This window comes from Microcebus murinus, chromosome 10 (genome assembly GCF_040939455.1).
Source record: "Microcebus murinus isolate Inina chromosome 10, M.murinus_Inina_mat1.0, whole genome shotgun sequence".
NCBI lineage: Eukaryota > Metazoa > Chordata > Mammalia > Primates > Cheirogaleidae > Microcebus > Microcebus murinus.
In genome coordinates, this window is record NC_134113.1 from 3,316,307 (window position 1) to 3,553,369 (window position 237,063).

The following is a 237,063-nucleotide window of genomic DNA, read 5'->3' on the forward strand; positions in this document are numbered from 1 at the left end:
GGGCCGAGCGCACCGCCCAGGCAGCAGCCGGCCGCCGGGGTCTGCACGGTGTGGCCCAGCCCGCTCGGGGAGCGTACCGCCCCGCTCGGGGCCCGCCCCGCTTCCCACGCCCGCCGGGCCGAGCCCGCGCCGGAGCCACCTGGAGCCGCCTGGAGCCGCCGCCGCCGCAGGTTGATGCGCGGCGCCCTCCCGGGACGCGCGGAGGAGCCATCTTGAAACCAACTCGCAAACTTTCGCAAAGTGCTCTCGAAGTGGAAGCTGCGGGGGAGGCCGGGCGCGCGGACCCCGGTGTCCCCGCCAGGGCCCCCAGGGAGACAGGGCGCGGGCCGTCCCGAGGGCCCGGCGCCGGGCGCGCGGGAGCCGCCCCCGGGCCGCGCCGGGTGGATGCGGAGGCGCGCCGGGTGCATGGATTGTGCTCGGGCGCCCGGCTCGGGCTCGGGCTCCGGGCCATGGCGCCGCCGCCGCCGCCCGTGCTGCCCGCGCTGCTGCTCCTGGCCGCCGCCACCGCCCTGCCCGCGCTGGGGCTGCGAGCGGCCGCCTGGGAGCTCCGCGTGCCCGGCGGGGCTCGCGCCTTCGCCCTGGGGCCCGGCTGGACCTACGCGTTGGACGCCGCGCGCACGCCCCGGGCGCTGCGGGAGCTGCTGGACGTGAACCGAGAAGGGCGGCTGGCAGGACGGCGGCGCGGGCTAGGCGCGGGGCCTCGGGGCTGCGCGCGCCTAGGGGGGCGCCCGCTGCCGCTGCAGGTCCGGCTGGTAGCCCGTGGCTCTCCGACAGCGCTAAGCCTCCGCCTGCGGGCCCGCGCGCAGGGTCCTGGCTGCGGACCCCGGCCCCGGCCCCGACGGGCCCCTGGCGCAGAGCTGCGTGCGCGGGCTGTGCTCACGGTGCCGGGGCTGGGCGGGACGCTCTGCTTCCCTGCCCCCGGTGGCGGTGGGGCCACGCTGCACTCGGCGCTCGCGGCCCTCACCACCTTCCCCGCCTGCAGCTGCCCGGCGCGTCCGGGACCCCGCTGCCCTGGCCGCCCCATCTGCCTGCCGCCGGGCAGCTCGATCCGCCTGCGCCTGCTGTGCACACTGCGGCGCGCTGCGGGCGCCGTCCGGGTGGAGCTGGTGCTGGAGGCGGCCGCCGCGGGGACGCCCTCCGCGCCGCTGTCGCCGCCCTCCGCGCCGCTGTCCCCGCCACCGCGGAGCCTGCCGAGCCTGCCTCTAGCCGGGGCGGGTGTGGCGCGCCGGGCCCGGCGGGGCGCGGGCGGCAACACGAGCCCGCAGTTCCCGCTGCCCAGCTACCAAGTGTCGGTGCCCGAGAACGAGCCGGCGGGCACAGAGGTCATCGAACTGAGCGCGCACGACCCGGACGAGGGCGAGGCGGGGCGCCTGAGCTACCAGATGGAGGCACTGTTCGATGAACGCTCCAACGGCTACTTCCTCATCGACTCCGCCACGGGCGCCGTGAGCACGGCCCGCGCGCTGGACCGCGAGACCAAGGACACGCACGTCCTGAAGGTCAGCGCCGTGGACCACGGCTCGCCGCGGCGCTCGGCCGCCACCTACCTCACCGTCACGGTCAGCGACACCAACGACCACAGCCCGGTTTTTGAGCAGTCCGAGTACCGCGAGCGCGTGCGTGAGAACCTCGAGGTGGGCTACGAGGTGCTGACCATCCGCGCCACCGACGGCGACGCGCCCTCCAACGCCAACATGCGCTACCGCCTCCTGCAGGGCGCAGGCGGCGTGTTCGAGATCGACGCGCGCTCGGGCGTGGTGCGCACGCGGGCCGCGGTGGACCGCGAGGTGGCCGCCGAGCACCAGCTGCTGGTGGAAGCCAATGACCAGGGCCGCAACCCCGGGCCGCTCAGCGCCACGGCCACCGTGCACATCGCGGTGGAGGACGAGAACGACAACTACCCCCAGTTCAGCGAGAAGCGCTACGTGGTCCAGGTGCCCGAGGACGTGGCAGTCAACACGGCGGTGCTGCGCGTGCAGGCCACGGACAGGGACCAGGGCCAGAACGCGGCCATACACTACAGCATCGTCAGCGGGAACCTGAAGGGGCAGTTCTACCTGCACTCCCTGAGCGGGAGCCTGGACGTCATCAACCCGCTGGACTTCGAGGCCATCCGGGAGTACACGCTGCGCATCAAAGCGCAGGATGGGGGCCGGCCTCCCCTCATCAACTCCTCGGGGCTGGTGTCGGTGCAGGTGCTGGACGTGAACGACAACGCGCCCATCTTCGTGAGCAGCCCCTTCCAGGCCGCCGTGCTGGAGAACGTGCCCCTGGGCCACTCGGTGCTGCACATCCAGGCGGTGGACGCAGACGCCGGCGAGAATGCCCGACTGCGTTACCGCCTGGTGGACGTGCCCTCCGCGGGCCCCGGGTCTGAGGACCCTGCCTCCGCCCCGGACTTCCCCTTCCAGATCCACAACAGCTCGGGGTGGATCACCGTGTGTGCCGAGCTGGACCGGGAGGCGGTGGAGTACTACAGCTTCGGTGTGGAGGCGGTGGACCACGGCTCGCCGGCCATGAGCTCCTCGGCCAGCGTGTCCATCACCGTGCTGGACGTGAACGACAACGACCCGGCGTTCACGCAGCCCGCCTACGAGCTGCGCCTGAACGAGGACGCCGCTGTGGGGAGCAGCGTGCTGACCCTGCGGGCTCGGGACCGCGACGCCAACAGCGTCATCACCTACCAGCTCACGGGCGGCAACACTCGGAACCGCTTTGCGCTCAGCAGCCAGAGCGGCGGCGGCCTCATCACCCTGGCCCTGCCGCTGGACTACAAGCAGGAGCGGCAGTACGTGCTGGCGGTGACCGCGTCCGACGGCACGCGCTCGCACACCGTGCAGGTCTTCATCAACGTCACCGACGCCAACACCCACCGGCCGGTCTTCCAGAGCTCCCACTACACGGTGAGCGTCAGCGAGGACCGGCCCGTGGGCACCTCCATCGCCACCATCATCGCCACGGACGAGGACACGGGCGAGAACGCCCGCATCACCTACGTGCTGGAGGACCCCGTGCCGCAGTTCCGCATCGACCCGGACACCGGCACCATCCGCACCACGACGGAGCTGGACTACGAGGACCAGGCCGCCTACACGCTGGCCATCACGGCGCGGGACAACGGCATCCCCCAGAAGTCGGACACCACCTCCCTGGAGATCCTCATCCTCGACGCCAACGACAACGCGCCCCGGTTCCTGCGGGATTTCTACCAGGGCTCTGTTTTCGAGGACGCCCCGCCGTCCACCAGCGTCCTCCAGGTCTCCGCCACGGACCGGGACTCCGGGCCCAATGGCCGTCTGCTGTACACCTTCCAGGGCGGGGACGACGGCGACGGGGACTTCTACATTGAGCCCACCTCTGGCGTGATCCGCACCCAGCGCCGGCTGGACCGGGAGCACGTGGCCGTGTACAACCTGCGGGCGCTGGCCGTGGATAGGGGCAGCCCCGCTCCCCTCAGCGCCTCGGTGGACGTCCAGGTGACGGTCCTGGACATTAACGACAACCCCCCCGTGTTCGAGAGGGACGAGCTGGAGCTGTTCGTGGAGGAGAACAGCCCCGTGGGCTCGGTGGTGGCGAGGATTCGCGCCCACGACCCCGACGAGGGCCCCAACGCCCAGATCATGTACCAGATCGTGGAAGGCAACGTGCCCGAGGTCTTCCAGCTGGACCTGCTGAGTGGGGACCTGCGTGCCCTGGTCGAGCTGGACTTCGAGGTCCAGCGGGAGTACGTGCTGGTGGTGCAGGCCACGTCCGCCCCGCTGGTGAGCCGGGCCACCGTGCACGTCCGCCTCCTGGACCAGAACGACAACCCGCCGGTGCTGCCCGACTTCCAGATCCTCTTCAACAACTACGTCACCAATAAGTCCCACAGCTTCCCCACCGGCGTGATCGGCCGCATCCCCGCCCACGACCCCGACCTGTCCGACAGCCTCAACTACACCTTCCTGCAGGGCAACGAGCTGCACCTGCTGCTGCTGGACCCCTCCACGGGCGAGCTGCAGCTGAGCACGGACCTGGACAACAACCGGCCACTGGAGGCGCTCATGGAGGTGTCCGTGTCCGGTGAGTGGCCCAGGGCTGGGAGAGGCTCCCGCCGGGCCGCCCAGAGAGCCGCAGGGACCCGCCAAGCGCCCGCCCGGCATGCCGGGGCGCATCTCCGGGCAGGGCCCGGGCAGCTCCCTGGGGATTCGCCGCCTCCGGTCGGATGCTGGGGGCGGGTGCCCCGCCTAGGCCGGGGGAAGGGGAGAGGCACCGCGCTGCTTCCCTCAGCACTTTTGCTGGGAGCAGGCCCGGCCGCTTCAAGTTCAAGGCCGGGGCTTGGCACTTTCCTTGGCAGGCTGGTGGCTCCTGACTCCTACTATTAAAACCTGGCCTGGGGTTATCCAGGTTGCAGGGTTTGCTTGGGGATGCTCTTCAGCCAGCCAGCCCGCGGGGTTCTCTGGAAAGATCAAAGGTCACTGCCGGTGCCATGTGCCAATTAGTTTCCGGGTGGGACCGTTGGAAATTGCTGGACAGGTCCCTGAGTCACCCCGTAATACGGCTGTTGTTCCCTTGGTCTCGCTCTTCTGTCTCCTCCGGATAATATCAGTTGGGTTTATGTGTGCCGTCTTTGTGCAAGCTCTTTGAAAAGCACGGCCTTGTTTGATCTCGGCTTGTGCTCCTGGACACGGGCTTGTAATTTGGGTGCTGAGTAAGAGGCCCGCCCGGGTCCGCGGTGGAGCCAGGGTGGGACCCTGCGCGCCAGCTCTGGGGCCGCAGGTGGACAGAGGGTGCGTCAGGCTCGGCTCAGCTGCCACGTGCCTGGCAGCAAAGAGCCTGTCCTCCACGCCACGGTCCCCTGCGTGCCAGCGCCGGCCTGCGGTGCCCAGGACAGGGGCAGATAGAGGCTCTGGGAATTGGGAGACACGGAGGAGAAGAGAAGGATTTGGCAGGGGGTTAGGGGACAACAAAGGGACCCCCGGTGGCTCTTTGAGAGGCCCTGCCTGCCCGCCCACCCTTAGACGTGGTCAGCTGGTGCAGGCAGGGGACCTCATTGATGAGAGCAAACTGCCACTGGGCTGAAGCGATCCTCCTGCCTCAGCCTCCCGAGTAGCTGGGACTACAGGCATGCGCCACCATGCCCACCTAATTTTTTCTATATAAGTTGGCCAATTATTTCTATTTATAGTAGAGACGGGGTCTCGCTCTTGTTCAGGCTGGTTTCGAACTCCTGACCTTGAGCAATCCACCCTCCTCGGCCTCCCAGAGTGCTAGGATTATAGGCGTGAGCCACCGTGCCTGGCCAAGAAGGCTCAGATCTGTGGGTTGTGGGAGTCCGTGTCCCAGAGGAGCTGCTTGAACAGCAAGTTTTTAGGGTGTGCGAAGGCCGTGGGAGCCCTGGAAGAATCACACGGTGACTTTTCTGACCGGTCTTGTTTCCACCGTGGGCTGCACTTCCGTGTGTACGAGGACTTGGTAAGCAAACAGGCCCCACTTCCAGTCGTTTGCCTATAAAATCTGGAGCTTAAACAGATTCAGTTTTGAAATGATGCAATACTTAATGCTTCAGATGGATTTTGGCAGCATAGCCTGTCTTGTTGGTGAGCATTTTAGGTTTTGCGAGGTTGTAAAAAACCGTGTAGAGTGTATGGAACAGGCCCTAAGGGACAGGTTGTTAACCAGGGTTATGGATGTTCTTACTCTTTTTTTTCCTGCACCACTTCGTCTGTGAGGTGAAGTAGGATGGGAAGTGTGGCCTGTATAGAAACAACGAGGCGAGGTAACAGGGCTTAGGGTCTCCACGGACATGGTGCTGCTGCAGAGGGGGCAGGCCCGTGCCGGGCAGGACACTTTGCTGGCCTGGGCGCCAGCAGTCTGGGCTCTGCAGGTTGGCCAGGCCACACTGGGTTAGCACGAGGCCATTCCGAGGGGTTGGGCACTGAGGGCTGTCGCACCCGGTAGACACACAGCCTGACCGCTGTCAAAGGTGCAGTGGGGGCTCCGTGCTGTGTGGTGCTTGTCCCAGCGACCCCAGTCCTTGGCTCTGGCTCCTTCGCTGACCTCCTGTACATCAGGTGCGGGGAGGGGGAACCTTAGCTGTGACTCCCCCCAGATGGTGGCAATTACCTTTGACTGGGTTCCGTCCGGCAGTTTTCTAGACCCTCCTGCTCACACTGCCATCTGTCCCCCGGTCACTGGGAGGTGAGTGGTGTCCTTCTGCTGCCCATTTTACAGATGAAGAAACTGAGGCTCAGAGGCATCGAGTTGACTTTCTCAGGGTTACACAGCCGGTGAGCAGGGGCCACCAGGTGTCAAAACTATGACTAGGAAGAAACAAGCCCAGCTGTCACACTCTCCTCTCTTACCTAAGGGAACATTTTTGAGGCGTTAGTCGCTAAAAATGAACGATTCGCTGCGCCGTAACTTTCAGACCCACTGGGCTACTGCTTCATGTGCCAAAGGAGCAAGTCTCCATCAACGATGAGATCCGTAGTTCTGAACAGCGAGACCAAACCAGACAAAAAGACCGGCCTTTGAATCAGCCGGAGGCGGATCGTCAGGTTTTGTTGAGGCACGGCACAGGGGGGCTGTCGTTTTAGACGCCGTTGTCAGTGGGGTCTCGCAGGCTTCCCTGGATTTACAGCCGTACCCTAGAGCCTTTGATGCCTTCCTTATTCCCGCCCTGGAGGTGCCGGGTGGAGCAGGCAGCGAGGAGCTTTTGTGGGAGCCATTCCAGCAGGGCCCCCAGCTTCTGCAGGGGAGGGGTCGGTGCGGGGGGCGGGGCCTGGGCAGGCATGCGTGGGACGAGGGCAGTGCCTCTCCGCCCCGCCTGGGGGTTGGCACGATCATCTTGACTGTGAGCAGCCAGCGTTGACGGCTTTACGTAGCCCTCCGCGGGCTAACCCCTGTTTGAAAGCTTTTGAAGTCCGAACGCAGTGAAATTTAAGTAGCTGCCGGTTTTGAGTGACAGCCAGCTGTAGGAGATACTCATTTTATAGGTGACAGTTTCTGAACGAGGTTTTTTTTTTTTTTTGAGACAGAGTCTCACTCTGTTGCCCAGGCTAGAGTGCCGTGGCGTCAGCCTAGCTCACAGCAACCTCAAACTCCTGGGCTCAAGTGATCCTCCTGCCTCAGCCTCCCAAGTAGCTGGGACTACAGGCATGCGCCACCATGCCCGGCTAATTTTTTCTATATTTAGTTGGCCAATTGATTTCTTTGTATTTATAGTAGAGACGGGGGTCTCGCTCTTGCTCAGGCTGGTCTCGAACTCCTGAGGTCAAGCTATCCTCCCGCCTCGGCCTCCCAGAGTGTCAGGATTACAGGCGTGAGCCGCCGTGCCCGGCCATTTGAATGAGATTTTAAATTCTGTGATGGGGACTTTTTTACGGTAAACGTGTAATAAAAGCTGTGTTTGCATTTTTCAAAGCAGCGTGGCTGATCACCCAGCGGCAACTCGTCGAAAGTTGAATGCTCTCTGTGGTCTTCCTAGACATTGGTCTTTTTAGTGACACGCACATTTTTAATCTGCCTGGAACACGTGTGTGCCCGTGGGTGTAGACCTCAAGCTGCCTGTTGCAGAGTGTGGCTCTCGGTGGAAGGCGACGTCCCCGCCCCCTGCCGTGGGGTGGAACCTGCAGGTGTGGGAAAGCAGCTCTGCGGGAGAGAGTGGTTGTGGGTGAGTCACTCGGGCATGTCAGAAAATACTGAAGCCCAGTGAGACAGCAAGGCTGAGCAGCCTCTCGCCGGTTACTCTGGAGGGGAGTGCACGGTGTAAAGCCATCTAGGCTCGATAGAGCTTTGCGAGGTGTTTGGCTAGTTAAACAAATCACTGTTGCTTTTACGCGGAAGATGACAAACAAGGAAATGAGGAGCGGGCCGTCGTACCAGCCTCGTCTGGACGCACAGAAGGGCAGTAGAATTTCTTCTGAAACTTGCGGTGTAGGGAGGATGAGGCCACCTTAAATGGCTCCCCTGGTTGAGCTGGCTCCTCTGGGAACAGTCGCGTGCTTTTGGCAACGCCGCCGTGACCGTCTGAGGGCTGCGGTGACTCTGGAGCAGTGGCTTGCTCCTACCTTGGGAAACGCTGGCTCAGAAGCAAAGGAGCGTTGATTCATTTATCCAGCACCTACTGTGTGCCGGGCCAGTGCGGAGAGCCAGCGTGGCCCTGACGGGCGGTGGCTGGGGACAGGTAGACAAGGCAGCTGAGCTCAAGGGGAGGGAGGTGAGGACGGCGCGCAGGCCAGGGTGGGCTGGGGACCCTCCGGAACCAGTGAGCGCGTGGGAAGCGTGTGCCTGGCGCGGAGACGGGGCGTGGAGGGTTCCCGGTCGGGCGGGGGCTGGCCGTGGGGGGTTTGGGCTAGTGCTGGGCAGGTCACTCTTCGAGAGACAATGGAGGGGGAGGGGAGCTCGGGAGGAGGCTTGGGTGGAGGAGGGAGTTGCCGGGTTAGAGGGCCACACTCAGTGGTCACGGTGGGCTGATGGCGGCCAGCCTGCTCCGGGTGCCGGGACTCTCCCAGCCCGCCTGGCCCAGCACCTTGAATTCTTCTGCTGCGAGGTCACCTTACGGATGGCAGCATTGCCACATCCATCTCAGAGAGGAGCAAACCAAGGACAGGGGCCCAGGACGCCAGCCTGTAGTGGTGGCAGCTGTGGGATTTCAACCCCGGACGGGCAGGTCCTGGGCCCTGTTCACTCAGCCTCTGGGACGGGGGTGGGGTGTGTGTTCTGAGCCAGGGTCCTTGCAGGGGGATCAGCTCTGGGGAGAAGACCATGAGGCCGGTTTTGGGCCCCATGTGGCTAGGGCACCTTGGAGATTGTCCTGAGACCACTGAGTGTGCAGGTCTGGACAGGGAAGGACCACTGGGGTCATGGCCCCAGGTAGTTAGCACAGTTTTGGGGGCTGACAGCCCAAGAGGACATCACAGCCCAGAAATGGTCAGCATGGCTTTGGGGACAAGAGAGTGTCCGTGTAGAGAGGGTGTGGGCAGTTAGGATGGGACCCAGGCCCAGCCTCGAGGACCCCTGGCCTGAGCAGCCTACAGGGAGGGGGGGAGTCTGCATGAGTCCGCAGCGGGAAGAGCCACACGCAGGGGAGGCCCAAGGGCCCAGCCCTGCAGGCCGAGGGGGTGTGAGGGTCCCCAAGGGGGTCCTCCCTGATGGACGTCCTCTGGTGGTCTGGGAGCCTGGGGACAGAGGTGGACCTGGGCTAGCCACGGGCAGGTCTTTGGTGGCTTCTGCCAGAGCCCAGAGGCGGGGGCTGGGGGCGTCTCTGAGGAGTAGACAGGGCTGTCAGCGTAAGTGGCGGGTGGGCGAGGCCCGGCCTGGAGGGAAGGCGGGGTGGCTGCGGGGTCCTGGCACCTGTACACAGCCCAGTCGAGGCCTCGAGGAGTGGGCAGGTTAACGTGCATGGCCTTCCTGGCCTGGCCTGCGACTCCACCACCCTTGCTGGTGCTCACCCCGGACGGACACTGGGAGAAGGTGGTGGGGGACACCCTCAGCGGCCCAGCTCTGCGTAGCTTCCCTCTGAGTCGTGGGAGCTAGAGGGGGCTGGAGGGGCAGGAGGCGGAGGAGGGAGGGGGAGGGGGGGGAGAAAAGGACCGCAAGCTGCAGCTGGCTGGGGGCAGGGCACCCCACCTCGGCACCTGCTCCCTGGGGTGGGAGGCCTCCATCAGGCCCACCCACCAACCAGGGTGACGGGAGACCGTTTTTCCCAGTCCAGGTAGAGTGGCAGGCAGGTGAGGCTCTGGGGCGGGAGCCAGTCAAGAAGCGGCGCTGGTCTCACCCGGGAAGGGGCCGTGGTGTCGCTGCCCACCCTGTGTGGGCCTGGGCACCCGCCCCAGAGCTGAGCCTGTCAAGGAAGGGTGTGGGGGGGCGGCTGTGCCAGGTGTGGCCCCCCCCCCCCCCCGCGCTGGGATCCAAACAGGAGTAGATCTTATCATGTGGGCGCAGTCCTGAGTTTGGCACGGCTTCCTCAGCTCACAGCCTCGGGGGAAATAGTTTTCTAAGTTTTTCTCTTCTTGTCCTGTAACCTGAACACACAGGTTCGTATAAATGGCCTAGAATGAAATTCTGGAATGCGGGAGGGGACGTAGCAAAGGGCCCCCTTTAGTTCGGCACCTCCTGCTGTCCCGTTGATTCCGGAGGGGAGCAGGGTCCCCCAAGGAAATGCTGGAGGGCTGGGGTCCTGAGGGTGCTCCTGGCCACTCTTTTGTGGAGACCCCAGGCCTCCCTCCACTCTCGCCTGTGGACCTGGGTCAGGGCATGCAGTAGGCGCTTAGCAGATGTTTGCAGGTTCGTTCTTTCTTTTTTTCAGACAGAGTCTCACTCTGTTGCCCAGGTTAGAGTGCCATGGCGTCAGCCTAGCTCACAGCAACCTCAAACGCCTGGGCTCAAGCCATCCTCCTCTCTTAGCCTCCAGAGTAGCTGGGACTACAGGCATGCGCCACCGTGCCCAGCTAATTTTTTTCCATTTTTTCTTGTTTGGCTAATTTCTTTTTATTTATGGTAGAGACAGGGTCTCTCTCTTGCTCAGGCTGGTTTCGAACTCCTGACCTTGAGCGATCCTCCCTGCCTTGGCCTCCCAGGGTGCTAGGATTACAGGCGTGAGCCACCGCGCCAGGCCTGCGAGTTATTTCTTAAACGAGCCAAGGGGCGCCCACGGGGGTGGGGGCAGGCGGCCACCTGCCAGGCCGAGCGGCTGCTGCCTTCACTGGGGAGTCAGGGGGGAACCACTCGGAGCAAGGACGTCCCCAGGGCCACTTTCCGTCCCCCGTGCATTGCTGGGGACTTGGCCCCGGGTGAGAGGGACGGGCATTTTCCAGGAAATCTCTGATGGGTGCATTACGTGCTTTCGCTTCAGGTAGGAACTTGTGGGTGCTTGGTAATCGGCTCCCCTCTCTGGGTGTGAACATTCCAAAGCCGGGAAAAGCCCCGCGCCAGGCCTCGTCGCCGAGACCGCGCTGGGGCCCCTCCCTGGATGTCCTGGACGGAGGCCAGGGCCTCTTTTAAAAAAACAAACAGGCAGCAGGAGGGACTCGGTGAAGGTCCCTGTGCAGGGTCACACCTGCCCTTCCAGCCACCCCAACACGCGTCTAAACGCCTTTCGGGGGTTGCGGGGAGTGTGCAGGTGACACAGCAGGTCTCTCGGAGCTGGGGGCCTTGTTTGGGGGCTGGCCCGTGAGGGAGCCACACGGGCGCTGCTGCCGTGCTGCCCCTGTGTGCCCGCACCTGCTCGGGTCACTGAGGTCTCACGGAATCCCCATTTCACAGGTGAAGAGACTGAGGCTAGGGAGGTTGTAGCAGTAGGAAGGGCCAGGCCCAGACCCTGGGCACCTGGGGCGCCGACTGCCGCGCTGACTTTTTGACTCCTTGCGTCTGCCGGTGGCTGAGCCCTGGGACACAGGCGTGGGGACTCCCAAGGATGAAAGCTCAGCACGAGTGACCACATCTCCCAGAAGAGGAGGGCTGAGAATCGCGTGCACATTGTGCCTGATTCCACTGGGGTGGGGGGTGGAGGGTAGGGGCTTCACCCTGCAGGATGGGGTGGGGGGAAGGGGAGGCCTATGCTGGAGGAGGGGGTCCCTGCAGGGTCTCCTGTGCTGGGGCTGTCACAGCAAGCAGTGGGGTGCAGGACCGGCGGGCACCAGGTGCAGGGTGGTGAGCTCCTTGGTGCCAGGCAGGCGTGTCTGTGGTCACAGCCACAGGCTCTGTGTGGGGCAGCAGAGGCAGACAGCAGGTGAGGAGCTCGCCCGGAGCAGAGCCGGGTCCCATGGCCCTGGACCCCGCCTGCCTCCCTGCCTCTGCCTGTCTTCTTCCCACCCTCCTTCCCTTTCTCATCATCCATCCGTCAAGATTTTTCTTTTTAATAGTCTGTTTTCTCTCCCAGTTCTGCGTCTTTTTTATGGTAATATTTTTGGGATTTTTTTTTTCATATCTAATCTACATGACACTCGGTTAAGGTAAACTAACAGCAGCTAATTCAAATAAAATCATATCCTGTGTTAGCATTTGGAGATAAGAACTCTCTTGCAGGCCAATAACCGTTTATCAGCGAGTTTATTGTTAAAGAGCTGTTTTCTTTTTCTTTTTTTTTTTTTTTTTTGAGTCAGAGTCTCACTCCATTGCCCGGACTAGAGTGCTGTGGTGTCAGCCTGGCTCACAACAACCTCAAACTCCTGGGCTCAAGCGATCCTCCTGCCTCAGCCACCTGAGTAGCTGGGACTACAGGCATGCACCACCATGCCCGGCTAACTTTTTGTATATATATTTTTAGTTGGTCAATTAATTTCTTTGTATTTTTAGTAGAGACGGGGTCTCGCTCTTGCTCAGGCTGGTTTCGAACTCCTGACCTTGAGTGATCCTCCTGCCTCGGCCTCCCAGAGTGCTAGGATTACAGGCGTGAGCCACCGTGCCCGGCTTAGAGAACTGTTTTCACAGTCAGAATGAAGTTGTTCAGCGGCCGTGCAGTCCCACTGTGGGAGGCTGCTGCCCACAGCTGTGGTCCCCGCAGCTGTCCTGGAGCCTGTGACCACACTGGACACAGGACCCTGAGTGAGCATGAGATGTCACCGGAGGTGAGGCCTGGGTCGCAACCCCCTCGCTGCCCTGTGCTGACTGCCTGGTGCTGGGCACGTCTGGCCCTGTGGACCTGTTGTTAATCTCTTACATCTCTGAATTCAGGTATCTCTGGATAAGAGATTGGTATCCAGAATATATAAAGAACTCCTGCAACTCAACAACAAGGGAACAAACCATCAGGTTGAAAAACGGGCAAAGGACTTGAATAGCTATTTCTCCAAGAGTTACAAATGGCCAATAAGCGCACACAAAGATAGATGCTCAGCGTCATTAGGGAAGTACAAATTAAAGCCATAATGAGATATCACTTCACACCCACTAGGATGGCTGTGATCAAAAAAATCAGAAAGCAGCAGTGCTGCTGGTGAGGATGTGGAGAAATGATAAATTTTATCAGCAGCGGGGGACTGTTGATAGGAGTGTAGGATGGTGCACCTGCTATGGAAAACGGTGTGGCAGAACTGCCACGTGATCCAGCAGTCCCACTTTAGGGCACATACTCAAAAACAACCGGAAGCGAGGTCTGGAAGAGACGCTCGTACACCCACGTTCATAGCAGCGACATTCACAATAGCCAAGACGTGGAAAGAACCCAGATGTCCGCCGACAGGTGAATAAACAAAGGGTGGTCTGTCCCTGCAACGGAGAGTTACTCATCCCTAGAAAGGAAGGGGATTCCGATATAAGCTCCATCGTGAACGGACCTCGAAGACGTTACGCTCGGTGAAACAGGCCAGTCACAAAAGGACAGACACTGTGCGATCCCACCTTTGTGAGGTGCCTAGAGTGGTCAAGTCCATAGAGAGAATGAACAGTGGTTGCCAGGGGCCGGGAGAGAGGAATGGGTCGTTAGTGTTTCGTGGGTGCAGAGTTTCAGTCTGGGAAGATGAAAATGTTCTGGAGAGAAATGGAGGTGATGGCTGCACAACATGGATTTACTTAATGCCCCCGAACTGTACACTTAATGGTTAAACTGGGGCCGGGCGCAGTGGCTCACGCCTGTAATCCCAGCACTTTGGGAGGCCAAGGTGGGAGGATTGCTTGAGCCCAGGAGTTCAAAACCAACCCGGGCAACATAGTGAGACCCCATCTGTAGAATAAAAACCAAAATACATTAATCCGGATGTGGTGGTGCGCACCTGTAGTCCCACCTCCTCAGGGAGGCTGAGGCAGGAGGATCGCTTGAGCCCAGGACTTCTAGGCTACAGTGAGCTAGGATCACACCACTGTGCTCCAGCCTGGGCGACAGAGTAAGAGACTGTCTCTCTAAAAAAAAATAATAATAATAAAAATGGCTAAATTGGTGAGTTGTATGTTATATGTATTTTACCACAATAAAAAAAAAGGCCGGGTGCGGTGGCTCACGCCTGTAATCCTAGCACTCTGGGAGCCCGAGGCAGGGGGATTGCTCAAGGTCAGGAGTTGGAAACCAGCCTGAGCAAGAGCGAGACCCCGTCTCTACTATAAATAGAAAGAAATTAACTGGCCATCTGATATATATAGAAAAAATTAGGCGGGCATGGTGGTGCATGCCTGTAGTCTCAGCCACTCGGGAGGCTGAGGCAGGAGGATCGCCTGAGCCCAGGAGTTTGAGGTTGCTGTGAGCTAGGCTGACGCCACGGCACTCACTCTAGCCTGGGCAACAAAGTGAGTCTCTGTCTCAAAAAAAAAAAAAAAAAAGTTTAATAAAAAAAAAAATGCTGAGAAAACAAAAACCACTCAGGTGCTGGAGCTGGGGAAGCAGGTGCCTCTGCCCGCGGTTTCAGGAAGGTTTTGCCCCCAGAGCTTGGGCGCTGAGCTGGCTCCTTTTGTCCTGTCCTGGGTCCCTGAAGCCACCCAGCGCGCTCCTGCCGGGCTCAGCTATCTCATTCATTCTGCGAATTTTCCCCAACACTCCACCCGAGTCTTGGCATCGTAAATGGCCAAAGGGGTCGATACCTAAATATATGTTTTGTGTCTAGTACTTGGATAAAATCTCTCTGGTTATTTAACTGCCTATTAAAAGCCAGGCAGGTGAACATTCCCTTGTGTTAAAAGCCCTGGGCGAGAGGAAGGGACTGTGTTGGTGGGGGCACCTGTGAGGTCTGCTGTGTCCTGGTTTTTTCCCACAGAGTCTGGGGCCTCGCGTCTTGGGGACGTGGGACGGGTGGGGTCCATGGGGAGGGACCTGAGTGTCCCAGATGCCCCCAGCCCAGGGAGGGGACGTCTGGGGGTTCAGGCCCGGCCCTGGCGCATCCACCTGATTGCCCCTACTTGGGGGGCGGCGAGCTGCTCCCCGGGAACCCAGGTGGGCTCCGGATCCAGACCCTCTGCCCTGCGCAGCCCGGGGCTGTCCTCGGCCCCCTCCCCCTGTGACCGTGTCTCGGATTCAAGCCACCTGTGCACGTGCTGATTCAAGTGTATTTTTATCGGCATTTTGATACCTTTAAGCAGTTTGGCTCCATTTCCTCCTTTTTTGCTTTTCTCGAGATGACACTCACACGATGTGAAGTTAACCATTCTAACGCGAGTGATCGAGTGGCGTTTAGTGCGCTCACAGTGCTGTGCCACCCTCACCTACGTCCAGTTCCAAAATATTTTTGATGCCATGGAAGGAAACTGCGTACCCACTGGCGGTCACGGTGCGTGGCCTTCCGTGGCTGGCGTCTGGCCCCTGGGCGTCGTGTTTTGAGGTTCCTTCCCGCTGTAGCCTGCCTCGGTGCTTCCCTGCTTTTGTGATGGTCTCTCTTTGAGCCTGTGTCCGGGGTCCCTGCCGGAGGCACTAGGGCAACCGTGGGAAACCGGAAGGTTCCACGGACAGGCGGGCAGTGTTGAGGGAAGACAGTGGTCCGGGAGCCGTGCTCCTGGCGACTCTGGCCGATGACAGAGAGACGGCTCCTGGGAGACGGCAGCTGTGAGCTGGTGACAGCCAGGGTGGGGCCCTAGCTAGCTGGGGACACCCGGGAGCTCCAGGCCCCACCGGGGTGGATGTCGAGGGACCCCTGGGGAGCTGGCGGAGGTGCAGGCACAACAGGGGAGGTGACCTGAGAGCCAGGGGTGGGGACCCTGCGGGCCAGACGGCCTGGAGAGACTTCTCGGTGCCCTCGGAGGTCTGCGGCAGGGCAGGTTCCAACCCTGTCTTTGTGACACTTTTGGGCGTCCAGTGGGCGTCCCCACTGCCCCTGGGTCCCGCCAAGCTGGTGCCTGGACCTGTGCAGGGGGCATACTGACTGCAGGTGCGCGGCCCTGCCCGGCCCCGCTGTGGTCTGGACAGGTGAGCCAGAGGGAGCCGGTGCCTGCAAAAGCATCACACAGGCTGTGCACTTCTAGAAAGTTCTACTGCATCTACAGACCTTTTTGGACCGTGCCCGGTGCTTAAGCCTTTCGTGAAGCCGAGGGGAGTTGTCAGCAGCAAGGGGCTGGTGTCAGTGAGAGTCGGGGCAGAACTCTTTTGCTGGGACCAGGTCCTCCAGGTCCAAGAGCTGCTCTGCCAGCTTCCTGCCGTCACCGATGGCCGCACACCGGGGGTTTGAAGCCACCGAAATTTATTCTCTCAAGTTCTGGAGGGCAGAACTCCGATATAAGGTGACAGTGAGGGTTGTGCTCCCTCTGCAGGCTCCAGCGGAGGGTCCTCCTGCCTCTCCCAGCTTCTGGGGGGGGGTGTGGGGGGTCCCAGCCGTCCTCAGGGCTCCTTGGCTTGGGCAGCATCGCTCCTGTCCCTGCTGTGTCGTGACACGGCCTGTGTGTGTCCCACAAGGACGTCAGTCACACTGAGTAAGGGCCCAGCCTCCCGCAGGACCTCAGCACAGTTTACACCTGAATCTGCAAAGGCCTTATTTCCGAATCGGTCACCTGCACAGGTACCGGGCGTTGGTCCCGTCTGTCTCTCGGTAGGACGCAGTTCGGCCCTGCAGCACCTGTGTCCAGCCTCACGGGCGTGGCTGTCTCTGGGTGTCATGTCGGGCGGCCGAGTTCTCCTTCCTCTGCCGTCTGCGGCTTGTTTCTTTGCATGCCTGAAGCCCGGCACCGTTCCCCTCGTTCTAACGCCCCGTGATCCGGGGGCGCCTTTGTTCTCCCCTGAGTAGCCCGGACGTGGCACGGGCGGGCTCCCCGCTCCCGGCATTCCCGCAGGTGTGCGGCTCCCTGGATGACCCACGAAATGACAGTGGCTCCTGGGCTCCGGGGAGGCGCTCGTGCTTCTAGACGTCCTTTAGGAGGGGGACGGCGCAGGATGTGCGTGGTGCGCCGTGCATTAACTAAGGTGGGAGCCGCCTCTCCCACCCGCCCTCTCTCGCGAGCATGGAAAATTCTAACAGGCAGTCAGAAGCCCCTCCCAAGCTTCAAAGAGGAGAGAATGGAAAATATTGAGGTTTATTGTTCTGAGATACTTCCTGTCCACCTGGCACGTGACCGCAGAGGTCAGGGCCGTGTGTGTGTGTGCAGGACAGGAAGCCCCGTGGACTGGGTGACCCCGTGTCTGCAGGGGCGCCCCGCTGTGGGCAGACACTCCCAGAGAGCAGCGGGGTTGGGTGGTGGGGACCCTGCACGCCAGGGGCTGTGTGTGGTTCTGCCTCCCGGACCCCACCCCGAGCCACACAGGGAACAACAAGGGATAGACGGAGTCTGTTTTCCGGGTAAACCGGGCTGGGGGTAGGGGGGCACCCACAGGCAGGAAGCTGATGGCTTCGGCGATGGGGTAGCTGTCCAAGTCCCCCGTCTGGCCTGGGAAATCCATTGTGCTCGCAGCAGGAATTCTGTTTTCTGTTTTGTCTGTCGCTCATTGGCCCAGCAGTGTTTGAACCCGCAGCAAACGTGGAACAGTGTGAAAACGGGGCCAGGCTCCTTCAGGGGCCAGACTGTGTCTGGCGGCTGCATTCTCTGCAGCAGGGGCTGGGGAGGGGGTCTGTCCCCTGGTGCAGTGACCCGTCAAGCGAGAACCCACCTTGGCCAGATGCCACGGCGGTCTGGATTCTCCTTCAGAGTTGCCCGCCAGCCTTCTGTGGCTGCAGCGTCTGAGCAGGCGAGCCCAGCCTTCTGGGCCTTTCTTTGTCAGACAGCCCTTGCTTTGAAAACCAGAAAGGCTCAGGCCTGTAATCCCAGCACTCCGGGAGGCCGAGGTGGTGGGAGGATGGCTGAGGCCAGGAGTTCGAGACCAGCCTGAGCAACATAGGGAGACTTCTGTCTCTGCTAAAACTAGAAGAATTAGCCAGGTGTGGTGGTTCAAGCTCAGGAGGCTGAGGCAAGGGGATTGCTTGAGCCCAGGAGTTGGAGGCTGCAGTGAGCTGTGACAGATATCTCTACACTCCTGCCTGGGGACAGTGAGAACCCTGTCTTTAAAATAAAAAAACAAGGCCACGGCACGTGTCTGGGTGGGGTTGGGGGGGGTCAGTGGAAGATCGGCTGCAGGTGGCTTGGGACGTGGGGAGGGAGCTGTGAGTAGCCCCCATCGCCTGCCTGTCCTGCTAATCCCCATGCCCAGGGCCAGGGTCACAGCTTCCTGCCCCAGCCCTCAGGGTGTTGCGTGTGTCTTCAGAGGGTCGTGCCCAGGTGAGAAGTTGGGAGAGTGAACTCCAGGTCGGGTGTGGGCTGAAGGCGCCACGTGTAGCCAGCCGGTCGTGGAAACTAGCCTGGAGGTGTCAAAGTGGTGGAAAATGACTTTTAGAAGTGCGTCCTTCCTTTGTGTTCTGCCTTACAAGACAACACTTGCATCATCGTGGTCAGAGCCTGCTGTGCTCAGTGCGCTCTTGGCTGGCAAACACATTCTTCCAGGGAGGTTGACTTTGGAACCCCCCGCTGGTACCGCCCCAGTTAACTCTGGCTGAATTTCTGATTTCTGAGGGCTGTCTTGGTTACTTTTTTGTTTTGGAGACAGAGTCTTGCTCTGCCTCCCCGGCTAGAGTGCCATGGTGTCGGCCTAGCTCACAGCAACCTCAAACTCCTGGACTCAAGCGATCCTCCTGCCTCAGGCTCCCCAGTAGCTGGGACTACAGGCATGAGCCACCACGCCTGGCTAATTTTTCTATTTTTAGTAGAGACGGGGTCTCACTCTTGCTCAGGCTGGTCTCGAACTCAAGAGCTCAAGCTATCCTCCCTCCCGCCTTGGCCTCCTGGAGTGCTGGGATTACAGGCGTGAGCCACCACGCCCGGCCGACTTTTTTGTTCTTAATTGTGGTACAGTTCACTGAACCTGAAATTCACCGTCCTGGCCGTTTTAAAGCGTATGATGCAGTGCCATTTATTACAGCCCCAGGGTGGTGCAGCCGCCACGGCTATCTAGTTTCAGAACATTTCCATTGCCCTGAAATTGCATACTTAAAAAAAAACAGTTTAAAATCAGATGGTATTATTCAAACTTGAGTATCATTTCTGGTTTATTGCTATTTGGAAAGATGTTGTCAAATCACAAGACTTACCTGTGTCAGGGGTGGCTGCAGGAAGGGAGGCAGGCTATGGCCTCCACCCTGGGGGAGGGGCGTGTGGCCCGGAGATCTGGGGCACAGGCTGCAGCCAAGGGTCAGTCCATCTGCCTGCCCGAGAGGCGTGGAGCGGGAACCTCACCCCAGCGGTGGCCACCGCAGTCCTGTGTCTCTGCCTTCTCCTTTCCCTCCCACCGCCAGGGTGGCACTGGCGTCACCGACTGTCCTGGTCTGCCTGGGACCGAGGGCTTTCAGGACGTAGGACTCTCAGTGCTAAACCTGAGAAAATCCTGGGCAAACCAGGCCATGTTGGTCACCTGGCTGTCAGCTAGCCCTGCCTGTCTCTCTCTACGGGCCACCCTGGCCTCCACCCGAGTGGCTCACACTCTGGCCTGTGGCTGAAGCCTCAGGGTCCTTCTGCCTCCAGGCCAGCTCATCCATGGGTGGCCCCCAGCTGACACTGGCCAGGCCAGGCCCTGCCCTGAGCCCCTCCTGGGTCCACTGTGCCTGTGACATGGTCTCCATCACAGGTGTGTCCTGCAGTGTGGCTTCTCCCTCCCCCACTGAGCTCTCAGCGCTGCCCAGCGGGTAGCTCACCTGCCTCCAGGTGGGCCTCTGCAAGCGAAGCCCCGCCCTCCCTTTCCCTACCTCCTGCCCGCCCTGCCTGGTGCAGCAGGTGTTCTTGCATTTATTTATTCAGCCTTCACACCTAACTCCTGGTGGAAATTCTGCCCCTCCTCACCCTGATCCGCCCCTCCCAGAGCTTCAGCCACAGCTCTGGTAACACCAGAGATCTGGCCTCGCCGAGGCGACATGTCCTGTCACCTGTGAGTCCCTGGACTGAGAGAGCTCCATCTGGGTCACCTGGGATCCGTCTTGGTTCTTGCTCATGGGATAAATGCTGTGCTGTAGAAGCGAACTCAGTGTATGGCCTTGAGCATGTTCTTGCACTTAGAGACTGTTTCCTGTCTGCTCCCTGCTGCCTCCCAGCAGCTCGGGGCCTGCGCGGGGTCCCCCCCCCACTGCTCCCAGGCAGCCCTGCTAGAGCCCTGTGGCCCCACCGTGACAGGCCCCTGGGAGTCTCTCCCCGCTGTCTGGCTGCCACTGCCCGGGGCAGAATGGCTGCCACTCCACTCTCCTCCTAGTGAGCACAGACATCTCCCTTCTGCCGGACCCCACTGGCCAGGGCAGAGCCTGGGAATGTGGTTTTCAGGCGCCCGGCCCCCCTGCTTTGCAGGGAAGAGCCGGGAAGGGCAGTGGCAGGGCGGAGCACTGGGTGATGTCTGCGTCAGTGTTGGCATTTATAGTAGCCTTCGTGCAATTAATCTACTAAGGTGAAAAGAAAGGATCTAAAATCTCACCACCCAGGATTAATCATTTCAAACGTAGAATACCTTAGCAGAGCTTTATCTAAGCACGGGCTATGGTTTGAGTGTGGCCCCCAGAGTTCGCGTGGTGGAAACCTCAGCACCAAAGCCAGAGTGTTGGGAAGTGGGGACCCCGCCACGGGTTAATGCCTTCATCTCTGGAGGGGGCTTGTTATAAAGCGATTTCAGCCGGGCTTGGTGGTGCGCTCCTGTAGTCCCAGCTACTCAGGTAGCTAAGGCAGGAGGGTCGCTTGAGCCTCAAATATTTGTTTTCTGGAAAAAAAAAAAAACAGTATTCTTTCTTTTTTTTTTAAATGAAGGGTGGGAGGTTGTGAAAAAAGGTGCTCAGTTTCCTTGTTTGTTTTCGTTGAGACAGAGTCTCACTCAGCCGCTCTGGGTAGAGCTCAGTGGCATCGTTAAAGCTCACTGCAACCTCTGACTCCTGGGCTCTAAGCGATCCTCCTGCCTCAGCCTCCCAGGTAGCTGGGACTACAGGTGCCACATGCCTGGCTGGGTTTTTTTTTTTTTTTCTTTTCTGTTTGTAGTAGAGATGGGGTCTCGCTCTTGCTCAGGCTAGTCTCAAACCCCTGAGCTCAAGCAATCCTCCTGCCTCAGCCTCCAGAGTGCTAGGATTACAGGCGTGAGCCACTGTGCCTGGCCAGTATGTATTCATATGTCTGTGTTTTTTCAAAAGTACTGCCATGGAGAGACTCTTTTGTGACTTACTCTTTTTACTTAACCTCTATCGTAGCTATTTCAGTATGTATCGATATTATCCTTTCCGATGGCCAGACAGCCTGTTTCTGCAGGTCTTTGCAGGACTGTGCCACGATTTATTTAATTGTTCGCTGGGATCAGGATCCTCCTGTGATGGCCTGGTCGTCTTTCCTTTATCCTAGGGGAAGTTCCCAGAAGGAGGCCAGAGGGTGGGGCTGTTGAAGGTCTTTCATTCCTGCTTTCTTCACCCAAATTGAATATGCTCTGCGCGTTGGCCAGTGTTGGAGATCTGTGGAATGGGCGGAACGTTCTAGTGCACCTGTTGCAGGGGCTGGCCGTCCCGCACTGGCTGCTGGGAGCTTGTCACTTGCACAGATAGGCACGCGCCGCGCCGGGCAGGCCCCCAGCGGGACACACAGCCTCGGTGTCTGTGCATGTGTGGCCGAGGCCTGTCCCATGGGCTCTACCCCCCAGCTCCAGCCCTGGGTGCCCTGCAGCTTGGGGGCCACCACCCTGGGCCACCTGGTCCCTCTCCTGAGCTCAGGCTTGGCCCTTGCAGAGCTGACCTCACCAGGGAGACGTGGACTGTCATGCTCTCTTGTTTTCTGTTGAAAGACTTAATAGCGTTTGTATTTAAGGCGAGGCGCACTCCTTTTGCCTTAATGAAACACGTGGGACCCGTCCTACCTGGGGGTCATGTGACTTGGGAACCTGGGCTAACAAGCTGACATCCGTGTTAGCTCTGGGACCCCCGAGCGTGGCCCCAGCTGTGCAGATCCCCCCAGGAGGACCCAGGAGAGGGCCTACGGGTCTTGGGGGGGCACTTGGTCGGTTGGTTGGGGGCTGGGACTAGATGGGCAGGGGCTCGGCGTCCCACAATCTGGCCAGAGGGTGACCTGAAGGCTCCTCCTTGTCTAGCCTGCCCTGTGTCCCCCAAGTGCGCCTTTGGGGCTTAGCCTGGCTGGTGCCCCGAGAGGGGACCGGGCTGCAGCGGAGGGGGCTGCTGTCCAGAAGGGGCTGGCCAGGGCCCGGCTGCCTGCCAGGGCCCGAGGGGGCCGGGGTTTGGACAGAGCCACTTTTGTGGGGAGGTGTGGCGAGAGTGAGTGCCAGGCGGCCCAGATGGGTCCAGGGTGCTCAGCCCCGGGGATGAGGGGGAGGCCGGGTGGGTGGCAGGTGCAGGCAGGCGTCCCTGGAGAAGGCGGGGGAGCTCCGGGGCTTTTCCTGCAGTGACTTGCGCTTGCTGAACTCACGGGAGTGACTCAGCCCAGCCGGGCGGGACAGGTCCGGGTGGTTCATTCAGAAACGTCCTTTCTGCTGCAGAGCTGAGCTGTGAGGCAGGCAAGGCTGCAGCCCGGAGTCCCGCCAGGGAGCCGCTTTTGCTAGAGATTCCGCTTCTCTTTGATGCTAGGAGGAGGGACCAGAGTCGGCAAGGGCTGGGGAGGTGCCGAGGGGCCACCGCATTGTCCCTGCCTTCCAGCGGGGATCTGGTGACTACACACAGGTGCTGTTGGGGGGTCCGAAGCGTGTCCTTTGTCCCGGGCCCCCGGGCTCCCAGGACTGGTTGTGACTCACTGGCTGCCAGAGAGGCGCTGCCTCGGGCTCTGCAGATAAGAGCGAGGGTGGACCTCGCCCCGGCCGTGCCTGGCTGGACGGCAGGCACCTGCTCAAGCCTGGGGGCCGAGGGCTTCAGCGTCACATAGGCCGCAGCTAAAGTGTGGCTTAAATAATCACTGCCTCGTCACAAGCCGTCACTGGTTCCCGCCACCGTCGTCTTGAGGCTCCAGTGGGACCCCCCTCTAGCGATGGGGCCCACCTGGGTGGGGAAGGACCATAGTCGAGGTTAGAGGGCTCCGACCGCAAGGAATCCGGCCTCCAAGGGGTGCTGGGAGGTGAGAGAAATGTAGACATGCCAAGTAAAGAGCTGTGACAGAGCCGGCATGGTGGCACACGACTGTAGTCCCAGCCACTGGGGAGGCTGAGGCAGGAGGATCACTGGAGCCCAGGAGGTGGAGGCTGCTGTGAGCTATGATGATGCCACTACACTCTAGTTTGGGTGATGGTGTGAGATCCTGTCTCTCTCTCTCTCTCTCTCTTTTTTTAAAAAAAGGATGGGTCAGTAAACTTACCTGTGGCTTTGAGCTTCCAGGTCCCATTCCAACCAGCATTTATTCGAGGTTCTCTGTGCAGGCGAGCGCCAGGTCTGGGATGCGGACTAGGTGGAAATGCTGCTGCCCTCGTGACGTGCACCCCACGGGGCTGGGGTCCCTGTGGCTAGGGCAGCGACCTGCAGGTAGCACATTACGGTGCATCTAGAGGCCCCCCAGGTGGATCTTTGCTCCTAAGGTGCATGGTAGAGGGTGCTGCCTGAAGGCTCGAGCTGTTGCTTGGGACGAGTTGCATCACCTCCCTTCCACACAGCTGCTTCTGTGTCACTGCGTTGGACTTCCCAGAGCCGCCAGGTGCGCTGGCTGGGCTGAGTATCCTGCAAAACTCAGGACCCTGCGTGGGGAATGTTTCTGAACATGGAGTTTTTGGTTTTTTTTTGTTTGTTTGTTTGTTTTTTTTGAGACAGAGTCTGGCTTTGTTGCCCAGGCTAGAGTGAGTGCCGTGGCATCAGCCTAGCTCACAGCAACCTCAAACTCCTGGGCTCAAGCAATCCTCCTGCCTCAGCCTCCCGAGTAGCTGGGACTACAGGCATGCGCCACCATGCACGGCTAATTTTTTTCTATATATATTAGTTGGCCAATTAATTTCTTTCTATTTTATAGTAGAGACGGGGGTCTCGCTCTTGCTCAAGCTGGTTTTGAACTCCTGACCTCGAGCAATCCGCCCACCTCGGCCTCCCAGAGTGCTAGGATTGCAGGTGTGAGCCACCGCGCCCGGCCTGAACGTGGAGTTTTAATCTCTTGGCAGGTTCATAGACTCTGTTGTCCAAAGTGACCACGCATGCTCCCCCACGAGTCCTGGCGTTTAGAGGGACAGAACCAGCAGTTCGGCGCTGTCTTTCCTCGCGTACCTCCCTTGCGTGTTCCGGTCGCTGCTGCAGCCTTGAGCCCCAGATGGCCCCGTGCCTGGGCGCATTGGCTCGCGAGTGTGGTTTTGAGGGGCAGCTCTGGCGGTGGTGAGAGACCTGGCGTTGAATCCCCGTCGGGGTGGCCACTCACTGTTTAAATGGCAGGGAGGGTCCCGTCCTAGGGTCACGGGGACGGCTGACACCTGCCCCGGGCAGGTGAGGTCAGTAGCAGCGCGGGAGTCACACAGCCTGCGGGAGGGGGCACGCCACGCCACGCGGGCCACACCAGGCTGCGCTCGGGCCCTGAGCGAGCTGCCGGGGGCTGGGGGAGGCAGGCTGGGCGGTAACGAGGGGGCGGGGGTGCCCTGGCTCCCCCAGGAGGACGTGCTGGGCTTGCTAGAACAATCCCGAGGGCTGGCGGGCAGCTGGAACCTGCGGCTCAGGTCTAAGCAGGAGCTGCACCTGGTCCCCGTTGTCCGTCCGGGGGACCTTATCCGAGAGAGCGGAGTGGGGAGGGCATTCATGGTGAGGCCAGTCGGGGCCTCCTGGTTTGACCAGCTGTCAAGGCGGCGCAGAGCCAGGGCCTTGATTTTGGGGCTCCCACCACCGCCTGGGTGGTTCATGGTCCTGGCCTGTAAACTTGGGTGGAAGCCCTCAAGGGCAGCGCCCTCAATAAGGGCCTCACGGGTGCCTGCCATCACCGCCATGCTCGTTCTCGCTGCTCTGGGCGGGGGCGGGGCTCGGGACAGCTCGGGGGCACCAGGGCCGCCTAGGTGACCCCCTGCACTTCCCTGGAGGCCCCGGCATGCCGAGGGCATCGTGGCAGAATTGGAAGAACTGATGCGGGAGAGTAGTAAGAGGTGGCCGTCACCGCACAGTTATGTAGCCCGGGCAGGGGACGTGCTCATTTGGCACCTGGGCTGAGCAGTGAGCAGAGAGGCGGGAAATTGTGCCTAATGACCGAGAGACGGTTCGGAGCTGGCGGCACAGGACCCTGGGAGAGGCGGCTGGGGCCTGGTGCGGCCCCACGCCCGGGGGCTCCCTCGGCCCCCGTTCTCCCTGCTCTCTCCCTGTCTGCCCTCAGCACGTCACCCCCGGGCCGGGCGTCCCCAGGGGAGCGTGGCACCGTTGGCCCCGCTGTCCTGAGCTTCTCCAGTCCTGGGATCTCGCGGCTCCCCGTGCAGTGAGGGCCTGGCCCGGGTCGAGGCAGTCAGTGCCTGTGGAGTGCATGAATGACAGCGTGCCCGAGAGACCAGCCTGGCCAACACCGTGTTAGCCGATAGCACAAAGGGGGCGTTTGCTCCGTGCCCTGCCCTGTCTGGGAAAGCCAGGCTGCTCGACACCACGGCGGTCCCGGCTGGGATTTAAGAGCTTCGGTGGGGAACGTGGCAGGAGCCCTGGGCCGTGGTGGGTGGCCAGGGCTGCGAGGGGCTTCGCCTGTGGTCTCTGGGGGCCTCTGGCTGTGCCTTGGTAGCCTGTGTTTTTCTTTCGTATTATCCATATTTCTGTCCCATTTCCAGTGTCCATCGTCTAGGTAAAACCAAAACCGGCACAACTGCCGAGAAGATAACGGCGTGACGAAGGCCGGCACTTTGTGGTGTTAACTTATTTAAGGCTTCACTGTGGGTGCTAGAAGTTGCTTTTCAAAGTGGAAACGTTTTTGGTTTGTGCACACAGATAGCCGTGCTCGCTGTAGGAAATTCTAGCAGCGCTGATGACAAGCATAAAGGGGAAGGCAGGAAAACCCCCAAAATCCCAGGCCCAGGTTCCTTCTGGCCTGAGTCATGCCTCTCCTTCTGCGATGCGCTTCCTCGTGGCCGCGTGTTTGCTGGGACAGACTCAGATTTCCCGTCCTTTCCCGCCCTCCTCCGAGTGGCACCTTTGCAGCTCCTCCGGCTGGCCAGGTTGTCATGGCGACGGGCCCTCCGTGAGCAGGGAGGCGCGGCGCAGGGCCCTTACATTGAAGAGCCGTCCCTTTGTCCGGGGACAATGGGGCCCTGAAGGACTGTTGTGTGTCCGGCCGGCTCGCTTTAATTACCTCCGAGGAGGAGCCCTGGGAAGGGCGAGTTGCAGCCGCCTAGGAACCAGCCGCGCGGCTGGATGTTTTGTTCCCTGGAAATGCTGCAACCCGGATCCCTCATTTAAAAAAAAAAAAAAATCATCTATTTATTTCACACCAGAAGATTTTAGCTTTCACACTTTACCTTAACGGGTCAGAGACGGGCTCTGAGGCTGCCCCATGGGCTGCCCTGGTCTGGGATGCAGAGGGCTCGGAGCCAGCCATCTCCCAGGTCTTGAAGCCGGCATTCTGTGCACGTGCTCGTCTCCCTTCCTCACCTGCCCGGGGCGGGGGTCGCCTTCCTCCTCCACCTGCACTGCCTCCAGCCCTGTGGCCAGGAGCGGGGACCCCTCTGCTCCCCGGCCCGTGACTGCGGCCTCGTGGGCATCATCCGTGCTGGGGGAGGCCCGAAGCTCCTGCTCTGTCACCTGCACCCCATGAGTGGGGGAGGGGAGGGCGCCTTGGGTCCTTCGTTCCTTACGGAGTGGATCCTGACATGTTCAATACGCAGCCTGCCGTGAGCCTGGTCACTAGGCCAAGCCCCTGCCCCATGGATGGGCTCTGCCTCCACCACCTCGTCCCCACGACCTCCCTGGCTGTCCCCTCGTCAGACCCCTTCCTCCCAGCTCCCTCAGGCCAGCACCCCCCAGGGATCCCCCCAGACTGTCACTCCCCACCTATCTGTGCCTAGAGCCCCAGGGCTCTCCCCTCGGGGCTGCAGACGCTGTGCCGAGGTGTCCCGGGCGCTGCAGGACGTCGAGCGGCGCCCTGGCCTTTACCTCCTCCGTGGTGATGGCCAGAGGTGCTCGCCTCCCAGTCGTGACAGCCCAGAACGTCTCAGACTCTGCCAAAAATGTCCCTGGCCCCCTCTCCCACCAGGACAGCTGCCTTAGAGCTGGGGTGCTGCTCTGTGGAGGGCTGGGGAGGGGGTGGCACGGTGGCAGCACAGACTGACTGCGCGGCCCGAGAGAGCTGCAGCCTGCGGGTCCCCAGGATGGGGAAGCTCAGCTTGACCCTGCCCGGCAGGGTGGCTTGAGTGCCCATCCCCCGCTCTGTGTCCCCACTCACCGTGGAAGAGTGTGGTGCGAGCTGCCCAGCAGGTCCCGTGGGCACGTGGGGTCACAGGAGCCCACGCTGCAAAGTCTGCACCCACGTCCCGTCCCCGCGGTGTCCGTGAGCCCGGCTGGCTCGGCCCATGGGACCCAGTGCCTGGGACGCCCCAGCACAGCATCTGCAGCATCTGGCTGGCTGGGCCCCGGTAGGACTGGGCCGTGGGGGCAGTGGGGTCTCTGCGTCCTCCCAGCTCCCCTGGCCCCTCGCCCGGAGCAGGCCCTGGGGACACTGCTGCCTGACCAGGGCCTGCAGGGGCTCCCGGCACAGGGTCAGGGTGCCCAGGAGTTTCGCGTTACGATGATGCCCCTAACACGGAAGAGTGGAAACGCTGAGCGCTGTGTGTTCCCGCCGGGGCAGAGGCGGTGGCCGCGGCAAGGGTGAGATGCAGTGACAGGGCGAGGTCTCTGCAGCCAGGGGTTGCTCTTACCGTCCCAGCCGCAGGTCCGGGGGGCCGGTGGGGGGCTGGGGGTGGCCGAGGTCGAGGGGGCGGCCGGAGCCAGCGCCGGTGGCTGCCGCGTGGCCGACCTCCCCGTGGTTGTCTTGGTGCCCGGGTTCACAGCGCAGGGAGGGTCTCGGTGGCAGGGCTCTCTCAGCACCTCCCACGGGGCTCGTGTCATTTGTGAACCGTTCAGCATGCTCGTTCTTAGAAATCTGACATTTCTACATTCTGGCCGGACTGGGGCTCGCTCAGCCTTGGAAGACAGCGCGGCTGGTGGAGCTGGGGCGGCTCCGGGGGACCCTGGACCCCCCGGCGCTGGGGGGGGGAGGGGAGGCCCCTCGGGAGGGGCGGAGGGACAGCTGGAATTTGGCAAGTAAGCCCGGCCCTCGCTGGGGAGAGGGGCCCAGGCTGTGAGAAGTGACACACAACAAAGGGCTCTGGCAGGGGACGGGGGGGAGGGGGGCCTGCGGGGACGGTGCTGACCGAGCAGAGGACGGAGGACGGAGGTTAAACAGAGCTGCCTGCGTGGCCCGGTGTGCCCCTCCCACCCCCACCTCTTGGGCAGGTCCCCGTGAGCACCTGCCCGTGCCTCGTGGGTGCCGCGCCAGGTGCCGCATACGGCAGAGCTGCCTGCCGGAAGCTTCTGCCCAGCGGGCCAGCCGGTGCCCAGGGTCAGCTCAGTGCTGTGACCAGAGCCATGGGGGCGACGTGGCAAGAGCAAGGGCGGGTGGGAGGGGGTTGGTCAGGTGGTCAGGGGCTGCGGAGGCTTCCTGGGGTCAGGACTGTCACCTCCGTGAATGCCTGTGGACACCCCTCAGGTGCCCAGGTGCTGCCAGGTGCCCCAGGGAAGTCTGGGTAGGGGAGGGAGGGCCCTTCCTCCTGACTGAGGGGACAGCTGGGAGGTCGTGGATGGGGCTGCTGGGCCGGCCGGTGGGCAAGACCGTGGGACTCAGGCTGATGACACTGAAGATGGAGACCGAGGCCACCTTGAGGGCCTCCCATGGTACTGGGAGGCACCCCGCATGGCCGCCCTGGAGAGTGGGTGCCACCTGGGTGGGGACCCCGTGGTGTCCCCAGCACTGGGCTGGCCCCTCGCAGGCCCCGTGGGCTCCAGGAATAACCGTGGGGGCCGGGATGGCCGTGGGGGAGGGGCCCAGGCAGAGTCCGGCGTGCGAATCAGGCGAAGCGTGGGATGACACCAGGGCCACCTCCCAGGAGCCCGTGTGTGGCATCCGTGCCTGCAGGGCTGAGTCACAGAGGGTGTTACAGGCTGGCTCGCGGTTACGTGAAGCCGGCGGGGCTGGGTCTTGAGCCGGGCAGTGAGGATGACGATGGTGCCGACAGCCAGCCAGGGCTGTCACGGCCTCGGGGACCAAGCTGCCCCTTGCACGGTCATTCCACCAGGGAGCCACAGCTTGGGGACAGGCAGGCGGAGGGACACGGCCCAGGACAGCTGCGGAGGTGGACGCGTCCATGTCTTCGTGCAGCCCGCAGCGCCGGCTGCGTCCTGGGCCGAGTCAGGTCTGGGAGGGAAGCAGGTGGCTCCCGCCTCCCGGTGCGTGCCTGTGGCGGGGCCCCTGCCCGGCTGAGCACGGGGCTCCCGGCACTCCAGACGCGGGTAGTGCGGCCAGCCTTTTCCGGGACAGTTTGGGCCTGGGTTGCAGCTCTGGGCTGGGTGGCAGGCGAGGAGGGGGAGGAGGTGGAAGGAGGCAGGTCACACCTGTTCTGGCGAGGGGTGGGGCGAGTTGGGGGCAGTGACCAGGCAGGATCTACACTCACACCACAGGCTTTGGGGGGCCGGGCGGTGCCCCCCAGCTGTGGCCCTTACCTGTGACCTCTGCACCCTTTCTGGGGTACAGGTGGCGGCTGCTCTGGCAGATTCCGTTGGCATCGGTTTCTCCTTGTCTGGAAGGAGGCACTCACTTCTTGTGCCCAGGGCGCGTCCCACGGGGCAGGTGACGGGAGTGGAGAAGACACCCCCGCCCCGCCACGCCCGGCCTCTCTGTCCCCAGTCCTCGGGCACTGTCTTTCCAGAGAGGCCTCAGCGCCCGCCCACCTGTGGATGGGGGCAGAGAGATCTTGGCATCAGAACACGACTCCCCGACTCAGCTTGTCCGAGCTGCTGCGTGTGGCTGGGGGCTGCCCGCTCTGAACACTGTTCCGGAACTTCAATGTTGGATGTTCTAGAAACATCTTCTTGAAGAGTGGTCTTGGAAATGGGTGAGAGTCCCGGAGACGTGGTGAGACGCCTCTCTGGACTCGGTGGGACTTGAGGGTGGGGTTGGGCTGTGGGTTGTGGGGGCAGAGGGCAGGCCTGGGGGTCCGGGTTGGCGGGACCCTGGGTGGTCTTTGACATGCAGAGGGAGGCCAGGTCTGAGGGCCGGGGGGCACTGAGCGGGATCGAGTGTGGGTCTCAGGTCTGGAAATCTGACAGGTGCACAGAGAGTCTGAGCGGGGAGATGGGGGTTGGGGGCGCCTGCTCCGGGTGAGCATTGCTGGGTGGTACCACGTGGGGTTCTCTGCGGATCCTTCCAGAACCCAGCAGGCAGGTGGTGATGCCTTTTTACGAGGAAGGCAAGGATGGGCGGAATAGATTTATTTTGTTAAAAAAAAAAATCTTAAGAACCTTACTAATCAAAAAAGGAAAGCAACCTTGTAAAAAGTTCACGCCGTCAGAAGAAGTACAAAAAGTAGAAAGTCAACACCTCCCGGGTACCCTTCCGTGCATTTTGCTGTGGGCATAAACATACGGCATCTGTTTACTCTGCGCCCACCTCCGAGCTCGGCGTGCCTCTTGCGCAGCGTCGCTGTGGATTTTGACTCTGGCCGGCACGGCCCCTTTCCCTCTGCAAGGACTGTCCCATGCATGGGACGTCATGGGTTCAGCCCCTGCCCTCCTATTGCATATTTCTTTCTTTCTTTTCTTTTTTTCCGTACGGTGCTGCAGTGAACATGAGCTGGCGGGAGTGTGTGTGTGACTTTTGAAGTTTTTCTGAATAATACATTCCCAGAAGTGAAATGATTGGTGCTGAGGGTTTGCACACTTTATGTTCTGATAAGCCTGGTCGGATGTCCTTGGGACAGCTGGCACTAATTTGTCCTAGAGCCAGCGGTGTACGAAGGTCCCACGTTTTCATCATCGTTGCAGAGACTAGTCCTTTTTATCCTTATCCTCTGGGTAGAAGTAAATGTCTTCCTTTTTTGATTTGCATATCTCAAGAGAAAGTTAACCGTTTTTCCTCTGCTCAGCAGCCATTCATTCCTGTTTCTTCTGTGGATTGCCAGTCTGCTTTCTCATTTAGATTGCTTATCTTTTGCTGATTTTTACATTTCTCTTTATATATTATGGATTTTTTGTTTTTGTTTTTGAAATGAGGTTTTGCTTTCTGGCCCAGGCTGATGCGTGATTATAGCTCACTGCAGCCTCGAACTCCTGAACTCGAGTGATCCTCCTGCCTCAGCCTCCCAAGCAGCTGGAACTACAGACCTGCTTGTTATGGATTTTTAACTTGTTGCAAATATCTGTCATCATTTTGGAGTTTTCTTTTAACTTGGACGTTATGTTTTGCTGTGTAGGTCTTAAATATTTTTTGTCGTGGAAACTCAGTCTTGTTCATTTGTGTCTGCTGCTAGCCCTTGGGCAACTTGCTCAACTTCTTTAGACCTGTTTCTTTTCTTTAAAATAGGGACCGTGATACTGACCTTGTGGGGTCGTTGGAGGATTAAATGGAAGAGTGGGGGTGGTGATATGCACTTGGTCCAGCCTCGGCCACCTGCTGCTGCTCCTTGTTGGGAAGTGATGGAGTCGGTTGGGTTCATGGCAGGTCTGAGTAGCCTCCTGTGGTCGCGGAGGGAGGGCTGTAGGGTCCTCCCCTGCATCCTCTCCACCGTGGGGGGCGGAGGAAGAGGAGCCTCAGCCTGACTCCCCACCGGACAGCCCTTGGTCAGGAAGCAGACGGGCATGGTCCCAGCAGCACCTGGCGTGAAAGGGTCACTGGAAGCAGGTGTGGAATCTTCCAGCACAGGTGCCAGCGGCCCCGGCGGGAGTGGACAGGAACAAGCCTCTGGTGTTCGGCCACCACTGGCGGGTTGGGTTCCTGGGTGCCAGACCTGACTCCCAGGGGTGCAGGCTCTCTGAGCCTGTGACACCTCTGTCCCTGTCCTCACGGGGTTGCTAAGCTGAGCCTTGTCCATCTAAGGCCAGTTAGGGTGCCAGGAAGGAGCCTCCCCCCACTGCCAAGTGACTCCAGCCAGAGTCTTTGAGGTGCTAACCAGTGTCCCGGGGTGTGGGTTCCCCACGGGGCTGCTCCTGGGGTGCACACTTTCACGCAGCTCACTCTGTGGGGAATTACTCTAGTGATCCCTGTGATCCCTGTGTACCTGTTAGGGCGCACGCTGCTTTAAAAACACCTCGTTCCCGATTTTGGCCGGGGCTGCTCAATGTTTAAAATTAAGGGAGAAAACGTCAGGGAGAGGCGGGACAGTGTGGGGTTCAGGTGTCACTTGCCTGGTGACATCTGGGGAGCTCAGTTTCCTATGTGACGAGTGAGGTGGTGGGAACTATCCCACCGGTGTTTGCAAAGCCCAGGGCACGGTGCGGAGCAGGCCACCAGGGCCTTGGAAGAGTCCCCTAGGGATAGAGTCACTAGGGATATATTGATCACCAATTTTCCAATAAAATGTCTTGTTTCCTTGAGGGCATACAAAGGTGACGATAACCTCTCTCCTTCAGAACGAGGGGAGTCACCAAGTGGCCTGACTGCACGAGCCTCCTTGGTGCTTCCCGGAAGGGTCAGGATCAGGCGCAAGTCAAGGAAGCCCACGGCCAGAGGGGATCGGGAGACATTCGGGAATTCTTTTGGGGGGGGGAGGTGTTACTCTTGGAGCGCACAGAACGATACATTCAGTTATTTCTCACCTGAGATACTCCAATATTGAAGGGGATGATGCTGGATTTTAAAAAAATAGCACTTTAGGCTGGGCACGGTGGCTCACACCTGTAATCCTAGCACTCTGGGAGGCCAAGACGGGTGGACCGCTCGAGGTCAGGAGTTTGAAACCAGCCTGAGCAAGAGCGAGACCCCATCTCTACTATAAATAGAAAGAAATTAATTGGCCAACTAATATATATAGAAAAAAAAATTAGCCGGGCATGGTGGCGCATGCCTGTAGTCCCAGCTACTTGGGAGGCTGAGGCAGGAGGATTGCTTGAGCCCAGGAGTTTGAGGTTGCTGTGAGCTAGGCTGACGCCACGGCACTCACTCTAGCCTGAGCAACAAAGCGAGAGTCTGTCTCAAAAAAATAAATAAATAAATAAAATAGCACTTTAGAGCCACCTTTGGAGGGTCTCAGAAACGTGATCCTAAGTACGTGGCCCGTGCACGGACTGATCTGCGGCTCCCGGTCGCCGTGCACTGCCGTGTGCACACGGGACAGCCCTACCCGCGAGGCGGGGACGTTCTGGGCCCAGGAGGGGCGGCGCAGGGCCGCGGTGAGCACCAGGCGTCCCAGGCCCACCTCCAGCTGTGGGGACATGGTGGTGGGTTTCACTTGGAGCCTGCAGCTGAAGGCCCCCGAGTTGCCAGAATATAGACCAGGTAATCGTTATGAAGTGAGAAAAATGACGTGGGGCAGAAGGCCTGCCGAGTCTTTGTTGTAAATTCCCTCCAAGATCAAAAGGCACAGGTGTGGGCCAGCACGGGCCTCTGTTCTTTTGTGAGCAGTTATGGGTGTCATTTACGCCCCTTTGGAAGCTCCCGGAGCCCGTGTCATTTTGCCAGTGGCCTTTGTGCTCGGCCCCCATTCAGCCCGCCCCGGTCATCTGAATAAGCACAGAGCTGCTGTCATTGTCCCCCTGGTTACCCATCAACCATCAGCCTGCCTGAGCGGGGCTGGCAGTTGCCAGGGTTACCGCCACGGTAGTAAATGTGATCCCTGAGCCTTGGGGGGAGGGGCTGTCAGCAGAGACATATAAAAGGTCATCGGCAGGCGGTTAAAACGGAGCCGGTGCTGAGAACTGGCGTCGGAGTTTTGCCGAGTTGTTATGTCCTGTCCTTGTGTCCTGCAGGGACTGTGAGTGCAGCCTTCCTGGGAGAGCCATGCCGGGAGGGCCGGGTGGGGTCAGAGCAGGAGAGCCAGGACCCCCAAACTATCTGGGGTCAGATCATAAGCGTGTGTGCCCAGACGGTGGACAGGTTGCTGCTGAGCCGGGCGTGCGGTGGGCATGGGTGTTCACGATGGCAGTGGTCGCTCCGGGGGCCTGCTGTGCTCTGGAAGAGCGGAACAGGCATGGTTCAGGTTTTTGGGAGAGGGATTTGCAGACCCTGGGGGTGGTTTTAAGCCCCACAGGTCAGAAGGATCCAGATGGGAGCTGGCCTGGGCCGGCACCTGGCACGGCCTTTGGCACCTGGCAGCTCTGGTTTCTGGGAGGTGAGAGCAGAGGCTTCCTGGAGACGGCGCATCAAAGGTGGGGGACCGGGAACAGGTGGGGAAGCTGCCCCGATACAGTTTTAAAAATCGACGCAAAATATGCAGAATGTTCCGTGGTCGGGAGGGATGGAGGATTAGGTTGTGTCCCAGTTCTTGCTGTCATAACAAGGTGGTGACCGTCCTTGGGACAGAAGTCTTTGTGTACGGATGCAAAGGCACCTTGGAAATAGATTTGTGGAAGTGGGTTTGCTGCGTCGGCGGATGTGTCATGTTTAGCACATTAACTGCCCTGTGAGTTGTATTTAACTCACGCTAGTTTTGAGCCTGGGGCCTTGTGAAGCATAGGTAACTCACACATCCCTTCACCTTGGGAGCCGCTTGAACTGTTTTATAAGTTGCATATAATTCATAAAATACCAGATTTTTCATTTAATTAGGATTGTTTTGTTTTCGAAGTTTTTATTCTGTTTTCTTAATAAAGCACTGTGGCCCCAGGGAAAATTTTTTTTTTCTAGTGTGGCAGTCAGTGTGTTAAATTTTGATCACCTTACCAAACTGTCTTCTTAGAACCGCTTTGCTAGTTGCCATTCCTGCCGCTGGCACCTAAGCTACTCCTCTGTCTTCCCCAGGCCCGATGTTATCGTTGTCTCAGATTTTTGCCAATCTGATGGTAAAATTAGCCCGTGATTTACTGATCTACTTCTCGCCTTTCCCCGATTCCTTTGAGGTGGGGCTGTCCCCCACACGTTTGCTGCCCGTCCCCTCTGTGGTCTGCCAGCGTCTGCCCCGTCCCACGCTTTCTTGGTGGTTTTCGTTTGGGGTTTGACATCGCTGAGCCCAGGAGTGTAAAACTCTCCCATGTTTTACTTTAAGGTTATTACAGTCTTAGCTTCCCATCACGTATTAAGGAATTTATTGAGCTGATTTTTCGGGTAACGGCAGGGGGTGAAGGTTTGACTTTCCCATTTGTCCGTTGGAAGAGCCTCCCCCTTCCCCCGCCCCGAAATGTCACCTTTGTCACAAACTGCATTCCACAGCCACATCAGGTCTCTGCTGTCCCATGCAAGCCGTTTGTTCCCGTTCCACACACTGCCGTATTCCAGCGTGTTCTGGGAGCCGCGGGGATACACTTTCCCCCGTTGCTCTTTACTCGGGCTGTTCTTCTGGGCACTCTCTCCTGCGTGGGCTCAGTCGGTCCGCTGTGAAGGCCCGTGGGGAATGAGGTCTGAGTTGCAGAGTTTTACAACTTACTTGTGGATGGGGGGGGGGGGTGGTGGCTTCCTGCAGGTTCGTTCTGGGGAAGGGAGTGCAGTGCATTTGCTAAGTTACGGATATTGTTAAGTCAGCCTGCCAGCCAGGGAAGTCGTGGTGGAGGGGCCCAGGCACTTTCTCCAGCAGAGAAGGAGCTTTCCTGTTCCTAACCCAGAAGAGATTTGCCAGGAGTGCCAGAGCCCACCACCGTCTAGCCAGAAAACACGGAGTCACCGTGATTCCATCTGTGACTTTCTGTTTTTAATAGCCAGGGATTGAGGATGTTGAGATCTAAAGAAATTAGAGTGACAGCAGTTGTCTCGTGGTATCTGAGATGCGTCGCAGGCAGCAGATGCCAGAAGTCTCTCTGCGTTGGCACTCACCATCGGAGCCTGATGCGTCATGAGAGGTGGGAGGTTCGCTCTGCCCTGCAGTTGCCTCGGGGGCAAGCGGGGCACGCATCTCTGCTCCGTGCGCTCCTCACGACGTGGGTGCTGGGCTGAAATGCTCTGTGCACCTGCTATTTGGAGCTGATTATCCCTGCCAGCCCTAGGGGACCAGTGCTGGGCTGGTATGCCTGAGACCCACCCTCTGTGTGTCTCTGTGCTGGAAGAAGCTCTCCTCTTTTCTGGTAGAGTTTCTAAGGTCTCATCTTTTTGAAAGTATTAAACAGATCCCCAGCGGCGTGGAGTATTCCTGGGAGGGGTCTTGTCTTGACTCTGAGCCTCCTCGCTGATGGCCCAAGCATGGGATCTCCCTGAAAAGGCAGCAGCCAGCTCAAGAAATGGGTGCTGGCTCACGCCTGTAATCCTAGCACTCTGGGAGGCCGAGGCGGGAGGATTGCTCAAGGTCAGGAGTTCGAAACCAGCCTGAGCAAGAGCGAGACCCCGTCTCTACTATAAATAGAAAGAAATTAATTGGCCAACTAATATATATATAGGGAAAAAAATCAGCCGGGCATGGTGGCGCATGCCTGTAGTCCCAGCTACTTGGGAGGCTGAGGCAGCAGGATTGCTTGAGCCCAGGAGTTTGAGGTTGCTGTAAGCTAGGCTGACGCCACGGCACTCACTCTAGCCTGGGCAACAGAGTGAGACTCTGTCAAAAAAAAGAAAAAAAAAAGAAATGGGCGCTGCTCCCCAGCGCTGTCTTCCCTGCCTTGTGGTAGCACTAAGGCGCTGCTTGGCTATGGAAGGGTCACCCAGAACTTAACTCACAAGAGGCGTAGGTTTCCATGGCGGGCGTGGGACCCAGCGTGGCTTGTCAGGACTCCAGCGTGGGGCTGGAAAGGACCAGTGTCCTCTCTGTTGGGCTCAGTGCAGTTTCCCAGACCCCCAGGGCCAGCTGCCACTCGGACTGGCAGCCTTGCACCCGCGGGCGGGGGTCCTGAGCAGTTTCCCATGTGGTCCGTGCAGACACCTGGGCACCTCCCTGCCCAGCTCGTCACTGTGTCCCCGAACAGGCATGGGGGCCCAGCAAGCTTCTCGCCAGAGGAGCCGCCAGCACCTTGCGCTCCCTGTGGGCCAGAGAAAACCCGCACAGAGAAGAGGTGAGGGCGGCGACCCCAGGCTCCCCGCTGGTGAAAAAGAAGGATTTGCTCTGGTTTGTTCTCTTATATGCTTTTTTTTTTTTTTTACCCCAGAGAAATTTTAAACGTTTTCCGTATTCTTTTTGTTTGTTTATTTTTGAAACAGAGTCCCATTCTATTGCCCAGGCTAGAGTGCCATGGCGTCAGCCTAGCTCACAGCAACCTCAAACTCCTGGGCTCAAGCAATCCTCCTGCCTCAGCCTCCCGAGTAGCTGGGAGTATAGGCATGCCTGGCTCATGTTTTCTATATATTGTTAGTTGGCCAACTAATTTGTTTTTATTTTTAGTTAGAGATGGGGTCTTGCTCTTTCTCAGGCTGGTTTCGAACTCCTGACCTTGAGCGATCCGCCCGCCTCGGCCTCCCAGAGTGCTGGGATTACAGGCGTGAACCACCATGCCCGGCCGTTTTCCGTATTCTTTTTGTCTACTTTTCATCTTTTGTCCCATCACTAAGAGCCTATGTCTAATCTGGCAGAAAACGCATCTAGGTAGGAGCAGCCCAGGCTGCTGGTTTCTTACAACCAAGGGCCGAGTTTTGTCCTAGGTTGGAGTTGGGCCAGGAAGACTTTGTACAGGGGATTAAAAGCAGGACTGTGTTCCGGAGTGACAAATCACATACACTCCATGTTGTTAGTGTTCATACGTAACACACAAGCGTGTAACCAGCAGTGGCTGCCACATTTGGAAGGAGAATTTTATAGCAAGTGGCACTTCTGTTTGAAGGCGAGGCCAGCCTGTGAGCCAGGTCTGTTTCTGGGCGGCCTCCGGCACGTTGGCTTCATTCCCGCAGCGGTGACCGGGCTCCGGACCTGCCAGAGTGGGGGGAGGGGCACTATCCAATGGACGTCACAGGTGCCAACGTCCCAGCCGTCCCCTTCTCTCCTGCCTGCACGTGTCCGTCCCGTTGTCAGCATGGCCGGTCCCTGCGTGTGTCTTAACTCGGCCTCGCCCCGCTCTCTGCTGGGCACACGGGTGCAGGTGAGGCCGGTGCAGGGAAGCCTAGAGAGACCCCTGCTTACCTGCAAATATTAAAAACAATGGAGCGACATTTGATTTGCTTTTCCTTTTTGCTAGTTTGCAAGAAAAACTTAGAAAATTATTTTCTGGCTGGGTTTCTTTCGTACAGTGGGTCTCAAACGGGCGATTTTGGCCCCGGGAGACACGCAGCTGTGTCTGGGGACGTGTCTGTGGCCACTGTGTGTGTGGGTGCTGCCGGCCCCTGGCAGGTGGAGGCGCGGCGGCGTCTCGCTCAGTGTCCTGCAGCGCAGGGGACAGCCCCACGCGGCAGAGAGTGACCCAGTCCCGCATCTGTGCTGCCGAGGTTGGGGTGCTGCTTTAGGAGCTCTGCCGAGTGTGGGTTGAGCTGGGAGTGTCCTCCTGCCGGCGGGCGAGCCCTCTGCCAGGGGTGCCGATCTTCCAGGGAACAAGACTCCTGCCTGGGAGAAGGGAGAGAGGCAGCTGCCAGCCTGACCTGGATTCGCATTTTGGCCGGTCATGGACCAGCCAAGTGGCCTTGGGCAAGTCACTTAACCTCCCGACTCTCTGGGGCCTGGGCTATAAAGCAAGGAAAACGAAACTCGCCTTCTGGGACCGTCTAGAGCAGGCGTCCTCAAACTATGGCCATTTATCCGGCCTGCCACTGGGTGATTTTTTGCTGCCGCCGCCTGTCCCGCTTAGCAGCCGACTCGTCCCGGGCCCACAGTGCGCGTGTGCAGAACGTGCGGCGCACTCTCCAACGGCCCTCCAACGGTCCGAGGGACAGTGGACTGGCCCCCTGTTTAAAAAGTTTGAGGACCCCTCATCTCGAGGGTAGGCGTGAAGTGCCTGGAGCGGCGCCAGGCCGGGGGAAGCCTGGTGGCGGTTGGGGTTGTCCCCGAGAGCAGCAGCAAAACAGAAGCTCATTCTGTGCCCGGGGATGGGTCCCTGCGGTGGCTGCAGGAGTTTGGTTTTGTAGATCTTTCTGTCGTGCTAACATAGGTAAGGTCCCCCCACCCCCCCACCGCCTCCCCGAGTCTGTAGCCGTGGCGACGCTGCCCTGGCTCCGAGATGCTCGCTCTGTTCGACACGTTTCCCGCCGAGGCCAGGTTCGAAAGTGTTATCTGAGTGCAAGAATTACGGCCCTAGAGTGCACAGGCGACCGTCTTTTTATTCCTCTGTTATCGTAACATAAAAACTCTGAGGCTGAGGACAGGGGCGTCTGGAAGGAGGCTTCGGGTGGGGACTTGCAGGAGCCCAGGTTCTCCCCAGGCTTGGCTGAAACCTTTCCAGGTGACCCAGCATATCCCTCTCCTGCCTCCTGTCCTGTCAGATGGAAGTCGGGGTGCAGGACCCATGGGTCTGAGGATGTCTTCCGGCCGGAGGACACCAGGACCCAGAGCTGCACTCCGGGGGGGGGGGCATGCTGTGCCGACCCGGGTGGCACTTGCACCTGGGCAAGGCGGTTCTCCTCGTGCCACCTTCTCGTCTGGCGGCTCTGCAGTCCCGGGAGGTGGCCGTCTAGGTGTTTCCGCTGCAGGGTGAGGTCGCCCAGGTGGCCAGGGCAGGGCTTCCTTTCACACCCACCAGGCTGGGCAGCACATCTGGACCCCGGAACTCGCCCTGGGAACCTGGAGGCCACAGAGTGCAGGAAAGATGGGATTTTCCCGGTAGAGTCCCAGCTGCCCCGGGAGCTGGTGTGAGAGAAACCAGCCCTGTCCAAGCCCTGGCCCTGTCCCCTCTCTGGCTTAGGGGCAGTCTGGGGTCCCCAGAGGCCCTGGGAATCCAAGCAGCGGCTGCCCCTGCAGTCAGGGCACCTGGCAGAGGCCTGCCGCCCGAGCCCAGGGCGTCCTTCCTCCTGGCTTCCTTCCGCGCATGCTTTTGGTGGGACAGATCGCAGACTGCGCTCCCCCCAGAGCAGGCGGTGGGAGAGCTGGGCTCCGCGAAGTAGCTAGAAGCTCCCTTGCCAGAAAGCACGGTGCCCTGCACCCCTGGGCCAGGAGGAAGTGGCCCCACGGTGACTGCTGGCCAGCGGTTTTGGTTGTGTCAACAAATCGGGCACAGCAGCAGTTTGTTGGTTTATGATTCCAAGCAAAGAAAAGGGCGTTGGTGTCCCTGAGGCTGGTTACAGTGATTCACTTTGGAGGAGCCACACGACGGCCAGTTCTTTAGCCTGCGTAACCAGCGGGAGGTAGCCCGGCCCCGCTGTGGGGGGTGGGTGCCTCTGGGGTCCCAGCTGACACATCTCTTCCTGCCACGGCACCCCCAAATGCCACCTGCCAAAAAGAGCCACGCCACAGCGCAGGAGAGATCCCCACCGCTCCACAGAGAGCGCCGTCTCTGGGCACCGTCTGCTGTGGAGCTGGGGTGCTGCCGGCCCTCCGTGCCCCTCAGCCAGGCCGGTGGGGCTGCCCTGGCTCCTCTCGGGCGTGCGTTAGTCCCACTGGTGCGGGTTCAAGCCACGCTCCTGCCCAACTGTCCCACCAGCTCGCTCACCTGCACGCACACGCACGAGCTTCAGTGGCACCGCCGAGCGCCGCCCGGCCGACCTCGCTGGCTGCGGGAGCCACGTGGCTGCGGCTCAGGAGCAGGAAGGGTCGGCTCCTAAGCGGGCCGTCCACCCCCAGACCGCGCCGTGTCTCGAGAGGCGGAGTGCGGAGGGCGCTGGCTCTGGGTGCCGTCTGGGGGGTGCCTGCAGCTCCCGCCGTCCTGAGGTGCAGTGAGGTGACAGGGTGGTCCCCGGCCCTGAGCAGGTGCTGGCCACCTGCAGGGCCCCTTGCCCCGCCACTGGAGTGCAGGCAGGCCCCTCCCTCGTGCTTCCTGTGGGCACCCTGGACACCCGTCCCACAGCCCCATTAACACTCTGACAGCCCTCCCCCACACCCATCAGCACCCAGACTCCCTCCCCCCACCCGGTCAGCACCCTGGATGCCCCTCCCCCACACCCGGTCAGCACCCTGGATGCCCCTCCCCCACACCCGGTCAGTACCCTGGATGCCCCTCCCCCACACCCATCAGCACCCTGCATATCCCTCCCCCACACCCATCAGCACCCTGCATATCCCTCCCCAACACCCATCAGCACCCTGGATATCCCTCCCCCACACCCATCAGCACCCTGCATATCCCTCCCCCACACCCATCAGCACCCTGGATATCCCTCCCCCACACCCATCAGCACCCTGGATATCCCTCCCCCACACCCATCAGCACCCTGGATGCCCCTCCCCCACACCCATCAGCACCCTGCATATCCCTCCCCCACACCCATCAGCACCCTGCATATCCCTCCCCAACACCCATCAGCACCCTGGATATCCCTCCCCCACACCCATCAGCACCCTGCATATCCCTCCCCCACACCCATCAGCACCCTGGATATCCCTCCCCCACACCCATCAGCACCCTGGATATCCCTCCCCCACACCCATCAGCACCCTGGATGCCCCTCCCCCACACCCATCAGCACCCTGGATGCCCCTCCCCCACACCCATCAGCACCCTGGATGCCCCTCCCCCCCACCCATCAGCACCCTGGATATCCCTCCCCCACACCCATCAGCACCCTGGATGCCCCTCCCCCACACCCATCAGCACCCTGGATATCCCTCCCCCACACCCATCAGCACCCTGGATATCCCTCCCCCACACCCATCAGCACCCTGCATATCCCTCCCCCACACCCATCAGCACCCTGGATGCCCCTCCCCCACACCCATCAGCACCCTGCATATCCCTCCCCCCCACCCATCAGCACCCTGGATATCCCTCCCCCACACCCATCAGCACCCTAGATGCCCCTCCCCCACACCCATCAGCACCCTGGATATCCCTCCCCCACACCCATCAGCACCCTGGATGACCCTCCCCCACACCCATCAGCACCCTGGATGCCCCTCCCCCACACCCATCAGCACCCTGGATGCCCCTCCCCCACACCCATCAGCACCCTGGATATCCCTCCCCCACACCCATCAGCACCCTGGATGCCCCTCCCCCACACCCATCAGCACCCTGGATGCCCCTCCCCCACACCCATCAGCACCCTGGATGCCCCTCCCCCACACCCATCAGCACCCTGGATGCCCCTCCCCCACACCCATCAGCACCCTGGATATCCCTCCCCCACACCCATCAGCACCCTGGATATCCCTCCCCCACACCCATCAGCACCCTGGATATCCCTCCCCCACACCCATCAGCACCCTGGATGCCCCTCCCCCACACCCATCAGCACCCTGGATGCCCCTCCCCCACACAGTCAGCGCCATGCACACCCCTCCCCCATGGCACGCACCACGCTGTAATTTCCGGCCCCGTCTGTCGTCCCCACCAGGCTGAGGACACCTTGAGGGCAAGGTTGTGGTTTTCCCTCTTGGCCTCCCTAGATGTCCTCCTGGCAGGAAGGGGGCCTCAAGTGTTTGTTGAATTAATGAGCGACGGCAATTTTAATTAGAGTTTTTTTAGTTTGGGTTGCAGATTAGAATCTTTGAAATGACATTATACCAAATATTTTTTAATTATAAATGAATCATAAATGTAGTCAGATGCGGTAATTACTGCAAGAACTTAAATATCCTTATCCTTTCAGGACTCTTTGGGGAGTTCTAAGAGGGAAATCCAATTTGTTACTTTTAAGTTATCTCTTAATCACTTAACGACAGGATGTTTGATATTAGGTCTGTGCTGAAGGCACCACTGAGAATTTGTTCTCCTCTGAAACCTGGGGAGGGTGTGGGTGTGAGTAGGGGTGGGAGTGTGAGTAGGGGTGAGTGTGGATGTGAATGTGGGTGTGAGTGTGAGTAGGGGTGTGAGTGAGTGTGAGTAGGGGTGTGAGTGTGGGTGTGAGTAGGGGAGTGTGGATGTGAGTAGGGGTGTGAGTGTGGGTGTGAGTAGGGGTGAGTGTAGGTGTGAGTAGGGGTGAGTGTGGGTGTGAGCAGGGGTGTGAGTGTGGGTGTGAGCAGCGGCATTAGTGGAGGAGGGCCGGGGTGGGACCAGGCACAGCAGGTGCCCGCGGACCCCGTGGCTTTCCTGCGGGGCTGGGGACCGAGGCCAGCCCGTGTGCGCCCTGGCCTCTGGAAGCAGGAGCGTGGAGGGGGCGGGCGGGGGATGCCGCCCGGGTGAGTCTCTGTGGACAGTCTCGATGGACCGCGTCCTGGTGCGTGACTTTGTAAAGTCCCCGAAACGCTAGGTTAGGTTGTACTCGGAGCTGATTAGAGTGGCCCGTGGGGTGTGTCGTCGCCGTAGTGAGCGACACAAGCAGGGAACGCCAGCCGCGGCTGGCTCGGAAAGCGGACGCTCTTCCCTCCCCAGCGCGTGCCCGCTTCCCCAGCCCGTGGTGGGTGCTGCAGACGTGGAGGGTCACGGTGACTCGCCCCACGAGCCCGGCGTGGGTGGCGGTGGGAACGGAGCCTTGCCGGCCATCTGTCTTTGGGACAGGCTTTCGGTCCTTGGCAGCCGGAGCCACTCAGACACTGGGCATGTTGTGAGAGGGACGTGGTCGCCAGCCTCGTGGGCCACGTGCGGTTCTGCACCCTGACCCCGCCGTGCGTGGCCTGCCGGCACCTGGGCCAAGTGCAGTTTGAGCCTTTGCTGGAACCTTCTAGCTCGCTGGCTCCAGAATCGGCCTCTAGCTCATTATTTTCAGGGGAGGGGACAGGGGGCCACAGACAAAGCCACAGAGGAGGAAGCAGAGCCAGCGTCAGGATAGTGGCCCGTCTTCCCGTGGAACCGAATGCAAGGTGAGAAGGAGTTCTGTCCAGTCTTTGAATACTGGAAGCAACTCTCACCATCTGGGGTTTGGGCGGGTGAGGCCTGAAAGAAGAAAACTAAAATATTCAACTACAGAAAACCGTGCAAGCTGTAATAAAGACAAAGGATGCTGAAACACACATCCCCTCCCTTTGCTAGAAGTTCCGTTTTCACAGGGAGAGCTAGCTGTGTGGTTCTTCTCTCGAACTCCGTCCACGAGAGTTTCTAGTTAATTATCTCCAACTACGTGTGTGTGCCCTTCTTACGTCATGCTAAAAAGCAGTCTCTTGAAACTCAGGACTGGAATTTTTTTCTTAGCAAATATTTAACTAGAAAAAGATCCTGGTTTTTCTGTTCTCGGCAGTTACAACGTAAGCTGCGAATTAATAGACGTCTGTGCCAATATTTGATCTTTTTCCCCAAACAAAATGACTTGTTGGCCCTTGGCTAAGTTGGCGGGAAGGGTCCCTGCACGTCACAGGGCTGCCCTCCTGGTGCTAACAGGGGTCTCAGGCCGGGACTTGGCGCCCACGGGCAGCGGCCGGGCTTCCCCGGCTCCTGGGTGGAGCCTCCGCCAGCACCCACTGCAGTGTCTCTGGTGGCCATGGGCACACTGGGGGCAGAACCCCTCTGCCTGACCAAAGCGGGGGTGGCGGTGAGTGGCCAGGGGCCTTCAGGGTGCACGAGGGCAGCTGTCCTCTGCTCCGACTTGGGGCGCTAACCCACCAAAGGGCTTAATGTGGCCTCTGAGTGCTATCTGCATTTCAAAAGAGGTCTCAGTGAAGTCACTCTGGAAGGGATTCCAGGGCCCCTGAGTTGGAGACATTTCAGGAAGGACCAGGAGGGGTGGCTGCTACACCCCCCCCATCCCTGGAGGAAGCCTGGGCCCTAGGCAGCTGCCGCCGGGGGTTGGGCTGGAGGGAACGGCCCCGGCCCCCGCAGGCCCCTCCCACTGGCCGTGCTGGGCCCTGAGCAGCCGGGGGGCTGCCGGGCCGTGTGGACGCCGGGTTTTCCTGGGCCCAGCCCTGTCCCCCCATCGCAGGTCTCCCCGGCAGCTCCTTTCTCTCGCCCTGGGTGTTCTTCCCGACCGGCCAGTGAGAGCTGGGGCAGGTGTGGGAGCTCTGGAACGTTCCGTGCTGGTGTAATTGGCAGCTGTACTCGCTCACCTGGAGGCAGGAGATGGGGCATGTGATGTCGTAGTTTCCAGTCGCCTTTGTTGTTACACCTTTGCTCTTAAACAGGTACAAATTATTGGTATTAGGGAGCCTTGTAGGTCCGTCTCCTCATTAAGCCTCCGCGGTTAACAATTATCTTCTCTCCGGAAGGCGTTCGTGCACAGCAGCCGGGTAGACGTGTGGAGGCCGCAGGTCTCGCCAGGCCTCCGCAGGAAGGTCGGGGCCTGCACGCCAAGCAACAGGTGGCTGTGTGTCCCGGGCACAGTCCCGGAGCCTCTCTGGGCCCCACGTCATCGGGGTAGCGGAGTCTGCCCCGTCTTCCTCCCTGGGCAGGTGGAGAAGCAGAGAATGACAGACGGCCAGAGAAGAGGCTCAGGTAGCTCCCTCGTTCCTCACGGAGCTCTGGGAGGCAGGGAATCAGTCATCCCGGTTTTACTGGTGGGGAAACTGAGGCACAGAGCGGGTCAAGTAACTTGCCCAAGGTGGCAGAGGAAGCAGGCGGCAGGGCCAGATTGCCGGATTGTGGGCACCTGCGCTGGAATCCCGTGGGCGGCTTTGCTTCCATCAGGTGACCACGCCCGCTTCCCTGAACCGCCCTCTTCCCTGACCTCCTGCCTTAGGCCCCGTGCTCCCCGCGCCCTGCAGAGCCTCCCCTGCAGGCCCACCCGTGCTCCCCGCCCCTCCGTGCAGGGTTCCCTCCAGTTCAGACCAGGCCCCTCCTCTCCCTGCGCCCTCCCTGCCCCCCCTGCCCGCCTCCTCCCCCCGCTCCCGGGCTCCTCCATCAGGACCCCTGACGGCCCCAGGGTCAGGCTCTGAGCGCCAGGCCTGACCTCCAAGAGCCACGGTCTCGGGGGGCCGTGTCCCGGTGCGCTACTGCCGCGGAGCAGCGTCCCTGACTCGGTGTGAAACACGACCCGTTGTGTTCCACCTGGACTCAGAGGCGGGGACTGGGACCGGGCACGGCAGGGATGGCCCCGGTGTGCTCCATCGTGTCTGGGGCCTCAGGTGGGGGGTAGGGGCTTGAATCACTAGGGCGGTCCCCAATGGCTGGGGGCTGGAGTCACTTGGAGGGGGGGGAGCAGGTGGCAACCTCCGACCTGTGGGTCAGATCAGCCTCACTGCCTGTTTTTGTGAATGACGTGCTTTCTGGAACACAAGCGCGCTCATCCACTCGCTCGTGCACGACTGCTTGTTTGTGCCGCGCCGTGCTGCCACGTGGTCTGCGTGGCCGCCTGTCCCCTACGTGGCCCTCGACAGAAAATGCTTCTCTAGAATCTCCTTGGAGCATGTCTCTGGAGCACGTCTCTGGGGCGCGGGCTGGGACAGCTCGAGGCTGGGCTCGGGTGGGGGTTGGGGAGCCCCCCCACGGCCTCCCCGCAGCTGGGCTCTGCAGCCTGCCGGCGCGGCCCTACAGGGGGGGGCCTGGGGAGCCGCCTCTGGGAGAGCCGGGTGGGAGCCCAGTGGCCTTTTATGACCCAGCCTTGAGGGCCGCACCGCGACCTCCCGGATTCAAGGGGGAGGGGCCGCGGGTCTCACCTCTTGGGGAGGATGTCAGAGCATCTGTGGCTGATCTTCAAAACCCACCAGATCCTGTGAACTCTTCATCGCCACCCCAGACGGGCGCCCTTGCCTCCGTCCCGGGTCTCCGGGCTGGAGCGGTTCCCTGCTCGAGCGGCACCCGGCTCCGCCCCTTCCCCCCGGCGACCGTCCTCCACCCCACTCCCTTTTGCGTTTCAAGAATGTATATATTTATAGTGTTGCTTCACTGTAGTTCAAACATATGAGCTAACACACACGTGTGGCACAAAGGACGCCAAGCAACACAGGCGTGCCCCCACCCGCCAGAGAGCCTTCCGTGTCCCTGACACCCTCAGTGGTCAACGTCCCTCTCATCCTCTCCTCCCACCAAGGGAATTTTTTTCCTTTTTTTTTTTTTTGAGACAGAATCTCATTCTGTAGCCTGGGCTAGAGTACCGTGGCATCAGCCTAGCTCACAGCAACCTCAAACTCCTGGGCTCAAGTGATCCTCCTGCCTCAGCCTCCCGAGTAGCTGAGACTACAGGCATGCACCACCATGCCCGGCTGATTGTTTCTATATATTTTAAGTTGGCCAATTAATTTCTTTCTATTTATAGTAGAGACGGGGGTCTCACTCTTGCTCAGGCTGGTTTCAAACTCCTGACCTCCAGCAATCCGCCTTCCTCGGCCTCCCAGAGTGCTAGGATTACAGGCGTGAGCCACCGCGCCCGGCCTCTGCCAAGAGAATTTCAGTTTGCTTTTTCTTTGCTTTCCATGTCGGGCCTCTGGCCTGTGGCTCTCGGAGCGTAATTGCCCACAGCCCTTCTCTGTTTTCCGAAATCCAAAAGCTCTGAACACCAAAGTGAGTTTTGTAAAAATTCATCTGGCGGCAAAATCTGCCCCAAACCAACGTGAGACCGTTGTCGGTTTTTATCCTACTCCGTGTGAATATTCACACAGTTTCCTGCAGAAAGATCAGCATCTGACCGTGGGGTCTGCTGTTACATAAGATGGTATATGCACCGTATTACTCTTCAGATTTCAAAAATTGTGAATTCCAAAACCACTTGGTGCTGAGGGTTTCGGATAAAGGATTCTGGGTCTGTCTTGTTGAGCCGTATGTGTTTCTGGAGTTGAAGTAAATAGTCCCTTACCGTGTGTTTTCACTGCAGTCTGCCTCTGGCACTCGGCATCCGTGCTGACATCCTGAATAGTACCCACTTCCGTCCCTCTCGGCGTTGTACGCTGTTCCACCTTGTGAATGCGCCGGCCCTGGCCCGCCCATTCTGCTGTTTAGATATTCTCGTGTGCAAATCCTGGCGGTGTGCACAAGGCTTCCCCTGGGGTATCCACCCCGCTTGGAGTTGCTGGCCTCAGGCGTGGGAATGTTCCCCTGTGCCAGGTAACTCCAGTCGCCTTGCAGAGGGCTAGCCGGTGCTAAGTCACCCAGAGACACATAAGTGTTCCTCCTGTTCCCCATCCTTGCCACCGCTTGCTAATGTCTGACCACCTCCCCCCCCCCCTTTTTGAGACAGAGTCTTCCTCTGTTGCCCAGCTAGAGTGCCGTGGCGTCAGCCTGGTTCACAGCAACTTCAAACCTCAAGCGATCCTCCTGCCTCAGCCTTCCCGAGTAGCTGGGACTACAGGCATTAGCCACTATGCCCAGCTAATTTTTTGTTTCTATTTTTAGTTGCCCAGCTAATTTTTTCTACTTTTAGTAGAGATGAGGTCTCGCTGTTGCTCAGGCTGGTCTTGGACTCCTGACCTCAAGCGATGATCCTCCTGCCTCAGCCTCCCAGAGTGCTAGGATTTCAGGTGTACCTGGCCCTGACTTCTTAATTTTTGCCAATCTGGCCGATGTAAAACGGTATCTCGTTGTAGTTTCACTTCGAATTTCTTGGTTCACTATTGATCTTTTTATTTGCTTTAGGGTCAGATGTCTTCCAGTTTGTGGCATACATTAACGTCTTGTCATTAGTTTTCTTTATAAAGTTCTTTGTAAAGTGCTGTATTTAATGCCGTCAAAAAATCATACATTTTTTTCTTTATGACAGTGTCTTGTATGTCCTGTTTAAGAATTTCTTACCTGCCTCAAGATCAGAAACATAATTGTGTATGATCTCTTTTAAAATAGGTGTTGCCTTTCACGTTAAAGTCCTTAATTCGCCTGGAATTGACTCTTGTGCTCGGTGTGAGGTAGGGATCTTATTTCATTTTGTCTCCCGTGCAGGGAGCTGCTTGTCTCGAGCCATTTGTGGAGTCTCCCCCGGGTGCCAGCTCCATCCTGCGTCCCGTTTCACGACGTGCGGGTCTGTTTCTGGGCTGTCTTCTGCCGGGGTCTGTCCGTCTGCTCCGGGCCGTCTGCTCCGGCGCTCTCCTGTCTCTGTAGACGAAGATGAGTGTTACCATCGGAGAGGACTCGTCCCCTCCCCTCCTGCTCTCCGGGGAGAGCCTTGGCTACTCCCGGCCTGTTGGTCTTCCGGATAGGTAGAGAAGCATCCTACAAGTTGACGGAGCCCGTCGAGGTTTGATGAGAAAGGTGGCGAATCCGCACGCCAGGGGGAGCAGAGCTGACACCTTCTCCGTACTGGCTGCTCCTCGGCGTGACGGGAAGCTCTCTCTTTGCGTAGATCTTCTTCATTTCCGTCAGTCAGAGCCTGTGTCTTTATTTATAGAGGGCTTCTGTGTCTTTCATTAGATTTATTCTTAAGAGCAGTATATTTTTGCTGCCATTGTAATGATACTTTAAAAATGATGTTTTATGAGCTTTCGAGAGTGGAATAAGGAAATGGCGTTTGATTTTTCTTTCTTTTTTTTTTTTTTTGAGACAGAGTCTCGCTTTGTTGCCCAGGCTAGAGTGAATGTTGTGGCGTGAGCCTCGCTCACAGCAACCTCAATCTCCTGGGCTCAAGCGATCCTCCTGCCTCAGCCTCCCAAGTAGCTGGGACTACAGGCATGCGCCACCATGCCCGGCTAATTTTTTCTATATATATTTTAGTTGGCCAATTAATTTCTTTCTATTTATAGTAGAGATGGGGTCTCACTCTTGCTGAGGCTGGTTTTGAACTCCTGACCTTGAGCAATCCGCCCACCTCGGCCTCCCAGAGTGCTAGGATTACAGGCGTGAGCCATCCCGCCCGGCCTGCGTTTGATTTTTCTCTATTGATGCTCCCTCTGGCCACCTTGCTAGGTGCTCTTACTCCTGCTGACAGTTGGTGGAGTTTTCTGTGTTGACAGCGCAGCATTTGCGGATGATGGTGTCATGGCCTCTTCCTGTGCAATCCTTACGCCATTCATTCACTCATTCATGCATTCACTCATTCACTCACTCGTCGTGTTACTGTGTGACGTTGGCCTCCAGTACAACCCGGGACAGAGTGGGGGAGGGGCCGTCACATTTGGCGTGAGTTCTGCCTTAGGGTTTTCCTGGATGACCCCAGTCCGTTTAAGGAAGCACCTGTTTGTTTGCCAAGAGTTTTTAGTGTGGATGATTGCGGAGTTTTACCAAGTCTCTTCCTCTGCATATTGAGATGCAAACAGGCCTGCCTGCTTTTTTGCTAAGTGCGGTGTGTTAACAGTTTCTAATGTTAAGTTCCTGAGATAAATCCAGTCTGGTCTTGAATTATTATATTTTTAAAATGCATTATTATTAGAGGCTGGGCGCGGTGGCTCACGCCTGTAATCCTAGCACTCCGGGAGGCCGAGGCGGGTGGATTGCTCGAGGTCAGGAGTTTGAAACCAGCCTGAGCAAGAGCAAGACCCCGTCTCTACTATAAATAGAAAGAAATTAATTGGCCAACTAATATATATATATATATCAGCCAGGCGTGGTAGTGCATGGCTATAGTCCCAGCTACTCGGGAGGCTGAGGCAGGAGGATCACTTGAGCCCAGGAGTTTGAGGTTGCTGTGAGCTAGGCTGACGCCACGGCACTCACTCTAGCCTGGGTAACAAAGCAAGACTCTGTCTAAAAAAAAATTAAAAAATTAAATAAAATACATTATTAGAGTTAATTTAATTTTTTTTTTTTTAAGAATTGTTGCATTTGTGTGCGTGGGTGCCTCGGCCTGCAGTTTTCCTTCCTTACACTCCCTGTCTGACTCTGGTGTCAGAAACCGCTCAGCACGAGGTGTGAGTTTGCCATGGCTGCTGGGACAGGTTCCCATAACCTCAGCGGCCCGAGACGACACGCGCCATTCTCCTGTGGTTCTGCAGGTGCGAGTCCCGCGTGGGTCTCCCTGGGCTGAGATGGAGGCGTGGGCTGGGCCGTGTTCCTCTCTGGAGGCTCCAGGAGAGAGTCCGTCCCCTCGTCTTCACGGCTGCCCCAGTTCCCGTCTTCAGCGCTGGCATGTGCAGCTCCCGGCTCTCCTCCGTCCTCGCAGCTCTTTCTCCTGCTCTCGTCCTCCGCCTCCCCGGGCCACTGCTAAGGGCCTGTGGCCACACTGGGCCGGGCCCGCCCGGCTCACCCAGGACCCCTCGTTCGTCCAGGCCAGGCGGTGAGCGGCCTTGACCCTTTGCCGTGCCACACGGAGTGTCCACAGGTCCCGGGACTGGGCCTGGGCCAGGAGGTGGAGGGACACGCTATTCTGTCTACACACTTAGCCATGGTCAAAGATTTATAAAAGTGCCAAGTAACACCCAATGTCCCCCACTCACCGTCTCCTCCACCCTAGGACCCGGCGTCTCCTGCCCGGGGACAGCTGTGGGCTCCCGGTCCTGGTGACCTCACGGTGGAACACCAGCCTTCGGAGGATGCTCTTCCCCAGGGGGACCCGGGGTGCAGCCCATGGGGTGACAGATGGTCCTCCTGGAGCCAGCCCAGACGTGGTTTTCCCTGGTAGTTGCTGCACCCGTCTTGCTCAGGAGGGTCTTGGGCTTGGGGCTAGGAGCAGCTTGACACTGGCCATCAGTGGTCCCTGGAGGTGGGTCGGAATTTGGAGGCACTGCTGACCAGCCCGGGGTCAGGGCTAAACAGGAGCCCCAGAGGTAGTGTTGGAGAGATGGATGCTCTCAGGATTAAACAGAGCCGAGGAGCGATCTTAAATCCATGCTGTGCTACCCACAGGTGTGAGCCTGCAGGACTGCAGGTACGGAGAGGAAGAGGAGGGAGGAAGGTGGCACATGTGGGTGCGTGGAGGGAGGCTGAGGGTCACGGGCTGTTCTGACCGCCAAGGTGGCTGGACGAGGTGCCCAGCTGGGTATTAGACGACACTTTTAGGCCTGCAGCCCAGAATGTTCCACACTGGCTCCATCCCTCCCGCCGCCCCAGCAGGACGGGGGTGGGCTGGTGCATTGGCCAAAACCCCTCACCTTCATTGTGCGCAGCTGTCCCGGGCACACAGACGTGTCGGGGCCGGAGAACATACGGCTGTCCCCTGGCAGGCAGGGGAAGGCTGAAAGCCGCCGTTTGGCTTAGACGGAGACACTCGCTTGTGCTTTCAAACCCACGTTGCCGTTTAATCTTTGCCTCGGGGGACTTGGCCCATTTTCCCAGGACGGGGGCAGAAAGGCGGCCTTGCTGGCTCTGGCTGGACGGGCTCCCCATCGGCCCCGCTGGTGTTGGGCACGGGGCCCAGCGGGCCGGCACGGAGGCCCCCGGCCGGCCTGGCAGAAGCCGGGGTGCGGAGCCAAGGGGACCTGAGCCCCGATGCTTCTCGGGCTCCTGGTACTTGCTGAGAGTGTTGAGAAGGAAGAGTCCAGAAGGTTTGTGTCATTTCCAAGGGCAGAGTGGTCAAACTGGGTGCACCTCTGCCCCAGCAGACATCTGACACTGGACACATTTTTGGGTGTCACAGCCTGGGCGGGAGCCTGCTACTGGCATCTGGTGGGCAGAGGCCGGAGATGCTGCTCCATGCCTCCGGGCCCAGGCCCCCTCCACCCCGAGTTACTGCCCGGTGGCGTACCTGTCGTGCATGATGTCACCCGTGCTGCCGTGGAGAGGCCCTGCCCTCGGGGCCAACGCCCGTCTCTGGCCCTTCCACGAGCCTTTATGTAAGGCTGCGGATCGCTCGGCATCTCCAGACACGAGGAGTTCCCTGGCTCCCAAACAAGGGGTTGAGCGCGTCATGCTCCTGGATTCCCGTCTGGCAGACAATGTCCTTTGTGGTGTTCAGTGACTGCTATGAAATAAAGCAAACAGCCGGCACAAGAAAAGGTCCCTGATGGGACTTTCGGTGTTTGATCCCAGCTGAAGCCCGAGGGGGCCGGCGTGTCTTCGCTGCGGGGAGCTGGCGTGTGTGGGGGTTCTTGCACAACGTTTAGTTTGTGGTGCAAACAGACGGCGGTGGCTTTGGCTGTCTACCGAAGCAGTGACTTGGCCTCTTTAAGGTGAGTGAAGTTTGGTGTCTCCAGGGTTAGCAGGTGGCTTCCCGGCTCCCGGAAGGAGAAGGTGGTTCTGCGTCTTACAGCAGCCTGGTGTCTCCTCCAGCTCACTCGCCGGCTTGGTTTTAAGGAAATGGCCCTCAAAACGCATTTTAAAATAGTTTTCCCCTTTTGGATAATGCCCCTCAAAATTAAAGCAAATTTTTATTGAGTCGATTCTTAGCTCTTTTTTCCTTCTTTTTTTGTAAAAAAAATTAAGGTAAAATTCACATAGGATAAAATAACCTTTTTTTAGAGATGGAGTCTGTTGACCAGGCTGGGGTGCAGTGGCACAATCACAGCTCACAGCAACCTCAAACTCCTGGACTCAGGTGATCCTCCTGCCTCAGCCTCCCAAGTAGGAGGGACCATAGGCCACCACCATGCTCAGTTCATTGTTTTCTTGACTAATTGTCATCTTTTCTGTAGAGATGGGGTCCTGCTATGTTGCCCAGGCTGGTCTTGAACTCCTATACTCAAGCGATCCTCCTGCCTCAGAAAACTAACCATTTCAAAGCCATCAGTTCAGCGGCGTTTAGTACGTGTGCAGTGTGCTACATGTGAAACCGCCTCTTCTGCCTAGTTCTAGAATGTTTTCACCACCCAAGGAAACCCTTTAGCCAGCAAGCTTTTGTCACTCCTGTCCCTCTCGCCCCTTGCTCTTGGCAACCAGTAATGTGGCTTCTGTCTCTGCAGATTTACCTGTTCTGGGTGTTTCGCACCAGTGGGATCGTGTAGTGCATGGCCCTTTGTGTCTGGCTTTGTCACCAGTGTGGCGTTTTTGCTGTGGCGTGTGTCTGTGCTTCGCTCCTCTTCCCGGCGGAATCGTGTTCCGCTGCGTGGATGTCTGGCTCTGTCACCAGTGTGACGCTTTTGCTGTGGGGTGTGTCTGTGCTTCGCTCCTCTTCCCGGTGGAATCGTGTTTCGCTGCGTGGGTGTCTGGCTCTGTCACCAGTGTGGCGTTTTTGCTGTGGCGTGTGTCTGTGCTTCGCTCCTCTTCCCGGCGGAATCGTGTTCCGCTGCGTGGATGTCTGGCTCTGTCACCAGTGTGGCGTTTTTGCTGTGGCGTGTGTCTGTGCTTCGCTCCTCTTCCCAGCGGAATCGTGTTCCGCTGCGTGGATGGGCCACATCCTGTCCAATCACCCGCTGATGCTCATTTGGGTTCCACTTTTGGGCTACCACGGATACATGCCATCGTGAGCGTTCGTGCGTGAGCTTTCGTGTGGACGTGTGTTTGCAGTTCTTCCGAATCGCATGTAGCAGTAGAACTCCGGGCCGTGTCTTAATTCTATGTTTAACTTTCAGAGGAGCCAGCCAGTCTTTAAGTCTTAAATGGCGGTGCTTTCTCTTGACAAGAACACACTTGCTCTTGGCTGGGCGCGGTGGCTCACGCCTGTAGTCCCAGCACTCTGGGAGGTCGAGGCGGGCGGATTGCTCGAGGTCAGGAGTTCAAAACCAGCCTGAGCAAGAGCGAGACCCCGTCTCTACTATAAATAGAAAGAAATTAATTGGCCAACTAATATATATAGGAAAAAATTAGCCGGGCATGGTGGCGCATGCCTGTAGTCCCAGCTACTCGGGAGGCTGAGGCAGGAGGATCGCTTGAGCCCAGGAGTTTGAGGTTGCTGTGAGCTAGGCTGATGCCACGGCACTCACTCTAGCCTGGGCAACAGAGTGAGACTCTGTCTCAAAAAACAAAAACAAACAAAAGAACACACTCGCTCCGTGTCTGGGCTAACAACGGCGTCAGCCTGGGGTTGGACCGGCCACTCTGAGCTGTGAACGCCCTTCCCGTGGCGGAGTGGGGCCTGTTAGGACTTCAGGCTTCCAGAAAGTTCCATCAAGCATAGGCGTGTTGGAATAGCATGGAATAACCGGATAGCGTGAAGTCCTGGATTAGATACCTCCACCCTCGCTGGGAGCTTTGTTTCTACATAAAATCAGGAGAGAACATTTCTGAAGGGACCTTACAGAAGTCACGTGGCTTCACTATAAATAATAAATGTGGGAGTGACATTGAGAAGGAGGTTTCAGGTATCTCCGTTGTTTCATTTCTCTCCATTTCCTTTCCCCCCCATTTATTCATTTACATTTTGATCGAGGCAAACTTCACATAACGTAAAATACGCGTCTTGACCGTTCGCAAGCGCGTGGTTCGGCGGCGTTGAGCACGGTCCCATTGCCGTGTGGCCGTCACCACCCCCTGGCGAGCAGAGCCACACGCGTGCGTCCTTTTGCGACTGGCTCGTCTCACCGCGCGTGAGGTCCTCGGGTGCGTGCGTGCCGTGGCGTGTGGCGTGTGTGTCGGCATTTCCTTCCTTCCTCGTTTCTCGTGCTGCCGTGTGACACGTGGTGTTCATCTTGACTCACCAGGCGTGGCGGCCGGGGACGCCGTTCCCTCACGCGCTCCCGGGTACCTGGTGGGAGAGCAGCAACGCCTTTTCCTCTAGAATCCTGCGACCTAGGAGAGGAGGGCGGATGCTAGGGGAGTGAGTGTACCCTGCAAACAGCAGTGCAGCGAGATGCGGCGGCGTGTGGCGTGTTTTTTCTGAGCGACTGTATATCGGGAGCCACAACCGCTTTTCAGAGGACGTGAAAATGCTCACCACTGACCCATCTGCAGCTTCCCAGGCCCCTGCGCGTGCATTCCCGCTGGATTCGGCCCCGGCTGCGGGGGAGGGGGTTGCCGTTCTGTTCTGGGGTCACAGGTGACGCCCCAGTAGGTTGAATGACCTGCCTGGGACCCTGCCGCCGGCGCAGGCCGGGGCTGTTCCTTCCCGCCGGGCGCCTCACAGCCGGCCGTGGAAGTCACGGGCGGGAAATCTGAACGTCTCGCAGCCAGTTGCCGTTTCCATGTTGGGCTGTAGGACCAAGGGTCGCATGGGGGACGTGCAACTTTTTCCTTGTTTCCCGATGGTCTGGCGTTTATTCCCACTGTTTATGTTTACTCCTCCCGGCACCCTAGAGAGGGTGGGTGCTGTTCTCTCTGCTCCCCTTTTCGGAGGGGCCAGGCGAGGCCTGCAGCTGAGAACAGGGACCCGGGTATGTGGGCGTGGGTGTGAGGTCGGGATCGGGGAGGGGCTGTGAGCTCCAGAGTCTGAGCCGTCCCTCACACTGGGAAAATCACGGCAATATCGGCATGCGGCCTTTACTTTTCCTAAAAGTTGTTTCTTGCATCAGATTTCCTGATACGCACCGGGGCTGGCACTTTGCTGTCCGCGTGGGTCCAGATGGCAGCAATGTGAGGTGCACGCAGCCCTCCCCGTGGGCCCTGCCGCAGGGGACCCTCACGGCGGGAGCCGGGGCGCAGGCAGGCAGGGGTGCTCTTGCCTCGGGTTGGCGGCAGAAGGCTTGCCTCTCTGTGTGTTCCAACCCTGGTGCTGTCGGGGCTGCCTCTCGGAGCCTGGGACCCGCTGGGGGCCCGGCCAGGGGAAGGAGGAGGGAGCCCGGGCGCGCGGCCCGTGGCCGCTCTCTGGCATTCTCAGGAGTGGGCGGCGTGGCCAGTCCCCCCCAGGCAGGGCTTGTTATCTTAGGACCACAGTGGGTGTGACAGCCGAGCCGGCTCTTCTGCTTGGTGCTCAGGCCTGGCGGCCCTCTCCCAGAGGGGTGCGGGTGCAGAGACAGGCACAGGTGGCGGAGGGGGACGTGGGGTACATGGGACGTCGTGGCCAGGCGCTGGGCTGCAGGCGTGAGGCCGTCCCCCAGAACAGGAGTCAGGAGCGCCAGCGGGTTGCGGGTGCGGGGGCTGGTGCCGGCTGCCGGGGCGCTGGACCCACCCTCAGACCAGGTGAGACCAGCAGGGCGGGGTGGAAAGACCAGCAGTGGTGGCAGTTACAGGGCATGGGCTTGGGGTCCAGATGGGAGAACCGAAGCTGTGGGCCGCCCAGGGTGTCAGGAGGGACCCTCCTTTCCCGCCGTCCAGCCCATGACGCTGCATAGACGGGGACAGGGAGGACTGGGCGGCCGGCTCTGCCCCCTACGCCCTTTAGCACCTGCAGCTTGACTGCAAGGTAAACACACGAGTGTTTCTGTGTGAAGACACGCGTGTGCTGGGACGGCACCCTCCTCCTCCACGTGCAGGGTGGGAGGAGCAGCGCCTCCAGCTGGCCTCCAGGCACACGCGTCCCCGACCCCGAGAACCTGCGTCACCTGCTTCCTGCCAGGTGACCTGGACCTGTGAGACGCAGGTTCCGGATTCAGCCTTCGTTTCCCAGAAAGGAGAGAAGCCAGACGCCCTCCGGTAGCAGGATCAAAACATCACACCTGTCGTCTGGCCTCCATCTGGCCTCAAAAAACAAAACAAAACAAAACAAACCCAGAAACAAAAACAAGCAAACAAAAACCCCCACACCACAACAGAACCCGCTAACACAAACCCCGGAGAGAGAGAAATGCAGAAAAACATTGCACTGTCCCGGCTCCGCACAGGAGCTGCCGGGACCCACCGGGGCAGGACGTCCCTGCCCACCGTGATGCCCCAGGAGGGACAGTGACGCCTGTGTATCGTCCCGGCTGGACGGCAGGCAGCGCCCTGTAGATGTGACCGCAGCCAGCCACGGGGGTGGCTCTGAACGCCAAGGGCACCGTGGCTGTGCCAGCCAGGCCTTGCGGTTCTGGTGACGGGAGGGCGGAGGAGCCCGACCCCGAGACTGCGGGGCTGGGCACATGGCGGAGACTCCAGGGAGTGGCTGGGGCGTCCTGCTGCCTGTGTCCCCGAGGCCCAGGTGTGTAGCAGGTCAGACACTGGCCTTTCCTCCTCAGCAGACCCTCCCGTGCCAGGACTGTGGTCCTCTCGGGCCCCACACTCTGTCCGCCCTGCATGTGGGACTTCTGGCTTCCAGAACTGCAGGGAAGGAAATGTTTTTGGAAGACAGGCTGTCGCAGTCACGGTGCAGTGTCACGGCAGCCCTGGGGACCGACACGCCCTCCTTCCCCTGACCTGCCCGGCTGCTGCTGTTTTGCGTTTTTGCCCGGGAGCCTTTCCCTCCGCTTTGCGTGGCAGACTCCCTTCTTCCTGAGAAACCACCTGCCCTGTTCCCTGGGGTCGTCCAGCGCCAGCCACTTGTTCCTTGGGCCGCAGCGCTGGGTGAGTCGGCTACATGGAGTCTCAGAACTGCCCTGTCCCCTGCCCTGGGGGGGGGGACGTCTGCGACTCGAAGGCCACGGCGTGATCTGCCCCAGGCACCCCAGTGCCCGTCAGAGTCCTTCCCAAAGTCAGAGGGGTCGGACAGGCCCCGTCCTCCCCGAAGACCTGGGACGTTCTTCCTCGGGCGCCACCTGGCTTGTGCAGACGCACCTGCCGGCCAGCCCCCCCACCTGCTCGCTCCCCATCTGCTGCCTCCTTCCCTCTGTGTCTCGGGACGACGAGGTGACTCATCCCTGCGGGGAAAGTGGAAATTGCACTCGTGGTTCAGAGCTGGCTCGGAGCGGCTGTCTCTGGCACCGTTCTCGCGGCAGGGGACACCCAGGGCGTAGGGCGGACAGAGCGCCGGGCAGGCGCGTGCTTTCCCAAGTGAGAGGGCGTTTCAGCTCATCTGGGCTCGTGCAGAGAATTAAAGCATTAGAGATATTAATTAATTAATTACAGAATTTCACTTCCATTGCCCGGGCTAGAGTGCCGTGGCGTCAGCATAGCTCACAGCAACCTCAATCTCCTGGGCTCAAGCGATCCTCCTGCCTCAGCCTCCCGAGTAGCTGGGACTACAGGCATGCGCCACCATGCCCGGCTAATTTTTTCTATATATTTTTAGTTGGCCAATTAATTTCTTTGTATTTTTAGTAGAGTTGGGATCTCTCTCCTGCTCAGGCTGGTCTCGACCTCCTGACCTCAAACGATCCGCCCGCCTCAGCCTCCCAGAGTGCTAGGATTACGGGCGTGAGCCACCGCACCCAGCTAGAGGAAATTGTTGAGAGAGTACAAATCATGTAAATATCACAGATGTAATGTTCTACATGAGACCCCAGCAGTCCCCTCCAGACTGCCAGGGAGATGTCGGAGAAACTGCCACAGCCCAGAGGAGCCGAGTGTCGTGGGGGATCCCAGACGGGGTCCTGGGACGGGAGGACAGAGGGTAAAAGCTGAAGGAAGTGTGGGCTTTGGTGTCAGAGGGTCAGGGCTGGTTCCTCCATTACAGCAAACGCAGCGCATGGTGAAGGCGTCGGTAACGGGGGCCTGGGGGGGGGGTCTGTGGGACTGTCGGTGCTCTTTTTGCAATTTGTCTGTCAATCTATTACTATTCTAAAGTAGGAGGGTCCTTTAGAAACAAAATCAACACAGCAGTCAGGACCATTGTCAATATTGTGCTGGTAGCTCTCTGGACTCAGGACAATTTTTTTTGCCTCATGGAAAAGAGTAATTTACGTGTTTTTCCACCCAGCATGACGTCCAGAGCTGTCCCTGGGGCAAACGGAGGCTTCTGTTGCCGTTTTTTATCTTTTTTACTTTTCTCAGTCTGTGATAGGGCTGTTGCCGTTTTGGTTTAAGTGCATAATGTCCCATCGTAGAACTGTATTTCGGGGGTCCCTCAGAAGTGGGCATTTAGATTGTGTCTTGGATGCCTTGCTAAGTTGCTCAGAAACTTGGCTCAGAAATCCAGCCCTCACCACGTAAGCAGAAAGCAAATTCACCGTCTCCCAGGACCTGGGGTGTCCGGGGTGGTCTGTGGCTATTAAGAAGTTAATGTTACTATTGGTAGTGCCAGGCGCTGCGTTTCCCCCGCACGTTTAGCGGCAGTTAGCATTGAACGCTGTCTTCTGGTTGCCGTGCCATCACTTGGCCGCCGAGTGAAGGTGTACATCCCTAGAATGTGGCTCCTTGTCCTCGGCTGATTCTCTGTGCTGTGCCTGAGTGCCGGAGCCCCCACCCCACCCCAGGGGCACAGACAGGACAGCCCGGAGCACCCCCCGGACGCCTGGGCTCTTCGCACAAAATCAACATGGCCTCGGCATCTTGGGCCAGAGCAAACAAATGCATGCGTGGTTTGAGATGAAAGCATGTTTCGTAACAATTGCTACCAGGAAACAACCAGTGTGCTACCTGTGTTGTTGTAATCGGCCTTTAAAAAAAAAATTCAGACAGCCACAAAAAAAATAGCTCACATGGAAAAACGGAGTCTCTTGATATACTGTTCGTGCCAATGTTGATGTAGGAGTTACAGAGCTACCCTTGGAAACCTCCGTTCTTTCCCTGCCCTCCCTTCCCTCCCCCTCCTTCCTTCCCACCCTCCTCATTCCTCCCTCCCCTCTCCCTCCTTCCCTCCCTTCTACAAATGTTTGTCCAACAGCTCCGGATGCCAGGAGGTGTTCTAGATGTGATGGGTGCAGCAAGAACAAGACCTACAGGTTCTGGGTCCTCGGGGACTCAAACAGGTCCCCGAGAGACAGGTACAAACAGAGAAGAATACCTTCGGAGCTTGGCCAGGACTCCCGGGCAAGAATTAAAGCAGGCGGGCAGGAGCGAGGGGTGCTCAGCATGGAAGGTCCCTGCGATTAGGGACATTCAGCTGAGACCTGGGTGGCCAAGGGAGCTGCCACTGGCTGACAGGGAGGGCAGCGCTCCAGGCAGAAGACGAGGTCTGCAAAAGCCCTGGGGCAGCAACAGGAACCACAGGAAGGCTGGGACAGATATGTAAGCCATGGGACGCAGTAAGGGTGCGGGCTTTATTCTGGGTGCCATCGGGGGCCACAAGGGAGTGGGGCGATGAGATCGCTGTTGTAGGAAGACCACCGTGGTTGCCGTGTAGAGATGATGGTGGAGGGAAACTGAGGCAGACTGAGCTTGGGGGCATCTGGCACATGGCTGAGTGCTGCCTCTGGGTCATAGGCATGCTACCTTTTTTCTTTTCTAAATTTTTAATTGTGATAAAATACACATAACATATACCTTCTTGACCATTGTTGAAGATGCAGTTCATGCCCATTAATAAGCACTTTCATGTTGCTATGAGGCTGTCACCACCGTCCACCTCCAGAACTTTCTCCTCTTCCCAGACTGAAACTCTGTCCCCATCGATCACTGACTCCCCATCTTCCTCCCCGGCCCCTGGCACCCACCGTCCTACTTTCTGTCCCTATGAATTTGACCCCTCTAGAGACCTCATGTGAGTTGGAACCATGCGATGTTTGTCGTTTCGTGACTGTCTTATTCACTGAGCGTGATGTTCTCAGGGTCCATCCTGAGTGTTGTAGCAGGTGTCAGAATCCCCTCCTTTTTTGAGGCAGGATGATACTCTACTGTGTGGACATGCCGCTCCACTCACCCCAGGGCCTCTGCCAAGGCCTTTTCCCCGTCAGTGGGCACCTGGGCTGCTTCCACGTTTTAGCTCTCTTGAACAATGCCGCTGTGAACACGGACGTAGTGGGGTTGCCTCTTTCTCCTTACAGAAGAGTATGACGTTTTTTTAGAAGCCAAACTAGTCCCTGCTCATTGTAAGAAATCTGAGCGACACAAAGTGGGCAGTAAGAAGGTGGTGGTCTCGCTGCCACCCCCATTATTTTATCTCCTTCCCAGAATCAGCCACTGCAGTGGGGTTTGCTGTGTGCTTCTAGGATTTCCTATACATATACAGCACGTATGGGCATGAGTAAAGCGTCCCCCTTACAAAATGGGATCACACTGTGCATGTTACGTTCAGTTTATTTGCTGTGTTTTAGACACATTTGTTTTAGTGAAGCTGTAGTGTCCCATTGCGTGGCTCTGCTGCGGTCGTTTATCTGTTTCCCATTGGTGGGTTTCTACTTCCTCGGGTGTGTGTGTGTGCGCACGTGTGTGTTTATTTAGGCTTCCAGAAAGATTACTGCTTAAGCTTAGGGTCACTGAATCTTTAAAATTATATTTTTGGCAAAGGACTATATAAACAGGGAGTATAGCACATAAAAGTTATTTATGAATATTGCAGAATGCAGACATGTTAACTAATTTTCCACGTTATTTAGCATGTTTATCATGTGAGCTTACCCAACTGAATTGTGTTAGGCTGGGGACCAATCCCATTGGGGGGCCATCCTCGTGACCTCGTCTAACCCTAATCACCCCCAGGGGCCCTGCCTCTAAATACCATCGCACTGGGGTTAGGGCTTTCACGTAGGAATGTTGAAGGGACACAGTTCAGTTCCTCCCAACATATTACCATTTTCTGTGCTGGGCAATATATTACCATTTTCTGTGTTATAAGTTTACGTGTGACCGATGCCGCGTGTTCTGGTTGTCCTGCGCTGTGTAGCACACACTCCCGCCTCCCACTTTCCGGGTCTGGCCCTGTCATTTGCTCTCGGCGAGGCCCGGGGGTGCTGGTCACTGCCCTGTGACATCTGTGCCCTCGGCGGGGGGGCTCCAGCCTCAGCAGGTGGGGGCCCGTGTCTGGGGCCCCAGTTAGCCGGGACGCTGCCTTCTCCTCCACGCTGGGGCCTCTGGTGTGGTGCCTGGGCACTAGGAAGGAGGAGGTAGAACCTTCCAGTCCTTTTGGGGCCGGGAAGTCCCGGCGTCTGTTCTGAGCATCTATACGACAGTGTCAGGCCCAGCCCCTGCTCAGGGACAGGGATGGAGCCCTTGGGGACAGGGGCCTGTGTGTTGGTGTGGGAAGGAACATGCAGGGCCATCTCTGAGGCCGGCTCCCACAAAGGTTTTTGTTTTTTTTTTTATTTTATTTTTGTCTTTCCCCGATCTGTATCAGGGCCGCCAGCCCGTTGTTCTGTGAGCCACGGGTGCTGCCGCGCTGCCCCTCGCGCTCCGTCTGCGCCCTGCGGAAGTCGTGGGCAGAACCGCGAGTCCTCAGGGCCTGTGGGTTTTGTCCAGAGCTGGAGCGGCCCGCCGCACGCCAGGGCTGCACAGACATTTCCATTTTCCGATCCCGGCTCGCCAGGCCGCCGCGAGCACTGAGCGGAGCAGCGACCTCGGGCTCCGCGCCCGGCCCGGGTGGCGGTATGGGGACGCAGGTGGGGCTCCCGCCAGCCTCGCTTGCTGTTGGGGTCTCAGGTGTTCTCACCTGCTGAACGGGGACGAATCCCCTGGAATCTCAGGTTTGCCGAGATAATCGACCAAGCGCCTGAACACAGCTGTGACTTCCTGACCGGTTTCGTTTCCTTGGTGTTTGGACAAGTCACGTGATGCCCTCTTGCTCCCTAAGCAGCTCGTTCCATGCTCTGTTCACTGCTGTCTGGGATGTGGCGTCACAGAGCACCTGCTGGGTGCTGGGTGCAGCCGAGAGATCCGGGTGGGGCCGTCGACCCCCTGGCAGGACGAGAGCGGGCTCGCCAGATGCCAAGGGGTCTGAGCTGGGCTGGGAGGACTGGGGGAGATGGGGGGGTGGAGGGGAGGCTGGGGTGGGGTGGGGCTCCCTGGGGCAGGTGCAGAGGAGGTAAAACAGGGGCCCGAGTCCCCATGTGTCTAGAGCAAGGCACGGGAGTGAGGGGCGGAATCCTGGTGGTTGTCGGGGTGCCCTGCTGAGCGGTTTGGGGCCTGCTGAGGGCTTCCGAGCCAGAGAGAGACTCGGTTGGAGATGTGCACCAGGAGGCCGGGGGTGGGCGTCAGCGGGGGGACAGGGAAGGAAGTAGGGGGTCCGGTGGTCTGGGTGGGGTGAGTGGGAGGGCCCCTCAGGCTGGCCTCTCCCTTGCTCAGTGGGTCGAGGCTGCTCCCCGGGTGGGGCTGGGAGGGGCCGAGACTCCCACAACACGCGTGTGACCGCCACTGTCCCCTGTCGTCCCCCAGACGGTGTCCACAGCGTGACGGCGCTCTGCACGCTGCGCGTCACCATCATCACGGACGACATGCTGACCAACAGCATCACGGTCCGCCTGGAGAACATGTCCCAGGAGCAGTTCCTGTCCCCGCTGCTGGGCCTCTTCGTGGAGGGGGTGGCCACGGTGCTGTCCACCGCCAGGGACGACGTCTTCGTCTTCAACATCCAGAACGACACGGACGTGCGCGCCAACATCCTGAACGTGACGTTCTCGGCGCTGCTGCCGGGCGGCGCGCGGGGCCGGTTCTTCCCGTCCGAGGCCCTGCAGGAGCAGATCTACCTGAACCGCTCGCTGCTGACCGCCATCTCCACCCAGCGCGTGCTGCCCTTCGACGACAACATCTGCCTGCGCGAGCCCTGCGAGAACTACATGAAGTGCGTGTCCGTGCTGCGCTTCGACAGCTCCGCGCCCTTCCTCAGCTCCACCACCGTGCTCTTCCGGCCCATCCACCCCGTCAACGGCCTGCGCTGCCGCTGCCCGCCCGGCTTCACCGGTGACTACTGCGAGACGGAGATCGACCTCTGCTACTCCAGCCCCTGCGGCGCCCACGGCCGCTGCCGCAGCCGCGAGGGCGGCTACACCTGCGAGTGCCTCGAGGACTTCACCGGTAGGTCCCGGGGTCGGGGGTCGGGGGTCGGGGGCCGGGGCCCAGCTTGGCTTTGCACGAACACCCCTGGGTTGCGGGAGGTTTCCTCTGTCCACGTCCCTCCTGGGGGAAGGGTCCGAGGCCAGGCGCCAGGCCCCCAGGCGCTGCTCTGGGAACCCCGAGATGATCGTTGCAGGAGTGGCATTTCCTCGCCCAGCGAGCGTGAGATTTATCGCCTGCCCGGCCTCGCTCCCCTCTGCCTGAGAATGTCAGGGCGGGTTGTAGGGTGAGAGCCACTGGAATAAAAACCTAAATGTGTGAAATGACGTGTGCCGCTTTTAAGTGGCTTTAGAGCGCTGGATATTCCGGATCCCGGGCTTAGCTGGTGCCTGTAATGCACCAGTTAACGGCACCAGGGTGGAGGTCGTGAGCCGTTCGTGGTCGTGTGGCTCTTGAAAGATGCTGTCCGTTCTGTCACGCCTCGTTGGCAGCGTAGAAAGTGACTCACCTCCCCTGGCCTGAAGATACACTTCGCCTCGAGACATCCGGACTAATCTCGGAGATAAATTGCGCCAAACGCAGCCAACGTTTGTTTTTAAAAATACAAGAAGAGCCAGCTTGGGAGCGGTGCAGACACACACGGTCTCCGCATCCTGGCCGAAAATCTTAAGGTCTTTGATCGCCTGTCGCGTAAAACGACGGCCCATTTGAAAAGCAAGTGTACGGATGGGCCCGATGGTGAATAGTCTGTCTTTTCTGGAAAGCTTTCTGGGGATTAAGGGGGGATTAGGTCCACACTGGAGGTAACGCTGAGCTCCTTCCATCAGCCGCGTCCTAGTGTGTTTAATGGGCAGCACACCTGGGAAATCGTTGGCGACTCGGGGGGGGGGGGGTTTGTGCAGCACACAGCACGAGTTTATCGGGCTCATGACAAGGGTTTGCGGTATTAGCGGGCATTTACCCAGCAGGAAGGGCTCAGGGGCTCACAAAGAGAGAGGAAGGATGGCCGTCCAAGGTGCCCTGCATCAGAAGAAGAGGAAAAGCCAGCGGGGGTGTGGGCAGCCTGCAGGGAAGGAGGGCTCCTGGGCTCAAGGTGTCTGCACCCCAGGTTGCTTATGATCTGTTAGTCCCATCTGGTTCCAAAGTCGTCTTACCCACGGTCTCGCTCAGTTCCTGGCTGTTCCGGGGCTTGGCGGCGTGCAAGGAGGGCAGGCAGAGGTGCGGGAGACCCGGCCCAATAGCTGGGAGGACACCTGGCCCTGCTCCTCTCCTGCTCTGAGTTCTGATGGTGCCCGGGTCCCTGGTCACTTATCGGGGTCCCCTCATCCCGGCACTGAGCTGGCAGTGCCGCCTCTCAGGAAGTGCCGGCTGCAGTACAGTCAGCGCCCCTCCCACCTGGGAGGCATCCAGGGGTGAGCTGGCAGCCCCCACACCCCGAGGGGCTGCCCTGGCTGCTCTCTGGCTTCCAGTGGAGAAGCCGTGGCCTAGGAAGCAGCCTGGTGTGCTCCAGGGAACCAGCAAGTGCACCTTCTTTGTCTACTCACAAACATGTATTGAGCACCTGCTGTATGCTGGGCCGGTGCCCACAGCCAGATCTCACCCCTGCCCACTCGGGCGTGTGACCGCAGTTAACCCGAGCAGTTGACCCTGTCACTGGTCCCTGGCCCTTGGGTGGCATCTGACACGGTGAGAGCCGACCAGGCCTCGGCCTCCGGGCCGCTCGAGGCAGGGCGGTTGGAGAAATGCAGGCTGCGGTCAGCTCTGGGCCTCGCCGGGGTCCGTGGCCGGCGGATTCTGGGGGGCGGGGGACCCATTCCTAAAGCCCTCACGTGTCCGTCTGATCAGCAGAGTCATTTCTAGAAACATAACGGCTGGGCAAGGGCCACGCCTGTCGTTGCCCGTGAGACCCGCTGACTCGTCAGGGCTGGCACGAGGCTAATGGGAATCTCTTGGGCACTAAAATCGCCGTATGCGTTTCCCTCGGAGATGAGACTGATTAAGACCGATTATTTTTACTGGGTCCCTCTTCCTCTCTGTCTTCCTCTTCTTGCTTTGAAGCTCTCCTTTCTGCGCGGAGGTAATTGAGCTCATTTACGCGCGGTGAAAGCTGTGCTGTCGTCAGGGGGGTTTTATTACCCGCTGCCTGGTAAGCCGAGCTCTGGTGGCGAGGCTGGAACCGGCCCAGGAGGCTGCCGGGAGCCCCTGGCTTCCTGTGTCTCGGGCCGGCGTGGCGCGGGCTGGTGGAGGAAGGTGGCAATTAACTGCAGGAAGAGCTCAGCGCACTCGGCGGGCTCCCGCGTCTGGAATCCACCGTGGCCTTAGAGAAGTCGCCGCCCCGGGGTCACGTGGGTGCCCCTGGTCTTCGCGGGGAGCCCAGGGCTGCCACCCCCTCAGCGTCTCAGGGCTGTGGTCGGGGTCTGCCACCCTCCCTCTCTGAAAGGGACAGGGACGGAAAGACGGAAGGCGCTGGCGTTTGAGACGGGGTCTGCCACCCTCCCTCTCTGAAAGGGACAGGGAAGGAAAGACGGAAGGCGCTGGCGTTTGAGACGTGTCCACGCCCTCCCCGTTTCTCAGCTCCGCAGGTGTTCCTGGACAACCGAGTCGCAACACCGCGTTGCTCTCCCGTCCTCCGCCCTCAGTCTTCGCTTCTGCAAACGTCGTGGTTTTGGTTTTGGGGACATGCCTTAAGGACGGGGTCACGCTCTCCCTTTGGCATCCGTCGTCCCCTGTCTGAGACGCGTCCTCTCCCCGTCCGTCTGCCAATCACGTGCCTCCCCGTACTGCACCTCGGCGGCTGTCCCCTGCTCTGGGAAGGTTCTAGAAGGTTTCCTGACCTTCCCGGCGGGTCTGTAGGTTTCCTCCCTCGAAGCTTGCCGGCTGCCTTTTCATCACCGATCATTGTGCTGTGGGGCCCCGCCCTCATGATGGTGCCACTCACCTGTTCCCGCGTCCCTGTCCCTGAGGACCCCAGGGACTCGTGGATAATGTTTACTAAGCGCCTACTTATGCTGGTTACTGTTCCGCATGATCCTGCCTGTGTTTTTTTCGTTTGGTTCTCGGTGGCCCCATGGGCTCGTTTGACATAGTGCCAGAACTTTAGCACGTCTGGCCCAGTGGTTCTCAGCTGGAGGTCACTCCCCCAGGGAACACTGATGATGCCAGAAGACATTTTTGGTTGTCACACCTGGGGGACCTGGGGGTGGCGTTCTCCTGGGAAGAGGCCAGGGGAGCTGCTCCACACCTCACAGAGCACGGGACGGTCCCCACGCGAGGCTGGTCAGCCCCATGCGCCCTGGAGGCCGAGGAACCCGCCCCGGGGCTACAGGAAGTGAAGCTGGGATTCGAACCCGGGTACTCTGGCCTCTGAGCTCGAGCTGCCGGCCCTGCGAGCTCCTCCAGGCTGGTCCCTGCAGACACTTGGCAAGCAGGTTGCCAGGAAGCACCCGAGCCCTGAGGTGGGCCGAACTGCGTTCCCAAGACGGATGTCGAAGTCCTCCCTAACTCTTGGTACCTGTGAACGGGACTTTATATGGAAATAGGCTGCCTCAGCCTCCTGAGTGGCTGGGGCTATAGGCGTGCACCACCGTGCCCGGCTAATTTTTTCTGTGTTCTTTTGGTTGTCCAGCTAAATTTTCTTCCTTTTTTTTTTTTTTTTTTTTTTTTTTAGTGGAGATGGGATCTTGCTCTTGCTCAGGCTGGTTTCAAACTCCTGAAAAAAAAAAAATGGAAATAGGTTCTTGCAAATGCAATCAAGTTAAGATGAGGTTACTCTGGATTAGGTGCCCTAACCCCATGACCAATATTCTTATGAGAAGGGGGAGATCTGGATGCAGAGACAGACACATGCGGGGAGACGCAATGCAGAGACTGGGGGTGCATCCATGAGCCATGCACCACCGGAGCCGCAGAGTGAAGAGGCAGCCGGGAAGGACCCCCAGAGCCTGGGGTAGGGGCACAGCCCTGCCCACACCTTGGCTTCTGGCCTCCACACCAGTGGGAATGAGTTCCCGTTGTTTTGAGCCAGGCAGTTCGGGGTCATTTGTCACAGCAGCCACAGGAAACTCACGGAAGCTCCAAAGGGGGCTGCAGGCTCCGTCTGAGGCCATCCTGGTCCCCAGGGGCCGGTCAGCTCTGCCAGTCACCCCGCCCAGGACGCCAGTTCTGTTCCTCAAAAGCCTCGAAATGTTCTTCTGGGGACAGAATTTCGTGGAGGAGAACAGGAGATACCCGGCTAAATTTTTCCACACCTTGATCCCTTAGGACATGATTTAAAGTCATGGAAAACAAAGTCACCTAGGCTGGGCAGTGGCGCACGCCTGTCACCCTAGCATTCTGGGAGGCCAAGGCAGGAGGATCCCTGGAGGTCAGGAGTTTGAGACCAGCCCGAGCCAGAGCGAGACCCCGTCTCTGCTAAACACAGACAATGCAGCCAGGCGTGGTGGCGTGCACCTGTAGTCCCAGCTCCGGGGGGACCGAGGTGGGCTTGAGCCCAGCGGCATGAGGTTGCTGTGAGCTGTGACGCCGCCACGGCCCCGCAGCCCGGCAACAGAACAGGACCCCGTCTCAAAGAAGAAAGTCCATCAGAAATGCGGTGACGCCCCAGCCTCACAGCAACGTGCTCGAGAAACGCCAGACAGCACAGCCGGGGACCCGCAGAAAGAACGGAACGGAAGAGACGCGGGAGGTAGCAGAGAGAGGAGAAACCGAAGCAACCCCGAACATCTGAAAAGTGCGTTTTCCTAAGAAAGGGTTCTGCTCCTGCTTCATTTGAGATTTTAATTACAGGCTCCGTAATGGTTTTCATTTTGAATGATAATTAGCTCTAGGTGTGAGGACTAAGTCCAACTTTGCAGGGAATACTTGAAGATGGAGCGTTGATCCCGGGAGCTGCCGTGCGCGCCGGCGGACCGCGCCCTCCCCGAGCTGCGTGAACGCGGCCTGGCTGGACGACGGCGCGCTCACGACGGGTGGGGGGTCTTCTGCCCGTGTGGAAGTGCGGGACGTCCAGCGTGCTGGGGGGGGGGGGTGGTCGCACGATGACAGGAGCACCGTGACCCCGATGACAGAACTAAGACAAAACCAGGAGTCGGGATAACGTGCAGATTTTACAACACAATCAGAGAAGTGTCGGAATTTGTTTTAAAAAGTTTCCCACGGACAGGTGATTAGATTTTCATACCAAAAGTTCCTCTGGCCTTGAGCCTACACGGAACGTCCTTGTCCCCGGGGAGGTCTCACACAGGGCAGCCAGGATGTCCCGGCCTGGGCGGGCTGGTCCCAAGCTCAGAGCCAGTGCGCCACCGACGCTATCCCATCAGCTGCTGACCCGCCAGTCCCCGCGCCCGCCAGGTTAAAGCCCGCTCGGGAGCGCCAACAGTCCTCGAAGTCCCGGCAGCGTGGGCAGGTGACGCCCAGGGACAGCCATGCCGGCAGACTCTGTGCTCAGCGGCTTGGTGAGAACTATTCTCCCAGCCCCGGGGTCCTGAAAGCAGGGGATCGAGAGTAAATTCGACCCTAACGAAAAGCCCCGGCCCACGGCACACCCAGGACGGGCACCAGGACGGCTTTACCCAGAGACATGGAGACCGGAAGCCACCCGTTGCTGCTGCCCTCCCCTTCGCGACGCTGGGCCTTGCGGGACACCACCTGCCGGGCCATCACAGGGCTGCCACTCAGGACCGCACCCCACGGGAAGACCTTGCACCGAGATGATGAATCACCCCAGTCCCAGTTCTCTGCAGTGTGGGGACGGAGGAGAGGAAGGGACAGGCACTTCCCGGAATGCTTTCTGAAAGCCCGGGGTCCCGAGTTCCAGCTCACAGCTGTGTGGGGGGCACACAGGAGCCCACGCTGGGGCCCAGGCCAGCGCTCACAGCAGCAGGACAAAGTCACAAGTTCCCCGGTGTCCCCACGGAGGGACAAGGGAGTCAGGGAAGGGAAGTGCGTGTTCCTGGAGGGCCCGGCTCCCCCCGGCGCAGTGCCAGGGCCGGCAGAGGCGCCATGTTGGCCACAGCACAGAGCCAGACAGGGCTCCGAGCAGTTTCCCCGGCCACGCGGAGGAACCGCCTCTCGTGCACACGGTGCCTGCCAGATGCCGGCGCCACGCCGGGCTGTGGACACGTGTTGGCGCACACAGACGCCACCCTCTGCCCTCACAGGGCGCCCAGTGCAGAGGGAGAGGACTCCTGCCCCTCCCACCCCGCCCCCCAGCTCTGCTGCCCTCGCCACTGCGCCGTCTCCACTCTGACCCTCCCGCTCTCCCCCAAGGCCCTGCTGATGGCGTTGGTCCCCCCAGGAACCCAGGGGGACCTCGCCACCCCAAGATCCTTGTGTAATCACGCCGGCAAAGTCTCTTTTGCCAGGTGAGGTCGCATGTCCTCAGGGGTCAGGGATCAGGATGTGGACACCTTTGGGGTCCCAGCACCCCGCTGACCGCAGCCCTGCACCCACTCGGTGCTCGGGAGGTGTTTGCCGAAGGGAGGAGCTGCAGGTTCCGCGCTGTGCCGGGCGTCAGCTGTCCCGCCGCTTCTCTGCCCACCATGTGACCTGCGGGCTCCTGCTGGGGAGGCCGGTCTGAGCCTCTGCCCTGAGACTAGTGACCCCGAGGACCGCAGTGGGGAGCAGTCTCGGCTCCAGCCCCACCCCCACTGCGGTCACACTCCCGAGCCCTTTCCCAGGTGTGGACGGACAGGGCCTCTCTGACCTGCTCCCGGGTCCAGGGGCCAGTTTTAACCACCGGCTGGCAGGGCCAGGGCTGCGAGGTGAGCCCAGATGGAGCTGGCTGGGCACGCGGGGTGGGGGTGGGGGGGCGGGGACGGGGTTTGTATTAGCGAGGGCGATTTGCTCCCCCGGCTCCGAGTGATGAATTAAGGATTTGAGCTCCTTTGTGTGGACGCTGATCTGTTCCAAGGAGCCGTCTTTCCTCTCTGCACCAGTGGGGAGGGGGCTTGGCCGTCGGGGTGCTGAGCAGCCATTTCCGTGATGATTGAGGTTTTCGTTAGCATTCCGGCTGGGTCCGGACACGCTGCTGCTCGGTAGCTGGCATGCTCGCCCTGCAAACTGATAGCTCGGCGGGCACGCCCTCTCTAGCCTGGCTGCGCCCGGCTGCCAGGTCTGCTCCCCCCAACAGCTTGCCTTTCCCGTGCTCAGCAGGAGCGTGGCCAGAACCTTGGCCCCACATGCAGGCCCGCCCGCCCTCCCTCTCTCGGTGGAGTGGCCGGGCCAGCCCTCCCCGCCAGCTCCTGCCCGCTGCCCGCCAGCAGGAGCCAAGTGCTCAGCGGGGGCCGGGCCCTGTGGCCCCCTCCCCACAGGACCACCCCCACCTGCATGTCCCCACGCAACCCCACCCTGCAGGTCGAGGCTGTTTCTGTCTCCTCCCCCCACGATCCCTAGAGAAATGTCGGCTGCAGGGGCCCAGTGGCACAAGGCGCACCCTCAGGACCCACCCCCAGGCTGTGCCCACCAGAGTCCTTCTGAAGAGGAGCCACGTCCCTGGCCCAAGAACTTTGCCTCTGTTTGGCAGTGGGGGCTGGAAGTGCCTTATGGGGGGAGCCAAGGGGGGTTTCTGTGCCCCAGTATGGTGCTGGGGGCCCTGGGGGTGCCCAAGGCCTGGTAGTCAGCTGGGTTGACCACCCCCGGTGCTGGGCACAGTGGTGTCACCCCGGGTGCTGGGCACAGTGGTGTCCCAGGCCTTCTGCTTGTCCCTCCCTCACCAGTCTTGGCAACCCAGACGTCTGAAGCCCACCAGCACCTGGGGGACACTGGGTTCATTTAGCACCCTTGGTGAGTCCTCACACCACTGCCCCTGGTCCTCACGCCACTGCCCCTGGGTCCTCACGCCACTGCCCCTGGGTCCTCACGCCACTGCCCCTGGTCCTCACGCCACTGCCCCTGGGTCCTCACGCCACTGCCCCTGGGTCCTCACGCCACTGCCCCTGGTCCTCACGCCACTGCCCCTGGTCCTCACGCCACTGCCCCTGGGTCCTCACGCCACTGCCCCTGGTCCTCACGCCACTGCCCCTGGGTCCTCACGCCACTGCCCCTGGTCCTCACGCCACTGCCACAAAAGCCCGGGGAACAAGAGGGTGTTTCGTGTTCCTCGGTTCCTGGCCTGTTGTAACTTAGGGAGATGCCTACGGGCTTAAGGACTGCTGCTGTCTCTGGGGACTGTCCCCAGAAAAGTATTTCTGCTGAATCCAGCGGGTTACCCCAGTGTGCTCCGGGTGTGTGTAGGTTTCCTGTGACTGCTGTGATACGTGACCGCAAACTGGGTCACTGGACACAGCAGAAAGTCGTTTTCTCACAGTGCGAGAGCCGGAGGTCTGAAGTCAGGTGTCGCGGGGACCCAGAGCCCCGGAAGGATCCTTCCCCGTCTCCTGCAGCTCCGGGGGACTGTGGGCAGCCCCGGCTGGTGCTGCGTCGCGGCAGGCTCTGTCCGTTTTACACGAGAACACACGTGATTGGGGCGGGCCCAGCCGGACAGTAAGGGTCGTCTCGCTCAGGACCCTTAATTTAATCACATTTTGTCATACAAGGTGATATTCGCCCTTTTGCCATATAAGGTGATGTCCCTGGGTTCAGGAATTACACTCGGACGTATCCTTTTGGGGTCACCTTGTATCCCACCAGGGATAACCAGGGTGGGTTATTTTCTGGCCTCCCCACCTCGCACGGTGTCAGGGAGCGGGGGCTGGGGAGGGCACCCCGTTTCCGAAAGGCTTTGTCCCGAGGGCGGCTCCGGGCTGGGATCGGCTGTGCTGCCGGGCCCCTGGGTCTGAGCTGCCGCAGGCTCTGGGACGGTTTCAGGCACACACGGCTCATTCCGGTTCCGCAGGGTCTCCCGCCCCTGGCGTGTGTGACTCTAGTAGGAGAAGGCAACGCGGTGGTTGTGTGGGAGTCGTTTTCTTTGCGCTGAAATGCATTTTTTTTAATTTATGCTTTTTTAAATGGGTGTGTCTGGAGTTCTGGGAATTTGCTTCCAGTACAATAGCGAAGTCATCCCGGGAAGCCCAGCCCTGGACGAGCCACTCCCGCGGGGCTCTGGCTTCTCAGGGCCTCTGACTCCCAGCGCCCCGCCCCCCCCTCCCCCCCAGCTCATGGGGTGGCTGTCCAGGCCTTCATCTGAGGCTGTTCCGGGTAGCCTTGCCCGGTGGGGAGGGGCTGGGCTGTCTTGGGTGTGACTGGGGGAGGGGACTCCAGGTGCAGAGCTTGTCACCGGGAGGTGAGAAAGTCAAACACAGAGAGAAGGGGGTGGGGGGGCATGGGGGAAGTGCTGAGAGGAGAGGGCTGGAGGGGCCAGGGATGGGCAGACGAGGTAGGCCCAGGGTGGCAGCGAGGAAAGGGCGTGGGAATGACAATGACAGTGCCCGAGTGCTTGTGCAGGGCCTGGCGCAGAGCTTTGCCAGATGGGCTCGTTGCACCTGTGCTAGGATAGCTCCAGGCGAGAGGGACGGAAATCCCTGCCTTCGGGGATGGCTTTACAGCCAGGGAAACCAAGGCACAGGTCAGGGGCTTGCTTAGGAAACCCCTGTCCTGGCAGTGGTGCTTTTTGGGTTGGGTGGAGGGGATGCTGAGGTGCTGTAACCCTGTCCCTGGGTCGCCCCCCTCCAATGACACTTTGGGGGGAGGGGCACTGATCCCAGGAAGGTGGCAAAGTCGAGTCCCTCTCTGGACTCATCCCTGCCAGCTATGTATGGACGCAAAGGATGTGGGTATAAGGCGAGCCTCAGCCCTGCAGCTGTGTGGCCTGGTAGAGGATCTTACCCTCTCTGAGCCATGCATACAACCAGGTGTGGAGACCTGCCTCGTAGGAAGGGTCATCTGATTACCTCGCCGAGCCTCTAGACAAGGGTGCTGCTGGAATGGTCCTCCTCAATTATTTAGCTCCCCCCAGTATGGACCTGGGGATAGCCAGGGTCAGGGGGCATCCATCTGAGCTGCTCAGGCTCCAGCGTGGCCGTGTGGCCCTGCCCTTTCTGTCTGTCCACCTGGCTCTAGGTCAGCCTGGCTTACAGGGCTGGGCCATCAGCACGTCCTTCTTCGCAGCTCTGTTGCTGGACAAACGGCCCCGTAGCCGAAGCCTCTGGTGGTCGTGCTTCTGCTCCGGGCTGCGTGCTGTGGGGTTGCTAAACTGCCCCGGAAGAGGCGGGTCCTGACCAGCAGTGGGCTGCTGTACGTGACCCTCGCCCGGGCTGCAGCCACCCGCGACCTTTCTGTGCAGCCCTGTGCACTGCGGGGCCTTGCCGGCGGGGGGCTGTGCACGGCGGGACAGGAGAGGGCTGGGGCTTCGCCTCTGCTGCTCCACGGTGGGAGCCGTTGCCTGTGCGTGTGCACACGCCTCAATGCCAGCCCCCTTCAGAGCTTCCCTTCCGCTTCTCCCATCTGCCCTGAGACTCTCAGCACGTAATTTCGGTTTTCCTGAACATCTGACATTTTTAACCTAGATGGAAACTCCACGAGGGATCAGTTTTGTTCACACTTGTGCCTTAAAATGGCCCCACATCAGGGAGTTTATTAGGTGGATGGATGGGTGGATGGTGCATGGATGAGTGTGGGGGGGGTGGCTAGATGGGTGGATGGTGCATGGATGGAAAGATGGATGGATGGCTGAGTAAACAGAAGGTTGGATGGATAGGTGGGGGGGTGGATGGATACATGGGGGATGGATGGGTGGATGAGTAAATGGAAGAATAGATGGATAGGTAGGTGGATAGAAGAATGGATGGATGGATGAGTAGATGGGTGGGTGGATGGAAGATGGGTGGGTGGTTGGTGGATGGATGAATGAGTGGGTGAGTGGGTGGGTGGATGAGTGGGTAGATGGTGGATGGTTGGGTGGTTGGTGGGTGGTTGATGGATGGATAGATGTGTGGATGGGTGGATGGTTGGGTAGATGGTGGATGAATGAATGAGTGAATGGGTGAGTTTGTGGCAGCATGGATGGATGGATGGATGAGTGGGTGGATGGATGGATGGGTGGGTGGATGGATGGATGGATGGGCAGGTGGATGGGTGGGCGGATGAGTGGGTAGATAGGTGGATGAGTGGGTGGTGCATGAATGAGTGGGCGTGTGGCAGCATGGATGGATGGATGAGTGGGTGGATGGATGGATGGATGGATGGGCAGGTGGATGGGTGGGCGGATGAGTGGGTAGATAGGTGGATGGGTGGGTGAGTGGGCGGTGCATGAATGAGTGGGCGTGTGGCAGCATGGATGGATGGATGAGTGACTGGACGGATGGGCGGGCAAATTCGTGCAGAGTTTAATCATTTCTGGTGTACCCTTCCCTTGTCAGGAACCCTGTAATGTCCCCTCTGCCTTGTCTCCCATGCTGTGCCTTCTCTGGTAGCGAAGCTTCTGACAGGTGCCACCTGGCCATGGCTCACGGCAGGAGCTTCGTTTCAGGTCACGGCACAGGTGGTTCAGCACCCCGTCCCGTGTCCTCACGTGCCGTGTCGGGACTGAGCTCTCTGACGGGCCTCGGGTGGTCTTCAGGTTTTGTGCGTCTGTGCGTCCTGACCCGACTTGGAAAGTGCGGTGTGTTCTGTGTCCCTGTCCCCTGGGCCCTTCCCCTCGCTCCGCACTCTCTGTCCTCAGCTTCCTCATTGGTCTTTAGTTCTGCCTAAATTCAGCCTTCAAAATGCTGAGTGTTACCCTTGCCGCCTTTGGAAATTCTAGTTTTTCTGGTTTCAAAGCCCTTAGCTATTTCTTAGGACCAGAAGGGAATTGTCTTTTTATTTGTCTAAAAACTTAAGTCGTCAAACCTTTACACGCCCTTCCCCTCCTGGGCCCGTCCCCAGCCCTTCTGGGCCTGGCACCCAGCTCTCCTCCCCTCCTGGCTGGGCTGGGCACTCTGCATCTCTCTGCTCCCAGCTCCTGGAGCAGCCCGTCGGGGGCAGGTTCTGAAGCTGCCTTGGCAGGCTCTTGAGCCAGGGGTTCACGTCACATCGGCCTGGTTTGGCATCTCCTCGCCCAGACCTGACGTGGCCGTGCCCCTCCCCAGCCCTCTGCCTTCCCTGGCCCGCCAGAGTCTCCACGTGGTGGTGGTGGTGGGGGCGGTGGCCCTCCCTTGCCGTTTGCTTAAGCCCTATGAATAGCTGGGCCTTCTGCAGGGGACTCCTCGGCTGCGGGTGGGTGGCTCTGGCACTGGGGCCCTCTGGGCAGGCAGGGCAGTGTCCCCTCACTCTCAGCCCCCCCCAATGAGGGATGGGGCATGTCTGCGGCCAGGAGAGCTGGACGGGCCTTGGCTCTCGGGAGTTTTATTTGTGGTTAAGAATGTTCCTCGTGGGGTCCTGTCTGAAGTTTCCGTCCGGGGCTTTGCATTTGGAGCCGTAACCAGACAGAGAGCACTTGGGGCTGCAGAGTGGGGGGCAGATTCCTCCCGGGTTTAGAGGGACCCGGGGCAACCATTTGACTCCAAGCAGGATTCTTGGATATAAGGGAAAGGCCAAATTTATCTTGAATGAGAATTCCTGGAAAAAGAAAGATAAAGTTAAGTCTTGCTAGTGAGCACACCTGAGAACATTTATTTCATTAAAATAGTGTTTCTTATGATAGCTGTATTAGAAAATCAAAGATATCGGGCTCACTAGATTTGATCCAGACGCTTTACCTTAAGTAAGATGATTTTAGGAGTTAAAAACTATCACGCCACGCCTCCTCCCAGATTTGCGTTCAGCGCTGTCGGGTTGGCAGCGTGAGCCTGGCCGGGCGCGAGCGTCTGCAGACGCCGCGAGGCAGGGATTCCCCACAAGGGCATTTGCGCAGCTGCACGGGAGATAAATTTAAAGAAAGCATGGTGCTTTTGCAAACCAGCTGGAGGGGCTGCTCTGGGGAGCGTCCTCACGCGTGGACTTCGTAGCACTTGCTGAGGGGGTCCACGGTGACCGGAGATGAGGACCTTCCCAGGCTGGTCCCGTGCACGGGAAACCGAATGCTCACGGTTCTCGCCGCCTCTTGTAAAAAAGGCATGTCTCATTGTGGAATTAATTCCTCATTACATCAACATCTTCCCTGCACCGTTTGAATCAAATGCACGAGTTGCATAGGTTTTGTAACGTGGTGGATTAAGTACCTGGGTTAATCATTGGCTTGGAACTGGGGAAAGTCCTGGCATTCCATGACTTCATCTTACAAGCATTCGTCAATGCCGTCTGTGTGCCGGGCACCCCGCCCTGCCGGGGGCTTGGGTGCCCCGCGTGCAATGCGCAAGGCATTCGCTGGGCGCCCACTGCATGCCCGACATTCTCAGCCTGGGCCCCCAAACAGACCCTGCTGCTGCCCTCACAGAGCTGGGGGACAAACTCGGTGAGACATAGTCACTCAAGTGGGGTGACCGTGCAGCTGGGTGGGTGCTCTCCAGAGAGGAGGGAGGGGTCCCCGAGAGTCTGGCAGGCCACGGGCTGAGCTTCCAGAGCGAGTGACTGAGAGGGAGGACGGGCAGAGTGAGGGACCTGGGGCGGCCTCCAGGCACCAGGAAGCCACGTGCAGACCCAGGAGCGAGGACCCTGGGCCCGGAGGATGGTCGCTGTTTATCATCACCGTTATTGACAATGGTGCGGTCTTCATGGGATCCTAGCCAGCGAGACCGACACACGGCAGCACCAGCACCGTGGAAAGCCCCGCCTGTCTCCGTGTGCAGAACAAGCTCATCTGCCAGGCATTTGGGGCGAGGGGGTGCAGGGGCCTTGACGAGGCCTGTGGTTACACAGGTGGCAGCTGGCTCTGGCTGCAGAGAGGAGGGCCCAGGACTCTGGGAGGCCGCAGGGGCGAGGCGGGAGGGGATGGCTCCAGGGCTGAGACCCTGCCCCAGACAGGGGCCCAGAGACCAGTGTGGAGAGGGGAAGGTCGGGGGTGGGGGCGGCATAGAGAGAACAGGGGACGTCCTGGGGAAGGGGGGAGGGGCTGCAGTGGGAGGGGGCTGGCCAGGTGGGGAAGGAGCCGGCAGAGGCCAAGGCGGGGAGACGGTCTCCTGATGGCAGAGACACCGGAGCCTGGGGGTCACGGTGGGGAAGGAGGTGTCCCCGGGAAGGGCCCAGCAGTGTCTGGTGCCTCTGGTCTCGGCACTGTGCGTGCAGAGGCCAAAATGTCCCACGACTGTACTTCTAGGACAGACACAGAGGGCCACGTCATGACCCCCAGAATCCCTGTCTGTGCAGAACCTCAGAACATGACCTCATTTGGAAATGGAGTCTTTCCAGATGGGATGGCTCAGCTGCTCGAGGTGAAATCATCCTTGGTGTAGGGTGGGCCGGAAAGCCAATGACTGGCGTCCTCACGGGAGAAAGGAGGGGGAGGTTTGACGCGCTGTGGGAAGGCGGCCATGTGGGAAGAGGCCACAAGCGCAGGAAGTCGGGGAGCCCCCAGGAGCTGGAGGGCGGGAAGGACCCTCCCCTGGGTTATCTCATGGGTGCTCACACCTGGCTTTCGGGCGTCTGGCCTGCTATCCTCTGCCGTTCAAGTCACCGGTTCGTGGCTGTCGGTCTCGGCAGCCCTAGGAAGCCGACGCAGCTGCCTCCTGCAAATGAAAATAAGCAAAAACCAGAGAATATACAGCTTCGTCCTCGGAAAACCAAACCAGCTTCATGGAGGTTTAGCTTTATTTGCAAATTATTCACACCAGCAAGGCCTGTTAAGTAGAGGGGCAGCGACACCCGTGTGTGTGTGTGTGTGTTCCTCCGGGCCTCCTGGGGGGCACCGGGGCCTCGAAGGCCGACTGTCCCTCCACGGGGGCCGAGGGGCCTGCAGCCTCTGATAACCGAATTCAGAGGCGGGACTGCTGGGCCACAAAGTCAAGTTCAGACCGTCCAGAGGCGGACAGAGAGCCTTCCTCCCGGGGCCTTGTAGAGGAAATCCCAGGCGTGGCTGGGAAGGAACCTTCTAGCACTCAGATGAGGGCAGTGCGAGTTCCAGCTGTCCAGTCCGAGGCGACGGGGGGCTGGGCGGTGGCGTGGCCGGCGGGCGAGGCTGGGCCCACGTTCCTGGGGGTGTCGGAGCACTGTCGCGGTTCTGGGACAGGCCGAGGAGGCCCTTGTTTGCGGGGCGGCTCAGCGAGCACACCCCACCGCCCCGCCCCTCTCTCTCGGCGGCTGTTGTTTCAGAATGTGCTGCTGGAGCTCGGAAGGCAAACACTCCCAAATGTCACAGGCTTTTAAAGTGGAAAGGAGAGAATTTGAAGTGTCTGAAGGAGGAGAAATACACCACCTTAAGCGATGCAGGTCACGGCAACGCACAGAATTTAGGGGGGCTGCAGGCCGCTCACGGGGGTGTGGGGGGAGCCCAGGAGCCCTGACTCCCAGGTGTGAGTGTGCCTCGAGTGTGTGAGCGTGTGCGTGTGTGACTAAGCGTGTGAGGACACATGTGAGGGGTGTCCATGTATGTGTGTGTGAGCGGGTGTGTGAGTACACGTATGAGTGTGTGAGTGTACGTGGATATGTGTGCATGTGTGAGGTTATGTGTGTGCATGTGTGAGGTTGTGTGTGTGCATGTGTGAGGTTGTGTGTGTGCATGTGTGAGGTTGTGTGTGTGCATGTGTGAGGTTATGTGTGTGCATGTGTGTGAGGTTATGTGTGTGCGTGTGTGAGGTTATGTGTGTGCGTGTGTGAGGTTATGTGTGTGCTTGTGTGAGGTTATGTGTGTGCATGTGTGGGAGGTTACTGATGAGTGTGCATGTGTGTGGGAGGTTGTGTGTGAGAGTAGGAAAAGGTTAGGAGCATCGTGCACGCGTGCGGGAGGGCCCGTGTGTGCACACAGCCGGCCCACGGGGTCGGGAGGTCAGGCAGCTTCCCCGGGTGGGTGGAGCTGCCGTAAGGTGGGGGCTGCTTCCTTCCATCCTAGCTCCAAGCAGGGCGGGAAGCACCTACTCGGGGGCGGGGGGCTGTCCTGTCTGTGGCCTGACCAGGGGGTCAGCTCTGGGCGCCCACCGTCCTCAGGGGTCAGTGTCGGGGTGGCCCAGGCTTGCTCATGAAGGCCAGCAATGGCCAGCGTCACCTGCCCAGGCTGTGGTGCGTCCGGGTGCAGCCTGGCAGTGCAGGTGGGAGGCACCTGGGGAGACTGGGCTTTCTTGGGGGCGCCTTTGTTTCTCATGATGGTTGTGCTAATTTCAGATCAGTTTCATCTGTTCCCTCACATGCGCTCACTCCCGCGAGGCATCCCCTTGGATGATGGGAAGGCTGTCCTTAAACTAATCGGTTGTTGAGTCACTGAAGTCGGCGTCCGTCCGAGGTTGGCCCTGTGAGAGTCAGACTCGGGGGCCCTGGCTTTGGGTGCGGAACCCTCTTGGGGGCTGCGCCTGGAGGCAGTGAGGGACCTGGTCCGGGCAGAGGGGCCGGGCTGCTGTGCATTGTGGCAAGCCCTCAGCCTGCCCGGACACCTGCATCTCCACGCTGACCCGTCACTGGCTGGGGCTCGGCAGCTTCCTGGGCTGCGGGATTTAGCGGGAAGGGGGACGTCTGAGTGCAGGGTCTCAGCTGTGAACTAGCAGTAACCCCCACCCCAGAGCCTCGGTCCTGGGGACTTTGGGGTACCCACCCTTATGGGGTACCCACCCCTTAGCGCCCATCCTCAATAGCATCTGATTGTTTCTTTTTTTATTTTTAAAAATTGATAATAAAGTTCATCGTTCACTATCCAGTCTTTTCAAATTCCCAGTTGTCTCAAACACATTGGCTACAGCCTGAGTTGTGACTGTACTTGGAGATGGCAGGGCACGAGGGTGGGGCCGGTGATGGGACGAGAGTCCTTAAGAGGAGTGGACGGCGGCCAGAGCCCCTCCCTGCCCGTGAGGACACTGCCAGGTGGAGAGCCCGCACGTGAAACGAAGTCAGCCGGAGCCTGGACCTCGGACTTCCAGTTCTGCAGAACTCCCAGATGAGTGTCTGTCGTGTGAGCCACCGGTCTGTGGTGCTTTGTCAGGGCAGCCCAGACAGACAGACGTCACGCAAACGTGTTTCCATTCTGTCGTTTGAGCTGGTATCCAAATGTGGCCGTGGCTGTCCGAGACGTGGACGGAGGCCTCTCGTGAGACGCCCATAAGTGCCTGTCATGAAGGCATGTCGCAGAGCCACCCCACGCTGGGGACCCCAGTGCGTTCTGGGCTGGTGAAGATGCTGCCACTTGAAGGGCAAACTCTGTCCCGCGCCGAGCGCCCTCACGTTGGAGTTCTGAGTTTCGTGTATTTGTGCCAGTGGGTTTGTTTCCTTTTTTAGGGGACAGGGTCTCGCTGTGTGCCCAGGCTGGAGGGCAGGGCCTGGCCGTAGCTCACTGCAGCCAGACCCCTGCGGCCAGTGCACAGGCGGCTGGTGCTGAGTGAGGCCTTCCTGCTGGGGAGCACTGCGGCCCTGGGGGAGGCGGGCAGCGGGCAGCTCTCTGGAACCTTCCTCTCCCAGGAGGGATTAGCCCCGGGGAGGACATCAGAGCACGGTGGTGCCTGCCCTCAGGAGCTCACAGGCCGGTGGGGAGACAGGCGGGGTTAAAACCGAGTTGACTCCAGTGTTGGGACGGCGAGGGGGCCTGCGTGAGGGTCAGGAGGGAGGCGGACGGGGCAGGAAGCCCCCTAGGCAGGCGCCCCCCTCCCCCGGCCCGGTGTGAGCGTGGCGTACTCTGAGGCCCTGATGTGCTCAGTGATCGTGGCAGACATGGGTGTGGGGGCGTTTGAGGCCCCCTTCCTGTTTCCAGGGGTCTCCTGGGAAGAGAGTCCAGCCCGGAACGGGACTGGATGCTGAGAAGGGCCCCTTGCTGCGGTTCTGTGCCCCCTGGGATGCAGGAGCCCAGCAGGCTCGGCCACCTGGCACCTCCCTGGAGGACTCCTCCGAGGGAGGGATTTGGAGGCCGCCTGGGCCCCCGGCCTTAGCGCACCCCCAGGAGCTGGACGTCCAGCTCGGAAACCAACACACGGAACCGCAGCGCGGCCCGGTTCTGGGAAAGGCCGAGGGAGCCGCAAGGTTCACGCCCGCATCGGGGACCTCCGGCCCCAGCGTGTTTTCTCTCCGCAGCGGCTTATGCGGGGTGTGTGTCCAGGTCCCCGCGGGGCTGGCGGGCTGGCTCGTCCTCGGCCGCCCCGTGACCTCTCGCCCTCCCCCGCGCCCCTCCCGCCCTCCAGGAGAGCACTGCGAGGTGGACGCCCGCTCCGGCCGCTGCGCCCACGGCGTGTGCAAGAACGGCGGCACCTGCGTGAACCTGCTCGTCGGCGGCTTCCGCTGCGTGTGCCCGCCCGGCGCCTTCGAGCGGCCCTACTGCGAGGTCACCACCCGGAGCTTCCCGCCGCAGTCCTTCGTCACCTTCCGGGGCCTGAGGCAGCGCTTCCACTTCACCGTCTCCCTCGAGTAAGTGCGCGCCCCCCGCGCCCCGTGCTCTGGGTGGGGACTCGGGTGTCATCCGCGGTGGCCTCGGGCACTCGGGCGGCTCGAGTGGCGATCTCAGGGGCAGGAGCCTGACGGCAAGTGGGCACGGAGCCACCCACGTGGACAGCTGGGTCGCTGTAGCTGGGGGCAGAGGCTGGGAAGCGGGGTGGGCGCGGAGACGCTGGTTGAGGGGCACAGACAGACGGCTGGGCAGAGGGGTGAGTTCCAGCGTTCGACAGGAAGGCAACTGTGGTTAACGCTGACTTATCGTGACATCTGGAAAAAGCTAGAAGAAAAGAGTCCTAGCGTTCCCAACACAGAGGGACTGTGCCCATAGCTGGCCGGGGGGCTGGCTCCCACCGCTGGTGGGGCGCCGCGCAAACTGGAAAGGTCACCCCTCGTGCCGGGACGATTAAGAATCTCCAGGCGGCGAGCGTGGGCCCTTCTGAGCACGGGGCCTGGGGGTGCCGCGGGGGCCACACGCCCAGGGAGCCGCCCTGGCTCTTCTGGTCCTGCCCGCTGGCCAGCACGTGGGCACCTCTGACGTCCAGGTGGTCAGAGGTGGAAGAAAATCCACCAGCAGCCCAGGAATTGGGCCTTCTCGGCGTGGAACTGAGGGCTGCCCGGCCCCTTCCAGCCCCGGTCCCGTAATCTGACTCGAGGACCCAGGCTTGCAGTGTGCACAGTGGTGGTTGTTTTATTTTTACACCTTTTTTCCCCAAGAGAATTTAGATTTAATTGGATGCTTTGGTCGTGCCCCAGAAAACCACAGAAGCTTGTCCCGCAGGGACGTGTAAGCTGCACATTTAGGCTCTGGGACGTCCTCGTGGGGTCCCCATATGCTGGGCAGATCCGAGAGGGACCCGGCTCTGCAGAGCTGTCTCCACCACTTGGGCCTCCCCGGGGAGGGGTCCGAGGCAGCAGGGTGTCCCCTGGCCTCTCCCTTATCTTGCCACCCACGTTCAGCCCAGTCCCTACCACCTGGCACATGCCACTGACGTCTCTCAGCCACGTGACACCTGGGTGACTGCACCAGTCTCGTCTTCCCTCAGCCCGAGTCTGGTCGATCCCTGTCCACCGTCCTGCCAGGGCTGCCCACTCGGGGGAGGAGACGCAGCTTCTCAGCGGGCCCTTGGGCCTGACCCCTGCTGACCCCTCCCACTCGCCGTCCTCAGACCCCGTGATGTGGCCGAGTTGACCCCTGCCATTCTCTGCCCTGGACCAGCCTTCCGGCTCAGGACGGGCGTTTCCTCCACCTGGAATGTTCTCTCCCAGCCTCCCACTGCCAGGCCACCCAGCCCCGCCTGCTTCCTCCAGGAAGCCCTCCTGACCCCGGCCAGGGACGCTGCATTCCAGCGCTAGCTGGATGGCCCGGCCACTTCCCACTTTCCTGCTGCCTCCTAGCCCAGGCCGTCCCTGACTGCGGGCTCCAGGCCCGTCTGCCCCAGTCGCCCCTGGAAGGCTCAGACGTGGGCACGGGGTTGACGTGAGTGGCCTGAGTCATCCGTGGGTTTTCCACGTCGTGGCTCTCGTCTGCCTCCAAACTGGTCCCAACGCAGCAGGCTCATCACTTGGGGGATGGACTCACGCCAGACTCCCCAATCCTGCTTTTGTTCCTGCTTGTCAAATGCTTTGACTGTGCCAAAGTCTCCAAAGCAGATGCATTTATGAAAACCTCTAAATCATCACCTGCGATCCCTGTCTCCTGTTTCCTGGCTTCAAGCTCGTCGTGGACAGCTGTGCCTGCTGTTGTCACCATGTTGAGGTCCCCCTGGCCTGCCCCGTTCCCCACAGCGGGCAACATGGACAACAGCCGTGGCAATGAGCAGGTTTCTGTGCCAGGCGTTTGCTGGCAGCTCACGGGACCCTGTGAGCTGGGTGCTGCTCTTGTCCCCATCTTACAGGTATGGAAACTGAGGCACAGAAAGGCGGCAGAACTTGCCCAATCACAAGGCCACCAGGGTGCACCACCAGGCCATTTGCCCAGAATCCTTGCCCTCGGTGCCGTGTGCTGTTAAGCGTGCCCACGGCTTGCCCTCCTAGTGGGCAGTCGTTTCCCAGGGTCTGTCCGTCTCCTGGGTTTTGAGACTGATTCTGATGAAATCCAGATCGGCTCCCACACGCCAAGCTCAAGGCACATTCCGGGCCTGGTGTACGTTGCTTTGCTTCTAACCTTCAGAATAGGGGGCCTGGCCCGGTTCCGTGGGCCCTCCTGTTGTGAGGTTCAAGCCAGTTGGGTGCCTGCTGTGTCGGGGGTTTGCACATTTTGTTTTGGCCCATGGACTGTGGCTCTGCCACTTTCTGACACCCTGGCCGTGGGCAGGTGACTTCCCCTCTCTGTGCCTCATGTCCTGTAAATGGGCTAATGAGGGTCCCTCCCCCGGGGCTTCCTGTGAGGGCTCTCAGAGCCTGGTGGCAGTGCCTGGCAGCCGGAGGTTGCTGTCCCGCCCCCAATTCCTCCTGTAAAAGGATCGGTGTCACCTTGCAGCACTTGCTCTGCACAGGCTCCCAAACCAGGGCCCTGCCGTGGGGTCCCTGGCAACTGCGTCTGTGTTTGCAGCAGAGGGCTTCTGCAGGTGCCTGCCCTCCAAGCCAAAAGGAGTCCTTGTGTCTTCTGGCAGACACATCGTGGTGGCGTGTGACAGGCTTGAGTCTGTGCACGTGACTTGGGCATGTATGTAGTCATGGCCACCGGACACCTGGGTTTGGCCGACAGCTCTCAGCCACGCGTGTTGCCGTGGCCTGTGGCAGTTTCGTGAGCTGCAGGAGGGTGACCACTGGAGGCCGACCTCGCAGGTGGCCGAAGGTCCTGGGGCCAGAGGCGCGGCCGTGAGGCTGGGGAATGTGCCGGAAGCCAACGAGGGAAGTGTGTTGGCTCCAGACAGAGAGAGAAAGTGAAAAATGATAATGTTTTCTTAAACTTATTTTTTTATTGTTATATAAATAGTTGTGCCTAATTTAGGGGCACGTGTGGTGTTTTGATACTTGCTTACAGTGTGAGATGGTCAAGCCAGGCTTAGCGGGATGTCTGTCACAGCAAGTGTTTGTTGTTTCTCTGTGTTGGGAACGTTAGGGTTCTTCTCTTCTAGTTTTTTCCAGATGTTACGGTAAGTCAGCGTCAACTATGGTTGCCTTCCTGTCGAATGCTGGAACTCACCCCTCTGCCCAGCTGTCTGTCTGTACCCCTTAACCAACGTCTCCGCGCCCACCCAGCTTCCCAGCCTCTGCCCTCTGACCCCAGCCACGGTGACCTAACTGTCCACGTGGGGTGGCTCCGTGCCCACTTGCTGTCAGGTTCCTGTCCGTGAGATCGTCACACTGGGCCTCGACTTACGGGCGATTTCCCTTCTGCATGGGTGGCGGCTGGAAAATCGGGGGGTGGGGAGGGCGCTAAATCCGTGAGCGTTTTGCAGGGAGTGGCTTTGAGAGCAAAATCATACAGGGGCCTCCCGGACCTCACGGAACATTGCTGCCTCGGCAATGGCCTCCCCCGCGCCCTCCCGGGTGGTGCGGTGAGAGCGGGCGGGGCGTGAGCTGCCCCCTTTGTGTCAGGTGGTTCTTTGGGGCCCTTCTCCGCTTTCTGGTTGCTGTTTGCCAAGTGCCTGGGCTCCCAAGTGGGCTCCGGGCTGCGTTCCCAGCCGCCTGCCTCGCGCGTACCCGCCGCTCTTTGTTCTCCGGGCCCTGCCCCCAGCCTCGGTGTCTGCGCCTGCCCTTCCTCCTCTTGCTGCGTTGCCCCGACCTCACCCTCGGTCTCGGGCCTCCTCTGCCTCTGCGTCCCTGGTGGTGACCGGTGCTTGCCGGCCGGCGCTCCACGCTGACGCCCCGACCCAGCTCCCGCCCGGGGCCAGAGAGAGACGCACAAAGCGAAACCTAACAAAGAAGTAGGCGCGGCCCACCCGGCCGTCTTGGGAATCAGCCTGGGGTCGAGCTGGTCCTCACCCTGATTAAGGTCCCCTCTGCCCCCTGCACGCTCCACGCCTAAGCGTCCAGCTTGCTGTGCAGGTGTTTTCCTTCAGGGTGTGTCGCCGGTTCTCAGAGCCACCGTCGACTGTGCAGCAGCTCAGTGGAAAGTGCCCAGGCCAGGGGCTTGAGGCCGGTTCAGGCTCTCGCTGCGTGAAAACAGAGACACCACCCTTGGGTCAAAGGAAGGGATTTCTGCCACTTCCTCTGTGGCGGGGGAGACAAACAGCTCACTCGGGAGTTGGTCCCAGGTTCTTTCAGGGGGGTTTGCCGAGTTCTCTGCCACCGCGGTGTTGGGGTCCTGAAGACCCCCTGAGGACTCTGGGCTCCATGGAGCAGCGTCCTAGGACCGTGGGCCGGAGGGAGAAGGACTTCTGAGAATGATTATCTCTTGGTGTAAGAGATTTTTTACTCCTTTTTTTTTTTTTTTTTTTTTTTTTAGACAGAGTCTCACTCTGTTACCCTGGCTAGAGTGCCGTGGCATCAGCCTAGCTCACAGCAACCTCAAACTCCTGGGCTCAAGCCATCCTCCCGCCTCAGCCTCCCGAGTAGCTGGGACTACAGGCATGTGCCACCATGCCCGGCTAATGTTTTCTATATATTTTTAGTGGTCCAGCTAATTTCTTTCTATTTTTAGTAGAGACGGGGTCTCGCTCTTGTTCAGGCTGGTCTCGACCTCCTAAGCTCAAACGATCCTCCCGCCTCAGCCTCCCAGAGTGCTAGGATGACAGGCATGAGCCACCACGCCTGGCCATTTTTTTATTCTTTGAATGTGTAAAGTTCTGACAGGTCTGTTCATTGTTGTGCGCCTGTTCATTCATTTATTCACACACTGGTGCGGACCAGGCAGCTGTTCACGGGAGCCCCTCCCCCTGAAGGGTTGTACGTTCCTATCAACGGGTGAATAAGCAGGATAATTTCAGAAATTAACTCAGTGCTGTGATAGACGGATAGGGGCAGGGTAGATAAAACGAGTCAGAGAGAACGCAGCTGGAGTGATCCCGGGAGATGGGCAGAGCCGGGGAAGGTTGTTCCCGCCAGAAGGGGCAAGCAGGAGCCGAGGGCCTGGGGACGGGCAGGTGCACGTGGGAATGGAGTGTGGTGGGGCCGGGGCAGGCCCTGGGGTCCTTCCTCAGCAGCGTCCCCACGCGGGAAGGTGCCACGTCCCTGTGCCCTGGTACGCATACTCGGGGAATCTACTTCCGGCAACAGAAGGTGTGCCACGTGTGTTTTCTATCCGAAAACATCTGCAAACAATATATTGGCTGGGTGTCATGCTTCTAGAACATTGTGCAAACATAATGTCACATTCTGCAGCCCGTGGTGACCACATTTCCCCGTGGATTCTGGCTTGTGACTTCCAGAAAAGAACCAGGCTGCTAACCAGGTCTGATGGGCCGTCGGCCGCTGACCGGCGGGATGAGTGCGGGGCCACGGCCTGTCCCGAATGGCGGCCCGCGTGCTTGTCCTCCTCTGGCTGTGCTCGTCCCTCCCGGGCAGCCTTTGGCCCCGGGGTCATCCCGTGTGACGTGCTTCTGCTTGGCGCCGCAGGTTTGCCACCCAAGAGAGGAACGCCCTGCTGCTCTACAATGGCCGCTTCAACGAGAAGCACGACTTCATCGCGCTGGAGGTGGTGGAGGAGCAGCTGCAGCTCACCTTCTCCGCAGGTAGCGTCTCCTCCCGGGCAGGGCAGGGCTCGCAGCGCTTCTCCCGCGCTCTGTCAGTTGGGACCACCCTGATCCTCCAGGCCGCACACCCTTAGGTCCCCTAATTCTACGTCTAGGAATCCATCCCTTGGAAGAAAGCCGCAGTGCACAAAGATGTTCATTACGGTGTTACTTGTAGCGCCGAAAGTATGGAAGATACAGTTCATTTTTTAAAAAATTGAGGCAGTCGTTAAATAATGTGTGGTATATCTCTAGATTAAAAATACCAAAAAAGCCATTGAATGTGTTGTCCCGCTTGTTGGAAAAGAGCATCCAGACAGCCCACAAGCAGCGTCTGTGTTTTTCTGGCACCATTGATTTTTAGCGGGGGATTGTGCCTGCTCCTCCTTTACCTGGGAGTTCACCAGGTCGGCTCACAGGTGCTCCTGGGCCCTGAGCCCTGGCCCTGTCTATTGAAACAAGCGTGATAGAGGTTGGGGCCTTGCTTTTTGTACGGAATAAAGAAATGGGGCGCCCGCCGGCTCCCTGGGGTGGCATTCCCTGCCTGGGACCCTGTCACTCTTTGCACGCAAAGCTCCTTTCTCCGGTCCTGCCAGCTGCTGCGTGGCCAGGACTGTTTCAGCCAGAATCCCCGGGGGGACGTACAGCCGGGCCTGCCCAGCCCCTCGGAAGCAAGAGCTCTGGGAGGGACGGGACACAGGCGCCCCGAGACAGAGACGTCCAAGGGGGTGTTCTGTGACCTCACTGACTGACAGATGTGTTACGTGGTGACAAGGTTGTTAAAAACATGGGACAGCACTCTCAATGTGGCATTAGTGACCAGCAGGTAAACAGAGCTCTGCATCGGTTTTGATGACTTTGCGCTGGTGCAGCGCGTAGGAAATACAAAAGTCCCTGCCACGGCGTGGGCGTGACGTGCTGCGCTAACAGACGTGTTCACCCTCTTTATGCTTCTTAATGTTTTTTTCATGTTTAAAAAAGAGGGGCCGGGCGCGGTGGCTCACGCCTGTCCTCCTAGCACTCTGGGAGGCTGAGGCGGGCAGATCGCTCGAAAGAAATTAGCTTTCCAACTAAAAATATATAGGAAAATTTAGCCGGGCATGGTGGCGCATGCCTGTAGTCCCAGCTACTCGGGAGGCTGAGGCAGGAGGATCGCTTGAACCCAGGAGTCTGAGGTTGCTGTGAGCTAGGCTGACGCCACGGCACTCACTCTAGCCTGGACAACAGAGGGAGACTCTGTCTCAAAAAAAAAAAAAAAAAAAAGAAAGGAAAGAGGAACAAGAATTACTTTTGCAACCAGAAAGGGAAAACCAGTGGAGTAGTGGGGCCTGCAGCGGGAGCCGTGGGGCGGGCAGGGAGGGAGGACTCAGCCGTGTCTCTGACACCCCCCTGCCTGCAGTCATGGAGCCCAAACGGGGTCCCCAGCAGGCCCCTCAACCCCCGTTTCCTTTCCGGGTCTCCCTCCCGCGTGCAGGCGAGTCCAGGACGACGGTGGCGCCGCAGGTCCCCGGGGGCGTGAGTGACGGGCGCTGGCACTCGGTGCAGGTGCAGTACTACAACAAGGTAGGACGGACGGACGGCCCCACCATGGCCCGCGGCCGTGCCCTGGAAGCGGCTCTTCTGTTCTGAGACGTTTCTATCCTGAAATTTTAAAAAATGTGCTCCTGGAAGCGGCGTAAGAGCCCAGCGCCGTGGCGGGTCCGTGTGAACTCGCCGAGCCCGAGCAGCGGGATATTCCCACGGGGGGCGCGGGCGCGGGCGGGACGCAGAAAGGGCTCATTCATCTGCGGCGCCCTCGGCCGGCTCGTTACCGGCGGCTGAAATTCCAGGCCATTCAGACACAGCTTCGGAGCCAAAATTGTCCGCTCTACCTGGGTGTAACCCGAGAGTCGGAATGTTCTCCGAGGAAATGCTGGGAAAGCAAGGGCGTTTCTGGTTTTGCTGTTTTCGGCACGTAAGGAAACGAGTTGTTGGGCTTTGCATCGTGGTGCCGCGCTGCCACAGCAGTGATTTTGCAAACCGTGGTTCCCCTTCCTGGGAGCTTCAGGGGTCCCCACCCCGTCCTGTGTCTGGGTTGGCCTTGTCCCCTCCTTGTCCCCACCACCACCCTCTGGGCATCCAGGAGCCCTGGCCCTGAGCTTGACGGGCGGACGGGGGAGCGTCTCCCGCCCTTCTGCCCTTCACCCCTACCCTGTCTCTGCCTCTGACACTCGGGCAGTTGGGGTCCACCCCCTGCCCCCGGGCCTGCCCCTCACACCTGCCCTGCACATCCTGCTGTCTCCAGTCGCCCCACACAGAGTGGCCGCCCGCACAGTGACCACGATTTTCATCCTGTGTCCCGTCGGTGCCAGTGCAGGGCAGGTGGAGCTTGGGCCTCCTTTGGGGCGAGGCGGGAGAGGAGCCGGTGGGGCCTGGGAGTGAGCACTTGCTGGGGGTTTGCAGGACAAGGAGGTGCCGGGGCGGGTGCCGGGCTGCCCCTGAGGGATGTCACCCTGGCGGGCGGTGGCCCAGTGGAGGACTTTGCACAGGGTGGAGGGGAGGGGCTCGGGGGCTGGGCTGGAAGAAGAGACAAGCGGTTAAACACAGATCTGCTGCCCTGTCAGCCCGTCCCGGGGACTGGAGTGGGACTGCAGTGTGGTGCGGTGACATCACTGCGTGGCTGTTTGCGCAGGGACTGGCCCGTGTGAGGTCTGCGTGCCCCTCCCCTGGCCGTGTGCCTCGGTGGCCCCCATGAGAAACAGCGGGGGCGGGGCGGCCTCTGGCGAGCCCCCTCCTGCCTGTCCCCTTGGGGGCTCGAGGTTGGATCATGCTTTGGATTCTTCTTCCCGCGTCACCGTGGTCTGTGTGACACATCTTCCCCATCTGCCACCCCATGGCCCTCAGTCCCGGTTTGGCTGCTCCGGGGAACGGCTTCCTCCCCCTTTGGGTCCTGCTGGCCCCGAGTGAGTTTTTCTGCCCCCGTAACCCGCACGTCAGTGGGGTCGCTCCTGCCCCTTCCTGGTGACCCGCCGGGAACCGGATGTCCCCGGAAGGCCGGGCTGGTCCTGCGCAGCTCTGTCACTGCGGCGAGCGGCACAGTCCCCGGAGCTCGAGGATCTGCCCGGCGTCAGGCCTGGGTCTGCCCGGCGAGACAGGCCGAGTCCGGCGCTCGTGCACAGCGTGCGGCCGCGCTCCCGCATGTGCAGGGCTGGCGAGGGCGCGTGCAGGCAGCGGAGCTCCCCAGAGGCTGAGCCCTCCTGGCCCAAGGACGCGGGCCCGTGGTTTTCTGCCCAGGTGTGTTCAGGCTGTCATTCTGACGTCACAGGTACCCTGAAGGAGAAAGAAGGAAAATAATCCCCAAAGGACAGGGCGTTGCCTCATTTCAGGGACATTCCGCCCTGCCGCCTGGCTCTGCCCACCTCTGAACCCCACGCCCCCCCACGCCCCCCGGTGGTGCCCTTCCAGCCAGCAGGGGCTGGACAACAGCATGGCACTCCCCGGAGTGTGCCCCACAGGGGGCCCTGGGGACCGCGTCCCCTCGTCAGGGAAGCAGAGACCCACGTGTGGTGCGTTTTCCTTCCTGCTTGTATCTGGAACGCAAGCCCGGGGCCGAGAGCTTTTTGCTGGGGGTGGCGGTGGGGTGTGCGGGGGAGGTCGAGTCAGCCTCAGTCTCCCATCAGGGCACTTCTCGTGCTCCAGAGTCACCTGCCACGGGTCCACAGCTGGGGGACGTACAGCCAGGATGCTGGTGTGGCCACCTCTGCCCCGTTGTTTCCACCCGCCTGGCCTTGGCTCTGAGGTAGGGGCCTACCTGCCACTGCGACCTTCCAGGTAGCTCACGGGAGTGGCGTCCCCATTGCGGGACTCCCCCCCTGGGGTGTCCCGGAGGAAAGGGGGGCCCAATGTCATAAGAAGACCACCAGGGGAAGACTGGATTACTGCAATCCCTCGCTTCCGCCTGGGGCGGGGCCTTCCAGCAGCCCCCGCACTAACCCTCCGCGGGGATTAGGCCTTTCCTGCCAGCTCTCGCTACTCTCTCTCTTGCCTGGGGTTACGGCGTGCGTCTGTTCCGTCTAAGTCAGCCACACAATGGGGAAATGTTAGCAGAGATTATGCGCATCTGTCTGTGGGAGGGACGCTGTTGTCTCTTCGTGACTTTTGTCCCAGGGCTGGCGGCTCTTAGGAATCCAGGTGCAGAGTTGCCCCCCCAACCCCTGGAGCCCACCCAGGGCTGGGGGAGGAGGCATCAGGCTGTGTGAGGAGTTTGGAGGGCGGGAGGCGGCCGGCTCGGTACGGTGGAGGCAGCTCTGAACAGGATCTGCAAGGGGCACGTCTCTGTCCTCTCTGGCCCCCGCTTGGTCACCCATGCCATCTCTGGCCCTGTCCTCTGGCAGCCAAAGGGGGTGAGCTCAGGCCACCAGGGAAGGTTCGGGGAAGAGGACAGGCTCAGGGTGGGAGGAGGCTCCCCGGGAGGAGGCACTGGGGCCAGGCGGGGCCATGGCCGATTGAGAGGGGCTGAGGGATGGGGCCCAGGCGGTGTGGGCCGTGGGTGACACAGCCCAGGGGAAGCCCCTCTGCGCCCACCCCAGGGCCGCGTCTCTCCCTGAGCACCACTCTGCCCGCTGTGCCTGCCCCACCTGCTTTGGGGTTTTGCGGGATTTTTTTCTAATTACTAAGAAAACACATTTGAAAATTCACTGCATCACAGTGCGGGGGGGGTGCGGTGTTGGCACTGAGAGGGCCGCCCGTCTATCCACCCTACCCCGTCCCCCGTCTCGTGCTGCGGCCCGTCCCCCGTGGCCCCTGGCGCCCCTGCGCATGGTCTGCCTGCGACTCGGACTGCTCGGCACCCAGGTGCCGCCCAGCAGAGGGGCTTCCTGCAGCGAGTCCACGTGCGTCCTGTGGGGGACCCTTTGGGGACCCTCCCCGAGGGGCTTAGCGGCTGGGGTCCCCGCAGGAAGCAGGTGGAGCCGGCAACAGGTTGAGCCTGGGGGCCGGTTCCCAGAGGGCTGGGTGGGGCCTGAGAGCACAGGGCTGCACCCGCGGCTGTGCCAGTGGAGCCGTGGCGCCCTGGATGACAAGGGCAGAGGGCGGCGTGGCGCCCAGGGAGGACCACGGGTCACGGCCAGAAGCCACTTGAGAGGGCGGTGACTGTCGGTGAGGGACGCAGCCAACCCGGGGCCCCTGACGGCTCTCGCTTTCCTCCCTCCCACCTCCCGTGGGCTCCCTGTCGGCCGGAGCCGGGCAGCGGGCAGCAGCAAACTCAGTTTATTTTTACTTTTGCGTGATGACACTGTAGAGGACAAGCTCTGCTGGTCTAGTTCGGCTTCAATAACGCCCAAGAGCCCCCTGGAGTGGGACGTTCCTCCAGGAAGGGGTTTTCAAGGCTGGCGTGAGCACGTGGCTGCTGAGCTCCATCAGGCACCAGTGAAACCATGGAGCCCCGCCCCCCACGGCCACCGGGAGGCAGGGCTTCGGGGAGCACGGGCTGTCGTCCCTTCGTCCTGCGCCGTTCGGGCTCCCAGGAAAGATGGTTAAGCGTTTCCACCCCCAGCTCGCGGAAGGGTGGCCGTGCCTGGCAGCCAACGTGTGGCGCAAAGCATTTTGAAGTTGTCCTTCACGCTGGAGACTTGGGACTCACCGTCGTTGGGTTTCCTTCAACCGTTTGCTGCTCCCCGTGACCCTCGGCATCCGTGGGGTGATCGGGGGGTTGGGGAGGAGCGTGCTCCCCGCAGAGGCAACTCTGACCGGTGTCTCTTGGCTCTTCCTGGAGAGGATGTCGTTTGGGAGGACGGGACCCTCCCCGAGCAGTCACCCCCTTGCTGAGCCCCTCCCGCGGTGCCCACCTTCCGGAGGGGTCACGTCTGGACGCCTTGCCTTGCTCAGGGGGCTCCCAGCCGGCTGTGGGCACGGACGTGTCAGCAAGGAGATATTTAAGAGGACCCTGGGGAAGCAAGGGTGGCCGTGCCCGCCTCGGCCAGGGCATCAGGGAGCATCTTCCGGAGCCAGCTGTGCTGTCTGGAGTCCACGGGACCCAGCTGGGCTGGGGTGGGTGTCAGGGGAGGGGCGTGCACCTGCCTTGTACAGGTTGGGCACGGTGGCCCGTTGGGTGCCAGAGGCAAGCTCAGGGAGGTGGGCGCTGGGCAGGGCCCGGTCTGCTGGGAGATTCAGCCTGAAGAAGGGACTGAGCAGGCGGTGGGTGGGTCAGCAGTGCTTCCGCAGCTTGGCTCTGTTGCCAGTGGGGACGGTGTGGTTCTTTGTCCTGAGGCCTGTTGTGGGCAGCGTCGCTGGCCTCTGCCCACTACACATCAGCCACGTCCCCAACCCAGTTGTGACAACCAAAAGGTCCAGGATCATTGCCGAATGTCCCAGGGAGGCAGGGGGTCGTGTCTGGGGAGAAGCACTGGGTTGGCGAGGCGGGAGCTCGGCTGAGAAATCTCGGTGCTCAAGGGGGAGGCGAGAGGCCCGAGCCAGGGCTGAGGGCGACGGGGCCACACGGCAGCCGGGGCGTCTTCGAGGGCGACCGGTGTCCGGAGACGCCCAGCCAGCCAGGCACGTGGTCACAGGATGGAATTCTGCTCAGTCCACGTGGTGAAGCCCCCACGGCTGAGCTGGCCACTCGGGGGTCCCTGCCTGGGCAGGCCTGGCCTCTTCTGGTCCCTGAGTTCCGAGATGGCTCTGCTGCTGCTGAGCAGAGATCCGAGTGCTGGAGACCCCGGTACCTTGAGGTGACCCCAAGACACCGTGTCATTAGGAATTGTTTCAGGGCCTTCCTAACCTCTTGGGTCTGTGCTGCACATGAAGCCCCAAGGTCCCCAGGAGAGTGGGCTGTGAGCCCCCTACCCCCCTGCACCCCCAGGGGCCCGGGGAGGGTCTCCCTCCGTTTTCTCTGGGGATCTGGAAGACTCCGGGGCTTCCACCCAGACACCTGCTTTAGGCTGGCTTTGACAAGAAGCTTGCTGCGTGCTCCAGCTCTGCGGGGGTCATGCGGCCTGTGGTCCCCTAGGCGTGGCCTTGCAGCCCCCCATCTCCCTGTAGCCCTTTCCTTCCTCCCTCCTGCATCGAGTGTGGATTGAGTGCCTCTTGCAGGCAGGGCAGTGTTCTGGGTGTTTGGATAGCGCAGGGGACAAAAGGATTCACCCACTTGTACAAACGATGACAATCCAAATGCCCCGTGTTCGCGGTGTGGGGAAAGCTCACGCCCGCCGCTCCCTGCAGTGGCCCCTGCCCGTCTCCCGGCACATGTCTCGCCAGGACAGACACACGGACCCTCCCCTTCCCTGCCCTGCGCTTGGCAGGGACTGGGGGGTGGAGCTGAGCCCTCGTCCCCCACGACAGGAGTCCACAGATAACGGCCGAGATTGAAAAGACACAGCAGTGTGCCGCGTGTCACCTACCCAGAAGTCGCTTGGAGGAGGCGCCCACTGTCCCTGCCCTGACGTCTCCACGACACCGACAGCCCCACCTGCCCCGGCCCCTCGTCCTCTCTGCCCACTTCACTTTCTTGAGAGCACAGACCACCACCTGCCAGGCCGCATTTTATTGCGGGTGTGCGGTTCCCTCACAGCACCCAGCGTACAGACCCCAACTCGGAAGTTGCTTGGCAGGATGTAAGGTCGTCCGTACCTCGGGACATCGTGCGGCCATGAAAAATAACGAGGCAGCGTCGGGTTCGCTGCTGGGGAGGGAGCCCCAGGGATCTCGCTAGCGGGCTTAAAAGGCACAGGGCAGAGCTGGCCGTAGGGCGTGTGTTTTTAAAGCTTAGTTTCGAACTGGAACTTGCAGAGAAGCTGCGAGAGTGGGTGAGCGCTCCCGGGGGCCGGGCACCCAGACTCCCCGCGGCGGGCGCTCTGCTGCGTCTGCCTCGTCCGGCCCTGCCTGGGCCCCACGTCTCGGCGTCCGGGATGGTCACACCTGGACCGCTTGTCCCTGGGGTGGTGGCGGCCGTTGTCTAGTTCCGCCTCTCCCCCTGCGCGTGTGCTCTGGTTCTCACCGTCACGACGAGGCTTCTCTTCTCCCCTTTCTATTTATACCGGTATGGTTTCATGAACTCCCGATTTATCCAGTGGGTTATAAACTGTAATTTTCATTAATTTTGTGGCCGCATTGTTTCTGGTTTGCCCCATAAGTCACAAGGACGCAGGTCTCAGAGCTGTTGTACAGCCCTGCTCCCCGTCATCCTTATAGCACTTCTTTTTTCCTTTTTCTTTTGGCATATTATGGGGGTACAAATGGTTAGGTTATATATGTTGCCCTTGCCCTCCCCCCTAGTCAGAGCTTCAAGCGTGTCCATCCCCCAGACGGTGCACATCGCACGCATTACATACATATGTACTCATCCCCTACTCCCCCCCCACCTGCCAGACGCCCGATGACTGTTACTCCTATACATGCACTTAGGTGTTGATCAGTGGAACCGGTCTGATGGTGTGTACGGACTCTTGGCTCAACAGGACGTTCCAGGCTTGCTTTGTGGTGTCCCTGTCCCAGCCCCGGAATCAGCCGTTTCTCCAAGGCCCCGGGTTTTTTTTTTTTTTTTAGTGCAGAGTGGTGTTTAGAAACCCAGATCTGGGTGCCGGTGTGCTCACTGCTGTCAGGGGACTCCACGCCCCCGTCTCTCTCACTGGGCAGAGCTAGGAAACATAAATTCCTATTTATTTCTATGTATCTCTTCTCTACTTGACGAAGACCACGAGTGTCATTGCAAGACGGCAGGGTTTTTGCTATGCTCCGAATGTTTATTCCCCCTGCCACCGCCTCAGCCTGTCTGTGCTGCTATGACAAGACACCTGAGGCTGGGTAATTTACAAACAACAGGAATCTATTTCTCGCAGCTCCAGGAAGTCCAGGATCAAGGTGCTGGCAGGTCAGTGCCTGCTGGGTGCCCGCTCCTCAGGGAGGGGCCGTCTAGGTGTGCTCACAGGGCAGAAGAGTGGAAGGGAGCGACCCGGCTCCCCCAGCCCTTTTATGACGGCCCCTATTCCTTCGTTCCATCTGTCCCGAGAGGACGGGGTCCCTGCGGTGCTGGGCGTGCCCATCCCGGCTGTGTCAGGGTCCCTCCCCAGACGAGATGTTAACGGTCTCCGCGGGATGCTCCCGTTGGCGTGAACCGGACAGAGGGTGCACGACATCCCTCCGAGTTATGCTTTATGCTTAGATGCGTGTGCATCTAAGATTGCCTCCAAATAAAATGTCTCATTAGAAGAACTTTTAAAGATTTGCAGATATATGCTGGCATTAATACATGCATATGTTTTTCTGAAAGATAACCCCACCCTACCCCCTCTAAGAAAAACAAACCTGCTAACGGCATGTGTCAGACAGTGTCATCAGCCACCCCAGAGTGTGGCGCCCTAAAACCTCAGGTGTTGGCTGGGCGCGGTGGCTCACGCCTGTAATCCTAGCACTCTGGGAGGCCGAGGTGGGCGGATTGCTCGAGGTCAGGAGTTCGAAACCAGCCTGAGCAAGAGCGAGACCCTGTCTCTACTATAAATAGAAAGAAGTTAATTGGCCAACTAATATATATAGAAAAAATTAGTCGGGCATGGTGGTGCATGCCTGTAGTCCCAACTACTCGGGAGGCTGAGGCAGGAGGATCGCTTGAGCCCAGGAGTTTGAGGTTGCTGTGAGCTAGGCTGACGCCACGGCACTCCAGCAACAGAGTGAGACTCTGTCTCAAAAAAAAAATTAAAAAAGAAAATAAAAAATATTAAAACATCAGGTGTTTATCATCCCTCCTGATGCTGTGTCTTGGCTCGTGGTGGTTCTGGTCCGAGCAGTTCAGCCGTGGCTTGGATTCTAGAACAGCCTCGCCCACGTGCCCGGGTGTCTAGCTGTGGCGGGCGGGCCTCTCGCCCTGGTGCGGGCTGTGCGTGTGGCCGTAGGCGTGTTCCCAGCAGCCAGAGAGCGTGAGCCCCCGTGCACGGCGCTCTTCAAGCCTTCTCTGGTGTCCTTGTGTCCTGATGTCCCACGGGCCCAGCCCTGTGGCCAAGCCCAGCCTCTAGGGTAGAGAGATGGACCCTCGGTGACAGGTGCTGGGACGTCTCCTTCACGGGATGGGCCTGCAGGGAGACATCGCCACGGTCTGTTTTGCAGACGATGTGCCACGCGGTGGGTACTTTCGGAAGAAGGATGACAAGCAGGGAGGGTTTTGTGTTCACTTTGTGCCCTTCCGTGACTTCTTACGTACACTCGTAGTCACAAAAATATAGAGAGCAGGAGTGTCTGGGTCACAGGATTACGAACCATCCTGAATTTTTTCTTTTGCATTTCCTGTTTTAAAAAGTCATTGGATTTAAACGAATGTGCAAGACAAAGAAGCTAAACAAGCCACACCGAGTACGGAAGACCTCGGCGATGGAGGGGCCGTGTCGGGGGCTCTTGGTTTTGCTCTGGGGTCTTGTGGGCTCTGCTGCCCCCGACAGCACGGTCCGTGCCACGTGTAAGACGTGGGCGTGGGGCGCCCCAGGTGTTCCATTGCTGCTGGGAAAGGTCGCGCCCTACGCAAGCGCCCGCCCCGGCGTGGAGGGGAATCCAGGTTTCCCTTTGGCGGTGCCTCCTGCTGGCGTAGCGCAGGTGGCGGTTCCATAAATATCCCACGGCCACGCCGCTACCCGGCGACGCCTCCAGGCTCTCCCATCGCGCCACGGGGTGGCGTCTGTGGCCGCTGCGTCGCGGGCTGGGGCTGTTCCGTGCCTCCTGGAGACCAAGTGAGGCAGTGACAGAGGCAGTGGAGGGGCCTCTGCGTGCGCAGCGGGCCCCACGGAGAGACACGAGCCCTCGATGGAGGTGACATTGCGCTGGGGGCACGCCTGCCCTGGCCCGCGATGCAGCAGGAAGATAAGTGCCTGGTTTCCGTTCCCAACGCGGGCTCGGCAGATGGCAGGAGTCACCTGCTATGGAGAGGCGCAGCCCCGCCCTGGCCTTTGTGTCCTGGAGCCCTGTCATGGAAAGTCACCCCAGGGGCTGGGCAGCCTTGGTCTCACGCCCGGCCACGTCTGCTTCCTGTCTGGCGTGGCGGCTGCTGTGTCCTCCACCCGTCTCCCTCCCTCCCTCCCTCCCTCCCTCCCTCCCTCCCTCCCTCCCTCCCTCCCTCCCTTCCTCCCTCCCTCCCAGCCCACCCTGTGCCCTCGCTCCCGATGCTTTGAAATGCCCGGTGCTGCGGCCACCCACTCCCTCCTGGGCCCAGGCCCTCCCCGCCTCTCCTCCCCAACCCCGGCCGGGGGTAAAGAGGGTGCTGGTGGCTAACATGCACTGGGTGGTGCGCCAGGCTCACGTGTGTGGTCCCATGGCCGTCACATACATGCTCTCTTGCTGTGACTGTGCCTCTCCCCCAACCTTCTCTGCCTTTTCCAGCCACCTCCATGCTTTGTCCCACCCATCAGCACCCCTGGTCCCACCGTGGTCACAGATTCTGAGCACAGCACCCCTCGGTGGCCCGCAGGCAAGGAGAGGGACGCAGGAGGGCTGAGCAGAGAAGGCCGGGTCCCAGGGGCCTCTGTCACGGCCCAGAACTTGGGGACAGAGGGGCCTGATAGGGCCCAGCAGGAGCAGGCCGAGGATCTTTGTAAGAGTGTGCAAGTGTGAGTGTGCACATGTGCACAGAGTGTGAGCGCACAAGTGAGTATATGTGTGAGCATGCGTGTAGGATGTCTGTGTGCAGGTGAGTATGAGTTTGTGAGTGTGTGCTAGTGAGCGTGCACGTGGCCGTGAGTGTGAGTGTACACACACGTGAGTATAAGTGAGTGTGAGCATGCACATTTCTGGTACGCCTTTCTCCCTGGCTCAGAGGAGGCATAGTTGGAGGACGGACTGTGACCCATCGGTCCTCCTTCCCGAAGCTTTCTGTCCTTTCCTTCCCAGGCCCCTCGGGCTCCCGTGTTGTGCGGACCAGGCCCCGGGACGGTGGCTCGGGACTGCCCACTCCCCTCGCCTCTTGTTTGCAGCAGCGGTTGGATTTATGTGTCACACCCGTGCAGGGGCGTGAGCTGCTCGTGGCTCCCGAGGGGCCACAGTTTGTGCCGAGCAGCCACTCTTTGTCTGCAAAGCCCTCCAGAGAGGAACGTGCTGCCACTGCTTTGCAGGAGGTGCTGTGTGTCACCTAAGGACCCTGGTGCCTGGTTTCGAGCCTCTCATTTGTCATTGGAGGAAAAAAACCTTCTCTGAGCAAATTAGTCTAAGTTCCCAGGTTCCCGGAACACTTGGGGCAGGGGAGGGACACCTGGGGCAGGGGAAGGACACCTGGGGCAGGGGAGGGACACTTGGGGCAGGGGAGGGACACCTGGGGCAGGGGAAGGACACCTGGGGCAGGGGAGGGACACTTGGGGCAGGGGAGGGACACCTGGGGCAGGGGAGGGACACCTGGGGCAGGGGAGGGACACTTGGGGCAGGGGAGGGACACCTGGGGCAGGGGAGGGACACTTGGGGCAGGGGAGAGACACCTGGGGCAGGGGAGGGACACCTGGGGCAGGGGAAGGACACCTGGGGCAGGGGAAGGACACCTGGGGCAGGGGAAGGACACCTGGGGCAGGGGAGGGACACCTGGGGCAGGGGAGGGACACCTGGGGCAGGGGAGGGACACCTGGGGCAGGGGAGGGACACCTGGGGCAGGGGAGGGACACCTGGGGCAGGGGAGCCAGCCAGGCTGCAGAGGGGACACCGTCCTGGTGGCCCAGCCCAGCAGGGGCAGCAGCCGGACTCGCTGGCTCCCTCCCACAGACCCCGGGGCCTTGGTCTGGTCAAGGGTCCGGCTCGGTGGAGCTTGCTCTGTGCCCCATTGGAGGCTTTTCAGGGCAAAATCCACCCCTGTGGAGCGGGGGGAGACCTTAAGGAGGAGCTTGTTTCCGTCCAGTGCCGAGGACACAGGCCATGCCAAGGGCACACCTGCCTTCTGACCCCTGCTTGTGCATTTCTGAGGATATCGCACACCCGTCGGGAAAGCACGGAGCTCTTCACTTTTGTCTGTGGCCGGAATTGTCGGCGGAACTTGAGTTGCCCTCCCCCCCCGCCCCCCACACCTGAGAAATAGAAGGCTGTGGTATGATTTTTTTTTAAATAGAGTCTCGCTCTGTCAACCTGGGCTGGAGCACGGTGGTGCAATCAGAGCTCACTGCAGCCTCTAACTCCTGGGCTCGAGCGATCCTCCTGGCTCAGCCTCCTGGGTAGCTGGGACTACAGATGGGTACCACCACGCCCAGCTGAGTTTTTTATTTTTTACTTTTTTTTAGAACTGGGGTCTTGTTGTATTGCCCAGGCTGATCTCAAACTCCTGGCCTCAAGAGAGCCTCCTGCCTTGGCCTCCCAAAGCACTGGGGTTACAGGTGTGTGCCAGGGAGCCCCAGCCCTGGTGTGATTTTTTTTTTCAAGAAACTCCGGGTGACTAGTTGGTTCTGGCCCTTGTTGAAAAAGCTTTTCTTTTTGTAAAATGCTCCTGCAGTAATAACGAGTCTATCAGCACAGCGCGTTGTTTTCTGGGGTGAGCGAATAGCTGGGGGAATGGCGCGCTGACCCGGAGCCCGGGGCTGGGGGTCCCTGCCAGAGGTATGCTCTGCAGGAGCTGCAGGACTGCTCCGTTTCTCTTTAAAGATGTAAAACCAAACTTTATTATTTTAACACGGGAAGTGCCAAGACAGCAGACATTCAGGGAGAACAGCCATTTGCACAGTTTTTTGCTTTTTTTCCCCATCTTTTTGAGCAACAACAGCAGCGGTGGCACTTCCGTGGGCTGCTTCCCGCACACGGCAGGACGGACGCGAGGCCCTTCACGTATGTCATTCACGGCACCCCGAGATGAAGGCGCTGTTTTTACTCCCCGTTTTACAGGCCGGGCCTGGCGCGCAGGAAGGTCACGTGCTTTCCCGAGTGGGACTGGGACGTGACCCCCCGGCCGCTGGGAGGGGATGCTCGCCGGAAGCCGCAGACGCCACTGTCCCGTGAGCCCTGCAGACCCTGGGTGCTCCCAGCTGGACCCCCCTCCCCCACGATGGTGACAGGGATGGGGGTGACATCAGCCCACACAGTGTCACACACCGGGCAGGGCTTCAGACCCGTCCTTGCATTCGGCTCCCAAGCAGCCAAGAGGTGGCAGCTGTGCACTCCCCCATTTCATCCTGGGGCTCAGGGCAGTGCGCCACCTGCGTTCCACCCACCCCCACCCCCTGCCCCCAGCCAGGGCTTGAGGTTATTCTACCACTCGGCACAGCATGGAGCTGTCCGCTCACCTGGTGGCCCAACGTGGCCCAGTGGGGTCCCCCTGTAGCAGTTTGGGGTACACAGCCCTGAGGCAGGGGACACCCTGCCCTTCCCAGGGTGTCTCAGAGAAAACAACTCAACAATGGTCCTGGTCTCGGGGCAGGGAGGGCTGCGTGGTTAATGTTAAACTCGGGAGAAGTGAACATTTTTGCAGCTTAAGTTTTGAGAGAGCCGAGCTGCTGGTGACTGAGTGGACCGCGGGCAGCAGAGTGACCGGTGCCCGTGTGCAGGGCCCAACGCCGGTCCCAGGCATGGGACGGGGACCGGGGCCTGAGCCGTCCTCCCTGCAGAAACCGCTCCAGCTCCGGCCGCTCCCTGCGGTTGGCGGCTGTCCCCCAGGGGCCAGCTCCGTCCTCCCGAGCGAGCAGGTGGCGTGTCCTCCCGGAGAAACAGCACCCGTGCCGAGTTCCAGAACGACCGGCCGGTTTTCGCCGCCCTGGGGACACCGCCCTGTTGGCCTAGTTCTTCGGTTCCTCAAACAAGTTTTACTGCGTTTGGCAGAAGTGGGGTGCAGGTGAACCCAACACGGGGTGTCTGTCCATCAACACAGCCCGACTGGTCCCGGCCCTGGGGACTCCACGGTGAGCGGAGCCAGGCCCTGTGCAGCGTGCGTGCTCTGGGCGGGGCCGGCGAGGAGGCCGGGGTGCCGGGGGGGCCATGCTCCGGGAAGACTCGGGTGAGGCGATGGCTTGGCTGGCCGGGCCCGGGTGGGCTCGGGGGGGGGGGGGGCCCTCCCTACCTGGTAGGGGACGCAGACTTGTCAGAGACTCGCCACGCCGGGGCCATCAAAAGCACCCCCGTAGAGAGAGCAGTCACCCCACCAGGGCAGGTCCCGTTACCTGCCTGGGAGCGTGTGCGCCCTGCCCTGCCCAGGCCCACCTGGGCCTCCGGAGAGGCAGCACCTTGGTCTGACGTCTGAGTTCCGGCAGCTTCCAAAGTTCAGCGTGGCCTGTGCCTGGGTGTTTTCTCCACGTGGCCTGCCCTCGGACTCCCACGTAGCTTCACACAACAGCTGAGGCCGCCTCCGAGGGAGGGCTGGTCACCTCTGCCAGCGCTGGCCGGGTCTGGCCCGTGTTCCTGGGGCGGTTGTCGGCGGTCGGGCCGAGCCTCGCCGTGTTAGAGAGACGGCGGTGCGGTGGCCGCCGAGCGCCGCCCTCTGACCCCTCACAGACATTCCCGAGGGCCAGCCCTCTGTGAGCGCTTTGATGTGAGCACCGGGTAATCGTTTCTGACACCGAGCGTGAATTCGTCCCTTTCCTGAGACCTGCCCCTCCCGGCGTCTGGTTCCGCGGCCCCGGCGCTGAAATCGGACCCGCCCGGCCTGCCGGGGATCGTGTGCAGCCGGCTCAAAGGCCCGAGAAACGCGAGCGCTTCGCAGGGCCGAGCGCTTTGTGCGCACACAAAGGCTGCCTGAGCTGCTGGGGCGGGCTGCGCTCAGGAAAGAGAATACGCGGGGGGTTGGGGGAAAGGGGCCGGACCCCAGTGAGGACGCCTGGATCAGGAGCCCGGGGGGGAAAGAGAAAGGGGCCGGACCCCAGTGAGGACGCCTGGATCAGGAGCCCGGGGGGAAAAGAGAAAGGGGCCGGACCCCAGTGAGGACGCCTGGATCAGGAACCCGGATCTGCATGGCGGGGGCCCCTCGGGTACGGCCTTGCTGCTTGGTGGCGCTGCGGGTTTCTTCTCAGGTGGCAGCAGGAGTGAGCGTGGTGGCCCGTCCTCCCCAACCCTGTTCCCACCTGCCCTGGGGTGCCTATGCCGGCCAGGGCTGCACCGGCGGCCGGGAGATGGCACCACCCGCTGGCCCTGCTGGCCGTTGTCACCTCTGGCCCATGCGTGTCGTGCCTGCTTTGCTTCACCCTTGGGTGTCCGAGCCTGGGGCTGGGTGCGTTCCCTGCAGGGGCTGGGGCCCCTGGGCCTGGCCAGCTGCCTCCCAAGGCACAGCTGCACCCCAGGGACAGATGCTTGGGTCGCCAGCGCCTCTGCTGCACTGGGCCCGCCCGTCCTGGGCCCGGCACCTTCTAACGAGGGACCTGGGGAGAAGCTTGGACGCCCCACTTGGCCTCTTCGTCCCCACGCTGTCCTTCCCTTCCATGTGAATATGCGGCAAACGTTAAAATTCATCTGCAAGACCTCAGGGGGACGTTCGTCTTGTCATGTTCTTTGTTCCTCCTCCTGCACCATTGTCACCAGCGCGGACCGGCGGGCCCCGGAGCGCTTCTCTGCCAGCTCCCCGTCTCTGCGCTGGGCACGGGACACGCGGCTTTAACAGCTGTCTCTTTGCAAAACTTGAAGCCGGGCGCAGTGGCTCATGCTGTGGCCCCAGCGCTTTGGGAGGCCAGAGCGGGAGGATCACTGGAGGCCAGGAGTTTGAGACCAGCATGGGCAACACAGCAAGACCCCGTCTCTACAAAGAAAAGACGAATATATATAAAACTCGAGAGGGCGGGTCTCTGAAAGAAAGCCCGGTGCTGTCGCGACCTCCTGGTTTCCTCTTTGCTGGTTTTCCCAGACTGAGCGGCAGTCCCCGGCAGCACCCGGTCGGCCCCATCTCTGCGGACCTGCCCGAGCTGGATGTTTCATACGGTCGTAGCTCTGATGTCTGACGTGTCTCGGTGTGCGTTGGTGCTCACCCACTCTGCGGGGCCGAGTAATGTCCCACGGCGTGGACGGACCGCAGTTTGCTTGCCGCGCACTGGGGGACAGCTGGTGGCCCCCACCTTCGGGGAGCTGGGACCCGTGCTGCCGTAGACACACATGAAGGAGTCTGCGTTCGAGTCTCTGTTTTCAGTTTCCTTGGGCGTGTGCCTGGCAGTGGGGCTGCCGCTGCTCTACTTTGGGGGGGCCCCACCCCACGTCCTGCGTCACTGGCAGTATCGTGTCCCTGCCACCCGCTGCCCGCCCTCGCCGGCCGACCACACAGCGGGTCTCAGCACGTGTGAGACAGACCGGCCCGGAGCCGGGGTGTTCTGACCCGAGGGCCCCACTCGGCCCCTCACCTGGGGGCAGTGGGAGAAGGGGGAGGCGGCGTCGGGGCCCAGGGACTGTCACCCCGAGGAGTGGGGACAGGCCTGCGCCCACGCGGGTTCTCTCGCCACTCTGCTCCTCTGTGTCCCTCCCCCGGGTCTTCCCATTCTCCACCCACGGGCGTTTCGATCCTCGGCCAAAAGGCGTTCCGTGTTGGAGCGGCCGTGGCCCTGCCTGGGAGCGGGGGTCGGTGGTGCCCGCCGGGTGATGGCAGTCTGAGCCCGCCTTCCAGAAAGTCCCGCCTGCTGCTCGCGTTACAGATGCCGGGCCGAACAAATGTGGATTATGTTCTCCCGTCTCCCGCCTTGCAATTCTGTTCGAATCTCGTAGCTCTGGGCGTCGATTAGGCGCCGAGGTTTACAACTGCAGCTTTGCAAATAGCAGCTTAGTTTCATGAAAGCTTCCCAAGTATAAATGCTCTTTACGGCCTTCCTCCAGGGCCACACACCCATCCCCAAGAATGTAAATTACGAGCTGTGAGGATAATGCAGGGCTAGCAGGCGCGGGAGGGTCTCCTTTCCCGGTTGCACCTTGCACTTAAGCGGCCGTAATGGGCACTTCCCTGTGTTTTCCACGGTGGGCTGCTGTGACAGATCGAGCGCCTTTCTTCTGCCTGCCGCTTAGCCAAACGTGAAATCACCGAGCAGATAGCCTGATAGGGTGCCAGGCGGCCTGGTAGAAGCCTCCCTTGGGTTTACCTGAGAATGGTTTGTGGGAAACTTGGATCTAAGTTGACGTCACCCTGCGAGTCCCTGTAATATAGAGAGGGTAGGTATTCTGGTTTCGAACTCCTGACCTCGAGCAATCCGCCCGCCTCGGCCTCCCAGAGTGCTGGGATTATAGGCGTGAGCCACCGCGCCCGGCCTGAGGGTGGGTGTTCTCATGTTAAATCCTTGTCTTGTACACAGAGAAACTGAGGTTCAGTGATAGGTCCTGTCTAGGTGAGATGCTTGTGCAAGGGGGGAGTGGAGGTCTCAGCTGCGGGGCCTGCGTCCAGCTGTGCACTGCACAGCTCACCAGGGTACTGCCCGGTGTACAGGGTCCCCTGTAGTCACACATCTTGGCCGTCTGGTGAACTCCTGTTAGAAGTTCCGTGTCCTTTGCTCACGCCAATAATCCTAGCTCTCTGGGAAGCTGAGGCAGGAGGATTGCTCGAGGTCAGGAGTTCGAAACCAGCCTGAGCAAGAGCGAGACCCCGTCTCTACTAAAAATATAGAAAGAAATTTATTGGCCAACTAAAAATATATATAGAAAAAATTAGCCGGGCGTGGTGGCGCATGTCTGTAGTCCCAGCTACTTGGGAGGCTGAGGCAAGAGGATCGCTTGAGCCCAAGAGTTTGAGGTTGCTGTCAACTAGGCTGACGCCACGGCACTCTAGTCCAGGTGACAAAGTGAGACTCTGTCTCAAAAAAAACAAAAAAACAAAAACAAAAAAAGAAGTTCCATGTCCTGCCTTTCAGCCTGGTGTCCCTAACCAAATGGATACTTTATTTCGGTTAAAAACTGAGGATTTCTTTTTGAATGATCTGTGTGGTTGTTATTTCCCTATTAAACAACATCGAAGATGATTTAATTCTACACTTTTACAATTTCCACGTTATCATAAAGAAGCTTAAGGTTGCGTCACATTATAAGCTCAAACTGACCCCAGAGCTCTCAAGGGGACACCCCATCCCCTGTAGGGGGGCCCTGCTGGCACTGGGAGGAGAGGTGCTCTGGGCGGGAGCAAGGAGCCGCCATGTGTCGTGTGCCGCTGAGGCCCGGTGGCACGTCCCTCGAGTTCCGGTTCATCTTCGCGGTCACCACCGGTGTCCGTCCTGTTGCCCAGGTTGTGCACCTGAGGAACGAAATCCAGTTGCTTTGCCCAGAACGTTGAGACCCCCACACCCAAGTTACGGGGCTGGCAGGAGTGGCGTGGAGTCTCGCCGATTTGCCTTCAGGAAGGTGTCTGAGGGCTTTCCGGGTGGACGCGCTCGGTGTCCTGGGAGGGGCCGGCCAGGCGCTGGGACCCTGAGGGTCCCTGCAGCACGCGGGCCCCTCCCTGGCCAGCACCCCACAGCCTCCCGGAGAAGGGAGAGGCTTCACCCCCGTCGCTGATTCCAGAAGGAGCTCTCTCGTATCCAGCCTCGGGACAGGCTCCTGGCTGGGACGGGGAACACCACGCCTTCGGGGGGGAGGGGGGGCTGGGCCATCTGTGGCTGGGCAGCGGCATCGTGGGATCCGCACCCCAGAAACACGCGGTGGGGTGAGCAGGAGTCGCGGTGTGGGGACGATGGCACAGATGTGCACAAGGAGGGGTCTGGGGCTCTGGGGTTGGCCGCCCGGACAGGGGCCGCAGACTGAGCGGCTTAAACAGCAGGCTTTGTCTCTCCGGTTCCCGGAGGTTAGAAGTCTGAGGTGTGGGCGTGGGCAGGGCCCTGCCCCCTGAAGGCTCATCACGAGGGTCCTTCCGGCCTCTTCCCAGCTCTTGGTGGCGGCGGGCAGTCCTCGGCGTTCCACAGCCGGTAGACGGTGGCTCCGGCGTGTGCCTCCGCTGTCACTCGGTGTTGGTCTCTGTGTCTCTGTGCCTGTCCTCTTAAAGGACACCAGTCACCTCGGGTTAGGGCCCACCCTGCTCGGGGGCGACCTCATCTTAGCTAATTGCACCCCCAAGGGCCCCGTTTCCAGATAAGGCCACATTCCCAGCTCCTCCTGGGAGGGGCAGAGATTTGTGGGGACACCGTGCAACCCAGCACAGCTGGCTTGGGGAGCTAATCTGAAACACGGCCTGGGGCTCCCGGCCCCTCCTCCCCCAGCCGCTGTCCGCGGGGGACGTGCGGGGCGGGGGTCCCGGGTGGGGAAAACGCCGACGCCATCTGTGCTTTCTCTCCCGCAGCCCAACATCGGCCGCCTGGGCCTGCCCCACGGGCCGTCCGGGGAGAAGGTGGCCGTGGTGACGGTGGACGACTGTGACACGGCGGTGGCCGTGCGCTTTGGGAGCTACGTGGGGAACTACAGCTGTGCCGCCCAGGGCACGCAGAGCGGCTCCAAGAAGTGAGCATCCCGGGGTGGGCTGGGCTGGGCGTCCGCGCCCGCACGTGGGGTCCCCGTGCCGCCTTCCCAGCGAGGCCCTGACTCGGGCACTCTGGGCCCAGCGCCCCAGTGCAGGCTGGAGTCAGACTCCCCGTGGTTAGGGGGGCCGCCTTCCCTCTGACGTGTTGGAACCTTCCAGAATAAGTCCCCTTAGAGGTATGTGTCAAAGCGGGGAGTGGCCGGGCTGACCCCAGGGTCGCGACAGCCGGCCGGAGGACCCACTCCTTTCTCGGGAGGATCGTGGAGGGCAGCGCTGTGCTCCCCGTCCCGCTTAGGTATGGGCTGGCCCCGGGACGGGCAGGACTCCGTGAGGGGTCGCTGGTTAACTGAAACGTCCAGCGTGCCGAGACATGACTCAAGTGTGAGGAAACTGAGGCACAGAGAGGCCTGAAGAGCCAGCGGTGGCCCCAGCGGCAGGGTCGGCCTTTGGTTCTGGCCTCCGCCCGCCTGCCCCGCTCCCTGTTCTGTCACCGATGCGTTTCTGGCGGCAGAGCCCACGGCTGCCTCTTGCCACGGGGACGTCACAGAGGACGGCTTTGTCCCCCCCAGGTCCCTGGATCTCACGGGGCCGCTGCTTCTGGGGGGCGTCCCCAACCTGCCGGAGGACTTCCCGGTGCACAACCGGCAGTTTGTGGGCTGCATGCGGAACCTGTCGGTGGATGGCAAGAACGTGGACATGGCTGGATTCATCGCCAACAACGGCACCAGGGCAGGTGTGATGGCGGCCAGAGGGTTGGGGCGGCCACGTGGGAGAGGGCCATGAGCACATCCCTGGGAGCCATCTTTTCTCTAGAAGATTTGTGCCCAGCTGTGGGCGGCTCCTGGGAGCGGAGCCCAGAGTCCGGGCTCGCTGCAGGTTGCCGTGGCACTGCTGGGCCAGCCAGTCCGGGACACACACCGTCCACATGTCCCCAAGATGGCCAGGCCCCCCGCTGCGATGTCCTGGAGACCTGGCGTCTCCTGATGTGGGCCTGGGTCCAGGGCCGTCCCAGGCCTCACGTCCTCACTGCTGCCCCAGGCTTTCGGGCTTGGCCACCTTCTTGGTGGCCCACCTGGGACCAGGGACGGTCCCTGCCCTTCAGGCCCTGCCGTGTGCTGTGCGTTTTCAGGCTGTGCTGCTCAGCGGAACTTCTGTGACGGGACCTGGTGTCAGAACGGGGGCACCTGCGTCAGCAGGTGGAACACGTACCTCTGCGAGTGTCCGCTCCGATTCGGCGGGAAGAACTGTGAGCAAGGTGAGCGCCTGGCGGCCCGGGAGGCCTTGCTCGTGGGCGTTGGGGTCCCTGGGACCACTTGTGAGGGGCTTCCCCTCCGGGGCCAGCAGCCTCTGGCGGGGCACTGTGTTTACTACAGACTCTCACCGTCCTCTCCAAGGGCCGCCCCTGCAGACCCCCTGCTCCTGTCCCAGACTTTCCAGCCCCGCAGGTGTGGAGCAGGACAGGTAGCTGGCAGGGCCTGTACCTGGTGCCCCATCTGCTGAGCCCAGGGCCCCAAGCCTCCCCCCACTGCCTCCCGTCCAGCCAGAAAGCCCCTTGCCTCCCCCGGCTGTGGGTGGGAGCCCACAGGGCTTTACCTCGGGTCCCAGGGACGATGTGCGGGTCCCAGAGTGGGCTTCTGCAGGGCCCGGGGCTGCTGGATCCAGAGGGCGGGTGACAGACAGATGGACGTCTCAGACCAGCCTTTGCATTAAAATATAGAAGGCCCAGGACACCCCCCTCCCTGGGCACGTCCCCCTCCCCGGGGGCAGAACGAGATTCTCAGAGGCCTGATCCTGGGGGTGCCTGTGTCCGCAGCCATGCCCCACCCCCAGCGCTTCAGCGGCGAGAGCATAGTGTCCTGGAGCGACCTGGACATCACCATCTCCGTGCCCTGGTACCTGGGGCTCATGTTCCGCACCCGCAAGGAGGACGGCGTGCTGATGGAGGCCACTGCCGGCCTGTCCTCCAGGCTCCAGCTGCAGGTGAGCGGACCCCGTGCCCCACTCCACCCCCGGAGCACCTGCGGGGCAGGTGGACGCCCAAGGGTGGGCCCAGGCACCGGTGCTTCCTCCGGGGAGGCCCGCCCTGCACCCCGGCTTCTCCAGTGGAACAGGGGGACCCTGAGCGGCTCTTTCAAGTGGCGGCGCAGTCATGTCTGGAAAAGCGCTGGTGGCGGGAAAAGCGCGGGATGACAGCGCAGCCGCACAGTCCCGCCGGGGTCCTTCTAGCACTTTCTTCCCTCCGGGAGATGAGCAGGGATAAGGGGGATGAGGAGGATGAACACAGAACACAAAAGAAAGACACAGACACACAAAGACAGTACATGACTCAAGTGCCGAATGCACTGGTCAGTTTATTTTTATACACTAAAAAATCAAAGTTAGTTCCTTATACGTGACCACCCAGGCATTACAGCAATGGCCAAAAATTCCAGAACACAGTAGCCTAAGGACACAGATGTCCCCTGACTCAAGGTGTCCAGGCGGTTGCCAGGCATAGATCACGGACCGAGATTAGCAAGGTTGGGCAAGGCAGTCACGGTTAACCAGCCATCTTATGGGGCTAAGCAGCAATCCTAGGAACAATGTGTTTATCGTGTGGCCTTCAGACCCCCACTGCCGTGGGGCTGGGTATCCCTTGCCTTAGTGCATAAACTCAGGTCCTTTGTTATGCCTCTAGGCAGCAACCTTGTTTGTCACAAGGACCCGGTCCGGAACACATTACTCTCAAACACTCTGGGCAGAGCACGCACATTACTCACTAAATTTAATTCTTAAACCAGGAAAGTATAACATCAGTCCCCAACAAGGGGGCGCCCGCCCGGCATGGAGGTTCCTGGAGGCCCCGGTGTGGCCCTTCCCCGTGTGTTCTTCTTGGTCTTTACTGTGTGTGTGTGTTTGACACATGAGATGAGAGTTGCTAAAAACTTACAAAAGATTATTCTAATGCACTCCATTCTCTGGTTTTTTGTGTCACAAATAACTTCCACTCACAGAATCTTCCAAGCTCCATGGACATTTCATTTGAGAAACAATGAAAACTTCCTTTAATTTGCAAAAAAAAAAAAAAGTCCTGGTCTACTTTCATCCGGCTGCCCCGCGCCTCTGGCAGTCTCTACGGGAGGTCAGGCGGAGGGAGTCCCACTTCCCAGGCCTGGGGTTCGGAGAATCTGCAAACGTGGGAGACTCTGGCCCGTGGGTGCCACGCCTGCAGCTCGCCCTCCTGCCTGCATATCTACAGGGACAGATGTTTGTTGTCCTGTAAACCCTGCGGTCTGGGACCCTGTCCAACCAGGGCTAAGCTCTAAGACACACCAGCTGGTTCTCCCTCCTAAAAAGTGCCCTTTGTGACTCCTTAGACCTAATTCATCCCCACGCTCAGGAGTGCCCTGTGGGAGTCACCCTGAGCAAGGTGCTTCGTCTCGATGCGAAGGAATTCTGTAACTGGGTTGTTCCTTCCTTGCTTCTAGGCTTTTTTCCAAGTATGTATATGTGTGTGTGTGCATGTGTCTGTGTCTATGTGTGCATGTCTCTTGTGTGTATGTGTGCATGTCATTGTGCACGTGTGTCTCAGTGTGTCTGTGTACGTGTGTGTGCATGTCTGTGTATGCATGTCTGTGTGCACGTGTCTGAGTACGTGTGTGTATCTGTGTGTCTGTATTTGTGATGAGACCTGGGTGCGCAGGGCTCAGAGTGGCACTGACGTCCTTCACCCAGGTGGTTCATCGTCTCCAACCGAGTGAGCCTGGGGCTCCCTCCCTTCGTCACAGGAGTTGCTGCCCTTAGCTCAGCCTCCTCTCTCGCCTTGGGGCCAGACCACGCCGGAACGTGCGCCCCGCCATCCTAGCATGGCCCCAACAGGTGTACAGCAGCTGCCTCCGGTCCCCCCTGCCGTCACCTGTGCATCCTTGTAGAGCTGTTCCTCATTTCCTTCACTCCCGTGGGCCCTGGGACTTCTTGTTTTGCTCAGTGCAGAGTGGACTTAATTCCTGGTCTGGGGAAACTGAGGCCTGGGGACTCTGCACTCCAGGTTCCATGGTCCACTCGTTGCCCAGGTTCCTGGGATGGCCACGGCCCCTCTCCTGTCGGCCCTGTGGACGGCCCGTCCGCAGGCACCTGTGTGGCTGAGTCTGATACTGGTGTGGGGGATGGGCAGAGCAGGGCCGGCACCTCCCTGCGCCGTGGGCTCCTGTGGGAGGCCGGCAGGGGCGGGACCCCGAGTGCCATCAGCGGGCTGTGCAGACCCCTCAGCAGGTCAGGCAGCACAGGCCCCCGAGGCGAGGAGCGGTGGGGCCCAAGAGCCCAGGCAGGACACCGCTGTCCTTCCCCACGTTACGGCTCGGGAGCATTTCCCAGCACGGGCTCAGTTGGAGCGGGGAGGGTGCGGCGTGCACGTCAGGATAATTACAGCTGTCATTGTTTCCCTCGTTAGCTCGTAATTTCCTGAGTTTGCCAGGCAGTCCCGACAGGTCGCGCTGGGCCCAGACTTGGCGAGCACGATTCTGCTCGGGGATGGCGTTTTTCTCTGTGGGGTTTTACTGTCGGAACAAATTAAATTGGCTGTTTTCAATTCAGGTGATGAATTGGAGCTCGCAGGTTGTCATTTGGCAGTGGGGTCTCTGTAGGAAAACGCCCGCCTTCGGTGGAAACAGCACCGAGAAACACAAACTCCCGAATTGTGTGAGTGATTACATTATGGGCGGCTCATCCAAATGTTAAGGTGTTTTGTTTTTTTTTTTCTTGCCAGGGACTAGAGCCAGCTCTCCCTGTGGGAGTCTGGGTGGCTGGAGTGGTGGCCTGGAGGGGACCCTACAGACCCCAGTGGGCACCCAGAGGTCCCACAGGGCAGTTCCCAGAGGCTGGTTGGCTGAGCATTGCGGGAAAGTTCCAGATGGTTTCTTCTTTTTGACATATTCAGCTTGCAGGCCACCTGCAGGCCCCATGAGTTCTATGGTGCAGAGGTTTGGGTGTTCCTGGCATGTCCCCACGGTGGACCAGAAAAGGCTACGTCGTCATCCTGCAGCCCAGGCAATTTGGATAATTGCTCTTAGTCACCCTAAATCCACCTGCATTGTCACCTGGGATAACTTTGCTGTTGTTGATTGCCTCTCCTAAATCCAGCGACAGACCTACGGTGGGAGGCAGTCACTGCCCGGGGTCCTGGCGTTCGTTCTGCAGATAGCGCTTTTGTTTGTAGACATGACGTCATCTTTATCGTGGATCTGCTTGCTTCGGAGCTTTGTTGGCAAGGACGATGGAAGAGAACGGGCGAGGGAAGTTAATGGGTTGATTTAAACCGCTGTAGTGCGAGAGGAAACAAAATGTAAAACAGTGAAAAGTTATCTTAAAACGACTCTCAGTAGAGACCAAAAATCAAAGTACGTTTTTAGTTACATTTACAATCAGTTAAAAACTGGTTCCTATTTTCCGTCATTTATCTGATACCTGTGGGGCATTCAGAAGTATGTTTCTGAGTCAGCCCACGGGTGGCGTTCTCTAGCAAATGGTTTGGGTATTGTTTCTAGCATAGCCGAACCTCAGAGCACACTCTGGATGGTTTCGTAGCTGTGAAAAGCGCCGAGACTTGCTTTGCAGCCCAGATCTCGTCCGTTTTTGTAATGCTCCTTGTGTGCCTGGAAAGGACGTACCCTGCACTTGTTATACGTCGCGTTCTGTATGTGGCAGGTAGGTGAGTTTCGTCAACTGTTATGTTCGGATATTCTACATCATTATGGAGTTTTTTTTTTGTTGTTTTCTCCGTCACGGGAGAGGGAAGTTAAATACAAATCTCCAAACTTGGTTGCATATTTATCTATTCCTTCTTTTGATAATCTGTTGGTTTTCGCCTTATAGATTTCGAGGCTGTGTTATTAGGTGCGTATCAATTTAGAATTGTTGTATCTTCCCAGCAAATTCACTGTTACCATTATGAAAATCTCATTTATCTCTGGTAATGTTTTTTGTGTTGGAGTCTACTTTGTTTCATATTAACATAGCTATACCAGTTTTCTTTTGTTTGGTGTTTACACGACGTGCTTTTTCCATACTTTTACTTTCAACATTTTCCATATCTTTATGTTTCATGTGTATCTTTTAAGCCGTGTGTTAATAGTTTTTTGTTTTTTTTTAATGCACTCTGTCTTTTAGTTGAAGTTATATTTAAATATGAGTATCTTAGGTCAGTTACAATCTTGTTTTCTGATTTTTATTACTTGTATTTATACACGATAGACTCTTATCTCATGAAATGTAACGCTTAAACCCAAAAACAAGGGTCCAGTGGTCACCTGAATCTGTTCCCTTTCAAGTTTTGTGGTTCTCCTTGTCATTTCAAAGTCTGTGCCAGGTTCAGATATCTGAGTGCCCCCCGGGTCTGTTTCCGCTCTTCCTCACTTCTCTTGGTTTTCAAGCATACTGTCTTGTCTCCTCATCCTGGGCTCGGTTATTTTTGATCGTGAGCTGGACATCGTACTGAAAAACTAGAACCTGAAACTAGGATGGGGGTGTCGTGTGCTGCGTGTTTGCTTCCGGCAGCCAGCTGCGTGCACTTCCTCCCAGCACGCTTCAACACGGTCACGGACCGAGATGGCTCAAAGCTGGGCTTCCCGTCCCGGGGGCCCGCCTGTTTCTCGTTTGCTCTTAGTGTACTGCCCCGCAGGGTCCCAACCCAAAGCCAAGGCACTAGAGATGCCCCCCACCCTCGGCAGGCTTGAACTCCTGTTCCCCTCGTCCCGTGTGCCTGGGAAGCTGCACTCAGCTTTTCTGCCGCAGCCGTGTCTTCCAGAACCGGCCGAGCACCCTGGGGCCACAGCCCCCCTCTGCAGGCTTCCGTTTTCTCCCGAGTCATGACCCTGAAACTCGGTTTTGCTTTGAGCCACTCAAGTGCCTTCCCGCATATATTCTTTACTGTTTTGTCTCACTTTTGTAGTCTTTTCAAGAGGAGGGTTGGTCCCACAGCCCAGTCCTTCTAAAACCCTGACATTGCCCTTGGCTACGTTATTTTAAAATATATATCTTGGCCAGTTGCAGTGCTGTTTTGTTTTTTCAGACATGTAATTAAACACGGAGGGTTGACTCTTGTCTCCTAAAGTGTAACACGTACTTCCAAGAACGAGAGCACAGCAGGCACCCGAGTCGGTGGTGCTTCCTCCAGTGCCCGAAAGTCTAACGGGGTTTGTTCTCGGTCCTCCCCTCTGATCTCTGTCAAAAATTGGATACTTTTTAGCATAGACTAAGGTGTGCAATTCTGATGAGCGCTGAAGGCAAGAAGAACAAATTAAAACTTTGTCTGATTTTTAGACCCGTCTTTGATCGGGCGTGGCATCGTGGGTCTGCCAGGTGGCTTCCTCACCTGAGTGATCGATTGCAGAGCACTCTCTGTTTCGCTGTCTTTGCGCCGACTCGAGGTGTGGCCGTCCTTGTCCTGCAGATCCTGAACAGCTACGTCCAGTTTGAGGTGTCCCACGGCCCGGCCGACGTGGCCTCCATGAGGCTGTCCAGGTCACGCGTGACCGACGGGGCGTGGCACCACCTGCTGATAGAGCTGAAGAGTGCCAAGGACGGCAAGGACATCAAGTACCTGGCGGTCATGACCTTGGACTACGGGATGGACCAGGTGAGCTGGCCCCTGCACACCCTTTGGAACAGACCCTTCCCCAGGCCCACGGGAAAGCAGAACGACCCCTCCATGTGCCAGCGACCGCCTGGATTGGGAGCCGCACTGTCTGTCCCGCAGCCCTGAGTTTGGGGCCTACGTCCTACCTTGTGCTGAGGTCGCTGGTGTGTGTGTCGCAGCCACGACAGGACAGTCGGCTCCTGCAGGCGGGAGCTGGACTTTGCCTGTCAGTGTTTCCCATCGTGGTGCCGTCGGCGGCTCCAGTAGCCGTTGCTGTGAGCAAGGCTGCTCGAGCAACGACTGAGCTCAGCACCCTGCCTTTGGAGTGGGGACAGAGATGCAGGGACCCGTGCATGCTCTTGGGGTATGACGCCGGGCAGCAGCGAGACCAGGTCCTGGAGAGGGCAGTGGGACACCTGGGGGGGTGCACCTGTCCAGGCAGGCAGGTGGCCTTCCCGACGGCGGACTCAGAACCGCTTGGTGGACCAAACTGGTTTCCATGGTTTGCAGCCAGGTAACTCGAGACATCTTCGTGAGACGCCCCCACGCTTACGGGGCTACCTGTGATTCCCAGGAGCTCTCCGAGCCGAGGCTCGGCTTACACGATGGTTCTGGGCACAAGTGGCCGTTGTGTTCCAGGCACCGCCCTTCTAGGGGTGTGTGCTGGCCGAGGCACTCTTAGATTCCCACAGTGTTAACAAAAGGGGGTGTCTCCGAGTGCTGCCGTCTTCCTGGTCTGCTGGGCTCTTTGTCACACGGGGTCTCTAGTGGTTCCCCGTGATGGAGGTGGAGATCACCCGCGCTTCCCCACAGACCACCTTGCTGGGCTGGGGTGTGGATGTCTGTCCTCCAGCCTGGTCCCCTCCCCCACCCATCTGGCCAGGGCCCTCCTTGGAGGCCGGAATGCCCTCAGGCTCTGGGGAGTTTGTCCAAGCGACTGTTGTAGCCTTCCAGCACCTTCTTCCCAGCCGGAAGGTGTTCCAGGTGGCGGGTGTGGCCCCATTGCCCATCTCCCCTCTCCCTGCACAGAACACGGTGCAGATCGGGAACCAGCTTCCTGGGCTGAAGATGAAGAGCGTCATGGTCGGGGGCGTGTCTGAGGACAAGGTCTCCGTGCGCCGTGGGTTCCGGGGCTGCATGCAGGTACGGCCGGGCGGGTGCCCCTCGCAGGTGCGCTGGGCCGGTGCCGCAGGTGGTCCAGTCCGTCCACCTGTCAGTTTTCAGGAGGAAACACGTTGTTTGTTTCACGGAGTCCCACCCCCCACGGGGGCGCCCCTGGCCCCCCATGTTCCTCCACCTGCCCCAGCCCTGCACGCTCACCCCGACGGCCCATGCTGTCCCCTGGATTGCGTGACCAGCAGCCCAGCAAGCCACCGATGGAGCAGCTCTGCCTGCAGCAGAGAAACAACCCCCTCCCACTGCCACCCCCTCGCCCCAGGGGATTCCCGACCCCCTCCATGCCCAGGTCCCCCCCCTCTCCCCTGCACTCCCGCCACCAGGCTGTGGGGGAGAGAGGAGCTGCCCCAGCAATCCCAGCTCTGTAGACCAACTCGGCATCACGTGGGAGACACCTCACAAGGGACCAGAGAGATCTTGGGGCTCCCTTGTCCCTCACTGACCTTCCGGGGCTCCTCTAGCCCCGACGCCCCAGAACTGAGTCTGGACGCCCTTCATTTAACTCAGGGAGTGAGGATGGGGGAGACAGCCACCAACGTCGCCACCCTGAACATGAACGACGCCCTCAAGGTCAGGGTGAAGGACGGCTGTGAGGTAGAGGACCCCTGCGCCTCTAGCCCCTGCCCCCAGCACAGCCGCTGCCAGGACGCCTGGGACAGCTACGCCTGCGTCTGCGACAGAGGTGGGCCCGCCCCCGGCGCCCAGCAGCAGTGGCGCTGCCCGTGGTGGTTGCAATACGGGAGGAAAAAAGGGGGTGCCAAGTCAGGGCGCCCCTTCCCCAGGCGGCTCTCTGCACTCTGTGCCGCCTGCACCTTGTTTTATAAGGGGCCTCTCTTCCCACCTTGGGTCCCCGTCCTCTTCCTCGTCTAGGGCACGAGGACGCTCCGGCCTTTATCCTCATTGCGCACGATGAGATCAGCAAAAAATTAATGGAAAGAGCACATTTTAAAAGCCATGCATGTGGGGGTCTCCTCTGACTTTTTCAGGGGTGTGGAGTCACCCTAGGCTGGTGCCTGTGCCCCAGGCGTCCCGGGGCGCCCTCTGCTCTGCACCGCCACGCCCCACCCCCTCCCTGCGTGTGTGTCCCATGACCGGGAGCCCCGTCCCCGACCCCCCCCCCCCAGCACCACGGAAGGCGGGTCCCGGGAAAGCGGCAGGGGGAGGGGAGCTGACGTAGGGGGCTCTTGCAAATTCTGGGTGGGCATGATGCCGGCCGTGTCCCCACAGGCTACTTCGGAAGAAAGTGCGTGGACGCGTGCCACCTGAACCCCTGCGAGCACGTGGCGGCCTGCGTGCGCGCGCCCGGCTCCCCGCGGGGCTACGAGTGCGCATGCGGGCCCAGCCACTACGGGCGCTACTGCGAGAGCAGGTGAGGCCCCCGCACCCCGCGGCCACTCCTCCCCGCGCGCCGCTGTCTTCTCTGCGTTATTTTTACCCAAAGATGCACGTGGTTCTGGATAAACGGGGGCGTATCTTTTTTTCAAATTTGGCATGAAATGAACAAGAATCAAACTGGGCGTCTCGGGCTCACCCCATCGGCACGTCCACCCCGGAAACGGGCAGGGCGGCTCGCATTTCTTAGGGGACCCTGCTGCGCCCAAGGCAGACAGGTGCGGGGAGATGTAGGAAGGTGGGTGTCACTTACAGGGGACACGCCCGCTGTCTTGTCAGTGGGTCTCTGACGTGCACGAGACTCCAGCATGTTCTCGGGCTCCCGGGTGCCATTTGCGCACTAGGGGGTCGCTGCGCGGGGAGCGCAGGTGTGCCGTGATTACAGAGGAGTCGCCTTCTCCGAGGTGAAGCCGCTTGGTTCTTTGCAAACCAAGACTCAGGCCCCTTTGGAGGAGGGGTGGGGTTGTGGCTCCTTGTCCTCAGCTGCTGGTGGCCCATGTGGGAGGGACCCTTGCTCTGCTCTTTGTCCAGGGAGCCCAGAGCACGGGCTGTGTCCCGGCTGGGATCCCGCAAGCAGGAAGCAGCCCGTGCCCTGGGGCTGGTGATCCCGGGGGAAGATGGGCACACTCCACACTAGGGTGTCAGTGAGACCTGATCCAAGGGAGCACTTAGCAGAAGTGCCCTGGGAGTGCAGAGGAAGGTGGGAGCCAGGAAGGCTGAAGGGAAAGGGTGTGCCAGGGGGCAAAACCACCAGGGCAGAGCTGGAGAGGAGCAATGGGATGAGGCTGGTCCGAAGAACTCGGCAGTTGGTCTGGGGAGGCAGAGAGGCCCTGGGTGGGTGGGGGTGGGCACAGTACTCAGCTTTGTGGAGGCCGCAGAGGCCTGGCAGAGAAGTGGCAGGATCAGCCCTGGGTCTCAGAGGTCCCCGGCTGCTGTGTAGAATGCGGTTTGGCGCGGCAGGAGCAGCCAGGAGGCCAGTTCGGTGTCCCTGGGGCCCGGCATTGCAGATGCACCAGGGCTTGTTGGGGGAGAGGGGAGGCTCTGGGGTCCCCATGCTGCAAACGCAGGTCCGCAAACACCAGACTGGAGCCCCTGGGGCTCAGGAACTCTGGCCTGGTTGTTCTATGTCCATGGTTTGTATACAGTTGGTGCTTAATAATTGCTTGCTAGGTAAGCAAGTGAGTACAGGAGGCTGACAGCTGAGCGGAGGGAAGTCCCCTGGCCAGGATGAGCAAGGCGGGAGCCTGTGGGGCACTCTGGGTGGGGCCTTTGCAGGCAGGTGGGCTCTCGGGGGCTGCACAGGTGCGGTGCTTGTGGGAATGGGGGGGTCACTCGTGCACCACGTGGCCGTCGCCTTGGAGGGCGGGCCTGGCCTCGTCACTGCGATGTTGCTTGTCTGCGCAGTCTGCTGGCCTGTGCTCGGGGAGGCTGGGGGAGGCAGAACTGGGTTCACTCAGTTCTGAGTTTGCTGTGCCTGGCTCGCGGCTGCGCACTGCTGAGGGGTGTGTGTGTGTGTGAGTGTGTATATGTGTGTATGTATGTCACACTTGTGGGAAGGCTGGGAAGGAACTTCCTGCCGGGCACGTCATTCTGGCACGCACCCTGGGTCCCTGGGAGAAGTTGCACAGGGCAGTTGGCCGGGTCGGGAAAGGCCAGCCCAGCAGTGGGAACCAGGCGTAATGAGCGTTTGCAGATGCAGACATGAGCGTTTGCAGATGCTGTCGCCGCTGCGTTGAACGGCCAACGCCATGCTGATCCGTGGGGTGTGGGGGGTTGGGAGCCAGTAGGAGGGAAACTGAGGCCACGTGACATGGAAGGGGGGAGATACCCAGAGCCAGGCCCAGCGAGTCCCCCGGGCAGCCACCTCCATGCCCCCTGCAGCCTCTTCTCATTCCAGGAAGCGCGGTCACATGACCTTCCATCTGCCCTCTGTCTTTCCCAACAGAATCGACCTTCCGTGCCCCAAAGGCTGGTGGGGGAACCCCGTCTGCGGGCCCTGCCACTGTGCTGTCAGCAAAGGCTTCGATCCCGACTGCAACAAGACCAACGGCCGGTGCCAGTGCAAGGTGAGCCCAGCCCGCAGGGGACGGGGGGAGTGTGTCCCCCGACACTCCCCAGGCCGTGAGCCCAGGGAGATGGCTGTGCGTGCACACACATACACATACGAACACCTGCACACGCCTACGTGCACGTACACATATACCTCTACACACACCTGTCTGTGTACACTCACACGCATCCACACGTACCCCTACCTGTATGCTCTCATGCATCTGCACAGGCACCAAATACACATACACACACCTGCACACATACTTAGGTGTACGCACACGTGTGCAAACGTGGTCTTAGGTTTCTTGCTACTCACCTCTGCACTGTGAGCACACTGCGTGAACTGGTTTAGACCCTCCTCCCGTGCAGTGAGAACCCCCCCACGCTCCCAGCCCGACGCCCAGTTGGGAACAGGAAACCCCACGGTTTCTGTGCGGATTGGCTCATCTTGGGCACCAGTGCGGTTCTCCGGGTTGGCACTTTCCTGGTCTTTCACCAAGCTGGAATTCTGTGACCACAGAAATTTCTGAACTATGAAAAGTTGCTGCGTGGTTCAGTAGGGCCCCCAGCCCCTCCCTGGGAGTTCGGTCCTAGCCTGTGTGCAGCGCCGAGCCCACCGTCCTGTGGTCTCCAAGTACGAGCGGGTGTCCTCCTCAGAAATCACGGGACACCCTGTCCCCTCGACCCCTAGAAACTCACCGTGTTCTCCAGGATCATCGAGTCCGTAACTGTCGTTAAGCCACAGTGACTTTAAACCCAAACAGAAGGTCTGGTGGTAACAGGACCCTTGGGGAGAGACGTGGGCTGTCAGGCCAACACCGACCCAGGGGGGCACTTGTCACGAGGGGCACCCTCCGGTGCCGTCCCAAGACATCAGTAACGTCTGAGGGCTCCACAGCCCTTCCAGCGACAAACGAGACTCCTGTCCCGAAACGCTCAAGGGAAAGGTTAAAAGTGTCAGGCCGCCCAGCCCGTGTGGCCAGGCAGCCACGGTAGGCGGCACCAGTGGGCGGCAGGGAGGAAGCACCCTGGGGTGTATTTCTGGAGAAAACTTGCCCATAATTTTTTTTCTCAGCAAAACTTATAGAAAATGCAAGAGAGAACCTAAAGGTGCCAGTCACCCCGTTGTCACCTCCCAGCTGTGGCTGCTTGTGTCAGTGCCTCCTTCCAGGCTTCCTGCTACCCTGGTTCCACACGGTTGGAACCCGCCGGGCACGGGGGCCTGAGGCTGCTCGCTGGTCTGCCCGGGTCGCAGTCCGCCCCGATTTACAGAGGGGACGCTTGGGCCCCCGGGGAGGCCGAGGGGCCCGCCAGGGTGGTGGGGCCAGTAAGGGCAGAGTCGGGCACAAACCCGGCACGCTGGACCCGAGCACACGCCGTGGAGCATCCGTGACCTGCCCATGGTGCACGTTCAGGGCTTTCTCGCCTTCCAGGGCTTCAGAAGAGAAAGGCCGTGAGCGCCGTCCTCGGACAGAGGTCCCCGCTTGCATCTCCGCTTGCCTTTAGAAACGAGTAGGAAGGGAAGGGCCCGTCGTGGGGGTTTGCCAGGAAGCGAGGCAGGGCTTCCCTGGAGAGCTGCTCTCCGTGTCTGTGCCGGGCGCGAGGCGGCCGGCTCGGGCGGGGCAGGTGGTGGAGGGCGGACTCGAGAAGGTGGGCGGCTCACCGCCGACACGCGTGCGCGCGCGTGGGTCCCGCCGCTCGGGAAGCGGCGCCCTGCGAGCCGGGGCTCTCGCCGGCGTGGGGCTCACGTGCGCTGCTCTGGCTGCCGCAGGAGAACTACTACAAGCCCCCGGCGCAGGACGCCTGCCTGCCCTGCGACTGCTTCTCCCACGGCTCCCACAGCCGCGCGTGCGACATGGACACGGGGCAGTGCGCCTGCAAGCCCGGCGTCGTCGGCCGCCAGTGCAACCGCTGCGACAACCCTTTCGCCGAGGTCACCACGCTGGGCTGCGAAGGTCCGAGTTGCCCCGTGACCCCTCCAAGGGTCACACCACAGGGGCGGGCTGCTGGGCACATGCATGTGTGTGCATGTGCACGCATGTGTGTGCATGTGCACACATGTGTGTGCATGTGCACGCATGTGTGTGCACGCATGTGTGTGCGTGTGCATGTGCACGTGTGCATGTGCATGTGTGTGCGTGTGTGTGCAGGTATTTGGGGGTCCCTGGGCAGCCTGTGTCTGTGTTCTCTTGACTTTCTGGAAACCTGGCCCTCCGCAGGGGCTGGGGGTCAGAGCCCGGGTCACCCCTTCCCCAGTGCTGGCATCGGCGGTGGCGGGGACGACGTGGAGGGTCCGTCGGTGGGGACGGGCCTCCCGCGGGGGTGCAGGCAGAGAGCGCCGTGCATGCGTGCTGGGCCGTGCTGACGCCCTCCTCCCTCTCCACCCCAGTGATCTACAATGGGTGCCCCAGAGCGTTCGAGGCCGGCATCTGGTGGCCGCAGACCAAGTTCGGGCAGCCGGCCGCGGTGCCGTGCCCCAAGGGATCTGTGGGTGAGTGTCCGTGGCCCGTGGCATCCACAGGGCAGGAAATTGGGCTGAGGCGTGTGTCCTTGCAGAAGAGCCAGCCCCGACTTCGGGGCTCACAGAATGTTCCGTGATGGGGAAAAACGCCTTCAGTCAAAGTGCTGGGGAGACATGAGGTCACTTTTCTTTAACAGTAAGTGACAAAACAGGGAAAGGGCATAACAAAGACATGCTAACAAACAGCGTAGGGGGCGACACCCAGAATCAGGCCTGGCCCCTCTCCGGCCCTGCCACGCCCAGGCTGGGGGCCTCGGACAAGTGGCTTTGCTGTTCACGCGTTGGGGTCGCTGTGAGGTGGGACGGTGACCGTGTCCGCGCTGTGAGGGGCGTCTGGCGCCCAGCGGGGCAGATTCCCGGCGCGGTCGGAACCCTTGGCCCTCGGCGAGCGGCCTTGCCGGTTTCTTTCCTCACGGGCGCGCTCAGCTGCGCGGTTGTGTTTTCCGGGCACCGGCAGGGCCTGGTTGTGAACGTCCGCGCAGCTGTGGACGTGGCCGCTGCGGGAAGAGGGGCCCCCGCGTTGGCCTCGTGGGCCCGGACTCCTCGCGCTCTGCAGGGCTCTGGGTTTAGGGACATCCCAGTCGGGGGTTAAATAAGCAGGCCTCGATCGACAATCTGAATCTCGGGTTTTACACGTCTGTCCTTGTCCTCTAGGGAACGCGGTCCGACACTGCAGCGGCGAGAAGGGCTGGCTGCCCCCCGAGCTCTTCAACTGCACCACCGCGTCCTTCGTGGACCTCAGAGCCATGGTAGGCCCGGCCTCGGGCTGTGCGTTCAGTGTGTGTGTGTGCACATACGGTTGTGCATAAGCATGTGTGTATGTGCATATTTATATGTATGTGCATGCGTATGCACAGGTGTGCCCGTGTGGGTGTGTGGGTGCATGCATGTGTGTATGTATATGGGTGCGTGTACGTGTGTGTGCATGTACGCTTGTGCATAAGCATGTGTATGTGTGCATGTATGTGCATATTTGTGTGTGTATGCATGCGTATGCACAGGTGTGCCCGTGTGGGTGTGTGGGTGCATGCATGTGTGTATGTATATGGGTGCGTGTACGTGTGTGTGCATGTACGCTTGTGCATAAGCATGTGTATGTGTGCATGTATGTGCATATTTGTGTGTATATGCATGCGTATGCACAGGTGTGCCCGTGTGGTTGTGTGGGTGCATGCATGTGTGTATGTATATGGGTGCGTGTACGTGTGTGTGCATGTACGCTTGTGCGTAAGCATGTGTATGTGTGCATGTATGTGCATATTTGTGTGTATATGCATGCGTATGCACAGGTGTGCCCGTGTGGGTGTGTGGGTGCATGCATGTGTGTATGTATATGGGTGCGTGTACGTGTGTGTGCATGTACGCTTGTGCGTAAGCATGTGTATGTGTGCATGTATGTGCATATTTGTGTGTGTATGCATGCGTATGCACAGGTGTGCCCATGTGGGTGTGTGGGTGTATGCATGTGTGTATGTATATGGGTGCGTGTACGTGTGTGTGCATGTACGCTTGTGCGTAAGCATGTGTATGTGTGCATGTATGTGCATATTTGTGTGTATATGCATGCGTATGCACAGGTGTGCCCGTGTGGGGGTGTGGGTGCATGCATGTGTGTATGTATATGGGTGCATGTGCGTGTATGCGTGTGTGTGCATGTTTGTGTGTACATGTGGGTGCATGTGTATGTGTATGCATGTGCGTGAGTCTGTGTCTGGCCGGGCTCCTGGGCTGGGGAGCTTGGGCAGGTGGCACAGGCACCGGCTGGCGGGTCAGAGGCCTGGAGCCAGCGCTGTTTCTGCCACTCGGGAGTGCCGGCCTCGGAGCTGGGTGCCCACACGCTGCTCTCTCCCACGAGGACCCAGCTCTGCGCCTCTGGGTCTGACGGCGCAGGGCGACCCCGCGCTCAGCCCCGTTCCCCTCTGGTCCTGCCCTTTTACTCTCTCTCATCTTCTACGTGGTATCATTTTCTAATGTTATCAGCCAAAGTTCATCTCTGGGCCTTTGGGTTTTCTTTCTTTTTTTTTTTTTTTTTTGGAGACAGAGTCTCACTGTGTTGCCTGGGCTAGAGTGCCGTGGCGTCAGCCTAGCTCACAGCAACCTCAGACTCCTGGGCTCGAGCGATCCTCCTGCCTCAGCCTCCTGAGTAGCTGGGACTACAGGCATGCACCACCATGCCCAGCTAATTTTTTCTCTATATATTTTTAGTTGGCCAATTAATTTCTTTCTATTTATAGTAGAGACAGGGTCTCACTCTTGCTCAGGCTGGTCTCAAACTCCTGAGCTCTAGTAATCCTCCCGCCTCGGCCTCCCAGAGTGCCAGGATGACAGGCGTGAGCCACCGCGCCCGGCCTGGGCCTTTGGATTTTTACGTTGCTTCCCGACAGGGAAACTTTGACCGGAAGGTAGTGAGTTTCCCGACAACAAGCAGGACCGAAAGCGACCCAGGTGGGTCTGCAAGTGCCGTGACTGCCCCCCCCACTTCCCCGTTGCAGAATGACAGGCTGGGCCGCAACGAGACGCAGGTGGACGGCGCCGGCGCCCTGCGGCTGGCCAAGGCGCTGCGCAACGCCACGCAGCAGACCGGCACACTCTTTGGCAACGACGTGCGCACAGGCTACCAGCTGCTGGCCTGGCTGCTGCAGCACGAGAGCCGGCAGCAGGGCTTCGACCTGGCCGCCACGCGGGACACCGACTTCCACGAGGTGGGCAGTGGCAGCCCCACGGGGGGAGCCCTGGGGCCCGCGGCGTGGGGCCAGGCGTCCTGTAGGGGCGGGGGGTGGAGCTCAGCTCGCCCGCGCTAGATCGTGGTGTCCGGGGTCCTGGAGGCGGCACTTGGCCTAGGCCCGTCCGGTGATGGCCGAGCTGATCTGAGCATTGGGGGGTGTTTCGGCAAGAAGCCCGTGGGTCACGGTCTTGGTGGCAACCAGCCACAGAACTTCCTGTGTGCCACACGGTGTTGCGAGCGCCTCTTCCTGAATCAGCCACCCTTCCTCCCTCACAGCTTACGGGGGGTATTGCTATCCACTGCTTGACAGGTAGGGAAACCGAGGCACGGAGAGCAAAGGGGTTGGCCCAAGGGCCTGGCTCGTAAGGGCTGGGGCCCAGCAGTGGGCTCTGGAGTCTGTGCTCCTACCCACGCCCCCGGGGTCCTGCGTGCAGTTGTCCACACCTCCGCTAAGGCCCTCCCGTTCTGCCTCTGTTTACCTGATGGCCCCCAGAGGCACCTGTGTGGAACGAGCGCTGAGGGCACTCACTCATCCTGACGTGTGACAATGGCTGTCACGGAGCCTCCTCCTCACTCTTCTCCAGGCCTCCTTGACCACGCAGGGTCCCCGCGGGACCTTCTCGTCCACACGGAGCCCCCTGGGCCCCAGCAGGGCCCCTCGCTTTGACTTGAATCCCAGCCTTGCAGCCTGGGCCCAGAGAGTTCGTTCCGTTGTTGACTCTGCAAGCAGCAGTTTTCCCACCTGCTGTCTTCTTTTTGTTTGTTTTTTTTTTGGGGGGGGGGGGGTTGAAACAGAGTCTCGCTTTGTTGCCCAGGCTAGAATGAGTGCCGTGGCGTCAGCCTAGCTCACAGCAACCTCAAACTCCTGGGCTCAAGCAATCCTCCTGCCTCAGCCTCCCGAGTAGCTGGGACTACAGGCATGCGCCACCATGCCCGGCTAATTTTTTCTCTATATATTAGTTGGCCAATCGATTTCTTTCTATTTTTAGTAGAGACAGGGTCTCGCTCTTGCTCAGGCTGGTTTCGAACTCCTGATCTTGAGCAATCCGCCCGCCTCGGCCTCCCAGAGTGCTAGGATTACAGACATGAGCCACCTCGCCCGGCCCCCACCTGCTTTCTGCCCCGGGTGGCGGCCCCCGAGCCCCTGTGTGCAGCCTCACGCCCCCGCCCTGCCCTCTGCATCCCATTCGGGTAACCCTGCAGGTGCGCAGAGCAGCGTCACTCCCTGGGTAACCGAGCGCCTGCCCGTGGGTGGCCTCAACGCCCCATCCTCTGTCTGGCCCCCGTGTGGTGGTCCCGTCCCCAGGCTTACCTGGCAGGTCCAGGGGCCTCTCCGTGCACCTCCCCCACCGCAGCCACCTCCCCCATCCCTGCCGGGCTCCGTCTCGCCGGGCAAAGGCCATGGGGGCCCGGCTCCCCGCCCCCACCACCCGCCAGGCCTCGGGGGCGGGAAGCTGAGCGCCGCCCGCTTGTCCTCCCAGGACGTGGTCCACGCGGGCAGCGCCCTCCTGGCCCCGGCCACCAGGGCGGCGTGGGAGCAGATCCAGCGTGGCGAGGGCGGCTCGGCGCGGCTGCTGAGGCACTTCGAGGCCTACTTCGGCAACGTGGCGCGCAACCTGCGGAGGACCTACCTCAGGCCGTTCGTCATCGTCACCGCCAACATGAGTAAGGGCCGAGCCGGCGGCGGGCGGGTGGGACCCTGGGGCCATCGGGGCTGCGTGGCCACAGGAGCCGGCCCGCCCCGGGCTGACCGAGGCAGGTGGGCCGCCGGCCACTGCTCAGCCGCTGTCTTAGAAAAGTGATGCGTCGGTGGCTCTGGCCTCTATGTCCTCGTCTGTGAAAGGGGCCCTTGGGCAGACCGGCCTCGGCGACACACCTGCTCTGGCTTTCCGAGCTGCGGGCGTGGGAGGCGCTCTAGGAGGGGGGTGTCGGGGGGCCCACTGCAGTCCAGCCGCGCCTGCGTGGGGGTGGGTGAGCCCCCGGGCTCACCGCAGACGGGACAGACACGGGTGGGCGCAGAAGGACGGAGGCGGATCCGGTTCTGCCGTGGTCAGTCGGTGCCCAAGTGGCACTCCTGGTTCTTTCGGAAACGGCGAGCACCTGGGAAGGCCCCGGGCGTTGTGTGTGGCTAAAGGACCTGTCTCCCCAGTTCTCGCCGTGGACGTCTTCGACAAGTTCAACTTCACGGGAGCCAGGGTGCCTCGGTTCGAGGACCTCGACCAGGAGGTCCCCAGGGAGCTGGAAGCCTCGGTCTCCTTCCCGGCCGACTTCTTCAAACCGCCCGAGAGAAAAGGTAAAACTGCTTAGAGACCCGCTGCCACCCTTGGCCACCCTTGGCGTGGGCCAAGCAGGCCCTCCACCCTGACACTCTGCTCTCGTGCCTTGTTGTTCACTGCGGCCCCGAGCCCCAGTCTTTGCTGTGACCGTCCCCGCTGCAGGCTGTAATCCCAGCCTGGTCCCCATCCCCTCACCTCCCTGTGCCCGGTCCACCTTGGCCCATAGGGCACACTGGCAGTGCTGTGACCCAGCCCAGGTGTCCCAAAACAGTGCTGTGACCCAGCCCAGGTGTCCCAAAACAGTGCTGTCACCCAGCCCAGGTGTCCTAACCAGTGCTGTCACCAGCCTGAGTGTCCTGAAACAGTGCTGTCACCCAGCCCAGGTGTCCCAAAACAGTGCTGTCACCCAGCCCAGGTGTCCTAACCAGTGCTGTCACCAGCCTGAGTGTCCTGAAACAGTGCTGTCACCAGCCCGGGTGTCCCAACCAGTGCTGTCACCCAGCCCGGGTGTCCCAAAACAGTGCTGTCACCCAGCCTGAGTGTCCCAAAACAGTGCTGTCACCAGCCCGGGTGTCCCAACCAGTGCTGTCACCCAGCCCGGGTGTCCCAACCAATGCTGTCATCAGCCCGGGTGTCCCAACCAATGCTGTCACCCAGCCCGGGTGTCCCAACCAATGCTGTCACCCAGCCCGGGTGTCCCAACCAGTGCTGTCACCCAGCCCGGGTGTCCCAACCAGTGCTGTCACCCAGCCCGGGTGTCCCAACCAATGCTGTCACTGAGCCTGAGTGTCCCAAAACAGTTCTGTCACCAGCCCAGGTGTCCCAACCAGTGCTGTCACCCAGCCCGGTGTCCCTAGCCAGTGCTGTCACCCAGCCTGAGTGGCCCAAAACAATGCTGTCACCCAGCCCGGGTGTCCCAACCAGTGCTGTCACCCAGCCCGGTGTCCCTAGCCAGTGCTGTCACCCAGCCCGGTGTCCCTAGCCAGTGCTGTCACTCAGCCTGAGTGGCCCATAACAGTGCTGTCACCCAGCCCCGGTGTCCTAACCAGTGCTGTTGCCCAACTTGGCAACTTGGCTGTCCCTAGCCAGTGCTGTCACCCAGCCTGGGTGTCCCTAACCAGTCTATTGGCCAGACCCCCGGCTGGCCGTGCTGGGGGCTCAGGGCCCACCCCCACATGGCAAAGCCCCGTGTCGCTCACACGCTGAGGTTCACGTCTAAACCAGGGTCTACGGCATCCAGGGGAGCACACTCTAGTCAGTGCCCAAAACTGTTAAGTGATAGTACCCCAAAACGTGCCTATTTCTTTACAAGGTCTGTACGTGGCCTTTTATATCCTGATGCCAGGTACAGTTGAAACACCCATGTTTTACCTGAAATGAAAACCTGGGATGCAACCCCCGCAGGCTTCAAGTGGGACTGCAGAGGGGTGATGTCATCAGCCAATTTCATGAGGCTTCTGTCACTTTTTAAAAAATTGTGAAATACACATAAGATAAAATTTTCCGTCCTCACCCCTGTGAGCGTGCAGTTCAGCAGCACGAAACACACGCATGCCGTGAGGCCGTCTGTCTGCACGGCTTCACATCTGCAGTCCTGAACCTGTCCCCACCGAACACTGAATCCCCTCCCTACCCCCCGGCACTCACCGGGCGACTTTGTCTCTACGAATTTAACACCCCCAGGACCTCACATAAGTGGAATCCTATGGCGTTTGTCCTTTTGTGACTGTGTTACCAGCTTATGTCAGTTAGCATAATGTCTGTAAGGTTTGTCCATGTTATAGCAGATGTCAGGATTTCCTTCCTTCCTTTCTTTCCTTCCTTCTGTCTTCTTCTTCTTTTTTTTAAGAGACAGGATCTTGCTCTGTCACCCAGTGGTTTGATCATAGCTCACTGTAGCCTTGAACTCCTGGGCTCCAGCGATCCTCCTGCCTCAGCCTCCCGAGTAGCTGGTGCTATAGGTGTGAGCCACCACGCCCAGCTAACTTTAAAAAAAAAAAAATTTTTTTTTGTAGAGATAAGATCTCTTGATGTTGCCTAGGCAGGTCTTGAAATCCTGGACTCAAGAGATCCTCTTGCCTGGGCCTCCCAAAGTGCTGGGATTGCAGGTGCGAGCCACAGCACCCAGCCTGAATTTCGTTCCTTTCTGAGGCAGAACAATGTTCCAATGCTTGGCAGACCACGTTTGTTCGTCCATTCGCCTGTCGGTGGACACTGGGGTTATTTCTGCCTTTCTGCTGTTGAGAATAAGGCCGCTGTGAACATGCGTGTGAAAACACCTCTCCTAGACCCTGCTTTCGGTTTTTTTGAGCGTACACCCACAAATGGAATTGCTGGATTGTGTGGAGACGCCGCATTTAGCTTTTTGGGGTCCTGCGTGCTGCCCCCCGTGGGACATCTGTTGGTACCTGAGGAGCACTTGCTCCAGGTGCTGGTGGCCTGGTGGGGCGCGGGTGTCCCTGGCCAGAGCCCTGACACTGTCCACGTTGCAGAAGGCCCCGTGCCGAGGCCAGCCGGCCGCAGGGCCGCCCCGCAGACCGCGGGCCCCGGGCCCGGCGCCGAGAGGGAGGCCGCCGCGTCCAGCAGGCGGAGGAGGCACCCGGATGAGCCCGGCCAGTTTGCCGTGGCCCTGGTCGTCGTGTACCGGACGCTGGGGCGGCTGCTGCCTGAGCACTACGACCCCGACCGCCGCAGCCTCAGGTAGGGCCCCCACCGCCCACATGTTCCCCGGCGGCCTGGCGCCGTGACCCCGGCCCTCGACACACGCCGCCACCCTGCGCTATGGGCAGCTCTGGACCTGCCCCGCGGGCACCGGCTCCGCCCGGTCACACGCCCTCGGCCCCTGCTCCTCTCGGTGCCCTGCCCCTCCCCGGCCTGCACCCCGGGGCTGTCGGGGTGGTGCCTGGCACCTGCCCCAGCCTCGAGGGCCGCTTGGCCAGCGCTGGCTGGAGGGAGTGAACGTCCCCGTGGGGGGCCGGGCGCCCCGAGGCTCTGTTTTCCACCCTGGGCGTCGGTACCCAGAGGCTTCCAGGCTCTGTGGGCTCCGCGTCCGTGTTGTTCTTGGGCGCTCAGCGACATCCGCCGTGGGCCGTACCGTGTCCCCGGGTGTCTTCTGCTGCATGTCTGAGCCGATCGTGGCTCTGCCAGGGTGTGCTGGGGCTGTCGCGTCTCCCCCACACCCCCACCCCGTGCCTTCTCTTTGCCGTTCAATTCCCGGAGTCCCCGTGTGGCCCAGAGGCGACACGTCCCTTCCTCCACGGAGGAGGACACAGCGGGGCTCGAGGGCCGCGATTCGGTCACTCCCAGAAAGGCGTCGCCCTGCGTCCCCGTCGCGTCTGCGGCGGGATCTGAGCGGACGCCCCCGGGTCACGCGAGCCCCTGTGCCCTGGCGTCTCGCCCGCAGGGTGCCCGCCCGGCCCGTCATCAACACGCCGGTGGTGAGCGCCGTGGTGTACAGCGAGGGCGCCCCGCCCCCGCGCCCCCCGCAGCGGCCCGTCCTGGCGGAGTTCGCCCTGCTGGAGACGGAGGAGCGGACCAAGCCCGTGTGCGTGTTCTGGAACCACTCCCTCGAGTAAGTGCGACTCCGGGCTGGGCAGTGCCGCCTCTGCTGCCGGAGCCGCGAGCCCCCCGGTGAGGGCTTTGCCAGGGCCAGACTGTGCCCGCCGTCCCGAGGGCAGAGTGTCCCCCGGGGACGGTCTCTCGTGGCCGATGCTTCCCTTGCAGCCCCGCGGGGGGCGGGGGGCCGGTCTTCCCGCTCTGCTTCCGGGGTGTCAGAGCCTCCCCCGCATGCCTGCACACACGCAGCCGTGTGCACACGGACACATGCAGACACGTGCCCGCACGTACACGGGCCGCCCGCCCGCAGGACTCCCGAGGTGTGGCAGCCAGCGCTCAGGCCACCACCAGACCAGGGAGGACTTGTTCTGGCCACAGCCAGACGTCAGCCTTGCCCCCCCCCCCCCGCCACCCCAACCCCCCAGAGCAGCACAGCGCAGCTGCGGGGGCCGGGTTTACCCCGCCAGGGGCCACGCCTGCCCGGGGCGGGTTTGTTCAGAGCAAGGAGAGCAGCCAGGGTCACAGCAGGTGCGTTCCTGAAACCGTCTGGGCGAGGAAAAGGTGTTGCATAGTTAGAAAAAGTGGAAGTAAGCGATTTCTGCCCACGTAGGGCAGGATGTGGTTCCTCCAGCCAAAAGCCTAGGTGCTCCCGCCTTTGCGTGTTTGGGGTTTCCTGGCTTTTCGGCTGCAGGGCTTATGTGAAGTGTGGACTTATCTGAGTTCCCATCTTTCCGGGGCTTCCTTTGTCTCTGCTGTTTGTTTTCACTTTCGGGGCTTCCTTTCTCTCTGCTGTTTGTTTTCACTTTCGCTGTCTCTAGAAAGAAACAGTAGAACTGGGGCGGCTGGGAATGGCCTGTCGTCAGGAGGGGCACAGGGTCTCGGTTGTAAAAGACTCTCCAGGTGTTTGAGACCAAGGAAGGGGTGATGCTGTCTGGGATCCAGGGCCCCCCAGGCTCCCCTCGCTTGGAGCCAGGACCGAGTGTGGTGAGCCGGGGTTCCACGCAAGAGGAACATTCCAGAATCGCAACTCCTCCGTGTGTAGCGGATGGTGCAGAGCGCTGAGCGGGTCGGTGATCTGCTTCTGTGCTCTCCACGCTCTGGCTAATGAGTAACCCGCCGGGGCTGTAACAGGCACTCGGCTCACAAAGGGGAGAACAAAGGAAGCCCTCTGGGATGGGGGCCTGGGCTCACTGTCTGTCTTTTGAGTCCCGGCAATTAGCTCTGCCTCTAGCGACCTGCCCTCTCCATTATGTGGCTCCTTTTATCCCCGATCTTAGAGCTCGTGGCAGACACATTGACGCGCAACATCCCATTTCACAGATGGGCAAACTAAGGATTTGAGAGGTTACGGGATTTTCCCAGAGTCGAGAGGCCAGGACACACCTTGGAACTGCTCGTTATTTGGGGCTTCCCGTGGGCTAAACGGGGCTAATAACTGGGTCCCGGCTTCCGGGCAGTTCCCATAAAAGGTTGTGCAATCGGAAGATGAAAGTGCGAAGTGAACGTGAGACACGGTGTCTCAAGTCCTCTCCGTTCAGGAGACCGCAGTAAAAGCAGCTGCTTTGCCCCCGGGGTGATGTCCCGACCACGGGCGTGCGGTGGGCACCAGACCCGCCCGTTTGAGTTTCACGGCTGGGCGGCGTCACACTTCGGAGGAGGCTCCTTAGGGGAAGGGAGGCTGTGCACGGGGTCCTCGTAGCCGGGTGCAGGGAGGTGGCCAGGGACGCAGGGAGAGCGGTCTGCGGGGTCGGACATTGGGAGCACGCACTGACCGCTCCTTGTTTCCCGCCCCTCCTGTGGGCCCGGCGGAGCCCCCGGCTGGGTGAAGGCTGCCCCGGGCGCGGGCGGGTTCCTGGCCGAGGGAACCAGCTCACCCCTCTTCCCTCCGCAGCGTCGGTGGGACCGGAGGCTGGTCGGCCAAGGGCTGCGAGCTGCTGTCCCGGAACCGGACGCACGTGGCGTGCCAGTGCAGCCACACGACCAGTTTCGCTGTGCTCATGGACGTCTCCCGGCGCGAGGTGGGCACCCTCCCTCCGGCCCTGCCCGCGGGCCCTGCGCTTCTGATGCCAGACGTTAAGCCCGGCCCCCCCAGACTCCCCCTCCAGCTGCCCCTTTCTTTCTAAGCACTTTGAACAAACCAAACCAACCTGCATTGCAGGGTGGGACGATTTCCATAACAAAGCCCCATTAAAAGGGTTTTCAAAGAGCCCAGGTTGTGCATTAAAGCCTGAGATGGCAGGACCCCCTGGAATGTGCCCCCCTGGCCGCTGCAGGGCAGTCTGTCAGACCCTGCTCTCCACCCGCTGCCGTGGGGCAGCCGGCCACCTCTCTCAGGCCACACACCGGGCACGGAGGCTCTGCCGGGAGCTCTCCGGAGATGGGGCAGCCCGTGTTGAACCTCGGGCACCGTGAGCGGCCTGGGAATGAGCCGGCGCGGTGGCCCTGCAGATGCATCGGGCAGCAGGGCCTGTCCCGGCTCCCGTTTCCCAGAGGAGACGCGGTGTGGGGCCGGCCCGGGCACCGCGTGTGGGGGCAGTGGTGTCGGGAGCCAGAACCAGGTGAAATGGCCCAGAACCACGTGGAAACGGGCAAGATGCTGAGTGGTGTCATTTGTATTTTACTACAGTTTTTTTTTGTTTGTTCTTTTTTAAAAAAAGATGCATCTGCTGCCCTTAAGAAGTGTGTAGGCCGGGCGCGGTGGCTCACGCCTGTAATCCTAGCTCTTGGGAGGCCGAGGCGGGCGGATTGCTCAAGGTCAGGAGTTCAAAACCAGCCTGAGCAAGAGCGAGACCCCATCTCTACTATAAATAGAAAGAAATTAATTGGCCAACTGATATATATATATAAAAAATTAGCCAGGCATGGTGGCACATGCCTGTAGTCCCAGCTACTCGGGAGGCTGAGGCAGCAGGATCACTCGAGCCCAGGAGTTTGAGGTTGCTGTGAGCTAGGCTGACGCCATGGCACTCACTCGGGCCTGGACAACAAAGTGAGACTCTGTCTCAAAAAAAAAAAAAAGAAGTGTGTAGTAAGAGACCTAAAAATTAGAAAAACAAATCGATATAACACGAGCCACCGTAGAGACATGAGCGGCTGACACAGGGTGGACTTGCTCGTGATGGTCACGGGAAGGTTCACCTGGAGGGACAGTGGGGTGGCGGGGAAGGGGCCCTGCCAGGTGACGAGTGTGAGTGATCCCGCTAGTCCCAGCGTTGCACCCCGCCCCGCTGTGGCCCCCCTCCCCCCCGCAGGTCGCTGAGCTCTCGGGTGTCACTTCCCTCCCCTGCGGGGCGGGGAGACGGCAGCACCGTCCTCACGGCTGCGGTCTGCGCACGGCACCAGGGAGCGCCCACCCGCGCAGGTGTGTTGGGGTTCCTGTCCTGCCACGCGGCGAGCGTCCTCTAGCCAGGGCGCTGTTGGCACTGCATCACCAAGCCTGCCCGTTTTCTTTGTGAAGAGGGAGCCGTCTTTTAGCCAAAAGTGTAAATCTGTGATGACATTTCACGAAGCGGGGCACGGGCGGTGCCACAGGGTCCGGCAGGGTCCGGCAGGGACACGCTCGCCTCCCGCGCCAGCCCAGCGTCTGCCTGGAAGGTCCCGCCCGCCCGAGCGAGGGGTGGGGCTCCGCTTCTCCCTGGGACCGCAGGATTCGCAGCGAGTTCAGCTGCTCCCCTTTTTCTTTTAAGGCGTCAAAGTGATACGGAACGTAAACCGTGAGCGTAGAATTCAGGGGGCTTAACCACTTGGGTCCAGCGCCCACCGGCTGGCCGCGACACCTCGCCCACAGCCGCACCCACGGTCCGCGCGGCAGTCTGTGCTGTGCGTTGACCACGTGTCCGTCTTGCTCTTGTGTGACGAGGAAAGCTTGAAAGCACTGAGAGCTTGTGTTACTTTACAGGCAGCTTTACTTATCATGTAAATCAGAATAGGTAACCTACACATATATGTTTGCATTACGTTATTATTATTTTTTTTGAGACAGAGTCTCACTCTGTTGCCCAGGCTAGAGTGAGTGCCGTGGCGTCAGCCTGGCTCACAGCAACCTCAAACTCCTGGGCTCAAGAGATCCTCCTGCCTCAGCCTCCTGAGTAGCTGGGACTACAGGCATGCGCCACCATGCCCGGCTAATTTTTTCTATATATATCAGTTGGCCACTTAATTTCTTTCTATTTATAGTAGAGACGGGGTCTCGCTCTTGCTCAGGCTGGTTTAGAACTCCTGACCTCGAGCAGTCTGCCTGCCTCGGCCTCCCAGAGTGCTAGGATTACAGTGAGCCACCGCGCCTGGCCCATTACGTTATTTTTAGATGTTCACAATTTTATTTTGATAAATGAAAAGTCAGCAAAGTCGCATCACGGCTGTCGGCTACAGTCGACGCTGGGCTGTGCGCGTCCACCCGTGGCTGTCGACTGTAGTCGACGTTGTGCCGACGCGGCTAAGCACACTCAGGCTGCTGCGTAGCCGTCACCCTCGCCCGTCTCCGGAGCCTGTCCCTCTCCCAAGCTGCCCGCTGGTCCTTGCCCTCACTCCGTGCTGTGCTGAGGACCGCGTGTGCGTCGGCGGGCTCCTGCCGGCCCCCACGGTCTCATGACCGGCGACGCTCTGTCTGCGTTGTGCGGGAGCCGAGAGAGCCGCGGCCCTCACCTTCCCTCCTGCCTCTTACCAACCGCCCGCAGCACGGGGAGGTCCTGCCCGTGAAGATCGTCACCTACGCCGCCCTGTCCGTGTCGCTGGCGGCCCTGCTGGCGGCCCTCGTCCTGCTGGCGCTGGCCCGCACGCTGCGCTCCAACCTGCACAGCGTGCACAGGAACCTGGGCGCAGCGCTCTTCCTGTCCCAGCTGGTCTTCGTGCTCGGCATCAACCGGACCGAGAACCAGGTGAGGCCCCAACCCCGCGCCCCTGCCGTGAGCCTCCACGCGTGCGCCGTGGCCGGCGTGGTGCTGTCCCTCGGCGCCTGGTGTCACGCGGGTTTCCTCTTCCTAGCGAGGCCATCCCGGCCACGGGTCCTCTCTCGCCTGTCCCAGGGGGGTGGGGGGCTGCCCTGCAGTTTCGGCCGGGTAGGTGCGCCAGGGCGTCCCGTGGGAAGGTGGGACTCCCGGGCCCAGCCAGGTGGGCTCGCGGTCACTTTGCGCCTGGGCGGGACCCTCCCTCCAGAGGCGCCTGCGGGAGCCAAGTCGGGAGGGCCGGGGGCTCCAGACGTCAGGTCTCCCCGTCCTGACGCAGCACGGGTGATTGCGTAAGAAATTGCGGCCATTTGTCAAGTCCCAGAGCGGGGCTTCGAGCTACAGCGGGAACTGTCTCAGCCTGAAGATGCTTCTCCCACCCCCGGGCATCTTCTGCGCTTGCTGTGGGCACCTGTGTGCATCCCCAGAGAGGGGACGGACATCTAGACAGGTGTAGGGCTTGTGACGGGGTTTCGGGTTGGGGTTGGGGTTGAAGAAGAGAAAGGAGTGCGCTGAAAATCAGAGTAACCGGTGAGCGGAGGAGCTAATCAGATGAGAGGAAAGACGGGCGAACCTCGGCTCGGTCTGCTTAAATATAGGGGTGTCATGTGGACTCCTGGGTTGTCACTCGGGCTTGTGGGGTGTCATTACTGAGGCCGCTGGGGTGTAGCATGGGACCCTGGGGTGTCCCGGGAGCTCATGAGGCGTTGAGACACAGAGGTAAAGCTGCTGAGTTTTCTCTGGACAGAGAGTGACAGTCGGGCCGCCTCTTCCTAGACCCGTGGTGCCCCGCTGGGGTGGGGACCTCACGAGGACCTCACAGCTTGGGTTGGAGAAAGAATTCTCACCCACCAGGAGTAGAATGGTTTTGGGAAAGAAAGTTTATTTTACTTTCTCAAGAAAGAAGAGAGAGAGAGAAGGAAATGGCACTGCAAGAGGGAAGGTGGGAAGTGCCCGGCCGCAGAGGAGAAGCGGCTCAGTGTTTTTAAGGGTAAAAATGGGTTTTCCCCCTGGTTCCGCGGACTGAGGACGGGAGCAGCTGTGAGCTGTTGCAGGCGATCTTCAGTTTTTCTTTTCTCTGCGGGACTTATCAGAGTCCTTGGAATCTGGTTTCTGGCGGGGACTGAGGCAGTGAGCTGGCGTGGGGAGCTCTCACCTTGCTCTCTGCTGAGAAAACCCAACTCCTAGAGATGATGAGTTAGGCTCAGGCGTTTTCATTAAACAGCACAAAGGCGGCAGCTGTCTTCAAAGGGACAATTATGTGCCGAGAGTTTATTTCTCTTACTTCCTGTTGATGGTTTATTTTCTTTTGTTAGGTAGGTTATTAGTTAGTAAGGTGACCTTTCACCCCCTTTTAAGCCTCTGACCCTGCACCCCGGGGGAGACCAGGTCCCTGGGGAGGACAGACACAGACCCGTGAACGAGTGAGGGACAGCACCTGCCAGCCAGCAAGTGTCCTCGTCTCTGCCCTTGGGACTTGTCACCGTGGAGGAAGGCGGGAGTGTCGGGTGCCATGTGGGATCTGGCACTGTGGCCGTCCAGTTATAATCATACAACAGTGGGGGCCGTCAGCCCACGTGCAGGCTGTGCCTGGAACTGCGGTGACCGAGTGCACTGGCTGTGGCATCAGAGACCGGAAAGAGAGAGAAAAGGCTGTCATTGTTTATCAGATTATATAAGGTGACACGAGGGAACTTACACAAGTATCTAAAATAATCTACAGACACCTCATGGGAGACGGTCGGGGAGCCTAGCAAGGTAGCTGGTTGTTTCTGGAGGGATGACGTGTATGTGTAAAGTCATTGCACTCCTGTGCACGCCGCTGGGTGTATTGAACATGCAATTCGCCGAAGGAGTGATGGGAGGGGAGACGGGGCCGGGGCTGGTGTGTGAGATACGTTTGGCCGAGACGGGGAGGAAGGGGGACACGGACCATGTGGTGTGTGTCTCGTCAAGGCGCAGGAGCCCGGGGGGAGAAGAGCAAGGTGGGTAATGCAGGAGGGAGGGACGGGCTGGTGGCGGCTGGAGACAAGGGCTTGAGGAGGGGGGAGTGGCCGGCTTTGGAGGTGGTTACCATGGCAGCACACGTCCATGCCGACTGGACACAGAAGTGCAGGCCAGGGCGGGGACTTGTGGCTTTGGGCGTCCTCAGCTTGTTGCACGTGGGACTTTCAAAGCGCAAGGGCCCCAGCGTGCTGACGGGCAGTTAACTGCTCGTGGGGCAGCCTCGCAGCCGCCCTTGCCGGCGGCTCTGCACACACTGTAGTCCGTGTGTGTCTCCGTGATCCTCCTGGAGCACCGGGAGGTGGGAGCCTGGCTCCTCACAGGTCGGGTCACCTGCCCCGGCCGCACAGCTGGGTGGGAGGTGGTGGGTCTGGGGTGGGAGCCGGGTTCTCGGTGCTGCTCCCCCCGTGAGCCCCGTGCTGCAGACAGGTGACCACAGGGGGCTGGAGCCAAAGCCCTCTGGCCCTCGTGGACGGCCCCGACCACACCTGCTGCCCACTGCTCTCTGGATTTCGTGTGTCCGTCACTAAACGGTGGCCTTAGTAGCCCTAGGGAGCTGCAGGGCCAGTCGACCCTCACATTCACATGTGGTGACCCCGGGAAGTTCAGAGGTTGTTCTGACGTAGACCTGATCACTCTCTCAGTAGCACCCTGTTTGGGGACAGTGGGCCATTCCAGCGCTGCGGCCACCTGCTGTTGACACAGCTGCCGTCCCTCCCTCGTGCAGACAGGATCTCTGGCCGTCCCTGCACTAAACCACCAAGGCCCAGATTCCAGAAGACCTCCCGCCCCTGCCCTCCCCGGTGGGTGGGAGGCCGTGTCTGGTCAGGGCAGAGCTGAACGGGACCACCCAGTTGCCACCCGGGGACGGGGTCCAGAATAAGGGGCAGGGACACGCCCGGAGCCTGAGGGCCACTCGAGGGGAGGACCGCCCTCTTCCTCCTGCAGGCAGCGTTGTGTGTGGACAGCTGTGAGCAGAGGTGCATTTCAGAAAGCCGAGCCTGGCAGCGGGTGGACGGCGGGTGGGAGGACAGTACGTGGGAGGACGGCGCCAGGCCAGCAGAGCGGCCTAACGGATCACTCACAGCCCTGGGAGGTGGCGTCTAGGCCCAGAAGCGAGGCCAGGGCAGCAGCCACGAGGAGGGAGGGGCAGGATCACACCATGGGGGCAGCCGAGGGCGTGTGGGGGCCACTCTCAGGTCTCCCGAAGGGGAGACGAGCGGGTGAAGGTGCCACGAACTGAGAGGAGAGCTCAGAGTGGCTGAGGCCGGGCGCACTGCGGGGGGCCGAGCAAGGTGCGGAGCTTGAGATGGGGGTGGTTTTCTGGGTGGGGGTGGGAATCGTGCCTGGGAATAGCCGGGTGCTGGGAAGGGAAATGGAAAAATAAGACCCAGGTGGAATTTTCCGGCTGGCTGGTCAGGGCCGCGTGCAGACTCGGGCAGGTCCTCCTGTTCCGTTGCGAGCAGCGGGGCCCCTCACCACCCCCCTAAGGTGGCCGAACCCCCTTAGGGGCCAGGGTGGGCACGCTTCCCCCACAGGCAGACCTTGAGGAGGTTTCCTGATGAACTTAGTGGCTTCTCGGCAGCGGCAGGTGGAACGTCAGGCCTGTCCCTCAGAGGACGGTCCCCAGAGCGCGTATGGGACCGGCAAGGGCCAAACCTCGCCGCCCTCCAGGGGCCCCGAGGCCGGGAGGCTCTGCACGCCTCGGCCAGGCGCCTGCCCCTACGGGCGCGGCCTCGCTGGGGCCAGACCGGGAGCTGTCCCGGGAAGCTGGTCCTCGTCACAGCCTCCCGGCGCGCTGAGCGGTCGGGGCAGAGGGCGTGGGGGGGTGGGGGGCCCTCCCTGCCACCGAGCCCCAGCGAGAAGGGCGAGGGTGACTCATCTCCCGCCCGGCGCAGCTCCCCGGGCAGCCACGCACCGCTGCGCACGAAGAAGAGAGGAAGCGGGGCCCAGGGTTCCAGGGGCTTGGCGGCGTGCCTGGTTTTTACGGGTTTTTTGTGAGCTCACAGTCCTGTCTCTGGGCGAGGCTTTTCATCTCTCGGGACGCCGCGGGCAGGCCGAGGTGATTTACTGCGCGTCCGCGCTTTGTCTTTGTTCTTTCTGGAAAAGGTGTCACGTTCGGCGCAGCAGTCTGTGCATGTGCGGCCCCGCTGGACGGGAGGAGCCGTGGCTCTCCCACTTTGTCGTTCCAAGGTGGTTTTGCAGGTGCAGTTTTCACGCTGCTTAGGCAGCAGGCCAGGCACCCCTCGCCTGCGTCCCCGCCCCGCGCCAGCTGCGAATCCCGATCGGGAGCCCGGGTGTGCGGTGTGGGCGCGGCAGCCCGGGGCGGCCCCCGTAGCCCGTTTCCCGACCGGGTCCCCAGTCTGAGGCGCAGGGCATGTCCCCAGCCGTAGCAGGACACCGTTTCCTTCTGCCTTGGTTCCTGCTTTGCAGGTATTCAGCAGATGCTGAGCCACGTGGTTCCCTCCCGCACCTCCGGGTGCTCGTTTCTGGGGAGTGCCTGGCCCGCCGAGGTTGACGTGGCAGCAGATGGCACCTTTCGTGTCACCCTCGAGCCTGTACTCTGTGCACCTCTCCTCAGGGTGCACCGGCCTGCCACCTGGCAAAGTGACGTCCAGCCCGGGCTGAGCTGGTGTCCCCTCCCCCTCCCCTTCTCTTCCCCTCCTCTGTCCGTTGCGGGGTCTCTCCTGGGGGAGGACTCTGGCACCTGGGAGGTTGGCCTGCGGGGTGGCTGTGTCAGGGTAGGGGCTGGGGCCCGGAGGGAGCCTGCACGTGTCCCAGCGGGCCAGGCTTGGGGAGCGCAGGCCAGCCGCCCCCCAGAGAGCCCTGGGGAAGCCGCTCTGGGCCACATCTTCGACTCCAGCTCTGGAGCACGTGGCGGGGGATGGGGGGATGCTTGATTTGCGCTAGTGGCCTCAGGGGCGGGACTCGCCGTGACCCCACAGTGTCCCCTGCCCTCCCCGTATGCCCTCGTCCCACTCGCACGTGGCCTCTGTGTCCGGGCAGACAGGCTCACCCAGGCGGCTCAGCTGCTGCAGGGTCACGGGTTGTCCCTCTGCTGCCCTGGGGACGTTGGTTTTCTCTTCCTGGCTCTCGGCCAGTGGCAGACACAGCCCTGTGCAGTGGAGGGTGGTCTCGTAGAACACACGCTCTCGTCCCTGCCTTTTCTTTGATGGAAAATACAAGCCTCCGTGCAGTCAGCGCGGGCGCGAGGAGCTCGTTCTCACTAACAGTGAGGTCGCTGCGCGGAGCTTCTCCTAGCCCCGGCCACGCCCGCTGGGCCGTGGGGCCCCGTGTAGAGGCAGCAGGGGCGGACACAGGCCGAGATCGCAGCCTGGGGTCCTCAGCCCGAGCAGGCCCATCTCCAGGGTATATTTTTTTAACTTTAAATTAGTTGCTAGCATGTAAAGTTTTGGAGCCATCACCCAAACCCAGACTTCCAGCTTCTCTCCAACCGCCCCAGCCCCGCCCCGGCCAGGCGCGCTCAGGGCGGGCTCCGGCTCCCTGCCGCGCAGCCCGGGGCCCACCCTGAGCCGGCCTGTCTGCGCAGTTCCTGTGCACGGTGGTCGCCATCCTGCTGCACTACGTCTACATGAGCGCCTTCGCCTGGGCGCTGGTGGAGGGGCTGCACGTCTACCGCATGCTCACCGAGGTGCGCAACATCGACGCGGGGCCCATGAGGTTCTACTACGTCGTGGGCTGGGGCATCTCCGCCATCGTCACAGGTGAGGATGCGCCCGGGCCGCGTTCCCACCGCCCGGCGGGGATCCACGAGTCCCTGCTGACCCGGGAGCAGGCCCCGTGCAGGCAGGGGAGCCGCCCGCCCTCCGCGCTCTGCGCCCAGCTCCATGCCCGTGCGCCAGGACTGGCGGCTGGCCTAGACCCTCAGGGCTGTGGGAACCCCGACTTCTGCTGGCTGTCCCACCCTGATCCCCGTCCCCACGTGTCTGTCCACACAACCACACTCGGGTGACGGCTCAGTGCCCCTTGGTGTCCGTCACTCCTCGAGAGCTGGGCCCGGCCTCGGGGCTCTGCTGCAGCCCTCCTCTGCCCGCAGGGTGGGGGGTGGACGAGCGGGACAGCAGACGCTCCCCGCTGGAAGTTGGAAAGTCGGAGTTTGCCCTGTCGGGACGGCGGAGCCTCACTCCTTCTGTTCATGGAAGGAAGAGCCTGAAGCCCCTTCAGGGTCGTCTCTGGACTCCCGGGACCTGGACACAAAGTCCGAGGCCAGAGGCACCCCTCGGGGCAGGGCTGTTGCCACCCAGGCTCTGCTCAGCGGCCACCTGGGGCCAGTCACTGGTTCCCACGGTAGCGTCGCTGATAGGTGTCCTCGCCAGACAGCCTCCCAGGGCTCTGATGTGGCCGTCCCCCTATTCCGAGGGACCTTGAGTTGCCGTTTTCACGTCCACCCAGGGCCTCTGAGGCGGGGGCAGGGCAGGGCCCCCCCAGCTGCCCCTCCCCCTCTGCCTCCCTCCTCCCTCCTCCCTCCTCCTCCTCACCCGCCCCCCAGAGTAGAGGCCGTGTCTGTGCCCAGACTCGGGGCTTGTCGTAGGGGAATGTTGGGATGCTCGCACGTCAGAAAACGGTCTTTCTGGCTGCTCTGTGTAAAGCAGTCTCGGTGGCCCAGATGGAAGAGGCCCCTCCGCCCCCTCACGTCAAGGCTCACCTGTGACAGCCCTGCCTCTCGGGACAGCTTTGGAATCTAAATCCAGATAGTTCTCGTTTCTAGCCTACTGTAAAAACGGTTTTTAAAAGCACTTAAGTCTCTGGCACAAGATCTTAAAATGACGCCCAGGGACCCTCAGACCGGGCCGAAGGTGTCGGCAGATGCCTGGTCCGGCGGTCCGGGCGGCACTGACCGCCCTTGTCTCGGGGACCCAGGTGGACGGGGCCAGCGCGGTTCTCCCAGTCTCTGCTTCCCTCGGCCCTTTCCGCAGCCCCCAGGTCTCCGTGGCCGTGTGGGGCCGGGAAGGTGCACTCCCCCCACACGCTCGACAGTGAGGCCCTTGGGTGGGGCCACCAGGACTCGGCACCTGCGCAGTGGATGCCCGCGTGAAGGCCCGGGCGGTTTCTCTGGGGCTCCTTGCTCTGCCCCCAGGGGTTATGTGGGCCCCCTCACGGTCCCGCCCTGGCTGGGCCTGGGTGCTGCTGTCCCACGTTGTGGGGGTGGCCATCTGGGGGTGTGCCCCTCACTCTCCTCTGCCTCCCTCATGTGCCAGGACTGGCGGTTGGCCTAGACCCCCAGGGCTATGGGAACCCCGACTTCTGCTGGCTGTCCCTGCAGGACACCCTCATCTGGAGCTTTGCCGGGCCCATCGGGGCAGTTATAGTGGTGAGTGCCGGGGCCTTCCCAGAGCCGAGACTCTCAGGGACACAGGAGCCGAGGGCCCCCAGGGTGTGTTGGGCAGAAGGGACGTTCTGGGCAGGCTGGTGCTACTGACGCCTCTGAGTGGCCAGGATAGGGCAGGAAGGGCTCCTCTCTGGCCATGGTGGCCAAACCACCAGCCGCTCCCGGACCTTGCCCTCAGATCTGTGGGTTCCGGGTTGCGTTTCATGTCTGCTGTGAGACCGTCCTGTGTCCACCCCCGGAGGGCCCCTCACGGGCAGGTGGGTGTGGTGGGCTGTGCCAGACAGGGCTGGAGGGCTGCAGCCTGGCCACGGGTCAGCCTCGTGCCACAGCTAGTGCCCAAGGCCATCTCCCCAGCCACACTTCCCGGGATGCAGATGAAGAGCCTCAGACGCTTTTGGTGGAGACTCTGATTTTTTGTTTTGTTCTTTTCAGATCAACACAGTAATCTTTGTCATGTCTGCAAGGGTGTCCTGCCAAAGAAAGCACCATTACTACGAAAGAAAAGGCGTCGTGTGAGTTGGGGCTGAATGATGAGTGGGTGGACAGACAGGTGGTTGGATGGAGGGACAGGTGGATGGATGTCTGGGTGGACAGACAGGGATGGGGGGACAGGTGGGTGATGGCTGGGTAAATAGACAGGTGGTTGGATGGAGGGACAGGTGGATGGATGTCTGGGTGGACAGACAGAGGGATGGAGGGACAGGTGGGTGATGGCTGGGTAGATAGGTGGGTGGATGGAGGGACAGGTAGACAGGTGGCTGGGTGGATAGACAGGTGGGTAGCTGGGTAGATGGACAGAGGCACGGGTGGACAGACGGACTAATGGATGGACAGTTGGAGGCGGGAGGGAGGGAGGAGGGCTGTGCTCATCCCCCCTCCCCGCAGCCCCCTGCTGAGGACGGCCTTCCTCCTGCTGCTGCTGGTCAGCGCCACCTGGCTCCTGGGACTGCTGGCCGTGAACGGCGACACGCTGGCCTTTCACTACCTCTTCGCCGTCTTCAGCTGCTTGCAGGTAGGAGCCGGGGAGCTGCCCGGCGGGGCCGCTGCGTGGGCAGCCCTGGCGATAAAACGGGCCGCCCTGTGGCTGCTGTTCTAGCAGAGCCCTGAAACAAGGAGGGGCTTGTGGCGAGCTGTCCCCAGCCTTACTGCCAGGACGGAGACCTGGGGTCCCAGGCCTGCTGCCAGGCCGGCACAAGCCCTGCCTGGTCCCCAGGGAGGAGGAGTGGCCATCGATGGGTCACCCCAAGGCTGCCCAGCAGATTGATTCAGGACATGCTGGGGACCCCAGGTGGGCCCAGGACTGTCCCCGGGGAGGCCTGGCACGAGCCAGGCTCGCAATGGGCACTCGCAGCCCCTGGCACGGCTGGGCTGGGCCGGGCACCTGCAGGCAGGCGGCACCGGCCACCGACGCCTGGGCTGACCCTGCGCCATCCCGCCAGGGCCTGTTCGTCCTCCTCTTCCACTGCGTGCTCAACAGGGAGGTCCGGAGGCACCTGAGGGGGGTGCTCTCTGGGAAGAAGCCGCACCCGGACGACTCGGCCACCACCAGGGCCACCCTGCTGACGGTAGGAGCCGACGGGGACCCGAGGCCTGGGGGCTGGGTGGCACCGCTCACGGTGGGAGCTGAGGGCTTTGCAGCCGGGCCTCAGACCCAGCCCCGTGGCCTTCGTGCCGGGGCACCGTGGCGCTGCTGCCCTCACTGCAGAACCGGGGCGACGGGCAGGATGGGACAGATGGGGCCTCAGTCAAATCCCAGCCCCACTTTTAAGGTCAGGAGGTCAAAGGCCAGGGTTCAGGGCCCTTTGCAGGGAAGGTTTGCTGCTCCGCCAGGCAGGGTCCAGCCAGAGCACTGGGGGGCTTCGCCGTGGGGACGGAGCCACCGTCAGCGGTGGCCTCTGCCCCGAGATAACCGCCTGCCCCTCCCCCAGCGCTCGCTCAACTGCAACAACACGTGCGGCGAGGGCCCCGACATGCTGCGCACGGCGCTGGGCGAGTCCACCGCCTCGCTGGACAGCACCGTCAGGTCAGCGCCGCGCCCTCCCTGTCGCCCGGGTGGGGGGGGAGTTCTCGGGCCACGGCTGCGTCAGCGCTGCCTAGCCTGTGGGGGCCCCGCTGCGTCCTGCCGCTCTAGGGGACACGTCCCCTGTGTGCTCGGAGGCCCCGTTTTGTCGGCTGTCGTTTACCGGAACAAGGATGGGGGTGAGAATCTTCCAGAACGTCCTCCAGCGGCGTGGGTGGCCGCGTCACCTGTCCCTCTGAGGAGGGTGCTGAGCCGGCCCTCCCGTCCTCTCCAGGGACGAAGGGGTCCAGAAGCTCAGCGTGTGCTCGGGGCTGGCGCGCGGCGGCCACGGGGAACCGGACGCGCCCTTCGTGCCCAGGAGCTCCAGGAAAACGCACGGTACAGCTCCCCGGGGAAAGGGCGCCCGGGCTGGTCTTGTTTGTGCCACGTCCCCTCGACCAATCGTCAGCAGGGACCCAGCTACCCCTGCGTGCCCCGTCCCTGGTGGTCCCCTCGCCCCTGGTGGTCCCCCCGCCCCAGGGCCTGAGCCTCCCCGCCTCCCCCAACGGCCCCTGCAGGCCACGACTCGGACTCGGACAGCGAGCTGTCCCTGGACGAGCAAAGCAGCTCCTACGCCTCCTCACACTCGTCGGACAGCGAGGATGATGGGGCGGAAGCTGAGGACAAGTGGGACCCGGCCCGGGGCCCCATCCACAGCACCCCCAAAGGTGAGTGAGCGTGGCCCAGCCAGCCAGGCGGGGCTGGGGACAGCAGGCCACGGGGCTGGCCTTGGCCATGGCCGGGGCCCCTGCTTTCCCGGACGTGCCCAGCAGAGCAGTGGCCACGCGGGGCGGGGGGCGGGGGCGTCCAGCCTGGGTGGGAGGCTCTGGCCCCTGGAGGCCCCCACGCCACCCTCAGAGCAGAGGCAGTGGAGTCTCGGGGCCTCTTTGGAGCTTCGGTGCACGGAGCAGGCGAAGCTGCTGGAGGGCAGCGTGCGTGGCTCCCAGGTGTTGGGGTGCAGTGGGGGGCAGGCTGCAGGCCCCCACTGTCGGGACTTTCCCTTTCTGGCCGCCTTTCGGGTCGGGGCCACTCAGGAGCCCCAGGTGGGTGACTTTCCGGGGTGCAGCTTCTAGCTGGCGGCGCCCGGCTGCCTGCTGAGTGCCGCTGTCCTGCCTCAGGGGACTTGGCGGCCAACCACGTCCCGGCCGGCTGGCCCGACGAGAGCCTGGCGGGCAGCGACAGCGAGGGCCCGGGCGGCCAGCCCCGCCTGAAGGTGGAGACCAGGGTCAGCGTGGAGCTGCACCGGGAGGAGCAGGGCGACCCCCGCGGGGACCGCGCCCCAGACCCGGACAGCACAGGCGCGGCCAGGCCTGCGCAGCAGCCCCCGGAGCAGAGGAAAGGTGTGGGGGCGCCCACGGAGGGCCGGGCCTGGTCTCCGGGGTGGGGCGGGGGCAGGGCGGACGTGGCCACCCTGGGCCCAGCTACCCAGGCCTTGGGAACCAGGCGCCCCGGCACGCAGGGACGACCCTCTGATAGCAGCCCGCCGTGTCCCCTTCCTCCCAGGCATCCTGAAAAACAAAGTCACTTACCCGCCGCCGCTGACGGAGCAGACGCTGAAGGGCCGGCTCCGGGACAAGCTGGCCGACTGCGAGCAGAGCCCCGCGTCCTCTCGCACGTCCTCCCTGGGCTCGGGTGGCCCCGACTGTGCCATCACCGTCAAGAACCCGCGGAGGGAGCCCGGGCGCGAGCACCTCAATGGGGTGGCCATGAACGTGTGCGCTGGGAGCGCGCAGGCGGACGGCTCCGACTCCGAGTGAGTAGGCTCAGCCCCCCGGGGACAGAGGGGACAGTGGCCAGCGGCCTGGCACCCATGTCGCCCGATCCGTGAGCACAGAGGAGGCCCAGGCAGGGGCCGAGGGTCAGGAAGAGCCTCCCGGGGTGGGGCAGACTGCCGGGCCCGGGCCTGGGGGCCGCGTGGGCCTGGGGGCCGCGTGGGCCGGGCCTCTGGAGTCCTGACCGGGGCCGAATGCCAGGACTTGCGGTGTGCCGGGCTCGGTGTTCCGTGAACATCGTCTCCTGGCCGGGCTCGTCCCCACTGTTCTCTGGCCAAGGAGACCGAGCTCACAGAGGAGCCCAGCGGCAGCAGCGTGGAGCTGGGGTCCCCGCTCCAGACCTCTGCCCGGCGCTCCTCCCTCCTACAACTTCCAAGGGAGGAGTGAAGCCCTGGAGCCAGGTCTCTCACGGTGGCTTTCCTAAAAATCCGCTTAACGGTGTGAGTTTGGCTGGGCGTAGTGGCTCAAGCCTATAATCCCAGCATTCTGGGAGGGTCGCTTGAGCCCAAGAGTTCGAGGCTGCAGTGAGCTGTGACGACACCACCCACTGCACCCTAGCCCGGGCAATAGAGCCAGACCCTGTCTCAGAAAAAAAAAAAGATGTGAGTTTGGTTTCTAACCTTGACGTTCTGTGTTCTGCCATGAGGCCAGCGGCACAGACGCGTGGGTAGGGCCGGGTGTCAGGGCTGGGGGCCATCCCGGCCCCTCCCTGCCTCCCAGGCCAGCTGTGCCCAGCCTGAGCTTGCCTTCCCTGGAGCCCCGGGTGCCCTCTCTCCCTGAGCGGGGGGATTCTGCCCCTGCGTGACCTCGGACCCGCCCAGCTGCCATCCTCACTGACCTTCCGCCCGCCTGACGGCTTCTTCCCACGTGCAGAGGCAGTAACGAAACTTCAATTTGAACCATCAGGAAACCGTGAGGCGAGCCCGTCACCTGCATGTCGGCTGCTGTGTCGTCCAGCCCTGGGACCTTGGAGCCCGAGGGACCACTGCCCGTGGAATGGAGCAGGCCCTGGGTGTGCGGGGTCCCCACAGGGGCCACCCCACAACCCACAGTCCAGACAGAAGGCCCTCAGCTCTCCCAGGGCTCAGGACTAGTCAGACCCGTGACAAGTGCCAAAGCCCGCAGGCGAGAGGGAGGCGTGGACCGCTGGGCCGCGCTGCTTGGTCCCAGACTGCAGACAGAGCCAGAACCGTGCTGCCGGCCCGGCCGGGAGCCCCGCGGCTTGCCACGGCGCGAGGATGCCGGGCACAGACCAAAGACCGAGGTCTGGCCGCCCGCGTGGGCGTCTCCCTGCAGTCCGGGCACGCGGCCAGCAGCCTGGACAGCCCTTCGCGAAGGCGCCCTTGTCTTAAAGCAGCTTACTTTGCTGTGTTGAAAGGTGTAGATACTTTTGTATATTTGTACGGGACTCTGAGAAGGTGGAAAACCTATGTATATTTTGCAACAAGTACTGACTTTGTGAATACTGAGAGACCAGTGGAATGATCTCTCGACTATTTTTTACGTAAGGAAGATTGCACAGTTGTACTTGAATCTGCACGTGTTGACACGACTGGCGTCCGGGCAGAACAGAGGTGGACAACACGTCCGCGGTGAGGTTTAAACCAAGTAGTTAAAAGTTCCTGCAGCTGCCTTCGGCCAGTAAATGAGGACCCGCGGGCATGACCCGCTGATCCGATTCCCCGGGGCGTTTGCTGTTGCTCGCGTCTGCCCTCAGCTGCCGTCTGCCCCGACGGGCGGACCGGGACAGGGCAGGCTGGGCCTGGCAGGCGGGAGAAGCCCTGCTGGGGTCGGCGTGGAATGCAGTCGCCGCAAGGCCGTACCGTTACGCCCGGTCAGCCCCTGACCGCCACCCCCACCCCTCCTCGCCAGGCCCTGCTGTGGGCGCGGCGCCCTGTCTGGAGCCCTTCCCAGGTGGCATGGGACTGCAGGTGGGGGATTTCTTTGTCCCTGGGCTCTTGCTCCCGGTGGGATCTGAAAGCGTTCACACGTTCCCGATTCAGACGGAGGCACGAGGGTTTCCCGGGGTCGCGTTCTTTCCTGCCAATTTTCTGGCGCTCTGAGACTCCAAGGATCCCCGGGCAGGCTGGGGTCCCACCCCCCGAGTCTGACCAATTACTTCATTTTGCTTCAAACGGCCGATTGTGCGGAGGGACAAAGCCGCAGCCGCACTTTTCAATGGTTACCAAACTGTTTTTGGAAACTCACACCAAGCGCCGGCTGCGACCGTCCCGCTGTGGGCAGTTGGCACGGCGTGGCCCGGGGGGCTGTGGAACGGGGCCCGGGACCATTCAGGCACGTTCTGTTTCAGCGTTTCCTTTGTTCTTCAGCAAGTAAATGCTCAGCACAGCTGCTTCCAAATATGGGAAGCCATAAAATAGGACGAAAATCAAGTGAGATGCAGAGATTTCCGCAAGTCTTAAATTTTAAATTTTACTCAGACGAAAACGTGAGCATTGTTAACAAAATGACTCCACGAGAGAGGGAAGGCAGCTCTGAAAACAGTCCGAGGAGGATGAAATGAGATCCCGGAGTCCTCGGCCCCGCGTGAATTATTAACACAAATGTGCCTTAGCAGGTGAGCGGCACAAAGCCACGGTCTTGGCGAACGCCCGCCGCTCGAGGGGCGTTTCCTGAGTACGGAAAGGTTTTTCGCTGTTTGTAAGTCTTTGAACACTCCGCTTTCATGTGGCCACTTACTGTTCTGCAACTGGATTTCACCCCTTGAGGTGTCGTTTTCAATCTGATCAGAACTGTTACCAAAAAAACAATTGTCAAGTTTTATTAAGAAAAATGTAAACCTATTTTTATTACTTAAGACTTTATGAAAGAGATTAGACACTGGAGGTTTTTAACAAATGTATATTTATTAATGTTCAGAACACTGGAATTACAACACAAATGAGAAGAGTCTACAATAAATTAAGATTTTTTTGAATTTGTATTTCTGCTGTGCGGGTTTTTCTCCCTCCCCGCCCTCCCACCCTAGCTAAGGCAGCCGTGGACAGGACCGTTCATGGGATGGAGAGACGGGCTGGTGGAGTTTCCTGCTGGAATGTTCTGTCCACTGCCCTGCAGGCCTGCCACAACTGAATGGCACTGTTTGGGGGTTCCTGAGGCTCTTGAATGTGTAAATGAGTGTCTCGTCAACTTAGAGAAATTTGTAGCTATTATTTCTTCCACTTTCTTTTTTTTTTAGACAGTCTCACTCTGTTGCCCAGGGTAGAGTGCCGTGGCATCAGCCTAGCTCACAGCAACCTCAAACTCCTGGGCTCAAGCGATCCTCCTACCTCAGCCTCCCGAGTAGCTGGGAACCACAGGCATGCGCCACCATGCCCGGATAATTTTTTCTACATATGTTTTTTAGTTGGCCAATTAATTTCTTTCTATTTTTAGTAGAGATGGGGTCTCGCTCTTACTCAGGCTGGTTTCGAACTCCTGACCTTGAGCAATCTGCCCGCCTCGGCCTCCCAGAGTGCTAGGATTACAGGCGTGAGCCACCGCGCCCGGCCTGTTTCTTCCACTTTCTTCCCTGCAGCAGCCTCTTTCTCCTGCAGCTCCCGTGAGCATGCTAGACCTTCCTGTGTTGTCACACGGGTCCCCGAGGCTCTTCGTCTTTTCCGTTCCTTTTTCTCTCTCATCCTTCAGACTTGATCGTTTCTGCTGATCCATCCTTAAGTTCACTCATTTTTCCCCGTCATCCCCATTTTGCTACTGAGCTCGTTTGGTGAATTTCTTATTTCATATGTTGTAATTTTACGTTTTGAAATTTCCATTTGGTCCCCTTCTTATACTTTCTATTTCTCTGCTGGGGACTTAGGGTTTTCTGTTCACTCCAAGAGCATTTCCCTTGACCTCATAGAGCGAGGTTAGAACTAAGGCTGCTGAAAATCCTGTTCAAATCCTAAAAATGTGAACATCTGGGCCATGCTGGGGCCGAAACTGCCTTTTCTCTTGGCGTTTTCCTGGTTCACTGCGTGCTCAGTGGTTTCAACTGAAGCCTCGTCATTTGCAATGCCGTGCGCCTCTGGGCCTGTGTTGCAGCCCTCACTTTAAACGTGACTTTGTTTCCACAGCGAGCAGCCCAGTTAGGTCCCACCGCCAGCCCCGCGTCACCTCCTGTGGGCACGGGCAGGCCCAAGCCTTTGCCACACATCCCCAAGCGGGGACTTGGCCAGACGTGTGGGGACCCAGGGTCTGCTTCCTCAGCTCCCCCCTTCTGGGGTCTGCCTCACTCCAACTCCTGGGGCTCCTTCTCACGTTCCTCGGTCAGGAAGGAAGGTTTCTCCCAGGGTTGCAGCCCCCACCCAGGGAAAAGCAGTGAAGGCAGAGAGAGGAAAATAATGGGAAGCTCCAGCAGTCCTCAGCCCACAGCGCCCTTTTTCCGTGTCCCTTTTGGAGTTCTTGCCCCGGTGGCTGCATAGCACCCGGGTCCAGGCTGAGAGAGGAAAGAGAAAAGCAACCCACGAACCCCCAAATCCAAAGGCATTTTTCGAGTGCCGCTTCCTCCTCAGCATACCTGCTAACGTCTGCTTTCCTGTGCTCAGTAGTGGACGTGACAGAGAATATACCTATCTCAACCCAAAAGCCAGGATTAACAAGGAAAAACTAGAAATATTTGAGAAAGCGAATGTAGCCGAGCTGGGAGCGAGCCTGGCGCAGCAGCCAGGCCTGGTGTCCACCCTGGGGCTGCGGCCACTTCACAGAGACCAGGAGCAGACCACAGGGACAGGACGAGCAAGCCCCCTCCATGATCATGGCTGAGCACAGACGACAGCGTGAACATCACCCAAGCCACGGAACATCCAAACTGGCCCAGCCAGGCGTGGCCCTTACCAGTCACCAGTCTTGGCTTTAGCCTGGCTCCAGACTCCGCCCTGGACGCAGGTTTGTGAAGACCCCCAGGGAGGGAGGCGGTGACCGGGAGTGGGAAGGCTGCTGGGGCACAGGCAGCGCTGGGGCCGGGGGCCGAGGGCAGACAGCAGGCTGAGGGTGTCCGAAAGACACCGGCTAGGGCCTGGGGAAGGAGCCACCCCAGTGCGAGGTGAGGGATCCGCATCTTACCGGGATCACTCCGGAAACAACGTGGGGAGGAGAGAACAACAGTGAGGGTGACGGTCCCATTGATGTCATGAGCAGGGAGAAGGAAGGTGTAGACAAGCATCCGGCTCTGGGCCCAGACTACGCTGTTTTCATTTCCTGCTCCCACCTTTTTTATTTTTGAGACAGGGTCTCCCTTTGTGGCCTGGGCTACAGTGCAGTGGTGTCATCATAGCTCACTGTAACAAACTCCTGGGCTGAAGTGATCCTCCTGCCTCAGCCTACAGAGTAGCTGGGACTACAGGCACATGTCCCTGTGCCTGGCTGGTTGTTTTTTCTACTTTACTAGAGATGGGGGTCTTGCTCCTGCTCAGGATGGTCTTGAACCCTTGGCCTCACACAATCCTCCCGCCTCGGTCTCCCTGAGTATTGGGATTACAGGCCTGAGCCACGGTGCCTGGCCACCCTTCTCTTGATCGATAGTTGAGACAGGTGGCTGGGGCCTGGTCACTAGGGGTGCCGTGGAGGGAAGAGGGTTACTTCCCTGCCCTGTCCCTCTGGCCTGCCCAGGTCTTCTGAAGGTCACCTGAGGGGTATAGCCAGGAGTCTACTGGCCCCCAGGTGCTTGTGGAGGGCCGGGGGAGGCCAGAAAGTCCAGCCATGGACTTGGCCCAATGGCACACCCTGGCCAACAGCTTCTGCTAATCTCTGTGGCATTGCCCCGAGAGCCCTCCAGAGTTGGCTGGTGGCCTCAAAGGGGCATGGCTGACAGTGGTGCCCACTGCAGAGAGGGGAGCCTTGCTGGTTGGGAGGCAGACGTGTGCCCCCTCCTCCTCCACTGGCCGACGCGTAGGCCCTGAGGCTGGCAGTGTGGCAGTGCCAGCAGGGGCCACACAGGGCAGCCTCATGTTTGGCCCGCCTGGGATCCACGCCGACTTCTGCCTAGCCACCCTAATCCCTCCTGCTCATGTTTCTGCCACTTGGGAGGGTCAGCTTAGGGCAGCACAGGGTGGGCACCAAGGGGGCTCTCCTGACCTCACTTCCCAGGCATGGGGTCCAACCAGCCATGGCAGTTAAGTCAGGGGAACTTGAGCCCAGGGAGTCTGTGCTGAGCTTCGAGCTTGTGGAACAAAGATGGCCCTTCAGCCCAGCCACCATGCCAAGCTGGGCCAAGGGTCCTCCGGGGCCCGTCTGGTCCCACTGGCCAGCACTTGTCTGCACGGTGGAGCTGGGCCTGCCTCCAGGCCTGGGCAGCACAGGCCTTTCCAGGCTCTTCCTGCTCTCCCGGGACACTCCCTGCCAGGTGGAACCTTGGCTAAAAGGAAGAGTGTACAGGGACAGGGGGATTGCCAAGGCTGGGAGATGGGAGAGAGCAGGCAGGGGCTGGGGCCGACCCCCAGGACAGGGAGGAGATGCTAACCAGGGTCTGCAGGCACACAGGGATAAGCACACCTGTGTACACGAGCTCCAGGGCCTCAGCTCAGCCTGACCACAAGGGAACGAGGACCACAGCAGCCACAGCTCGGCCTGGGCAGCAGGGCCTAGAGCTGGGGGGAGCAGTCTTCCTTCCGGACGAGGGTTTTGAGCAGAGGCGCGATGGTACCTAAGGTACGGTTTTACAGACAGTCCCTCTGGCCCTTGAAGCACAGAAGGAAGGGGATGGGAAGGGACCAGGTAGACTGGCAGCCACAGAGGTTAGGGCAAGGGTGATAGTCTGAGAACAAGGTGCTCCCTTCCTGCCCAGAGGGAGGCCAGGGCAGCCCCTGCTCCTGGTATCCGCGAACATCCTTGTGTTTCACTCTGCAGGCAGGGGGGCCACTGCTTTCTAGCTGCTCTGCCTGGTCTTGAGCTCTTGCCCCACTTGTGGCTTTCAGGGGCTGAAGGCAGGGGACAGTGGGAAGCAGTAATTCCATCCTGGGGCAGAGGTTAGAGTTCTCCCCAGCTCCACTGCAGACTGGGTGTCCACGTACCAGTTCCACACAGGGGTTTCCAGCAGTGCAACACCCCACTGCGGACCTGGCATGCTTAGCGGGCTGTGAGGGCCCAGCCCCTCACCCGTGCCATGTTCCTCCCTGCTGGCTGGGGTCTCCCAGCAGCTTGCAGCCTCCCCACACCAGACCCGAAGTCCCTGAGTGTGGTGTCGTCCTGGTCAGAGGAGACGGGCCCCTGGCCTCTCCACTTCCCCCACCCCACTTCCTTCCACCCCGGGTAGCAGGCAGGACAAACACTGGGCGCAGTGCCCGCCCTCCACCCCATGTGCCAGTGAGAGCCGAGGACGCGACCCCTGGATGTGCCCGGCTGTCCTGGCCACCTCAGCCCCATGCTGAGGACCATCCTAGTTGTCAGTCCCTCCATCTTTGTCCTTCCTAGATCCAACCAGATTCCCAGCTGCCCCCCTTGCCCTAACCTCTGTGGCTACCATACCTGGTCCCCCGCTGTCCATCTGTGCTTCAGGGGCCAGAGGGACCGTCTCTAAAACCATACCCTGGGTGCCACTGCGCCTCTGCTCAAATCCCTCGTCGGGAAGGAAGACCAGGCCCTGCTGGCCCAGGCCGAGGTGTGGGCACTGGGGTCCTCCTCGCTCCCTTGCAGTCAGGCGGAGCGTACACAGATGTGCTTGTCCCTGTGTGCCTGCGGCCCCAGCACTGCACACGAGCGCTCACACCCCACAAGGCAGGTGCTTAACTGGCAGGGGAGGGGGAGGCCAACTGTGGTACCCTGGGGTGCCCTGACCTGGGGTCTGGCCCTGCTGCCACCAGCAGCCCTGTTACTCAGTCCTGGTGGCTTCTGAGCTGAGGGTGAGGACCCCAGTGGGGCAAGGAGGGGACCCACACCTCATCCATTCAACATGGGGGCAGGGCCACATCTGACTCACTGACCAGCTGGTGCTCGGTGTGGGCTACATGTGCTGCCTCTAGCCTAGAACCTTCTAGTCCCCACCAAGTACCCAGAGAAAGAAACCAAGGACATGGGTCCATGCCCCAGAGGCCTCAGCCCTCAGGCAGAGGGACAGGGACCCTGGTACGGCAAGAGGAGAGGTTCACAGCTCTCCCCACATGGTCCACCTGCCTTGCCACACCGTGGGAGGGTCAGTGGTGTGGCGTTCCCACCTTACTCCGGCTCTCCTGGGCCCCCCTGGAGGCAGCAGTCAAGACTCCATGTCCCCAAAAGACTTTTTATTCAATACTGTCCTGTCCCTGCAGGCCCCTCTGCAGGTTGTCCCCTTGGTGTGCCTGAAGGTGAGAAACGCTCCCAGGGGCAGCATGAGAGCAGCTCTATAAATAGGGCCCTCGGGGCAGACCCACCTGCCCGCAAATACTTCTGGCCGGCCGGAGCTCCAACTCGGAGAAGACGGGCTCTCCCTGGGGCTCTCCCAGCTCTGGAAGCTCTGTGGAGCCGTGCCCAGCCTGGCCTCTCCTGGCCCAGCAGCAGCAAGGCCCTCGGTGACCGGACTGCCCGCTGGCCGCCCGGCCCTCAAGCTCTGTTCTCCCGGACGCCTCTCAGCAGCTCAGCCTCTTTAAGAGCGAGGGTCACAGGCCTGGGCCATCAGCTGGGCCGTCGGTGGCCAAGTTGGCTTTGCTCTGGCCCTTCTGGAGTGTGTAGGCAGATGGCCCCAACCGCAGGATCTTCCCACTGCCCAGGCACTCGCCCCCTTTGTAGAACACGGCGAACTGGAGAGGAGAGAGGCCCTGGCGTCAGGGTGCTACCGGGAACTGGCGCTGGGCCTGCCGCTGCTGGCTGAGTCGCGGCAGGGCCATGCTCAGAGCTCCAGGCGGGCCCTGCTCGACCAGCCTGGGGTCCTGAGGGATGCTCCCAGCATCTGCATTCGGGAGGGGAGTTCAGGGTCAAGGTCTGCTTCCCTGAGTGGGACAGTCCCAGGCCTCTCTAAACCGGCAGCTGGGAATGCAGGCAAGGGGGTGGGAGCCCGACCTGCACACACCCTTCTGCCGCTGGGGCCGGGTGCCCACGTCCTCAGAGTCCTGCACCCTCTGCCTAGCAGGGCGCCCACTCTCTGCCTCCATGAGCACAATCCTCTAGCCTTCTCCCTTCCCTGTCCTTGTTGCTGGGAGAGAAGGACCCCAGGCTGCAGTGCTGGCCACGCTCTGCCCTCACTGGCTGTGTGACCTGAGCACTCACGTCCCCTTTTGGCCTCGGCTGCCGCATCTGCAAACCAGATGCCTGGTGGGGCTGCAGTGCAATGCCGTCCTCCCAGGGCACAGCACACTGAAGCCAAGAGCCATCCCATGCCATGGTGCCACCTGGGGGCAGACGGAAAGTGCCAACGCCCATCTCATAAGCAAAGACTGGGCTCGGGGCTATCGCTCCAGCAGACAGCAAAGCCCAGGCTGAAGCCTGTCCTGCCCTCCCCAGCTCTGGAGCACGGTGCAGAGGGAGGCTCGACCCCCTCCCCCACTCACCTGTCCCAGGGCGAGGGCCCGCACAGCCTTCACAGCTGTCACCCACACGGTGCCGTCCTGATTGAGGGTCAGCACGCAGGGCACTGGGTGGAAGAAAGGGGCCTTTGGAGGGGACATAGCCTTGGCTCACCTGGGCAGCCCCAGGGAAGAAGGAGCACCCACCCATGGGGGACAAGGACACCCCTCGGAGGGGACGGACAGGGCAACGGCCAGGGACTCCGAGCCACCAGTCTGGCCAGGGACGCGGTAGGACACTGCAGGGGCAGCACACCTGGAGCCTCCCGCTGCTATGGTCCTCTCCTGGTGGCAGGCACAGGACAAGGGAGTTCTGAGTATCTTACGTGCTCTCACCAGTGGGAGACTTTCCTGCCCAAGGTTTCATCGCCCAGGCCCCAATCTGGCCCCAGGTTCCCTTCTGCCCAGTCACCTAGTGCCATCTGGTGGCGGAATCGGAAGTGGCACTCCATCATCTTGTCCCGGACCAGCGTGGCGGGCGGCTCCTCTGCGATCCAGTGCACACGGCTGGTGCGAAGCAGGTCCCTGTACAGGGCCGGGTGGTCTGTCCAGGGGGCCTGTGGGTGGAATCAAAGCCCCATGGCACCCTGGAGCCCTCAGCAGAGGGTCCCTCTCCCCAAGGCCCGTCTCAGTGTAGGCCGTTACTAACCACAGTCCCGCCAACAAGCACGCACTGACAACTGTGCACAGCACCATTCTGTTTCACCCAGAAATTCACTTAATCATCTCCAGAGACTTTTTACCATAAAGCCCAGGAGGGACAGTAATTAGTCACGGTCACAGTTGTTGCAAAGCAGAGGTGAAGTCTGAGCCTGTGTCTGCAAACACTCCTCAAAGTTCAAGTCTCACTCTGGCCCCCACCTGTGACCACCTGTGGGGTGACTGCTACCCTGGAGCCCCTGCTCCCCCCGCCCCCCCATGGCCTCCACACCATGGCATGTGGCTTCTGGGGTCAGGCCAAGCCTCCCGTCTGAAGCAGGACCAGGCACATCTGGTCCAGGGCCTGCAGGGGCACTGAGGCCAGTCTGGGCACAGGTTTTCTCACAGTAAACATCACTGACATGTCATGCTAGATATCTTGTTAATTCACCCGTGACCAGGCTTTTACACCTTAGCACTTTGTGGGAGGAGATGTCTGAGGACTGGCAGGTGAGGCCTGCTGGCCAGCGTTTGTGACAGAGCATGAGACTATAGCTCAGCCTGCTGACAGCGACCTGCGGCCAGTGACCCTGCTAGGGCAGGGCCATCCTGGTCACCACACGCTGTTCAGCAACAGCCCTAGCCTTACCTGCTAGATGCCAGCAACACCTGCTCCCCCTGCACATCCTCCAAGCTGCGACAACCACATCGCAATGTCCCCTGGGGGTGATGCAGGCTGCTCTAGATGCCAGGTCACATGGCTAAGGGCCTTGCTGTGGCAGACGGCCTGGTCTGATCTTGGCTCAGCCACTGGTATCTACCTGACCAGGACACTGGATCCCACACAGGCAGGCCCTGTGCTAGGTGAACTCCTCTCCATAGGACCTTCCGCAATTTCCTTGTCTGAGTCTCACTGTCCACTTTTGTAAAATCAGAGCAGTATCTATTTATAGTATAGACTAAGGCATGGAAAAGCAGAGTGGCCAGCATACAGAACCTAATAAATGCCCTCAACATTCTTCTGCTACCTCGGCCAATCCCAGGAGGATGCACCATCGCGCAACACCGCTTGAGGCCTCCCAAGTCCTGGTCCCATAAACCGCTGGCTCTGCCACACGCAGACCAGCGCGTGTCTCAAGGCCGGCCAGACTCACCACGAACACGTCGCCCTTGGTGCCATCCTTCTCCACCACGTACCAGGGCTCTCTCAAGCCACCTATCTTAGCCTTCTGGCCCAAGGTATACAGGAACCAGCCTGTGGAAAGGCAATTTCTCTGTGAGGCTCGGGAGCGAGCTCCAGCTGAACCTCACACCGCCATGATGGGGCAGCGGGTGCGGGGCCCCTGTGACCACCGAGGCCAGACCAGGCCTAGAGCTGGCACGGCCACTCAGAAGCTGGGACTCTCCACCCACCAGAGCCAGCCCTGCCCATCTAACGTGCTACCTGCACTGGGGCTGCCCCGCACTCCCCATGGCCACAGTCTGCAAGCCTCACGAGGCCAGGTGGTGGGGTCCCCGCCACCCCCACTCTGCACAGGCAGAGGCAACCTAACTGGCTTTGCCACACTCCCCAGTGCGGCGCCTGCTTCAGTGAAGCCAGACGACCGAACTGCAGGCAGAAGCTGAGTCATCTAACTGCCTCCTGCTGGAGACGGGCTGGGAACAACGCCGTCACCTCCTCCAGGCTCAGGCACGCCTGGCCCCGCTCAGCTCTCGCTCCCTCGGGGAGCCCCGCTCCCACCGCAGGAGGGGGAGGATCTCCAAGCGCAGCCCACTGTGATTAGCACGTCTGAGCAGCAGCCTTGCTCCCAGCCTGGCCCACAGCCTGGCCCACAGCCTGGGTCTGCGGGGGTCCAGACTCGCCTGATCCCATGCCCGGGAGGCATCCTCACCATCGCGTCCCGCAAGGGCCACACTGCCCAACGATCGGCTGGGAGTGAGCGAGCAGCACCCCCCACCGCGCAGCCCCACCATCGCCGCAATCGTCCAGGCACACGGTGAAGCCACCGAACTCTTCATCAGAGGAGGGTTTTCTGTAGTTTAACATTTTCTTCACTTAGTGAGAAAATCATCCTATTAATAGGGACTTACACAGAAGCCAGAGAGCAGTTCTTCCAAGTCAGATGGCGTGCTTTTAAGGAGACTGTATCTTGAACCCCACAAAGCCCTAGTCAAAGCCACCGTGCAACCCCGGCCACACACCTGCCCCGCCCAGCCTGCGGAGCATTCTGCGATTCACTGGCTGAGGTGGATCTGTCTAAATTTCCCAGGATTGAAACTCACCCCATGACTCAAGGAGTTTACGATGAAAAGTGGCCAGAGGCTGCATCTTACCTTTATGTGTTCCCAGGACCTTATTGTCTTCTATAGAAATAAAGTTACCAGGACGAGGCTGCAGATACTGGAAAGCAAGCATTGCATTACCACCGGGGACCCAGCCCAGAGCACAGGGCCCCGTCCCTCTGCCCCAGAAGACACTCACCTGAAGAATGAAATTTTCAAACTTTCTTTTACCGACAAAACAGATGCCCATGCTCTGAAACGAGAGGAAGTCCCGCCAGGAGATGAGTGAAGGCACGTGGCATTCTGTGCCCAAACAGGCCTGGCCGGGAGGGGAAGGGGCTGTGCTGCACCCAGACACCCCAAGGAGCACATGGGGCCTCCCAGCCTCAGCCTGCACCGTGCTCCAGGACAGGGCCTGCCTGTCCTCCTCCTGCACCCTCAGACGCCAGCCAGTCACAGCACACGACCAGAGTCTTGTGTCTCACCCTAGCAGGGTCTGACCCGCGCGTGGCAGAACATCACATTAGCTGCCCCAGAAAAGAAAGCTAAACCTGGTCAAGGCCTTCAGGCCACTGTGAGTAGCAGGGCAGAGACAGGGACCAGAACTTGTCTTCCCCAGCATCAGCCTGGGCTGCAGTAAAACCTCCACCAAGCACTGTCAAGTGGCTTCCCTGTTTACTCTCCGGCTTGTGTCCCTCTAGACCTGCCCTGTCCATCTCTGCGGCGCTCTTGGCTCTCCCCACAGACCACACTGGGACACTGAAGAACAAAGGAGAGGCAGGCAGAGCACGGTGGGGGGGCATGCTCCCTGGCGACACTGACTCGATGAAAGACACAGCACTGCTCACGCCCAGAAGACAGACCTGAAGGAGTAGCCACAGCAACCCTGAAATGGCCTGACGCGACGGAGCACCCCAGAGGCCTGCCAAGCTCGCCAGCTCCCCTAGCACTCTGCCCTTACCGCCAGGCTCAGCCAGTGCTCCAGGCTTTTTCTTTTTTTTGTTCTTGATACGGGGTCTCACTATGTTGTCCAGGCTAGACTAAAACTCCTGGGCTCAAGCGACCCTCCCACCTCAGCCTCCCCAGTAGCTGGGACTACCGGTGAGCACCACACGCCGGCTTCCAGGATTTATCTTGCCTCGGGGCCTTTGCACACCTTCTATCTGGACTGTTCCTCCCGACCTTCTACAGGACACTGAATCGTACTCACCTTTCAGGTCTCACCTTGTCGTTTCTCCAGAGGCCTTTCTTCTCTATCCCCAAATCCCAACAGACCCCACTGGTGCTGCTCTCACAGGTTCCCAACCCCCCGGCACAGACACCCTCTAGGTTTACAGCAACGTTTCCTGTCCGTCTCCCCTCGACTGTGCGCCCAGTGAAGGCAGGGATGGAACTGTGTGGTGGTCACGGTCTCCTCGGGATCCAGCAGCACAGTGCCTAGCACAGACGACACTGGACAAGTCTGTGCTGGGCCAGATGGCCAGACAGACAGCGCAAGAGTACCTGCCCCCGAAGGTCTCCGTGCTGGGCCACACTGCCCTGTGCTCACCTGGCAGGCTGCCTCACAGCACAGCTGCAGGGAAAGCGGTCTGCCGCCGGGGGCCAAGCTGAGGAAGGGAAGGGAGGCTGCTTCCTGAGGGTCGGTGGAGCCTTCTGCCCTAAGTCTGAGGATCACTCCTCCGACCTACTTCCCCAAGTCCCCGAGGCTAGGTCCTGGGGAGGGACGCGATGTCTGAGCACAGAAGTCCCAGCCCTCCCTGCACCCTGGAGCCGGGAACGCAACATGCACCATCCAGGCAAGCTACGCACTCACTCGTACCTCCTTCTTCTGAAGCACGTGATGCAGTCTATTCTCAGCAGCTATTTTCTTTACAAAGTCTTTCGTTAATCCCCCCAGAGGGAAGATGGTTCTTCTCAGGGCATCCTGGGAAACCTGGCTGAGAAAGAAGGTCTGGTCTTTAAAGCTGTCAGCTGCTTGAAGAAGCTTTACCGCTGCCAAGAGTAAAGAACAAAAGATGTTGCAGGAATAAAAATGATGACATTTCACCTTGAATAACGTCTGTTTATTCAGATTACCCTTGTCTGTCAGAAGCAAAAATCAATACTCAATAGCAGACTACTAGGAAAAAAACCACCACCAGAGAATGTAAGAAAGATTCTCACCTCTTATTTATTTATTTATATTTTTCTTTTTTCTTTTTTTTTGAGACAGAGTCTCGCTTTGTTGCCCGGGCTAGAGTGAGTGCCATGGTGTCAGCCTAGCTCACAGCAACCTCAAACTCATGCGATCCTGCTGCCTCAGCCTCCTGAGTAGCTGGGACTACAGGCATGCGCCACCATGCCTGGCTAATTTTTTCTCTATATATTAGTTGGCCAATTAATTTCTTTCTATTTATAGTAGAGTCGGGGTCTCACTCTTGCTCAGGCTGGTCTCGAACTCCTGACCTTGAGCAATCCGCCCGCCTCGGCATCCCAGAGTGCTAGGATTACAGGCGTGAGCCACCGCACCTGGCCTATTTATTTATATTTTTATTGTTAATTATTATGGGTACATAATAGTTGTATTTATTGTGCACATGTGATGTTCTGATACAGGCATATGATGCCTATCAATCAAATCAGGGTAACTGGGGTATTCAGCACCTCAGGTATGTATCATTTATTGTGTTAGACACAGTCCAATTCCACTCTCTTTGTAGTTTTAAAGTATACCCTAACTTATTGCTAATTACAGTCGCTTTGTTGTGCAATCAAATAATGTTTATTCTATCTAAGTATATTTTTGCAGCCATTAACCACCCCACTTTATCCCCCTCCCTGCTACCTTTCCCAGCCTCTGGTAACCATCATTCTACTCTCTGTCTCCATGAGATCAATTGTTTTAATATTTAGCTCTCACATATGAGTGAGAAAATGTGAGATTTGTCTTTCTGTGCTTGGCTTATTTCACTTAACATAACGTTCTCCAGTTCCATCCATGTTGTTATAAATTTCATTTCATTTCATTTCATTTCATTTCAGAATTTCATTCTTTTTATGGCTATATTCCATTGTGCGTATGTACCATAATTTCTTTATCCATCCATCCATTGATGGACACTTAGGTTGATTCCAAATCTTGGAATCACTATTGTGAATAGTGCTGTGATAATGTCTCACCTCTAATTTATCTTCTATTAAAGAAATACAGGGAGGATAGATTTTATATGATAAAAAAATTTATTCTAGTTCATGCTTTAGATGATAATATTTTCAAAGATGAAATATCACATGAAAAAATGTTCTGAAGTGAAGAGAAAAAAACAAGCCTAAAATAAACTCAGCCAATTTTGGCAAAATTGGGAACGACAGAAACTTATAGAAAAATCCACTGAAATACTGTCAGCTATGCTTTTTTCTAACAATTACAGCATGTGTTTGGACCATGGTTGTTTTCAAGGACTCTCTTAATTTTCCCAGGTTCAACAACTGGGCAAAGAATAAAGTCTTTCGGTAGCACTCTCCTCTTAACAATGCTTTTTTCCTTGGTAGAAATGGTTTTGTTTAAAGTCCACGCTGACATTGGTCAGAGGTCCTACTGTAATTTCTTGAATATCCCCTGATTGTAAAGAACCATTTTTGGCTTTAAGCCAACGGTGCAGAGGTGTGAGTGATCTTGTCCACATGACCTTGGTTCTGAAAAGAAGGCCTGCCTCTACCTCTGGGCCCCATCAGCCCTGTCCCCACGCGAAAGGGCTTCCATAATTAGAACTGTCGGGCTCCTCACTTTCAAGCTCAACGACCAAGCAAAGACAACTAAGCAGAACATCAGTATTAATGGCTTCTGCTAACCATTCTCATGTCTAGGGCTAAGAGATGCCCCCACAAGCTACACTCCTGACCCTTCATGGCTTGGCAGTTTCATGTGTGCGTAGTTCTACGTAACTAATGTTTTCCATTGACTCGCACGTTACCTGAGTAAAGCAGAATTATGTCCATTTTACAGACAAGGAAACTGAGCTCAGATAATTAAAGTGACTCACCCAAAATGATGCAGGTAGAGTATGGCAGAGCCGGAAACTGAGCCCAATTACCCAATTTCTATGCCATTACTTCTTGTGTACCAAACAATAAAACCAGTTGAAAAATGAAATTAGAGTTCAGTCAACTAGTTATCATGTGAGCAGACTCAGACTCCCCAGATGGGGGTGTGGCTGGAAAAGGCTCTACAATCTGAACTCAGTAGCCCCCGGGTGACTGTGAGGCAGGCTGCAGGACCACACGTGGACCAGTGCTGTGCAGATCAGCAGTGATAACCCTTCAGTGGTCCTACGACAAATTCCTTGTGGAAACGTGGCTCTGAGCTCCTCTTGGTTTTTCACTCAGCAATGACGGGAATTCCTCTTTTCACAAACGCACACCAGGACAAGCCAGCAGATTCCCAGCTCACTGTCTGCCATTTACTTTTTTCTAGAAAGGTGAAACTTTGCCCTCTTACATCTATAAACTAATTTGTGTAGATCACCTTTGTAAACACAACTGCAAGGTCTGACCTGCAGGCTTCTGTTGGTCACACCCTAGAGAACCTGATGCCAAGGTACAAGGCCTTGGCAAAACTGGCAATCCAGCTGTCATCGCCAAATATTGCCTCAGATATTCTTAGAACGTGCACATCACCAACACACAGTGTCCAGAGCTGGATCACACATTTCTGACATAACTTTCCTCCAGCCCTGCCCTGGCACCAGGCGGCTGGGAAATCTCCTATGGCCCAACTGCAGGCCCTCAGGGGAAATGGCCCTCCTGGTTACCGCACCTTTTCAAATGTGAACCTAAAACCCACAAGCTAGCGGGAGCACACAGACAGAGGGATGGCAGATGCTCAGACACAACACACTGCCATTCTTCAAAATACTCTACTTTGTTCACAAAGAATAAAGCTCTGACGTGGGCACTTTAACTTACCATTTCTAACTTCAAACCGATTTCTGAAAAGACCTTCTGGTCTCTTAATGTGCTTCTGCTCAAAGACTTCTTCATCTTCCAGTGAAGTTCTTGCATAGTGACCTGTGGCAATGGCATCTGCTCCTGTGGGGTTTTTAAAAACACAAAGATCGTATTTTACACTCACATTTGCTAGCCCGGGACAGGATGAGCCAAGGGTGCCAAAAGCACTGCAGACCTGAAGTCTTACCCTGATGGTCTGTACAGACAGCCCACCCTACCGTCAAACACCGAGATCCCAGAGAATAGGGGAACACATTTAATCTTGTTAAAATGCAGACTTTAACTCTTAATTTAAGCTGATACAATCTTGTTAGAGTTTTACTGTACCTTTAAGAGCCTTTCAAAAGTTAGCATCCACTCATTCATTCATTCTTTTAATAGCTGAAGGAAATAATCCGATATGCATACAAATATTTAAGTATAAAAAGCTCTTTTCAGAGTTTAATGACACGGAAAAATGCCTGTGACATTGTTAAGTAGGGGGAAAATATATAATATTATGATTCTACTACTTTTAATGTACAGAAAAAGATAAAGATCTCAGAAGGTCCATTAATTATAGATGACATTTCCCCCTTCTTTACGCTGTTCTATACTTTAAATTTTTCCTTAATAAATAGGTATTATTTTTATCACAATAAAGGACTACCCAGCACATCCAATTTCTTTCACATTATTCAAAAATAGTCAAAGAACCTACCAAGGCATGTAAGTCCATAACCTTTTTATCACTGAGAATTTCAGATATGCAGACTCTTTCCTGGAAAGTGCAGCAGGACTGATTCAGTACTTAACCAACCACACTAGCTCAGCATAAAACAGAAAAACACAGCAAGAATTAACTGCTGCATATTAACTACCTGAAGAAGTACCTTTAGGAACACATTGTCCTATCATGACTAAGTTTTTAATAGAGAAAAAAAACACCTTAAATCTATTTCCTTAAAGAACACCCACTTATACTACAAACAGTGTAGGATTCGTCTACTAGAAGCCCTAAGATTTCAGAAGTCTAGGTTCCGTGTATTTTTATTCTGTGTTGCAGAATTTAAAAAAGCTATGGTGACAGAGAGCTTGGCACTCTCCAAAGGCAATCATTCCTCTCCTGAAGAGCTATTTGTGCCACCTGGAAGCAGGAGGTCTTTCTCCTGCAAACCCTAACCTTGCCCTCCGGTGTCACACAAAGAATGTGACCCTAACTCACACACGTGACTGCTGTTATTATGACCCAAAGTAATCTCGACGGTTCATCAGAGGACATATTTCCAGACACGCTGGAAATCAAAATCAATCCACATTCCATCAGTCTGTAATTCTTTTCCTGAATAACAGACTTGGCCTATCCAGACTCCTTGCCCTTTCTCAGATATTCTCTGACCACAAGGTGACCCAGTCTGCTGCTGGCTTTGGCAACAGACGTCAGAGAACTGGCTCATCAGACTGGGGGCAACTAAGTCCCCTCAGATCTTCTGCACACAAATGGCAACCAAGCCAGATCTTCTCAACCTTATATTAGCAGAATTAATTATTAAACCTGGTTAGCAAACTTGGCAGTTGTCTCTATTACATTTCATGTTTTTGGTGTTAGTACAGCATTCAAATTTAAGACTTTTGGGGTTTTGTTTTGTAGACTATTTTTTACTCCTAACTCCATAAACCAACTTTTCATCTTCATTATCTCAGCATTAGGTCACTTATACATCAGATCAGCAAGCCTAATCTAAGTCATTGCTGACACCACTGGATCCCTGGCATTTAACGGCTTATGTCTTGAGACGTGGCCATACACAGCAGAGTGAGCTGCAGTGGGGCAGAGCAAACTGACAGGCCAATACCCAGAACTTTAGAGACTCATTATGCTGACCCCACTGGCAGGGGACAGGAAAAGGAACCCACAATTCACAAAATATAGCAACAGATACCAAGAGGTAGTCTAAGCAAGCAATTCTTTTTTTTTTTTTTTAACTCTAATTCCATAACAGATTACTAAGCAAGCAATTCAACACTAGGAAGGTTCAATAAAAAGATATGGGGCTAGGGGCAGTGGCCCGTGCATGTAGTCCCAGCTACCCAGGAGGCTGAGGTGGGAGGAACGGAGCCCAGGATTTCAAGACCAGCCTGGGCAACATAGTGAGACCATGTCTACAAAAAATGAAAAAGAAAAATTAGCTGGGTGAGGCAGCACTTGCCTGTAGTCCCAGCCACCCAGGAGGCTGAGGTGGGAGGATTGCTTGAGCCCAGAAGTTCAAGGCTGTAGTGCTGTGGTCCCCAACCCCTGGCCCACGGACTACTAATGGTCCATGGCCTATTAGGAACCGGGCAGCACACCAGGAGGTGAGCGGCAGGCAAGCAAGTGAAGCTTCATCAGTATTTATAGCCGCTCCCCACCACTGGCATCACCACCTGAGCTCCCCTCCCCCTAGCGCTGTCCATGGAAAAACTATCTTCCACAAAACCGGTCCCTGGTACCAAAGAGGTTGGGGACTGCTGCTGCAGTGCATTAGCATTATGCCTATGAAGAGCCACTGTACTCTAGCCCAGGCAACATAGTGAGACCCCATCTTTAAAAAATAAAAATTAAATAAAAAAAAAAGAAATGAGGACATCTCAATACGCAGAGGGAATCAAGAAAGAAAAACTTAGGGCCGGGCGTTGTGGCTCATGCCTGTAATCCTAGCACTCTGGGGAGGCCGAGGTGGGCAGATCGTTTGAGCTCAGGAGTTCGAGACCAGCCTGAGCAAGAGCAAGACCCTGTCTCTACTAAAACTATTGAAAGAAATTAGCTGGACAACTAAATATATATATATATAGAAAAAATTAGCCGGGCATGGTGGTGCATGCCTGTAGTCCCAGCTACTCGGGAGGCTGAGGCAGAAGGATTGCTTAAACCCAGGAGTTTGAGGTTGCTGTGAGCTAGGCTGATGTCATGGCACTCTAGCCGGGGCAACACAGTGAGACTCTGTCTCAAAAAAAAGAAAGAAAAATGTAGGAATGGACAGAATCTGCAAACCTGGTAGGCAGACAAGTTGCCAGATGTTGGCAGAGCCCTAACCATAGGGTAGGCTTCTAGAATTGGCCATTGAGACATAGCTTCAAACTGAGAAAAACAAGATAAAAGACCCAAGATCTAAAATCTTGTGACCATAGGCTTGTTCTCAGGACAAAGCAGAAACCCGATTTTGGAAGTAAGAGAAAAGGTCTTATCATGACTAGCAAAAACGATGACTGAACACCGAGTTTTTTGAGCCTTGAATGAGGGCTCCTGAAACTTCCCCTAAATATAATCTCATCTGGAACCAGAGCTGCTGCAAGCAAAGCTGACCCCGCAGGTAGTGGCCCCAGGTAGAGAGGCAGGGTGAGCCTGCCACAGGGAACCAGGCAGGATCTGATACAGATTACATTTGGGGCCTGTAAGTTCCACAGGCCACCCAGGTCCCAGCTCAGCCAAACCTAGACACACATTTATGGAAGAGGCCAGGCACCATCTCGTAGCCCTAGCTCTAGTTGTGTCCTGTGGGCTGCGGCAATCTCTGCATTGCTTTGGCTTCCAGTTTGAGGAGTGTTCCTCTTGCTGGAGCAGGGCAAGGCCACGTGGAAACCACAGCCTCAGGGAGCTCGAGGCCCAGGGCTCTCAGCAGTCAGCCTGCTCCATCTCCGGCTCTTCGGCTCTGAGCAGGCCTTTCAAAGCTCTGTTATCTTTGGCATCTTTCCAGAGTTCTGACTTCCTGATACACTTACAGGCTCATCTACTTTTGTTTTTCATATGCTTTTTCTTTTTTGCTGATGACACCTCATTAAAGGCATTAACAATTTAATATTAGAATATTGTTTTTTTAAGAATCTCTTCCTCTTCTTCCTGGGGTATTGTCACTTTTCAACTCTTTGGCTTGTGAGGCAATACATCTTTCCTCAGGACTTCCAAAGCCGGTTGTCCTCGGGTCAACTCTGCCTGTCCTCACATGTACACGGTCCACTGTGAAAGCACCCTGTCCTCCTCCCAAGGACCTAGCACTTGCCCTTGACCAGAAGGTTCCTTCTTATTCAGTGAAACACAAAGTATTAACATTTTCACTTCTTCCTTTCCTTCTGAGAGATGAAACAATTTTCAAGGTTTTGGTTTCTGGCTATCTCTGAAAATTTGAAAATCCGTGACTTTTTAAAAACAAATGAAAAAACCCCAAATTACTTACCAAGATTATCCACAGCATAATGAAAAAAGCAACTGAATTTGATGTGCTTATTGCAGACTATGTCAGGATTAGGAGTCCTTCCTTTTTCATACTCATTTAAAAAATCACTGCAATAAAAGAAGAAGACTTTACTTGTAAGTGTGAAACATTCCTCAAAAAATTAGCTAAATTACTTATTTAATGTAGAATTTCTCCTTGTCATATTGAAATTACAGTTTTCTGCAAAACAGGAGAGCTGTAGTATAAAGCCCTTTTCAATATTTTCATCAAGCATTTGTTTACAGCCTGCTGCACTTGCCATCTGACCCTTTAAGTAATGGCCTGGATGCAAAGCAAGGTGCCACTCCCCACTGCTGAGGCTCAGGAGCCGCTGTGTCTCCCCGCAGGCTCATAGGGTGTGTGGGTTGGAGGGGAAGGGGCCCTGAGGGATTCCCTAAACTGCTTCCTGGGTCTCCTCTAACACAGAGGGTGTAGGTGAGGAAGAGCTATGCCTGAGTCCCAGTGGGAATAAAATCACCTAGAGTTACAACTCAAGGCTCTACCAGCCATTCCACAATCTCAAACCTGAGAACCGAGGTCACTGAGCAAATATGTCCAGAAATTTTTCTCACGTGACCCACCATGCTCCTGAGCTCTAGCAACCTCCTGGGTGCTTAACGCAGTTCAAGCCATCCTAACTCCGTGGAGTTGTGCTCTAACAGAATCAGCGGACCCAGGAGAAAGATGCTACTATGCCAGCAAGACTCAGAATTTCACAGTCTTAGAGGATTCACTTCCAGAGGCTTATGATGCCTATACTTCAGGAGTCTTAAATGGGGTATATTTTTGGTATATGTGATAATTTTTTCATGTAACCTAAAACTCTCTATTAATCAACAAGGGTTTACGGTTACAATACAAAGACTGATCATGAGCCTGCACAGGATCATAAGTTTCTTGTTCCTTCAACCTTATTGGGCAACGCTAAACTGTTCTCCTAAGTTTTCCTAACACTTCTCACTCCCCCTAGAAGTTCATAAAAACTCATGTTGTTCCATATTTGCAACAACACTTGATATTATTACTCTTTCCATTTTTTTTAATTGTTAGAAAGCTGTCAAGAGGTTCATTAAACTGTAAACTACGTAAAGTGAGGTCCATGTCTCCCTCCACATGTCCAAAGACCCAACCAACTTTCTACCTAACAGACATTGACTAAACGTCGAACAGGCTGAACATTTATACTGGTTTATGAAAAGACATACTGTCAAGCCTTCCCGTCTGCTGCATTAGCAAAACCAACGGAGAAAGCCCATTCTTTCACAAGAAAGAAGAGCAACCTTTCCTGCGCTTTGAGGGAGACAGTAATTTAAAAAGAACATCTGGACTTTGGCCCTTGACGGCCAGTGGGTCTTGAACAAATGAATTCAAAAGATACTTCTGAGCTAGACAGCCGTACTAGACTAGCAAGTGTGCAGAGCAGAGATCAAGGAAGAGTTGTAACTACCTCCCCTGGCAGCTGGCACAGACAAGGACAGGCTGGCCAGGGCCCCAGGGTGGGCTTGGAGGCAGCCCTCAGAGATGACAGGACCATCTCAGGGCCATGTCCTCCTTTCAGTCCCTAACAAGCAATGCCAGAAGGCAGTAGCAAATGTAGGTCTGGAAAGCCAGGTTTTAATCAGAAGTCTGCTCCTAACTTGCCACCGTACTCGGGACAAGTCACTCTTCCTGTCTGGCCTTGGAGCTGAATTAATCTTCAAAAATCACATTCGCTCACATACTTTTGAAATTTTGCACTAGAGGGTGAAGTTGAAACTCACCTGGAGTTTCAACTTGCTATTACCTCAAACCCTGCAGTACTCATCGAGAATCCCCCAGATCAGCTTCCTCTACCCACCCAGACTTGACCTTGAAACTAGCACTGACTCTTCTCTGTCCCTGGCCTCCCACGCTCATCAGTCACCGAGCCCCGTCACACCCTTTCCCAAAGACAGACTCCGAGGACATTCCATCCAAACCAGCTGAGGTGCTTGATGAAATACAGATTCCAGGGCCCACCAGCCCAGACAGATGTTTAACAAGCACCCACTAATTTTCTAGCTTGAGCTCTATTGCCCAGTGGACTTGACCTCTGGGCCCTATCACAGCCAGCCTTCACCTCCCACAATCCCCACACAGTCCAGATCTCTAGCAACAACATTTTCTTGGGTTCTCTGCCTTCGGTCTTCTCCTGTAATCTATCCTATACCTAGATGCCAGACTTATCTTTTTCTTTCTTCTTTTTTTAGAGACAGGGTCTCACTATGTTGACCAGGCTAGTCTTGAACTCCCTGGCTTAAGCGATCTTCTTGCCTTGGCCTCCCAAAGTGCTGGCTGGGATTACATAGGTGTGAGCCACCACACCCAGCCCCGGACTGGTCTTTTTAATAATGAAAATAACAACGGCTATGTTTATTGAATGTTCACCAATATACCAGGCACTGTGCTAGAAGTTTATATGTCATCTCATTTAATTCTTACAATAACCCTGTGAGACATCAGCCATTATCCCCATTTTAAGGATGAGAAAACTGAGGCTTAGAAAAGTCAAGTAAATTGCCCAAAGTCACATAAGAGGTGTGACCGAACCCAAGGGTTTTCTGACCTAAAGCTCATTTCAGGCAAGGGACACCCACCTGTGCACATAACCCGCTGTCTCGAGCGTCCTCAGTGGCTGCCCTACATTTAGCGTCTTCAGGGCTTATCACACGTCCTCAGGGCTCATCACAGGCTAGCCCTGGGCTCCTTCCGCCACAGGAACCAAGGTCCAGACAAACTTTACCAGGTTTTTGAAACAGACAATGGGCATTTCTCTTCACCGCTGCTCTTGCTACCCCACTTAAAATGCCTTCTCTACTTCTTCAAGGGCAGCTCAAACCAAGGGGTTTGAGCTCTTCCATGAAGCCTTCCTGACCAATCCATGCTCCAAACTTCTCCCTCCCCAAACCTGCAGCACTGTGGATGGAATCGCTGGTACTTCCTACATGCCAACCATGAGTGCCTCTTTCAAAGACAATGTCCTCCTCCCACCTAGACTGCAAATTCCTACAGAAAGAGGCCATGGTGGATACATCTTAATGCTCCCACATGAAGCACAGTGCCTAGTATTCAGCAGCACTTACGATAACTGTTGGGATCATATCAGATTTTATAAAAGTTTTCCTTTGTTTCTTGTTCCCAAAAGGCACAGGCAGTGCATCACACAGCTATTTCTCAGAACTGCTAATCGCTGGCCCACACAGCACGTAGGCATTGACACTTACCTCGTGGCACCTTCCAGGGAGAGCTCCGCCTCAGCTCCCTTACCCTAACTGAGCAGCAGAAATATCTCGAGGTTCAAGAAGGCATCAAAGAGATTTCTGGCAGGTGGCTCACTGACAGGATAAGAGCACCAGGGGTGCTGTGGGGTGCAGGCCTCAACTCTAACACAGAGCTCTCGTGAGGGCGGCTGAGGCCTCCACTGCCAAAGAAGAGTGCCAGGCTGTGCGGCGTTAGCGTGGCTGACTACGGCAACCGTCAGAAAGGACCTGGTGCATCAGGAAGCCTCCCACGTGCTCGCTCACCTGAACACGTCATTCCAATACTCCTTCACGTAGGACACCTGATGGAAAGGGATGTCTAAGATCTGGCAAACTTTGTAAGCATCTTCGCAGTCTCTGTCAGCAGCGCAAACTCCATGTTCATCCAGTGAGTCCCAATTCTTCATAAATACCCCTGTCACTTGGTAACCTGGACAGGGAATTAAAGAGAATACACATATCAGCCTTGGGTTAGAAAGGCAGTGATTTCTGAGCTCTGAGCAGTTCCCAAAGTGCCACCCCCCTATGCCTCTGTGCCTGGCTAGGCTGGCAGGCCCTGCTTTGCCCATGGCCTTCAGGGCTCCAGGATGCATACTGGTGCAAGGCACTATAGAAGCTCCTTCCCCTGAATCTCTGCTGTGCTTTGTAAAGGCTTCATCATCACAACACACTATTGCACTGAAACTGCCTGAGTCCTCAAGATGAACAAGGTGGTATTTTTTCATCTTTGTTTCTCCACCTGTGAATCAGCACAATGCCTAGCACATAGGAGGGGCTTAGCTAACATGTGCTGAATGAAAGAAAAGCCAAAACTCAACAAAATTTTTCAAAGCAAACAAAAACCACCATTCGCTTATTAGAGAAGGGAACTCATTTCCAGTTTTCATCTAAGACTTAGATTCTAAGTCATCAGATAATACAATTAAAATTTTGAATATTCTATAATAAGGGCTATAACACATATATATTTTATGACTTATTTTCCCCCTTTTCTATTGTGACAAAGCAATCAAATATTGGAGAGAACAACTTTAACCCTACACCACTTAGCTAGCAAACTACACAGGTGCCCACCGTGTATGAGAAATCCAGCTCCTCAGGGCAGCCGGCACGTAATGAAAGGGAGCATCTGACTGTTAAAGGCAACTTAACACAGTGCCCCAAAGAACAGGGATTTGATGACAAAGCTTCGCCAAAACTAAACACCCACACACAAGACCAAGCCATCCCAGCTGGTGATCAGTGCCCTCCTCATGAAGCACCCAACTCTGCTTCTACTCCAGACCTTACCACACTGGGCTCCAATTGTTCCCACCTGTCTCCCCTGCAACTCACTGAAGCTGGGAGCTTCTCAAGGGCAAGAACTGTGTCTAACTCAACCCTGTGTGCCCAGCACATAATGGGAGCTAAAAGGAGCTTGTAGAATGAACAACCCTATACACACAGCTATAAAAATCCACTCTTCCTAGAGCTTCATCTGCCTGATAATTTTTCTCAGGAAGAGATGGGACCCACTTACATGGACACAGGTTCAGCCACTCTAGGATGAATGAACTTTCCAGGAGGCGCATGACAGAACACGTGCCTCCAGTAAGACTGGGAAAGCCCTCAATGCCACAGCGAGAGGACCACGCCTTTTCCCTGCTGTGTCCATCAGCCTCCTCCAGGGGGCAGGAAAATTCAAGGAGGGCTGGAATGTGAGTTGTACAAGTCAGGAGGGAGTTCACCTTCTTGAAGTAGTAAGATGACATATCTGGTCTCCCCACAACCAATCTTCTGCATCTCCCAAAACACCTAGTCATGCCTGTCAGAAACCTCCAAGGGCTCTGAATTGTCTACCCAACACAGACTAAAGTCCCTAATATGACATCTTAAATAACCAGGGCCCAACCATTCCCACCTTCCTCGCCTTCTGCCTACATCTGGCCAGACCCAGCCAACAGTCATGCCTCTGCCCTCCCACTTGTACTGCAGGCTCTGTCACACCTCTAGTTCTTTGCTTAGTGAAATCCCACTCTTCCTCCAAGTCTCGGCTCAAACACCTCCACCTCTAAGACGGTTTCCTTGATTCTCCCTTTCTCACAATTTTATGTGCTTACAGTGTACCTATCCTCCCCTTTGGCACTTATTATACCTCTTATAATAGGCATGGTTATTGATAATATATAGTGAGTTGATAATATATAGTGAGTATATACATATATATATATCCCACTACTGTTTTCTCAGTACCTCATATGGGCTGGGCACCCGGTAAACCCTTCGATATGTACGTCAAAGCCTTCCAGTCATCCTGTGAAGTAGGTGTTATCCTATTTTAGAGACGAGGGCTTAACTTGCCCCAGGTCAGGAACCTTGCAGGCATCTTTGCATTCCAAGTGTCTCCAAAGGTGGCTCACATTAGAGGCCCTAGTAACGTTACTATGTGAATGAAGCCTCCAACGAGAAGGAGCCGCACAGACGGAGAATTTGGATGGGGTAGTTCATCTCCGCTGCAGACCCTAGGAATCCTAAGCACCTGTGGGGCTCCGTTTGGATGCACGAAAGAAATGCAAGTGCTCTGGGGGAAAAGTTTGCCAGCCAATGAACCGAGAACACAGGAGTGATTTAATAAGCAGACACGCCGCTCGGGATTGCTCAGTCTCATGAGTTGAAGGACAAGCACCCCACCAAGCGGCCACAATGTCGGCAGGGGTCAGGGCCTCAGGGGCCGATGATCCAGCTCCCCTCACCACTGTGCGTGGCCTCACAGGTCAGTGTGGACGCCGCCAGCACCACCGCGGGCGCAGACCCAGTGAGAAACCCTCTCCTCCAGGCCCTGAAAGTCACGAGGTTCACGATCCACTCTGAGCTCTAACCGGGCACGGGGTCGCAACCACTCCCGGGCATTCGCGCACTTCCGACCGCACAGGCGGAGCGCGGGGGGCCGCGGAGAGGGCAGGAGGGGACGTGGGACTCCCGGCGGGCCCGCGCGCAAACTGAGGCCAGAGAAGGGGCGACCTGCCCGGGGCCACGCAGGACAGGGAGAGGCACTCGGAGGAAGAGCCGCTCGGGGCTGGCGGGGGCCTCGCCTCACCTCTCCGCCTCAGCAGCAGCGCGGCCACGGCGCTGTCCACGCCGCCGGACAGGGCGCACACGACGTGCCGGGCCGCCAGCATCCGCCCGCCGAGCCAGCTTCGTCTTGCCGTTGTCGTCGTTGTTGCCGCCGCCGACCCCGCAGCAGCCGCTTCCGCTCCGCGCCGGAAGTTAAGTGGCGCCTCCGCCGTGGCGTCTGCGCTCGCTGCCCGGCCGGAAGCGTGCTCCCGCGCGCCCGGGTTCCGCCCGAACTTCGCCGGCCCCGCCTCCTCGCACAGGTGTTCCCGGGCGCGCCGGGAGCCGGAGGACTGCTGCCCTACCTGGCCGTGCCCCTCAGAGCCACGCCGGCTCCTCCGACCCCCGGCGGCGCCGACACCCAGCCCGGCTGGGCGTCCCTCTGTGTCCTCGCTGCCTGCGTGCGAGCGGCGCGGGGCTCCGGCTTCTGTCCTTCACGTCATCCCCGCACCTGGGAGAAGACAGGCCTGGAGCTTCGCACTGGCGATGGAAGCAGGGAGGAGGGAGGGAGTCCTGGTGTTCCCCAGGGGCAGCGTTCGAGCTGAATTCTTCCACGAGACAGTTGGCATCGTCAGACTAAATAACAAACAGGGAGACTCTCTGAAGGAAAAATGATGTTTATTCAGGAGTAGGCATTGCAGTGAGAATATGGGTGCCAAAATAAACTGTGTGCTAAGCGGGAACCATGTGTGTAAAGGAAGACAAAGCTTTTTAAAGGAAAAAAAGAGGATTAGGTAATTGTTTGGAGATAATTATCCTTGGCTACAAGGATTAATAACAAGGGCGATGCCAGTCCGAGGCTGGACAGGCAGTCGCTGGGCAGATGTCTTTGCACAGGTTTTTGTTGTAGTTCTGGTTTTTCTGTTTGTTCATTCGTTTTTTGCATGAGTTTGCGATGGCTTTTGTGCAAGCTTGTGGTCCTTACAGTCTTTTGTGATAGTTGTTATCAGGTGTTCATACATGACAACTCTCCCTTCATGGGCTTCCCTGGCTCTGCTTGTCAGGGTTTTTAGCACAAGTGACTCCATTTTGATTCTTGACAACTTTCACAGCATCAACTAAAGAAGGAAAGAAAAGCAGGCAGAGGGATGAGCGTTCTATAAAGGCCCTGGGCCCCTGAGAGGACAGGACCAATGCAGGAGCAGCAAGGAGCTACTGGAGGTGTTAAGCAGGGGAGGGAAATGATTGATTTGAAACCTTTAAAAGACCTTTCTGGCTGCCCTGTGGAAAATGGATTGGAGGAGGTGCTGGGAGCCTGGTTTAGAGGCCATAACAGCACTCTGGGAGAGAGACGGGGTGACAGAAAGATACCATGTATTTGGAGGTAGGGATCTGTAGCCCTTGCTGGTGACTGGACGTGAGGGGTGACAAGTAGGGGCAGGGGCTTGATGTTTCTGCCTAGTGGGACATTCACTGAACAGGAGGAGGAACAGTGGCCTGCCAGATCAACCCCAGCATGAGGTGCCAACAGATAGGACATCAAATTGGAGATGTGGCTGTTCCTGAATGACTGCATGGATAAGGCAGGTGACAGAGGGGAGGTCTTGGGATCAGAAACAGCAGGTGAAAAGCTCATGGATGGACACTGGGAGAACCTAGAAACATTTGGTGGACCAAATGAGTGTGGGAAGGCAGGAGGGTATAAATGAAAGCAAAAGAAGAGGCCCAGATAGTAGACCCGGACACCACAGAGCCGGCTGGAGGTCCAGTGGCTGGCCAGGAGAGAGGATGGGAGAGCAAGGAGGGGGCACAGAATGGAGGGCCCAGGCCAGGGATGACATGGCTCAGAGCAACAGTGATGCAAGGTGCAAAAGACTATGAGGTTCGGGTTGACACCAGAAGCTACAGTCACTTGTGGAAATCACAGGCATTCTTTAAATCAGTGACTCAGCTTTTTCACCTTGAACCCACAGTATCAGAACACATGGCCATCTATGCAGACATATACAAGTATAAAAAGGGGTGCCTCTTGAAACAGTTCTTACCCTTTGTAGAACTTACCATGTACTGTCATGTTTTTTATTTTATTCTTTTTTGTTCTTTTAAAACTTCTGATGTAATCTACAACATTGATTTCATGTAAGATTTAAACCACAGTTTGAAAAATTCAGGGGAGGAAATGCTACTACAAATGCAGGTGGTTTTTAAATCAGGCCAGTAACACACACCAAAGCTTGGCATTCAAATCATGTTAGTTTCTTAACAGTTTCTCAGGTTAACAATTCATAAATGTTTACGTGTGAATAATTACTAAATCAAATCATTTTCTCGAGAATAGGAACAGTTTTAAGGGTCTAGACTAGAGTAAAATGAGGAAGGCTCTTAAGTCCCCATTTCCAAGAACAGCAGGAGCTGCCAATGGGAGAGAGTCCCAGCCACTGGTGCCAAGAGGCGGCACAGGGTGAGCTGCAAGCAGGAGGAGTCACAGGGCCCCTGTGGGAAAACAAATGGATGGCTACTTTTTCAGAATAAAGGATCAGGAAAATATCCAACAGGGCATCAATTCCATCTTGCATTTCCCAGAGGAGATAAGGAACTCAATATCTGGCCCCCTGACAACTGGGCAGATTCAGGAGTCAATGTTTAGGCTGCGGCCGTGCTGGCACCACCAGAGTTTTTATTCCCAGTCTAGAGGACCACGCCCTTCTTGGGTATGGCAATCAGATAGAAGGTTATGGCAGGTTAAGTCCCAGTTGCAACCAACTCACAAAGAGGCTTAGACATGACCCACTTACACATATTTTCTGCTATTTTTCAGTGACCTACATGGTTTTTAGCTACTTTGTAGCTCCAAGGACCCTTGGTGTATAATCCAGATCGACCATGGGCCAGCTACAGCAAGGACAGTGACTGCCTGCCAGCAGCAATGTCAGAGATATAAAATGGAAGACATCTGCCCCACGATATTAATGAAATGTAAAAAATCACATGAAGCTGGGCCCCTTCAATCTGCGAGAGTGGCCCTCTAGCGGCAGCCAGAGTGCTTGGTGCCTTTCTAAAGAGAAAGTGGCCAGCCCCCAGGGGCTCTGGGAGCACTTAGTCTCCAACTGGCTGGGGCTTCTCACAGGGGCCCTCTGAGTGGAGGATGGAGGGCCTAAGTGCCAGGAGAGGAAGTGCCTGGGGGAGCTCTGTCAGGCCACCGCAGCAGGGACACAGAATGGAGACTCAGAGGAAAGGAAGGAGGCTAAAGCCCAGGATGGGACAAGTGGCTCTAGCCAACTCCTGCTCTTCAGATCACTTCTGCCCCAGCTGGGCACACTGTGCATCTGACCGAACCTTGGCCCCAAGCAGAGCTGGCTGTGCCCGAGGCCGGATGGGGTGGAGAAGGGCCCTGGGCAAAGGCTTAGCTCACCCCCAAGGCTTGCACTGAGCATGGTTGATTATCACAGGTCAGCTGGGGGTTAACATCTCTCCCTACCAAGTGTCAAGCCCCTCGAGGGTAGGATGCCTGAGCTTTGTGTCCTGCGTAGTATCCTGGGCACAGATGCAGCCTGGTCTCAAAAAGTTTTTGTTGAATGAACTAATCCAATTCCAGATTTCTTTTTCCCCCCTGTGAAATGAGGGACCAGACCAAAGGCTACCTGAGGACTCAGGACTCTGGAACTCTCTACAGCCCACTGGAGAAGCAGGGCTGCCTGGTTCCCCCAAGGCTCCGTGCCAGCCAGCCCGGGCGCCTTGCTCGGACAACTCCAGCTGCAGAACGCAACACCTCCACGCACCTGCCTTTGGGGGAAAGCTTCTGTCTACATGTGCAGCCAGGCAGCTGGCAATGCCCACCCCAATGCCACAGGAACCACAGCTCCAAATAGCAATTTCACGTTTACCACATTACCCTCAGAAAGTTACAAGTACAGCCCAAGTCTTTTTCCCTCCCCTCTCTGTGGACAGAGGAAGGTCCTGGTGTGGTACAGCAACGTGGGAGCCCAGCTAGTCACTCTCCTACTGTCTGCCGTGAAGCCACTGAACTCGGGCTGTGAGAAATTTCCTCCTAAGGAGATAAGTATATAAATTGTGGCTTCCGGGCCAGCTAGTTTTAAAAGATATTAGAGCAGGGGTCCTCAAACTTTTTAAACAGGGGGCCAGTTCACCATCCCTCAGACCCCTGGAGGGCCATTGGAGAGTACGGCGCACATTCCACACATGCGCACTGTGGGCCCGGGACCAGTCGGCTGCTAAGCAGGACAGGCAGCAGTGGCAAAACCAGATAAATGTTCTCGGCAGGCCGCATGTGGCCCGTGGGCTGTAGTTTGAGGACCCCTGTATTAGAGGCTCCGGGCAACGAACAGGCTCCCACTGTCCCCGCTGGGTAGCTTCAGCCAGTAGGGGCCCTGCTGAGATGGAGGCCGAGGGTGTGTCCCAGCACAGGGGCCACTGAGGCAGGGCCAACAGACACAGTCCACTGCCTCAGTGTTCAGATGAACCTGTCCTCATTCCACACTGCACCCCGTCTTCTCAGGGTGTGGTCTGTGGCCATCAGTGGGCATCACCTGGGGGCTATTAACAACGTGGGCTCCTGGGCTTGCCCCAGACCAGGGCTCAGTGCATCAGGGGGCTGGGCCTGGGATCTGCGTATATACCAATTTTTATTCAGACTAATTTTTGAAAATCACTTGCATTATAGTCTGGATAGTAGTATTGCATAAAAATGGCTATGCATGTGCAAAAATGAAGATAAGCTTAAAAAATCAAGGTGTTTTAATATACTTCCATTTATTTTACAATTTCATTTAAATCTAGAATATTTAACTTTTCATATACACTTAACTTTAAAAATAGTCACTTGCCATTTTATATACAAAAGATTCAAAACAAGGTTTTTCATGTAGAGTGACTTCAGCTTTGTGATCCAGCCCAGTGACAGGCAGGGCAGAGGGGGACTGTGGGTGGTGGAGACCTCAGGGGTTGGCACTGAGCCCCAACACCGCAGCCCCCTGCTCCAGACACAGTGAATGTATTTATGGTTTTATCCCTTTTCAAATAAAATGTCTACTAAAATATGTTTAGAGGGGTTGCAAACCACTTTAAGACTAGCTGTTCTTTTAACAAAGAGGAGAAGGCAAGGGTTTTGTCCTACTCAGAACTTGAGAAGCGGTGACTCCACGTTTTCCTTGTTGGCCTCAGGACTCAGCTGGATCAGAGGCGAGCCCAGGTCTATGAGCTGCAAGAGAGCAGAGAGGAGACGGTGAGCCCAGGCGCAGCCAAGGTGGCCCTGCCCAGTCACAGCTGCCCAACCTTAAAGCCGGGGCTACCCGGGAGCCAACGCCACCTGGGGCTCGGTACCATAAAAACAATCAGTAAACCTGGCTCAGATGCATGTAAAAGGAATCTCTAAGGGCTGGGTACACTGGCTCACACCTGTGATCCCAGCACTTTGGTAGGCCAAGGCAGGAGGATCCCTTGAGCCCAGGCAAGTCAGCACAGGCCACCTGCCGCCTCTCACCTGCCCTACTGCTTGTAAGGGTTTTGCCAGGACGTTTCTACCCATGTCTGGAGTGTTCATCATGAGGTCGATCAGAGGTCTGCTCTCAGGCCCCACAGGCCCACTTGCGTCGGGGGTGCTGCCCAAGTCGATGAGAGGGACGTCAACGAGGGGTATGGGCTCAGCGCTGGGAGTGGTGGTCAGCGGGTCCAGAGTGATATCTACAAGAGCCTAGACAGGAACACAAGATGGGAAGGAGACTCTAGCATCTTCTTGCCAACCATCTTGGAAAAATCTGCAGTGCTTATGTCCCTGAGTGGTCTGATGGTTTGGAAACCCAAGGTAGGAGGGCTGGGCCCGGCACTTGGCAGGAGGAGGCCTCTCCCCTAGTCACTGCCAGCCTCCTTGTCCACAACCCACCCACCAGCAGCCAACTCACCTGCTACCTACCTCCCTCTTCCCGACCCCTGACCCTTGTCTCTGTGAAATATATGGGAAAAGGTGATGCTTTTTTAACCTTCCAGAGATCTGGAAGTCCTGACTGCCTCTCCTTGGGTCAGCCAGCATTGGAGGCCCAGCATCACAGAACTAAGTGCTGTAGGGAACCCTGCCAGCCACTGTCCTTGAGTTACCACGCAGCTCCCAGAGCAGTGCCCACTGGCCGCAGGAAACACAGGCAAGCCTGGTCTGCTTCAGCCTACCTCACTCAGGGTGGGCGCTGCACTTGGCTTTGCTTCATCCAGAGCTGCTTCCGTGGTGATGCTTTTTGAAAAAGTAAAATCACTTTTTTCTGGAGAAAAGTTAAGTGCCTGAGGGACACTGGATGGAGGAGAATAACTTCCATCGGGTGACAAGTCTGCCTGCCTGGCATCAACCTCTCTGTTGCCTTCCCTTGTTGGGTCAGTTCTGTGGGAGGGAAAAAAAAAATCTTATAAGGAAATTTCTCCAAAATGCTCATTTATTTGGCATGGCTCAGGAAGCAGGTCGATTTGGATAAACGTCCTGTGACCTGGCCCTGGTGCCAGCACGTCAGCAAAGCCACCACCCTCTTCACCCTCAGCCCCAAGTCTCCTGCGTATAAAAGGCGGGCTGAGGGATTTCTGCAGTGTCTTGAAAAGGAGCAAAGACCACACGCAGGCGCCCCCTGCAGCCACATCAGCTCCAGCCCATCCGGACCCGCCCTGGCAGCTCCCTTGGCGCCCGGGCAGGTCTGAAGCCCTGGTGACAGCTGCATGGCGCTGGCCCTGCACTCTGTGGCACAACTCACACCCTCGGACACTCATCTCCCGCTGGACAGTGACGCGAGCGTGGCCAGGCTTGTCTGCCACCTCTAACACCTGTCCACGTGGAACTGATTCCCAGGAGGAAATCAAGGAAAGCAGCAGGGTCCATAAATTAAAACAGAATATCTTCTTTTTGAATATTTTAAAAGTTTCACAACAATCTGAAACAGAATTTTCTCTGTATTTATACTTACGAACATACACGATATATGAACACACATTCCAAACTATTACACACTGGGCCTCGTTTGTGTTTTTAGTGCAGCTTTTTTCTCACTTTCTCTTCACTGTTCCGAGCCCGTCCTCTCCCCTCGTGACACACACCTGGCTTCCTTTTATGCCAGAGACTTCTCTATTCTCACAGAACTAAATAGGGACATGCGTGGTCAATAACTACTGGTGGTGGATAGACAAACATACAAAATGCATAAGGATATGTAATTTATAAATACTGTGTATTTTTAAAACACACACACAGGATTTTGTGTCTCGGCCACTATTTCTTTTGTAAAAATGGGAACATTTGTTACACTCTTTTGCAAGGATTCCTCTCAGAAATCCATCCAAGTTACTGGTACAACGCTAACTCGTGGTTCTCACAGTCATTAACTTCCAGGCTCTGCTGCCATGAACATCTCTGTACACTCGAACTGCGGTCTCACACCTCTGCTAGGATCCTGGGGTCAGAGTCATGTGTAATTAAATTTAGACATGTTGACAAACTGCTCTCTAAAACATACGATCACCATGCACATTTCTATTAGCAGTGCTCTAGGCTGCCTCTCCCCACTCGTCCACAGAGAGCTGCCACCCAGTTATTACACCGGGCATTTCCCTAACAGCAGTGAGGCCGCTATCTCCTCCGATGTCATGGACCATCTGAGCTTACTCACATCCTCTGCCTGTTAGGTGGTTTTACAGTCCACCATTTGTTTATTGACTTCATTCATGGTCACTGTAGCCAAAAATGGACACAGAAGACTTTAATATCTCCACAGGTGAGCACAGCTATCCTTTCTCACCCCTAGGGTTTTCAGCCGTGATCCACCATGTCTCCTGCCCTAAACTTGTGCACACAAGTCTCCCAGTTCTTCTTGTAACTTTAAGTCTCTAAGTCATCTGGAATTTATTTCTCTATGGTGTAAGTTGGCTTAGATTTAATTTTCCTCCAGATAGATGATCATTTATTTGTGTTTTTTAAAAAAATATTTATATTTATAAGGGAAATCAGCCTACAGTCTTCTCTTTTAGGTGTTACACTACCTATCGTATTTGGCTATAAAGATGAAGTGAGGGCTGAGAGGGCAGCTCACACAGGCAATCCTAGCACTCAGGAGGCTGAGGCAGGAGGATCGCTTGAGCCCAAGAGTTTGAGGCTGCAGTAAGCTGTGATCACACCACTGCACTCTAGCCCACAGGACAGAGCAAGACTCTGTCTCAAAGAAAAAAAAAGAGGCCGGGCACAGTGGCTCACGCCTGTAATCCCAGCACTCTGGGAGGCCGAGGCGGGCGGATTGCTCGAGGTCAGGAGTTTGAAACCAGCCTGAGCAAGAGCGAGACCACATCTCTACTATAAATAGAAAAGAAATTAATTGGACAGCTAAAAATAAATAGAAAAAAAATTAGCCGGGCATGGTGGCACGGGCCTGTAGTCCCAGCTACTCGGGAGGCTGAGGCAGCAGGATTGCTTGAGTCCAAGAGTTTGAGGTTGCTGTGAGCTAGGCTGATGCCATGGCACTCACTCTAGCCCAGGCAACAAAGCAAGACTGTCTCAAAAAAAAAAAAAAAAAAAGAAGGAACTTTCCACCTTTGTTAATGCATAGCCTGAACTAGTTAACTTTAAAAATCATAATGATGTTAAGGGTTACACACAACTCCACTGTGACCTCATTTTAGCCAAGTGCCTTTTTCAATCTTTAACCACCTAAGCTCTAACTATGGCTTAATTCATGTTTCTTGGGGTCAGTTCAGATAACTTATAAATTTTAAGAAGTCATTTCATTAGGCTTTCAAATTGATTATCAGAGAATTATAGGCAGTATTTCCTTACAATACTTTTAATTTTTCCTCGCTGTATGTTCATGCCTATTTTCTCACCGCAATTTTCTCTCTTTTGCTCACCTCTCCCCACTGCCATCTGGGGGCAAGAGGGCTGCATGGGGAGCTCCTCAGCCTCAGCCCAGGGTGTGGCCGGACCACAGCTGACAGGACGCAGAACGCTGTCACCCTCCCCGGGGCAGGAGCAGCCCCTGCTGAGTCAGGCCCCTAGAACAGCACTGTCCATAGCACGGACCACAGCTGACAGGACAAAGAACGCTGCCGCCCTCCTGGGGGCAGGAGCAGCCCCTGCTGAGTCAGGCCCCGGTACAGCACTATCCACAGCACTTTTTGCAGTGGTGGAAATGTCCAGGATGGCAGTCACTGGCCACATGTGGCAACTGAGCATTTGAAATGTGGCAAGTGCAACTTAAGGAGCTGACTCTCATATTTTATTTAATTTTAATTAAAATTTAAGTGGCCACATGTGGCTGGCAGCCTCCACACGGGGCAGGGCACATAGAGGAGTCCCCTGTGCGCTGCTGCCCTCAAGTCCTCAAGGGTACGCGAGAGGGCAATGCCCACCCACTAAAGTCTCCAGTGGCCTCTTGGGGGCCAGGGACACACGGCCTAGTCATAAACAGCCGTAGCTGTCGGGGCTCCCACCCTGCCCTTGCCCACCCCCACAGGGCAGCCTCGCCCACATGCTCCCCCAGGCGCCGCAGGGTCCAAGGCCTGATAGGACTGGAATGAAAAGTGGACAAAAGTCAGTCCAAGGGCCCCACGTTCCCCAAAAGCCCCAGCCTTCCCCCAAGCTCTGCCATGACGCAGTAAGAGCACAGAAAGCCCAGTGCTTTGCCCGTTCAATGTCCGTCACAGAAAAACTGCAGAAGCCAGGGCCCAGCATGTTCTACCTGGGGCATTGCTCGTATACACATTTCTTGAGCACCTACTGTGTACCTGGGCCTCGTTCTCAGCTCTGGGAATTTGGGGTGACAGAAGACCCTGACAGAAGGTCCCAGCTCTCAGGAGGCTCCCACGCTGGGGGAGGGGCCTGCTGGGTGTCCAGTGGACAAACACACACGCAATCCGCATCCGGGCGGCGAGGGCAGGAGAACTGCTCAGGAAAGGCAAAGCCGGGGAAAGGGACGGAGGGCTTGGGTGGGGAGGTGGGGCTGTTCTACACAGGATTTCCCAGAAAGCTCTCTGGGGTTGGCCCCTGGACCCCGACTTCAATGACAAGGAAGACACAGCTCCACCAGGAAGCACATTCTACGCAGAGAGGACAGCAGGGCCCAGCTTGCTGCCACCCGGCGGGGAGACACGTGGCAGTGCTGCAGCAGAGAGAGCTGGAGACAAGGTGGGGTGAGCGGGTATTGTCACCCCTGCTGAGAGACTCTAGGACCCAGCTGCAAGAACGGCAGTGATCTAAGAGCCCCTGCGGCAAGTGCTTCTCCCTGCGCAGCTCTGCCTGAAGGGCTGCTCCAACGGCCCTCACCACTCAGACGCTGTGCGCAGGGCAAGGCCTTCTCCCCCGTTTGCCTGGGATGTGGGGTGAGGAAAGTGACAAAGCAGCAAGCAGGTGGCCTCCTTTCCTTTCCACTGCTGAGAAGGGGAGGCGAGATCAGCCCAGTTGTTCCCCGACAAGCGACTATACTGCCTTCCTAAATACTCCCCTAAATAGCACAAAAATACTCTCGCGGTTTTGCGCATTTGAGACACAGTTATTGCAACCTTTAACTCTTACCTCACTGCAGATTTTTTCCGGGGCTCAGAGGACAGTCGCCGAGCACACACAGGCAGGGGAGAAGCCACAGCCCTGGGCATGGTTTTAGGGGCCCTCAGGGGGAGGCTGGAGAGACGTCGGCTGGCAGGCGTGGGCAGTGCTGACCCCCGTCTTGTACTCAGGGGTGTCCCTATGCTGCTCAGCAGGGTGGGTGCGGCTGTCTCTGATGAATGTCTAGCGGGAGTGCTATGGACGATGACCCTGGCAGAGACAAAATCGGAGTCTTAAGGAAAGATGACCTAAGAAAAATAAAATCTAATTATTCAGTCAATGTGCTAATGTAATGTCAAGTCTTTTGGTTTCAACATAAAAGATTCAAGCCAGCGCCCTCTGGGCGAGCTCTGTTCTCTGAGGAGGGCTCCGACGTGGGCAGGGCTCAGCTGCTGCCATCCCGCGTGAAGCCCTGGCACCAGCTCCAGGCACCCCAGAGAGAAATGCCTTCACCCGCTCTTTCCTTACAGGTGACTAAAAGACAATCGCTCAAACGTGATTGCACTTTACAGATGGTACCGTTAAAACTCACTTCACGGAGGTTCAGAAGAGACCTGAAGAATCACCTTTCGATGATATCGTAAATAGTTCCATAAGGAAGTCCAGGCCCACAGCAGTGTCTGCTGGGTGGTGGACAGACAAGCAGGTCTCCCCACATGCCATTTGTTCCCAAGTTTAAGGTCGTCTGAATCCAACGTGAACACAAATGAGTAAAGCAAGGCCCTTGGTGCTTAGTTCTCACACGTCTCACATCTCTGGCAGTACCTGTGGCCTTGACTACCAGCGTGTCTTGCCCGCCTGTTGCTTTCCTTGTGATAAAGAAGGAAGCCAAGTCCATTGTTATCTGCCTGGTGGTCTCAATGCTTGTGCCCCTCAAATCTGCATGCTGGCATCTTTACCCCCAAGGAGGTGGTCTTAGGAGGGGGGGGCCTTTGGGAGGTGATTAGTCATGGGGGCAGAGCCCTCATGAGTGAGACTAGTGCCCTTATGACAGAGGCCCAGAGAGCTGCCTTGCCCCGTCCCTATGTGAGGACAGAGAGAAGGCACCATCTGCAAATCAGGCCCTCCCCAGACACCAAATCTGCTGGTGACGTGATCGTGGGCTTCCAGCCTCCAGAACTGCGAGAAACAGAGGTTTGCTGTTTAAGGCACCCAGCCCAGGGTACTTTCGCTTTAGTAGCCCAAAAGGACTAGGAAATGATTTTAAAATAAAACAAGTCAAGGACACACTGCCGACATGGAACCCACAGAGGTCTGAGGATGACATAGTTATTTATTCTATCTGGACAATTGTCATGTTCTTTAAAAGGAATCTGAAAACAAACCTTAATTAACATCAACTGGAAAAGAGGACACCCAAGGAGCACTGGCAGGGGAGGGGCACTACCAAATCGAGCTTCTGCTCTCTGCAAAGTTCTGGAATCACCACCTTACTTCCTTTACTGCCAAGTTCTGGCAGCTCCACCACAAATTCCAGTGGAAATAAATAAAAATACCAACAAATGTAATCCTCAAAGTAACCCAGGCAAGGTGGGGAAAAACTGAGGCACTGAGAGGTGAGGTATTAACAGTAGTGACTGTCTGGCTGTGTCCTTTGGTCTTAACCATGTGTGAGAGGGAAGTTCTTGCAGCATGTCTCAGATCTGACCCCATGGACCCTGTGCTGAGCTCACACAGGAGGAAATCAGCCTCATGGATGTCCCCAAGCTAGACTGAGGTGGAGCCAGTAGCGCCCTCTCTGGTGTCCTGCCCAGGCTTATTCTGCCCACCCCACCTAGCAAGGTCCAGAGCAGTGCCCCAGCCTGGCCACATGCGGATGCCAGGCCCCCAACCCTGCAGCTGTGAGTCCAGGGGGTCTAAGCATCCCTGCTGCCCCCCACCCTGCTCCACGCAGGAGACACGGAGGTGCAGGAGCTCCAAGGCCAAGGAGCATGAGCATGAAGTCTCCTCTGCCATGCCCAGGACACAGAGCTGTGCTGGGCTGGGCCTCAGCGAGTGGCTGTAAGGACAGTGAAGGAGGGACAGTAGCGAGCTGGGGCGGGGCTGCTGTCCGAGTGACTTCCGCCCTGGCCTGGGCAGCCCGTGTCGCACTGCACGTGTGCGCGTCCTCTCACTGGCGCAGTGTCTGCAGTGCTGAGCCTGGGGCCATCCCCACCTGACAGACGTGGAAACAGAGCAGGGGCGTTCAGGAACTTGCGCTAGACCACAGACCAGGAAGCGGGGTTGGGGCTGTCATCCAAATCCAAGTCTGAACAACGCAGGCGCCAGTGGTCTCCAACCTCAGCACAAACCAGAGCCTCTGGGAGGTTTTAGAAAACCCTGACGCTGGGCTCCGCCCCAGACCAACCAACAGGGAACCTCCCGGGCGCTGGGCAGCTGGAGCAGCACCGAAGGGGCTCCTGCTGTGGCCCCTGTGACAAGGTCTCCTGTTGCCCACGCAGCTGAGGTGACAGCCACCCCAGTCTCAGGGTTTCAGGTCTGCGGTGGGTATACAAGTGGCTCACACACCTCCGCTCAGTCCGCACCCACGAGGCTGATGCTGAGGCCAGGTGCAGGCCACCACGTGCCCCACAGCACTTGGGCAGTCAGCAGATATCATACATGGGTCGTTCTCACAGTAACAAAAAGAAAGGAAGCCGAGCGAAGCCAATTACCTGCCAAGCGATGTGCACGACTGCGGCCGTTGAGCCCGGGAGAACCTCGGCGTCACGCTGTCTGGGGAGTCACCTGAGGCAGGGAGGGAAGTGTGTGCGGTCAGTCAGACACAGAGGCAGGGGCAGATCTATCCTCTGGGCAACTGTCACCAAATGGGCAACTGTCCTTCAAACATCTCCCTTTCCCAGCTTGGCGTGCACAGGGCACTAGGAGGTGCAGGCGGAAGGTCAGACCAGTCTCTGCAGGGAAACCCGCCAGAGGCAGGCGAGCAAGGGGCCCATCCCCTTACCTGGGGACCCCAGCCAGTGGATGCAGAAGAAAGAGAGCCATTTTCATGCCCCTGCCCGACCCTGGCCGCAAACCCTGCACAGGAGCGAGCATGACGCTGCAGAAGGCTCATACTGAACAAAGTCTACTTGTCAGATGGCCACCTGCACACACTAGACACTCGCCCACAGAAATGACACCACAATGCAGTTAGATTCCCAGGCAAGCTCAACAAAGCCCACAAATGCCTTCACTTCCCTGAACCATGCCACCACTGGGATAATAACAACACGTTACGTGTGGGGGTGCCATTTTACAATTGACAAGGCATTTCTGCTTGTAGGATCTCACCTGGTACTCACAAGGTGACGAGGGCTGGCTCAGGGCTTCACCAGCACCCTCGGGTCAAGGCCAGCCCAGCCCCTAGACGTCCAGCTCACCCCCGTCCCCACACAACACTGGCTCCAGTGGGCTGGCTCACGAGGAAGCATGTCCCAGTGGCAGCTTGAGCATCAGCCACATGTACCTGGGCCCGAAGCCCAGGCGCCAGGACGCCTGCAACATCTTGCTATGTCTTAGAAGCTGCCAGGAAGGAGGCTGTCCCCAGACACCTCACCCCAGCACAGAAGGGAAAGGGTGGGGCCAGGAGCAGAGACTCCTCCTCAGCAGGTGCTCCAAGGAGGCAGGGAGGCCTGAGCTGCTGCTCTGCAGGCGCCCTGTCCTGGCCCTCTCGTCCTGAACAAATCCATGCCTGCCCCCTGCCCCCCAGGCTCCTGTCTCATGTCCCTGCCCCTTTTCAAACCCTTATTTTCTCCAAAGAGCTACCTGCAGTTGCTTGTCTGTTTCCCCTCTCTTATTCTTTTTAAATTACCTCTCTTAAAGTGATTCGTGCACACAGTTTTTAAAACTGAAGGGTAAAACTTTAGGAGACAAGACAAGACTCCTGCTACACCCACCCCTGCTTCCAACTTGCCAGTGGTTTCTTGCGGTTTCACCTGCTCATGTCTAAATCACACGCGCTGCCCCTTCTGCACCCACTGGGCACCCCACCTGCTACAGGAGCCAGGAAGCCGTCCCTCCCCTCCCCAGCCCCGACCAGGCTGCAGCCACCCCTGCTGAATGTCTCCCATGCTTCCCCACCTCCTTTTGGTTTGTTTCTTTTATCTTGGAGAGTGGGGGTCTGTGAGTACACTGTCCCATAACAGTCACTCCTCTCGGGTCACTGGCCCTGTGTCCACGGAGGTCTCCTCTGAGACCTAAGCTCTGCCTGCAGTGTTGCTCCCTCTCTCACGGACCCCTCTCTTTCTCCTTCATGTTTTCTCGCTCCGTCTGGGTGGAGCATGTTCTCCAGCAGCTCCCAAAGGTGGCATGGACAGGTCATGATTTTCATCAAACTTTATGTATTAAAGTCTCTTTATTACACCCTCACAACTGACCCAGGGTCAGTCTGAGCACAGAATCCCAGGCTGAAATCATTTCCTCCCAAAATGTCTAAGGTGCTACTCTACTGTAGCATCTAATACTGTAGAGGCAAAGTCCAGAGTCATTCCAGGTCTCAATGCTTTGTATGACCCCAGGCAGTAGAGTCAAAATAAGTAACACTATCTGTCACTGGACTATTTTACAAATAATGATGCTTGTCTTGGGAATATTTTAAGCAAGTGCATATAAAAAAGGCTCCATCACAGGGCACCGTCCATGTCGCCCCCAGACTTCAGCCTCTCCTCCACAGTGACAGCCAGTGTCATAGATGATGACAGGGTGCAACACACTGCTGGTGCTCTCAGCCACCCAGTGCACCTGCCACCATCTCCCAGAGCCTCGTGTTCCCAGCAGTGTGGCTGCTCACTGGGGCCTGCCCTTCTGCCGGTACTGAGTTTGTGGGGCCAGTTTTGACCCATGATGAATGACAGAATGTGTGCAAGAGACAGCCCTGTCCCTACTATTGCAAAGAAAGGAGGGACAGCCTGCTGAAGGTAAAATGCACATTTTAGAGGTGCCTCAGGAGCCATGGAAGACAGTCTGGCAGAGGGGGAAGCCAACGGGGACTCGGATTAGAAGTCCTGTGGCATCAAGCAGCCCGACAGCCAGGAGGACCAGCCAACAACTGTGCAAATACGGTCAGAAGAAAGGTGGCAGAGGCACGTCCCGGCTTTAGGCACTTGCACAGGAAGGAAGCAAACTCTCTATGTGGCCTGGGCCATGAGGTGCCCCCAAAGAGCCCAGCCTATTGGAGCTCCCGTTTCTGCAAACAGCTCAGCTCTCTGCTGTTGAAACCCAAACTTAACTCTCCAGCTGTGACTTCTCCTCTGAGCTTGACTGCCAGTTTGACATCCCAGCTGCGGCCCAGGTGGCCACCCACACTCAGCAAGTCCACAGTGGGGCTGTAGACTGCTCCCCCCACCCCTGGCTCCTATCCCTCCCTTTGCCGTGAGAGGCAGCACCGCTGCTCCTGCCGGAACCCCAGGGCTGCTCACATCCTCTCCGCACCGCCACGCGGCGCCCTGCTCGGCAGGCAGGCCAGAGCCCCTCGCCTTCCCCCTGCCACCAGCCTAACCCCACTCGGGGCAGGTGAGGCTCGTGCGGCCCTCCCTGCTTCCCGCCTACTCCGGGAGTCTGTTCTTCCCTCAGAGGAGGGATCTTTTAAAGGTCATGTCACTCTGCTTAAGACCCTCGAAAGTCCTTCCTCTTGCACTTGGACCACATGCCAGGACCCACCCGGTGTCACAAGGTGCCCCATGCACTGGCCTCGGGCTGACTCTATGTCTGCAGCTCCTTTTATTCTTCCCTCAATCACCAACCCAGCTGAGGGTGCTAGATTTTGTTCATGCTCCTCTCCTTCCCAGTAAGACAGTTTAGCTGGGTGCAAAACAAAAACAACATCCCGATATGCCACAAAGGGAAATATGGTGATCAACTGACATAAAGGAAGTGACAGTGAGTGTCCTTGAAAGACAGAGACTGAGGCAGGGATTCATTCTTCTTCGCCTAATCTGTCTCCCTGCTAGCAGGTATGAGGGCTGGAGCTGGTGCAGCCATACTAGACCATGAGGAAGAGAAGTTCAGCCCAGCAAAATCTAACACCAAGGAGCGCCTACCAGCTCTGGAATAGCTACCTAGACTCTCATGTGAGAGGGAATAAAACATCTAGCCGATTAAAGCCAGGGTAACCCCCACCGTAACCACATTCCTGCCACTGCAGCCTCCTGCTCCTAGCACTGCCCAGTGCCTTTCTGCCTCAGCGCCTCTGCACTCGCCACTCTCCGGCGCTTCTCGCAGCTGCTCACTCTCACGGCTCAGACCTCAGCTCAGTGTCACCCCTTGGCCGTCTCAGCCACAGGGCCCACTCCACCCAAACTCCTCCCCAACACCCAGCCATGTGACACCATCCTCTTATATTTGCTCCAGTAAACCTGTGATCTGAAAGCATACTTATCTGATAACATTTCATGCCTTTTCCTATTAAACGTAAATTCCATGACAGCAGGATCTCTCATCATTATTTCCCTTGTCCCTAAGAGGGCCAGCACATGGAAGACACTCAACAGAATAGCTCATTCTGATATGAAGGGACTCAAAATAAGGTTATCAGGAGTTAAAGGCCACCTGTACTGGCAAGCAATGCTGATAACTGCAAAATAGCCAAGCCACCTAGAAAGCAGATAAGGGGAGGCCAGACGATCCCCTGTGAGCTAACTCTGCACAACCTTGTGCACTGCACAAACTTGTTAGATTATTTTGTTGAACCTTTACCAACCCCCATCTACTACCTGCCAGATGCCACACGGGGCAGCAGGCAGCGAGCCACAGCAGTCTCACTGACTGGAGACAGACTCAGGAGGCTCCAGTGGCTTGAATCTGATGTCAAGGGACCAGAAAGGAGGGAGCTACACCGGGAGGAAGAGATCTAGAAATCTGAGAGGACTCTCTCCAGTCTGCAGCTGAATACTGAGCAGCACACAGCTAGAGGTGACACTCCTTGAGGTCGAGACAAGAGCAACCACTGGAGAACAACGAGCAGAGCTCACAGGGCTGAGACCACTCACCTCTGACCAGCCAGAGTGCAGGGACCTCGCCGAACACAGGACCTCCAACAGATTATGTGTTCGCAGTAGGGCTAAACCATCCCAAGGGGCAAGGCTAGTCTAGAACTGCCCCTTCAAAGCTTAAAAAGTCTTGAAAAAATCAAATTGTTCTATAATTTAACTCCTGTCAAACCAAAGTTAACACTTTAAAGAAAGACAACAAAATCCAGATATTCAAAAATGTAAAACTGAGAATATCCAATAGTCAATAAACAGTTCCTAAGCATGTAAAGACACAGGAAAATGGGATCAAAATCAAGCAGAAAAAGTAGTCAACAGAAACAGATCCCACAATGACAGGAACACGCAATTAGAAGAAATCAGATTTTAAAACAACTATTACAAATATCTTCAAGGATTTAAAGAAAACAGAAGTGCCATGAGGAGAAATAAGGGAAAACTATAATGTTAGAAACAAAAAATTAACTGGATGGCCTTAACAGCAGATTAGATACCGTAGAAGAAGAGGTATGTGAACCCGTACACATGACACTAGAAGCTCCCCAAACTGAAGCCCAAGAAAAAGGCTAAAAGAAACCGAACAGAGCCTCAGTGACCCACGAGATGTCTGGAGTTCTGACAGATGTGGGCTTGGAGCCCCAGGAAATAGATGAAAAACAGGAAAAAAAAATCTGGAGAAATAATGGCCAACTTTTCACAGATTTGATGAAAAATACTCATCTACAGATCAAAAGAAGTTCAAGAAATCCCAAGCAGGATTAACACAAAGAAAGCCGCATCAAATCACATAACAATCAAATTGCTGAAAATAACGATAAAGAGAAAACCATAAAGGCGAAGGGCAACAACATGTCACATGCAGGGACCTGGACACAAAATGCGAACTGCCGTGACCTTCCTCCAAAACAGTGTAAGCGAAAGGACATTGGGACACAGCTTTACATGCTGTCAGAGAAAAGAAAGCAAAGAAACCACCATCACCACAATGAATAATGTTTTTAAAACTTTAAACGGAATTTCTTCGATATTTTAAAAACACATTACAATGTATCTATTACTTATTACTTACCAATAGAAAACTTGGGAATTTTAAACTGACTTGTAGGAGTAGGCACAACCTTTGTCTTGGAATTTAGGTAGGAATCTTGCCTTCTCATACTTCTAGTTTTATTCAGTTGAGAAGATTTTGACAAAATGGAATCAGAGTCCACGCCCAGGCCGCCGCCTTCTGGAGTCTGGGGCTGGGTGGGAGAAGCTGCAGGGGGCATTGTGGGCTGCTCTGCGGCCAGCTCAACATCCACCCGCCTGGCTTGCTGGGAGGGCGCCCCTGCAGCGCCTGCCTTGCTGCTGCTTGACAGAGGCTGGGAACTGTTTGCAGGCATGCTTGCAAATTCGCTTGATTTAGCTGGAAGATGATACACATAAAATCTGGTTATCACTTAAGCTCAAGGTATTTTAAAATTATGAAGCTATTAAACACACAAAGGTTATGCTATCTTTGGCAAATCTACCTTAAACATATAAGAACAATACTCTGCATGCCCATCAGGCAAGACCATCAAACACAGGACAACCCAGGCCACTTGCAGCTTGGCTAAGTGTGTTCTAAGGTGCTAATTCTCACCACAATTGCCAAATGTACACAGGCATATGTTAATTAATTCTTCATTAATTATGTTGACAACAGAAATCTACTATCATTAAGCAAATGGAAGTGGATAGTACATGCCCCACCAGTCTGGTCAGAGAAGTAGGCAGGGAACAAGGTAAAAAGATGCAATCATTACTGGTTGATTCCTTTAATGTACAAGAAGGAGATTGGGTTGTATTAATCATAAGCACTACTTAGAATAGCAGGCCAGATGCAGTGGCTCATGCCTATAATCCTAGCACTTGGGAGGCTGAGGCAGGAGGATCACTTGAGGTCAGGAGTTTGAGACCCCATCTCTACAAAAAAATTGAAAAATTGGGCCAGGCACGGAGGCTCATGCCTGTAATCCTAGCATTCTGGGAGGCGGAGGTGGGAAGATTACTTGAGCTCAGGAGTTTGAGACCAGCCTGAGCAAGAACAAGATCCCATCTCTACAAAAAATAGGAAAATGAGTGGGGTATGGTGGTGTGCACCTGTAGTGCCAGCTACTTGGGAGGCTGAGGCAGGAGGATCACCTGAGCCCAGGAGTTTGAGGTTGCATTGAGCTACAATGACACTACTGTACTTTAGCCAGAGCAAAAGAGCGAGACTGTCTCCCCCCACCAAAAAAAAAAAAATAGAATGGCAGATAAACTAGGGTAATGCATACTGAGCTACCAATGTACCCAGTATATAAGGTGATCTGATAAGAGATTCTTAAAGAAAAACTTCAGGAGAACAACTAATGCCACAAGTTATATCTACACAGTGCACAACAGTTTTACAAGGCTCTTCCTCATACGAGACCTTATCTGACCCTGGTGGCTCTACTATGTACAATAGACAAATATACATACACTAGGAGACCCACTCAATTTCTGCTTCAACCTTTACCAGAGGTAGAAATACAAAAACAGTAAACAAAAATGGTGCTGACACACAGGATGGATATAGCAAAATACATCTCATAACAGCTAATTAACATTAAAGAGCTTCCATGTATTGAACATGCCAGGCACTCTACACGGCGCTTCTAACACACAGGAACACACAGCAGCTATGTCACCTGTTTGTAGACAGGACACACACTTTTCTTAACCACTGAGTGGCAGAGTGAGGATTCCAAGTCAGATTCAAGAGCTCATACATTACACATTTTGTGAACAAAGTCCACACCACACTGTCCTGGACTATAGTAAAAATGCACACAGCAAATACAATTTGAAGAGGATTTAACAGCAGGAAAGCAAGGCCTTTCCCTATAGCCTCCTGGGGTTTCTTCCCTTCACCACTAGATGGCAGCATTGGTCTGGTGAGGTTCCAATGTAGCCTGAACTTAAAACAGGTTTGGGAGTGGGGATTTATTAATAAATAGACATCCAGTAGTTATAGGAGTGATATGCCCTAAATTATCTGGGAACAGTCCTATTTTATCTTTATCTTATTATCTTTTGTAGAGACAGGGTCTTACTCTAGTCTATCGCCCAGGCTAGAGTGCAAGTGCAATGGTGTGATCATAGCTCACTGCAGCCTCAAATTCTTGGGCTCAAGAGATCCTCCTGCCTAAGCCTCCCAAGTAACTGGAACTATAGGTGCACACCACTGTACCTGGCTAATTTATTTATTTTTTGTAGAGATAGAGTCTTACTATGTTGCCCAGGCTGGTTTTGAACTCCTGGTCTCACTCGATCCTCCTCCCTTGGCCTCCCAAAATGCTGAGATTACAAGCGTGAGCCACTGTGCCCTGCCAAGTCCTATTTTGAAACCTGTGTCTGATGACATTAACATGAGGCTGGGCCAAGTGCCTGTGTTCTCAGGCATTAGGTACACATGTACATTATATGTCTGTTTGTACCCCCAGACTGAAGCCACCTGAGTCCCTTCATGGGAGGAACTCACTCTGAGGGCAGGTGACACACTCTCTTCCTGACTAGAGTCCAGCACAGTCCACAGGACAGAGCAAGCCCTCCAGGATGCCTTCTGAGCCTAAGCCGTTCTGAAAAAACAGCTTCTGAAGAAGGCGCTGGGCAGTGTTCCAGGCCCAGCCTGGCTGGATGTGGGTGTGAGCACGAGACGCTGGCCACTCACCTTTGCCTACTGCTGGCAATGCAGACGCACTGGACGCGCCACTTGAAGCAGACCCTGAGGAAGACGACTTCCTTGTGAGACTGCCAGCACAACCAGGTGGTTTTAACAGGGTCTTCTTCAGCCCCAGCTGAGAAAAAATATTAAAAAAAAAACCAAATCAGTAAAGATGTCATTATTTATCCACTACTTATTTCTGCAAAAGTAGGAGTTTGAAGTAATTTTTAATAATTTAGTAATTATCTTGAATTTAAAGAAAAAAGGCAAGCAGTACTTCTCAAAGTCTTCAAAGCCCTGCATGAGCACCACATGGAAGCACTAGCTGAAATGCAGACTTTGGGGCACCAAGGTAGACCCACTGAGTCAGTGGCTGTAAGGCCCAGATGTGGGCAATTTCAACAAAGAGTGCCAATGACTCTCACACAGAGCTCTGTCTGACTACCTATGCCAGAAACTAAATGGTGAAGATGTGTGTGGATGGTAATCTCTCTGCAGTTTCCAAAACATGAACATCGCATGTTATCTGCACAAGGACCCGTGAGAGAAGCGGGGCAGCCCCATTACAGACAGATGGACTACCAGAGAGCTTGCCTGTGCCTCTTCTCAACCCACACGGCTCCCAGTGGCGGGGCCAGCCCCCAACACGCACTGCCATACAGGCATTTCACCAAGCTGCCTCTCATGAGCTATATTTTCAACTGTCCTAACTTGATTTTTTTTTTTTTTTTTTTTGAGAGATAGTCTCACTTCTGTTGCCCGGGGTAGAGTGCCATGGCGTCAGCTTTAGCTCACAGCAACCTCAAACTTCTGGACTCAAGCGGTCCTCCTGCCTCAGCCTCCCGAGTAGCTGGGACCACAGGCATGCACCACCATGCCCGGCTAATTGTTTCTATATATTTTTAGTTGGCCAATTAATTTCTTTCTATTTTTAGTAGAGACGGGGTCTCACTCTTGCTCAGGCTGGCTAAGTTGATTTTAATCAAAGACAAATCACTTGTGTCCAAACCTATCACTTTATCCCCCATTGATCACAAGTCCCGCAGCCCTGGCCAACTCACCTTGTTAGGAACAGGGAGCAATCGCTTGCCTTGGACCAAGCGGCTTCCGCTGGCTGCTGGGCCGGCAGCACCCAGAGCAGGTCTGTCAGGGGGCACATCCCTGCGGCATTCCTTTCCATTGGGGATGTTCGTCCTGGAAGGACTAGCTGGTACTTCTTTCTTGGGCTGAAAAATTGAGAACTATATAGATTTCAACAACGTACAGAGATCCTAAGACTGCAATTTGAGCAAGCCGGGCCCCATCTATCTTCTGGAACGCCTCACGTGCTCCTCAATCCATCACCTAGACGGAGGGGAGCGGGGCAGCCCACTTGCTCCACCAAATCACTGTGGACAAAAATGATGATGGATTTTCCTTCCTCATTAAAAACAGTGTAAAATCACACCAAGACAGATAATTAATCAGAGAGAGATCCTCTAAAGCTATTCCTCAATCGGGATCCTTATTTAAGGATGGTAATGAGGAAGCTGGTTCTAGTTACACAAATTTTAAAATGCTGTACAGAAAGGACTTATTCATTAAACGGTCATCCTTCTACCAGAGAAGCTGCTCAACTGCAATAAATCTTCTTGATCTAGCACCAAAAGCCATTTTCTTTGGCCAGCAGAGTCAAACAAAGAATAAATTCCTGACATATTTAGGGACAAGGGCATTCATGGAACTAATCCACGCTTACATAAATCACCCCTTGTAACAGGAGAGTTAATGAGGTCATGACAATAAGCACTCATAGTAGCAGAGATGCAGCACTAACTTTCTTCCTTCCTGGCATTTTTAAAATTGAGACATGCTTTACAGAACCATTTTATTTACGTTTTAGAGACAGGATCTTGCTGTGTTCCCCAGGGTAGATTCAAACTCCTGTGCTGAAGCAATCCTCAACCTCTCTGGCCCTAGGCAAACACTCGACCACTCCATCTCTGTAATCTGTCTATTACCGTCACGTCATATAAATTCAATCATATAACATGTGACCTTTTGTGTCTGGCTTCTGTCACCGAGCATAATGTTTTCACGTGCCATCCTCGTGACAGCATGTATCAGTACTGCATTTCTTTTTATTGCCAAAAATACTCCACTGTCTGAATACATGTTTTGTAAGTCCGTGTGTGATATGCACAGCAAGATCCAGCCCACTCTCATTCTAGAAACATCACTTTTAGAGATTTACATCCTAAATGGTATTGACCAGAAGGGTAGGCCCTCCTCTTCCCCGTTATTCAGATCGGTGGGGCTCAGCATGCCTATCGGTCAAGGGCTCTGCATGGCAGATGCACTTTCAACCCGCTTTACTTTGGGGCTCATCAGAGGAGGTGGTCATGTGGTTCAAGAGATGGGCTTGTGGAGGGGAAAAAGGACTTTCTAGGCCCTTGCTGGGCATTTTGCATTTACTCCAACCTCCTAACTACCCCATTCCCCTGCCCCCCACAAAATGTCATTCTCTAACTGTGGCCCAAGGCAGGGAGCAGAGCTGGGAAGGCTCCAACCTGCCCTGCCGTGCCTCCCTGCGGACTCCCCTTCCGAGCAAGAGCCAGGGCAGACAAACCTGGCAGCAGGCCGTGGTCCGACATCCACCCTTCTTCTGTCACCCACCAAGCTCCAGGACCCTCAGTTTCCCAGAGCTGGCTTACTGTACCCTAAAGGCACACCTGTCAACTGCCCCCTCCTTTTAATGCCCAGGAGGAAAGCAATATAAACTAAGTCACAGTCAAGCAGCCATCCCAGAGGAGGTGGAATTTGTGGATGAGGTTGTTTGTTAAAGCAAATGAAATCCCTAATGGGGGGTGCATCCAGTGTTGCAACAAAGCAAAAGGAAGAATTTCAGACAGAATTTAAGAACAGCTATTTTTAAGCCATCAAAGCCCTGCCCAAGCCACCCCAAAATCGGCTTCCCTTCTTTTTTTTTTTGAGACAGGGTCTTACTTTGTTGCCCAGGCTAGAGTGAGTGCCGTGGCGTCAGCCTAACTCACAGCAACCTCAGACTCCTGGGCTCAAGTGATCCTCCTTCCCCAGTAGCTGGGACTATAGCCATGTACCACCATGCCCGGCTAATTTTTTCTAAATATATTAGTTGGCCAATTAATTTCTTTCTATTTATAGTAGAGATGGGGTCTCACTCTTGCTCAGGCTGGTTTCAAACACCTGACCTTGAGCAATCCTCCCGCCTTAGCCTCCCAGAGTGCTAGGATTACAGGCGTGAGCCACAGCGCCAGGCATCAGCTCCCCTTCTGACTGCCTTTCAGGGACTTTGCATTCCTGTGCTCCTGGGTCCTTGGAGCTTCTACATTTCCATGTCTTTCCCTATGTGTTTCCATGGGGGAAGAGGGGGCGTAAACCGAGAGGGCTAAGAGGCAAGGAGTGGCTAGCTCCCCAAGCAAATGTTCTGCTGCTTGGTGTGTCTACCTTCTCCATGGCCAAGTGGATGTGTCTTCCTCTAACAGATGAAGCTCGGGGCAGCTGCAATTTGCTGGTGACTTTTCTCTGAGTCACTGCCGGACTCGGAGGATGAGCAGTACTCGATTCCCCCGGCAAAGGCCGAGAAGGATGCAGCAGGCCCTGCATCGGGGCCAGGCCAGTCTGGGCAGGTGAACTTGGTGGGGCCAGGGATGAGTCCAGCAGTGGGGGCTCACCCGCAGGAGGCCACATGCCCGATGTTGGCGGTCCCATCAGGGGGCTGTCTGACAGGTAATATGTCTCCCTTTTAAGCGATTTGGGGCTTTTTTTCATTTCCTTTTCTTTCTCAAAGAGGCTTATTTTTAATTTTGATTCCTGTACAAATTGTTCCACGCCTTGGCTCCAGGGGTCTGTGGGCTGGGCAGCTTGGGCCACTTTGTTTCTGCTGTTGCTTTCTATCCGCAGAGCCAATAAGTGTGCCTCTTTATACACTTCCACAAACTTCTCCCCAGCGAGAGGGCTCCAAGTAACGCAACTTTCAGATACTGGCAAGACAGGTTGCTCGGTAATTTGATTATTTAATTCCAAGCTGGCAGCAATGCATCTTTCTTTATGTCCAACAGGTCCAAAAAACACTTCATCATCTTCATTTGCACTATTTTTAAAGAAAAGGATTTGTAATAATTAATAAAATGGCATTTAAATGAAAGACTACTGAATGTGGTTATGCTCAATTTGAGAGAAGAAAACTCATTTGTTTACCTTGAAGAAGACAACGAAAGATCAAAGTCAAATTTTTCATCGGCCAAAAGACGAATGTCTGGGGGGAAAAATCCACTGTTATTTTAGCGCTGAGGTTGACAAAGAGAAAAATATTACCAGTCTCTACAGCTATCAGAGCTATTGTAAAATTTTCACCTCCAAAAATGTAATCTATCATTATTTTAATTTAGTCATATTTTCATGGAGGAAACTAAATTATCTTATTTTTTCTATTTTCTTTTTAAAAATTGCAGAAGCCATTCTATGCCTGCTAAGCCACCCCAAAAGCTTAAGTCCTTACTTTTAAGATATAATCTAAAATGCATTCACTGAATCATTCAACTAGCTTTTCAAGAAGAGATAAGTCATTTTCAGGTACAGAGAACATTTTCAAAAGACCACCTGTCTCAGCTCCCCTAGAATTAAACTCCCCTCTTATAGGCTACAAAACACCTATTCATCTTTCAACAATGAATTTGAATATTATTCAAATGCACAGTAGGGACTCAATAAGGATTTGTTGACTGTCATCACTTCTGGGGAGCCATTCCTGAACCCCCAGATAAAACTGCACTCTATACCCTCCATCCAAATTTGTATCATGGCCACCACTGCCCTGTCTATCAGCCCAACTCTCTAACAGGCCACAGGCTCTGGGTTCGTGGGTCTCTCTGCAGGGGCAACTGCTTCCTTCTCCAGCTCCCACCCCAGGCCAGCCCCCCAGGTTCCCCCAGCACCTGGACCTGACCTCTACTACTGCGTTAGACTCTTAAGACACCTCTTGACCCTTCCACGGCCACAACCAGACTATAGGTACCCCCAAGACTACAAATGTCTAACACTCCCCAAATTCTCCAATGTCCAGCTACAGGCCTAAACACTTAGCAAATATTTATTGAAATCCACTGAAATAATATTTCTATGCTGTAAAGTTTATACAGCACTCTCACAAATCATACCTTATTTGATGTTAATAAACAATGCAGCATGCTTATCAGAATCATAAAATTTGAAAATATTTTAATTAAGTCATAATCAATTAAATATGCCTAATTACCTAATCAAGGAAAAGGTAGAAAGCATAAATGCACAAAAGAAATAAAAGAGAAATACCCACAGAAAGAGGGAATTAATAGATTCATAAGCTGGTCTGGTCAACACCATGTGCATAAACCTAAGAACTTGGCTGAAACGGATAATTTTCTAGAAAAATAGAATTTATTTTTGTATTCAAATTATATAAATTTATTTATTTATACAACTGACTCCATGAGAGGGAAAAAAACTTTAATAGCTCAATAAATCACAAAATAACTGGAAAACTTTATTAGAGAGCTATCCTTTTAAAAAAGCAAAGTCCACAGTAGTTTCACAGGATAATTCTATCAAACGTTTAAAAAACAAACAATTCCAATTCTACGTACAATTCTCCAGAGGATAGGAAAATAAACCTTCCAACTCACTTTTATGATGCAAGCATAAAGTTTGCTCAATAAAGAAAGCTATAGACCAGCCTCACTTATATCAACATGAAAATTCTAAACATGAATGAATATTAGCAGAGAATCCAGCAACATATTAAAAAAATATTATGACCAAGCTCACTTCATTTCAGAACTGTTAGATTATTTAATTTTATACAATCTAGCAATATAATTATATTACTAGACATAAAAAGAAAACTATGATGGTCTCCATGCATGTTGAAGAAGCATATAAAATGCAATATACATTCTTGATTTTAAAGGCTCTTTTTTTTTTTTTTTAAGGCAGAGTCTCGCTTTGTTGTCCAGGCTAGAGTGAGTGCCGTGGCGTCAGCCTAGCTCACAGCAACCTTAAACTCCTGGGCTCATGCAATCCTGCTGCCTCAGCATCCTGAGTAGCTGGGACTACAGGCATACGCCACCATGCCCGGCCAATTTTTTGTATATATTTTTAGTTGGCCAATTAATTTGTTTCCATTTATAGTAGAGACGGGGTCTTGCTCTTGCTCAGGGTGGTTTCAAACTCCTGAACTCAAGCAATCCGCCCGCCTCGGCCTCCCAGAGTGCTAGGATTACAGGCGTGAGCCACTGTGCCCGGCCTAAAGGCTCTTAATAATAGCAATATATTTTATCATATTAGGAAATATGCATTTCAACCCAAAAGCCAAAATTAGGTTCAGGGGGAGGATATCAGGACTATTCCTTCAAAAGACAGGACTATATATCAGTTAAGATCAGCTAACTTATGTTGAAGTAATACATAATCCACAAAGCTCAAGTGGTTTAAAACAACAAAGATATTTCTCACTCAGAACTATACACTTGCTGAGCACAGGCTGGGGTCCTGCTCCCTGGCCTTGGCACTCCAGAACCCGGGTAGATGGATGGGGCCTCCACCATCGGGAGCACACGACTGCTCTCTGTGGCAGGAGGAAGGGGAGAGCAAACTCCACACTGGTTCTTGAAGACTTCTACCCAGAATGACACATATCACCACATTCTTGTTTCATTAGGCCAAGCCTAACTTTCAAGTAGATAGGATGCACAATTCTATCACATACCCAGAAGGAAAAAAAAATAGAAATACTAATGAACAGCACTACCATTTACATGTAAATTAACCCTTAAGCCAGTATGGACTGGAAACTACACAAGCAATCCCATTAAAGGCAGGCACAAGGCAATGAAGTCTCTAAGCACCCCAGTTCTTTTTTTTTTTTTTTTTTTTTTTTTTTTTTGAGACAGAGTCTCGCTTTGTTGTCCAGGCTAGAGTGAGTGCCGTGGCGTCAGCCTAGCTCACAGCAACCTCAAACTCCTGGGCTTGAGCGATCCTTCTGCCTCAGCCTCCCGAGTAGCTGGGACTACAGGCATGCGCCACCATGCCCGGCTAATTTTATATATATATATCAGTTGGCCAATTAATTTCTTTCTATTTATAGTAGAGACGGGGTCTTGCTCTTGCTCAGGCTGGTTTTGAACTCCTGACCTTGAGCAATCCGCCCGCCTCGGCCTCCCAAGAGCTAGGATTACAGACGTGAGCCACAGCGCCCGGCCAGCACCCCAGTTCTTAATGTTGCTCTGGACACGTTAACCAACAAAATTAGACAAAGGAAAGAATGTGGAGATGAGATTATCATGGTGCACAGATGCTATGATTATAGACACAAGGAAAAAAACTGAAAACTATCATAAATAATAAAAGGAAAAAAGAATATGACTGAAGACAAACTTAGTACGCAGCAATCAAGAGCCTTTATATCTGCAAAGACCAGTTAGAAGATACAATGGAAGAAAAGACTTCATTTACAGTAGCAACAAAAACTACAAAATACCTATGAACACAACTAAGAAACACCAAGAAATATGCAAGATGGAGATAAAGAAAACTTAGTTTCTCACAAAAGTCACATGTCAAATAAAAAGGGAAGGTGCACTATTCAATAAATGGTATTGAGATAAGCCACACGATCCGCTGGAAAAAAATTAAGTTTGTTCCAATCCTCACACCATATCTGGACAAATTCCAAATAAATCAAAGATTACTTAATTGAAAAAAATGAAACACTAAAGGAACAAGAAGAAACCATGAGAAAAGTGTTTCATAACCTGGGAGTGTGGAGGTCTAACTATGACACTAAACTGGAAACCATAAAATAAAAGATTGATCTTAAAATATATAAAAATATGAATCATCTCTGCATGGAAAAATCACAATGAGCAAAGTTACCATTTCACAAAGGGCTAATTTATAAAGAGTGCCTACAAATTGCTATGAAAACAACTAACAAATAGACAAAGGATACCGAGAGATAAAATTCACAGAAAATAAAACAAAACGTTCTTAAATATATGATAAGAAGTTGTTCAGCTTCACTCAAAAACAAGAGTAATTAAAAATGAACTTACTCTGCGATTGTCAAAAACCAAAAAGTTTCATAAACTGTAGGCAAGGCTATAGGGAAACGGACAATTCCTGTACCGCCAGGAAGTAAATGATCACAGCTTTAGAGGGTAAGCTGGCAAAACCTACCAAAATAAGAAGTGAACATCCCTCTCACCCAACAAGTCTATTTCTATGAGCGTGTCCTTCTGGGAAGGTATGCGAACAACCATGTACATGACGGCCATTTATCGCAGCATCGTCCATAACAGCAAGAAACCAGGCACGAACTAAATGTTCACCCACAACTGATGAAATAAATGACAGTACATCCCCATGATGGCACACTTCACAGGTACAATAAAAAAATAACATTCTTTATACGCTGATACACAACAATCATCAAGATAAATTAAGCGTAAAACACAAGATGCAGGGCGGGGCTCTGTATGCTGTATGAAAAGGGAGACACAGTCGACACCGTGCACATACTGGCTAGCACTTGCACAAGTTATGTGAGGAAGGACACCCAAGAGACTGATGACATCGATGGTGCTTGAAGGAAGCAACTGAAGGTGACTGAGAGACAAAGAGGAGAGGGAGACGGTTCACTTTTTATCGAGCCTAGGAAGTCAGTTTTATAGGTCACTTCCAGAAAGTTCCAATCATTTGGTATGGAAAGAAAGATCCTGGACCGTGAAAGAAGTGGTCTTCTCCTCCAGGCTCAGCAACTGGCTCCAGGTGGCCCTGGGTTGGCTGACTTGTTCATTCTGCAAACGCTTGATCATCTGCCAGAGGCCATGTCCACCCCCTGTCAGGCAGACCTGTGGGGGTTGGTTTCTGCAGGCAGTGTGGTGAGAGGCTAACGCAGAGGTGGGGTACATCTCTGAGAAAATAACTGTGGGTGTGTGAGGAACTGGTCAAAAGTCAGAGTGGCTGGAAGAGGGGGAAACATAGGTCAGGTCAGATCCCAGAGGGTGTGCAAGCCAAGGCAAGGAGGTTTTATTGTATCTCAGTATGACAGGAAGTTATTGAAGGGCTTTAAGTAGAAGGGCATTATAATCTAACTTGTGTTTTCAAAAGGTCACACTGCTGCTGTGCAGAGTGTATCAGTAGGGAAACAGGCAGTATCTACAGAAGTTATAAATGCATATATTGGCCAAAATGAAGACTATACAAGTAGGGGTAGGTGAGATAACGTGGCTGAGACCGAGGTGGTGGCATATGGATGGAGATGGAAAGAGTCTGTAGATGGACCAAAGACACACTCCGAAGTGGAGATGGCAGTAAATGGTGATTGAGTGAACATGGGAGGTTCTCAGGTTGGACGGATGGGTAAATGGAGGGGCCATTTACTCCGATGGAAAAGACAGAAAAGAACAGGTTAAGAATGGAGTCTTGGGAGGGAGCATGTTGAGTTTGAGGTGCAAGGGATTCAAGTGAAGATGTCAAACAGGCAGGGGAACACACTAGTCCAGAACCCTGAGAGGCTGCGCAAGACAAAACAGGGCGCCCCAGAAAGCAGATGAGCTGGAAAGTCATGGAAATGATGACAGCCCCTAGGGCGAAAGTACAAAGAGATCCCAGACCAGATCTTGGAGAAAGATCAGATTCAGAAGATGGGAGAGGAGAAGCCTGCAGAGAAACAGAGATAGCTCAGCCAGGGAGGCAGAAGCAAAACCAAGAGTGCCTCGGAAGCCAAGCAAGGGAAGTTTCCAAAAGAAAAGAAGGCCGAATGAGACTGATTAAACAAAGACAGAAAAGTGACAAGAGGTTTGGCAGCATGGAGAGTCCTCAGTGACTGGTGAAAGCAGCTTGAATGGAGTGGTGAGGACAGAAGCCGGAACTGGAGGGGCTAAGGAAGGAGGAAAAATAGCAGGACAAACTAGAAAGCTCTGGAAGTTTGGCTCAGAAGGAGGAACACAGGCATGGAGAGGCAGCAGAGATGTGGAGAAAGTGAGATCAAGTAACACGTGTGTATCAATGATGAGTGTAATCTAAGGGACGGGCAAAGAGCAAGGAAACAAGGGAGGGTGAGGGAAGGGGGGAAGCCCGCAAAGGAGCAAAGAGGCACAGCATTCACCTGGAAGGGGCAAATCTGAAAGGGAGGGCACACCAGGACGGAGGCAGGGGGGCAGAAGCAAATACCCTTCTAGATACAACGAAGGAACAATGATGGATCTGCAAAGTGTCCAGGACCATTTCTGCAAATGGAGGTGTTAGGAACGCCTGGGTACCCAGTCTACTGCCTCATGTGGGCTTTGTGAGGACCAAAGGACAAAATGACATCAAATTAAGAGGAAAAGAGGGCAGGGTATGGCCGTGTTAGGCTGTCCTCTCACCTTGACACCCACACCAGACAAAGGCTGAACAAGGGAAAGTTACAGGCCAGGCTCACTGGCTAACATGGTCTCAAAGATCCTAAAAACAAGTCTTAGCAAACAGAAACCCGCCGCGACAAACAAAAAAGAAAACAACCAATTCAAGGAACGTTTGAAAGCCCACTAAGTGTCAATCAGGCACATTTCTAGGGCACGGGGGGGGGGGGGGGGGGGGGGGGGGGGGGACACTGCACTAAACAAACTGATAAGAATCCCAGCTGTGAGGGAACTTAAAAGGGGGGGCGGGGGGTTCAGGGTGAAAGAAAACAACAACAACAAAATAAAGACAGGCACCATGTGTTTCATAAATGCAGAGCACAGGATGAGCCACGAAGGGATAAATAAGTTCTCGAGGAAACATTAAATCGATCTCCACCTCTCCTGGGCTCCCTGGACAAGAGCGGGCAGCAGGAAGGACCCACCTTCCTTCTCAGGAACGTCCGTCTTCGCGTCCCCTGCCCGGCTGGCCGAAGGCACGTCGCCACCGCCGCCGCCACCGCCGCCTTCCATGGCGAAGCTGTCAGGAAGCCACTGCAGGGAGGAAGGGGCCGCAGGTGAGCAGGGCAGGGCCAGGGGCCCCGGTGGCTTCGCCCCTCCGAGTCGCCGCGGCACGGCAGGGGCCGGGAGCCAAAGGTCGCGGCCAGGTCGGGGAGAGGAGAAGGCGGCGCGGCGGCCACCGGGAAGTGATCGCAGCCCAGGGGTCCCCCGAGACGCAGCGCCACCGGGCCGGGGCTGAGGGGGCGGCGGCCGGCGAGTCACACCGACACGCAGGCGGGCGGAGGCAACGGAATCCCGGCGCGCGGCCGAGTGCCGGCCCCGCTGGCCCCGGGCCGCCCAACCTCCCCTCCCCTACGGCCCCGGCGGCCCCGCTCGAGCCCGGGCCCGCCTCAGGGCAGCGCGCGGCCCCTCCGCGCCCGAGGACGGCGGCCCTGCGTGGCACCCGGCCCACGGGCCCGCCCGGGAACCCCGCCCGGACCCTCATACCCCGAGCGGCCGATGGATGGTTCGAGACGCGCCTCCGCCGAGGATTTAAACGCGGCGCCGAGTGCGCGGGGCGCCCATTGGTCCGTTTGAAAAGAGCTCCGCGGGGCTGCCGGGGAGCGGTGCATCCTGGGGGTTGTAGTCCGAGCGCCCGGAAGAGGAACCCAGCGCGCACGCGCGGTGCCTCCCCGCAGCGGATTGGCTCCGCACGGACGCAGAGGCGCGCCCACCGGAAGTCCGCCTGCTGCCGGGAGGGGCGAGCCGGCCGGCCGCTGTGTCCCCTTGCTTTGGTGGCAGGCCAGGAACGACGGATGGCCAGTTCATCTGTATGATTGAAATTGCCACCTAAGGGTGTTGATGTGAAGACTGCACGCAACAGGCACAGCCCCGCCTGCTCTGTACAACCGCGTGTCAGTTACTGTTAATGCAGCAGTAAAGGCGCAGCCAGCACTAGGGGACGGAGACCAAGAGGAAGAAGCGTCGCCAGAGCTGCGCAGCCGGTCCAGCCGGAGCGGGACCGTCGCCCTAGGCGGGCTTCCCCAGAGAAGAAGGGCTGAAGATGGCCAGAGGGTGTGGCGGGCATCTGTCCTGGGCTTTCTAGGATTGGAGAGGGGAACCTAGAGGCAGGGGCCAGGTGATGGGGAGTACTCATGTTTGGGAAGCAGATAGGCCCCCCTGACCTGAGCGACATGGAGAGGCGAGCACAGGACTAGTAGTCAAGTCAGTTGGTGGCAGTTTGAGACTGACCTCACTTGAGCCTTTGCCTGTGAGCCAGTTATCAGTAATGCCCACCTCAGGGGCTTGAGGGTCGAATGAGGAGCTCCACCAGGGAAGAGTGTCGCTAAGTGGTAGCTCATTATCCAGGACAGATGGAGAAGGATGCAGGTAGGCGCCTGGGATGACTCATAGGGTGTGCCCGAGGAAGGGGAACTTTGGGAAGAGAGCATCATTTTCAGGGATGATGATGAGCTATTTATTTGGGGCAGGTTGAAGGGAGAGCAGATACCTTGGGACCAGGGCAGAAGCCTTCCAGACTGGCTCGGGCCACTTCCGGGCTCCCATGTCCTTGGGTTTGCACCATCCACACCAATCATCCCATGTTGCTGTGGTCCTTCACTTCTGACCCCAAGTTGAGTTCCTCATGAGACTGAGCTACTTACTGAAGGGCATAGCAGGTCTCACTCACCACTCTCCCCAGCCTCACCCAGCCCAGCACTGGGCACCAGGCAGGGACTGAGAGAGTGAGAGCTGAGTAAAGTGGGGTGGTCAAGTAGCTTGGGGGGAGTTTGGCTGCCCACTGCATCCCTCCATTGGCTTGCCCTGGGGATGCTTGCTGGGGAGAGGTCCCCAATACCCACTCCTGGTGCTCTTCTCCCTGAGTTGTGTCAGCATGTAGTAGGTGTTCAGTAAACAGCACCAATGGTTTATAACTTGTTGCTGTTACTCTGTGTGTTCACTCCATCACTCTGTTGACTTCCTCTTTTATCACTGGCCCATCTATTGTAGATTCATTTCTTCCTTCCCCCAGTAAAGTTCTACTTCATTTATTTATGCATTCATTCACCAACTTGCACTGACAGCCACTCAGTGCAGGCCACATGCTGGGTGATACTGGGTACGCTGATGCTGTCCCTGACCTGAGGAGGTCACAGCAGGGGAGAATGGTGCTATAGCAAGGGCAGGTGCCAAGGGCTGTGGGCACAGGGGAGGCACCCTCTCCGGCCTACAGTGGAAGTTGGGGGGAGGGGTAGAAGGCTTCCTGGAGGGACCAGGGTTCCCTCTTCCTTGGCCAAATCATGTCTTGGTTGGAACCAGGAAAGGGAGGAAGGTCCCCTTTGGGATGTGTCCCTAGCTCTTAGGTATAGATGGCACCTCGCTTGAAAGCCTATTGTAAGTACCCATTTTCTTGACTTGTTGCCCACCCACTGCAATGTCATGGAGAAGCCCATCTCCTGGCCTGGCACATAGATTCTCACAGGTACCTACAAGAGCTTGTCAAAGGAACCGAGTATTTTAATCCCAGGAATTAACCTGGGCTTGAGCAAACTTGGGGAGCCAATAGATTTGGAGGCTTCCTCTCCCTCCCAGGAGACCTGCCCTCTCCCTGCCCCAGTGAACGCCTACCAAATTTCTGAAGGAAAGGAACCTGAAAAACATCTTCACACTGGAACACCCCGCACCCCCACGGGAAGGCTGACAGCAGCACTGCTGAGTCAGCACGTCCAGAAGGGACCTCGGGCGCGTTAACCACAGGAAGCAGGAGACAGAGGCAGTGTTCATAACACCAGCTCAAATCCTGTTATAGCCACATGTCATAGTTCTTTGGTTTCTGCCACAGCAGAGCAGCCCCGTGTGAGCTCAATCCTCACACCCCAGAAATGCAAATACATTCATGTGATTAAAATCATAGTCGATCAAAGCATGTACCTGCGAGGCCTCATTATGGTGTGCCGTTTAAAAAGAGAAACAAGTCCAAATCAGCACCACCAAAGCCCCACAGGGAGGCTCGAAGACTTCCCTCAGAGACAGCAGAAGGGGCAGCCCGTGTGCTTGTTCATCCGTAAGGAGAGCAGTGGGGGCAGCAAGATGGGGCCTCCACCAGCTGTGACCCTGGACAAGTCACTCCCCTCACATCAGTACCCTAATCTCAAAGACGGGACAAGAGAACCTGTCTAGAATATAAGGAAAACTAAATGAAAGGGCTTATCTCAAGGGCAGCCTGGTGTCTGTGTGTGGGGGGGGGATGGGCACCCTCCACGGCCTTGTCTGGAAGACCCTCCTCCATCTGGGTCTGCCCCCGCCCTGCCCTGCAACCTCTGAACAACAGGAAGTAGAAGTGTTTCCCTGGGAAAACAGTTTGCAAGCCAAGTGGAAAAAGCAGCCCCTCCACTGGCCCTGACTGCTTAAAAATGCACATTGGTCCCCAACAAGGACTACAGGATCCTGAATCATATTTAAAATGAATGTGTGCCCCCCGTAAAACTGCTGGCTTTCAGGAGGTTCTGCTTAAGGCTGAAGACCCCCCTCTAACAGCCTCACAAACAGGCCCTGGCTGTTTCCTGCCCCTAAGCTTGTGCAGCAGCTGAGGGGAGCTGGGGAGGCCACGGCTGGGGTTCCGGGGGGCGGAGGCGGCGGCCGCTCACTGCATGAGGTGGACGGTGGCCGCCTTGCGCATGAGGCGCTCAGTCAGGGGCGAGTTAGGCTTCAAGGCGTCCCGCTCCATCAGAAGGCTCCTGAGGAAACAGACACGGCGGTTATGGTGTAGAACCTTCCAGAAGGATGCCAGGCCCGGTGGTCTCTGGGCCCCAAGACAAGACACGGGCAGCCAGGCTGCAGCACAGAGGGAACAGGACGGGCCAAGGCCCAGAGGCAGGTGGCCTGGCTTGGGCTCGGACAGGGACAGGGGAGAAAGCTCAGACCTCCAGGGCCACGTCCAAGCACTGCAGGCAGGAGGGGAATTGGGACACCCAAGCTGGAGAGCATCTGACTCTGTCTTAAAGATAAAAGCTAGAAACCACAAGAGAGAAGAATTGCAGGGTGTGGATGTCACTGTGGCCTTGTCTGCCTCGGGGAAAGCCGCGGCTCAACAACTTATAGCTCACCCTCCTGCCGCAGTGCAACGCTGGGGACAAGCGGGACGGGGCAGGAGGGTGGTGTCGGGGGTGGGCAGGAAGCCACACCTGGGACTGGTCCAGGAAAAGCAAGTGGCAGAGCAGGGCTGGGGAAGCAAGCAAGCACAGGCAGTGGGAGGCAGAGCCCCTGCTGTGGACTGAATGTTTGTGTCCCTGCTCATGTGGAAGCCCAAATCCCAAGGTGATGGTATTAGGAGGTGGGACCTTTGAGAGGTCATTAGGTCATGAGGGTGGGGCCCTCGTGAATGGGATTAGTGCCCTTGCAAGAAGAAACATGAGGCTGGGCGCGGTGGCTCACGCCTGTAATCCTAGCACTCTGGGAGGCCGAGGCGGGCGGATTGCTCGAGGTCAGGAGTTCAAAACCAGCCTGAGCAAGAGTGAGACCCCGTCTCTACTATAAATAGAAAGAAATTAATCAGCCAACTAATATATATAGAAAAAAATTAGCCGGGCATGGCAGCCTATGCCTGTAGTCCCAGCTACTCGGGAGGCTGAGGCAGGAGGATTGCTTGAGCCCAGGAGTTTGAGGTTGCTGTGAGATAAGCTGATGCTACAGCACTCACTCTAGCCTGTGCAACAAAGCGAGACTCTGTCTCAAAAAAAAAAAAAGAAGAAACATGAGAGAACTACCGGTAGCTCTCGGAGGAAAGGTGGCGTGAGGGCACAGCAGGAAGGTGGCTGTCCACGAGCCAGGCAAAGGAGGCCTCACCAGAAACTCAACCCCGCTGGTTGGGCCTGAGGGTGGGGGCTGGCTGGGTCCCTTTGGCCAAGTTGAGTACAGTGACAAAGGAGAACAAATTTCCCTGCAGCCTGGCATCCTAGCAACCCCAAAGCGGGAACCACCTCAGCCGAGGGAGCTGGGAGCCTCCAGGTGGGAGGGGGGGTGCCGGGAAGGGGGCGAAGAGCTCACCGGGCCACGTTCTTATGGACGCTGGAGGTGCAGTTTAAGGCCGCGTGAATCAGCAACTGGTTGAAGACATCTCTCTGAAATGTCGGTTGGGCAAGTGAGGCCCCTGGAAGGCGGGAGAGGGATGGGAGCCCCACTCACGGCGGCTGGCCTGCCCTTCGGCGGGGAGGGGCTGAGATAAGGACATCCCCGTTTCAAGGGCACCAACACCCTGGGAGAGACCTGGGGGCCGCTGGGCACACAGGCTCCCTGACCCAGGCCCCTCGGGCTCCGCTGAAGGCTGGGCTGGGGGCGGCCCCTCACCTGGGCGTTGCTGCCTCCGATCTGGACGATCCGGTAGCGGATGGGCAGGAGCAGTTCCACGACTCGGTCAGGGTTCCCGCCCTCAGCCTCCACCAGGGCCTGGCACAGGGGCAGCCCCACGTCTCGGGCCAGGCGGTGCTGACAGTTCTCCCCCGGGGACCTGCCAACCAGAGAGAGCGCCCTCAGCAGCCTGCCTTGCCACGCTACAGCCATTGGGGAGGGGCGTTTCCTACTCAGCAGGTGCCCCGGCCTGGTGACCCACAGCCACCCTAAGGGGTGATGCGACTGAGGAAAGGCAGCCCAGTGAGCGGGGAGAACAGGGCTCCGAACTCGGGCCCGGGTGAGAGTTGGCCCGTTACCAGCCACCTGACCCTGGGAAGGTCCCCCACCTTCTGGCCTCAGTTGGCTCAACTGTAAAGGGAGCGTAACAGTACGACCTCCCAGAACTGTCAGGACTGCAGGCAATGTAGGTAAAAGTCTGGCCCTGAAAGCCAAGGACAGCAATGCCACCAGGAGGGAATGGCTATGGCAGCCCAGCCCTCACCGGTGCTTGGCAGGCACCATTCCTGATTTACAGATGAGGAAACTGAGGCTGAGAGCAGAGAACTTCCTTGTCCAGGATCTACCTGTACACAGCAGGTACCTCTGGCTCCAGGGCCCCATTGTGTCCTCCGCCATGGGAAGCTGCCCTGTGACACTGAGGCTCTAGTACCCACCCCAGGGATGGAGAGGCAGCTCTGTGCCCTGGAGGAACCAACTATACCCCTGTGGGCCACGCACCTGCAGGGCCCACACCTGCAGGGACACACCTTGGGGCACACACCAGGAACAGCCCTCCATGGGCACCCCCAAAGCTGCTCTCTCAGGGGGGCCTCCACCCCCAGCCTCCCTGGCAGGCAGGGGCAGGCACTGAACAGGCCTCTGCACGGCCTGGGCCCCTCGCCCCCCGCCTGACGGGGCTCCTCCTCGTACTCGCTGGCGTCCCGCAGGGTGGCCAGCAGCTCCTGTGTGGGCTGGGGGTCCCGTGCACCCAGGGACGCCATCAGGAAGTGGGCGTCGTTGAACAGCAGGACGTGGTCTCGGCTGTGCTTCCGCGTCACGGGCAGGACGTCTTGCCACCGCTGGCCCACAGACACCCCTGAGGACACGAAGAGGGGACCTGGCTCACATGAAGCTGCAGGGCGTGTCCTGCCCATGGGCCTCCTGCCCCACACAGCCCTCGGGGGCCCTGTGACCTGCCGAGGCCTGTGGACTCCGGGTTTGTGTTAACTTTGTTTCATTATAAAAGCAATAGATGCATAAGGTGGAAAGCAAATTTGAAAAAAAAAAAAACTATTGAAGGTTATTAAATGAAGTCTTTGACCTCTTTGACAAACCCCAAAACCTTTTTAAATGTCCCTGTGGTTACCTCGAGTCCAGCTCCTGACAAGTAACAGGCACTGGGTTAATCTGCCAAGTTAGCAGTGAGCGAGTGTCCGTCCCCCTTTGTGTCTGGGCTCCCCAGCTCGGGACTGTCCCTGCGTCTGCGCCACACTCCAGCCACGCCACCTCCCACCTGCCTGCCCCCGACTGCTCCATAACCATCAACGTTGCCATCAACTTCATGGCTCACCCGCGGAACCAGACAACGGCTCGAGTGCCCGCTCTGCACAGGGAGGAAACCGGCGGCTTCTCCTTCCCCACCTGCCCGCGCAGCCCCTCCCCTCTCGCTGCTCCTGACCTCTGCTCACACGGCCGGAGGCAGCCCCGGCCTGTCTAGGGAGCTCCAGGCAGATTTCAAGCTCTCTGCCCCTGCAGGCAAAGGGCTAACGGGTCTCAAGGTCAAGGGGACTCAGCCTTCCCTCAGGGGCTCCCTCTCCACGCAGTTCTGGACAGCGTTTGGCAGGACAAGAGACACAGGCCTCCCATCAGCCCGGGCTCCGCTTCCAGGGCTAGAAAATGGAGCAGCAGCCTCCTCCCGGCTCCCCCGGCCGCGCCGTGGCCCTCCTCCCAGCTCCCCCGGCCTCCCCGTGGCCCTCCTCCAGGCTCCCCCGGCCTCTTTGCCAGCCTCACGGCCTCCTCACTGCTCTCCGGGCTCTGGCTTGGCCTGCCCCTCGCCCAGGTGGGCTTCCTGGCTCCCGCCTCTCACCTCCTCCTATCCCAGCCAAGCACGTGGAGCTGCCCTCCACTCACTCATCCCGTAACAGGCTGCTGGCATTTGTCCTGGTGGCTTTGGACAGGCTGTTCCCTGCGTGTGTAACATCCCTTCCTCTGCCTGGCAACCCCTACACGTCCTTCCATGGTTCACATTTCACCTCCACTAGGAAGCATTCCTGAAACCTTCCAGAAGCAGCTTGTCGTGCCCTCCCTTAGGTCCCTGAACTGTCCTGCCCGGGCCTGCACCCCACATTGCAGTTCTGACCCAGGGCCTGGGCCAGGCCCTTGTGGGTACAGGTTTGGCTCTGCTGAGCCTGGCACCCCCACGGTGGGCTGGAGCCATCCACTGCCCCAGAGCCGCGGCCACCCTGTCCACCGTCCCCACAGAGCGTGGCGAGGTTGAGAAACCTTCTGCAAAGCCAGGGTGTTGAGAAACGCCCGGCTCCCAAGTGCTAGGAAAGGAGGCAGCATCAAGACAGGTGGCCAGGTGCCATCTGTGCCCCAAAGGCCTGGCGGGCACACCGTGGGAACGGCAAGTCCACCCTGGGCACAGAGCTGGAGACCTTCACACGGAGGAGTGGTGGGAACTGGCAGAAAGGGCAGCAGGGCCGACTGGGAGCACTGCGGGACCCAAGACGGCAGCCAGACAGCCCGTCCAAGGCCTGCGGAGGGCCCTGGAGCGGCTGTCCCACGAGCTCTCGCTCAGCCCTGGGCCTGGGCCACGGCACCTCCCCTCACAGCGTGGGAGGAAGGAGGCAGGGGCCGGGCAGAGTGCGGAGACGGGGCTACCTTCCATCTGCAGGCGGTAGAGCATGGAGCAGCTGTCCACCACGTCCAGCATGGCGCCACTGGCCTGCAGGCTAGGCAGGATCTGGAAGACAAGGGCCGCCCAAGGCCAGGCTCAGCGGTGACCTGCACAGAGCAAGCCCTCAGCAAATGGGGGCCACCACCAACCTGCTACCCCAACAGTCAGGACTGTCACCCTCACCCAGGGCTCAGGCTGCAACAGACACCAGAAGGGGCACTGGACAGACCTAAGAAAGAGCCCACTGCCCTGCACACTGGGGCATATGCCGGGACCAGACATCTGTCACCTCCCAGTACCAGACCACGCCGGCAGGAGCCTCGCCTGGCCCGTTCATGCGTCTAGACCCAGCTTTGGTTAGCAGGGTACTCTGAGCACACGGTGCATGTCACCCTTCATTTCTTACTAGGACATCCCAACAATGTTGAAAGGATTCCTTTATGGGAACTTTACTATGTGCTTTTCTCTGACATTTAGATCCCAAATCACAAGCATTTCTGTGGTCCCAGGTTTTATCATTAAGACCTCACTGGGGTACCTGGGAGCTGTGAGTCAAGCTTTTTTCCTCTCAAAATACCCAGGAGCCAGGCGCAGTGGCTCACACCTATAATCCAAGGAAGATCGCTTGAGGTTAGGAGTTCAAGACCAGCCTGGGCAATGGCAAAACCCTTGTCTCTACAAAAAATTGAAAAATTAGTTGGGCATGATGGCATGCACCTGTAGTCCCAGCTGCTTAGGAGAATGAGGCAGGAGGATCACTAAGCCCAGGAGTTGGAGGCTGTAGTGAGCTATGATGACACCACTGCACTCCAGCCTGGGCCAGAGCGAGACTCTGCCTCAAAAAATAAATAAATATAAAGAATACCTAGGGGCTGGGGAGTTAGTGTGCAATGGGTGTGGAGCTTCAGTTTGGGAAGATGAAAAAATTCTGCAGATGGAGGGTGGTGACGGCCACACAACAGTGTGGACGTGCTTAATGCTGCAGAGTACACTTAGTTTCATTACATGTATTTTATCAAAATAAAAAAAACTCCTATGGGTAGATCAATTATCTCACCAAAGAAAGGTGATCTAAAAGGGCTGGAGAACAGTCTGCAATTGTAGAGATGGTCCACTTAGATGTGTAAATCTATCAGCACCTGTCACCAGAGTGTCCCCATCACATGCCGGGTTACAACACTGCTTTTGGCAAAAGCCAAGCCCAGGAGGTCTTACGAAAGCAAGAAATATGTTCTTGCCGCAGCTGTCTGTTCTGGCTGGGACAATCCTGATGGACTCAAAGGTCTCTGCGAGACTATGAGGCAAAGTGCCGCAGCGAAGCACGCAGGGTCAACACAGACTTACGTGGTTATCGTAAATGGTCAGCGCGGCCTCGTATTCGCCCTGGAAATAAAGTCCCCGTGATTACCATCTGGAGAAGGCCAACGTAACACTGAGAAAGGAACTGGGACTGGCTGGGCAAAGCCCCGAGCCCAGGACCCTGACCTCCTACAGAGTGGCATGGGCAGGGCCCCGGGGACGCGGGTCTTAGGACGGGGTCAGGCTCTGTGCTCCCCCACAAAGAGACAGCAGAGGCCTGGTGCTGCCTGCCCAGGGGACAGTTCCTCGGGAAAGCATTATTTTTCCTATTAGAAAAGTTAATCTAAGTATTGCTCTATTAACTGCGGTGAGCTTCTTTTATATATTTCCTTCTAGTCTTTTGTTTTTCTACATATATTCTCTCTCCTCTACGTTCAGCTGGGTCCACTGCTTTCTTCTAGACATTATAGTCACATTCTTATGCCACGACAGGGACGTTGTGTTCCAAGCATCTTTCTCTCTTTGGACACTTCGGGAGCTTCCAGTTTCTCTCTATGATAAAGACACCCTCACAGATGGAATCCCGGGGTCCAGGGTGTCCCTAGCAGCTGCCCCAGCTCCCACGGAGGCTCTCGCGGCTCGGGCGAGTGTGGTGCGGGTGAGGGCTTGGCTGTCTGCTCCAGCAGCAGAGGGGCGCTCAGTCCAAAAGACGCCCACAAATCACACACAGGAGACGTGATTTCCAAGTCCTGACAGTGACAAAATGCCCAAAGCAGTTCCGGCCTGGGAAGCCCTTTGCCGATGCTCGCACTGCACTGCACGGGGCAAGCTCAAGACACCACTCCAGGGACGGGAACAGAGAGTAAAAGCTAGAAAACTGTTTCTTCCCCTGGACGTCCCTGCAGCGCAGACGGTCGCCTTACCTTCTCAATCAGATACAGAGCCCAGTGCCAATAATTATGACAAGCAAGCATGTCAGAGTCCTGGGGAAAGAACAAGAGAATTAAAGAAAAACCTGACGGCCCGTGGGAGGAAACACAAGCGTTCTCTTGTACTGGTGCGGGATCCGTCACGTCCGAGTGCAGAAACATTTACTGGGCGCCGCCCGAGGCTGGCTGTGCCCGGCAGCTTTGCACCACTTTAGTTCCAAGGGGCGGCCGCCACTATGTCTGAATTTGAGCAGGGGAAACTGAGGCAGAGGGCAGCCGCTACCTTGCTCATCTAAGCCAGAGAGCAGCAGCACCAGGACCAACACAGAGCAAGTCACTTCAGCAACTCAAGCTTCACCTTCACGTGTGAGCTGGGAGGGACAGAGCCATTCCACGGGGAGTCCGAGGCCCACAAGGCGCCCTGGCGGCGGCTCAGGGCACTTGGGTAAACCATGAATATCACCTCCAGCACCCAGCGGCAAAGCCGGCGCATAAGGGAGCAGAGCTGATGTTCGGAGGGTCACGGAGGCCGCCTCTCAACGTGCGGCAGTTTTACAGTAAGACCTGTGCTTGGCTCGGAGCCGGCTGCTGCTAGGATATTCCAAGTGTGGGAAACTGGAATCAGGGTCCCTGGCAGGTGACAGTACCCAACACCCAGAAACTTAAAACAAACCCTGCTGGCCGAGAGGAGGGGAGCTGCGCCCCACCCCCGACAGAGGTGACTCTAGAGACCCGAGGGTCCTTCCCTCCTGCCCTGGGCCAAGTACCACCCTCCATGGCACTCAAGTCTTCATTTCTCACTGACCCCAAGCACACAGCAGGTATTCAGTAAACGCTTAGCAAGTGGCCTGGTGTCCCTGTCCCAGGGGAGGGCCCCTCTCCCTGGAGACCACTGAGCTCACCTGGCCCAGCCCACCTCTGTCCAGAGGGCCCAGCCCCCACCACAACACCAGCCCTTCCTCCTCTGAGGCCTCTGCCGTCAGTTCCTCCTCTGCCGGACACCACCCGCCTGCCCTGGACACCACCTGCAGGCCCTGGACACCACCCACCTGCCCTGGACACCACCTGCAGGCTCTGGACACCACCCGCCTGCCCTGGACACCACCTGCCTGCCCTGGACACCACCTGCAGGCCCTGGACACCACCTGCAGGCTCTGGACACCACCCACCTGCCCTGGACACCACCTGCAGGCCCTGGACACCACCCACCTGCCCTGGACACCACCTGCAGGCCCTGGACACCACCCACCTGCCCTGGACACCACCTGCAGGCCCTGGACACCACCCACCTGCCCTGGACACCACCTGCCTGCGCTGGACACCACCTGCCTCCCTAGGTCCATGCTGCACCTGGGCACGAAGACACCAAACTGCCCGGCTCCCCTCTGCCTCACAGGCCACCATAGGCCTTTGTGTCTTTGCTCAAGCTGGTCCTGGTGGGGATACCCTCCATCTCCCGCCCCGGGTAGCAAACACCTACTCATCCCTCAGTACCGGGTCAGAGGTTGCCTCCTCCAGGAAGCCTTTCCTGGCCACTGCCCCCCAAAGCCTGCTTGGGTTTGCTGCCTCCCCTTGGTTTCCATGTCCCCAAGAGTGTCCCTGTCATGGTGTAGCTTGTGCCCTGCCAGGAGGCTGCTCTTTCCGCTTCACCAGCCCTGCGAGGACAGAGAAGCCTGGGCTGGAGCCGGGCTGGGTCGGGGCACAGGCCTGGGCAGGGACTAGAGCCTGACTGAGCTCCGAGCTCAGCAGCCAGATGCCTGAGGCGGGCACAGGCGGAGGAGGACAGGGAGCCCAGGCCGTGTCGTCCACACCCAGAGCCGTCCAGCCAGGCCAAAGGCCACCAGGAGCCACTCGGGCGACAGATGAAGACATCAGAGGATGGCAGCCCGTTCTGAGATGACCCCAGCCTCTGCCGCCCACAATGGCACTCTTTTTGGGCCAGGGGCTCCACGGCTGTGGAAACAGATGAGGAAACTGAGGCTCAGAGTGATCAATTTCTACCCAGGGTAGAGCCAGGCCTCAAGTGCAGGCATCTTGGGCCACACAGAATCAGAGTTCCTCAGAGGAGAGTGACGCCTGCCAGTGCCGCATCCGGCCAGGCCTCCCAGTCCCCGGTCCTGCCCGAGCAAGCCCTTGCCCGTCAGCCGGAGGGCACGGCCACACCAGCTCGCCTCCAGCCCAGACCAAGCGCTCCCTCCAGCAAGAACGAGCAGTGTCTGCCTGGGGGCCCAAGGCTGCCGATGCCCACAGGGCCTTCCCAGTCCCAGTGCCTGGGGACAGATGTGCGTGGGAACCTCGCGCGCTCAAACACCTGCTTTACCCAAGACGGCTCCCGGAGAGGCAATTCACCATGCTGGGAGAGCCCGGGCCAGGGGAGCTCAGAGGGATGCCAGTGACGCCGGCTCCTCCGCTCCTGGTCTCTCCTTGGTCACACTCATCACTGAGCATCTGCTGCTGGTGCCAGGCCCTGGGAGAGACTCGCCACCTCAGCCCCCAGTGCCCTGGAGAGCCCATCATGGCAGAGAGAAGGGCAGGGCAATGACACCACCTGGACAGGTGCCAGGCTGTGGGACAGAGGCCAGCCTCGGGACAGGAGGCCCACACGGAGGAGCAAGGGCCTCCAGCACGACGGGCGAGGGAGAGCCTTCAGAGGCATCGGGTGGCAGCTGGGCTGGGCGAGGTCGGGCAGTAGGAGCGGGAACAGTGAGGCCACAGCGTGGTCAGGCCCTGGGAAAGGACCAGGCAGGGTGCTAGGGGTCTGCATGGCCCCAGGACCCCTCCCCGACAGGGCCTGGCCCCGCATGCCAGCGCTGCAGGCCATCACTGCGCCCGCGTCCCCGAGGACCTCCCTGCCAGCTGCACTGCGCCACCCTGAAGCGCAGCGGCTGCACGCTGAGCCCCGAAAGGAGAGGCAGCTCGGGGGCTCACAGGCCTCGTCCCCGCCAAGCTCAGTTCCAGCAATTTCCTGACCCTTCACAGCCAGGTGCATCAGGCCAAGACCAATCCTAGAACTCCCTGCAAAATGCCGGGAGGCTGGGGGCCTGTGGGGCTCTCAGGGGACGCCATGGCGTGACACCTCCAAGCTTGGAACACCTCCAAGCTGAACGCAAGTTCCCCAAGAACCAAACCACACCTGTAACTCCTGTCCACAAGCCCGGAGAACCAAACCACACCTGTAACTCCTGTCCACAAGGCCGAAGCCCAACTCAAGGTGACGCACTGCCTCTTCCAGGGAGAGGCCCCATGGGCCAGAATCGTACCTTCCAGTGGTTCTCTGAGCGCTGCATGAACTCCAGCCCCTCCTTGACCTCTGCCTTCATCTCGTGGACGTGGGCGATGGTGTGCACCGACCACGCGTCCGTCGGGTTAATGGCCAAGGCCTGCAGGGTGGTGGGAGGAGTCGGGGGGTTAGTCAGACCGCCTAGGCCAGGCCACGAGTGTCTGGGGGCCAAAAGGGGCCCAAGCTGGTGAGGGCCAGAACATGGGGATGGGGCTCTGACTCAAAACCATCACCATCCCAACAACCAGCACCGTGTTCCGTGGGCCCAGGGCTCACCAGCTTGGGACACCAACCACGGGACTCTGCCATGGAGGGTTTCACTGCACATTTCACAGATGGGGAAACTGAGGCTCAGGGAATCTAAGCGACTTGCCCAGAGTCACACAGCCCGATGGCAACGTGGTCTTTCCAAAGTCAGGGCTTGTCCCCTGACCCCACAGCCTCCTATAGATAGCTGAGTCACATGCGACATGCCGCCCAACCTCTCTAGGCCTCAGTTTCCCCCTGGCAGAGAGGCCACAGACGCTGCCTTCCCCTTGGAGAAGTGGCCACTGTCCACACAAGCACAGCGTGGACTGCTAATGCTCCAGGGGGCTGAGTGCTGCCTCGTCCCACCCCGCCACGTGCAGTGACCACACACACGGCTTTCCGGGCTCAGAAACAGCTGGCTCTGACATCACGGCTATGAGTGACAGTTGCTGTTCACTGACCCTTGAGCTTGACAGTGACCAGAGACACAGGCAGGACACGTGGAATGCTCCTCACTTACTAGCAGTTTTGTTCCTCTGTTTATTTGTTCAGCTCATGTTTGCTGAGTGCCTACCAAGTGTCAGGTGCAGAGCAGTAAACTGAGGCTCACAGAGGTCCCCTAGACTGGCCCCTGCCCAGGTCCCCTACACCAGATCATGGTTGCCCTCAGCCCCGCTGCCTCAGTCTCCCACACCCTTCACAGGAGTCCAGCAGCCCCGAGCACCTCTGCCCTGGCCTGGTACCTGCTGCAGGGTGGTGGCAATAGGTTGTCCCCAGAGAGCCCTGCACCCATGCTCCCACCCTCAGCTTCCGTGGGCCCTGCTCACTCCACACAGGGACGTGTAGAGAAAGGAGGCACATCTGTAGGGCACTGCGGGCACCCCCAGGCAGCGAGCACAGGACACTTGGAGAGATTGCCGGGCTCAGTCTGAGCAGGCTGGGCACTGGGCTGCAAGAAGGGATCCCCCTAAGCCTGCTGCTTTCACATCTGGCAGAAGCAGATGTGAAGGGCCTCGGCTAGCACGTCTCTGAGGGGCTGACCAACTTCCTCTCTTGGAGGCCTCCCAAGCTTCCCTGGGAAAGTCCAAACTGGCTTCCTGGGGCACGAGGCCCAGCCCAGTTGGCCCTGCCCCTCCCCAGCCCTGGACCCTGGCACCCTGGCATCACCTACACCCTAAGCCTCAGCCCATGAAGCCACTCGGAGCTCCAGGTCCCTGAGCTCCGTGGCTGTGCTTTTGCCCGCTGCTGCCCGGCTAGCAGTGCATGGCTTCCCCTCCCCCTCGCCGGCCTGGGACTACAGACACATGGCCCATGAGCTGCCACTGTGATACCATGGTAGCCTGGTCTTCTCACTCTTGTCCATGGGGTGCTGGTGTTGGGTCAGAGAGTAGACATCTGCAGGAGGGAGCAGGGAGGGGGTCCCCAAGCTTCTCACTCCTGGGAGGCATGAGCCTGAAGCTTCTGGCCTCCTTCTGGGGGCACCTGCCACGCATGGCTCGCCACAGCTGCCCACGTCCAGCTTCGCCAGCCATCCTGATGGCCTTCAGAGCCCAAATGGATGCCCCCTAACAGGGGGTCCAGCTGCGATGGTCTCCAAGGGACCTTCTTGCGGCTGACCCCTGGACATTGGTGCCTGGTCGCCCAGGCCATGGAGCCAAGATCACCAGGAAGCCATCAAGTCCCCCCCAGCCCTGACTTGGAGCTAAAGCAGAAAAGCACCCCCCTGAGCCTTGAGTCTGGGCTGTGATTCTGTAATCAGAGCAGTGTTCAGAGACCCCCTGGGCCCCATGGGCTTTCTCCTGGGGGCGGGGGGGGGGGGGAGGGGTGCTGCAGGCTAACGAGGGCAACTTCAGGGGGGAAGAGCCCCAGCTGGGTTGCTGGAAAGCCGAGGTCTAGCCCGGGCAGCTTAAAGGACAGCCTTTGATCAGGTAGCCTGGGTGACAGTCCGGCTCTGCCATCTCTGAGCTGTGTGGCCTTAGGCACACTTTGGCCTCTCTCTGAGTCCCTTATCCAGGCAACGAGGAGTCTAATGTCACGTGGGCAGAGACGTGTGGACACAGGCAGGTGTATATAAAGTGCCAGCACCAAGAGTGGCACAGGAGGTTTGTTACCCCTGTATGCATGACGGCCCCTCCCTGGACTCAGTTTCCCCTCCTGCAAGAATAGGAGAGGAGGGGAGGGACCCCCAGAGCTGGTGACAGCTCACACAGTGACAGCTGCAGCCTGCCACTTGGTCCTGGGCCCAGCGTGCCCACCAGTCACCATGATTGGCGATCACTTCCCAAATCACTGAACCTCGGGTGCCGGGGGTGATGCCAGAAATGTGAAGTTCAAGGAGGAAGAATCATTGTGTACGTAGCTTCCCACCAATGTTCCTGTCCCACCAGACAGGGCCACCACTCTCCGCAGCCTAAGGAAAGTGAGGTGACCGCAGCCTCCCTGAACCTCACTGTCCTCGCCTGCAGATGCAGAACCATCGTTGGCCAAGGCATGTGGCTCTGAGGACCCTGGGACCCACACAGGTCACACTCAGTAAGCCCCGGGCGGGCGGCAGCTGCCCGCGCTAACAGGCACTCTCCCCAGTGTCTCCGAGGGAACGAGGCCCAGAAGTGGGGTGACTCAGCAGGGTCCCTGAAGGGTCGGGCACCTAAGGAAGGGCCCTCTTACCTCTCTGGCGAGTTTTGCTGCCTGATCGTAGAAGTTGGTTTCCATCAATCCAAAAGAATAGATGCCTTTCACGTAGCTAAAAACAGAGAAAGAGTCTTTCAAAACACAAAGAGGGACTGGCAGCAGGTTGAACTGTGCACCTCCCCACCCCAAGAGATGAGCTGAAGTCCTAACCCTCAGCACCTGTGAATGTGACCTTTTTTGGAAGTAGGGTCTTCACAGATGCAATCGAGTTTAGATGCGGTCACACTGGTCTAGGGTGGCCCTAGTCTGATAGCCAGTATCCCCAGAAGAGGCCGTGTGAAGACGTGAAGAGACAGGGAGGGAAGACAGCAGGCGGAGGCGACGTCACAGTGAGGCAGCTGCAGGCCAAGGAACGCCACGGAGTCCAGCCACCACCAGGAGCTGGACGAGGCAAGAGGGGATCCCCTCGGAGCATCCGGAGGGAGCCAGCCCTGCTGGACCTCCCTGGATTCAGAGTTCTGGCCTCCAAAACCATAAGTGGATCAATGTCTGCTGCCCAAAGCCACCCCGTCTGCCGCTCTTTGTCACAGCAGCCGCAGGAGACCAATGCACACCCTAACCCCGTGCCAGGCTCTGTGCTTCTCAGCATCTCAAGGCTTCCGATCGGTGAGGGGCAAAGAGAACTGCATCAGCCACACGGTCGTCCCCAAACCCGGCGCCGACAGCATCCCCCCTCCTGAGAATCAACACAGGGTCTTTGCTGAGGATGACGAGGGTCCTCTCCCTGCTGCCTGCCTGGTGACACCTCCCAGAGGCCTGGCCCAGGATCACCTCCCTGGGAAGCCTTGGTGACCCAAGGGCTGGCAGTGGCTCCTCTGCACCCACAGCACCGTGCTCGGCCCTCTGCCCAGCCTGGACGGCACTCGGGGGATGGCCAGGCCTCTCCCCAGCCCCAGACCCCCTGCAGGCCGGGCCCTGTCTGGGAGCTCACTGTCTAGCCCAGAGAACACGCCCCGCTGAATAAGCACGTGCTTCCATTTCTCATCTGTGACCACTGGCACCTGAGCATCCCGGGCAGCCACACACGAAAAAGGCGACCTCTCCTGCGGTTTTGGGGGTGGTTAACTGAAAACAACATACAGCCACGGCGTTTCTACTTGAGATTCAGATGTTATCTCTATTACTGTAGCTTCTGTGCTCACTGAAGCAGAGTTCTAGAGCACTGGCTCCCAGAATTATCTTTTTTCTTTTTTTTTTTCCAGCATTTATTGAATGCTTACTGGGGTCATTTAACCCTCAACATCTAAACCTTTATTGAGCACTTACTGTGTGTCAGGTACCATCAGGCTCTTGTGATGGTACGTTTTACCATCACGTATCAACTTGGCTGGGCCGTCGTACCCAGCTGTTTGGTCAAACGCCAGTCCAGGTGTTGCTGTGAAGGCATTTTTTTTTAGGGTGATTTACATTTAAATCAGTAGACTTTGAGTAAAGCATTTCGCCCTCCGTGTGTGGTGGGCCTCATCTAATCAGTTGAAGGCCTTAGAGAAAAGGCTGAGGTGCCCAGAAGAAGGAATTCTGCCTGCAGCTGCCCTCGGACGCAAGACTGTGCTGCTGACTGCCGCAGGCGTCTCCGGCCTGCTGCCATGCCCTGCAGACTTTGAACTTGGCAGCCCCACTATCGCATGAGGCAATTCCTTAAAATAAACCTGCCCATTTCCCTCCCTCTCTCTCTCTCTCTGAGAGACGCAGATGCTATCAGATCCGTTTCTCCGGAGAGCCCTAACTAGCACGGCTCTTCAATCTACTAGCCTGTGTGAACCTCACAACCATCCTGTGCTTAGGAGGCAGCGGAGCCCACCACGTGGGGTGGTCACTGGGGATGTCCAGAGACATCCCGGGCCTCCTCTCTTCCCAAGCACGAGGCACAGCTGTGCTTCCCGGTCTCCTGTGAGTGGGTCAGGTCACGAAGTCAGTTCTGGCCAAAGACTCTGGGGTGACAGGTTATTCCTGTCACTCTGAGCCCTTAATGGCCACTGTGAGCCCACCTGGGAGGGCTCAGTTCCCCCTCTGAACGACAGTGCATCAGAGGGCAGCTGCTGCATCAGCTAGGACCCTGGAGGGGGACGGGACATGGTCGCAGATCCCTCGGCCCTCCTAAGATGGGCATGTCACGTGGTGAGAAACAAACCTGTGCTGTAGTAGCTTTGGGGAAGAAAATCCAGGAAACGTTTGTTACGGCAGCAAAACCCATCCTGACTGACACATGATGGCATTGCGTCATTCGCAGGCGGGACAAGGATGGAGTGAAGAAAGTGAAGCTTTTGAACTTTAAAGAACGAGGAGAACAGCAACAGTAGTCTCGTTTTTAGGACAGTGCCGAAAGAACTGCCATATTTCTAGGGCAGGAGAGAGAGGTTAAGAAATAGAAATGAGGTGGCTCGCAACCGACACGCACCTGCTAAGGGGGATGTCAGGTGTCCAGAAGGGGTAAATTCGAGCGACAGAATCTCGCATCTGCTCCTGGTAGCCCAAGTAAAAGTAGGCATCGTGCGAGAATTTCAGGGCCAACATGTCTGTCGGGTGGTCCCGGAGAATCTGTTCCCATAGTTCACAGGCTTTCGGGAAGTTCCTGGAAGCCAGGAGAGATTCCTCAGCAACACTGAGCACGCAGTCTGCCCACGTGGGGAGTGTGAAAGGCGCCGTCTCTCACGAGTGTCATGGTCTGCACTGAATCGGTTTCTAGGTCATCACTCAGAAAATTGAAACAACAGTGGGAAATTTGACTCTCTAGTTCAGGTTAAGGAAACACTGGTTTAAGAAATGGCCAAGGGCACTTGCACTGGAGACCCCGTGCCCGCTGCAGGAAGTCTCCGAGGTGGAACCCACACGTGGCTGGCTCCCCAGGAGGGCCGGGGCAGGACTTTCTCAGTCTCGGGGTTTGGAACCCCTGCACCCTGCACCCCTGCACAGCACGCTCAGGTCACCCCGCTCTGCGGGGCATCTCGCCTACCCGAGCAGACACGAGGCTGTCCCGGAGAGCACGGGGGTCTTCCTCGGGGCCAGAGCAGGGGTGGCCTGGGAGGCAGTGTGAGGGCAAGTGGCATATGCGGGAACCTTTTCGTCTCCCTTCTAGTTATTTCTGTGATGTGGCCCTATTATTTTTGTGATGGAAATAATACACCGTGTATTTAACGAAACCAAATAGTCACTCTGAACACCAGGTTGGGAATCCTGCCAACGGCTTCCTCATTCAGCACTCAGCTGAGGACGGAGCAGCAGGTTGCAATTTTCCATCTGAGGCTCCCAGGAGGTAGGGCAGGACCGCGCCCAGGCCACCCCCTGCCCAAGGGCCCTGGGACAGGGAGACCCTGTCAGGCTGGGGTCAGCCACTGGCGGGGGCCGGGGAGGTGGGGGCCTCACCCCTCAGCAAAGGTCTCCACCGCAGAGACGTGCAGCTGCTCGCGCCACGTCAGTGGCTGCGTTTTCGAAATCTCCACCATCGTCTTCACGGCCTGGTCCAGCTCTTTGTCCAGCCTCACGGAGCTCCCAGTGCCAATCAGCACGAGGCCGTTAGAGATGGCGTGGCCCATCGCTGGGGAAGGGTTCGAAAGCGGCCGGTGATTCAGATGGAGGGAGTGGCAAGTCCAAAAGCACCACAAACATGTATCCTATAGGGCGTTCTGCTCAGGGCCAGGCACTGGATGGCGAGGTTTGGGGCTGTCTGCAGACTCATCGATTGACTTGTCACCACAACTGGCACACAGCCCCCCAGGGGTACTCACGGATGCTGCTCAGGGGGGCTGGTCTAAGGAGGCCCTGGGGCACAGAAGCCACGATCCTGTCTGGGCTGCTCTCTCAGCGGAGAGTTGGTGGGGAGGGTGCCTTGTGGCCCTGGCAGCAGCCTTGCTGGCAGGTATGCTGGCCCCCAGGCCCTACCTGGGCTTCCCAGACCCCGCCTCGATGGAGGCAGGGTGTCCCCCAGTGTCTGGAACCCAGACACAGCCCAGGCCTGGGACCTAGGGCCCAATCGTAGTGGTGGGACCACCCAGTGGGCCCTGCTTCTGATTGGGGGCTTGAGGTCTGCTCAGAGAGCCTGACCCACCCCTGGCTACTGCTCCCCCCTCGGCTGGACTCAGGTTCCCCAGTTCTTCCCAGTTCTTTCCACGTCCTGTCCTTGCCAGGGTGGTGTGAGCTCCCTGCCTTCAGTGTGACCGGGCTGCAGCGGGGGGAGAAGGGGGTGCTCTGCTGCCCTGATTAGAGGACTGTCCTTCCCCTACACCTGGAACCTTGCCCCATACTGGGGCTACCCACCTGGAGTTCTGGAATGCACTGTGCTGACCTCCCCATGCCCACCGCACACATAGCTCGCCTGGATGCCAGCCTCTGCCACCCGCTGGTCCTCACCCCACCCCAGTCACTCTGGGTGAGGCCTCACCTGTCCCCTGACCAAGGCTGCTGCGGCCATCTCTTGTGATGCAGAGGTCTGGGCTGATCCCAGCCCCTCACCTACCAGCTAGATGGCTTTGGGCACATGTCTTACTCTCGCTGAAGCATGGTTTCCTCATCTGAAAAGTAGGATCAGCATCTTCCTTGCAGAATTTGTGGCAATTAGAGAAAAAATTTGAAAACTGACTTTGATTAGAACCTAGTCCAAACTCGAACCCGATGGAAGCTGTCCTCTTCCCTCCCTCTGTGCCAGCCTGGCTGCTGCCACCCTACATGCCTTCCCCAGCCCAACTGAGTCCCTGTGGTCAGGGAATGAGACGGGGGCTGGAGCCATGAAACTGGGCTCCACACCCAGGGAAAATGTTACTCACCAAAGGTCGGATCTGCTGCTTTGAGCTTTGACAGGCAGCCCTCGATGCCCCCGAGACTCTTGTCATTGGTCCACTTTACATACTGAAATAGAAAAGGTAACACAAAGGTTATTAATGACGGCATGTACCTAAATCCAGATTTTTTTCCTTTCTACAACACTGTTTTCTGGACTCTAACCCCAAGAAAGCACAACTTAGCTGAGATTAAATACACATAACTCGAGGCACACTTTCTAGGGCTAGTGATGCCACGATTTCCAGAAAAAGAAACATCAAAAGGAAGGTTCTTCCTGGCAGGTGACCTGCTACGCATCGGCTTCTTCAGCCCTAACAGAGGCCTTGAAATTGGTCACCACGACAGGGACATTTCTGCTTCTCACTCACGCCTTTTTAAAAATAACCACGGTAAAAATTCATTACAGAGAGTTAGAAAAGGACACAAAAGCTGGAGGCTAAAACCTAATCTCTTCTCATCACCATTTTTGACACCTGGATATATTTGTTTCTAGTCCTTTTCTTAAATGCCTATTTTTGAAAAATCCTACAGCTCTAACAATGCCTTGGATTTTAAGATGTGCCCTTTCGGTTGCCTCCCCTACATCTACGCAGAACTAGCACGTGCACTTTAACAAGAGTCAGGGGAGCTGGCGCGGAGACTCAAGGAACCCAGGTTCTGACGCAGGATGGCACGGAGACACCAATACGCGCACGCTGCACAGAACACGCACAGGCTGGGAGGACGAGCTGCCACTGAATTGGGGAAACGAGGGCTGTGACAAATTGAGAGCGCTACAGAGGCCAGTGGGGCACCGGAGAGGCAAGTGGGCCAACGGTGAACACAAAACAGGCGAAGAGCTCAAGCGCGTGTGGTGGAGTCCCTGGCAAGGACAGGCTGGGAGCAGAAGCGCCCCCGGCATACCTAGTGGAATTTCATCAGTCTTCCTGCTCTGCTTGCGTGCTTCCAGGACCGTCCCCGGCCCTCGTGTTCTACACATGGAGTCAGTATGTACCACACTGGCGGCTCTGGACAAAGGCCAGCTTTAGTTTTCCATCAGTGAATTTAGACCTAGGTGCATCCTGGTTCTATCTCTAACTCACTAGAAGACCTTAAACTCAAGCTGGTTCAGCTCACTGTGCCTCAGTTTCCCCCCTGTCAAACAAACCAGTTGGACCTTACTACTGAGACCCTCCTAATTCTAAAACTATGGACTCCTTCATCGCTGTAGAAATGACTGTTGATGTGCCGGAATGTCTTGGCACGGCCCTAGGTGACAGCCCTATGTTCACAGATTAGCCCAGGACAGGATCCCATGCCCGGCGGGGCAGAGCCCCACATCGAACCCTCAGCAGGCCACGGAGGGACACGTGCAGAGGCTCAGCACGAAACCATCCCCCATGGGGAGCCCCCAGCTCTCTGCCCACCACTTAGGGACCTGGGGAAAGAGGGCGGTGCAGAGGCCCCCTCAGCCACGCTGTGGGTTCTGCACGTTCCCACGTCCTCTGTACAGAGTACATAGATGTTATGGCACCTATTGCGCCTTAGGGTCACAGTGCAATTTAGAAAGCATTCACCAATTAAAAACCCCACCCAGGCCGGTCGCAGTGGCTCACGCCTGTAATCCCAGCACTCTGGGAGGCCAAGATGGGAGGATCGCTCAAGGTGAGGAGTTCCAGACCAGCCTGAGCAAGAGCGAGACCCTGTCTCTACTAAAAATAGAAAGAAATAAATTGGCCAACTAAAAATATATAGAAAAAATTAGCTGGGCATGGTGGCGCATGCCTGTAGTCCCAGCTACTCAGGAGGCTGAGGCAGGAGGATAGCTTGAGCCGAGGAATTTGAGGTTGCTGTGAGGTAGGCTGATGCCACAGCACTCTAGCCCAGGCAACACAGTGAGGCTCTGTCTCAAAAAGAAAACACCAGGCCGGGCGCTGTGGCTCACGCCTGTAATCCTAGCTCTTGGGAGGCCGAGGTGGGCGGATTGCTCAAGGTCAGGAGTTCGAAACCAGCCTGAGCAAGAGCGAGACCCCGTCTCTACTATAAATAGAAAGAAATTAATTGGCCAACTGATATATATATAAAAAATTAGCCGGGCATGGTGGCGCATGCCTGTAGTCCCAGCTACCCGGGAGGCTGAGGCAGAAGGATCACTCAAGCCCAGGAGTTTGAGGTTGCTGTGAGCGAGGCTGACGCCACGGCACTCACTCTAGCCTGGGCAACAAAGCGAGACTCTGTCTCAAAAAAAAAAAAAAAAAGAAAACACCAGCAAACTGGTATTAACTGAGCAGCACCTAAGTGGGCACATAGGTACTACAGTAATAGGGTATTGGCAGGTGGGAGGGGGAAGGGGACAGGTATATACATACATAATGAGTGAGATGTGCACCATCTGTGGGATGGTCATGCTGGAAACTCAGACTTGTGGGGTGAGGGGGAAAAGGGCATTTATTGAAACCTTAAAATCTGTACCCCTATAATATGCCGAAATAAAAACAAACAAACAACAAAAACAAAAAACAAACAAAAAAAAAGAAAACAAACTCCGCCCATAGACCTTCACCGAAGTGGCCACTGCTTCTCTTGGCAGGCATACCTGGGTCAGGGTGGCATCAAACAGCTTGCAGGCTTCGTTGCTCGGGGTGGAGAGTGGGAGCCCAGCATCCTTCCACGCCTGCACACGGCAAGAAAGGAGCGCCAGGGCCTTATTCCGAACAGTCCTTCAAACCTAAACACAACCCCAACGCCCACACGCTCACAGATCTCCAAATGCGGAGCAGTCGTTTAGATATGGCTTCGGTAAGACGCGGCCTAGTGGGGCACTCTCAGACTTCACAGCTTAGAGCAGAGAGAGGGAGCTGGGCCCGTCCCCATCCGAATCCCAGCAACCTCTGAACAGCTGTGTGCCCTCGGGCAAGATCCTTCCTCACAGACCCTTGGCTGCCCTCTGTAAAACGGGCTCAGGAGGCCCGGACAGGATGACTATGAGCAGACACTGGATAAACGGGAGCCCAGGGCATGACACGGGGTCTGGCAGGCAAGATAGGCAGGGGCGGTCTTTCCATGTGGCCGGCTGGGCCACACTACCTGCCAACCACCAGAGCACTCCTCCTGTCTCTCCACCGTGTCAGACATCTGAACTCCAAGTGCGGCAGTGCAAACGCGTCCCAGGTCAGGTTTGTTCCCGGTAATGGCTACCCTTGGTGTCCTGCCAGGGCACTGCCTGGTGGCTCCTCTGGGTGGCAGAGGAAATGCCCTTTACTCCAGGCCAGCACAGAGGGCCACCTTCTCAGGTTGGGTATTGGATAGCTGTGGACAAGCCGCCTGGCCTCTCTGACCTTCATCTTCCTCATCTGCAAAATGAGCTCAGGCTCCCTGCCCTGGGCGGGGTGGAAGGAGACCCTCACTATAGCCAGGTGTCCCTGAGAACCCATGCCATGCCCAGTGAGCTAAGCTTTTAGGAGTTCTTGGGGTCACCGGGACCTCAACGGGCACCTCCTGTTTCCCTTGGTGGGGACCCCACAAGAGAGTCCCCTGGTCCCTACTACGCACTGCCCCGGAAGTGCCCGCGCCCCGCGCCCGGCCAGGTGCACCGCCAGTCCGCCGCGCCGCTGCCCGCCGGCGTCCCCCGCCTGACCCCGGGCTGCCCGCAGGCCCGATCCCGCCCGCTCGGCGCCAGGCCACCCCCAGGGTCCCGGCGCCCGAGGGGGACGCGCCGGGCCAGCCTCCGCGTACCTGGCAGTCGCGCAGCGGCGCGGGCGCGGCCATGGTGCGCTGGGTAGGGGCCCGCGGGCCGGTGCTCCGGGCGCCGCGGGCCTTCCGGGGAGGGGAGGGGCGGGGCGGGGCGGGGCGGGGCGGCGCTCTCCCGCCAGCTGACTGGTGGGGTTCGGGCACACCCGCCCGGCCCCCGGGCACCCGCCGGCTCCCGAGGCCCAGCCGAGCGACGCCGCGCCGGGCCGGGCCGCCCAGTCCGGTGGTCCGAGGGGCGTCCGCGGGCTCCCCTGCTCCCGGGCTGCGGGACTGGAGGGCACTTTGGTGCGAGCCTCCGTGTTCGCGCCTGCCTCCCCAGCGGACTGGGGGCTTGGGGCGGGAAGGCCAGGGCGCCGGCCTCGGGATGCGCCCCGTGGTTCAGCTGGATCTCGCCTGTCTTCCCCTACCCCCTCCGGGGACCCTACTGGGGAGGCTGCTGGAGTCAGGGTCCCCTGGGAGGCAGGGGAGCCCTGGGACAGCGGTTGCCTTCAAGTTCTATGTAGTCCCACTGGGAAGCCATCCTTGCGCGCGCACACCACGTATTCAGATATCATTTGGGGCGGACAGGTCGTGGACCTGCTTTAATGAGTCCTACTGCTGCCCTGGGGCTCGTGCCCCTCCCTTCTCAAGGGAGTGCAGCCCAGGGACAGCTCCCCGCCCTGCAGCGTCAGACATCTGCCACAAACTTGGAGTCAACTAGGTAGCGTGAGGGGCAGATCCTGTTTTAATTTAAAATGTTGATGTTCAGTACATCATGGATTTTTTGCATTAACTGTGATTTTCAAAAATATTGCATTAAAATATTACTTGTTTTATGTGAGAGCTGAAACTATAAAACTCTTAGAAGAAAACACAGGGGTTAAATCTTCATAACCTTGGATTTTGCAATGGATTCTTAGATATAATACCAAAAAGACAAGCAACCACAACAAAATAGATAAATTGGACTTCATTAAAATTAAGAACTTTTCTGCATCAAAGGACACTACCAGCAAAGTGAAAAGACAAACTCCAGAACTAGAGTTATGCAAATTGTGTATTGGGTAAGAGTCTAGGGTCCAGAATATATGAAGAATTTTAGGCTGGCGGCCCATAACTGCAATCCCAGCACTTTGGGAGGGCTCCACGCCACTCAAACTTGTGTCCCACCACTCCACTGACACTGCTCTTATCCAGGACACCAAAAGCCTCCCTGTTCCCAAACCCAGAGGCCACTTTCCCCACTTCACCTCCCCCACATCTGACACAGCTGTCCTCACACTCCTGAAACCCTCTTGCAGTGACTCCACCCCCTTGTCAGTCTCCTCCTGCCCCACTGCCCCTCCTTCTCTGTCTCTGCCTTGGCTTGACATTTAGATATTGGGGGGCTCCAGGGTCTGTCCACTCCTCCATGGCACCTCCTCCCTATGCAATCTGACTCCAACCTGAGTCTCCAGCTCTGATGTTTCCCGTCCTAGTCAGCTCCGGCTGCCATCCAAATCCCACAGACTGGGTGGCCTAAACGACAATTTATTTCTCAAGTTCTAGAGGCTGGAAGTCCAGGGTCAGGGTGACGGCATGGTCGAGTTCTTGGTGAGGGCCTTCCTCCTGATTTCCAGATCTCTCCTTGGTACATGCACATGCAGAGAGAAAGAGAGAGAGATTTCTCCTCTTATAAGGCCACTAATCTCATCATGAGGACACCACCCTCATGACCTAACTAACCCTAATTACCTCCCAAAGGCCCCACCTCCAATTACCATCACATCAGCAATTAGGGCTTCAATTGGGGAGGGGGGACACAAATATTCAGTCCATGGCACCACTAAATACCAGACTTAGATCAGGGTGACCCACAGGAAACTGCTGACATGTGACCATGTTTGATCCATCAAAGCAGCAATTTCCTGAGGTCCAACAGCATACAGACCCCTTCCTGGACAGAGCTAACAGACATGATGTGACCAAAACAAAAGTGGAGTTATCCTTGTTTGCTCTTTCTCACTCACATCTGACATCCAGGGCTGGTTTCATGGGTGCGCACCTGGGCAATCACACAGGGCCCCACACCTAGAAGGGCTCAGGCTTGGATTAATGTTCTGCCTTAGCCATCTTGAAATTCTTAGTAATTCTGGAACAAGGAAGCCTGCAATTTCCATTTGCATAGGGCTCTGAAAATTACATAGCCGGTCCTGCTAACATCCAATCCATTAACAAGTGCTGTCTTTTCTGAATCTTCCGCTGTTCACCACCTCCCCCCATCACAAACCCAAACCAAGTCAAGATCAGTTTACCTGCATACCTGGCTTTCTTCCAGCAGTCAGGCCTGCCCCTTCATCTCACAGGACCCCTCCTCGTTGGACTCCCTTCTCTCACTCTGGCTACCTACAACCTAGTTCCCACACAGCGTGATGCTGCCTGCAAAATGGAAATCAGATCAGGCCCCTTTCCCGCTCAAAATCCTCCAAAGGTTTCTCAGTTCACTTGAGACAAGATTCAAGTGTGTAAGTTACCTCACCCTGGAAGCCCTGCCTGTTCTATCTTTGGCCATCACTCCAATTACATCTCCCACCACTCCCTCTCCCCTGCTTACCCCAACCACACAGCTAACCTTCTGTCTCCTTCCTGCCTCCATGCCTTTGCACGTACAGCTCCCTCTCCTAGGAATGCTATTCCCTAGCTCTTTTCGGAGCTTGCTCCCTCATTTCATGCAGATTTGCAGGCTCTGATGGCATCTCCTCAGAGAGACTTTCCTGACTGCCGTCTCTCATCCCTACCCCTGACCACTCACCTGCCTTACTTTTCTTCACACCACTTGTCACACCTGAAATCATACATGTTAAATCTTGGCCTGATGACTTTTGATCACTCCCATTATAATGGAAGTTCTATGAGAATTTGAGACTAGGGTTAGCACCTAAAAACAATGCCTGGCACATGGTAGGCGCTCAAAAAATGTGTGGAATGGCTAATGCTAAATGAGAAAACGAAAGAAAAAAAAATCAGAGGGGTTAATAGGAAAAGAAATAACAAAGTGTAGACCTAAATCCAACCCATACCAATAATTATATTAAATGGTGATGGTATAAATACTTCAACTAAATGGCAGAGATTGACTGGATTCAAAAAAAGTCTATTACATATTGCCTACAAAAGACCACTTTAAAGGTAAAGACATAAATAAGTTGAAAGTAAATGAATGACAAAAAGATGCCATATAAATGGTAAGCATAAGAGGGCTAGTGTGGCTATTTTAATATCAGGTAAATTACACTTTGAATCAAAGATTATTACCAGAAATAGAGATAGAAGGGGCAACACCCTTCCTGGTGATAGAAGGGGCAACACATCAGAAACAACAACAAAAAAAAACCAAATGTGTATACATTAATAAATAGAGCCCCTAAACATACAGCAAAATGAACAGAATGAAAGAGACAATTCAAGTGGGAGAGATTTTTCTCAGCAACTAATCGACAAAAATTCAGAAAAGACAAGATCTGAGCGACACTACCAATCACCTTGACCTAACTGAACACTCCAATTTATAACATCACACATAATTTACAGAACACTCAACAACAACAGAATACACATTCTTTTTAAGTGCACATGGAACATACACCAACACAGGCCACATGATGGGCTTTAAATAAACCTTAATAAATTTAAAAGAATAAAAATCATACTGAACGTATTCTCTGCACGCAACACAACTGAATTAGAAATTAATAACCAATAAGATTTCGATAGAAACTCCAAAAAATCTGGAAATTAAATAACACATTTTAAAATAATTTAGAATGATTCATGGGTCAAAACAAGGGGAAATCAGAAATATTTTTAATTGAATAACAACAAAAATACAACAAACACATGGGATGCAGTTAAGCAGTGTGTAGCAGGAAATTCACAGCTTTAAATGCGTTAGGAAAGAAGAAAGACCTAAAACCAATGACCTAATAAGGTTTCGGCTTCGGAAACTCGAAAAAGTGCA

The 237,063-nt window shown here is 57.7% G+C and overlaps 4 protein-coding genes across 9 annotated transcripts; 1 reads left to right on the forward strand and 3 right to left on the reverse strand.

Annotated features, from left to right (window-relative positions):
* Nucleotides 1-449: 449 nt before the first annotated feature.
* Nucleotides 450-150,643, forward strand: CELSR1 (cadherin EGF LAG seven-pass G-type receptor 1). The gene is made up of 35 exons (XM_012756954.2): nt 450-4,062; nt 63,408-64,046; nt 82,124-82,346; nt 87,876-87,991; nt 89,466-89,554; nt 108,120-108,277; nt 108,866-109,029; nt 109,426-109,551; nt 110,110-110,276; nt 115,723-115,908; nt 116,938-117,051; nt 117,592-117,766; nt 118,312-118,453; nt 120,422-120,542; nt 122,300-122,483; nt 122,918-123,019; nt 123,704-123,798; nt 125,542-125,751; nt 127,256-127,439; nt 127,924-128,067; nt 130,543-130,750; nt 131,454-131,621; nt 133,497-133,623; nt 136,282-136,482; nt 142,103-142,277; nt 143,772-143,884; nt 144,335-144,414; nt 144,788-144,914; nt 145,342-145,467; nt 145,831-145,925; nt 146,197-146,300; nt 146,480-146,629; nt 147,080-147,301; nt 147,465-147,714; nt 148,607-150,643. The coding sequence occupies exons 1-35, from the start codon at nt 450-452 to the stop codon at nt 148,629-148,631; spliced, it is 9,123 nt and encodes a 3,040-aa protein (XP_012612408.2). The 3' UTR covers nt 148,632-150,643.
* Nucleotides 150,644-155,934: 5,291 nt separating this feature from the next.
* Nucleotides 155,935-175,961, reverse strand: TRMU (tRNA mitochondrial 2-thiouridylase). 2 transcript variants are annotated; one of them, XM_012756970.3, is made up of 11 exons: nt 175,698-175,950; nt 172,886-173,051; nt 169,305-169,411; nt 165,073-165,195; nt 161,948-162,120; nt 160,328-160,381; nt 160,180-160,246; nt 159,000-159,100; nt 157,619-157,763; nt 157,192-157,274; nt 155,935-156,444 (listed from the first exon to the last, which is right to left on the reverse strand). In XM_012756970.3, exons 1-11 carry the CDS (start codon nt 175,777-175,779, stop codon nt 156,304-156,306), a joined length of 1,242 nt encoding a protein of 413 aa, XP_012612424.1. In that variant the 5' UTR covers nt 175,780-175,950; the 3' UTR covers nt 155,935-156,303. The 2 variants fall into 2 exon arrangements, with proteins under 2 accessions (XP_012612424.1, XP_012612431.2); XM_012756977.3 differs by lacking the exon at nt 157,192-157,274 and having other exon boundaries at nt 175,698-175,961.
* A 4,448-nt stretch (nt 175,962-180,409) lies between these two features.
* On the reverse strand, nt 180,410-208,265 carry GTSE1 (G2 and S-phase expressed 1). Its single transcript, XM_012757024.3, has 11 exons — nt 207,793-208,265; nt 201,126-201,183; nt 200,373-201,018; nt 197,969-198,133; nt 196,914-197,040; nt 194,265-194,600; nt 188,882-188,954; nt 186,198-186,437; nt 181,832-182,036; nt 181,152-181,361; nt 180,410-180,869 (listed from the first exon to the last, which is right to left on the reverse strand). The coding sequence occupies exons 1-11, from the start codon at nt 207,878-207,880 to the stop codon at nt 180,786-180,788; spliced, it is 2,232 nt and encodes a 743-aa protein (XP_012612478.2). The 5' UTR covers nt 207,881-208,265; the 3' UTR covers nt 180,410-180,785.
* Nucleotides 208,266-209,879: 1,614 nt separating this feature from the next.
* On the reverse strand, nt 209,880-233,164 carry TTC38 (tetratricopeptide repeat domain 38). 5 transcript variants are annotated; one of them, XM_076006910.1, is made up of 14 exons: nt 233,073-233,164; nt 231,934-232,011; nt 229,343-229,424; nt 227,946-228,117; nt 226,981-227,154; nt 224,559-224,634; nt 221,623-221,742; nt 218,357-218,416; nt 217,479-217,517; nt 216,119-216,200; nt 214,166-214,331; nt 213,194-213,353; nt 212,894-212,967; nt 209,880-211,584 (listed from the first exon to the last, which is right to left on the reverse strand). In XM_076006910.1, exons 1-14 carry the CDS (start codon nt 233,103-233,105, stop codon nt 211,491-211,493), a joined length of 1,410 nt encoding a protein of 469 aa, XP_075863025.1. In that variant the 5' UTR covers nt 233,106-233,164; the 3' UTR covers nt 209,880-211,490. The 5 variants fall into 5 exon arrangements, with proteins under 5 accessions (XP_075863025.1, XP_075863026.1, XP_075863028.1 ...); XM_076006911.1 differs by having other exon boundaries at nt 212,894-212,996; XM_076006913.1 differs by lacking the exons at nt 231,934-232,011; nt 233,073-233,164 and adding exons at nt 228,961-229,090; nt 230,262-230,454.
* Between the last annotated feature and the right edge of the window lie 3,899 nt (nt 233,165-237,063).

Bases quoted from the DNA above. Each gene is read 5' to 3' on its own strand.
- CELSR1 (XM_012756954.2), top strand. From the start codon at position 450: ATGGCGCCGCCGCCGCCGCCCGTGCTGCCCGCGCTGCTGCTCCTGGCC. The intron at 109,552-110,109 runs GTGAGCGCCTGG...CTGTGTCCGCAG, and splicing joins CGGGAAGAACTGTGAGCAAG to CCATGCCCCACCCCCAGCGC. The intron at 144,415-144,787 runs GTGAGTTGGGGC...CCCTCCCCGCAG, and splicing joins TACGAAAGAAAAGGCGTCGT to CCCCCTGCTGAGGACGGCCT.
- TRMU (XM_012756970.3), bottom strand. From the start codon at position 175,779: ATGCTGGCGGCCCGGCACGTCGTGTGCGCCCTGTCCGGCGGCGTGGAC. The intron at 165,196-169,304 runs GTAAGTAATTTG...AAAACCCCACAG, and splicing joins TTATGCTGTGGATAATCTTG to GAGCAGATGCCATTGCCACA. The intron at 159,101-160,179 runs GTAAGATGCAGC...GCCTTTCCACAG, and splicing joins GGTCCTGGGAACACATAAAG to GCTGGTTCCTGTATACCTTG.
- TTC38 (XM_076006910.1), bottom strand. From the start codon at position 233,105: ATGGCCGCGCCCGCGCCGCTGCGCGACTGCCAG. The intron at 228,118-229,342 runs GTGAGTAACATT...ACCCTTCCCCAG, and splicing joins AGCAGCAGATCCGACCTTTG to CGATGGGCCACGCCATCTCT. The intron at 216,201-217,478 runs GTAAGTCTGTGT...CTTGTCTTCCAG, and splicing joins TGACCATTTACGATAACCAC to ATCCTGCCTAGCCTGCAGGC.
- GTSE1 (XM_012757024.3), bottom strand. From the start codon at position 207,880: ATGGAAGGCGGCGGTGGCGGCGGCGGTGGCGACGTGCCTTCGGCCAGC. The intron at 188,955-194,264 runs GTAAGTAATAAG...TCCCTGCCTCAG, and splicing joins AATTCCCAAGTTTTCTATTG to GTGACTCCCCAGACAGCGTG. The intron at 181,362-181,831 runs GTAGGCTGAAGC...GTTCCTGTCTAG, and splicing joins CAGCGCCCACCCTGAGTGAG to GCTCTTGTAGATATCACTCT.